At 34.5% G+C, this 266,553-nt stretch overlaps 31 non-coding genes and 322 pseudogenes across 31 annotated transcripts; 319 read left to right on the forward strand and 34 right to left on the reverse strand.

Annotated features, from left to right (window-relative positions):
- Positions 1-44,735: 44,735 nt before the first annotated feature.
- Positions 44,736-44,838, reverse strand: LOC149692880 (5S ribosomal RNA; annotated as a pseudogene).
- Positions 44,839-46,837: 1,999 nt separating this feature from the next.
- On the reverse strand, positions 46,838-46,956 carry LOC149692881 (5S ribosomal RNA; annotated as a pseudogene).
- A 347-nt stretch (positions 46,957-47,303) lies between these two features.
- On the reverse strand, positions 47,304-47,406 carry LOC149692882 (5S ribosomal RNA; annotated as a pseudogene).
- Positions 47,407-47,771: 365 nt separating this feature from the next.
- Positions 47,772-47,890, forward strand: LOC149692883 (5S ribosomal RNA; annotated as a pseudogene).
- A 134-nt stretch (positions 47,891-48,024) lies between these two features.
- LOC149692884 (5S ribosomal RNA) lies at positions 48,025-48,143 on the forward strand (annotated as a pseudogene).
- A 135-nt stretch (positions 48,144-48,278) lies between these two features.
- LOC149692885 (5S ribosomal RNA) lies at positions 48,279-48,381 on the forward strand (annotated as a pseudogene).
- A 121-nt stretch (positions 48,382-48,502) lies between these two features.
- On the forward strand, positions 48,503-48,621 carry LOC149692886 (5S ribosomal RNA; annotated as a pseudogene).
- Positions 48,622-48,755: 134 nt separating this feature from the next.
- On the forward strand, positions 48,756-48,858 carry LOC149692887 (5S ribosomal RNA; annotated as a pseudogene).
- Positions 48,859-48,979: 121 nt separating this feature from the next.
- LOC149692888 (5S ribosomal RNA) lies at positions 48,980-49,098 on the forward strand (annotated as a pseudogene).
- Positions 49,099-49,232: 134 nt separating this feature from the next.
- On the forward strand, positions 49,233-49,335 carry LOC149692889 (5S ribosomal RNA; annotated as a pseudogene).
- Positions 49,336-49,456: 121 nt separating this feature from the next.
- On the forward strand, positions 49,457-49,575 carry LOC149692890 (5S ribosomal RNA; annotated as a pseudogene).
- Positions 49,576-49,709: 134 nt separating this feature from the next.
- On the forward strand, positions 49,710-49,812 carry LOC149692891 (5S ribosomal RNA; annotated as a pseudogene).
- Positions 49,813-49,933: 121 nt separating this feature from the next.
- On the forward strand, positions 49,934-50,052 carry LOC149692892 (5S ribosomal RNA; annotated as a pseudogene).
- Positions 50,053-50,324: 272 nt separating this feature from the next.
- On the reverse strand, positions 50,325-50,443 carry LOC149692893 (5S ribosomal RNA; annotated as a pseudogene).
- Positions 50,444-50,564: 121 nt separating this feature from the next.
- LOC149692894 (5S ribosomal RNA) lies at positions 50,565-50,683 on the reverse strand (annotated as a pseudogene).
- A 136-nt stretch (positions 50,684-50,819) lies between these two features.
- Positions 50,820-50,938, reverse strand: LOC149692895 (5S ribosomal RNA; annotated as a pseudogene).
- A 347-nt stretch (positions 50,939-51,285) lies between these two features.
- Positions 51,286-51,388, reverse strand: LOC149692896 (5S ribosomal RNA; annotated as a pseudogene).
- A 602-nt stretch (positions 51,389-51,990) lies between these two features.
- LOC149692897 (5S ribosomal RNA) lies at positions 51,991-52,109 on the reverse strand (annotated as a pseudogene).
- A 130-nt stretch (positions 52,110-52,239) lies between these two features.
- Positions 52,240-52,359, forward strand: LOC149692898 (5S ribosomal RNA; annotated as a pseudogene).
- A 136-nt stretch (positions 52,360-52,495) lies between these two features.
- On the forward strand, positions 52,496-52,598 carry LOC149692899 (5S ribosomal RNA; annotated as a pseudogene).
- Positions 52,599-52,733: 135 nt separating this feature from the next.
- LOC149692900 (5S ribosomal RNA) lies at positions 52,734-52,852 on the forward strand (annotated as a pseudogene).
- A 134-nt stretch (positions 52,853-52,986) lies between these two features.
- Positions 52,987-53,089, forward strand: LOC149692901 (5S ribosomal RNA; annotated as a pseudogene).
- Positions 53,090-53,225: 136 nt separating this feature from the next.
- LOC149692902 (5S ribosomal RNA) lies at positions 53,226-53,328 on the forward strand (annotated as a pseudogene).
- A 138-nt stretch (positions 53,329-53,466) lies between these two features.
- On the forward strand, positions 53,467-53,569 carry LOC149692903 (5S ribosomal RNA; annotated as a pseudogene).
- A 122-nt stretch (positions 53,570-53,691) lies between these two features.
- Positions 53,692-53,810, forward strand: LOC149692904 (5S ribosomal RNA; annotated as a pseudogene).
- A 137-nt stretch (positions 53,811-53,947) lies between these two features.
- LOC149692905 (5S ribosomal RNA) lies at positions 53,948-54,050 on the forward strand (annotated as a pseudogene).
- A 136-nt stretch (positions 54,051-54,186) lies between these two features.
- Positions 54,187-54,289, forward strand: LOC149692906 (5S ribosomal RNA; annotated as a pseudogene).
- Positions 54,290-54,410: 121 nt separating this feature from the next.
- LOC149692907 (5S ribosomal RNA) lies at positions 54,411-54,529 on the forward strand (annotated as a pseudogene).
- A 137-nt stretch (positions 54,530-54,666) lies between these two features.
- Positions 54,667-54,769, forward strand: LOC149692908 (5S ribosomal RNA; annotated as a pseudogene).
- A 138-nt stretch (positions 54,770-54,907) lies between these two features.
- LOC149692909 (5S ribosomal RNA) lies at positions 54,908-55,026 on the forward strand. The gene has a single exon (XR_016383247.1). It is a non-coding gene; the product is annotated as a 5S ribosomal RNA (ribosomal RNA).
- Positions 55,027-55,161: 135 nt separating this feature from the next.
- Positions 55,162-55,264, forward strand: LOC149692910 (5S ribosomal RNA; annotated as a pseudogene).
- Positions 55,265-55,400: 136 nt separating this feature from the next.
- LOC149692911 (5S ribosomal RNA) lies at positions 55,401-55,503 on the forward strand (annotated as a pseudogene).
- A 121-nt stretch (positions 55,504-55,624) lies between these two features.
- LOC149692912 (5S ribosomal RNA) lies at positions 55,625-55,743 on the forward strand (annotated as a pseudogene).
- A 137-nt stretch (positions 55,744-55,880) lies between these two features.
- LOC149692913 (5S ribosomal RNA) lies at positions 55,881-55,983 on the forward strand (annotated as a pseudogene).
- A 138-nt stretch (positions 55,984-56,121) lies between these two features.
- LOC149692914 (5S ribosomal RNA) lies at positions 56,122-56,240 on the forward strand. The gene has a single exon (XR_016383248.1). It is a non-coding gene; the product is annotated as a 5S ribosomal RNA (ribosomal RNA).
- A 135-nt stretch (positions 56,241-56,375) lies between these two features.
- On the forward strand, positions 56,376-56,478 carry LOC149692915 (5S ribosomal RNA; annotated as a pseudogene).
- Positions 56,479-56,614: 136 nt separating this feature from the next.
- LOC149692916 (5S ribosomal RNA) lies at positions 56,615-56,717 on the forward strand (annotated as a pseudogene).
- Positions 56,718-56,838: 121 nt separating this feature from the next.
- On the forward strand, positions 56,839-56,957 carry LOC149692917 (5S ribosomal RNA; annotated as a pseudogene).
- A 137-nt stretch (positions 56,958-57,094) lies between these two features.
- Positions 57,095-57,197, forward strand: LOC149692918 (5S ribosomal RNA; annotated as a pseudogene).
- Positions 57,198-57,318: 121 nt separating this feature from the next.
- Positions 57,319-57,437, forward strand: LOC149692919 (5S ribosomal RNA; annotated as a pseudogene).
- A 137-nt stretch (positions 57,438-57,574) lies between these two features.
- LOC149692920 (5S ribosomal RNA) lies at positions 57,575-57,677 on the forward strand (annotated as a pseudogene).
- A 138-nt stretch (positions 57,678-57,815) lies between these two features.
- Positions 57,816-57,918, forward strand: LOC149692921 (5S ribosomal RNA; annotated as a pseudogene).
- Positions 57,919-58,040: 122 nt separating this feature from the next.
- On the forward strand, positions 58,041-58,159 carry LOC149692922 (5S ribosomal RNA; annotated as a pseudogene).
- Positions 58,160-58,294: 135 nt separating this feature from the next.
- LOC149692923 (5S ribosomal RNA) lies at positions 58,295-58,397 on the forward strand (annotated as a pseudogene).
- A 122-nt stretch (positions 58,398-58,519) lies between these two features.
- Positions 58,520-58,638, forward strand: LOC149692924 (5S ribosomal RNA; annotated as a pseudogene).
- A 137-nt stretch (positions 58,639-58,775) lies between these two features.
- Positions 58,776-58,878, forward strand: LOC149692925 (5S ribosomal RNA; annotated as a pseudogene).
- A 136-nt stretch (positions 58,879-59,014) lies between these two features.
- On the forward strand, positions 59,015-59,117 carry LOC149692926 (5S ribosomal RNA; annotated as a pseudogene).
- A 121-nt stretch (positions 59,118-59,238) lies between these two features.
- LOC149692927 (5S ribosomal RNA) lies at positions 59,239-59,357 on the forward strand (annotated as a pseudogene).
- A 137-nt stretch (positions 59,358-59,494) lies between these two features.
- LOC149692928 (5S ribosomal RNA) lies at positions 59,495-59,597 on the forward strand (annotated as a pseudogene).
- A 138-nt stretch (positions 59,598-59,735) lies between these two features.
- On the forward strand, positions 59,736-59,854 carry LOC149692929 (5S ribosomal RNA; annotated as a pseudogene).
- Positions 59,855-59,989: 135 nt separating this feature from the next.
- LOC149692930 (5S ribosomal RNA) lies at positions 59,990-60,092 on the forward strand (annotated as a pseudogene).
- A 136-nt stretch (positions 60,093-60,228) lies between these two features.
- LOC149692931 (5S ribosomal RNA) lies at positions 60,229-60,331 on the forward strand (annotated as a pseudogene).
- A 138-nt stretch (positions 60,332-60,469) lies between these two features.
- LOC149692932 (5S ribosomal RNA) lies at positions 60,470-60,588 on the forward strand. The gene has a single exon (XR_016383249.1). It is a non-coding gene; the product is annotated as a 5S ribosomal RNA (ribosomal RNA).
- Positions 60,589-60,723: 135 nt separating this feature from the next.
- On the forward strand, positions 60,724-60,826 carry LOC149692933 (5S ribosomal RNA; annotated as a pseudogene).
- Positions 60,827-60,948: 122 nt separating this feature from the next.
- LOC149692934 (5S ribosomal RNA) lies at positions 60,949-61,067 on the forward strand (annotated as a pseudogene).
- A 134-nt stretch (positions 61,068-61,201) lies between these two features.
- Positions 61,202-61,304, forward strand: LOC149692935 (5S ribosomal RNA; annotated as a pseudogene).
- Positions 61,305-61,441: 137 nt separating this feature from the next.
- Positions 61,442-61,544, forward strand: LOC149692936 (5S ribosomal RNA; annotated as a pseudogene).
- A 138-nt stretch (positions 61,545-61,682) lies between these two features.
- Positions 61,683-61,801, forward strand: LOC149692937 (5S ribosomal RNA). Its single transcript, XR_016383095.1, has one exon. It is a non-coding gene; the product is annotated as a 5S ribosomal RNA (ribosomal RNA).
- Positions 61,802-61,939: 138 nt separating this feature from the next.
- On the forward strand, positions 61,940-62,058 carry LOC149692938 (5S ribosomal RNA). Its single transcript, XR_016383250.1, has one exon. It is a non-coding gene; the product is annotated as a 5S ribosomal RNA (ribosomal RNA).
- A 135-nt stretch (positions 62,059-62,193) lies between these two features.
- Positions 62,194-62,312, forward strand: LOC149692939 (5S ribosomal RNA; annotated as a pseudogene).
- Positions 62,313-62,447: 135 nt separating this feature from the next.
- LOC149692940 (5S ribosomal RNA) lies at positions 62,448-62,550 on the forward strand (annotated as a pseudogene).
- A 138-nt stretch (positions 62,551-62,688) lies between these two features.
- LOC149692941 (5S ribosomal RNA) lies at positions 62,689-62,807 on the forward strand. The gene has a single exon (XR_016383225.1). It is a non-coding gene; the product is annotated as a 5S ribosomal RNA (ribosomal RNA).
- A 138-nt stretch (positions 62,808-62,945) lies between these two features.
- Positions 62,946-63,048, forward strand: LOC149692942 (5S ribosomal RNA; annotated as a pseudogene).
- A 121-nt stretch (positions 63,049-63,169) lies between these two features.
- On the forward strand, positions 63,170-63,288 carry LOC149692943 (5S ribosomal RNA; annotated as a pseudogene).
- A 137-nt stretch (positions 63,289-63,425) lies between these two features.
- LOC149692944 (5S ribosomal RNA) lies at positions 63,426-63,528 on the forward strand (annotated as a pseudogene).
- Positions 63,529-63,666: 138 nt separating this feature from the next.
- On the forward strand, positions 63,667-63,769 carry LOC149692945 (5S ribosomal RNA; annotated as a pseudogene).
- A 122-nt stretch (positions 63,770-63,891) lies between these two features.
- Positions 63,892-64,010, forward strand: LOC149692946 (5S ribosomal RNA; annotated as a pseudogene).
- Positions 64,011-64,145: 135 nt separating this feature from the next.
- On the forward strand, positions 64,146-64,248 carry LOC149692947 (5S ribosomal RNA; annotated as a pseudogene).
- A 137-nt stretch (positions 64,249-64,385) lies between these two features.
- LOC149692948 (5S ribosomal RNA) lies at positions 64,386-64,504 on the forward strand (annotated as a pseudogene).
- A 135-nt stretch (positions 64,505-64,639) lies between these two features.
- Positions 64,640-64,742, forward strand: LOC149692949 (5S ribosomal RNA; annotated as a pseudogene).
- Positions 64,743-64,879: 137 nt separating this feature from the next.
- On the forward strand, positions 64,880-64,982 carry LOC149692950 (5S ribosomal RNA; annotated as a pseudogene).
- Positions 64,983-65,102: 120 nt separating this feature from the next.
- LOC149692951 (5S ribosomal RNA) lies at positions 65,103-65,221 on the forward strand (annotated as a pseudogene).
- Positions 65,222-65,357: 136 nt separating this feature from the next.
- LOC149692952 (5S ribosomal RNA) lies at positions 65,358-65,460 on the forward strand (annotated as a pseudogene).
- A 138-nt stretch (positions 65,461-65,598) lies between these two features.
- On the forward strand, positions 65,599-65,701 carry LOC149692953 (5S ribosomal RNA; annotated as a pseudogene).
- Positions 65,702-65,823: 122 nt separating this feature from the next.
- On the forward strand, positions 65,824-65,926 carry LOC149692954 (5S ribosomal RNA; annotated as a pseudogene).
- Positions 65,927-66,064: 138 nt separating this feature from the next.
- Positions 66,065-66,183, forward strand: LOC149692955 (5S ribosomal RNA; annotated as a pseudogene).
- A 137-nt stretch (positions 66,184-66,320) lies between these two features.
- On the forward strand, positions 66,321-66,423 carry LOC149692956 (5S ribosomal RNA; annotated as a pseudogene).
- Positions 66,424-66,558: 135 nt separating this feature from the next.
- LOC149692957 (5S ribosomal RNA) lies at positions 66,559-66,677 on the forward strand (annotated as a pseudogene).
- A 3,427-nt stretch (positions 66,678-70,104) lies between these two features.
- On the forward strand, positions 70,105-70,207 carry LOC149692958 (5S ribosomal RNA; annotated as a pseudogene).
- A 138-nt stretch (positions 70,208-70,345) lies between these two features.
- Positions 70,346-70,448, forward strand: LOC149692959 (5S ribosomal RNA; annotated as a pseudogene).
- Positions 70,449-70,570: 122 nt separating this feature from the next.
- On the forward strand, positions 70,571-70,688 carry LOC149692960 (5S ribosomal RNA; annotated as a pseudogene).
- A 135-nt stretch (positions 70,689-70,823) lies between these two features.
- Positions 70,824-70,926, forward strand: LOC149692961 (5S ribosomal RNA; annotated as a pseudogene).
- A 138-nt stretch (positions 70,927-71,064) lies between these two features.
- On the forward strand, positions 71,065-71,167 carry LOC149692962 (5S ribosomal RNA; annotated as a pseudogene).
- A 138-nt stretch (positions 71,168-71,305) lies between these two features.
- On the forward strand, positions 71,306-71,424 carry LOC149692963 (5S ribosomal RNA; annotated as a pseudogene).
- Positions 71,425-71,561: 137 nt separating this feature from the next.
- On the forward strand, positions 71,562-71,664 carry LOC149692964 (5S ribosomal RNA; annotated as a pseudogene).
- A 135-nt stretch (positions 71,665-71,799) lies between these two features.
- Positions 71,800-71,918, forward strand: LOC149692965 (5S ribosomal RNA). Its single transcript, XR_016383096.1, has one exon. It is a non-coding gene; the product is annotated as a 5S ribosomal RNA (ribosomal RNA).
- A 134-nt stretch (positions 71,919-72,052) lies between these two features.
- Positions 72,053-72,155, forward strand: LOC149692966 (5S ribosomal RNA; annotated as a pseudogene).
- A 138-nt stretch (positions 72,156-72,293) lies between these two features.
- LOC149692967 (5S ribosomal RNA) lies at positions 72,294-72,396 on the forward strand (annotated as a pseudogene).
- Positions 72,397-72,518: 122 nt separating this feature from the next.
- On the forward strand, positions 72,519-72,637 carry LOC149692968 (5S ribosomal RNA; annotated as a pseudogene).
- A 134-nt stretch (positions 72,638-72,771) lies between these two features.
- Positions 72,772-72,874, forward strand: LOC149692969 (5S ribosomal RNA; annotated as a pseudogene).
- Positions 72,875-73,012: 138 nt separating this feature from the next.
- On the forward strand, positions 73,013-73,115 carry LOC149692970 (5S ribosomal RNA; annotated as a pseudogene).
- A 121-nt stretch (positions 73,116-73,236) lies between these two features.
- On the forward strand, positions 73,237-73,355 carry LOC149692971 (5S ribosomal RNA; annotated as a pseudogene).
- A 134-nt stretch (positions 73,356-73,489) lies between these two features.
- On the forward strand, positions 73,490-73,592 carry LOC149692972 (5S ribosomal RNA; annotated as a pseudogene).
- Positions 73,593-73,730: 138 nt separating this feature from the next.
- Positions 73,731-73,849, forward strand: LOC149692973 (5S ribosomal RNA; annotated as a pseudogene).
- Positions 73,850-73,986: 137 nt separating this feature from the next.
- LOC149692974 (5S ribosomal RNA) lies at positions 73,987-74,105 on the forward strand (annotated as a pseudogene).
- Positions 74,106-74,465: 360 nt separating this feature from the next.
- LOC149692975 (5S ribosomal RNA) lies at positions 74,466-74,583 on the forward strand (annotated as a pseudogene).
- Positions 74,584-74,958: 375 nt separating this feature from the next.
- Positions 74,959-75,077, forward strand: LOC149692976 (5S ribosomal RNA; annotated as a pseudogene).
- Positions 75,078-75,196: 119 nt separating this feature from the next.
- On the forward strand, positions 75,197-75,315 carry LOC149692977 (5S ribosomal RNA). Its single transcript, XR_016383284.1, has one exon. It is a non-coding gene; the product is annotated as a 5S ribosomal RNA (ribosomal RNA).
- Positions 75,316-75,706: 391 nt separating this feature from the next.
- Positions 75,707-75,809, forward strand: LOC149692978 (5S ribosomal RNA; annotated as a pseudogene).
- Positions 75,810-75,947: 138 nt separating this feature from the next.
- LOC149692979 (5S ribosomal RNA) lies at positions 75,948-76,066 on the forward strand. The gene has a single exon (XR_016383159.1). It is a non-coding gene; the product is annotated as a 5S ribosomal RNA (ribosomal RNA).
- A 137-nt stretch (positions 76,067-76,203) lies between these two features.
- LOC149692980 (5S ribosomal RNA) lies at positions 76,204-76,306 on the forward strand (annotated as a pseudogene).
- Positions 76,307-76,669: 363 nt separating this feature from the next.
- On the forward strand, positions 76,670-76,788 carry LOC149692981 (5S ribosomal RNA; annotated as a pseudogene).
- A 136-nt stretch (positions 76,789-76,924) lies between these two features.
- LOC149692982 (5S ribosomal RNA) lies at positions 76,925-77,043 on the forward strand. Its single transcript, XR_016383097.1, has one exon. It is a non-coding gene; the product is annotated as a 5S ribosomal RNA (ribosomal RNA).
- A 137-nt stretch (positions 77,044-77,180) lies between these two features.
- On the forward strand, positions 77,181-77,283 carry LOC149692983 (5S ribosomal RNA; annotated as a pseudogene).
- A 363-nt stretch (positions 77,284-77,646) lies between these two features.
- LOC149692984 (5S ribosomal RNA) lies at positions 77,647-77,765 on the forward strand (annotated as a pseudogene).
- A 360-nt stretch (positions 77,766-78,125) lies between these two features.
- Positions 78,126-78,243, forward strand: LOC149692985 (5S ribosomal RNA; annotated as a pseudogene).
- A 375-nt stretch (positions 78,244-78,618) lies between these two features.
- Positions 78,619-78,737, forward strand: LOC149692986 (5S ribosomal RNA; annotated as a pseudogene).
- Positions 78,738-78,856: 119 nt separating this feature from the next.
- On the forward strand, positions 78,857-78,975 carry LOC149692987 (5S ribosomal RNA). Its single transcript, XR_016383285.1, has one exon. It is a non-coding gene; the product is annotated as a 5S ribosomal RNA (ribosomal RNA).
- A 137-nt stretch (positions 78,976-79,112) lies between these two features.
- Positions 79,113-79,231, forward strand: LOC149692988 (5S ribosomal RNA; annotated as a pseudogene).
- A 121-nt stretch (positions 79,232-79,352) lies between these two features.
- Positions 79,353-79,471, forward strand: LOC149692989 (5S ribosomal RNA; annotated as a pseudogene).
- Positions 79,472-79,590: 119 nt separating this feature from the next.
- On the forward strand, positions 79,591-79,709 carry LOC149692990 (5S ribosomal RNA). The gene has a single exon (XR_016383286.1). It is a non-coding gene; the product is annotated as a 5S ribosomal RNA (ribosomal RNA).
- Positions 79,710-80,101: 392 nt separating this feature from the next.
- On the forward strand, positions 80,102-80,220 carry LOC149692991 (5S ribosomal RNA). The gene has a single exon (XR_016383350.1). It is a non-coding gene; the product is annotated as a 5S ribosomal RNA (ribosomal RNA).
- A 135-nt stretch (positions 80,221-80,355) lies between these two features.
- LOC149692992 (5S ribosomal RNA) lies at positions 80,356-80,474 on the forward strand (annotated as a pseudogene).
- A 121-nt stretch (positions 80,475-80,595) lies between these two features.
- Positions 80,596-80,714, forward strand: LOC149692993 (5S ribosomal RNA; annotated as a pseudogene).
- Positions 80,715-80,850: 136 nt separating this feature from the next.
- Positions 80,851-80,969, forward strand: LOC149692994 (5S ribosomal RNA; annotated as a pseudogene).
- Positions 80,970-81,106: 137 nt separating this feature from the next.
- Positions 81,107-81,226, forward strand: LOC149692995 (5S ribosomal RNA; annotated as a pseudogene).
- A 121-nt stretch (positions 81,227-81,347) lies between these two features.
- On the forward strand, positions 81,348-81,466 carry LOC149692996 (5S ribosomal RNA; annotated as a pseudogene).
- A 136-nt stretch (positions 81,467-81,602) lies between these two features.
- LOC149692997 (5S ribosomal RNA) lies at positions 81,603-81,721 on the forward strand (annotated as a pseudogene).
- Positions 81,722-81,858: 137 nt separating this feature from the next.
- Positions 81,859-81,977, forward strand: LOC149692998 (5S ribosomal RNA; annotated as a pseudogene).
- Positions 81,978-82,114: 137 nt separating this feature from the next.
- On the forward strand, positions 82,115-82,232 carry LOC149692999 (5S ribosomal RNA; annotated as a pseudogene).
- A 135-nt stretch (positions 82,233-82,367) lies between these two features.
- LOC149693000 (5S ribosomal RNA) lies at positions 82,368-82,485 on the forward strand (annotated as a pseudogene).
- A 391-nt stretch (positions 82,486-82,876) lies between these two features.
- Positions 82,877-82,995, forward strand: LOC149693001 (5S ribosomal RNA; annotated as a pseudogene).
- A 122-nt stretch (positions 82,996-83,117) lies between these two features.
- LOC149693002 (5S ribosomal RNA) lies at positions 83,118-83,236 on the forward strand (annotated as a pseudogene).
- Positions 83,237-83,374: 138 nt separating this feature from the next.
- LOC149693003 (5S ribosomal RNA) lies at positions 83,375-83,493 on the forward strand (annotated as a pseudogene).
- A 134-nt stretch (positions 83,494-83,627) lies between these two features.
- Positions 83,628-83,747, forward strand: LOC149693004 (5S ribosomal RNA; annotated as a pseudogene).
- A 122-nt stretch (positions 83,748-83,869) lies between these two features.
- LOC149693005 (5S ribosomal RNA) lies at positions 83,870-83,988 on the forward strand (annotated as a pseudogene).
- Positions 83,989-84,124: 136 nt separating this feature from the next.
- LOC149693006 (5S ribosomal RNA) lies at positions 84,125-84,242 on the forward strand (annotated as a pseudogene).
- Positions 84,243-84,377: 135 nt separating this feature from the next.
- LOC149693007 (5S ribosomal RNA) lies at positions 84,378-84,496 on the forward strand (annotated as a pseudogene).
- Positions 84,497-84,633: 137 nt separating this feature from the next.
- On the forward strand, positions 84,634-84,753 carry LOC149693008 (5S ribosomal RNA; annotated as a pseudogene).
- A 121-nt stretch (positions 84,754-84,874) lies between these two features.
- On the forward strand, positions 84,875-84,993 carry LOC149693009 (5S ribosomal RNA; annotated as a pseudogene).
- Positions 84,994-85,115: 122 nt separating this feature from the next.
- LOC149693010 (5S ribosomal RNA) lies at positions 85,116-85,234 on the forward strand. The gene has a single exon (XR_016383316.1). It is a non-coding gene; the product is annotated as a 5S ribosomal RNA (ribosomal RNA).
- Positions 85,235-85,371: 137 nt separating this feature from the next.
- LOC149693011 (5S ribosomal RNA) lies at positions 85,372-85,490 on the forward strand (annotated as a pseudogene).
- A 134-nt stretch (positions 85,491-85,624) lies between these two features.
- Positions 85,625-85,744, forward strand: LOC149693012 (5S ribosomal RNA; annotated as a pseudogene).
- A 121-nt stretch (positions 85,745-85,865) lies between these two features.
- Positions 85,866-85,984, forward strand: LOC149693013 (5S ribosomal RNA; annotated as a pseudogene).
- A 137-nt stretch (positions 85,985-86,121) lies between these two features.
- On the forward strand, positions 86,122-86,240 carry LOC149693014 (5S ribosomal RNA; annotated as a pseudogene).
- A 137-nt stretch (positions 86,241-86,377) lies between these two features.
- Positions 86,378-86,496, forward strand: LOC149693015 (5S ribosomal RNA; annotated as a pseudogene).
- A 390-nt stretch (positions 86,497-86,886) lies between these two features.
- Positions 86,887-87,005, forward strand: LOC149693016 (5S ribosomal RNA; annotated as a pseudogene).
- A 137-nt stretch (positions 87,006-87,142) lies between these two features.
- On the forward strand, positions 87,143-87,262 carry LOC149693017 (5S ribosomal RNA; annotated as a pseudogene).
- Positions 87,263-87,383: 121 nt separating this feature from the next.
- LOC149693018 (5S ribosomal RNA) lies at positions 87,384-87,502 on the forward strand (annotated as a pseudogene).
- Positions 87,503-87,624: 122 nt separating this feature from the next.
- LOC149693019 (5S ribosomal RNA) lies at positions 87,625-87,743 on the forward strand (annotated as a pseudogene).
- Positions 87,744-87,880: 137 nt separating this feature from the next.
- LOC149693020 (5S ribosomal RNA) lies at positions 87,881-87,999 on the forward strand (annotated as a pseudogene).
- Positions 88,000-88,136: 137 nt separating this feature from the next.
- On the forward strand, positions 88,137-88,255 carry LOC149693021 (5S ribosomal RNA; annotated as a pseudogene).
- A 375-nt stretch (positions 88,256-88,630) lies between these two features.
- LOC149693022 (5S ribosomal RNA) lies at positions 88,631-88,749 on the forward strand (annotated as a pseudogene).
- Positions 88,750-88,886: 137 nt separating this feature from the next.
- Positions 88,887-89,005, forward strand: LOC149693023 (5S ribosomal RNA; annotated as a pseudogene).
- Positions 89,006-89,142: 137 nt separating this feature from the next.
- LOC149693024 (5S ribosomal RNA) lies at positions 89,143-89,261 on the forward strand (annotated as a pseudogene).
- Positions 89,262-89,651: 390 nt separating this feature from the next.
- On the forward strand, positions 89,652-89,770 carry LOC149693025 (5S ribosomal RNA; annotated as a pseudogene).
- A 137-nt stretch (positions 89,771-89,907) lies between these two features.
- On the forward strand, positions 89,908-90,027 carry LOC149693026 (5S ribosomal RNA; annotated as a pseudogene).
- A 121-nt stretch (positions 90,028-90,148) lies between these two features.
- On the forward strand, positions 90,149-90,267 carry LOC149693027 (5S ribosomal RNA; annotated as a pseudogene).
- Positions 90,268-90,388: 121 nt separating this feature from the next.
- Positions 90,389-90,507, forward strand: LOC149693028 (5S ribosomal RNA). The gene has a single exon (XR_016383317.1). It is a non-coding gene; the product is annotated as a 5S ribosomal RNA (ribosomal RNA).
- A 137-nt stretch (positions 90,508-90,644) lies between these two features.
- On the forward strand, positions 90,645-90,763 carry LOC149693029 (5S ribosomal RNA; annotated as a pseudogene).
- A 134-nt stretch (positions 90,764-90,897) lies between these two features.
- Positions 90,898-91,017, forward strand: LOC149693030 (5S ribosomal RNA; annotated as a pseudogene).
- Positions 91,018-91,138: 121 nt separating this feature from the next.
- Positions 91,139-91,257, forward strand: LOC149693031 (5S ribosomal RNA; annotated as a pseudogene).
- Positions 91,258-91,394: 137 nt separating this feature from the next.
- Positions 91,395-91,513, forward strand: LOC149693032 (5S ribosomal RNA; annotated as a pseudogene).
- Positions 91,514-91,650: 137 nt separating this feature from the next.
- Positions 91,651-91,769, forward strand: LOC149693033 (5S ribosomal RNA; annotated as a pseudogene).
- Positions 91,770-92,159: 390 nt separating this feature from the next.
- LOC149693034 (5S ribosomal RNA) lies at positions 92,160-92,279 on the forward strand (annotated as a pseudogene).
- Positions 92,280-92,401: 122 nt separating this feature from the next.
- LOC149693035 (5S ribosomal RNA) lies at positions 92,402-92,520 on the forward strand (annotated as a pseudogene).
- Positions 92,521-92,657: 137 nt separating this feature from the next.
- LOC149693036 (5S ribosomal RNA) lies at positions 92,658-92,776 on the forward strand (annotated as a pseudogene).
- A 137-nt stretch (positions 92,777-92,913) lies between these two features.
- On the forward strand, positions 92,914-93,032 carry LOC149693037 (5S ribosomal RNA; annotated as a pseudogene).
- Positions 93,033-93,422: 390 nt separating this feature from the next.
- On the forward strand, positions 93,423-93,541 carry LOC149693038 (5S ribosomal RNA; annotated as a pseudogene).
- A 137-nt stretch (positions 93,542-93,678) lies between these two features.
- On the forward strand, positions 93,679-93,798 carry LOC149693039 (5S ribosomal RNA; annotated as a pseudogene).
- Positions 93,799-93,920: 122 nt separating this feature from the next.
- LOC149693040 (5S ribosomal RNA) lies at positions 93,921-94,039 on the forward strand (annotated as a pseudogene).
- Positions 94,040-94,176: 137 nt separating this feature from the next.
- On the forward strand, positions 94,177-94,295 carry LOC149693041 (5S ribosomal RNA; annotated as a pseudogene).
- A 134-nt stretch (positions 94,296-94,429) lies between these two features.
- LOC149693042 (5S ribosomal RNA) lies at positions 94,430-94,549 on the forward strand (annotated as a pseudogene).
- Positions 94,550-94,670: 121 nt separating this feature from the next.
- On the forward strand, positions 94,671-94,789 carry LOC149693043 (5S ribosomal RNA; annotated as a pseudogene).
- Positions 94,790-94,926: 137 nt separating this feature from the next.
- Positions 94,927-95,045, forward strand: LOC149693044 (5S ribosomal RNA; annotated as a pseudogene).
- A 137-nt stretch (positions 95,046-95,182) lies between these two features.
- LOC149693045 (5S ribosomal RNA) lies at positions 95,183-95,301 on the forward strand (annotated as a pseudogene).
- Positions 95,302-95,691: 390 nt separating this feature from the next.
- On the forward strand, positions 95,692-95,810 carry LOC149693046 (5S ribosomal RNA; annotated as a pseudogene).
- A 137-nt stretch (positions 95,811-95,947) lies between these two features.
- Positions 95,948-96,067, forward strand: LOC149693047 (5S ribosomal RNA; annotated as a pseudogene).
- A 122-nt stretch (positions 96,068-96,189) lies between these two features.
- On the forward strand, positions 96,190-96,308 carry LOC149693048 (5S ribosomal RNA; annotated as a pseudogene).
- Positions 96,309-96,445: 137 nt separating this feature from the next.
- On the forward strand, positions 96,446-96,564 carry LOC149693049 (5S ribosomal RNA; annotated as a pseudogene).
- Positions 96,565-96,701: 137 nt separating this feature from the next.
- Positions 96,702-96,820, forward strand: LOC149693050 (5S ribosomal RNA; annotated as a pseudogene).
- A 390-nt stretch (positions 96,821-97,210) lies between these two features.
- Positions 97,211-97,329, forward strand: LOC149693051 (5S ribosomal RNA; annotated as a pseudogene).
- A 137-nt stretch (positions 97,330-97,466) lies between these two features.
- On the forward strand, positions 97,467-97,586 carry LOC149693052 (5S ribosomal RNA; annotated as a pseudogene).
- Positions 97,587-97,708: 122 nt separating this feature from the next.
- LOC149693053 (5S ribosomal RNA) lies at positions 97,709-97,827 on the forward strand (annotated as a pseudogene).
- Positions 97,828-97,964: 137 nt separating this feature from the next.
- On the forward strand, positions 97,965-98,083 carry LOC149693054 (5S ribosomal RNA; annotated as a pseudogene).
- A 137-nt stretch (positions 98,084-98,220) lies between these two features.
- Positions 98,221-98,339, forward strand: LOC149693055 (5S ribosomal RNA; annotated as a pseudogene).
- Positions 98,340-98,729: 390 nt separating this feature from the next.
- On the forward strand, positions 98,730-98,848 carry LOC149693056 (5S ribosomal RNA; annotated as a pseudogene).
- Positions 98,849-98,985: 137 nt separating this feature from the next.
- LOC149693057 (5S ribosomal RNA) lies at positions 98,986-99,103 on the forward strand (annotated as a pseudogene).
- A 120-nt stretch (positions 99,104-99,223) lies between these two features.
- LOC149693058 (5S ribosomal RNA) lies at positions 99,224-99,343 on the forward strand (annotated as a pseudogene).
- A 122-nt stretch (positions 99,344-99,465) lies between these two features.
- LOC149693059 (5S ribosomal RNA) lies at positions 99,466-99,584 on the forward strand (annotated as a pseudogene).
- A 137-nt stretch (positions 99,585-99,721) lies between these two features.
- Positions 99,722-99,840, forward strand: LOC149693060 (5S ribosomal RNA; annotated as a pseudogene).
- A 137-nt stretch (positions 99,841-99,977) lies between these two features.
- Positions 99,978-100,096, forward strand: LOC149693061 (5S ribosomal RNA; annotated as a pseudogene).
- Positions 100,097-100,485: 389 nt separating this feature from the next.
- LOC149693062 (5S ribosomal RNA) lies at positions 100,486-100,604 on the forward strand (annotated as a pseudogene).
- Positions 100,605-100,741: 137 nt separating this feature from the next.
- LOC149693063 (5S ribosomal RNA) lies at positions 100,742-100,859 on the forward strand (annotated as a pseudogene).
- Positions 100,860-100,979: 120 nt separating this feature from the next.
- Positions 100,980-101,098, forward strand: LOC149693064 (5S ribosomal RNA; annotated as a pseudogene).
- A 135-nt stretch (positions 101,099-101,233) lies between these two features.
- On the forward strand, positions 101,234-101,352 carry LOC149693065 (5S ribosomal RNA; annotated as a pseudogene).
- A 137-nt stretch (positions 101,353-101,489) lies between these two features.
- Positions 101,490-101,608, forward strand: LOC149693066 (5S ribosomal RNA; annotated as a pseudogene).
- Positions 101,609-101,729: 121 nt separating this feature from the next.
- On the forward strand, positions 101,730-101,848 carry LOC149693067 (5S ribosomal RNA; annotated as a pseudogene).
- A 136-nt stretch (positions 101,849-101,984) lies between these two features.
- On the forward strand, positions 101,985-102,103 carry LOC149693068 (5S ribosomal RNA; annotated as a pseudogene).
- A 123-nt stretch (positions 102,104-102,226) lies between these two features.
- Positions 102,227-102,345, forward strand: LOC149693069 (5S ribosomal RNA; annotated as a pseudogene).
- Positions 102,346-102,482: 137 nt separating this feature from the next.
- Positions 102,483-102,601, forward strand: LOC149693070 (5S ribosomal RNA; annotated as a pseudogene).
- Positions 102,602-102,738: 137 nt separating this feature from the next.
- LOC149693071 (5S ribosomal RNA) lies at positions 102,739-102,857 on the forward strand (annotated as a pseudogene).
- Positions 102,858-102,978: 121 nt separating this feature from the next.
- On the forward strand, positions 102,979-103,097 carry LOC149693072 (5S ribosomal RNA; annotated as a pseudogene).
- Positions 103,098-103,233: 136 nt separating this feature from the next.
- On the forward strand, positions 103,234-103,352 carry LOC149693073 (5S ribosomal RNA; annotated as a pseudogene).
- A 123-nt stretch (positions 103,353-103,475) lies between these two features.
- LOC149693074 (5S ribosomal RNA) lies at positions 103,476-103,594 on the forward strand (annotated as a pseudogene).
- Positions 103,595-103,983: 389 nt separating this feature from the next.
- LOC149693075 (5S ribosomal RNA) lies at positions 103,984-104,102 on the forward strand (annotated as a pseudogene).
- Positions 104,103-104,239: 137 nt separating this feature from the next.
- On the forward strand, positions 104,240-104,358 carry LOC149693076 (5S ribosomal RNA; annotated as a pseudogene).
- A 390-nt stretch (positions 104,359-104,748) lies between these two features.
- LOC149693077 (5S ribosomal RNA) lies at positions 104,749-104,867 on the forward strand (annotated as a pseudogene).
- Positions 104,868-105,004: 137 nt separating this feature from the next.
- Positions 105,005-105,124, forward strand: LOC149693078 (5S ribosomal RNA; annotated as a pseudogene).
- A 122-nt stretch (positions 105,125-105,246) lies between these two features.
- LOC149693079 (5S ribosomal RNA) lies at positions 105,247-105,365 on the forward strand (annotated as a pseudogene).
- A 137-nt stretch (positions 105,366-105,502) lies between these two features.
- LOC149693080 (5S ribosomal RNA) lies at positions 105,503-105,621 on the forward strand (annotated as a pseudogene).
- Positions 105,622-105,758: 137 nt separating this feature from the next.
- On the forward strand, positions 105,759-105,877 carry LOC149693081 (5S ribosomal RNA; annotated as a pseudogene).
- A 390-nt stretch (positions 105,878-106,267) lies between these two features.
- LOC149693082 (5S ribosomal RNA) lies at positions 106,268-106,386 on the forward strand (annotated as a pseudogene).
- Positions 106,387-106,523: 137 nt separating this feature from the next.
- Positions 106,524-106,641, forward strand: LOC149693083 (5S ribosomal RNA; annotated as a pseudogene).
- Positions 106,642-106,761: 120 nt separating this feature from the next.
- On the forward strand, positions 106,762-106,880 carry LOC149693084 (5S ribosomal RNA; annotated as a pseudogene).
- Positions 106,881-107,015: 135 nt separating this feature from the next.
- LOC149693085 (5S ribosomal RNA) lies at positions 107,016-107,134 on the forward strand (annotated as a pseudogene).
- A 137-nt stretch (positions 107,135-107,271) lies between these two features.
- LOC149693086 (5S ribosomal RNA) lies at positions 107,272-107,390 on the forward strand (annotated as a pseudogene).
- A 123-nt stretch (positions 107,391-107,513) lies between these two features.
- LOC149693087 (5S ribosomal RNA) lies at positions 107,514-107,632 on the forward strand (annotated as a pseudogene).
- A 643-nt stretch (positions 107,633-108,275) lies between these two features.
- LOC149693088 (5S ribosomal RNA) lies at positions 108,276-108,394 on the forward strand (annotated as a pseudogene).
- A 137-nt stretch (positions 108,395-108,531) lies between these two features.
- On the forward strand, positions 108,532-108,651 carry LOC149693089 (5S ribosomal RNA; annotated as a pseudogene).
- Positions 108,652-108,773: 122 nt separating this feature from the next.
- LOC149693090 (5S ribosomal RNA) lies at positions 108,774-108,892 on the forward strand (annotated as a pseudogene).
- Positions 108,893-109,029: 137 nt separating this feature from the next.
- Positions 109,030-109,148, forward strand: LOC149693091 (5S ribosomal RNA; annotated as a pseudogene).
- A 137-nt stretch (positions 109,149-109,285) lies between these two features.
- On the forward strand, positions 109,286-109,405 carry LOC149693092 (5S ribosomal RNA; annotated as a pseudogene).
- Positions 109,406-109,526: 121 nt separating this feature from the next.
- On the forward strand, positions 109,527-109,645 carry LOC149693093 (5S ribosomal RNA; annotated as a pseudogene).
- A 137-nt stretch (positions 109,646-109,782) lies between these two features.
- Positions 109,783-109,901, forward strand: LOC149693094 (5S ribosomal RNA; annotated as a pseudogene).
- A 137-nt stretch (positions 109,902-110,038) lies between these two features.
- Positions 110,039-110,157, forward strand: LOC149693095 (5S ribosomal RNA; annotated as a pseudogene).
- A 390-nt stretch (positions 110,158-110,547) lies between these two features.
- LOC149693096 (5S ribosomal RNA) lies at positions 110,548-110,666 on the forward strand (annotated as a pseudogene).
- Positions 110,667-111,055: 389 nt separating this feature from the next.
- On the forward strand, positions 111,056-111,174 carry LOC149693097 (5S ribosomal RNA; annotated as a pseudogene).
- Positions 111,175-111,311: 137 nt separating this feature from the next.
- Positions 111,312-111,431, forward strand: LOC149693098 (5S ribosomal RNA; annotated as a pseudogene).
- Positions 111,432-111,553: 122 nt separating this feature from the next.
- Positions 111,554-111,672, forward strand: LOC149693099 (5S ribosomal RNA; annotated as a pseudogene).
- Positions 111,673-111,809: 137 nt separating this feature from the next.
- On the forward strand, positions 111,810-111,928 carry LOC149693100 (5S ribosomal RNA; annotated as a pseudogene).
- A 137-nt stretch (positions 111,929-112,065) lies between these two features.
- LOC149693101 (5S ribosomal RNA) lies at positions 112,066-112,185 on the forward strand (annotated as a pseudogene).
- A 121-nt stretch (positions 112,186-112,306) lies between these two features.
- On the forward strand, positions 112,307-112,425 carry LOC149693102 (5S ribosomal RNA; annotated as a pseudogene).
- Positions 112,426-112,562: 137 nt separating this feature from the next.
- On the forward strand, positions 112,563-112,681 carry LOC149693103 (5S ribosomal RNA; annotated as a pseudogene).
- Positions 112,682-112,818: 137 nt separating this feature from the next.
- On the forward strand, positions 112,819-112,937 carry LOC149693104 (5S ribosomal RNA; annotated as a pseudogene).
- Positions 112,938-113,327: 390 nt separating this feature from the next.
- On the forward strand, positions 113,328-113,446 carry LOC149693105 (5S ribosomal RNA; annotated as a pseudogene).
- A 389-nt stretch (positions 113,447-113,835) lies between these two features.
- LOC149693106 (5S ribosomal RNA) lies at positions 113,836-113,954 on the forward strand (annotated as a pseudogene).
- Positions 113,955-114,091: 137 nt separating this feature from the next.
- LOC149693107 (5S ribosomal RNA) lies at positions 114,092-114,211 on the forward strand (annotated as a pseudogene).
- A 122-nt stretch (positions 114,212-114,333) lies between these two features.
- On the forward strand, positions 114,334-114,452 carry LOC149693108 (5S ribosomal RNA; annotated as a pseudogene).
- Positions 114,453-114,589: 137 nt separating this feature from the next.
- On the forward strand, positions 114,590-114,708 carry LOC149693109 (5S ribosomal RNA; annotated as a pseudogene).
- A 137-nt stretch (positions 114,709-114,845) lies between these two features.
- LOC149693110 (5S ribosomal RNA) lies at positions 114,846-114,965 on the forward strand (annotated as a pseudogene).
- Positions 114,966-115,086: 121 nt separating this feature from the next.
- Positions 115,087-115,205, forward strand: LOC149693111 (5S ribosomal RNA; annotated as a pseudogene).
- Positions 115,206-115,342: 137 nt separating this feature from the next.
- LOC149693112 (5S ribosomal RNA) lies at positions 115,343-115,461 on the forward strand (annotated as a pseudogene).
- A 137-nt stretch (positions 115,462-115,598) lies between these two features.
- LOC149693113 (5S ribosomal RNA) lies at positions 115,599-115,717 on the forward strand (annotated as a pseudogene).
- A 390-nt stretch (positions 115,718-116,107) lies between these two features.
- LOC149693114 (5S ribosomal RNA) lies at positions 116,108-116,226 on the forward strand (annotated as a pseudogene).
- A 389-nt stretch (positions 116,227-116,615) lies between these two features.
- On the forward strand, positions 116,616-116,733 carry LOC149693115 (5S ribosomal RNA; annotated as a pseudogene).
- Positions 116,734-116,853: 120 nt separating this feature from the next.
- Positions 116,854-116,973, forward strand: LOC149693116 (5S ribosomal RNA; annotated as a pseudogene).
- A 122-nt stretch (positions 116,974-117,095) lies between these two features.
- On the forward strand, positions 117,096-117,214 carry LOC149693117 (5S ribosomal RNA; annotated as a pseudogene).
- A 137-nt stretch (positions 117,215-117,351) lies between these two features.
- On the forward strand, positions 117,352-117,470 carry LOC149693118 (5S ribosomal RNA; annotated as a pseudogene).
- Positions 117,471-117,607: 137 nt separating this feature from the next.
- LOC149693119 (5S ribosomal RNA) lies at positions 117,608-117,727 on the forward strand (annotated as a pseudogene).
- Positions 117,728-117,849: 122 nt separating this feature from the next.
- Positions 117,850-117,968, forward strand: LOC149693120 (5S ribosomal RNA; annotated as a pseudogene).
- A 137-nt stretch (positions 117,969-118,105) lies between these two features.
- LOC149693121 (5S ribosomal RNA) lies at positions 118,106-118,224 on the forward strand (annotated as a pseudogene).
- Positions 118,225-118,361: 137 nt separating this feature from the next.
- On the forward strand, positions 118,362-118,480 carry LOC149693122 (5S ribosomal RNA; annotated as a pseudogene).
- A 390-nt stretch (positions 118,481-118,870) lies between these two features.
- LOC149693123 (5S ribosomal RNA) lies at positions 118,871-118,989 on the forward strand (annotated as a pseudogene).
- A 389-nt stretch (positions 118,990-119,378) lies between these two features.
- Positions 119,379-119,496, forward strand: LOC149693124 (5S ribosomal RNA; annotated as a pseudogene).
- A 120-nt stretch (positions 119,497-119,616) lies between these two features.
- Positions 119,617-119,735, forward strand: LOC149693125 (5S ribosomal RNA; annotated as a pseudogene).
- Positions 119,736-119,872: 137 nt separating this feature from the next.
- On the forward strand, positions 119,873-119,991 carry LOC149693126 (5S ribosomal RNA; annotated as a pseudogene).
- Positions 119,992-120,128: 137 nt separating this feature from the next.
- On the forward strand, positions 120,129-120,247 carry LOC149693127 (5S ribosomal RNA; annotated as a pseudogene).
- A 390-nt stretch (positions 120,248-120,637) lies between these two features.
- Positions 120,638-120,756, forward strand: LOC149693128 (5S ribosomal RNA; annotated as a pseudogene).
- Positions 120,757-121,145: 389 nt separating this feature from the next.
- LOC149693129 (5S ribosomal RNA) lies at positions 121,146-121,263 on the forward strand (annotated as a pseudogene).
- Positions 121,264-121,383: 120 nt separating this feature from the next.
- Positions 121,384-121,502, forward strand: LOC149693130 (5S ribosomal RNA; annotated as a pseudogene).
- A 392-nt stretch (positions 121,503-121,894) lies between these two features.
- LOC149693131 (5S ribosomal RNA) lies at positions 121,895-122,012 on the forward strand (annotated as a pseudogene).
- Positions 122,013-122,400: 388 nt separating this feature from the next.
- LOC149693132 (5S ribosomal RNA) lies at positions 122,401-122,519 on the forward strand (annotated as a pseudogene).
- Positions 122,520-122,656: 137 nt separating this feature from the next.
- On the forward strand, positions 122,657-122,774 carry LOC149693133 (5S ribosomal RNA; annotated as a pseudogene).
- A 120-nt stretch (positions 122,775-122,894) lies between these two features.
- On the forward strand, positions 122,895-123,013 carry LOC149693134 (5S ribosomal RNA; annotated as a pseudogene).
- A 393-nt stretch (positions 123,014-123,406) lies between these two features.
- On the forward strand, positions 123,407-123,524 carry LOC149693135 (5S ribosomal RNA; annotated as a pseudogene).
- Positions 123,525-123,659: 135 nt separating this feature from the next.
- Positions 123,660-123,778, forward strand: LOC149693136 (5S ribosomal RNA; annotated as a pseudogene).
- A 137-nt stretch (positions 123,779-123,915) lies between these two features.
- On the forward strand, positions 123,916-124,033 carry LOC149693137 (5S ribosomal RNA; annotated as a pseudogene).
- Positions 124,034-124,153: 120 nt separating this feature from the next.
- LOC149693138 (5S ribosomal RNA) lies at positions 124,154-124,272 on the forward strand (annotated as a pseudogene).
- Positions 124,273-124,664: 392 nt separating this feature from the next.
- On the forward strand, positions 124,665-124,783 carry LOC149693139 (5S ribosomal RNA; annotated as a pseudogene).
- Positions 124,784-124,904: 121 nt separating this feature from the next.
- Positions 124,905-125,023, forward strand: LOC149693140 (5S ribosomal RNA; annotated as a pseudogene).
- A 132-nt stretch (positions 125,024-125,155) lies between these two features.
- LOC149693141 (5S ribosomal RNA) lies at positions 125,156-125,274 on the forward strand (annotated as a pseudogene).
- Positions 125,275-125,396: 122 nt separating this feature from the next.
- Positions 125,397-125,515, forward strand: LOC149693142 (5S ribosomal RNA; annotated as a pseudogene).
- Positions 125,516-125,652: 137 nt separating this feature from the next.
- LOC149693143 (5S ribosomal RNA) lies at positions 125,653-125,771 on the forward strand (annotated as a pseudogene).
- A 137-nt stretch (positions 125,772-125,908) lies between these two features.
- Positions 125,909-126,027, forward strand: LOC149693144 (5S ribosomal RNA; annotated as a pseudogene).
- Positions 126,028-126,164: 137 nt separating this feature from the next.
- On the forward strand, positions 126,165-126,282 carry LOC149693145 (5S ribosomal RNA; annotated as a pseudogene).
- A 135-nt stretch (positions 126,283-126,417) lies between these two features.
- LOC149693146 (5S ribosomal RNA) lies at positions 126,418-126,536 on the forward strand (annotated as a pseudogene).
- A 137-nt stretch (positions 126,537-126,673) lies between these two features.
- Positions 126,674-126,792, forward strand: LOC149693147 (5S ribosomal RNA). The gene has a single exon (XR_016383180.1). It is a non-coding gene; the product is annotated as a 5S ribosomal RNA (ribosomal RNA).
- A 137-nt stretch (positions 126,793-126,929) lies between these two features.
- LOC149693148 (5S ribosomal RNA) lies at positions 126,930-127,048 on the forward strand. Its single transcript, XR_016383080.1, has one exon. It is a non-coding gene; the product is annotated as a 5S ribosomal RNA (ribosomal RNA).
- A 137-nt stretch (positions 127,049-127,185) lies between these two features.
- On the forward strand, positions 127,186-127,304 carry LOC149693149 (5S ribosomal RNA). The gene has a single exon (XR_016383345.1). It is a non-coding gene; the product is annotated as a 5S ribosomal RNA (ribosomal RNA).
- A 137-nt stretch (positions 127,305-127,441) lies between these two features.
- Positions 127,442-127,560, forward strand: LOC149693150 (5S ribosomal RNA; annotated as a pseudogene).
- Positions 127,561-127,697: 137 nt separating this feature from the next.
- Positions 127,698-127,815, forward strand: LOC149693151 (5S ribosomal RNA; annotated as a pseudogene).
- Positions 127,816-127,950: 135 nt separating this feature from the next.
- Positions 127,951-128,069, forward strand: LOC149693152 (5S ribosomal RNA; annotated as a pseudogene).
- A 137-nt stretch (positions 128,070-128,206) lies between these two features.
- On the forward strand, positions 128,207-128,325 carry LOC149693153 (5S ribosomal RNA). The gene has a single exon (XR_016383181.1). It is a non-coding gene; the product is annotated as a 5S ribosomal RNA (ribosomal RNA).
- A 137-nt stretch (positions 128,326-128,462) lies between these two features.
- On the forward strand, positions 128,463-128,580 carry LOC149693154 (5S ribosomal RNA; annotated as a pseudogene).
- Positions 128,581-128,715: 135 nt separating this feature from the next.
- LOC149693155 (5S ribosomal RNA) lies at positions 128,716-128,833 on the forward strand (annotated as a pseudogene).
- Positions 128,834-128,969: 136 nt separating this feature from the next.
- LOC149693156 (5S ribosomal RNA) lies at positions 128,970-129,088 on the forward strand (annotated as a pseudogene).
- A 137-nt stretch (positions 129,089-129,225) lies between these two features.
- LOC149693157 (5S ribosomal RNA) lies at positions 129,226-129,343 on the forward strand (annotated as a pseudogene).
- Positions 129,344-129,463: 120 nt separating this feature from the next.
- Positions 129,464-129,582, forward strand: LOC149693158 (5S ribosomal RNA; annotated as a pseudogene).
- A 392-nt stretch (positions 129,583-129,974) lies between these two features.
- On the forward strand, positions 129,975-130,092 carry LOC149693159 (5S ribosomal RNA; annotated as a pseudogene).
- Positions 130,093-130,483: 391 nt separating this feature from the next.
- On the forward strand, positions 130,484-130,601 carry LOC149693160 (5S ribosomal RNA; annotated as a pseudogene).
- Positions 130,602-130,721: 120 nt separating this feature from the next.
- Positions 130,722-130,840, forward strand: LOC149693161 (5S ribosomal RNA; annotated as a pseudogene).
- Positions 130,841-131,231: 391 nt separating this feature from the next.
- Positions 131,232-131,350, forward strand: LOC149693162 (5S ribosomal RNA; annotated as a pseudogene).
- A 121-nt stretch (positions 131,351-131,471) lies between these two features.
- On the forward strand, positions 131,472-131,590 carry LOC149693163 (5S ribosomal RNA; annotated as a pseudogene).
- Positions 131,591-131,726: 136 nt separating this feature from the next.
- LOC149693164 (5S ribosomal RNA) lies at positions 131,727-131,845 on the forward strand (annotated as a pseudogene).
- A 137-nt stretch (positions 131,846-131,982) lies between these two features.
- On the forward strand, positions 131,983-132,100 carry LOC149693165 (5S ribosomal RNA; annotated as a pseudogene).
- Positions 132,101-132,220: 120 nt separating this feature from the next.
- LOC149693166 (5S ribosomal RNA) lies at positions 132,221-132,339 on the forward strand (annotated as a pseudogene).
- A 392-nt stretch (positions 132,340-132,731) lies between these two features.
- Positions 132,732-132,849, forward strand: LOC149693167 (5S ribosomal RNA; annotated as a pseudogene).
- Positions 132,850-132,969: 120 nt separating this feature from the next.
- On the forward strand, positions 132,970-133,088 carry LOC149693168 (5S ribosomal RNA; annotated as a pseudogene).
- A 136-nt stretch (positions 133,089-133,224) lies between these two features.
- Positions 133,225-133,343, forward strand: LOC149693169 (5S ribosomal RNA; annotated as a pseudogene).
- A 122-nt stretch (positions 133,344-133,465) lies between these two features.
- LOC149693170 (5S ribosomal RNA) lies at positions 133,466-133,584 on the forward strand (annotated as a pseudogene).
- A 136-nt stretch (positions 133,585-133,720) lies between these two features.
- On the forward strand, positions 133,721-133,839 carry LOC149693171 (5S ribosomal RNA; annotated as a pseudogene).
- Positions 133,840-133,976: 137 nt separating this feature from the next.
- LOC149693172 (5S ribosomal RNA) lies at positions 133,977-134,094 on the forward strand (annotated as a pseudogene).
- Positions 134,095-134,229: 135 nt separating this feature from the next.
- On the forward strand, positions 134,230-134,348 carry LOC149693173 (5S ribosomal RNA; annotated as a pseudogene).
- Positions 134,349-134,470: 122 nt separating this feature from the next.
- Positions 134,471-134,589, forward strand: LOC149693174 (5S ribosomal RNA; annotated as a pseudogene).
- A 137-nt stretch (positions 134,590-134,726) lies between these two features.
- On the forward strand, positions 134,727-134,845 carry LOC149693175 (5S ribosomal RNA; annotated as a pseudogene).
- A 137-nt stretch (positions 134,846-134,982) lies between these two features.
- On the forward strand, positions 134,983-135,100 carry LOC149693176 (5S ribosomal RNA; annotated as a pseudogene).
- Positions 135,101-135,235: 135 nt separating this feature from the next.
- Positions 135,236-135,354, forward strand: LOC149693177 (5S ribosomal RNA; annotated as a pseudogene).
- A 137-nt stretch (positions 135,355-135,491) lies between these two features.
- Positions 135,492-135,610, forward strand: LOC149693178 (5S ribosomal RNA). The gene has a single exon (XR_016383072.1). It is a non-coding gene; the product is annotated as a 5S ribosomal RNA (ribosomal RNA).
- Positions 135,611-135,747: 137 nt separating this feature from the next.
- LOC149693179 (5S ribosomal RNA) lies at positions 135,748-135,865 on the forward strand (annotated as a pseudogene).
- Positions 135,866-136,000: 135 nt separating this feature from the next.
- On the forward strand, positions 136,001-136,118 carry LOC149693180 (5S ribosomal RNA; annotated as a pseudogene).
- Positions 136,119-136,509: 391 nt separating this feature from the next.
- Positions 136,510-136,628, forward strand: LOC149693181 (5S ribosomal RNA; annotated as a pseudogene).
- A 121-nt stretch (positions 136,629-136,749) lies between these two features.
- LOC149693182 (5S ribosomal RNA) lies at positions 136,750-136,868 on the forward strand (annotated as a pseudogene).
- A 137-nt stretch (positions 136,869-137,005) lies between these two features.
- On the forward strand, positions 137,006-137,123 carry LOC149693183 (5S ribosomal RNA; annotated as a pseudogene).
- Positions 137,124-137,260: 137 nt separating this feature from the next.
- Positions 137,261-137,379, forward strand: LOC149693184 (5S ribosomal RNA; annotated as a pseudogene).
- Positions 137,380-137,515: 136 nt separating this feature from the next.
- Positions 137,516-137,634, forward strand: LOC149693185 (5S ribosomal RNA; annotated as a pseudogene).
- A 121-nt stretch (positions 137,635-137,755) lies between these two features.
- On the forward strand, positions 137,756-137,874 carry LOC149693186 (5S ribosomal RNA; annotated as a pseudogene).
- A 137-nt stretch (positions 137,875-138,011) lies between these two features.
- Positions 138,012-138,130, forward strand: LOC149693187 (5S ribosomal RNA). Its single transcript, XR_016383071.1, has one exon. It is a non-coding gene; the product is annotated as a 5S ribosomal RNA (ribosomal RNA).
- A 137-nt stretch (positions 138,131-138,267) lies between these two features.
- On the forward strand, positions 138,268-138,386 carry LOC149693188 (5S ribosomal RNA). The gene has a single exon (XR_016383340.1). It is a non-coding gene; the product is annotated as a 5S ribosomal RNA (ribosomal RNA).
- A 138-nt stretch (positions 138,387-138,524) lies between these two features.
- On the forward strand, positions 138,525-138,643 carry LOC149693189 (5S ribosomal RNA). The gene has a single exon (XR_016383142.1). It is a non-coding gene; the product is annotated as a 5S ribosomal RNA (ribosomal RNA).
- Positions 138,644-138,780: 137 nt separating this feature from the next.
- On the forward strand, positions 138,781-138,899 carry LOC149693190 (5S ribosomal RNA; annotated as a pseudogene).
- A 120-nt stretch (positions 138,900-139,019) lies between these two features.
- On the forward strand, positions 139,020-139,122 carry LOC149693191 (5S ribosomal RNA; annotated as a pseudogene).
- Positions 139,123-139,243: 121 nt separating this feature from the next.
- On the forward strand, positions 139,244-139,361 carry LOC149693192 (5S ribosomal RNA; annotated as a pseudogene).
- Positions 139,362-139,496: 135 nt separating this feature from the next.
- Positions 139,497-139,615, forward strand: LOC149693193 (5S ribosomal RNA; annotated as a pseudogene).
- Positions 139,616-139,960: 345 nt separating this feature from the next.
- LOC149693194 (5S ribosomal RNA) lies at positions 139,961-140,079 on the reverse strand (annotated as a pseudogene).
- Positions 140,080-140,216: 137 nt separating this feature from the next.
- LOC149693195 (5S ribosomal RNA) lies at positions 140,217-140,335 on the reverse strand (annotated as a pseudogene).
- Positions 140,336-140,696: 361 nt separating this feature from the next.
- Positions 140,697-140,815, reverse strand: LOC149693196 (5S ribosomal RNA). The gene has a single exon (XR_016383137.1). It is a non-coding gene; the product is annotated as a 5S ribosomal RNA (ribosomal RNA).
- A 604-nt stretch (positions 140,816-141,419) lies between these two features.
- LOC149693197 (5S ribosomal RNA) lies at positions 141,420-141,538 on the reverse strand (annotated as a pseudogene).
- A 134-nt stretch (positions 141,539-141,672) lies between these two features.
- Positions 141,673-141,775, reverse strand: LOC149693198 (5S ribosomal RNA; annotated as a pseudogene).
- Positions 141,776-141,909: 134 nt separating this feature from the next.
- LOC149693199 (5S ribosomal RNA) lies at positions 141,910-142,028 on the reverse strand. Its single transcript, XR_016383116.1, has one exon. It is a non-coding gene; the product is annotated as a 5S ribosomal RNA (ribosomal RNA).
- Positions 142,029-142,150: 122 nt separating this feature from the next.
- LOC149693200 (5S ribosomal RNA) lies at positions 142,151-142,253 on the reverse strand (annotated as a pseudogene).
- A 137-nt stretch (positions 142,254-142,390) lies between these two features.
- On the reverse strand, positions 142,391-142,509 carry LOC149693201 (5S ribosomal RNA). Its single transcript, XR_016383138.1, has one exon. It is a non-coding gene; the product is annotated as a 5S ribosomal RNA (ribosomal RNA).
- A 122-nt stretch (positions 142,510-142,631) lies between these two features.
- On the reverse strand, positions 142,632-142,734 carry LOC149693202 (5S ribosomal RNA; annotated as a pseudogene).
- Positions 142,735-142,871: 137 nt separating this feature from the next.
- On the reverse strand, positions 142,872-142,990 carry LOC149693203 (5S ribosomal RNA). Its single transcript, XR_016383318.1, has one exon. It is a non-coding gene; the product is annotated as a 5S ribosomal RNA (ribosomal RNA).
- Positions 142,991-143,364: 374 nt separating this feature from the next.
- Positions 143,365-143,483, reverse strand: LOC149693204 (5S ribosomal RNA). The gene has a single exon (XR_016383117.1). It is a non-coding gene; the product is annotated as a 5S ribosomal RNA (ribosomal RNA).
- Positions 143,484-143,605: 122 nt separating this feature from the next.
- On the reverse strand, positions 143,606-143,708 carry LOC149693205 (5S ribosomal RNA; annotated as a pseudogene).
- Positions 143,709-143,845: 137 nt separating this feature from the next.
- On the reverse strand, positions 143,846-143,964 carry LOC149693206 (5S ribosomal RNA). The gene has a single exon (XR_016383169.1). It is a non-coding gene; the product is annotated as a 5S ribosomal RNA (ribosomal RNA).
- A 2,010-nt stretch (positions 143,965-145,974) lies between these two features.
- On the reverse strand, positions 145,975-146,093 carry LOC149693207 (5S ribosomal RNA; annotated as a pseudogene).
- A 137-nt stretch (positions 146,094-146,230) lies between these two features.
- Positions 146,231-146,333, reverse strand: LOC149693208 (5S ribosomal RNA; annotated as a pseudogene).
- Positions 146,334-146,468: 135 nt separating this feature from the next.
- Positions 146,469-146,587, reverse strand: LOC149693209 (5S ribosomal RNA; annotated as a pseudogene).
- Positions 146,588-146,708: 121 nt separating this feature from the next.
- Positions 146,709-146,827, reverse strand: LOC149693210 (5S ribosomal RNA; annotated as a pseudogene).
- A 135-nt stretch (positions 146,828-146,962) lies between these two features.
- On the reverse strand, positions 146,963-147,081 carry LOC149693211 (5S ribosomal RNA; annotated as a pseudogene).
- A 103,107-nt stretch (positions 147,082-250,188) lies between these two features.
- LOC149693212 (5S ribosomal RNA) lies at positions 250,189-250,307 on the reverse strand (annotated as a pseudogene).
- A 1,503-nt stretch (positions 250,308-251,810) lies between these two features.
- Positions 251,811-251,930, reverse strand: LOC149693213 (5S ribosomal RNA; annotated as a pseudogene).
- A 572-nt stretch (positions 251,931-252,502) lies between these two features.
- Positions 252,503-252,622, reverse strand: LOC149693214 (5S ribosomal RNA; annotated as a pseudogene).
- Positions 252,623-252,760: 138 nt separating this feature from the next.
- On the reverse strand, positions 252,761-252,879 carry LOC149693215 (5S ribosomal RNA; annotated as a pseudogene).
- Positions 252,880-253,016: 137 nt separating this feature from the next.
- On the reverse strand, positions 253,017-253,135 carry LOC149693216 (5S ribosomal RNA; annotated as a pseudogene).
- A 133-nt stretch (positions 253,136-253,268) lies between these two features.
- LOC149693217 (5S ribosomal RNA) lies at positions 253,269-253,388 on the forward strand (annotated as a pseudogene).
- Positions 253,389-253,510: 122 nt separating this feature from the next.
- LOC149693218 (5S ribosomal RNA) lies at positions 253,511-253,630 on the forward strand (annotated as a pseudogene).
- A 122-nt stretch (positions 253,631-253,752) lies between these two features.
- LOC149693219 (5S ribosomal RNA) lies at positions 253,753-253,871 on the forward strand. Its single transcript, XR_016383226.1, has one exon. It is a non-coding gene; the product is annotated as a 5S ribosomal RNA (ribosomal RNA).
- A 362-nt stretch (positions 253,872-254,233) lies between these two features.
- LOC149693220 (5S ribosomal RNA) lies at positions 254,234-254,352 on the forward strand (annotated as a pseudogene).
- A 362-nt stretch (positions 254,353-254,714) lies between these two features.
- On the forward strand, positions 254,715-254,833 carry LOC149693221 (5S ribosomal RNA; annotated as a pseudogene).
- A 122-nt stretch (positions 254,834-254,955) lies between these two features.
- LOC149693222 (5S ribosomal RNA) lies at positions 254,956-255,074 on the forward strand. The gene has a single exon (XR_016383035.1). It is a non-coding gene; the product is annotated as a 5S ribosomal RNA (ribosomal RNA).
- Positions 255,075-255,437: 363 nt separating this feature from the next.
- Positions 255,438-255,556, forward strand: LOC149693223 (5S ribosomal RNA; annotated as a pseudogene).
- A 122-nt stretch (positions 255,557-255,678) lies between these two features.
- Positions 255,679-255,781, forward strand: LOC149693224 (5S ribosomal RNA; annotated as a pseudogene).
- Positions 255,782-255,902: 121 nt separating this feature from the next.
- Positions 255,903-256,021, forward strand: LOC149693225 (5S ribosomal RNA; annotated as a pseudogene).
- Positions 256,022-256,158: 137 nt separating this feature from the next.
- On the forward strand, positions 256,159-256,277 carry LOC149693226 (5S ribosomal RNA; annotated as a pseudogene).
- Positions 256,278-256,643: 366 nt separating this feature from the next.
- Positions 256,644-256,762, forward strand: LOC149693227 (5S ribosomal RNA; annotated as a pseudogene).
- A 135-nt stretch (positions 256,763-256,897) lies between these two features.
- LOC149693228 (5S ribosomal RNA) lies at positions 256,898-257,016 on the forward strand (annotated as a pseudogene).
- A 120-nt stretch (positions 257,017-257,136) lies between these two features.
- LOC149693229 (5S ribosomal RNA) lies at positions 257,137-257,255 on the forward strand (annotated as a pseudogene).
- Positions 257,256-257,683: 428 nt separating this feature from the next.
- Positions 257,684-257,802, reverse strand: LOC149693230 (5S ribosomal RNA; annotated as a pseudogene).
- Positions 257,803-257,919: 117 nt separating this feature from the next.
- Positions 257,920-258,038, reverse strand: LOC149693231 (5S ribosomal RNA; annotated as a pseudogene).
- A 136-nt stretch (positions 258,039-258,174) lies between these two features.
- On the reverse strand, positions 258,175-258,293 carry LOC149693232 (5S ribosomal RNA; annotated as a pseudogene).
- Positions 258,294-266,553: the final 8,260 nt, after the last annotated feature.

Below are 266,553 nucleotides of genomic sequence, written 5' to 3' on the forward strand. Positions count from 1 at the left end.
GGGCTTTACTTTCTTCTAGGATGAGGGAAAATGATAGGGGGATTTTGCCTAGAGAATGGGGGTTTACTCTCTTCTAGGATAGGCGAAACGGACCAGAGGATTTTGCCTTGAGAATGGGGGAAAATGACCGGGGATTTTGCCTTGAGAATGGGGGGCTTTACTTTCTTCTAGGATGAGGGAAAATGATCGGGGGATTTTGCCTTGAGAACGGGGGGCTTTACTTTCTTCTAGGATGAGGGAAAATGACCGGGGGATTATGCCTTGAGAATGGGGGGAGTTACTTTATTCTAGGATGAGGGAAAATGACCGGGGGATTTTGCCTTGAGAATGGAGGGGGCTTTACTTTCTTCTAGGAAGAGGGAAAATGACCAGGAGATTTTGCCTCGAGAATGGGGGGGCTTTGCGTTCTTCTAGGATGAGGGAAAATGACTGGGGATTTTGCCTTGAGAATGGGGGCTTTGCGTTCTTCTAGGATGAGGGAAAATGACCGGGGGATTTGGCCTTGAGAATGGGGGGAGGGCTTTACTTTCTTCTAGGATGAGGGAACATGACCGGGGTATTTTGCCTTGAGAATGGGGGAGGGCTTTACTTTCTTCTAGGATGAGGGAACATGACCGGGGGATTTTGCCTTGAGAATGGGGGGAGGGCTTTACTTTCTTCTAGGATGAGGGAACATGACCGGGGAATTTTGCCATGAGAATGGGGGGAGGGCTTTACTTTCTTCTAGGATGAGGGAACATGACAGGGGGATTTTGCCTAGAGAATGGGGGTTTACTCTCTTCTAGGATAGGCGAAACGGACCAGAGGATTTTGCCTTGAGAATGGGGGAAAATGACCGGGGATTTTGCCTTGAGAATGGGGGCTTTACTTTCTTCTAGGATGAGGGAAAATGATCGGGGGATTTTGCCTTGAGAACGGGGGGCTTTACTTTCTTCTAGGATGAGGGAAAATGACCGGGGGATTATGCCTTGAGAATGGGGGGAGTTACTTTATTCTAGGATGAGGGAAAATGACCGGGGGATTTTGCCTTGAGAATGGAGGGGGCTTTACTTTCTTCTAGGAAGAGGGAAAATGACCAGGAGATTTTGCCTCGAGAATGGGGGGGGGGCTTTGCGTTCTTCTAGGATGAGGGAAAATGACTGGGGATTTTGCCTTGAGAATGGGGGCTTTGCGTTCTTCTAGGATGAGGGAAAATGACCGGGGGATTTGGCCTTGAGAATGGGGCGAGGGCTTTACTTTCTTCTAGGATGAGGGAAACTGACCGGGGGATTTTGCCTTGAGAATGGGGGGAGGGCTTTACTTTCTTCTAGGATGAGGGAACATGACCGGGGGATTTTGCCTTGAGAATGGGGGAGGGCTTTACTTTCTTCTAGGATGAGGGAACATGACCGGGGGATTTTGCCTTGAGAATGGGGGAGGGCTTTACTTTCTTCTAGGATGAGGGAACATGACCGGGGAATTTTGCCATGAGAAAGGGGGAAGGGCTTTACTTTCTTCTAGGATGAGGGAAAAGGACAGGGGGATTTGGCCTTGAGAATGGGGAGAGGGCTTTACTTTCTTCTAGGATGAGGGAACATGACCGGGGGATTATGCCTTGAGAATGAGGGCTTTGCGTTTTTCTAGGATGAGGGAAAATGACCGGGGATTTTGCCTTGAGAATGGGGGGGCTTTACTTTCTTCTAGGATGAGGGAAAATGATAGGGGGATTTTGCCTAGAGAATGGGGGTTTACTCTCTTCTAGGATAGGCGAAACGGACCAGAGGATTTTGCCTTGAGAATGGGGGAAAATGACCGGGGATTTTGCCTTGAGAATGGGGAGCTTTAGTTTCTTCTAGGATGAGGGAAAATGATCGGGGGATTTTGCCTTGAGAATGGGGGGCTTTGCTTTCTTCTAGGATGAGGGAAAATGACCGGGGGATTATGCCTTGAGAATGGGGGGAGCTACTTTATTCTAGGATGAGGGAAAATGACCGGGGGATTTTGCCTTGAGAATGGAGGGGGCTTTACTTTTTTCTAGGAAGAGGGAAAATGACCAGGAGATTTTGCCTCGAGAATGGGGGGGCTTTGCGTTCTTCTAGGATGAGGGAAAATGACTGGGGATTTTGCCTTGAGAGTGGGGGCTTTGCGTTCTTCTAGGATGAGGGAAAATGACCGGGGGATTTGGCCTTGAGAATGGGGCGAGGGCTTTACTTTCTTCTAGGATGAGGGAAACTGACCGGGGGATTTTGCCTTGAGAATGGGGGGAGGGCTTTACTTTCTTCTAGGATGAGGGAACATGACCGGGGGATTTTGCCTTGAGAATGGGGGTAGGGCTTTACTTTCTTCTAGGATGAGGGAACATGACCGGGGGATTTTGCCTTGAGAATGGGGGGAGGGCTTTACTTTCTTCTAGGATGAGGGAACATGACCGGGGGATTTTGCCTTGAGAATGGGGGGAGGGCTTTACTTTATTCTAGGATGAGGGAACATGACCGGGGGATTTTGCCTTGAGAATGGGGGGAGGGCTTTACTTTCTTCTAGGATGAGGGAACATGACCGGTTGATTTTGCCTTGAGAATGGGGGGAGGGCTTTACTTTCTTCTAGGATGAGGGAACAAGACCGGGGGATTTTGCCTTGAGAATGGGGGGCTTTGCGTTCTTCTAGGATGAGGGAAAATGACCGGGGATTTGGCCTTGAGAATGGGGGGAAGGCTTTACTTTCTTCTAGGATGAGGGAAAATGACAGGGGGATTTGGCCTTGAGAATGGGGGGAGGGCTTTACTTTCTTCTAGGATGAGGGAACATGACCGGGGGATTTTGCCTTGAGAATGGGGGGCTTTGCGTTCTTCTAGGATGAGGGAAAATGACCGGGGATTTTGCCTTGAGAATGGGGGGCTTTACTTTCTTCTAGGATGAGGGAAAATGATCGGGGGATTTTGCCTTGAGAACGGGGGGCTTTACTTTCTTCTAGGATGAGGGAAAATGACCGGGGGATTATGCCTTGAGAATGGGGGGAGTTACTTTATTCTAGGATGAGGGAAAATGACCGGGGGATTTTGCCTTGAGAATGGAGGGGGCTTTACTTTCTTCTAGGAAGAGGGAAAATGACCAGGAGATTTTGCCTCGAGAATGGGGGGGGGGCTTTGCGTTCTTCAAGGATGAGGGAAAATGACTGGGGATTTTGCCTTGAGAATGGGAGCTTTGCGTTCTTCTAGGATGAGGGAAAATGACCGGGGGATTTGGCCTTGAGAATGGGGGGAGGGCTTTACTTTCTTCTAGGATGAGGGAACATGACCGGGGGATTTTGCCTTGAGAATGGGGGGAGGGCTTTACTTTCTTCTAGGATGAGGGAACATGACCGGGGGATTTTGCCTTGAGAATGGGGGGAGGGCTTTACTTTCTTCTAGGATGAGGGAACATGACCGGGGGATTTTGCCTTGAGAATGGGGGGAGGGCTTTACTTTCTTCTAGGATGAGGGAACATGACCGGTTGATTTTGCCTTGAGAATGGGGGGAGGGCTTTACTTTCTTCTAGGATGAGGGAACATGACCGGGGGATTTTGCCTTGAGAATGGGGGGCTTTGCGTTCTTCTAGGATGAGGGAAAATGACCGGGGATTTGGCCTTGAGAATGGGGGGAGGGCTTTACTTTCTTCTAGGATGAGGGAAAATGACAGGGGGATTTGGCCTTGAGAATGGGGGGAGGGCTTTACTTTCTTCTAGGATGAGGGAACATGACCGGGGGATTTTGCCTTGAGAATGGGGGGCTTTGCGTTCTTCTAGGATGAGGGAAAATGACCGGGGATTTTGCCTTGAGAATGGGGGTCTTTACTTTCTTCTAGGATGAGGGAAAATGATCAGGGGATTTTGCCTTGAGAATGGGGTCTTTACTTTCTTCTAGGATGAGGGAAAATGACCGGGGGATTATGCCTTGAGAATGGGGGGAGTTACTTTATTCTGGGATGAGGGAAAATGACCGGGGGATTTTGCCTTGAGAATGGAGGAGGTTTTACTTTCTTCTAGGAAGAGGGAAAATGACCTGGAGATTTTGCCTCGAGAATGGGGGGGGGGCTTTGCGTCCTTCTAGAATGAGGGAAAATAAATGGCGATTTTGCCTTGAGAATGGGGGCTTTGCGTTCTTCTAGGATGAGGGAAAATGACCGGGGGATTTTGCCTTGAGAATGGGGGCTTTGCGTTCTTCTAGGATGAGGGAAAATGACCGGGGATTTGGCCTTGCGAAAGGGGGGAGGGCTTTACTTTCTTCTAGGATGAGGGAAAAGGACAGGGGGATTTGGCCTTGAGAATGGGGAGAGGGCTTTACTTTCTTCTAGGATGAGGGAACATGACCGGGGGATTTTGCCTTGAGAATGGGGGCTTTGCGTTCTTCTAGGATGAGGGAAAATGACCGGGGATTTTGCCTTGAGAATGGGGGGGCTTTACTTTCTTCTAGGATGAGGGAAAATGATAGGGGGATTTTGAATAGAGAATGGGGGTTTACTCTCTTCTAGGATAGGCGAAACGGACCAGAGGATTTTGCCTTGAGAATGGGGGAAAATGACCGGGGATTTTGCCTTGAGAATGGGGGGCTTTAGTTTCTTCTAGGATGAGGGAAAATGATCGGGGGATTTTGCCTTGAGAATGGGGGGCTTTGCTTTCTTCTAGGATGAGGGAAAATGACCGGGGGATTATGCCTTGAGAATGGGGAGAGTTACTTTATTCTAGGATGAGGGAAAATGACCGGGGGATTTTGCCTTGAGAATGGAGGGGGCTTTACTTTCTTCTAGGAAGAGGGAAAATGACTAGGAGATTTTGCCTCGAGAATGGGGGGGCTTTGCGTTCTTCTAGGATGAGGGAAAATGATAGGGGGATTTTGCCTAGAGAATGGGGGTTTACTCTCTTCTAGGATAGGCGAAACAGACCAGAGGATTTTGCCTTGAGAATGGGGGAAAATGACCGGGGATTTTGCCTTGAGAATGGGGGGGGCTTTACTTTCTTCTAGGATGAGGGAAAATGATCGGGGGATTTTGCCTTGAGAACGGGGGGCTTTACTTTCTTCTAGGATGAGGGAAAATGACCGGGGGATTATGCCTTGAGAATGGGGGGAGTTACTTTATTCTAGGATGAGGGAAAATGACCGGGGGATTTTGCCTTGAGAATGGAGGGGGCTTTACTTTCTTCTAGGAAGAGGGAAAATGACCAGGAGATTTTGCCTCGAGAATGGGGGGGCTTTGCGTTCTTCTAGGATGAGGGAAAATGACTGGGGATTTTGCCTTGAGAATGGGGGCTTTGCGTTCTTCTAGGATGAGGGAAAATGACCGGGGGATTTGGCCTTGAGAATGGGGCGAGGGCTTTACTTTCTTCTAGGATGAGGGAAACTGACCGGGGGATTTTGCCTTGAGAATGGGGGGAGGGCTTTACTTTCTTCTAGGATGAGGGAACATGACCGGGGGATTTTGCCTTGAGAATGGGGAGAGGGCTTTACTTTCTTCTAGGATGAGGGAACATGACCGGGGGATTTTGCCTTGAGAATGGGGGCTTTGCGTTCTTCTAGGATGAGGGAAAATGACCGGGGATTTGGCCTTGAGAATGGGGGGGGGCTTTACTTTCTTCTAGGATGAGGGAAAATGATAGGGGGATTTTGCCTAGAGAATGGGGGTTTACTCTCTTCTAGGATAGGCGAAACGGACCAGAGGATTTTGCCTTGAGAATGGGGGAAAATGACCGGGGGTTTTGCCTTGAGAATGGGGGGCTTTAGTTTCTTCTAGGATGAGGGAAAATGATCGGGGGATTTTGCCTTGAGAATGGGGGGCTTTGCTTTCTTCTAGGATGAGGGAAAATGACCGGGGGATTATGCCTTGAGAATGGGGGGAGTTACTTTATTCTAGGATGAGGGAAAATGACCGGGGGATTTTGCCTTGAGAATGGAGGGGGCTTTACTTTCTTCTAGGAAGAGGGAAAATGACTAGGAGATTTTGCCTCGAGAATGGGGGGGGCTTTGCGTTCTTCTAGGATGAGGGAAAATGATAGGGGGATTTTGCCTTGAGAATGGAGGGGGCTTTACTTTCTTCTAGGATAGGCGAAACGGACCAGAGGATTTTGCCTTGAGAATGGGGGAAAATGACCGGGGATTTTGCCTTGAGAATGGGGGGCTTTACTTTCTTCTAGGATGAGGGAAAATGATCGGGGGATTTTGCCTTGAGAACGGGGGGCTTTACTTTCTTCTAGGATGAGGGAAAATGACCGGGGGATTATGCCTTGAGAATGGGGGAGTTACTTTATTCTAGGATGAGGGAAAATGACCGGGGGATTTTGCCTTGAGAATGGAGGGGGCTTTACTTTCTTCTAGGAAGAGGGAAAATGACCAGGAGATTTTGCCTCGAGAATGGGGGGGGGCTTTGCGTTCTTCTAGGATGAGGGAAAATGACTGGGGATTTTGCCTTGAGAATGGGGGCTTTGCGTTCTTCTAGGATGAGGGAAAATGACCGGGGGATTTGGCCTTGAGAATGGGGCGAGGGCTTTACTTTCTTCTAGGATGAGGGAAACTGACCGGGGGATTTTGCTATAACGATTCCTTCTTACTTTAACTCTTAACTTCGGCTCATGGCTAGTCTAACTATCGTTATAAAGGTCATATACCCGGGTGGCTCACTTAACGTTCACTATTGGGGTTAGTGAGATAAATAATATAATTATGGTCAAAGTTGTCTAGGGGATTGTTTTTAAAATATAGGAGTAATAACTCATGGGAAACGTATTTGGAGTTTGCCAATAAAACATATTTAATAACACTAATCAAAAATATAGCATGCACACTTAATGAGACTGGTAATTGAAAATAATAATAGCATGCACACTTTTAATAAAATACTAATAAGGCCTGTTTTAACTAAATACGATATCGTATTTCAACACGAAAGGTGTTTATAAAAATACTGAACCACATAAGGGTTTTAAGTAATAATTATTGAAATATAGTTCACCACATAAGGGTGTTAACATAATGAAAGCTCTTTAAATAGCTTTTTAACTTTTCAACCACAAAAGGGTTTAGAGTTCTAAACAAAGGTCCATAAGGACTTTTAATAAATGTTTTTGGTACGTTACTCGTTTAGTCGCGGGAACGTCTTCATCTCCACGGTGCGGTGATCCAGAGGTCGGTCGCGGCGCAAGGCCGAACGATTGACGCGTGGCGCGTAGAAATTAGGGCTAGGGCCCAGCCAACGAAATGTTCATGACGATAGTCTTTGTCTCCAGCGAGACCGTACTTAACATTTACCGCGAGCGTTGAAGTTTTAAAGTTTTGCGCGCACTTAAACGGTTTGGCGCGGTTCACCAATAAAGGCGGTCAGGAACAGCAACGGACATTGGTTCGGTCGGCAGGTAGCTTCGTCTACGGCATGAGAGTCGGACTCGTCTCTGGCATAAGCGTCCTCGATGGTGGAGAGTGAAAGAGATAAGAATGTAGTCCATTGTTCACTCTGGGCTTATATAGGTTTTTTGGTGGTCAAGGGTTTCATCCATCGAGCCAATCATTGACGAGCTTTCTGCGGTCAACGTTCGTAGTCGAGTTCCGTTTTTGTTTGATGACGCACTTGTTGCAGGTGTTTGAGAACGCGAACGCGCCCTCTTATTTCGTGACCCAAGAGGTCAGGGTTTTTGTTCGTGGTCCGAGTAGAAAATACTTTTCTCTCGTCCACGTTACAATAATATACTAAGATACTAACAATACACTAAAAATATCTACACAATAATACATTTGAAAAACACGATTGACAAACTCCATTCTTTAGTTAAGGGGTTAAAAATATATGTACAAGTAAAAGGGACTCTCACGAACCCCCAGAGAGAATTGTAAGCCGTTCAGGTGCGCCTAGAGACCATGGCCATTGGCCTTCTATTTGCGAGGTAATTCCCCATTGAACCGAGGTTCGCGACCAGCGCTGACCCCAACTCAAGGAGAATTATAGAATATTTAAAGGGAATATAATAATTTTAAAGGGAAGATTACTTTTTATTAAATTTGGCGTTACAAATTCCCCCGGAACTAACGTCGACGTCCGCGGAGACTATATACAAAAACTAAGGGATAAATATATACAAAAACTAAGGGAGAAATATATACAAAAACTAAGGGATAAAAAAAACACAAAAAAAAATTCGAAAAACTTCTGTAGTTACTTTATGTACATTTTCGCAATTAGGAAACTATTTACAACCATAAGTATGTTAACGTTACTTATGGCGTGATGGGACATTGAAAATAACAAACCATCCCAAAAATAAAATGGTGCACCAAATTTGGAAGAAAAAAATCAGCCAAATACAAAACTAAAGGCACTATCTCTCAAAAGGAGTGAGGCCTATAAAAAATTAACACAATCACACTAGGATTGGTTTGACCCTTCCAGTATTGGGGTCTCGTGGGCGCAAAACGCGTCCGCTGGTATTGGTTACCTCGTCAGGTTCAGTAGTGTCACAAGTGTCTACTGGTGACGGGTTGCTAACATCGCTAGGTTGAAGAATCGCCTCGTCACGCGCAACATATGGTTTAAGCTGGGATATATGGTATTTACCATAGAGGGCCTTTTTGTCCATTGTTTCTAATTTATAGCTAAGTGGGCTTAATTTCTGCGCGATTCGATAGGGTCCATCAAATGAAAGCGAAAGCTTTGAAGCGAATTTATCTGCTGCATTAGACAGAAAATGGGACCGTTTTAAAACCAGGTCTCCTTCTGACAGCTCGAAATCTCGGTGACGTTTATCGTAATAAACTTTTTGTTTAATTTGAGATTTCTTCAAATTATTGTATGCCTTTTCTAAAGAATGGGTAACTTTTGGCATGACCGTAAGACCATAGGCCTTTCCTTTTTCATTAGTCACGTCAACATCTGACGTCTGGGGATCAGTTAGAGAGCACGCTGTGCGTATTTCGCGTCCGAACATAAGTTCAGAAGGACTAAACCCAGTGGAATCATTGACCGCTGTTCTAATGGCCATAGCGTACTGTTGGAGTCCTTGATCCCAGTCCTGGTGGTTGTCATGGATATAGGAAGCTATCATAGTACCGATAATTTGGTTATGTCTCTCAGTGAAGTTTTCCTGAGGATGATATAACGACGTTAGTCGTTGCTTAATACCATATTGCTGGTACACATTTTTAAGTAGCTTAGAAACAAAAGCCTTTCCATTATCGCTAACAACCACCGAGGGAAGACCATAACGTGTAAAAACATCGTCAATTAAATGTCTAATTATGGGTTTTGAAGTACCGTTGCGAAGGGGAAAAATTTCCACCCATTTGGTTAAATAGTCCGATACTACTAGGATAAATTTAAATCCACGTTTACTTCGTGGGTACGGACCTTTTAGGTCCACTGAAATTACATCAAATGGTTCGGTTACGTCGCTGCTTTGCATAAGGCCAGCAGGTAATTGTCTGGGGATTTTATGCTTCTGGCACACCGAACACGTTTTACAGTATTTAATAACATCCATTGTCAGTCCTTGCCAAGTGAATTGACTCTGGACTCGCCTAAGCGTTTTCTTAGTACCGAAATGTCCGGCAGAAGGAATGTCATGGCTAAGAAATAATATTCTAGCTTTCAATGATTGGGGTAAATATATTTTACAAGGGTCCCACCCAAAATGGCAAGCTTTTCCCACGTCCTTATATAGGACGGTATTCCTAATCTCGCAAAGAGGTGCTGTCTTCTCTATCCATACACGCAGCTTAGGGTCCTCTGGTAAACCACCATCATTCAAATAAAGAATGAGAGGGCCTAATTTAGGGTCGGTAGTTTGAGCATTAATTAATTCTTCGCGATCATAGAGAATAGGTTTATTTTCTGGATTGGCGGTAGATATAGCCGAAATCTGACCATCTACTAGGGTGTCGCTTTCTGGGATACGCGATAATGCGTCGGCAACGGAATTATCTTTTCCGGGGACATGATGTATATTAAAGTTAAATGCTTGCAACCGAGAATTCCAACGCGCGAATTTACCGGTTGGGTCAGGAGCTCGGTGCAGCCATCGAAGGGCGCTGTGATCTGTATAAACATCGAACTGGGTCCCTTCAACGTAAGGTCTAAATTTTTCTACGGCCCACACGATTCCCAAACATTCCCTTTCAGTTGTTGAATACTTTTGTTCCGCCGAGCTCAGCGCCCTACTGGCGTACTGAACTACGTATTTCTTACCATCAATATTTTGAGACAGAACGGCACCTAAGCCCACATTAGAGGCGTCGGTGTGAATTATGAATGGGTATGCATAGTCAGGGGATGTTAAAATGGGTGCTGTAGCTAATTTAGTGTTCAAAATGTTAAATGCGGACTCCTGGGCTTCCGTCCATTTCCACGGAGTGTCATTGTGGAGTAGTGAGTTTAGGGGCTGCGCGATCTTAGCAAAATTTTGTACGAAACGCCTATAATACGAGGTCATACCCAAAAACCTGCGGAGTTGTTTAATATTTCGCGGGGTTGGAAAGTTTTCCATGTTACCAGTTTTATCGGGGTCAACCATGACACCATTATGGGACACAATATGACCCAAGATTTTTGCTTCCTTACGACAAAATTGCGTTTTAGTAGCTTTGATAGTTAAGCCCGCGTTTAGTAATCTTCTAAAGACTTCCTCTAGTGTTTGGATATGTTGGTCGAAAGTGGCAGACGCTATTATAAGATCGTCTAAATAGGCACACACCCCTGAGTCATTAAGATCCATAAACAAGTTGTTCACCATCCTTTGGAATGTTGCGGAGGCATTGGTCAAACCGAACATCAGCACCTTTGGTCTAAAAAGACCGCGATGCGTCACAAAAGCGGCCATGTCTCTGTGTGCCTCGTGTAGGGGCACTTGCCAATAGCCACTTCGCATGTCTAACGTGGTGATATAATTTGGCTTGCTAATTGACTCGAGGATGTCATCTATTCTGGGGAGAGGGTATTTATCCTTAACCGTTACGCTATTTAGCTTCCGATAGTCGGCACATAAACGGGAATTAGGCTTTTTCTCTACCTCCCCCTCTAAAACTAACTTTTCACCTATATCGGTTTTCTTTCCCACTAAAACAATAGGGCTTGCCCAAGGACCACACGAAGGTTCTATCAGGTCCTGCTCCAACATCTCGTCAATTATGCCGTCAATAATTTGTCTTTTGGCGGGGGAATAACGATAGGGGGCACTAGCAATTGGGAGCGCCTCTCCTACATTAATATAGTGTTCGATACAAGTAGTTCGACCAGGTAGTTTAGAAAATATGGGTTTGTATTTGTGCACTAAAGATTGTAATAAGGAACGCTGTTGATCATCTAAGGGTGCTTCAATTACTGCTGCATTCAGACCTTCAATATCTATCATTTCATCCTCGAGAGATAAATTAAACAGGGAAAAATTATTCCCACTTTCTAAGGGGAGCTTACAAGAAACATTATCAGGATAACAAAAGTTATTCTGTCCAAAATCTATAACCATGCCAACATGGCCTAAAATATCTCTCCCGAGAATGCATTGATAAGGGATATCTGATACGTAGACAGCTTCAAAAGTGACTTGTTTACGTGGAAAACAAAAAGGAACCGTGACGGTTCCTGTCGTGATCAACGGAGTTTGGTCGGGTTGTTTTAGGGTAATGTTTTCATTACGAGTTACGTAACCCTGCTTTTCTAATATGGGTTTTAAATTACTGTGTAGGACTGTATTACTGGAACCACTGTCCACTAAAGCTACGCACGGGGTCGTTCCTACAGAAATATTGATAAAGTTTTGAGTCCCCGCTGATAAAGTTTTAGGGTTCTCTGAAAAATAATTCCCCGTGCTAACTGTTGTTTCTATTGACGCGAGGGAGTGGGCGGGGCTCCTGGTGGATTGGTGGCGCCCGCTACCCCGTTTCCCGAGTGTCTATTTTTCTTTCTATCTTGACAATAGGGACGTATGTGCCCTACCTTTCCACAACCATCGCACGTTACGTTTGCATTGTAATAGGAACTCGTGCCTCTGCTACCCTGAATATTGGTTCCCACCTGGGGTGTACTTGGCGGGGGGTTTGGAGCTTGAGAATTATTAAATGGTTTCTTGGCTTTAATAAAATTGCCATTTGAAGAACTAGGTACATTCTTTGAACTTGAATTATGGGCGCTATCTTCACGACGCTCCTTTAAAACCATTTGTTCTACTCCAAACGCGTCGTCAAGTAGTTCCCTTACACTAGTGTACTTTTTGGTCATTAGGTACTTCTTAATGTCGCTACGGAGGTTTCGCTTAATTGCGGCAGCTTGTTTTCTATCAGATAATGGGCTATTCAGTTGACTAAAAAGTTTTTGCAAATTATCCGCGTATTCACCAACGGTTTCATGGTAGCGTTGGGTTCTCTCATTTATTTTGTCCTGAATAAACTCATCATTGGATTCTCTCTCAAATCTGTCTCTAAGAGCTACTTCGAAATCATCAAAACTATTAAACGGGTCTTGTTCCGCGAACCAATCAGCTGCGGGGCCATGCAATAAAGAGGGTACCCAATCCCGAATAAAAACATCTTCTTCTAATCCATGCGTAACACGCATCTGTTTAGCCCTTCGTAAAAATTCTTTTGGACCGGAGTCCGTGGGCCTCCCTGTATAGGTGGGCGGGGGAAAAGGATTCGAGTAAACAAATTGCGCTCTAGCTACAGGAGGGTTGTTTACTACGGGTTGAAACTGACCCTGAATACCACCTGCAGTGTTTGAGAGATGGGTTATTGTACTAGAATTGCTACTAGCTGGAATTTGCGGTGCCGTTATAGGCATGGGCTGAGGCAAACCCGAATTTGACCCTACAAGCGAGCTTTGCTGAGAAGCTCCACTAACAATAATTGGATTAACCTGTGAGGGTGTTAAGGGTGCTAACAAAGAAGGCGATTGCAAGGGGGCTGTATTTTGAGCCATAGTAGCCTGTAACTGATTCAAAGAAGCCTGAAAATGTGCTTGTTGGGCGGCCATTTGAGATAATTGTGTCATAAGAGCGGTTAAAACGTCCGCTGGTACCGTGACGGTAGCGCCTGGTGCGTTTGCTGTACCACTATTTTGAGATAAAGCCTGAGCGGCGGCTATACTGCTATTTACATTAGAATTAGCATTAACTTGGCTAGTGGAGGGACCGACATTAGGGCCTACATTAACTAAATTTGGGTTTAATGGGGGTACCTGTTGGTTAGGTTGCCCCGTAGGTGAAGTACTACGCGAAGGGGGATTGCTGTGAACTAAAGGCATGGTTTTAGCGACTTCGCGATTCTTGTAACGCTCAGAGCGGGATTGCTTACAATGAGCTATTGTTAATTCGTCAAATCGACTGTATATATTATTCATAAACAAATATGAATTTAAGGTCAAATAAAGACAAAAAAAATTACGTCCTGGAAAAGTCAAATCCTAAATCCTCAAAAGGGGAAAAACCAAGCACACAAAAGGCGACTAAGGTAATTTAATAATTAGGTGGCAACAAAAGCGCCAAAGACTACCAGGATGTTTTTGAGATGGTTTAGTTTACATTAACTGGATAATTAATTTGGTCATAAAGTAACATTAGAAGATCCCGGACGGACGGACCCCCAATTTATAACGATTCCTTCTTACTTTAACTCTTAACTTCGGCTCATGGCTAGTCTAACTATCGTTATAAAGGTCATATACCCGGGTGGCTCACTTAACGTTCACTATTGGGGTTAGTGAGATAAATAATATAATTATGGTCAAAGTTGTCTAGGGGATTGTTTTTAAAATATAGGAGTAATAACTCATGGGAAACGTATTTGGAGTTTGCCAATAAAACATATTTAATAACACTAATCAAAAATATAGCATGCACACTTAATGAGACTGGTAATTGAAAATAATAATAGCATGCACACTTTTAATAAAATACTAATAAGGCCTGTTTTAACTAAATACGATATCGTATTTCAACACGAAAGGTGTTTATAAAAATACTGAACCACATAAGGGTTTTAAGTAATAATTATTGAAATATAGTTCACCACATAAGGGTGTTAACATAATGAAAGCTCTTTAAATAGCTTTTTAACTTTTCAACCACAAAAGGGTTTAGAGTTCTAAACAAAGGTCCATAAGGACTTTTAATAAATGTTTTTGGTACGTTACTCGTTTAGTCGCGGGAACGTCTTCATCTCCACGGTGCGGTGATCCAGAGGTCGGTCGCGGCGCAAGGCCGAACGATTGACGCGTGGCGCGTAGAAATTAGGGCTAGGGCCCAGCCAACGAAATGTTCATGACGATAGTCTTTGTCTCCAGCGAGACCGTACTTAACATTTACCGCGAGCGTTGAAGTTTTAAAGTTTTGCGCGCACTTAAACGGTTTGGCGCGGTTCACCAATAAAGGCGGTCAGGAACAGCAACGGACATTGGTTCGGTCGGCAGGTAGCTTCGTCTACGGCATGAGAGTCGGACTCGTCTCTGGCATAAGCGTCCTCGATGGTGGAGAGTGAAAGAGATAAGAATGTAGTCCATTGTTCACTCTGGGCTTATATAGGTTTTTTGGTGGTCAAGGGTTTCATCCATCGAGCCAATCATTGACGAGCTTTCTGCGGTCAACGTTCGTAGTCGAGTTCCGTTTTTGTTTGATGACGCACTTGTTGCAGGTGTTTGAGAACGCGAACGCGCCCTCTTATTTCGTGACCCAAGAGGTCAGGGTTTTTGTTCGTGGTCCGAGTAGAAAATACTTTTCTCTCGTCCACGTTACAATAATATACTAAGATACTAACAATACACTAAAAATATCTACACAATAATACATTTGAAAAACACGATTGACAAACTCCATTCTTTAGTTAAGGGGTTAAAAATATATGTACAAGTAAAAGGGACTCTCACGAACCCCCAGAGAGAATTGTAAGCCGTTCAGGTGCGCCTAGAGACCATGGCCATTGGCCTTCTATTTGCGAGGTAATTCCCCATTGAACCGAGGTTCGCGACCAGCGCTGACCCCAACTCAAGGAGAATTATAGAATATTTAAAGGGAATATAATAATTTTAAAGGGAAGATTACTTTTTATTAAATTTGGCGTTACATTGCCTTGAGAATGGGGGGAGGGCTTTACTTTCTTCTAGGATGAGGGAACATGACCGGGGGATTTTGCCTTGAGAATGGGGGGAGGGCTTTACTTTCTTCTAGGATGAGGGAACATGACCGGGGGATTTTGCCTTGAGAATGGGGGGAGGGCTTTACTTTCTTCTAGGATGAGGGAACATGACCGGGGAATTTTGCCTTGAGAATGGGGGGAGGGCTTTACTTTCTTCTAGGATGAGGGAACATGACCGGGGGATTTTGCCTTGAGAATGGGGGGAGGGCTTTACTTTCTTCTAGGATGAGGGAACATGACCGGTTGATTTTGCCTTGAGAATGGGGGGAGCGCTTTACTTTCTTCTAGGATGAGGGAACATGACCGGGGGATTTTGCCTTGAGAATGGGGGGCTTTGCGTTCTTCTAGGATGAGGGAAAATGACCGGGGATTTGGCCTTGAGAATGGGGGGAGGGCTTTACTTTCTTCTAGGATGAGGGAAAATGACAGGGGGATTTGGCCTTGAGAATGGGGGGAGGGCTTTACTTTCTTCTAGGATGAGGGAACATGACCGGGGGATTTTGCCTTGAGAATGGGGGGCTTTGCGTTCTTCTAGGATGAGGGAAAATGACCGGGGATTTTGCCTTGAGAATGGGGGTCTTTACTTTCTTCTAGGATGAGGGAAAATGATCAGGGGATTTTGCCTTGAGAATGGGGTCTTTACTTTCTTCTAGGATGAGGGAAAATGACCGGGGGATTATGCCTTGAGAATGGGGGGAGTTACTTTATTCTGGGATGAGGGAAAATGACCGGGGGATTTTGCCTTGAGAATGGAGGAGGCTTTACTTTCTTCTAGGAAGAGGGAAAATGACCTGGAGATTTTGCCTCGAGAATGGGGGGGGGCTTTGCGTTCTTCTAGAGTGAGGGAAAATGACTGGCGATTTTGCCTTGAGAATGGGGGCTTTGCGTTCTTCTAGGATGAGGGAAAATGACCGGGGGATTTTGCCTTGAGAATGGGGGCTTTGCGTTCTTCTAGGATGAGGGAAAATGACCGGGGATTTGGCCTTGCGAAAGGGGGGAGGGCTTTACTTTCTTCTAGGATGAGGGAAAAGGACAGGGGGATTTGGCCTTGAGAATGGGGAGAGGGCTTTACTTTCTTCTAGGATGAGGGAACATGACCGGGGGATTTTGCCTTGAGAATGGGGGCTTTGCGTTCTTCTAGGATGAGGGAAAATGACCGGGGATTTTGCCTTGAGAATGGGGGGGGCTTTACTTTCTTCTAGGATGAGGGAAAATGATAGGGGGATTTTGCCTAGAGAATGGGGGTTTACTCTCTTCTAGGATAGGCGAAACGGACCAGAGGATTTTGCCTTGAGAATGGGGGAAAATGACCGGGGATTTTGCCTTGAGAATGGGGGGCTTTAGTTTCTTCTAGGATGAGGGAAAATGATCGGGGGATTTTGCCTTGAGAATGGGGGGCTTTGCTTTCTTCTACGATGAGGGAAAATGACCGGGGGATTATGCCTTGAGAATGGGGGGAGTTACTTTATTCTAGGATGAGGGAAAATGACCGGGGGATTTTGCCTTGAGAATGGGGGGAGGGCTTTACTTTCTTCTAGGATGAGGGAACATGACCGGGGGATTTTGCCTTGAGAATGGGGGGAGGGCTTTACTTACTTCTAGGATGAGGGAAAATGACCGGGGGATTATGCCTTGAGAATGGGGGGAGTTACTTTATTCTAGGATGAGAGAAAATGACCGGGGGATTTTGCCTTGAGAATGGAGGGGGCTTTACTTTCTTCTAGGAAGAGGGAAAATGACCAGGAGATTTTGCCTCGAGAATGGGGGGGGGGCTTTGCGTTCTTCTAGGATGAGGGAAAATGACTGGGGATTTTGCCTTGAGAATGGGGGCTTTGCGTTCTTCTAGGATGAGGGAAAATGACCGGGGGATTTGGCCTTGAGAATGGGGCGAGGACTTTACTTTCTTCTAGGATGAGGGAAACTGACCGGGGGATTTTGCCTTGAGAATGGGGGAAGGGCTTTACTTACTTCTAGGATGAGGGAACATGACCGGGGGATTTTGCCTTGAGAATGGGGGGAGGGCTTTACTTTCTTCTAGGATGAGGGAACATGACCGGGGGATTTTGCCTTGAGAATGGGGGGAGGGCTTTACTTTCTTCTAGGATGAGGGAACATGACCGGGGAATTTTGCCTTGAGAATGGGGGGAGGGCTTTACTTTCTTCTAGGATGAGGGAACATGACCGGGGGATTTTGCCTTGAGAATGGGGGGAGGGCTTTACTTTCTTCTAGGATGAGGGAACATGACCGGTTGATTTTGCCTTGAGAATGGGGGGAGGGCTTTACTTTCTTCTAGGATGAGGGAACATGACCGGGGGATTTTGCCTTGAGAATGGGGGGCTTTGCGTTCTTCTAGGATGAGGGAAAATGACCGGGGATTTGGCCTTGAGAATGGGGGGAGGGCTTTACTTTCTTCTAGGATGAGGGAAAATGACAGGGGGATTTGGCCTTGAGAATGGGGGGAGGGCTTTACTTTCTTCTAGGATGAGGGAAACTGACCGGGGGATTTTGCCTTGAGAATGGGGGAGGGCTTTACTTTCTTCTAGGATGAGGGAACATGACCGGGGGATTTTGCCTTGAGAATGGGGGGAGGGCTTTACTTTCTTCTAGGATGAGGGAACATGACCGGGGGATTTTGCCTTGAGAATGGGGGGAGGGCTTTACTTTCTTCTAGGATGAGGGAACATGACCGGGGAATTTTGCCTTGAGAATGGGGGGAGGGCTTTACTTTCTTCTAGGATGAGGGAACATGACCGGGGGATTTTGCCTTGAGAATGGGGGGAGGGCTTTACTTTCTTCTAGGATGACGGAACATGACCGGTTGATTTTGCCTTGAGAATGGGGGGAGGGCTTTACTTTCTTCTAGGATGAGGGAACATGACCGGGGGATTTTGCCTTGAGAATGGGGGGCTTTGCGTTCTTCTAGGATGAGGGAAAATGACCGGGGATTTGGCTTTGAGAATGGGGGGAGGGCTTTACTTTCTTCTAGGATGAGGGAAAATGACAGGGGGATTTGGCCTTGAGAATGGGGGGAGGGCTTTACTTTCTTCTAGGATGAGGGAACATGACCGGGGGATTTTGCCTTGAGAATGGGGGGCTTTGCGTTCTTCTAGGATGAGGGAAAATGACCGGGGATTTTGCCTTGAGAATGGGGGTCTTTACTTTCTTCTAGGATGAGGGAAAATGATCAGGGGATTTTGCCTTGAGAATGGGGTCTTTACTTTCTTCTAGGATGAGGGAAACTGACCGGGGGATTTTGCCTTGAGAATGGGGGGAGGGCTTTACTTTCTTCTAGGATGAGGGAACATGACCGGGGGATTTTGCCTTGAGAATGGGGGGAGGGCTTTACTTTCTTCTAGGATGAGGGAACATGACCGGGGGATTTTGCCTTGAGAATGGGGGGAGGGCTTTACTTTCTTCTAGGATGAGGGAACATGACCGGGGAATTTTGCCTTGAGAATGGGGGGAGGGCTTTACTTTCTTCTAGGATGAGGGAACATGACCGGGGGATTTTGCCTTGAGAATGGAGGGAGGGCTTTACTTTCTTCTAGGATGAGGGAACATGACCGGTTGATTTTGCCTTGAGAATGGGGGGAGGGCTTTACTTTCTTCTAGGATGAGGGAACATGACCGGGGGATTTTGCCTTGAGAATGGGGGGCTTTGCGTTCTTCTAGGATGAGGGAAAATGACCGGGGATTTGGCCTTGAGAATGGGGGGAGGGCTTTACTTTCTTCTAGGATGAGGGAAAATGACAGGGGGATTTGGCCTTGAGAATGGGGGGAGGGCTTTACTTTCTTCTAGGATGAGGGAACATGACCGGGGGATTTTGCCTTGAGAATGGGGGGCTTTGCGTTCTTCTAGGATGAGGGAAAATGACCGGGGATTTTGCCTTGAGAATGGGGGTCTTTACTTTCTTCTAGGATGAGGGAAAATGATCAGGGGATTTTGCCTTGAGAATGGGGTCTTTACTTTCTTCTAGGATGAGGGAAAATGAACGGGGGACTATGCCTTGAGAATGGGGGGAGTTACTTTATTCTGGGATGAGGGAAAATGACCGGGGGATTTTGCCTTGAGAATGGAGGAGGCTTTACTTTCTTCTAGGAAGAGGGAAAATGACCTGGAGATTTTGCCTCGAGAATGGGGGGGGGGGCTTTGCGTTCTTCTAGAATGAGGGAAAATGACTGGCGATTTTGCCTTGAGAATGGGGGCTTTGCGTCCTTCTAGGATGAGGGAAAATGACCAGGGGATTTTGCCTTGAGAATGGGGGCTTTGCGTTCTTCTAGGATGAGGGAAAATGACCGGGAATTTGGCCTTGAGAATGGGGGGAGGGCTTTACTTTCTTCTAGGATGAGGGAAACTGACCGGGGGATTTTGCCTTGAGAATGGGGGGAGGGCTTTACTTTCTTCTAGGATGAGGGAACATGACCGGGGGATTTTGCCTTGAGAATGGGGGGAGGGCTTTACTTTCTTCTAGGATGAGGGAACATGACCGGGGGATTTTGCCTTGAGAATGGGGGGAGGGCTTTACTTTCTTCTAGGATGAGGGAACATGACCGGGGGATTTTGCCTTGAGAATGGGGGGAGGGCTTTACTTTCTTCTAGGATGAGGGAACATGACCGGGGGATTTTGCCTTGAGAATGGGGGGAGGGCTTTACTTTCTTCTAGGATGAGGGAACATGACCGGGGAATTTTGCCTTGAGAATGGGGGGAGGGCTTTACTTTCTTCTAGGATGAGGGAACATGACCGGGGGATTTTGCCTTGAGAATGGGGGGAGGGCTTTACTTTCTTCTAGGATGAGGGAACATGACCGGTTGATTTTGCCTTGAGAATGGGGGGAGGGCTTTACTTTCTTCTAGGATGAGGGAACATGACCGGGGGATTTTGCCTTGAGAATGGGGGGCTTTGCGTTCTTCTAGGATGAGGGAAAATGACCGGGGATTTGGCCTTGAGAATGGGGGGAGGGCTTTACTTTCTTCTAGGATGAGGGAAAATGACAGGGGGATTTGGCCTTGAGAATGGGGGGAGGGCTTTACTTTCTTCTAGGATGAGGGAACATGACCGGGGGATTTTGCCTTGAGAATGGGGGGCTTTGCGTTCTTCTAGGATGAGGGAAAATGACCGGGGATTTTGCCTTGAGAATGGGGGTCTTTACTTTCTTCTAGGATGAGGGAAAATGATCAGGGGATTTTGCCTTGAGAATGGGGTCTTTACTTTCTTCTAGGATGAGGGAAACTGACCGGGGGATTTTGCCTTGAGAATGGGGGGAGGGCTTTACTTTCTTCTAGGATGAGAGAACATGACCGGGGGATTTTGCCTTGAGAATGGGGGGAGGGCTTTACTTTCTTCTAGGATGAGGGAACATGACCGGGGGATTTTGCCTTGAGAATGGGGGGAGGGCTTTACTTTCTTCTAGGATGAGGGAACATGACCGGGGAATTTTGCCTTGAGAATGGGGGGAGGGCTTTACTTTCTTCTAGGATGAGGGAACATGACCGGGGGATTTTGCCTTGAGAATGGGGGGAGGGCTTTACTTTCTTCTAGGATGAGGGAACATGACCGGTTGATTTTGCCTTGAGAATGGGGGGAGGGCTTTACTTTCTTCTAGGATGAGGGAACATGACCGGGGGATTTTGCCTTGAGAATGGGGGGCTTTGCGTTCTTCTAGGATGAGGGAAAATGACCGGGGATTTGGCCTTGAGAATGGGGGGAGGGCTTTACTTTCTTCTAGGATGAGGGAAAATGACAGGGGGATTTGGCCTTGAGAATGGGGGGAGGGCTTTACTTTCTTCTAGGATGAGGGAACATGACCGGGGGATTTTGCCTTGAGAATGGGGGGCTTTGCGTTCTTCTAGGATGAGGGAAAATGACCGGGGATTTTGCCTTGAGAATGGGGTCTTTACTTTCTTCTAGGATGAGGGAAAATGATCAGGGGATTTTGCCTTGAGAATGGGGTCTTTACTTTCTTCTAGGATGAGGGAAACTGACCGGGGGATTTTGCCTTGAGAATGGGGGGAGGGCTTTACTTTCTTCTAGGATGAGGGAACATGACCGGGGGATTTTGCCTTGAGAATGGGGGGAGGGCTTTACTTTCTTCTAGGATGAGGGAACATGACCGGGGGATTTTGCCTTGAGAATGGGGGGAGGGCTTTACTTTCTTCTAGGATGAGGGAACATGACCGGGGAATTTTGCCTTGAGAATGGGGGGAGGGCTTTACTTTCTTCTAGGATGAGGGAACATGACCGGGGATTTTGCCTTGAGAATGGGGGGAGGGCTTTACTTTCTTCTAGGATGAGGGAACATGACCGGTTGATTTTGCCTTGAGAATGGGGGGAGGGCTTTACTTTCTTCTAGGATGAGGGAACATGACCGGGGGATTTTGCCTTGAGAATGGGGGGCTTTGCGTTCTTCTAGGATGAGGGAAAATGACCGGGGATTTGGCCTTGAGAATGGGGGGAGGGCTTTACTTTCTTCTAGGGTGAGGGAAAATGACAGGGGGATTTGGCCTTGAGAATGGGGGGAGGGCTTTACTTTCTTCTAGGATGAGGGAACATGACCGGGGGATTTTGCCTTGAGAATGGGGGGAGGGCTTTACTTTCTTCTAGGATGAGGGAAAATGACCGGGGATTTTGCCTTGAGAATGGGGGTCTTTACTTTCTTCTAGGATGAGGGAAAATGATCAGGGGATTTTGCCTTGAGAATGGGGTCTTTACTTTCTTCTAGGATGAGGGAAAATGAACGGGGGACTATGCCTTGAGAATGGGGGGAGTTACTTTATTCTGGGATGAGGGAAAATGACCGGGGGATTTTGCCTTGAGAATGGAGGAGGCTTTACTTTCTTCTAGGAAGAGGGAAAATGACCTGGAGATTTTGCCTCGAGAATGGGGGGGGGGGCTTTGCGTTCTTCTAGAATGAGGGAAAATGACTGGCGATTTTGCCTTGAGAATGGGGCTTTGCGTCCTTCTAGGATGAGGGAAAATGACCGGGGGATTTTGCCTTGAGAATGGGGGCTTTGCGTTCTTCTAGGATGAGGGAAAATGACCGGGAATTTGGCCTTGAGAAAGGGGGGAGGTCTTTACTTTCTTCTAGGATGAGGGAAAAGGACAGGGGGATTTGGCCTTGAGAATGGGGAGAGGGCTTTACTTTCTTCTAGGATGAGGGAACATGACCGGGGGATTTTGCCTTGAGAATGGGGGCTTTGCGTTCTTCTAGGATGAGGGAAAATGACCGGGGATTTTGCCTTGAGAATGGGGGGGCTTTACTTTCTTCTAGGATGAGGGAAAATGATAGGGGGATTTTGCCTAGAGAATGGGGGTTTACTCTCTTCTAGGATAGGCGAAACGGACCAGAGGATTTTGCCTTGAGAATGGGGGAAAATGACCGGGGATTTTGCCTTGAGAATGGGGGGCTTTAGTTTCTTCTAGGATGAGGGAAAATGATCGGGGGATTTTGCCTTGAGAATGGGGGGCTTTGCTTTCTTCTAGGATGAGGGAAAATGACCGGGGGATTATGCCTTGAGAATGGGGGGAGTTACTTTATTCTAGGATGAGGGAAAATGACCGGGGGATTTTGCCTTGAGAATGGAGGGGGCTTTACTTTCTTCTAGGAAGAGGGAAAATGACCAGGAGATTTTGCCTCGAGAATGGGGGGGGGGCTTTGCGTTCTTCTAGGATGAGGGAAAATGACTGGGGATTTTGCCTTGAGAATGGGGGCTTTGCGTTCTTCTAGGATGAGGGAAAATGACCGGGGGATTTGGCCTTGAGAATGGGGCGAGGGCTTTACTTTCTTCTAGGATGAGGGAAACTGACCGGGGGATTTTGCCTTGAGAATGGGGGGAGGGCTTTACTTTCTTCTAGGATGAGGGAACATGACCGGGGGATTTTGCCTTGAGAATGGGGGGAGGGCTTTACTTTCTTCTAGGATGAGGGAACATGACCGGGGGATTTTGCCTTGAGAATGGGGGGAGGGCTTTACTTTCTTCTAGGATGAGGGAACATGACCGGGGGATTTTGCCTTGAGAATGGGGGGAGGGCTTTACTTTCTTCTAGGATGAGGGAACATGACAGGGGGATTTGGTTTTGAGAATGGGGGGAGGGCTTTACTTTCTTCTAGGATGAGGGAACATGACCGGGGGATTTTGCCTTGAGAATGGGGGGCTTTGCGTTCTTCTAGAATGAGGGAAAATGATCGGGGGATTTTGCCTTGAGAATGGGGGGCTTTACTTTCTTCTAGGATGAGGGAAAATGACCGGGGTATTATGCCTTGAGAATGGGGGGAGTTACTTTATTCAAGGATGAGGGAAAATGACCGGGAGATTTTGCCTTGAGAATGGAGTGGGCTTTACATTCTTCTAGGAAGAAGGAAAATGACCAGGAGATTTTGCCTCGAGAATGGGGGGGGGCTTTGCGTTCTTCTAGGATGAGGGAAAATGACTGGGGATTTTGCCTTGAGAATGGGGGCTTTGCCTTCTTCTAGGATGAGGGAAAATGACCGGGGGATTTGGCCTTGAGAATGGGGCGAGGGCTTTACTTTCTTCTAGGATGAGGGAAACTGACCGGGGGATTTTGCCTTGAGAATGGGGGAGGGCTTTACTTTCTTCTAGGATGAGGGAACATGACCGGGGGATTTTGCCTTGAGAATGGGGGCTTTGCGTTCTTCTAGGATGAGGGAAAATGACCGGGGATTTGGCCTTGAGAAAGGGGGGAGGGCTTTACTTTCTTCTAGGATGAGGGAACATGACCGGGGGATTTTGCCTTGAGAATGGGGGCTTTGCCTTCTTCTAGGATGAGGGAAAATGACCGGGGGATTTGGCCTTGAGAATGGGGCGAGGGCTTTACTTTCTTCTAGGAAGAAGGAAAATGACCAGGAGATTTTGCCTCGAGAATGGGGGGGGGGGCTTTGCGTTCTTCTAGGATGAGGGAAAATGACTGGGGATTTTGCCTTGAGAATGGGGGCTTTGCCTTCTTCTAGGATGAGGGAAAATGACCGGGGGATTTGGCCTTGAGAATGGGGCGAGGGCTTTACTTTCTTCTAGGATGAGGGAAAATGACCGGGGGATTATGCCTTGAGAATGGGGGGAGTTACTTTATTCAAGGATGAGGGAAAATGACCGGGAGATTTTGCCTTGAGAATGGAGTGGGCTTTACTTTCTTCTAGGAAGAAGGAAAATGACCAGGAGATTTTGCCTCGAGAATGGGGGGGGGGCTTTGCGTTCTTCTAGGATGAGGGAAAATGACTGGGGATTTTGCCTTGAGAATGGGGGCTTTGCCTTCTTCTAGGATGAGGGAAAATGACCGGGGGATTTGGCCTTGAGAATGGGGCGAGGGCTTTACTTTCTTCTAGGATGAGGGAAACTGACCGGGGGATTTTGCCTTGAGAATGGGGGAGGGCTTTACTTTCTTCTAGGATGAGGGAACATGACCGGGGGATTTTGCCTTGAGAATGGGGGCTTTGCGTTCTTCTAGGATGAGGGAAAATGACCGGGGATTTGGCCTTGAGAAAGGGGGGAGGGCTTTACTTTCTTCTAGGATGAGGGAAAAGGACAGGGGGATTTGGCCTTGAGAATGGGGAGAGGGCTTTACTTTCTTCTAGGATGAGGGAACATGACCGGGGGATTTTGCCTTGAGAATGGGGGCTTTGCGTTCTTCTAGGATGAGGGAAAATGACCGGGGATTTTGCCTTGAGAATGGGGGGGGGCTTTACTTTCTTCTAGGATGAGGGAAAATGATAGGGGGATTTTGCCTAGAGAATGGGGGTTTACTCTCTTCTAGGATAGGCGAAACGGACCAGAGGATTTTGCCTTGAGAATGGGGGAAAATGACCGGGGATTTTGCCTTGAGAATGGGGGGCTTTAGTTTCTTCTAGGATGAGGGAAAATGATCGGGGGATTTTGCCTTGAGAATGGGGGGCTTTGCTTTCTTCTAGGATGAGGGAAAATGACCGGGGGATTATGCCTTGAGAATGGGGGGAGTTACTTTATTCTAGGATGAGGGAAAATGACCGGGGGATTTTGCCTTGAGAATGGAGGGGGCTTTACTTTCTTCTAGGAAGAGGGAAAATGACCAGGAGATTTTGCCTCGAGAATGGGGGGGCTTTGCGTTCTTCTAGGATGAGGGAAAATGACTGGGGATTTTGCCTTGAGAATGGGGCGAGGGCTTTACTTTCTTCTAGGATGAGGGAAACTGACCGGGGGATTTTGCCTTGAGAATGGGGGGAGGGCTTTACTTTCTTCTAGGATGAGGGAACATGACCGGGGGATTTTGCCTTGAGAATGGGGGGAGGGCTTTACTTTCTTCTAGGATGAGGGAACATGACCGGGGGATTTTGCCTTGAGAATGGGGGGAGGGCTTTACTTTCTTCTAGGATGAGGGAACATGACCGGGGGATTTTGCCTTGAGAATGGGGGGAGGGCTTTACTTTCTTCTAGGATGAGGGAACATGACAGGGGGATTTGGCCTTGAGAATGGGGGGAGGGCTTTGCGTTCTTCTAGGATGAGGGAAAATGATCGGGGGATTTTGCCTTGAGAATGGGGGGCTTTACTTTCTTCTAGGATGAGGGAAAATGACCGGGGGATTATGCCTTGAGAATGGGGGGAGTTACTTTATTCAAGGATGAGGGAAAATGACCGGGAGATTTTGCCTTGAGAATGGAGTGGGCTTTACTTTCTTCTAGGAAGAAGGAAAATGACCAGGAGATTTTGCCTCGAGAATGGGGGGGGCTTTGCGTTCTTCTAGGATGAGGGAAAATGACTGGGGATTTTGCCTTGAGAATGGGGGCTTTGCCTTCTTCTAGGATGAGGGAAAATGACCGGGGGATTTGGCCTTGAGAATGGGGCGAGGGCTTTACTTTCTTCTAGGATGAGGGAAACTGACCGGGGGATTTTGCCTTGAGAATGGGGGAGGGCTTTACTTTCTTCTAGGATGAGGGAACATGACCGGGGGATTTTGCCTTGAGAATGGGGGGAGGGCTTTACTTTCTTCTAGGATGAGGGAACATGACCGGGGGATTTTGCCTTGAGAATGGGGGGAGGGCTTTACTTTCTTCTAGGATGAGGGAACATGACCGGGGGATTTTGCCTTGAGAATGGGGGGAGGGCTTTACTTTCTTCTAGGATGAGGGAACATGACCAGGGGATTTTGCCTTGAGAATGGGGGGAGGGCTTTACTTTCTTCTAGGATGAGGGAACATGACAGGGGGATTTGGCCTTGAGAATGGGGGGAGGGCTTTACTTTCTTCTAGGATGAGGGAACATGACCGGGGGATTTTGCCTTGAGAATGGGGGGAGGGCTTTACTTTCTTCTAGGATGAGGGAAAATGACAGGGGGATTTGGCCTTGAGAATGGGGGGAGGGCTTTACTTTCTTCTAGGATGAGGGAACATGACCGGGGGATTTTGCCTTGAGAATGGGGGGCTTTGCGTTCTTCTAGGATGAGGGAAAATGACCGGGGATTTGGCCTTGAGAATGGGGGGAGGGCTTTACTTTCTTCTAGGATGAGGGAAAATGACAGGGGGATTTGGCCTTGAGAATGGGGGGAGGGCTTTACTTTCTTCTAGGATGAGGGAACATGACCGGGGGATTTTGCCTTGAGAATGGGGGGCTTTGCGTTCTTCTAGGATGAGGGAAAATGACCGGGGATTTTGCCTTGAGAATGGGGGTCTTTACTTTCTTCTAGGATGAGGGAAAATGATCAGGGGATTTTGCCTTGAGAATGGGGTCTTTACTTTCTTCTAGGATGAGGGAAACTGACCGGGGGATTTTGCCTTGAGAATGGGGGGAGGGCTTTACTTTCTTCTAGGATGAGGGAACATGACCGGGGGATTTTGCCTTGAGAATGGGGGGAGGGCTTTACTTTCTTCTAGGATGAGGGAACATGACCGGGGGATTTTGCCTTGAGAATGGGGGGAGGGCTTTACTTTCTTCTAGGATGAGGGAACATGACCGGGGAATTTTGCCTTGAGAATGGGGGGAGGGCTTTACTTTCTTCTAGGATGAGGGAACATGACCGGGGGATTTTGCCTTGAGAATGGGGGGAGGGCTTTACTTTCTTCTAGCATGAGGGAACATGACCGGTTGATTTTGCCTTGAGAATGGGGGGAGGGCTTTACTTTCTTCTAGGATGAGGGAACATGACCGGGGGATTTTGCCTTGAGAATGGGGGGCTTTGCGTTCTTCTAGGATGAGGGAAAATGACCGGGGATTTGGCCTTGAGAATGGGGGGAGGGCTTTACTTTCTTCTAGGATGAGGGAAAATGACAGGGGGATTTGGCCTTGAGAATGGGGGGAGGGCTTTACTTTCTTCTAGGATGAGGGAACATGACCGGGGGATTTTGCCTTGAGAATGGGGGGCTTTGCGTTCTTCTAGGATGAGGGAAAATGACCGGGGATTTTGCCTTGAGAATGGGGGTCTTTACTTTCTTCTAGGATGAGGGAAAATGATCAGGGGATTTTGCCTTGAGAATGGGGTCTTTACTTTCTTCTAGGATGAGGGAAACTGACCGGGGGATTTTGCCTTGAGAATGGGGGGAGGGCTTTACTTTCTTCTAGGATGAGGGAACATGACCGGGGGATTTTGCCTTGAGAATGGGGGGAGGGCTTTACTTTCTTCTAGGATGAGGGAACATGACCGGGCGATTTTGCCTTGAGAATGGGGGGAGGGCTTTACTTTCTTCTAGGATGAGGGAACATGACCGGGGAATTTTGCCTTGAGAATGGGGGGAGGGCTTTACTTTCTTCTAGGATGAGGGAACATGACCGGGGGATTTTGCCTTGAGAATGGGGGGAGGGCTTTACTTTCTTCTAGGATGAGGGAACATGACCGGTTGATTTTGCCTTGAGAATGGGGGGAGGGCTTTACTTTCTTCTAGGATGAGGGAACATGACCGGGGGATTTTGCCTTGAGAATGGGGGGCTTTGCGTTCTTCTAGGATGAGGGAAAATGACCGGGGATTTGGCCTTGAGAATGGGGGGAGGGCTTTACTTTCTTCTAGGATGAGGGAAAATGACAGGGGGATTTGGCCTTGAGAATGGGGGGAGGGCTTTACTTTCTTCTAGGATGAGGGAACATGACCGGGGGATTTTGCCTTGAGAATGGGGGGAGGGCTTTACTTTCTTCTAGGATGAGGGAAAATGACCGGGGATTTTGCCTTGAGAATGGGGGTCTTTACTTTCTTCTAGGATGAGGGAAAATGATCAGGGGATTTTGCCTTGAGAATGGGGTCTTTACTTTCTTCTAGGATGAGGGAAAATGAACGGGGGACTATGCCTTGAGAATGGGGGGAGTTACTTTATTCTGGGATGAGGGAAAATGACCGGGGGATTTTGCCTTGAGAATGGAGGAGGCTTTACTTTCTTCTAGGAAGAGGGAAAATGACCTGGAGATTTTGCCTCGAGAATGGGGGGGGCTTTGCGTTCTTCTAGAATGAGGGAAAATGACTGGCGATTTTGCCTTGAGAATGGGGGCTTTGCGTCCTTCTAGGATGAGGGAAAATGACCGGGGGATTTTGCCTTGAGAATGGGGGCTTTGCGTTCTTCTAGGATGAGGGAAAATGACCGGGAATTTGGCCTTGAGAAAGGGGGGAGGGCTTTACTTTCTTCTAGGATGAGGGAAAAGGACAGGGGGATTTGGCCTTGAGAATGGGGAGAGGGCTTTACTTTCTTCTAGGATGAGGGAACATGACCGGGGGATTTTGCCTTGAGAATGGGGGCTTTGCGTTCTTCTAGGATGAGGGAAAATGACCGGGGATTTTGCCTTGAGAATGGGGGGGCTTTACTTTCTTCTAGGATGAGGGAAAATGATAGGGGGATTTTGCCTAGAGAATGGGGGTTTACTCTCTTCTAGGATAGGCGAAACGGACCAGAGGATTTTGCCTTGAGAATGGGGGAAAATGACCGGGGATTTTGCCTTGAGAATGGGGGGCTTTAGTTTCTTCTAGGATGAGGGAAAATGATCGGGGGATTTTGCCTTGAGAATGGGGGGCTTTGCTTTCTTCTAGGATGAGGGAAAATGACCGGGGGATTATGCCTTGAGAATGGGGGGAGTTACTTTATTCTAGGATGAGGGAAAATAACCGGGGGATTTTGCCTTGAGAATGGAGGGGGTTTTACTTTCTTCTAGGAAGAGGGAAAATGACCAGGAGATTTTGCCTCGAGAATGGGGGGGGGGGCTTTGCGTTCTTCTAGGATGAGGGAAAATGACTGGGGATTTTGCCTTGAGAATGGGGGCTTTGCGTTCTTCTAGGATGAGGGAAAATGACCGGGGGATTTGGCCTTGAGAATGGGGCGAGGGCTTTACTTTCTTCTAGGATGAGGGAAACTGACCGGGGGATTTTGCCTTGAGAATGGGGGGAGGGCTTTACTTTCTTCTAGGATGAGGGAACATGACCGGGGGATTTTGCCTTGAGAATGGGGGGAGGGCTTTACTTTCTTCTAGGATGAGGGAACATGACCGGGGGATTTTGCCTTGAGAATGGGGGGAGGGCTTTACTTTCTTCTAGGATGAGGGAACATGACCGGGGGATTTTGCCTTGAGAATGGGGGGAGGGCTTTACTTTCTTCTAGGATGAGGGAACATGACAGGGGGATTTGGCCTTGAGAATGGGGGGAGGGCTTTACTTTCTTCTAGGATGAGGGAAAATGATCAGGGGATTTTGCCTTGAGAATGGGGGCTTTGCCTTCTTCTAGGATGAGGGAAAATGACCGGGGGATTTGGCCTTGAGAATGGGGCGAGGGCTTTACTTTCTTCTAGGATGAGGGAAACTGACCGGGGGATTTTGCCTTGAGAATGGGGGAGGGCTTTACTTTCTTCTAGGATGAGGGAACATGACCGGGGGATTTTGCCTTGAGAATGGGGGCTTTGCGTTCTTCTAGGATGAGGGAAAATGACCGGGGATTTGGCCTTGAGAAAGGGGGGAGGGCTTTACTTTCTTCTAGGATGAGGGAACATGACCGGGGGATTTTGCCTTGAGAATGGGGGCTTTGCCTTCTTCTAGGATGAGGGAAAATGACCGGGGGATTTGGCCTTGAGAATGGGGCGAGGGCTTTACTTTCTTTTAGGAAGAAGGAAAATGACCAGGAGATTTTGCCTCGAGAATGGGGGGGGGGGGCTTTGCGTTCTTCTAGGATGAGGGAAAATGACTGGGGATTTTGCCTTGAGAATGGGGGCTTTGCGTTCTTCTAGGATGAGGGAAAATGACCGGGGGATTTGGCCTTGAGAATGGGGCGAGGGCTTTACTTTCTTCTAGGATGAGGGAAAATGACCGGGGGATTATGCCTTGAGAATGGGGGGAGTTACTTTATTCAAGGATGAGGGAAAATGACCGGGAGATTTTGCCTTGAGAATGGAGTGGGCTTTACTTTCTTCTAGGAAGAAGGAAAATGACCAGGAGATTTTGCCTCGAGAATGGGGGGGGCTTTGCGTTCTTCTAGGATGAGGGAAAATGACTGGGGATTTTGCCTTGAGAATGGGGGCTTTGCCTTCTTCTAGGATGAGGGAAAATGACCGGGGGATTTGGCCTTGAGAATGGGGCGAGGGCTTTACTTTCTTCTAGGATGAGGGAAACTGACCGGGGGATTTTGCCTTGAGAATGGGGGAGGGCTTTACTTTCTTCTAGGATGAGGGAACATGACCGGGGGATTTTGCCTTGAGAATGGGGGCTTTGCGTTCTTCTAGGATGAGGGAAAATGACCGGGGATTTGGCCTTGAGAAAGGGGGGAGGGCTTTACTTTCTTCTAGGATGAGGGAAAAGGACAGGGGGATTTGGCCTTGAGAATGGGGAGAGGGCTTTACTTTCTTCTAGGATGAGGGAACATGACCGGGGGATTTTGCCTTGAGAATGGGGGCTTTGCGTTCTTCTAGGATGAGGGAAAATGACCGGGGATTTTGCCTTGAGAATGGGGGGGGGCTTTACTTTCTTCTAGGATGAGGGAAAATGATAGGGGGATTTTGCCTAGAGAATGGGGGTTTACTCTCTTCTAGGATAGGCGAAACGGACCAGAGGATTTTGCCTTGAGAATGGGGGAAAATGACCGGGGATTTTGCCTTGAGAATGGGGGGCTTTAGTTTCTTCTAGGATGAGGGAAAATGATCGGGGGATTTTGCCTTGAGAATGGGGGGCTTTGCTTTCTTCTAGGATGAGGGAAAATGACCGGGGGATTATGCCTTGAGAATGGGGGGAGTTACTTTATTCTAGGATGAGGGAAAATGACCGGGGGATTTTGCCTTGAGAATGGAGGGGGCTTTACTTTCTTCTAGGAAGAGGGAAAATGACCAGGAGATTTTGCCTCGAGAATGGGGAGGGGCTTTGCGTTCTTCTAGGATGAGGGAAAATGACTGGGGATTTTGCCTTGAGAATGGGGCGAGGGCTTTACTTTCTTCTAGGATGAGGGAAACTGACCGGGGGATTTTGCCTTGAGAATGGGGGGAGGGCTTTACTTTCTTCTAGGATGAGGGAACATGACCGGGGGATTTTGCCTTGAGAATGGGGGGAGGGCTTTACTTTCTTCTAGGATGAGGGAACATGACCGGGGGATTTTGCCTTGAGAATGGGGGGAGGGCTTTACTTTCTTCTAGGATGAGGGAACATGACCGGGGGATTTTGCCTTGAGAATGGGGGGAGGGCTTTACTTTCTTCTAGGATGAGGGAACATGACAGGGGGATTTGGCCTTGAGAATGGGGGGAGGGCTTTGCGTTCTTCTAGGATGAGGGAAAATGATCGGGGGATTTTGCCTTGAGAATGGGGGGCTTTACTTTCTTCTAGGATGAGGGAAAATGACCGGGGGATTATGCCTTGAGAATGGGGGGAGTTACTTTATTCAAGGATGAGGGAAAATGACCGGGAGATTTTGCCTTGAGAATGGAGTGGGCTTTACTTTCTTCTAGGAAGAAGGAAAATGACCAGGAGATTTTGCCTCGAGAATGGGGGGGGGGGTTTGCGTTCTTCTAGGATGAGGGAAAATGACTGGGGATTTTGCCTTGAGAATGGGGGCTTTGCCTTCTTCTAGGATGAGGGAAAATGACCGGGGGATTTGGCCTTGAGAATGGGGCGAGGGCTTTACTTTCTTCTAGGATGAGGGAAACTGACCGGGGGATTTTGCCTTGAGAATGGGGGAGGGCTTTACTTTCTTCTAGGATGAGGGAACATGACCGGGGGATTTTGCCTTGAGAATGGGGGGAGGGCTTTACTTTCTTCTAGGATGAGGGAACATGACCGGGGGATTTTGCCTTGAGAATGGGGGGAGGGCTTTACTTTCTTCTAGGATGAGGGAACATGACCGGGGGATTTTGCCTTGAGAATGGGGGGAGGGCTTTACTTTCTTCTAGGATGAGGGAACATGACCGGGGGATTTTGCCTTGAGAATGGGGGGAGGGCTTTACTTTCTTCTAGGATGAGGGAAAAGGACAGGGGGATTTGGCCTTGAGAATGGGGAGAGGGCTTTACTTTCTTCTAGGATGAGGGAACATGACCGGGGGATTTTGCCTTGAGAATGGGGGCTTTGCGTTCTTCTAGGATGAGGGAAAATGACCGGGGATTTTGCCTTGAGAATGGGGGGGGCTTTACTTTCTTCTAGGATGAGGGAAAATGATAGGGGGATTTTGCCTAGAGAATGGGGGTTTACTCTCTTCTAGGATAGGCGAAACGGACCAGAGGATTTTGCCTTGAGAATGGGGGAAAATGACCGGGGATTTTGCCTTGAGAATGGGGGGCTTTAGTTTCTTCTAGGATGAGGGAAAATGATCGGGGGATTTTGCCTTGAGAATGGGGGGCTTTGCTTTCTTCTAGGATGAGGGAAAATGACCGGGGGATTATGCCTTGAGAATGGGGGGAGTTACTTTATTCTAGGATGAGGGAAAATGACCGGGGGATTTTGCCTTGAGAATGGAGGGGACTTTACTTTCTTCTAGGAAGAGGGAAAATGACCAGGAGATTTTGCCTCGAGAATGGGGGGGGGGCTTTGCGTTCTTCTAGGATGAGGGAAAATGACTGGGGATTTTGCCTTGAGAATGGGGCGAGGGCTTTACTTTCTTCTAGGATGAGGGAAACTGACCGGGGGATTTTGCCTTGAGAATGGGGGGAGGGCTTTACTTTCTTCTAGGATGAGGGAACATGACCGGGGGATTTTGCCTTGAGAATGGGGGGAGGGCTTTACTTTCTTCTAGGATGAGGGAACATGACCGGGGGATTTTGCCTTGAGAATGGGGGGAGGGCTTTACTTTCTTCTAGGATGAGGGAACATGACCGGGGGATTTTGCCTTGAGAATGGGGGGAGGGCTTTACTTTCTTCTAGGATGAGGGAACATGACAGGGGGATTTGGCCTTGAGAATGGGGGGAGGGCTTTGCGTTCTTCTAGGATGAGGGAAAATGATCGGGGGATTTTGCCTTGAGAATGGGGGGCTTTACTTTCTTCTAGGATGAGGGAAAATGACCGGGGGATTATGCCTTGAGAATGGGGGGAGTTACTTTATTCAAGGATGAGGGAAAATGACCGGGAGATTTTGCCTTGAGAATGGAGTGGGCTTTACTTTCTTCTAGGAAGAAGGAAAATGACCAGGAGATTTTGCCTCGAGAATGGGGGGGGGGCTTTGCGTTCTTCTAGGATGAGGGAAAATGACTGGGGATTTTGCCTTGAGAATGGGGGCTTTGGCTTCTTCTAGGATGAGGGAAAATGACCGGGGGATTTGGCCTTGAGAATGGGGCGAGGGCTTTACTTTCTTCTAGGATGAGGGAAACTGACCGGGGGATTTTGCCTTGAGAATGGGGGAGGGCTTTACTTTCTTCTAGGATGAGGGAACATGACCGGGGGATTTTGCCTTGAGAATGGGGGGAGGGCTTTACTTTCTTCTAGGATGAGGGAACATGACCGGGGGATTTTGCCTTGAGAATGGGGGGCTTTAGTTTCTTCTAGGATGAGGGAAAATGATCGGGGGATTTTGCCTTGAGAATGGGGGGCTTTGCTTTCTTCTAGGATGAGGGAAAATGACCGGGGGATTATGCCTTGAGAATGGGGGGAGTTACTTTATTCTAGGATGAGGGAAAATGACCGGGGGATTTTGCCTTGAGAATGGAGGGGACTTTACTTTCTTCTAGGAAGAGGGAAAATGACCAGGAGATTTTGCCTCGAGAATGGGGGGGGGGCTTTGCGTTCTTCTAGGATGAGGGAAAATGACTGGGGATTTTGCCTTGAGAATGGGGCGAGGGCTTTACTTTCTTCTAGGATGAGGGAAACTGACCGGGGGATTTTGCCTTGAGAATGGGGGGAGGGCTTTACTTTCTTCTAGGATGAGGGAACATGACCGGGGGATTTTGCCTTGAGAATGGGGGGAGGGCTTTACTTTCTTCTAGGATGAGGGAACATGACCGGGGGATTTTGCCTTGAGAATGGGGGGAGGGCTTTACTTTCTTCTAGGATGAGGGAACATGACCGGGGGATTTTGCCTTGAGAATGGGGGGAGGGCTTTACTTTCTTCTAGGATGAGGGAACATGACAGGGGGATTTGGCCTTGAGAATGGGGGGAGGGCTTTGCGTTCTTCTAGGATGAGGGAAAATGATCGGGGGATTTTGCCTTGAGAATGGGGGGCTTTACTTTCTTCTAGGATGAGGGAAAATGACCGGGGGATTATGCCTTGAGAATGGGGGGAGTTACTTTATTCAAGGATGAGGGAAAATGACCGGGAGATTTTGCCTTGAGAATGGAGTGGGCTTTACTTTCTTCTAGGAAGAAGGAAAATGACCAGGAGATTTTGCCTCGAGAATGGGGGGGGGGCTTTGCGTTCTTCTAGGATGAGGGAAAATGACTGGGGATTTTGCCTTGAGAATGGGGGCTTTGGCTTCTTCTAGGATGAGGGAAAATGACCGGGGGATTTGGCCTTGAGAATGGGGCGAGGGCTTTACTTTCTTCTAGGATGAGGGAAACTGACCGGGGGATTTTGCCTTGAGAATGGGGGAGGGCTTTACTTTCTTCTAGGATGAGGGAACATGACCGGGGGATTTTGCCTTGAGAATGGGGGGAGGGCTTTACTTTCTTCTAGGATGAGGGAACATGACCGGGGGATTTTGCCTTGAGAATGGGGGGAGGGCTTTACTTTCTTCTAGGATGAGGGAACATGACCGGGGGATTTTGCCTTGAGAATGGGGGGAGGGCTTTACTTTCTTCTAGGATGAGGGAACATGACCGGGGGATTTTGCCTTGAGAATGGGGGGAGGGCTTTACTTTCTTCTAGGATGAGGGAACATGACAGGGGGATTTGGCCTTGAGAATGGGGGGAGGGCTTTACTTTCTTCTAGGATGAGGGAACATGACCGGGGGATTTTGCCTTGAGAATGGGGGGCTTTGCGTTCTTCTAGAATGAGGGAAAATGATTGGGGGATTTTGCCTTGAGAATGGGGGGCTTTACTTTCTTCTAGGATGAGGGAAAATGACCGGGGGATTATGCCTTGAGAATGGGGGGAGTTACTTTATTCAAGGATGAGGGAAAATGACCGGGAGATTTTGCCTTGAGAATGGAGTGGGCTTTACTTTCTTCTAGGAAGAAGGAAAATGACCAGGAGATTTTGCCTCGAGAATGGGGGGGGGCTTTGCGTTCTTCTAGGATGAGGGAAAATGACTGGGGATTTTGCCTTGAGAATGGGGGCTTTGCCTTCTTCTAGGATGAGGGAAAATGACCGGGGGATTTGGCCTTGAGAATGGGGCGAGGGCTTTACTTTCTTCTAGGATGAGGGTCCATGACCGGGGGATTTTGCCTTGAGAATGGGGGGCTTTGCGTTCTTCTAGGATGAGGGAAAATGACCGATGATTTGGCCTTTAGAATGGGGGGAGGGCTTTACTTTCTTCTAGGATGAGGGAAAATTACAGGGGGATTTGGCCTTGAGAATGGGGGGAGGGCTTTACTTTCTTCTAGGATGAGGGAACATGACCGGGGGATTTTGCCTTGAGAATGGGGGGCTTTGCGTTCTTCTAGGATGAGGGAAAATGACCGGGGATTTTGCCTTGAGAATGGGGGTCTTTACTTTCTTCTAGGATGAGGGAAAATGATCGGGGGATTTTGCCTTGAGAATGGGGGCTTTACTTTCTTCTAGGATGAGGGAAAATGACCGGGGGATTATGCCTTGAGAATGGGGGGAGTTACTTTATTCTAGGATGAGGGAAAATGACCGGGGGATTTTGCCTTGAGAATGGAGGGGGCTTTACTTTCTTCTAGGAAGAGGGAAAATGACCAGGAGATTTTGCCTCGAGAATGGGGGGGGGGCTTTGCGTTCTTCTAGAATGAGGGAAAATGACTGGCGATTTTGCCTTGAGAATGGGGGCTTTGCGTTCTTCTAGGATGAGGGAAAATGACCGGGGGATTTTGCCTTGAGAATGGGGGCTTTGCGTTCTTCTTGGATGAGGGAACATGACCGGGGGATTTTGCCTTGAGAATGGGGGCTTTGCGTTCTTCTAGGATGAGGGAAAATGACCGGGGATTTTGCCTAGAGAATGGGGGTTTACTCTCTTCTAGGATAGGCGAAACGGACCAGAGGATTTTGCCTTGAGAATGCGGGAAAACTACCGTCTAATGAGGGGTGTTTTATTTTTTTTTCAATAGTGAGGATTATGACCTGGGGTTTCGGTCTTAAGGGTGTTTAGTCCGTATACCGTTTCGAGGTAAATTTAAGATTCGCAACTAAAAATCCACTTGTATTTGTGGTAACTACTGTCGGACTAACAATGTTATGATAGGCCTGGCAATAGAAAAGCCCGAAATTTCATACCAATGATCATTTGAAAATACTGTTTTCACTCATGACCCATACAAGACATTCAAAAATTGAACGTCACAGCAATCGTAAATTTAAACATTATTTCTATGAATAAGTTAGTGTGGTGTGTAAGGATTTCAAACTCGTCAGCTACGCGGCGTTGTTAGGGTGTAAAAATTGACTTAAAACAGGTGTTTGACAATTCTCAAATTCAAAATAATAATGCTTAACCAGGGTTTATTCATAAAACTAATATGTTGCGGGTCTATAATACTACGTTCCTGAGGGAGTGAATAACTAGACATTCGTAGACCCAGCCTCAGCTAATCCACATGTGATGTCATCCTCTATTGTTAGTGGTCAAATTGGGTAACTAACCGTGACTGTGCATAAAGACTAAATAAACCAAAATACAAACTAACTTTTCAAATATAAGATCTCAGCTACTTATGAACCTTCACCTTATGGGTTATATTTGGCTTGAGAAGACTGACCGTTCTCATTATTCATGGTGAAGTCAAAATATCGTGAAGCTCGGTCATTAACAGCAGCTTAGATTACGAGATTTCATCCAAACAGGTAAACACTACTAAACAGGGCCGGGAATAAGCACAGGACACAGGACATTGTCCAATTAAATTTGAAAATGCCCCATATTTTTTTTTAAAAAAATTAAGGTCACTTCACATTTTGACCGATAAATATTTCCGAAGTTGAGATAGCTTGACTATTAGGTTTCGACACTATTTTTGGACACTCCGGAGGACAGGGTTCTATATATTTTCCAGTCCAAGGAGGGGTTACTGGACACACGTTATATAATAATTTTACCTTATTTCAGGCCCTGCTACTAAACCAATGGGAAAGTAGTCTTTACATTTAAAAAAATTCCTTGTGACATTTACAACGGCCAGGTAATATTGAAGTGAAAGACTAAATTCTTAAAATTAGAACCTTTATGTATCCCTTTAAACATAATGAAAAGTTAAAGTTAGCTGGAACTTACTAATTCGTCATATCAACAAAAATATAGGTAGAAATACCCTATATGGGATGTTCTAGATATCTGGGTAAACGGTTTTCATTTTCACTTTTTGTGGAACTTAGAGGGTTCTAAATTTTATAAATTTAAACAAATTGAAATATCTTGCGAAATATTAAAGATACAAGGAAATTGAAGACACTTTCTAAATAAAAATTGACCCCCCTGATAACGAAAATCCTATTTATTTTCTCCAAAAACTAATATTTAAAAAGTTGAACATTTTCAGGTTTTCGAAAAATTCGCTTTTTTTAGCACGTGCTTCGACCTACGACTTCAAATTTGGTCTCATTTGATGGAGAACTAAAATATCTATCATATTGTCAAATATCAATTCTCTCTAACAGACTGTACGCTGCTTCTTTAAAGCATCTCTTATACCACCCCACCTCCTGACACAATACCTCTACCGATTCCCAATCTATTTCATGCTTCTTGTTATTTTTTATATGTATTGCTAATCCGTTATTTTCTATTTCATTTTTTACACAATTTTTATGTTATGTTCTGTTCGTCTTTTTCCTAACCGTCTTTTTGTTTGGCCTACATATTTCTCATTACATTTACATTTAATTTCGTAAACTAACCCTGTGGTTTTTAGTTTGTCTATTTTAGGTCTATTTTTTACTAATTCTGTTCTAAGGGTGTTGGTTGTTTTACTTACTAATGTTACATTATATTTTTTTAATTGCCTAATTGTTTTTTCCGTAATACCTTCTAGATAAGGTAGTGATATAACAAATTCCGATTTTTCTTTTGTACTATTATTTTTTACTTCGTGATTATTAAATATGCTATCAACTAATTGTTTGGGATATCCGCTTTTTATGAATTGTCCCTTAAACATAGTCTTGTGCTTTAAAGGTTCATCTGACAAACGTTCAATTCTATCCTTAAAGGATTTAACAATACCAATTTTAATTTTTTTGTTATGTGCCGAATTAAAATTTAAAAATGATTTTCCATGGGTCGGTTTTTGATACATAGAGCATATACATATTTCATTATTATGCTTAATTAAGATATCTAAGAACGGTAAACTTCTATTCTCCTCTCCTTCAAATGTGAATTGTATATTTTCTAACGTTTTATTTACTATATCTCATAATTTACTGGTTTCTAAATTTTTACTTTTGATTAAAAAGATGTCATCCATGTATCTCCTCCATAGTTTTATATAATCCTTAATACTAGTTTTTTGTAAGATACTCCCTTCCACGTGTTCCATAACTAAGTTTTCTATAGGTGCCGATAATGGGTTTCCCATTGCCAGCCCTTTTTGTTGTGAATAATAATTGTCCTCGAACAAAAAATATGTACTTGATAAGCATATTTCTGCTAATTTTATGATCGTTCCTATACTTAATGTGGTTCTTTCTTTTAAAGTTAAATCTGCTTTTAGTTTGATTTTTAATACATTTAAGGCTAACGGGATTGGTACACTACCATATAAATTTACTACATCTAGACTGCATATCTCATCATTCATATCTAATTTTTGTTTTTTTATCTGTGTTACAAATTCATCCGAGTTTTTTATTGAATATTCCGTATTTCCTATTAAGGGTGCAACTATTTTAGTTAGTATTTTTGCGCAGGTGTAAGTGGGGCTATTTATCGACGATACTATAGGCCTAATCGGATTATCCTTCTTGTGGATTTTTATCAAACCATAAATATGGGGAACTTTTAAAATTGGAGGGAAATACCTAAATTTCTTGTCCTTTTCTATTTCGTTATTCCTTATAGCTTCATTTATAATCGCGTGTATTTTTTTATCTATTTTCTCCGGGTGTGACCCAAAATCCCCCCAGCCAAAATCCCCCCGGACAAAATCCCCCCAAATCATAAGTAACGGACAAAATCCCCCCAATGTAGGACAAAATCCCCCCAAATCATTATAACAAGACAAAATCCCCCCAAATCATTATAACAAGACAAAATCCCCCCAAATCATTATAACAAGACAAAATCCCCCCAAATCATTATAACAAGACAAAATCCCCCAAATCATTATAACAAGACAAAATCCCCCCAAATAATTAAAACAAGACAAAATCCCTCCAAATGATATTTAACGGTTAGGTTTGGTTAGGATAGGTTAGGTTTGGTTAGGATAGGTTAGGTTAGGTTAGTAATATTTTATAAATCATTTAACAATGTTTCGCCTTTTCCAAAATTTTGATGTTTAGCTTCATTGACTTCTCAAATAATATGCCTTTTCCAAATCATTACTGTTATGTTAGGTTAGGTTTGGTTAAGTTAGGTTAGTAATATTTTAAAAATCATTTAACAATGTTACGCCTTTTCCAAATCATTACTGTTATGTTAGGTTAGGTTTGGTTAAGTTAGGTTAGTAATATTTTAAAAATCATTTAACAATGTTACGCCTTTTCCAAAACGTTACTGTTATGTTAGGTTAGGTTTGGTGAGGCTAGTAATATTTTATAAATCATTTAACAATGTTACGCCTTTTCTAAAATATTGATGTTTAGCTTCATTGACTTCCCCAATAATATGCCTTTTCCAAAACATTACTGTTATGTTAGGTTAGGTTAGGTTTGGTTAAGTTAGGTTAGTAATATTTTATAAATCATTTAACAACGTTACGCCTTTTCCAAAATATTGATGTTATGCTTCATTGAGTTCTCGGTACAATTTTGGTATGAGTGAATAAGGTCAAAAATCATTTTAGAGCAAAATCAAGCACACCATTCGATAGAGCGTAAAATTTAGATCTAAAATGGCCGCCGCTTTTTTCAAATTTCCAAAAAAAAAGTCTTATCCCCCATAAGAATTGCCACCTTTTCCAAAATATTGATGTTTAACGTTAGGGTTCATTTTCACTTAAGAGGCCGAATAGGTTAGGTTAGGTTAGGTTAGGTTGGGTTAGGTTAGGTTAGGTTTAGTTAGGTTTGGTTAGGTCAGGTTAGGTTAGGTTAGGTTAGGTTGGAAAAGGTGCCAAATTATTGGCCCTCTGATGTTTTCCACACTGTTTTTGACCTTGTTCACCTATACTGCAAAAAATGTTTTTGGTTTTTTTTTTTGGAAATTTGAAAAAAGCGGGGAATATTTTAGATCTAAATTTTACGCTCTATCGAATGGTGTGCTTGATTTTGCTCTAAAATGATTTTTGACCTCATACCGAAATCCTACCGACTTCTCAAATAATATTTTATAAATCATTTAACAATGTTAGGCCTTTTCCAAAATATAAATGTTTAGCATCATTGACTTATCAAATAATATGCCTTTTCCAAAACATTACTGTTAGGTTAGTAGTATTTTACAAATCATTTAACAATGTTACGCCTTTTCCAAAACGTTACTGTTATGTTAGGTTAGGTTTGGTTAGGCTAGTAATATTTTATAAATCATTTAACAATGTTACGTCTTGTTATAATTATTAGGGGGGATTTTGTCTTGTTATAATGATTTGGGGGGATTTTGTCCTGTTATAATGATTTGGGGGGATTTTGTCTTGTTATATTGATTTGGGGGGATTTTGTCTTGTTATAATGATTTGGGGGGATTTTGTCCTACATTGGGGGGATTTTGTCCGTTACTTATGATTTGGGGGGATTTTGGCCGGGGGGATTTTGGCTGGGGGGATTTTGGTATACAATCATTTTCTCCGTGGGATCGCTTTTTAATTTGCAATAATCTGTTGTAAGTATTACTTTCAACATTTTATCTGAATAATCTAGAGCGTTAAGTACTACCACCTTTCCCCCCTTATCTGCTTGTACAATTTTAATCGATTTATCATTTTTTAACATTTTTAAAGCCTGTTTCTCATTTTTACTAAGATTCGTCCCATTTGAAGTTTTTGAAAAATTACTTTTAACTAAATTTCGTATGTCCTGTTTTATATCTTCTCCCAAATCTAATCTTCTTAATTGTTCTTCGGTTTGCGCACATACATCTAATATATCCGTTCTCTGCTGAATTAACCCGAAAGTCAAACCTTTGGACAAGAGGTTTAGTTCTCCCTGGGATAAGTTCCGCGATGATAAATTTACTACATTATTTGTTGGTTTATCGCTATGTTTTACATTCTGATTTAATATGGTTTACGCTGCAAAACGGTGTTGACATCACAACGAATTACGAGGAAGACTACAAGACTAAATAAAGCAATAATAAAAGAAGCCATCAATGACACAAGACACAGAAGACGGGACATCATTAAGGAACTACAATACCAACGACAGAGATTATGGACTAAGGGTATGGACTACCAAACCTATCACTATTTACTAGAACAACTAGAACGATTTGAGAAGATAAAATCTCAAAAATTTAAAAATAATCTGATAGACAAGTTCAATAGATTAGTGCTAGAAAAATTAAATCAGAATGTAAAACATAGCGATAAACCAACAAATAATGTAGTAAATTTATCATCGCGGAACTTATCCCAGGGAGAACTAAACCTCTTGTCCAAAGGTTTGACTTTCGGGTTAATTCAGCAGAGAACGGATATATTAGATGTATGTGCGCAAACCGAAGAACAATTAAGAAGATTAGATTTGGGAGAAGATATAAAACAGGACATACGAAATTTAGTTAAAAGTAATTTTTCAAAAACTTCAAATGGGACGAATCTTAGTAAAAATGAGAAACAGGCTTTAAAAATGTTAAAAAATGATAAATCGATTAAAATTGTACAAGCAGATAAGGGGGGAAAGGTGGTAGTACTTAACGCTCTAGATTATTCAGATAAAATGTTGAAAGTAATACTTACAACAGATTATTGCAAATTAAAAAGCGATCCCACGGAGAAAATAGATAAAAAAATACACGCGATTATAAATGAAGCTATAAGGAATAACGAAATAGAAAAGGACAAGAAATTTAGGTATTTCCCTCCAATTTTAAAAGTTCCCCATATTTATGGTTTGATAAAAATCCACAAGAAGGATAATCCGATTAGGCCTATAGTATCGTCGATAAATAGCCCCACTTACACCTGCGCAAAAATACTAACTAAAATAGTTGCACCCTTAATAGGAAATACGGAATATTCAATAAAAAACTCGGATGAATTTGTAACACAGATAAAAAAACAAAAATTAGATATGAATGATGAGATATGCAGTCTAGATGTAGTAAATTTATATGGTAGTGTACCAATCCCGTTAGCCTTAAATGTATTAAAAATCAAACTAAAAGCAGATTTAACTTTAAAAGAAAGAACCACATTAAGTATAGGAACGATCATAAAATTAGCAGAAATATGCTTATCAAGTACATATTTTTTGTTCGAGGACAATTATTATTCACAACAAAAAGGGCTGGCAATGGGAAACCCATTATCGGCACCTATAGAAAACTTAGTTATGGAACACGTGGAAGGGAGTATCTTACAAAAAACTAGTATTAAGGATTATATAAAACTATGGAGGAGATACATGGATGACATCTTTTTAATCAAAAGTAAAAATTTAGAAACCAGTAAATTATGAGATATAGTAAATAAAACGTTAGAAAATATACAATTCACATTTGAAGGAGAGGAGAATAGAAGTTTACCGTTCTTAGATATCTTAATTAAGCATAATAATGAAATATGTATATGCTCTATGTATCAAAAACCGACCCATGGAAAATCATTTTTAAATTTTAATTCGGCACATAACAAAAAAATTAAAATTGGTATTGTTAAATCCTTTAAGGATAGAATTGAACGTTTGTCAGATGAACCTTTAAAGGACAAGACTATGTTTAAGGGACAATTCATAAAAAGCGGATATCCCAAACAATTAGTTGATAGCATATTTAATAATCACGAAGTGAAAAATAATAGTACAAAAGAAAAACCGGAATTTGTTATATCACTACCTTATCTAGAAGGTATTACGGAAAAAACAATTAGGCAATTAAAAAAATATAATGTAACATTAGTAAGTAAAACAACCAACACCCTTAGAACAGAATTAGTAAAAAATAGACCTAAAATAGACAAACTAAAAACCACAGGGTTAGTTTACGAAATTAAATGTAAATGTAATGAGAAATATGTAGGCCAAACAAAAAGACGGTTAGGAAAAAGACGAACAGAACATAAAAATTGTGTAAAAAATGAAATAGAAAATAACGGATTAGCAATACATATAAAAAATAACAAGAAGCATGAAATAGATTGGGAATCGGTAGAGGTATTGTGTCAGGAGGTGGGGTGGTATAAGAGATGCTTTAAAGAAGCAGCGTACATAAAAGATAGGGGCAGCTTAAATTTAGACGAAGGAACAGTAAAAATAAACGAATGGGGGGCGTTTAAATTTAAAAAAATGGGGTAATATTGTTTTTTGTTTGCTGATAAAGAAATGTAATTAATTCATTTTAAGTTTGTACGGCTGAGGAAGAACCACGGTTCGAAAGCTCCCGAAAATAATTTTTAATTTCTAGTTTTAAATAAACTATTCTCCATGAAGTAGCAGCACTTATTTTAAAATCAATTCTTATAAAGTTTTACCATGGAACGGAATTTTAATATTTATAATGCTATTTAATAATTTGAATTTAATTAACCTTCATCTTTATAAAACAATAACAAAAAGAAGATATGTTTGCTTTTTTCATATCTGAAGGAATTTAAAAGAGGAAACAAAAGTGAAAAAGCCTACGGCACGCAGAGTTTCCAAGTACTGACTGCGCTCGACGCAGCTTAACTTCGGTGATCGGACGATAACCGGTGTTTTCAGCTTGATATGGCCGATGCCGAGAGTGCTATTTAATAATTTGAATTTAATTAACCTTCATCTTTATAAAAAAATAACAAAAAGAAGATATGTTTGCTTTTTTCATATCTGATGGAATTAAAAAGTGGAAACAAAAGTGAAAAAGCCAACGGCACGCAGAGTTTCAAAGTACTGACTGCGCTCGACGCTGCTTAACTGCGGTGATCGGACGAGAACCGGTGTTTTCAGCGTGATATGGCCGTTGCCGAGGGGTCTCGTACATAATCCCCCTGGACATAATCCCCCCGGACAAAATCCCCCTATTTTGGATTTGCCAAGACTTTTTCCCCCCGATTTTAGACGTGTTTGTACAAAATCCCCCCAGAGAAAACGTCCAGGACAAAATCCCCCAAAAGGAAAACTGTTCAACAAAACCCAACCGAAAGGATCATTTTATTGAAAATCCCCTAGATAATAGGCATTTAGAAGTAAAGGTAAACGGAAGCCCAAATCCAAAGATTATCTTTAATAATAATGCAAAAGTATAATTCACAAGAGTGAAAGGTATTGCAAACAATGTTCCTAAACCAAAAGAAGTAAACTACTGATTTTGTTTTAACTTATTTCCAAAATTCCAATATTTTGGAAAAGGCGTCATTTTATGGTTAGTCAGCAATATTTTGGAAAAGGCGGAAATTTATGGTTAGTCAGCAATATTTTGGAAAAGGGAGAAATTTATGGTTAGTCAGCGATATATTGGAAAAGGCGGAAATTTGTGGTTAGTCAAAAATATTTTGGAAAAGGCGGCAATTTATGGTTAGTCAGCGATATTCTGGAAAAGGCGGCAATTTATGGTTAGTCAGCAATACTTTGGAAAAGGGGGAAATTTATGGTTAGTCAGCGATATTTTGGAAAAGGCGGAAATTTGTGGTTACTCAAAAATATTTTTGAAAAGGCGGCAATTTATGGTTAGTCGGCAATATTTTGGAAAAGGCGGAAATTTATGGTTATCAGCAGTAATTTGGAAAAGGCGGAAATTTATGGTTAGTCAGCGATATTTTGGAAAAGGCAGAAATTTATGGTTAGTCAGCAATATTTTGGAAAAGGCGGAAATTTATGGTTATCAGCAGTATTTTGGAAAAGGCGGAAATTTATGGTTAGTCAGCGATATTTTGAAAAAGGAGGAAATTTATGGTTAGTGAGCAATATTTTGGAAAAGGCGAAAATTTATGGTTAGTCGGCAATATTTTGGAAAAGGCGGAAATTTATGGTTATCAACAGTATTTTGGAAAAGGAGGAAATTTATGGTTAGTCAGCGATATTTTGGAAAAGGCTGAAATTTAGGGTTAGTCAGCGATATTTTGGAAAAGGCGGAAATTTATAATTAGTCAGCGATATTTTGGAAAAGACGGAAATTTATGGTTAGTCAGCTATATTTTGGAAAAGGCGGAAATTTATAGTTAGTCAGCGATATTTTGGAATAGGCGGAAATTTATGGTTAGTCAGCGATATTTTGGAAAAGGCGGAAATTTATGGTTAGTCAGCAATATTTTGGAAAAGGCGAAAATTTATGGTTATCAGCAGTATTTTGGAAAAGGCGGAAATTTATGGTTAGTCAGCGATATTTTGGAAAAGGAGGAAATTTATGGTTAGTCAGCGATATTTTGGAAAAGGCGGAAATTTATGGTTAGTCAGCGATATTTTGGAAAAGGCGGAAATTTATGGTTAGTCAGCGATATTTTGGAAAAGGCGGAAATTTATGGTTAGTCAGCGATATTTTGGAAAAGGCGAAAATTTATGGTTAGTCGGCAATTCATACTATTTTCTCCATCATTGGTTCCGCTTTTCCTCGTAGGGGGAATACTACTATTTTTACGACTATCCTACTAAAAAAATTTCCACTGTGGAAAACGACCTCTAAAATAGGAATGACCCCTGAAGGGTTCGTCTCCAAGGTGGGGATTTCGTTCCGTAAGCGGGGGATTTTGTCTCCAATTTGGGAGGGATTTTGTCTCCAGTTTGGGGGGATTTTGTCTGCAAATGGGGGGATTTTGTCTTATGCCCATTTGGACGGGGGGAAATTTTTGGGGGGATTATGTCCAGGGGGATTATGGGAGTCACCCGTTGCCGAGAGTGCTAGATAATAATTCGAATTTAAATTAAGTGAGACAAATTAACCATCATCTTTTTAAAGCAATAACAAAAAGAAAATATGTTTGCTTTTTTCATATCTATTGGAATTTAAAAGAGGAAAAAAAAGTGAAAAAGCCAACGGCACGCAGTGTTCCTAAGTGGTCTCCCTCTCAAGTACTGACTGCGCTCGACGCTTCTTAACTTCGGTGATCGGACGAGAACCGGTGTTTTCAGAGTGATATGGCCGTTGCCGAGAGTCCTCATTAATAATTTGAATTTAATTAACCTTCATCTTTATAAATCAATAACAAAAAGAAGATATGTTTCCTTTTTTCATATCTGATGGAATTTAAAAGAGGAAACATGAGTGAAAAAGCCAACGGCACGCAGAGTTTCCAAGTACTGACTGCGCTCAACGCTGCTTATTTTCGGTGATCGGACGAGAACCGGTGTATTCAGCTTGATATGGCCGTTGCCGAGAGTGCTATTTAATAATTTGAATTTAATTAACCTTCATCTTTATAAAACAATAACAAAAAGAAGATATGTTTGCTTTTTTCATATCTGACGGAATTTAAAAGAGGAAACAAAAGTGAAAAAGCCAACGGCACGCAGAGTTTCCAAGTACTGACTGCGCTCGACGCTGCTTAACTTCGGTGATCGGACGAGAACCTGTGTTTTCAGCGTGATATGGCCGTTGCCGAGAGTGCTAGATAATAATTCGAATTTAAATTAAGTGAGACAAATTAACCTTCATCTTTTTAAAACAATAACAAAAAGAAAATATGTTTGCTTTTTTCATATCTATTGGAATTTAAAAGAGGAAAAAAAGTGAAAAAGCCAACGGCACGCAGTGTTCCTAAGTGTACTCCCTCCCAAGTACTGACTGCGCTCGACGGTGCTTAACTTCGGTGATCGGACGAGAACCAGTGTCAATTTTTTTTTCGTCTTTTAAATTTTAATAGATATGAAAAAAGCAAACATGTTTTCTTTTTGTTATTGTTTTAAAATGATGAAGGTTAAATTGTCTCACTTAATTTAAATTCGAATTATTAACAATCACTCTCGGTAACGGCCATTTCACGCTGAAAACACCGGTTCTTATCCGATCACCGAAGTTAAGTAGCGTCGAGCGCATACAGTACTTGGGAGGGAGGCCACTTAGGAACACTGCGTGCTGTTGGCTTTTTCACTTTTTTTTCCTCTTTTAAATTTTAATAGATATGAAAAAAGCAAACATGTTTTCTTTTTGTTATTGTTTTAAAATGAAGGTTAATTTGTCTCACTTAATTTAAGTTCGAATTATTAAATAGCACTCTCGGCAACGGCCATATCACGCTGAAAACACTGGTTCTCGTCCAATCATTGAAGTTAAGCAGCGTCGAGCGCATACAGTACTTGGGAGAAAGACCACTTAGGAACACTGCGTGCCGTTGGCTTTTTCACTTTTTTTTCCTCTTTTAAATTTTAAAAGATATGAAAAAAGCAATCATGTTTTTTTTGTTATTGTTTTAAAATGATGAAGGTTAATTTGTCTCACTTAATTTAAATTAGAATTATTAACTAGCACTCTCGGCAACGGCCATATCACGCTGAAAACACCGGTTCTCGTCCGATCACCGAAGTTAAGCAGCGTCGAGCGCATACAGTACTTGGGAATACTGCGTGCCGTTTGCTTTTTCACTTTTGTTTCCTCTTTCAAATTCCACAATATATGAAAAAAGCAACATATCTTCTTTTTCTTATTGTTTTATAAAGATGAAGGTTAATTAAATTCAAATTATTAAATAGCACTCTCGGCAACGGCCATATCACGCTGAATACACCGGTTCTCGTCCGATAACCGAAGTTAAGCAGCGTCGAACGCAGTCACTACTTGGGAGGGAGGCCACTTAGGAACACTGCGTGCCGTTGGCTTTTTCACTTTTTTTTCCTCTTTTAAATTTTAAAAGATATGAAAAAAGCAATCATGTTTTTTTGTTATTGTTTTAAAATGATGAAGGTTCATTTGTCTCACTTAATTTAAATTAGAATTATTAACTAGCACTCTCGGCAGCGGCCATATCACGCTGAAAACACCGGTTCTCGTCCGATCACCGAAGTTAAGCAGCGTCGAGCGCATACAGTACTTGGGAATACTGCGTGCCGTTTGCTTTTTCACTTTTGTTTCCTCTTTCAAATTCCACCATATATGAAAAAAGCAACATATCTTCTTTTTCTTATTGTTTTATAAAGATGAAGGTTAATTAAATTCAAATTATTAAATAGCACTCTCGGCAACGGCCATATCACGCTGAATACACCGGTTCTCGTCCGATAACCGAAGTTAAGCAGCGTCGAATTCAGTCACTACTTGGGAGGGAGGCCACTTAGGAACACTGCGTGCCGTTGGCTTTTTCACTTTTTTTCCTCTTTTAAATTTTAAAAGATATGAAAAAAGCAATCATGTTTTTTTTGTTATTGTTTTAAAATGATGACGGTTAATTTGTCTCACTTAATTTAAATTAGAATTATTAACTAGCACTCTCGGCAACGGCCATATCACGCTGAAAACACCGGTTCTCGTCCGATCACCGAAGTAAAGCAGCGTCGAGCGCATACAGTACTTGGGAATACTGCGTGCCGTTTGCTTTTTCACTTTTGTTTCCTCTTTCAAATTCCACCATATATGAAAAAAGCAACATATCTTCTTTTTCTTATTGTTTTATAAAGATGAAGGTTAATTAAATTCAAATTATTAAATAGCACTCTCGGCAACGGCCATATCACGCTGAATACACCGGTTCTCGTCCGATAACCGAAGTTAAGCAGCGTCGAACGCAGTCACTACTTGGGAGGGAGGCCACTTAGGAACACTGCGTGCCGTTGGCTTTTTCACTTTTTTTTCCTCTTTTAAATTTTAAAAGATATGAAAAAAGCAATCATGTTTTTTTGTTATTGTTTTAAAATGATGAAGGTTAATTTGTCTCACTTAATTTAAATTAGAATTATTAACTAGCACTCTCGGCAACGGCCATATCACGCTGAAAACACCGGTTCTCGTCCGATCACCGAAGTAAAGCAGCGTCGAGCGCATACAGTACTTGGGAATACTGCGTGCCGTTTGCTTTTTCACTTTTGTTTCCTCTTTCAAATTCCACCATATATGAAAAAAGCAACATATCTTCTTTTTCTTATTGTTTTATAAAGATGAAGGTTAATTAAATTCAAATTATTAAATAGCACTCTCGGAAACGGCCCTATCACGCTGAATACACCGGTTCTCGTCCGATAACCGAAGTTAAGCAGCGTCGAACGCAGTCACTACTTGGGAGGGAGACCACTTAGGAACACTGCGTGCCGTTGGCTTTTTCAGTTTTTTTTCCTCTTTGAAATTTTAATAGATATGAAAAAAGCAAACATGTTTTCTTTTTGTTATTGTTTTAAAATGATGAAGGTTAATTTGTCTAACTTAATTTAAATTCGAACCGGTGTATTCAGCGTTATATGGCCGTTGCCGAGAGTGCTAGTTAATAATTTGAATTTAATTTACTTTCATCTTTATAAAACAATAACAAAAAGAAGATATGTTTGCTTTTTTCATATCTATTGGAATTTAAAAGAGGAAAAAAAAGTGAAAGAGCCAACCGCACGCAGTGCTCATAAGTGTTCTCCCTCCCAAGTACTGTATGCGCTCGACGATGCTTAACTTCGGTGAACGGACGAGAACCGGTGTTTTCAGCGTGATATGGCCGTTGCCGAGAGTGCTAGTTAATAATTTGAATTTAATTTACTTTCATCTTTATAAAACAATAAAAAAAGAAGATATGTTTGCTTTTTTCATATCTATTGGAATTTAAAAGAGGAAAAAAAAGTGAAAAAGCCAACGGCACGCAGTGTTCCTAAGTGGTCTCCCTCCCAAGTACTGTATGCTCTCGACGTTGCTTAACTTCGGTGATCGGACGAGAACCGGTGTTTTCAGCGTGATATGGCCGTTGCCGAGAGTGCTAGTTAATAATTCGAATTTAAATTAAGTGAGAAAAATTAACCTTCATCATTTTAAAACAATAACAAAAAGAAAACATGTTTGCTTTTTTCATATCTATTAAAAATTAAAAGAGGAAAAAAAGTAAAAAAGCCAACGGCACGCAGTGTTCCTAAGTGGTCTCCCTCCCAAGTACTAACTGCGCTCGACGCTGCTTAACTTCGGGTATCGGACGAGAACCGGTGTATTCAGCGTGATATGGCCGTTGCCGAGAGTGGTAGTTAATAATTTGAATTTAATTAACTTTCATCTTTATAAAACAATATCAAAAAGAAGATATGTTTGCTTTTTTCATATCTGGTGGAATTTGAAAGAGGAAACAAAAGTGAAAAAGCAAACGGCACGCAGTATTCCCAAGTACTGTATGAGCTCGACGCTGCTTAACTTCGGTGATCGGACGAGAACCGGTGTTTTCAGCGTGATATGGCCGTTGCCGAGAGTGCTATTTAATAATTTGAATTTAATTAACCTTCATCTTTATAAAACAATAACAAAAAGAAGATATGTTTGCTTTTTTCATATCTGATGGAATTTTAAAGAGGAAATAAAATAGAAAAAGCCAACGGCACGCAGAGTTTCCAAGTACTGACTGCGCTCGACGCTGCTTAACTTCGGTGATCGGACGAGAACCGGTGTCTTCAGCGTGATATGGCCGTTGCCGAGAGTGCTAGATAATAATTCGAATTTAAATTAAGTGAGACAAATTAACCATCATCTTTTTAAAACAATAACAAAAAGAAAATTATGTTTGGTTTTTTCATATCTGGTGGAATTTAAAAGAGGAAACAAAAAGGAAAAAGCCAACGGCACGCAGTGTTCCCAAGTACTGACTGCGCTCGACGCTGCTTAACTTCGGTGATTGGACGAGAACCGGTTTTTTCAGCGTGATATGGCCGTTTCCCAGAGTGCTATTTAATAATTTGAATTTAATTAACCTTCATCTTTATAAAACAATAACAAAAAGAAGATATTTTTGCTTTTTTCATATCTATTGGAATTTAAAAGTGGAAAAAAAGTGAAAAAGCCAACGGTACGCAGTGTTCCCAAGTGTTCTGCCTCTCAAGTACTGACTGCGCTCGACGGTGCTTAACTTCGCTGATAGGACTAGAACCGGTGTTTTCAGCGTGATATGGCCGTTGCCGAGAGTGCTAGTTAATAATTTGAATTTAATTTACTTTCATCTTTATAAAACAATAAAAAAAGAAGATATGTTTGCTTTTTTCATATCTATTGGAATTTAAAAGAGGAAAAAAAAGTGAAAAAGCCAACGGCACGCAGCGTTCCTTAGTGGTCTCCCTCCCAAGTACTGACTGCGCTCGACGCTGCTTAACTTCTATGATCGGACGAGAACCGGTGTTTTCAGCGTGATAATGCCGTTGCCGAGAGTGCTAGTTAATAATTCGAATTTAAATTAAGTGAGACAAATTAACCTTCATCATTTTAAAACAATAACAAAAAGAAATCATGTTTGTCTCACTTAATTTAAATACGAATTATTATCTAGCACTCTCGGCAAGGGCCATATCACGCTGAATACACCGGTTCTCGTCCGATCACCGAAGTTAAGCAGCGTCGAGCGCAGTCAGTACTTGGGAGGGAGACCACTTAGGAACACTGCGTGGCGTTGGCTTTTTCACTTTTTTTTCCTCTTTTAAATTCCAATAGATATGAAAAAAGCAAACTTATTTTCTTTTTGTTATTGTTTTAAAAAGATGAAGGTCAATTTGTCTCACTTAATTTAAATTCGAATTATTATCTAGCACTCTCAGCAACGGCCATATCACGCTGAAAACACCGGTTCTCGTCCGATCACCGAAGTTAAGCAGCGTCGAGCGCAGTCAGTACTTGGGAACACTGCGTGCCGTTGGCTTTTTCCTTTTTGTTTCCTCTTTTAAATTCCACCAGATATGAAAAAACCAAACATAATTTTCTTTTTGTTATAGTTTTAAAAACATGGTTAATTTGTCTCACTTAATTTAAATTCGAATTATTAACTAGCACTCTCGGAAACGGCCATATCACGCTGAAAACACCGGTTCTCGCCCGATCACCGAAGTTAAGCAGCGTCGAGCGCAGTCAGTACTTGGGAGGGAGACCACTTAGGAAAACTGCGTGCCGTTGGCTTTTTCACTTTTTTTTCCTCTTTAAAATTCCAATAGATATGAAAAAAGCAAACTTATTTTCTTTTTGTTATTGTTTTAAAAAGATGGTCAATTTGTCTCACTTAATTTAAATTCGAATTATTATCTAGCACTCTCAGCAACGGCCATATCACGCTGAAAACACCGGTTCTCGTCCGATCACCGAAGTTAAGCAGCGTCGAGCGCAGTCAGTACTTGGGAACACTGCGTGCCGTTGGCTTTTTCACTTTTTTTTTCACTTTTAAATTCCAATAGATATGAAAAAAGCAAACTTATTTTCTTTTTGTTATTGTTTGAAAAGATGAAGGTTAATTTGTCTCACTTAATTTAAATTCGAATTATTAACTAGCACTCTCGGCAACGGCCATATCACGCTGAAAAAAGCGGTTCTCCTCCGATCACCGAAGTTAAGCAGCGTCGAGCGCAGTCAGTACTTGGGAACACTGCGTGCCGTTGGCTTTTTCCTTTTTGTTTCCTCTTTTAAATTCCACCAGATATGAAAAAACCAAACATAATTTTCTTTTTGTTATTGTTTTAAAAAGATGAAGGTTAATTTGTCTCACTTAATTTAAATTCGAATTATTAACTAGCACTCTCGGCAACGGCCATATCACGCTGAAAACACCGGTTCTCGTCCGATCGCCGAAGTTAAGCAGCGTCGAGCGCAGTCAGTACTTGGGAACACTGCGTGCCGTTGGCTTTTTCCTTTTTGTGTCCTCTTTTAAATTCCAATAGATATGAAAAAAGCAAACATATCTTCTTTTTGTTATTGTTTTATAAAGATGAACGTTAATTAAATTCAAATTATTAACTAGCACTCGCGGCAACGGCCATATCACGCTGAATACACCGGTTCTCGTCCGATCACCGAAGTTAAGCTGCGTCGAGCGCAGTCAGTACTTTGGAGGGAGACCACTTAGGAACACTGCGTGCCGCTGGCTTTTTCACTTTTTTTTCCTCTTTTAAATTCCAATAGATATGAAAAAAGCAAACTTATTTTCATTTAGTTATTGTTTTAAAAAGTCGAAGGTCAATTTGTCTCACTTAATTTAAATTCGAATTATTATCTAGCACTCTCAGCAACGGCCATATCACGCTGAAAACACCGGTTCTCGTCCGATCACCGAAGTTAAGCAGCGTCGAGCGCAGTCAGTACTTGGGAACACTGCGTGCCGTTGGCTTTTTCACTTTTTTTTTCACTTTTAAATTCCAATAGATATGAAAAAAGCAAACTTATTTTCTTTTTGTTATTGTTTGAAAAGATGAAGGTTAATTTGTCTCACTTAATTTAAATTAGAATTATTAACTAGCACTCTCGGCAACGGCCATATCACGCTGAAAAAAGCGGTTCTCCTCCGATCACCGAAGTTAAGCAGCGTCGAGCGCAGTCAGTACTTGGGAACACTGCGTGCCGTTGGCTTTTTCCTTTTTGTTTCCTCTTTTAAATTCCACCAGATATGAAAAAACAAACATATCTTCTTTTTGTTATTGTTTTATAAAGATGAACGTTAATTAAATTCAAATTATTAACTAACACTCTCGGCAACGGCCATATCACGCTGAATACACCGGTTCTCGTCCGATCACCGAAGTTAAGCAGCGTCGAGCGCAGTCAGTACTTGGGAGGGAAACCACTTAAGAACACTGCGTGGAGTTGGCTTTTTCACTTTTTTTTCCTCTTTTAAATTCCAATAGATATGAAAAAAGCAAACTTATTTTCTTTTTGTTATTGTTTTAAAAAGATGAAGGTCAATTTGTCTCACTTAATTTAAATTCGAATTATTATCTAGCACTCTCAGCAACGGCCATATCACGCTGAAAACACCGGTTCTCGTCCGATCACCGAAGTTAAGCAGCGTCGAGCGCAGTCAGTACTTGGGAACACTGCGTGCCGTTGGCTTTTTCCTTTTTGTTTCCTCTTTTAAATTCCACCAGATATGAAAAAACCAAACATAATTTTCTTTTTGATATTGTTTTAAAAAGATGAAGGTTAATTTGTCTCACTTAATTTAAATTCAAATTATTAACTAGCACTCTCGGCAACGGCCATATCACGCTGAAAACACCGGTTCTCGCCCGATCACCGAAGTTAAGCAGCGTCGAGCGCAGTCAGTACTTGGGAGGGAGACCACTTAGGAAAACTGCGTGCCGTTGGCTTTTTCACTTTTTTTTTCCTCTTTAAAATTCCAATAGATATGAAAAAAGCAAACTTATTTTCTTTTTGTTATTGTTTTAAAAAGATGGTCAATTTGTCTCATTTAATTTAAATTCGAATTATTATCTAGCACTCTCAGCAACGGCCATATCACGCTGAAAACACCGGTTCTCGTCCGATCACCGAAGTTAAGCAGCGTCGAGCGCAGTCAGTACTTGGGAACACTGCGTGCCGTTGGCTTTTTCACTTTTTTTTTCACTTTTAAATTCCAATAGATATGAAAAAAGCAAACTTATTTTCTTTTTGTTATTGTTTGAAAAGATGAAGGTTAATTTGTCTCACTTAATTTAAATTAGAATTATTAACTAGCACTCTCGGCAACGGCCATATCACGCTGAAAAAAGCGGTTCTCCTCCGATCACCGAAGTTAAGCAGCGTCGAGCGCAGTCAGTACTTGGGAACACTGCGTGCCGTTGGCTTTTTCCTTTTTGTTTCCTCTTTTAAATTCCACCAGATATGAAAAAACAAACATATCTTCTTTTTGTTATTGTTTTATAAAGATGAACGTTAATTAAATTCAAATTATTAACTAACACTCTCGGCAACGGCCATATCACGCTGAATACACCGGTTCTCGTCCGATCACCGAAGTTAAGCAGCGTCGAGCGCAGTCAGTACTTGGGAGGGAAACCACTTAAGAACACTGCGTGGAGTTGGCTTTTTCACTTTTTTTTCCTCTTTTAAATTCCAATAGATATGAAAAAAGCAAACTTATTTTCTTTTTGTTATTGTTTTAAAAAGATGAAGGTCAATTTGTCTCACTTAATTTAAATTCGAATTATTATCTAGCACTCTCAGCAACGGCCATATCACGCTGAAAACACCGGTTCTCGTCCGATCACCGAAGTTAAGCAGCGTCGAGCGCAGTCAGTACTTGGGAACACTGCGTGCCGTTGGCTTTTTCCTTTTTGTTTCCTCTTTTAAATTCCACCAGATATGAAAAAACCAAACATAATTTTCTTTTTGATATTGTTTTAAAAAGATGAAGGTTAATTTGTCTCACTTAATTTAAATTCAAATTATTAACTAGCACTCTCGGCAACGGCCATATCACGCTGAAAACACCGGTTCTCGCCCGATCACCGAAGTTAAGCAGCGTCGAGCGCAGTCAGTACTTGGGAGGGAGACCACTTAGGAAAACTGCGTGCCGTTGGCTTTTTCACTTTTTTTTTCCTCTTTAAAATTCCAATAGATATGAAAAAAGCAAACTTATTTTCTTTTTGTTATTGTTTTAAAAAGATGGTCAATTTGTCTCATTTAATTTAAATTCGAATTATTATCTAGCACTCTCAGCAACGGCCATATCACGCTGAAAACACCGGTTCTCGTCCGATCACCGAAGTTAAGCAGCGTCGAGCGCAGTCAGTACTTGGGAACACTGCGTGCCGTTGGCTTTTTCACTTTTTTTTTCACTTTTAAATTCCAATAGATATGAAAAAAGCAAACTTATTTTCTTTTTGTTATTGTTTGAAAAGATGAAGGTTAATTTGTCTCACTTAATTTAAATTCGAATTATTAACTAGCACTCTCGGCAACGGCCATATCACGCTGAAAAAAGCGGTTCTCCTCCGATCACCGAAGTTAAGCAGCGTCGAGCGCAGTCAGTACTTGGGAACACTGCGTGCCGTTGGCTTTTTCCTTTTTGTTTCCTCTTTTAAATTCCACCAGATATGAAAAAACAAACATATCTTCTTTTTGTTATTGTTTTATAAAGATGAACGTTAATTAAATTAAAATGATTAACTAATACTCTCGGCAACGGCCATATCACGCTGAATACACCGGTTCTCGTCCGATCACCGAAGTTAAGCAGCGTCGAGCGCAGTCAGTACTTGGGAGGGAGACCACTTAGGAACACTGCGTGGCGTTGGCTTTTTCACTTTTTTTTCCTCTTTTAAATTCCAATAGATATGAAAAAAGCAAACTTATTTTCTTTTTGTTATTGTTTTAAAAAGATGAAGGTCAATTTGTCTCACTTAATTTAAATTCGAATTATTAACTAGCACTCTCGGCAACGGCCATATCACGCTGAAAAAAGCGGTTCTCCTCCGATCACCGAAGTTAAGCAGCGTCGAGCGCAGTCAGTACTTGGGAACACTGCGTGCCGTTGGCTTTTTCCTTTTTGTTTCCTCTTTTAAATTCCACCAGATATGAAAAAACAAACATATCTTCTTTTTGTTATTGTTTTATAAAGATGAACGTTAATTAAATTCAAATTATTAACTAACACTCTCGGCAACGGCCATATCACGCTGAATACACCGGTTCTCGTCCGATCACCGAAGTTAAGCAGCGTCGAGCGCAGTCAGTACTTGGGAGGGAAACCACTTAAGAACACTGCGTGGAGTTGGCTTTTTCACTTTTTTTTCCTCTTTTAAATTCCAATAGATATGAAAAAAGCAAACTTATTTTCTTTTTGTTATTGTTTTAAAAAGATGAAGGTCAATTTGTCTCACTTAATTTAAATTCGAATTATTATCTAGCACTCTCAGCAACGGCCATATCACGCTGAAAACACCGGTTCTCGTCCGATCAACGAAGTTAAGCAGCGTCGAGCGCAGTCAGTACTTGGGAACACTGCGTGCCGTTGGCTTTTTCCTTTTTGTTTCCTCTTTTAAATTCCACCAGATATGAAAAAACCAAACATAATTTTCTTTTTGTTATTGTTTTAAAAAGATGAAGGTTAATTTGTCTCACTTAATTTAAATTCGAATTATTAACTAGCACTCTCGGCAACGGCCATATCACGCTGAAAACACCGGTTCTCGTCCGATCGCCGAAGTTAAGCAGCGTCGAGCGCAGTCAGTACTTGGGAACACTGCGTGCCGTTGGCTTTTTCCTTTTTGTTTCCTCTTTTAAATTCCACCAGATATGAAAAAAGCAAACATATCTTCTTTTTGTTATTGTTTTATAAAGATGAACGTTAATTAAATTCAAATTATTAACTAGCACTCTCGGCAACGACCATATCACGCTGAATACACCGGTTCTCGTCCGATCAACGAAGTTAAGCAGCGTCGAGCGCAGTCAGTAATTGGGAGGGAGACCACTTAGGAACACTGCGTGCCGTTGGGTTTTTCACTTTTTTTTTCCTCTTTTAAATTCCAATAGATATCATAAAAGCAAACTTATTTTCTTTTTGTTATTGTTTTAAAAAGATGGTCAATTTGTCTCACTTAATTTAAATTCGAATTATTATCTAGCACTCTCAGCAACGGCCATATCACGCTGAAAACACCGGTTCTCGTCCGATCGCCGAAGTTAAGCAGCGTCGAGCGCAGTCAGTACTTGGGAACACTGCGTGCCGTTGGCTTTTTCCTTTTTGTTTCCTCTTTTAAATTCCAATAGATATGAAAAAAGCAAACATATCTTCTTTTTGTTATTGTTTTATAAAGACGAACGTTAATTAAATTCAAATTATTAACTAGCACTCGCGGCAACGGCCATATCACGCTGAATACACCGGTTCTCGTCCGATCACCGAAGTTAAGCTGCGTCGAGCGCAGTCAGTACTTTGGAGGGAGACCACTTAGGAACACTGCGTGCCGCTGGCTTTTTCACTTTTTTTTCCTCTTTTAAATTCCAATAGATATGAAAAAAGCAAACTTATTTTCTTTTAGTTATTGTTTTAAAAAGTCGAAGGTCAATTTGTCTCACTTAATTTAAATTCGAATTATTATCTAGCACTCTCAGCAACGGCCATATCACGCTGAAAACACCGGTTCTCGTCCGATCACCGAAGTTAAGCAGCGTCGAGCGCAGTCAGTACTTGGGAACACTGCGTGCCGTTGGCTTTTTCACTTTTTTTTTCACTTTTAAATTCCAATAGATATGAAAAAAGCAAACTTATTTTCTTTTTGTTATTGTTTGAAAAGATGAAGGTTAATTTGTCTCACTTAATTGAAATTCGAATTAATAACTAGCACTCTCGGCAACGGCCATATCACGCTGAAAAAAGCGGTTCTCCTCCGATCACCGAAGTTAAGCAGCGTCGAGCGCAGTCAGTACTTGGGAACACTGCGTGCCGTTGGCTTTTTCCTTTTTGTTTGCTCTTTTAAATTCCACCAGATATGAAAAAACAAACATATCTTCTTTTTGTTATTGTTTTATAAAGATGAACGTTAATTAAATTCAAATTATTAACTAACACTCTCGGCAACGGCCATATCACGCTGAATACACCGGTTCTCGTCCGATCACCGAAGTTAAGCAGCGTCGAGCGCAGTCAGTACTTGGGAGGGAGACCACTTAGGAACACTGCGTGGCGTTGGCTTTTTCACTTTTTTTTCCTCTTTTAAATTCCAATAGATATGAAAAAAGCAAACTTATTTTCTTTTTGTTATTGTTTTAAAAAGATGAAGGTCAATTTGTCTCACTTAATTTAAATTCGAATTATTATCTAGCACTCTCAGCAACGGCCATATCACGCTGAAAACACCGGTTCTCGTCCGATCACCGAAGTTAAGCAGCGTCGAGCGCAGTCAGTACTTGGGAACACTGCGTGCCGTTGGCTTTTTCCTTTTTGTTTCCTCTTTTAAATTCCACCAGATATGAAAAAACCAAACATAATTTTCTTTTTGTTATTGTTTTAAAAAGATGAAGGTTAATTTGTCTCACTTAATTTAAATTCAAATTATTAACTAGCACTCTCGGCAACGGCCATATCACGCTGAAAACACCGGTTCTCGCCCGATCACCGACGTTAAGCAGCGTCGAGCGCAGTCAGTACTTGGGAGGGAGACCACTTAGGAAAACTGCGTGCCGTTGGCTTTTTCACTTTTTTTTTCCTCTTTAAAATTCCAATAGATATGAAAAAAGCAAACTTATTTTCTTTTTGTTATTGTTTTAAAAAGATGGTCAATTTGTCTCACTTAATTTAAATTCGAATTATTATCTAGCACTCTCAGCAACGGCCATATCACGCTGAAAACACCGGTTCTCGTCCGATCACCGAAGTTAAGCAGCGTCGAGCGCAGTCAGTACTTGGGAACACTGCGTGCCGTTGGCTTTTTCACTTTTTTTTTCACTTTTAAATTCCAATAGATATGAAAAAAGCAAACTTATTTTCTTTTTGTTATTGTTTGAAAAGATGAAGGTTAATTTGTCTCACTTAATTTAAATTCGAATTATTAACTAGCACTCTTGGCAACGGCCATATCACGCTGAAAAAAGCGGTTCTCCTCCGATCACCGAAGTTAAGCAGCGTCGAGCGCAGTCAGTACTTGGGAACACTGCGTGCCGTTGGCTTTTTCCTTTTTGTTTCCTCTTTTAAATTCCACCAGATATGAAAAAACCAAACATAATTTTCTTTTTGTTATTGTTTTAAAAAGATGAAGGTTAATTTGTCTCACTTAATTTAAATTCAAATTATTAACTAGCACTCTCGGCAACGGCCATATCACGCTGAAAACACCGGTTCTCGCCCGATCACCGAAGTTAAGCAGCGTCGAGCGCAGTCAGTACTTGGGAGGGAGACCACTTAGGAAAACTGCGTGCCGTTGGCTTTTTCACTTTTTTTTTCCTCTTTAAAATTCCAATAGATATGAAAAAAGCAAACTTATTTTCTTTTTGTTATTGTTTTAAAAAGATGGTCAATTTGTCTCACTTAATTTAAATTCGAATTATTATCTAGCACTCTCAGCAACGGCCATATCACGCTGAAAACACCGGTTCTCGTCCGATCACCGAAGTTAAGCAGCGTCGAGCGCAGTCAGTACTTGGGAACACTGCGTGCCGTTGGCTTTTTCCTTTTTGTTTCCTCTTTTAAATTCCACCAGATATGAAAAAAGCAAACATATCTTCTTTTTGTTATTGTTTTATAAAGATGAACGTTAATTAAATTCAAATTATTAACTAGCACTCTCGGCAACGGCCATATCACGCTGAATACACCGGTTCTCGTCCGATCAACGAAGTTAAGCAGCGTCGAGCGCAGTCAGTAATTGGGAGGGAGACCACTTAGGAACACTGCGTGCCGTTGGCTTTTTCACTTTTTTTTCCTCTTTTAAATTCCAATAGATATCAAAAAAGCAAACTTATTTTCTTTTTGTTATTGTTTTAAAAAGATGGTCAATTTGTCTCACTTAATTTAAATTCGAATTATTATCTAGCACTCTCAGCAACGGCCATATCACGCTGAAAACACCGGTTCTCGTCCGATCACCGAAGTTAAGCAGCGACGAGCGCAGTCAGTATTTGGGAACACTGCGTGCCGTTGGCTTTTTCACTTTTTTTTTCACTTTTAAATTCCAATAGATATGAAAAAAGCAAACTTATTTTCTTTTTGTTATTGTTTTAAAAAGTCGAAGGTCAATTTGTCTCACTTAATTTAAATTCGAATTATTATCTAGCACTCTCAGCAACGGCCATATCACGCCGAAAACACCGGTTCTCGTCCGATCACCGAAGTTAAGCAGCGTCGAGCGCAGTCAGTACTTGGGAACACTGCGTGCCGTTGGCTTTTTCCTTTTTGTTTCCTCTTTTAAATTCCACCAGATATGAAAAAACCAAACATAATTTTCTTTTTGTTATTGTTTGAAAAATATGAAGGTTAATTTGTCTCACTTAATTTAAATTCGAATTATTAACTAGCACTCTCGGCAACGGCCATATCACGCTGAATACACCGGTTCTCGTCCGATCACCGAAGTTAAGCAGCGTCGAGCGCAGTCAGTACTTGGGAGGGAGACCACTTAGGAACACTGCGTGCCGTTGGCTTTTTCGTTTTTGTTTCCTCTTTTAAATTCCACCAGATATGAAAAAACCAAACATAATTTTCTTTTTGTTATTGTTTTAAAAAGATGAAGGTTAATTTGTCTCACTTAATTTAAATTCGAATTATTTACTAGCACTCTCGGCAACGGCCATATCACGCTGAAAACACCGGTTCTCGCCCGATCACCGAAGTTAAGCAGCGTCGAGCGCAGTCAGTACTTGGGAGGGAGACCACTTAGGAAAACTGCGTGCCGTTGGCTTTTTCACTTTTTTTTTCCTCTTTAAAATTCCAATAGATATGAAAAAAGCAAACTTATTTTCTTTTTGTTCTTGTTTTAAAAAGATGGTCAATTTGTCTCACTTAATTTAAATTCGAATTATTATCTAGCACTCTCAGCAACGGCCATATCACGCTGAAAACACCGGTTCTCGTCCGATCACCGAAGTTAAGCAGCGTCGAGCGCAGTCAGTAATTGGGAGGGAGACCACTTAGGAACACTGCGTGCCGTTGGCTTTTTCACTTTTTTTTTCCTCTTTTAAATTCCAATAGATATCAAAAAAGCAAACTTATTTTCTTTTTGTTATTGTTTTAAAAAGATGGTCAATTTGTCTCACTTAATTTAAATTCGAATTATTATCTGGCACTCTCAGCAACGGCCATATCACGCCGAAAACACCGGTTCTCGTCCGATCACCGAAGTTAAGCAGCGTCGAGCGCAGTCAGTACTTGGGAACACTGCGTGCCGTTGGCTTTTTCCTTTTTGTTTCCTCTTTTAAATTCCACCAGATATGAAAAAACCAAACATAATTTTCTTTTTGTTATTGTTTGAAAAAGATGAAGGTTAATTTGTCTCACTTAATTTAAATTCGAATTATTAACTAGCACTCTCGGCAACGGCCATATCACGCTGAATACACCGGTTCTCGTCCGATCACCGACGTTAAGCAGCGTCGAGCGCAGTCAGTACTTGGGAGGGAGACCACTTAGGAACACTGCGTGCCGTTGGCTTTTTCCTTTTTGTTTCCTCTTTTAAATTCCACCAGATATGAAAAAACCAAACATAATTTTCTTTTTGTTATTGTTTTAAAAAGATGAAGGTTAATTTGTCTCACTTAATTTAAATTCGAATTATTAACTAGCACTCTCGGCAACGGCCATATCACGCTGAAAACACCGGTTCTCGCCCGATCACCGAAGTTAAGCAGCGTCGAGCGCAGTCAGTACTTGGGAACACTGCGTGCCGTTGGCTTTTTCCTTTTTGTTTCCTCTTTTAAATTCCACCAGATATGAAAAAACAAACATATCTTCTTTTTGTTATTGTTTTATAAAGATGAACGTTAATTAAATTCAAATTATTAACTAACACTCTCGGCAACGGCCATATCACGCTGAATACACCGGTTCTCGTCCGATCACCGAAGTTAAGCAGCGTCGAGCGCAGTCAGTACTTGGGAGGGAGACCACTTAGGAACACTGCGTGGCGTTGGCTTTTTCACTTTTTTTTCCTCTTTTAAATTCCAATAGATATGAAAAAAGCAAACTTATTTTCTTTTTGTTATTGTTTTAAAAAGATGAAGGTCAATTTGTCTCACTTAGTTTAAATTCGAATTATTATCTAGCACTCTCAGCAACGGCCATATCACGCTGAAAACACCGGTTCTCGTCCGATCACCGAAGTTAAGCAGCGTCGAGCGCAGTCAGTACTTGGGAACACTGCGTGCCGTTGGCTTTTTCCTTTTTGTTTCCTCTTTTAAATTCCACCAGATATGAAAAAACCAAACATAATTTTCTTTTTGTTATTGTTTTAAAAAGATGAAGGTTAATTTGTCTCACTTAATTTAAATTCGAATTATTAACTAGCACTCTCGGCAACGGCCATATCACGCTGAAAACACCGGTTCTCGTCCGATCGCCGAAGTTAAGCAGCGTCGAGCGCAGTCAGTACTTGGGAACACTGCGTGCCGTTGGCTTTTTCCTTTTTGTTTCCTCTTTTAAATTCCACCAGATATGAAAAAAGCAAACATATCTTCATTTTGTTATTGTTTTATAAAGATGAACGTTAATTAAATTCAAATTATTAACTAGCACTCTCGGCAACGGCCATATCACGCTGAATACACCGGTTCTCGTCCGATCAACGAAGTTAAGCAGCGTCGAGCGCAGTCAGTAATTGGGAGGGAGACCACTTAGGAACACTGCGTGCCGTTGGCTTTTTCACTTTTTTTTTCCTCTTTTAAATTCCAATAGATATCAAAAAAGCAAACTTATTTTCTTTTTGTTATTGTTTTAAAAAGATGGTCAATTTGTCTCACTTAATTTAAATTCGAATTATTATCTAGCACTCTCAGCAACGGCCATATCACGCTGAAAACACCGGTTCTCGTCCGATCACCGAAGTTAAGCAGCGTCGAGCGCAGTCAGTACTTGGGAACACTGCGTGCCGTTGGCTTTTTCACTTTTTTTTCACTTTTAAATTCCACCAGATATGAAAAAACCAAACATAATTTTCTTTTTGTTATTGTTTTAAAAAGAGGAAGGTTAATTTGTCTCACTTAATTTAAATTCGAATTATTAACTAGCACTCGCGGCAACGGCCATATCACGCTGAATACACCGGTTCTCGTCCGACCACCGAAGTTAAGCTGCGTCGAGCGCAGTCAGTACTTTGGAGGGAGACCACTTAGGAACACTGCGTGCCGCTGGCTTTTTCACTTTTTTTTTCCTCTTTTAAATTCCAATAGATATCAAAAAAGCAAACTTATTTTCTTTTTGTTATTGTTTTAAAAAGATGGTCAATTTGTCTCACTTAATTTAAATTCGAATTATTATCTAGCACTCTCAGCAACGGCCATATCACGCTGAAAACACCGGTTCTCGTCCGATCACCGAAGTTAAGCAGCGTCGAGCGCAGTCAGTACTTGGGAACACTGCGTGCCGTTGGCTTTTTCACTTTTTTTTCACTTTTAAATTCCACCAGATATGAAAAAACCAAACATAATTTTCTTTTTGTTATTGTTTTAAAAAGAGGAAGGTTAATTTGTCTCACTTAATTTAAATTCGAATTATTAACTAGCACTCGCGGCAACGGCCATATCACGCTGAATACACCGGTTCTCGTCCGATCACCGAAGTTAAGCAGCTTCGAGCGCAGTCAGTACTTGGGAACACTGCGTGCCGTTGGCTTTTTCCTTTTTGTTTCCTCTTTAAATTCCACCAGATATGAAAAAACAAACATATCTTCTTTTTGTTATTGTTTTATAAAGATGAACGTTAATTAAATTCAAATTATTAACTAACACTCTCGGCAACGGCCATATCACGCTGAATACACCGGTTCTCGTCCGATCACCGAAGTTAAGCAGCGTCGAGCGCAGTCAGTACTTGGGAGGGAGACCACTTAGGAACACTGCGTGGCGTTGGCTTTTTCACTTTTTTTCCTCTTTTAAATTCCAATAGATATGAAAAAAGCAAACTTATTTTCTTTTTGTTATTGTTTTAAAAAGATGAAGGTCAATTTGTCTCACTTAATTTAAATTCGAATTATTATCTAGCACTCTCAGCAACGGCCATATCACGCTGAAAACACCGGTTCTCGTCCGATCACCGAAGTTAAGCAGCGTCGAGCGCAGTCAGTACTTGGGAACACTGCGTGCCGTTGGCTTTTTCCTTTTTGTTTCCTCTTTTAAATTCCACCAGATATGAAAAAACCAAACATAATTTTCTTTTTGTTATTGTTTTAAAAAGATGAAGGTTAATTTGTCTCACTTAATTTAAATTCGAATTATTAACTAGCACTCTCGGCAACGGCCATATCACGCTGAAAACACCGGTTCTCGTCCGATCGCCGAAGTTAAGCAGCGTCGAGCGCAGTCAGTACTTGGGAACACTGCGTGCCGTTGGCTTTTTCCTTTTTGTTTCCTCTTTTAAATTCCACCAGATATGAAAAAAGCAAACATATCTTCTTTTTGTTATTGTTTTATAAAGATGAACGTTAATTAAATTCAAATTATTAACTAGCACTCTTGGCAACGGCCATATCACGCTGAATACACCGGTTCTCGTCCGATCAACGAAGTGAAGCAGCGTCGAGCGCAGTCAGTACTTGGGAACACTTTGTGCCGTTGGCTTTTTCACTTTTTTTTTCACTTTTAAATTCCACCAGATATGAAAAAACCAAACATAATTTTCTTTTTGTTATTGTTTTAAAAAGAGGAAGGTTAATTTGTCTCACTTAATTTAAATTCGAATTATTAACTAGCACTCGCGGCAACGGCCATATCACGCTGAATACACCGGTTCTCGTCCGATCACCGAAGTTAAGCTGCGTCGAGCGCAGTCAGTACTTTGGAGGGAGACCACTTAGGAACACTGCGTGCCGCTGGCTTTTTCACTTTTTTTTCCTCTTTTAAATTCCAATAGATATGAAAAAAGCAAACTTATTTTCTTTTAGTTATTGTGTTAAAAAGTCGAAGGTCAATTTGTCTCACTTAATTTAAATTCGAATTATTATCTAGCACTCTCAGCAACGGCCATATCACGCCGAAAACACCGGTTCTCGTCCGATCACCGAAGTTAAGCAGCGTCGAGCGCAGTCAGTACTTGGGAACACTGCGTGCCGTTGGCTTTTTCCTTTTTGTTTCCTCTTTTAAATTCCACCAGATATGAAAAAACCAAACATAATTTTCTTTTTGTTATTGTTTGAAAAAGATGGTTAATTTGTCTCACTTAATTTAAATTCGAATTATTAACTAGCACTCTCGGCAACGGCCATATCACGCCGAAAACACCGGTTCTCGTCCGATCACCGAAGTTAAGCAGCGTCGAGCGCAGTCAGTACTTGGGAGGGAGACCACTTAGGAACACTGCGTGCAGGGGCGTCGGAACGTTTTTGAACCTGGGGGGGCTGAGAATTTTAGCTGGTCTTATGTGTGTTTCAGAAAAATCCTTGAATAATGGGAAAGTTTCAAACAAAGGTGGACATGAAATCAGGGATGTTGTAGCGAAGTTGTGCAACGATAAAATATTTGCTTAGCATATTGCTAAGATCGCGATTAAAAGGGTTAGGGAAAACCTCACTACAAAGAGGAATAAATACAAATACTTGGTCCGGGCTCGTTACCCTTACTTTCTCTAGCGGGGTAGCGTATAAGAATTAAGATACTAATGGTCGGTATGTCTAGGGGATTTTTATAGGGGGAATGATTAAACGACATTGAGAATTACCCAGGTCTTAATGTTTAATTTTAATAACATCACTTACAAACTAATAATCAATAAAATAAAATAATAAACATGCACGCGATAAAGAAACTAATAAAAATAAAAATAAAAATGAAATACTAAATTTATAAAAATAAAATGGTCATGACCCATTCTTCCTCGTTAAGCGAGATATATTAAATATTGTATCTCGTTAATCAAGATACGCTATACGAATTCTTAATAAATAAATAAAAGCATTTGGTAACGTTACGGTTTTGCCATAGTTCGAGGTGGGGTACACCGACGTTGATAAACACGAAGACACAGTTTTCAATTGTCCATAACACGTCCGCAGAAGCGACGGAAGGGGCGACTCGTGACCGCGAGCGTCGAGAATGTCCGACGACAGTTCATTAGAAGTTTTAAAACGTAAATTAGCGCGCCCGAACCTAGTGCTTGATGGCCGGTTAGGGCGTGATGGTTAATCGGAAGCTCCAAGGGCAGAGTCTCCAGCGGCTAGAACTTCAGCTGGCGATTCGGGACGGGCAGCGTTTCCTCGGGAAGGTCAGGATATCGAGTCATCCTTTTCAGAAGCCATGGTCGAGCTTTTATAGCTGGCAGGCAGTAGGCTTTCCTCGTGTTAGGAAGAATGACGTGGCGTGGCGCTCTCGGATAGAGTTCGGGGTTTTCACCCTCGCGCCTGCATGGTAACGTCGTGGCGACGGCTTGGCAGCGTCGGGATGGCGGGGCATCCCCGCTCTCGGTCCGTTCGCGTTTTCGGTAAATTACCGTGGGGTGAACCCCAGTCCGCGCGCATACTCAATCTATTTACACTATTTACACTTAGCTATACTACAACTATACATTATATACAAAACATTTAAAATCATTGAAAAATAAAAATACCTGGCAACTCTCAATAAGCGAGGGGTAAATAACCTAAAAGGGAAGGGATGATGCGAGGGGAACGCTATTTTTCCCAGATAGAGAAGTTCAGAGAACCAGATGGCCGGGGCTTCTTGTGGCCACAAAGAAGCCGGGTTTTTAAGGGTTTAGGGGAAAGCTTCTGAATCGGCAACCAACGCCAGCTTTGGGATTGGCCTTTTCAGATGTTTCCCCGGGAAATTTATTATTTTCGGTTTAAACATACGAAGCGTAGGAAATTTTCTTAAAGGGATAGTGAATAAAATGAAGGGATAGAGGGGAAATATATATTATTCAGATTTTATCGTTACAATGTCCTTATTCACGTACACAATCAAACAAAATGCAATTATGAGTTTTGTTTTAATGTAAGCTGGGTAAATTCTACTGCTTTTAAGTTTCACTTATTGACCCATTAGTCATTTTAAAAAAGAGAAACTTATAAGCATAGTCAAGTATTACGCACGGTAATTATAATCCGTTTCAACGTAAAAAATATTTGCAGTTAATAACGAATAAATGAAAATTCACCTTGAGCAAGCACTATATAAAGCCTTTCTTTCGGGGGGGGGACTGTGAGAATTTACTCTGACAGTCAGGCCGCCTTGAAAGCGCTGAACCAGTGTCAGATAACTTCTCAACTGGTGCGCAGTTGCCTTGATCTGCTTGCGTGACTTTCGTCCCGCAACAGGGTCCAGTTGTACTGGGTGTCGAAGCATAGCGGGCATCATGGCAATGAGCAAGCCGAAAGGTTTGCTAAAAGGGGGCGAAGTCCAAGTTCTTGGGACCGACACCGGTCGTCCCCATACGCTAGACGGAGTCTGCATGACAGGTTGACTGTCGTTCAAAATAAGCTCTGGCATAATATGGAGGGTGAGGGCCAGAGACAGACGAAACAGTTTGTCAATGGCCCCTGCAGGGCTAGGGCTAGGGACCTTATTGCGCTCAGCAGATGGAATATTTGGCTGGCCACCGGTCTTTTGACCGGACACTGTCGGCTAAATAGACACCTCCATCTGATGGGCCTTGCTGACGACCCTCTCTGCCGGTCGTGTCGGGAGAAGTATGAAACTCCTTCACACATACTGTGCGAGTGCGATTACTTCGCCTCACTCAGATTAGAACACTTCGATTCAGATACTGTGGAGACCTCGCGGGTCGCTTCCATAACGGTGGAACGAATTCTACGCTACACCGCGGCCACAGGTCTCTTCAAGGCCTGAATATGAGGGTTCACAATATGCCTCTGGCATCGGTGCAAAGACGTGAGCCCCCCTCTCACCCAATAATAATAATTCAATACATTGGTTGTCTTTATTACTTGAAATATTTGTTAAATCAGTTCGTTTCGTTAACCACTCAAGAACAGATTTTGTTCTTTGACGTTTTGGACAATGTTATTGGTTAAATTATGTCGGCTGCTAATTTTTAATGGTGGCAAAGGGTTGATCTCTGGGTTGACCGTTGACGTACAAATGGTAATTTTTAAGTAGACGACACGGTCAACTGAACAACCGGAACTAGTTTCTCCAAATTCAGAGCCGGTCCCTATTTACAAAGTTTCTGCTCCTCTTGGTATATTCTCTTTGCTCTAATTGAGAGAAGTGTCAAAATTGGACGATTTTTGCCATAGAACATTTGTGAATAGCCCCTAGTGAGATTTTGAGAAAAGCAAGTAAAATCTACTCTATCCGCATTGTGGATCGGGCCTATTTAGGAAAGGGTGGGTTGTTCATTGTCTTGGCAGTGGGGGGGGCTATTATAGGCCTAACTCTCTCAAGAGTGACAAAAATATTTTTCACCCGGGGCCTAGCACTTGTCGAGAGGGGTGGAAACTTATGCCTTTTTTTGTTAATCACAGCTGAATAATATAATATTTTAAAATCTATTTATTTTTACTGGTATTATTAACATTTATATTATCTATACTTATTTTTTTGGCCTAAATTCTGAGGGGGCTCAGCCCCCCAGGTTCAAAAATCGAGGGGCTTGAGCCCACCCTGCCCCCGGCTTCCGACGCCCCTGACTGCGTGGCGTTGGCTTTTTCACTTTTTTTTCCTCTTTTAAATTCCAATAGATATGAAAAAAGCAAACTTATTTTCTTTTTGTTATTGTTTTAAAAAGATGAAGGTCAATTTGTCTCACTTAATTTAAATTCGAATTATTATCTAGCACTCTCAGCAACGGCCATATCACGCTGAAAACACCGGTTCTCGTCCGATCACCGAAGTTAAGCAGCGTCGAGCGCAGTCAGTACTTGGGAACACTGCGTGCCGTTGGCTTTTTACTTTTTGTTTCCTCTTTTAAATTCCACCAGATATGAAAAAACCAAACATAATTTTCTTTTTGTTATTGTTTTAAAAAGATGAAGGTTAATTTGTCTCACTTAATTTAAATTCGAATTATTAACTAGCACTCTCGGCAACGGCCATATCACGCTGAAAACACCGGTTCTCGTCCGATCGCCGAAGTTAAGCAGCGTCGAGCGCAGTCAGTACTTGGGAACACTGCGTGCCGTTGACTTTTTCCTTTTTGTTTCCTCTTTTAAATTCCACCAGATATGAAAAAAGCAAACATATCTTCTTTTTGTTATTGTTTTATAAAGATGAACGTTAATTAAATTCAAATTATTAACTAGCACTCTCGGCAACGGCCATATCACACTGAATACACCGGTTCTCGTCCGATCAACGAAGTTAAGCAGCGTCGAGCGCAGTCAGTAATTGGGAGGGAGACCACTTAGGAACACTGCGGCCGTTGGCTTTTTCACTTTTTTTTTCCTCTTTTAAATTCCAATAGATATCAAAAAAGCAAACTTATTTTCTTTTTGTTATTGTTTTAAAAAGATGGTCAATTTGTCTCACTTAATTTAAATTCGAATTATTATCTAGCACTCTCAGCAACGGCCATATCACGCTGAAAACACCGGTTCTCGTCCGATCACCGAAGTTAAGCAGCGTCGAGCGCAGTCAGTACTTGGGAACACTGCGTGCCGTTGGCTTTTTCACTTTTTTTTTCACTTTTAAATTCCACCAGATATGAAAAAACCAAACATAATTTTCTTTTTGTTATTGTTTTAAAAAGAGGAAGGTTAATTTGTCTCACTTAATTTAAATTCGAATTATTAACTAGCACTCTCGGCAACGGCCATATCACGCTGAATACACCGGTTCTCGTCCGATCACCGAAGTTAAGCAGCGTCGAGCGCAGTCAGTACTTGGGAACACTGCGTGCCGTTGGCTTTTTCACTTTTTTTTTCACTTTTAAATTCCACCAGATATGAAAAAACCAAACATAATTTTCTTTTTGTTATTGTTTTAAAAAGAGGAAGGTTAATTTGTCTCACTTAATTTAAATTCGAATTATTAACTAGCACTCGCGGCAACGGCCATATCACGCTGAATACACCGGTTCTCGTCCGATCACCGAAGTTAAGCTGCGTCGAGCGCAGTCAGTACTTTGGAGGGAGACCACTTAGGAACACTGCGTGCCGCTGGCTTTTTCACATTTTTTTCCTCTTTTAAATTCCAATAGATATGAAAAAAGCAAACTTATTTTCTTTTAGTTATTGTTTTAAAAAGTCGAAGGTCAATTTGTCTCACTTAATTTAAATTCGAATTATTATCTAGCACTCTCAGCAACGGCCATATCACGCCGAAAACACCGGTTCTCGTCCGATCACCGAAGTTAAGCAGCGTCGAGCGCAGTCAGTACTTGGGAACACTGCGTGCCGTTGGCTTTTTCCTTTTTGTTTCCTCTTTTAAATTCCACCAGATATGAAAAAACCAAACATAATTTTCTTTTTGTTATTGTTTGAAAAAGATGGTTAATTTGTCTCACTTAATTTAAATTCGAATTATTAACTAGCACTCTCGGCAACGGCCATATCACGCTGAATACACCGGTTCTCGTCCGATCACCGAAGTTAAGCAGCGTCGAGCGCAGTCAGTACTTGGGAGGGAGACCACTTAGGAACACTGCGTGCCGTTGGCTTTTTCACTTTTTTTTCCTCTTTTAAATTCCAATAGATATGAAAAAAACAAACTTATTTTCTTTTTGTTATTGTTTTAAAAAGATGGTCAATTTGTCTCACTTAATTTAAATTCGAATTATTATCTAGCACTCTCAGCAACGGCCATATCACGCTGAAAACACCGGTTCTCGTCCGATCACCGAAGTTAAGCAGCGTCGAGCGCAGTCAGTACTTGGGAACACTGCGTGCCGTTGGCTTTTTCCTTTTTGTTTCCTCTTTTAAATTCCACCAGATATGAAAAAACCAAACATAATTTTCTTTTTGTTATTGTTTTAAAAAGATGAAGGTTAATTTGTCTCACTTAATTTAAATTCGAATTATTAACTAGCACTCTCGGCAACGGCCATATCACGCTGAAAAAAGCGGTTCTCCTCCGATCACCGAAGTTAAGCAGCGTCGAGCGCAGTCAGTACTTGGGAACACTGCGTGCCGTTGGCTTTTTCCTTTTTGTTTCCTCTTTTAAATTCCACCAGATATGAAAAAAGCAAACATATCTTCTTTTTGTTATTGTTTTATAAAGATGAACGTTAATTAAATTCAAATTATTAACTAGCACTCTCGGCAACGGCCATATCACGCTGAATACACCGGTTCTCGTCCGATCAACTAAGTTAAGCAGCGTCGAGCGCAGTCAGTAATTGGGAGGGAGACCACTTAGGAACATTGCGTGCCGTTGGCTTTTTCACTTTTTTTTCCTCTTTTAAATTCCAATAGATATCAAAAAAGCAAACTTATTTTCTTTTTGTTATTGTTTTAAAAAGATGGTCAATTTGTCTCACTTAATTTAAATTCGAATTATTATCTAGCACTCTCAGCAACGGCCATATCACGCTGAAAACACCGGTTCTCGTCCGATCACCGAAGTTAAGCAGCGTCGAGCGCAGTCAGTACTTGGGAACACTGCGTGCCGTTGGCTTTTTCCTTTTTGTTTCCTCTTTTAAATTCCACCAGATATGAAAAAACCAAACATAATTTTCTTTTTGTTATTGTTTTAAAAAGATGAAGGTTAATTTGTCTCACTTAATTTAAATTCGAATTATTAACTAGCACTCTCGGCAACGGCCATATCACGCTGAAAAAAGCGGTTCTCCTCCGATCACCGAAGTTAAGCAGCGTCGAGCGCAGTCAGTACTTGGGAACACTGCGTGCCGTTGGCTTTTTCCTTTTTGTTTCCTCTTTTAAATTCCACCAGATATGAAAAAACAAACATATCTTCTTTTCGTTATTGTTTTATAAAGATGAACGTTAATTAAATTCAAATTATTAACTAGCACTCTCGGCAACGGCCATATCACGCTGAATACACCGGTTCTCGTCCAATCAACTAAGTTAAGCAGCGTCGAGCGCAGTCAGTAATTGGGAGGGAGACCACTTAGGAACATTGCGTGCCGTTGGCTTTTTCACTTTTTTTTCCTCTTTTAAATTCCAATAGATATCAAAAAAGCAAACTTATTTTCTTTTTGTTATTGTTTTAAAAAGATGGTCAATTTGTCTCACTTAATTTAAATTCGAATTATTATCTAGCACTCTCAGCAACGGCCATATCACGCTGAAAACACCGGTTCTCGTCCGATCACCGAAGTTAAGCAGCGTCGAGCGCAGTCAGTACTTGGGAACACTGCGTGCCGTTGGCTTTTTCCTTTTTGTTTCCTCTTTTAAATTCCACCAGATATGAAAAAACCAAACATAATTTTCTTTTTGTTATTGTTTTAAAAAGATGAAGGTTAATTTGTCTCACTTAATTTAAATTCGAATTATTAACTAGCACTCTCGGCAACGGCCATATCACGCTGAAAACACCGGTTCTCGTCCGATCGCCGAAGTTAAGCAGCGTCAAGCGCAGTCAGTACTTGGGAGGGAGACCACTTAGGAACACAGCGTGCCGTTGGCTTTTTCACTTTTTTTTCCTCTTTTAAATTCCAATAGATATGAAAAAAGCAAACTTGTTTTCTTTTTGTTATCGTTTTAAAAAGTCGAAGGTCAATTTGTCTCACTTAATTTAAATTCGAATTATTATCTAGCACTCTCAGCAACGGCCATATCATGCTGAATACACCGGTTCTCGTCCGATCACCGAAGTTAAGCAGCGTCGAGCGCAGTCAGTACTTGGGTGGGAGACCACTTAGGAACACTACGTAACGTTGGCTTTTTCACTTTTTTTTCACTTTTAAATTCCAATAGATATGAAAAAAGCAAACTTATTTTCTTTTTGTTATTGTTTGAAAAGATGAAGGTTAAATTGTCTCACTTAATTTAATTTCGAATTATTAACTAGCACTCTCGGCAACGGCCATATCACGAAGAAAAAAAGGGTTCTCCTCCGATCGCCGAAGTTAAGCAGCGTCGAGCGCAGTCAGTACTTGGGAACACTGCGTGCCGTTGGCTTTTTCCTTTTTGTTTCCTCTTTTAAATTCCACCAGATATGAAAAAAGAAAACATATCTTCATTTTGTTATTGTTTTATAAAGATGAACGTTAATTAAATTCAAATTATTAACTAGCACTTTCGGCAACGGCCATATCGCGCTGAAAACACCGGTTCTAGTCCTATCACCGAAGTTAAGCAGCGTCGAGCGCAGTCAGTACTTGGGAGGGAGACCTCTTAGGACACTGCGTGCCGTTGGTTTTTCACTTTTTTTCCTCTTTTAAAATCCAATAGATATGAAAAAAGCAAAAATATTTTCTTTTTGTTATTGTTTTAAAAAGATGAAGGTTAATTTGTCTCACTTAATTTAAATTCGAATTATTAACTAGCACTCTCGGCAACGGCCATATCACGCTGAAAACACCGGTTCTAGTCCTATCACCGAAGTTAAGCACCGTCTAGGGCAGTCAGTACTTGGGAGGCAGAACACTTGGGAACACTGCGTGCCGTTGGCTTTTTCACTTTTTTTCCACTTTTAAATTCCAATAGATATGAAAAAAGCAAACATATCTTCTTTTTGTTATTGTTTTATAAAGATGAAGGTTAATTAAATTCAAATTATTAAATAGCACTCTGGGAAACGGCCATATCACGCTGAAAACACCGGTTCTCGTCCGATCACCGAAGTTAAGCAGCGACGAGCGCAGTCAGTACTTGGGAGGGAGACCACTTAGGAACACTGCGTGCCGTTGGTTTTTCACTTTTTTCCACTTTTAAATTCCAATAGATATGAAAAAAGCAAACATATCTTCTTTTTGTTATTGTTTTATAAAGATGAAGGTTAATTAAATTCAAATTATTAAATAGCACTCTGGGCAACGGCCATATCACGCTGAAAGCACCGGTTCTCGTCCGATCACCGAAGTTAAGCAGCGACGAGCGCAGTCAGTACTTGGGAGGGAGACCTATTAGGAACACTGCGTGCCGTTGGCTTTTTCACTTTTTTTTCCACTTTTATATTCCAATAAATTTCAAAAAAGCAAACACATTTTCTTTTTGTTATTGTTTTAAAAAGATGAAGTTTAATTTGTCTCACTTAATTTAAATTCGAATTATTAACTAGCACTCTCGGCAACGACCATATCGCGCTGAAAACACCGGTCCTAGTCCTATCACCAAAATTAAGAAGCGTCGAGCGAAGTCAGTACTTGGGAGGGAGACCACTTAGGAACACTGCGTGCCGTTGGCTTTTTCACTTTCTTCCTCTTTTAAATTCCAATAGATATGAAAAAAGCAAACTCATTTTCTTTTTGTTATTGTTTTAAAAAGATGAAGGTTAATTTGTCTCACTTAATTTAAATTCGAATTATTATCTAGCACTCTCAGCAACGGCCATATCACGCTGAAAACACCGGTTCTCGTCCGATCACCGAAGTTAAGCAGCGTCGAGCGCAGTCAGTACTTGGGAACACTGGGTGCCGTTGGCTTTTTCCTTTTTGTTTCCTCTTTTAAATTCCACCAGATATGAAAAAACCAAACATAATTTTCTTTTTGTTATTGTTTTAAAAAGATGAAGGTTAATTTGTCTCACTTAATTTAAATTCGAATTATTAACTAGCACTCTCGGCAACGGCCATATCACGCTGAAAACACCGGTTCTCGTCCGATCGCCGAAGTTAAGCAGCGTCGAGCGCAGTCAGTACTTGGGAGGGAGACCACTTAGGAACACTGCGTGCCGTTGGCTTTTTCACTTTTTTTTCCTCTTTTAAATTCCAATAGATATGAAAAAAGCAAACTTATTTTCTTTTTGTTATCGTTTTAAAAAGTCGAAGGTCAATTTGTCTCACTTAATTTAAATTCGAATTATTATCTAGCACTCTCAGCAACGGCCATATCACGCCGAAAACACCGGTTCTCGTCCGATCACCGAAGTTAAGCAGCGTCGAGCGCAGTCAGTACTTGGGAACACTGCGTGCCGTTGGCTTTTTCCTTTTTGTTTCCTCTTTTAAATTCCACCAGATATGAAAAAACCAAACATAATTTTCTTTTTGTTATTGTTTTAAAAAGATGAAGGTTAATTTGTCTCACTTAATTTAAATTCGAATTATTAACTAGCACTCTCGGCAACGGCCATATCACGCTGAAAACACCGGTTCTCGTCCGTTCACCGAAGTTAAGCAGCGTCGAGCGCAGTCACTACTTGGGAACACAGCGTGCCGTTGGCTTTTTCCTTTTTGTTTCCTCTTTTAAATTCCACCGGATATGAAAAAAGCAAACATATCTTCTTTTTGTTATTGTTTTATAAAGATGAAGTTTAATTTAATTCAAATTATTAACTAGCACTCTCGGCAACGGCCATATCATGCTGAATACACCGGTTCTCGTCCGATCACCGAAGTTAAGCAGCGTCGAGCGCAGTCAGTACTTGGGTGGGAGACCACTTAGGAACACTACGTAACGTTGGCTTTTTCACTTTTTTTTCACTTTTAAATTCCAATAGATATGAAAAAAGCAAACTTATTTTCTTTTTGTTATTGTTTTAAAAAGTCGAAGGTCAATTTGTCTCACTTAATTTAAATTCGAATTATTAACTAGCACTCGCGGCAACGGCCATATCACGCTGAATACACCGGTTCTCGTCCGATCACCGAAGTTAAGCAGCGTCGAGCGCAGTCAGTACTTGGGAGGGAGACCACTTAGGAACACTGCGTGCCGTTGGCTTTTTCACTTTTTTTTCCTCTTTTAAATTCCAATAGATATGAAAAAAGCAAACTTATTTTCTTTTTGTTATTGTTTTAAAAAGTCGAAGGTCAATTTGTCTCACTTAATTTAAATTCGAATTATTATCTAGCACTCTCAGCAACGGCCATATCACGCCGAAAACACCGGTTCTCGTCCGATCACCGAAGTTAAGCAGCGTCGAGCGCAGTCAGTACTTGGGAACACTGCGTGCCGTTGGCTTTTTCCTTTTTGTTTCCTCTTTTAAATTCCACCAGATATGAAAAAACCAAACATAATTTTCTTTTTGTTATTGTTTTAAAAAGATGAAGGTTAATTTGTCTCACTTAATTTAAATTCGAATTATTAACTAGCACTCTCGGCAACGGCCATATCACGCTGAAAACACCGGTTCTCGTCCGTTCACCGAAGTTAAGCAGCGTCGAGCGCAGTCACTACTTGGGAACACAGCGTGCCGTTGGCTTTTTCCTTTTTGTTTCCTCTTTTAAATTCCACCGGATATGAAAAAAGCAAACATATCTTCTTTTTGTTATTGTTTTATAAAGATGAAGTTTAATTTAATTCAAATTATTAACTAGCACTCTCGGCAACGGCCATATCATGCTGAATACACCGGTTCTCGTCCGATCACCGAAGTTAAGCAGCGTCGAGCGCAGTCAGTACTTGGGTGGGAGACCACTTAGGAACACTACGTAACGTTGGCTTTTTCACTTTTTTTTCACTTTTAAATTCCAATAGATATGAAAAAAGCAAACTTATTTTCTTTTTGTTATTGTTTGAAAAGATGAAGGTTAAATTGTCTCACTTAATTTAATTTCGAATTATTAACTAGCACTCTCGGCAACGGCCATATCACGAAGAAAAAAAGGGTTCTCCTCCGATCGCCGAAGTTAAGCAGCGTCGAGCGCAGTCAGTACTTGGGAACACTGCGTGCCGTTGGCTTTTTCCTTTTTGTTTCCTCTTTTAAATTCCACCAGATATGAAAAAAGAAAACATATCTTCATTTTGTTATTGTTTTATAAAGATGAACGTTAATTAAATTCAAATTATTAACTAGCACTTTCGGCAACGGCCATATCGCGCTGAAAACACCGGTTCTAGTCCTATCACCGAAGTTAAGCAGCGTCGAGCGCAGTCAGTACTTGGGAGGGAGACCACTTAGGACACTGCGTGCCGTTGGTTTTTCACTTTTTTTCCTCTTTTAAAATCCAATAGATATGAAAAAAGCAAAAATATTTTCTTTTTGTTATTGTTTTAAAAAGATGAAGGTTAATTTGTCTCACTTAATTTAAATTCGAATTATTAACTAGCACTCTCGGCAACGGCCATATCACGCTGAAAACACCGGTTCTAGTCCTATCACCGAAGTTAAGCACCGTCTAGCGCAGTCAGTACTTGGGAGGCAGAACACTTGGGAACACTGCGTGCCGTTAGCTTTTTCACTTTTTTTCCACTTTTAAATTCCAATAGATATGAAAAAAGCAAACATATCTTCTTTTTGTTATTGTTTTATAAAGATGAAGGTTAATTAAATTCAAATTATTAAATAGCACTCTGGGAAACGGCCATATCACGCTGAAAACACCGGTTCTCGTCCGATCACCGAAGTTAAGCAGCGACGAGCGCAGTCAGTACTTGGGAGGGAGACCACTTAGGAACACTGCGTGCCGTTGGTTTTTCACTTTTTTCCACTTTTAAATTCCAATAGATATGAAAAAAGCAAACATATCTTCTTTTTGTTATTGTTTTATAAAGATGAAGGTTAATTAAATTCAAATTATTAAATAGCACTCTGGGCAACGGCCATATCACGCTGAAAGCACCGGTTCTCGTCCGATCACCGAAGTTAAGCAGCGACGAGCGCAGTCAGTACTTGGGAGGGAGACCTATTAGGAACACTGCGTGCCGTTGGCTTTTTCACTTTTTTTTCCACTTTTATATTCCAATAAATTTCAAAAAAGCAAACACATTTTCTTTTTGTTATTGTTTTAAAAAGATGAAGTTTAATTTGTCTCACTTAATTTAAATTCGAATTATTAACTAGCACTCTCGGCAACGGCCATATCACGCTGAAAACACCGGTTCTAGTCCTATCACCGAAGTTAAGCACCGTCTAGCGCAGTCAGTACTTGGGAGGCAGAACACTTGGGAACACTGCGTGCCGTTGGCTTTTTCACTTTTTTTCCACTTTTAAATTCCAATAGATATGAAAAAAGCAAACATATCTTCTTTTTGTTATTGTTTTATAAAGATGAAGGTTAATTAAATTCAAATTATTAAATAGCACTCTGGGAAACGGCCATATCACGCTGAAAACACCGGTTCTCGTCCGATCACCGAAGTTAAGCAGCGACGAGCGCAGTCAGTACTTGGGAGGGAGACCACTTAGGAACACTGCGTGCCGTTGGTTTTTCACTTTTTTCCACTTTTAAATTCCAATAGATATGAAAAAAGCAAACATATCTTCTTTTTGTTATTGTTTTATAAAGATGAAGGTTAATTAAATTCAAATTATTAAATAGCACTCTGGGCAACGGCCATATCACGCTGAAAGCACCGGTTCTCGTCCGATCACCGAAGTTAAGCAGCGACGAGCGCAGTCAGTACTTGGGAGGGAGACCTATTAGGAACACTGCGTGCCGTTGGCTTTTTCACTTTTTTTTTCCACTTTTATATTCCAATAAATTTCAAAAAAGCAAACACATTTTCTTTTTGTTATTGTTTTAAAAAGATGAAGTTTAATTTGTCTCACTTAATTTAAATTCGAATTATTAACTAGCACTCTCGGCAACGACCATATCGCGCTGAAAACACCGGTCCTAGTCCTATCACCAAAATTAAGAAGCGTCGAGCGAAGTCAGTACTTGGGAGGGAGACCACTTAGGAACACTGCGTGCCGTTGGCTTTTTCACTTTCTTCCTCTTTTAAATTCCAATAGATATGAAAAAAGCAAACTCATTTTCTTTTTGTTATTGTTTTAAAAAGATGAAGGTTAATTTGTCTCACTTAATTTAAATTCGAATTATTAACTAGCACTCTCGGCAACGGCCATATCACGCTGACAACACCGGTTCTCGTCCGATCACCGAAGTTAAGCAGCGACGAGCGCAGTCAGTACTTGGGAGGGAGACCACTTAGGAACACTGCGTGCCGTTGGTTTTTCACTTTTTTTCCACTTTTAAATTCCAATAGATATGAAAAAAGCAAACTCATTTTCTTTTTGTTATTGTTTTAAAAAGATGAAGGTTAATTTGTCTCACTTAATTTAAATTCGAATTATTAACTAGCACTCTCGGCAACGGCCATATCACGCTGAAAACACCGGTTCTAGTCCTATCACCGAAGTTAAGCACCGTCGAGCGCAGTCAGTACTTGAGAGGCAGAACACTTGGGAACACTGCGTGCCGTTGGCTTTTTCACTTTTTTTCCACTTTTAAATTCCAATAGATATGAAAAAAGCAAAAATATCTTCTTTTTGTTATTGTTTTATAAAGATGAAGGTTAATTAAATTCAAATTATTAAATAGCACTCTGGGAAACGGCCATATCACGCTGAAAACACCGGTTCTCGTCCGATCACCGAAGTAAAGCAGCGACGAGCGCAGTCAGTACTTGGGAGGGAGACCACTTAGGAACACTGCGTGCCGTTGGCTTTTTCACTTTTTTTCCACTTTTAAATTCCAATAGATATGAAAAAAGCAAAAATATTTTCTTTTTGTTATTGTTTTAAAAAGGTGAAGGTTAATTTGTCTCACTTAATTTAAATTCGAATTATTAACTAGCACTCTCGGCAACGGCCATATCACGCTGAAAACACCGGTTCTAGTCCTATCACCGAAGTTAAGCACCGTCGAGCGCAGTCAGTACTTGGGAGGCAGAACACTTGGGAACACTGCGTGCCGTTGGCTTTTTCACTTTTTTTTTCTCTTTTAAATTCCAATAGATATGAAAAAAGCAAAAATATTTTCTTTTTGTTATTGTTTTAAAAAGATGAAGGTTAATTTGTCTCACTTAATTAAAATTCGAATTATTAACTAGCACTCTCGCCAACGGACATATCGCGCTGAAAACACCGGTTCTAGTCCTATCACCGAAGTTAAGCAGCGTCGAGCGCAGTCAGTACTTGGGAGGGAGACCACTTAGGAACACTGCGTGACCGTTGGCTTTTTCCCTTTTTTTCCTCTTTTAAATTCCAATAGATATGAAAAAAGCAAACATATCTTGTTTTTGTTATTGTTTTATAAAGATGAAGGTTAATTAAATTCAAATTATTAAATAGCACTCTGGGAAACGGCCATATCACGCTGAAAACACCGGTTCTCGTTCGATCACCGAAGTTAAGCAGCGACGAGCGCAGTCAGTACTTGGGAGGGAGACCACTTAGGAACACTGCGTGCCGTTGGCTTTTTCACTTTTTTTTCCACTTATATATTCCAATATTTTTAAAAAAGCAAACATATTTTCTTTTTGTTATTGTTTTAAAAAGATGAAGGTTAATTTGTCTCACTTAATTTAAATTCGAATTTATAACTAGCACTCTCAGCAACGGCCATATCACGCTGAAAACACCGGTTCTAGTCCTATCACCGAAGTTAAGCACCGTCGAGCGCAGTCAGTACTTGGGAGGCAGAACACTTGGGAACACTGCGTGCCGTTGGCTTTTTCACTTTTTTTTCCTCTTTTAAATTCCAATAGATATGAAAAAAGCAAACTTCTTTTCTTTTTGTTATTGTTTTAAAAAGATGAAGGTTAATTTGTCTCACTTAATTTAAATTCGAATTATTAACTAGCACTCTCGCCAACGGCCATATCGCGCTGAAAACACCGGTTCTAGTACTATCACCGAAGTTAAGCAGCGTCGATCGCAGTCAGTACTTGGGAGGCAGACCACTTAGGAACACTGCGTGCCGTTGGCTTTTTCACTTTTTTTTCCACTTTTATATTCCAATAAATTTCAAAAAAGCAAACATATTTTCTTTTTGTTATTGTTTTAAAAAGATGAAGGTTAATTTGTCTCACTTAATTTAAATTCGAATTATTAACTAGCACTCTGGGAAACGGCCATATCACGCTGAAAACACCGGTTCTAGTCCTATCACCGAAGTTAAGCACCGTCGAGCGCAGTCAGTACTTGGGAGGGAGACCACTTAGGACACTGCGTGCCGTTGGTTTTTCACTTTTTTTCCTCTTTTAAAGTCCAATAGATATGAAAAAAGCAAAAATATTTTCTTTTTGTTATTGTTTTAAAAAGATGAAGGTTAATTTGTCTCACTTAATTTAAATGCGAATTATTAACTAGCACTCTCGGCAACGGCCATATCACGCTGAAAACACCGGTTCTAGTCCGATCATCGAAGTTAAGCAGCGTCGAGCGCAGTCAGTACTTGGGAGGGAGACCACTTAGGACACTGCGTGCCGTTGGTTTTTCACTTTTTTTCCTCTTTTAAAATCCAATGGATATGAAAAAAGGAAAAATATTATCTTTTTGTTATTGTTTTAAAAAGATGAAGGTTAATTTGTCTCACTTAATTTAAATTCGAATTATTAACTAGCACTCTCGGCAACGGCCATATCACACTGAAAACACCGGTTCTAGTCCTATCACCGAAGTTAAGCACCGTCGAGCGCAGTCAGTACTTGGGAGGCAGAACACTTGGGAACACTGCGTGCCTTTGGCTTTTTCACTTTTTTTTCCTCTTTTAAATTCCAATAGATATGAAAAAAGCAAACTTATTTTCTTTTTGTTATTGTTTTAAAAAGATGAAGGTTAATTTGTCTCACCTAATTAAAATTCGAATTATTAACTAGCACTCTCGCCAACGACCATATCGCGCTGAAAACACCGGTTCTAGTCCTATCACCGAAGTAAAGCAGCGTCGAGCGCAGTCAGTACTTGGGAGGGAGACCACTTAGGAACACTGCGTGACGTTGGCTTTTTCACTTTTATATCCTCTTTTAAGTTCCACCAGATATGAAAAAACCAAACATATCTTCTTTTTAATATTGTTTTATAAAGATGAAAGTTAATTAAATTCAAATTATTAAATAGCACTTTCGGCAACGGCCATATCACGCTGAATACACCGGTTCTAGTCCTATCACCGAAGTTAAGCAGCGTCGAGCGCAGTCAGTACTTGGGAGGGAGACCACTTATAAACACTGCGTGCCGTTGGCTTTTTCACTTTTTTTTCCACTTTTATATTCCAATAAATTTCAAAAAAGCAAACATATTTTCTTTTTGTTATTTTTTTTAAAAAGATGAAGGTTAATTTGTCTCACTTAATTTAAATTCGAATTATTAACTAGCACTCTCGGCAACGGCCATATCACGCTGAAAACACCGGTTCTAGTCCTATCACCGAAGTTAAGCACCGTCGAGCGCAGTCAGTACTTGGGAAGCAGAACACTTGGGAACACTGCGTGCCGTTGGCTTTTTCACTTTTTTTTCCTCTTTTAAATTCCAATAGATATGAAAAAAGCAAACTTATTTTCTTTTTGTTATTGTTTTAAAAAGATGGTTAATTTGTCTCACTTAATTAAAATTCGAATTATTAACTAGCGCTCTCGCCAACGGCCATATCGCGCTGAAAACACCGGTTCTAGTCCTATCACCGAAGTTAAGCAGCGTCGAGCGCAGTCAGTACTTGGGAGGGAGACCACTTAGGAACACTGCGTGACCGTTGGCTTTTTCCCTTTTTTTTCCTCTTTTAAATTCCAATAGATATGAAAAAAGCAAACATATCTTGTTTTTGTTATTGTTTTATAAAGATGAAGGTTAATTAAATTCAAATTATTAAATAGCACTCTGGGAAACGGCCATATCACGCTGAAAACACCGGTTCTCGTTCGATCACTGAAGTTAAGCAGCGACGAGCGCAGTCAGTACTTGGGAGGGAGACCACTTAGGAACACTGCGTGCCGTTGGCTTTTTCACTTTTTTTTCCACTTTTATATTCCAATAAATTTCAAAAAAGCAAACATATTTTCTTTTTGTTATTTTTTAAAAAGATGAAGGTTATTTTGTCTCACTTAATTTAAATTCAAATTATTAACAAGCACTCTCGGCAACGGCCATATCACGCTGAAAACACCGGTTCTAGTCCTATCACCGAAGTTAAGCAGCGTCGATCGCAGTCAGTACTTGGGAGGGAGACCACTTAGGACACTGCGTGCCGTTGGTTTTTCACTTTTTTTCCTCTTTTAAAATCCAATAGATATGAAAAAAGCAAAAATATTTTCTTTTTGTTATTGTTTTAAAAAGATGAAGGTTAATTTGTCTCACTTAATTTAAATTCGAATTATTAACTAGCACTCTCGGCAACGGCCATATCACGCTGAAAACACCGGTTCTAGTCCTATCACCGAAGTTAAGCACCGTCGAGCGCAGTCAGTACTTGGGAGGCAGAACACTTGGGAACACTGCGTGCCGTTGGCTTTTTCACTTTTTTTTCCTCTTTTAAATTCCAATAGATATGAAAAAAGCAAACTTATTTTCTTTTTGTTATTGTTTTAAAAAGATGAAGGTTAATTTGTCTCACTTAATTAAAATTCGAATTATTAACTAGCACTCTCGCCAACGGCCATATCGCGCTGAAAACACCGGTTCTAGTCCTATCACCGAAGTTAAGCAGCGTCGAGCGCAGTCAGTACTTGGGAGGGAGACCACTTAGGAACACTGCGTGACCGTTGGCTTTTTCCCTTTTTTTCCTCTTTTAAATTCCAATAGATATGAAAAAACCAAACATATCTTCTTTTTAATATTGTTTTATAAAGATGAAAGTTAATTAAATTCAAATTATTAAATAGCACTTTCGGCAACGGCCATATCACGCTGAATACACCGGTTCTAGTCCTATCACCGAAGTTAAGTAGCGTCGAGCGCAGTCAGTACTTGGGAGGGAGACCACTTAGGAACACTGCGTGACGTTGGCTTTTCCCCTTTTTTTTCCTCTTTTAAATTCCAATAGATATGAAAAAAGCAAACATATCTTCTTTTTGTTATTGTTTTATAAAGATGAAGGTTAATTAAATTCAAATTATTAAATAGCACTCTGGGAAACGGCCATATCACGCTGAAAACACCGGTTCTCGTTCGATCACCGAAGTTAAGCAGCGTCGAGCGCAGTCAGTACTTGGGAGGGAGACCACTTAGGAACACTGCGTGCCGTTGGCTTTTTCACTTTTTTTTCCACTTTTATATTCCAATAAATTTCAAAAAAGCAAACATATTTTCTTTTTGTTATTTTTTTAAAAAGATGAAGGTTAATTTGTCTCACTTAATTTAAATTCGAATTATTAACTAGCACTCTCGGCAACGGCCATATCACGCTGAAAACACCGGTTCTAGTCCTATCACCGAAGTTAAGCACCGTCGAGCGCAGTCAGTACTTGGGAAGCAGAACACTTGGGAACACTGCGTGCCGTTGGCTTTTTCACTTTTTTTTCCTCTTTTAAATTCCAATAGATATGAAAAAAGCAAACTTATTTTCTTTTTGTTATTGTTTTAAAAAGATGGTTAATTTGTCTCACTTAATTAAAATTCGAATTATTAACTAGCACTCTCGCCAACGGCCATATCGCGCTGAAAACACCGGTTCTTGTCCTATCACCGAAGTTAAGCAGCGTCGAGCGCAGTCAGTACTTGGGAGGGAGACCACTTAGGAACACTGCGCAACCGTTGGCTCTTTCCCTTTTTTTCCTCTTTTAAATTCCAATAGATATGAAAAAAGCAAACATATCTTGTTTTTGTTATTGTTTTATAAAGATGAAGGTTAATTAAATTCAAATTATTAAATAGCACTCTGGGAAACGGCCATATCACGCTGAAAACACCGGTTCTCGTTCGATCACTGAAGTTAAGCAGCGACGAGCGCAGTCAGTACTTGGGAGGGAGACCACTTAGGAACACTGCGTGCCGTTGGCTTTTTCACTTTTTTTTCCACTTTTATATTCCAATAAATTTCAAAAAAGCAAACATATTTTCTTTTTGTTATTGTTTTAAAAAGATGAAGGTTAATTTGTCTCACTTAATTTAAATTCGAATTATTAACTAGCACTCTCGGCAACGGCCATATCACGCTGAAAACACCGGTTCTAGTCCTATCACCGAAGTTAAGCACCGTCGAGCGCAGTCAGTACTTGGGAGGCAGAACACTTGGGAACACTGCGTGCCGTTGGCTTTTTCACTTTTTTTTCCTCTTTTAAATTCCAATAGATATGAAAAAAGCAAACTTATTTTCTTTTTGTTATTGTTTTAAAAAGATGAAGGTTAATTTGTCTCACTTAATTTAAATTCGAATTATTAACTAGCACTCTCGCCAACGGCCATATCGCGCTGAAAACACCGGTTCTAGTCCTATCACCGAAGTTAAGCAGCGTCGATCGCAGTCAGTACTTGGGAGGCAGACCACTTAGGAACACTGCGTGCCGTTGGCTTTTTCACTTTTTTTTCCACTTTTATATTCCAATAAATTTCAAAAAAGCAAACATATTTTCTTTTTGTTATTGTTTTAAAAAGATGAAGATTAATTTGTCTCACTTAATTTAAATTCGAATTATTAACTAGCACTCTCGGCAACGGCCATATCACGCTGAAAACACCGGTTCTAGTCCTATCACCGAAGTTAAGCACCGTCGAGCGCAGTCAGTACTTGGGAGGGAGACAACTTAGGACACTGCGTGCCGTTGGTTTTTCACATTTTTTCCTCTTTTAAAATCCAATAGATATGAAAAAAGCAAAAATATTTTCTTTTTGTTATTGTTTTAAAAAGATGAAGGTTAATTTGTCTCACTTAATTTAAATTCGAATTATTAACTAGCACTCTCGGCAACGGCCATATCACGCTGAAAACACCGGTTCTAGTCCTATCACCGAAGTTAAGCACCGTCGAGCGCAGTCAGTACTTGGGAGGCAGAACACTTGGGAACACTGCGTGCCGTTGGCTTTTTCACTTTTTTTTCCTCTTTTAAATTCCAATAGATATGAAAAAAGCAAACTTATTTTCTTTTTGTTATTGTTTTAAAAAGATGAAGGTTAATTTGTCTCACTTAATTAAAATTTGAATTATTAACTAGCACTCTCGCCAACGGCCATATCGCGCTGAAAACACCGGTTCTAGTCCTATCACCGAAGTTAAGCAGCGTCGAGCGCAGTCAGTACTTGGGAGGGAGACCACTTAGGAACACTGCGTGACCGTTGGCTTTTTCCCTTTTTTTCCTCTTTTAAATTCCAATAGATATGAAAAAACCAAACATATCTTCTTTTTAATATTGTTTTATAAAGATGAAAGTTAATTAAATTCAAATTATTAAATAGCACTTTCGGCAAGGGCCATATCACGCTGAATACACCGGTTCTAGTCCTATCACCGAAGTTAAGTAGCGTCGAGCGCAGTCAGTACTTGGGAGGGAGACCACTTAGGAACACTGCGTGACGTTGGCTTTTCCCCTTTTTTTTCCTCTTTTAAATTCCAATAGATATGAAAAAAGCAAACATATCTTCTTTTTGTTATTGTTTTATAAAGATGAAGGTAAATTAAATTCAAATTATTAAATAGCACTCTGGGAAACGGCCATATCACGCTGAAAACACCGGTTCTCGTTCGATCACTGAAGTTAAGCAGCGACGAGCGCAGTCAGTACTTGGGAGGGAGACCACTTAGGAACACTGCGTGCCGTTGGCTTTTTCACTTTTTTTTCCACTTTTATATTCCAATAAATTTCAAAAAAGCAAACATATTTTCTTTTTGTTATTGTTTTAAAAAGATGAAGGTTAATTTGTCTCACTTAATTTAAATTCGAATTATTAACTAGCACTCTCGGCAACGGCCATATCACGCTGAAAACACCGGTTCTAGTCCTATCACCGAAGTTAAGCACCGTCGAGCGCAGTCAGTACTTGGGAGGCAGAACACTTGGGAACACTGCGTGCCGTTGGCTTTTTCACTTTTTTTTCCTCTTTTAAATTCCAATAGATATGAAAAAAGCAAACTTATTTTCTTTTTGTTATTGTTTTAAAAAGATGAAGGTTAATTTGTCTCACTTAATTTAAATTCGAATTATTAACTAGCACTCTCGCCAACGGCCATATCGCGCTGAAAACACCGGTTCTAGTCCTATCACCGAAGTTAAGCAGCGTCGATCGCAGTCAGTACTTGGGAGGCAGACCACTTAGGAACACTGCGTGCCGTTGGCTTTTTCACTTTTTTTTCCACTTTTATATTCCAATAAATTTCAAAAAAGCAAACATATTTTCTTTTTGTTATTGTTTTAAAAAGATGAAGATTAATTTGTCTCACTTAATTTAAATTCGAATTATTAACTAGCACTCTCGGCAACGGCCATATCACGCTGAAAACACCGGTTCTAGTCCTATCACCGAAGTTAAGCACCGTCGAGCGCAGTCAGTACTTGGGAGGGAGACAACTTAGGACACTGCGTGCCGTTGGTTTTTCACATTTTTTCCTCTTTTAAAATCCAATAGATATGAAAAAAGCAAAAATATTTTCTTTTTGTTATTGTTTTATAAAGATGAAGGTAAATTAAATTCAAATTATTAAATAGCACTCTGGGAAACGGCCATATCACGCTGAAAACACCGGTTCTCGTTCGATCACTGAAGTTAAGCAGCGACGAGCGCAGTCAGTACTTGGGAGGGAGACCACTTAGGAACACTGCGTGCCGTTGGCTTTTTCACTTTTTTTTCCACTTTTATATTCCAATAAATTTCAAAAAAGCAAACATATTTTCTTTTTGTTATTGTTTTAAAAAGATGAAGGTTAATTTGTCTCACTTAATTTAAATTCGAATTATTAACTAGCACTCTCGGCAACGGCCATATCACGCTGAAAACACCGGTTCTAGTCCTATCACCGAAGTTAAGCACCGTCGAGCGCAGTCAGTACTTGGGAGGCAGAACACTTGGGAACACTGCGTGCCGTTGGCTTTTTCACTTTTTTTTCCTCTTTTAAATTCCAATAGATATGAAAAAAGCAAACTTATTTTCTTTTTGTTATTGTTTTAAAAAGATGAAGGTTAATTTGTCTCACTTAATTTAAATTCGAATTATTAACTAGCACTCTCGCCAACGGCCATATCGCGCTGAAAACACCGGTTCTAGTCCTATCACCGAAGTTAAGCAGCGTCGATCGCAGTCAGTACTTGGGAGGCAGACCACTTAGGAACACTGCGTGCCGTTGGCTTTTTCACTTTTTTTTCCACTTTTATATTCCAATAAATTTCAAAAAAGCAAACATATTTTCTTTTTGTTATTGTTTTAAAAAGATGAAGATTAATTTGTCTCACTTAATTTAAATTCGAATTATTAACTAGCACTCTCGGCAACGGCCATATCACGCTGAAAACACCGGTTCTAGTCCTATCACCGAAGTTAAGCACCGTCGAGCGCAGTCAGTACTTGGGAGGGAGACAACTTAGGACACTGCGTGCCGTTGGTTTTTCACATTTTTTCCTCTTTTAAAATCCAATAGATATGAAAAAAGCAAAAATATTTTCTTTTTGTTATTGTTTTAAAAAGATGAAGGTTAATTTGTCTCACTTAATTTAAATTCGAATTATTAACTAGCACTCTCGGCAACGGCCATATCACGCTGAAAACACCGGTTCTAGTCCTATCACCGAAGTTAAGCACCGTCGAGCGCAGTCAGTACTTGGGAGGCAGAACACTTGGGAACACTGCGTGCCGTTGGCTTTTTCACTTTTTTTTCCTCTTTTAAATTCCAATAGATATGAAAAAAGCAAACTTATTTTCTTTTTGTTATTGTTTTAAAAAGATGAAGGTTAATTTGTCTCACTTAATTAAAATTTGAATTATTAACTAGCACTCTCGCCAACGGCCATATCGCGCTGAAAACACCGGTTCTAGTCCTATCACCGAAGTTAAGCAGCGTCGAGCGCAGTCAGTACTTGGGAGGGAGACCACTTAGGAACACTGCGTGACCGTTGGCTTTTTCCCTTTTTTTCCTCTTTTAAATTCCAATAGATATGAAAAAACCAAACATATCTTCTTTTTAATATTGTTTTATAAAGATGAAAGTTAATTAAATTCAAATTATTAAATAGCACTTTCGGCAAGGGCCATATCACGCTGAATACACCGGTTCTAGTCCTATCACCGAAGTTAAGTAGCGTCGAGCGCAGTCAGTACTTGGGAGGGAGACCACTTAGGAACACTGCGTGACGTTGGCTTTTCCCCTTTTTTTCCTCTTTTAAATTCCAATAGATATGAAAAAAGCGAACATATCTTCTTTTTGTTATTGTTTTATAAAGATGAAGGTAAATTAAATTCAAATTATTAAATAGCACTCTGGGAAACGGCCATATCACGCTGAAAACACCGGTTCTCGTTCGATCACCGAAGTTAAGCAGCGTCGAGCGCAGTCAGTACTTGGGAGGGAGACCACTTAGGAACACTGCGTGCCGTTGGCTTTTTCACTTTTTTTTCCACTTTTATATTCCAATAAATTTCAAAAAAGCAAACATATTTTCTTTTTGTTATTTTTTTAAAAAGATGAAGGTTAATTTGTCTCACTTAATTTAAATTCGAATTATTAACTAGCACTCTCGGCAACGGCCATATCACGCTGAAAACACCGGTTCTAGTCCTATCACCGAAGTTAAGCACCGTCGAGCGCAGTCAGTACTTGGGAAGCAGAACACTTGGGAACACTGCGTGCCGTTGGCTTTTTCACTTTTTTTTCCTCTTTTAAATTCCAATAGATATGAAAAAAGCAAACTTATTTTCTTTTTGTTATTGTTTTAAAAAGATGGTTAATTTGTCTCACTTAATTAAAATTCGAATTATTAACTAGCACTCTCGCCAACGGCCATATCGCGCTGAAAACACCGGTTCTTGTCCTATCACCGAAGTTAAGCAGCGTCGAGCGCAGTCAGTACTTGGGAGGGAGACCACTTAGGAACACTGCGCAACCGTTGGCTCTTTCCCTTTTTTTCCTCTTTTAAATTCCAATAGATATGAAAAAAGCAAACATATCTTGTTTTTGTTATTGTTTTATAAAGATGAAGGTTAATTAAATTCAAATTATTAAATAGCACTCTGGGAAACGGCCATATCACGCTGAAAACACCGGTTCTCGTTCGATCACTGAAGTTAAGCAGCGACGAGTGCAGTCAGTACTTGGGAGGGAGACCACTTAGGAACACTGCGTGCCGATGGCTTTTTCACTTTTTTTTCCACTTTTATATTCCAATAAATTTCAAAAAAGCAAACATATTTTCTTTTTGTTATTGTTTTAAAAAGATGAAGGTTAATTTGTCTCACTTAATTTAAATTCGAATTATTAACTAGCACTCTCGGCAACGGCCATATCACGCTGAAAACACCGGTTCTAGTCCTATCACCGAAGTTAAGCACCGTCGAGCGCAGTCAGTACTTGGGAGGCAGAACACTTGGGAACACTGCGTGCCGTTGGCTTTTTCACTTTTTTTTCCTCTTTTAAATTCCAATAGATATGAAAAAAGCAAACTTATTTTCTTTTTGTTATTGTTTTAAAAAGATGAAGGTTAATTTGTCTCACTTAATTTAAATTCGAATTATTAACTAGCACTCTCGCCAACGGCCATATCGCGCTGAAAACACCGGTTCTAGTCCTATCACCGAAGTTAAGCAGCGTCGATCGCAGTCAGTACTTGGGAGGCAGACCACTTAGGAACACTGCGTGCCGTTGGCTTTTTCACTTTTTTTTCCACTTTTATATTCCAATAAATTTCAAAAAAGCAAACATATTTTCTTTTTGTTATTGTTTTAAAAAGATGAAGATTAATTTGTCTCACTTAATTTAAATTCGAATTATTAACTAGCACTCTCGGCAACGGCCATATCACGCTGAAAACACCGGTTCTAGTCCTATCACCGAAGTTAAGCACCGTCGAGCGCAGTCAGTACTTGGGAGGGAGACAACTTAGGACACTGCGTGCCGTTGGTTTTTCACATTTTTTCCTCTTTTAAAATCCAATAGATATGAAAAAAGCAAAAATATTTTCTTTTTGTTATTGTTTTAAAAAGATGAAGGTTAATTTGTCTCACTTAATTTAAATTCGAATTATTAACTAGCACTCTCGGCAACGGCCATATCACGCTGAAAACACCGGTTCTAGTCCTATCACCGAAGTTAAGCACCGTCGAGCGCAGTCAGTACTTGGGAGGCAGAACACTTGGGAACACTGCGTGACCGTTGGCTTTTTCCCTTTTTTTTCCTCTTTTAAATTCCAATAGATATGAAAAAAGCAAACATATCTTGTTTTTGTTATTGTTTTATAAAGATGAAGGTTAATTAAATTCAAATTATTAAATAGCACTCTGGGAAACGGCCATATCACGCTGAAAACACCGGTTCTCGTTCGATCACTGAAGTTAAGCAGCGACGAGCGCAGTCAGTACTTGGGAGGGAGACCACTTAGGAACACTGCGTGCCGTTGGCTTTTTCACTTTTTTTTCCACTTTTATATTCCAATAAATTTTAAAAAAGCAAACATATTTTCTTTTTGTTATTGTTTTAAAAATATGAAGGTTAATTTGTCTCACTTAATTTAAATTCGAATTATTAACTAGCACTCTCGGCAACGGCCATATCACGCTGAAAACACCGGTTCTAGTCCTATCACCGAAGTTAAGCACCGTCGAGCGCAGTCAGTACTTGGGAGGCAGAACACTTGGGAACACTGCGTGCCGTTGGCTTTTTCACTTTTTTTTCCTCTTTTAAATTCCAATAGATATGAAAAAAGCAAACTTATTTTCTTTTTGTTATTGTTTTAAAAAGATGAAGGTTAATTTGTCTCACTTAATTTAAATTCGAATTATTAACTAGCACTCTCGCCAACGGCCATATCGCGCTGAAAACACCGGTTCTAGTCCTATCACCGAAGTTAAGCAGCGTCGATCGCAGTCAGTACTTGGGAGGCAGACCACTTAGGAACACTGCGTGCCGTTGGCTTTTTCACTTTTTTTTCCACTTTTATATTCCAATAAATTTCAAAAAAGCAAACATATTTTCTTTTTGTTATTGTTTTAAAAAGATGAAGGTTAATTTGTCTCACTTAATTTAAATTCGAATTATTAACTAGCACTCTCGGCAACGGCCATATCACGCTGAAAACACCGGTTCTAGTCCTATCACCGAAGTTAAGCACCGTCGAGCGCAGTCAGTACTTGGGAGATAGACAACTTAGGACACTGCGTGCCGTTGGTTTTTCACATTTTTTCCTCTTTTAAAATCCAATAGATATGAAAAAAGCAAAAATATTTTCTTTTTGTTATTGTTTTAAAAAGATGAAGGTTAATTTGTCTCACTTAATTTAAATTCGAATTATTAACTAGCACTCTCGGCAACGGCCATATCACGCTGAAAACACCGGTTCTAGTCCTATCACCGAAGTTAAGCACCGTCGAGCGCAGTCAGTACTTGGGAGGCAGAACACTTGGGAACACTGCGTGCCGTTGGCTTTTTCACTTTTTTTTCCTCTTTTAAATTCCAATAGATATGAAAAAAGCAAACTTATTTTCTTTTTGTTATTGTTTTAAAAAGATGAAGGTTAATTTGTCTCACTTAATTAAAATTCGAATTATTAACTAGCATTCTCGCCAACGGCCATATCGCGCTGAAAACACCGGTTCTATTCCTATCACCGAAGTTAAGCAGCGTCGAGCGCAGTCAGTACTTGGGAGGGAGACCACTTAGGAACACTGCGTGACCGTTGGCTTTTTCCCTTTTTTTTCCTCTTTTAAATTCCAATAGATATGAAAAAAGCAAACATATCTTGTTTTTGTTATTGTTTTATAAAGATGAAGGTTAATTAAATTCAAATTATTAAATAGCACTCTGGGAAACGGCCATATCACGCTGCATACACCGGTTCTCGTCCGATCACCGAAGTTAAGCAGCGTCGAGCGCAGTCAGTACTTGGGAGGGAGACCACTTAGGAACACTGCGTGCCGTTGGCTTTTTCACTTTTTTTTCCACTTTTATATTCCAATAAATTTCAAAAAAGCAAACATATTTTCTTTTTGTTATTTTTTTAAAAAGATGAAGGTTAATTTGTCTCACTTAATTTAAATTCGAATTATTAACTAGCACTCTCGGCAACGGCCATATCACGCTGAAAACACCGGTTCTAGTCCTATCACCGAAGTTAAGCACCGTCGAGCGCAGTCAGTACTTGGGAAGCAGAACACTTGGGAACACTGCGTGCCGTTGGCTTTTTCACTTTTTTTTCCTCTTTTAAATTCCAATAGATATGAAAAAAGCAAACTTATTTTCTTTTTGTTATTGTTTTAAAAAGATGGTTAATTTGTCTCACTTAATTAAAATTCGAATTATTAACTAGCACTCTCGCCAACGGCCATATCGCGCTGAAAACACCGGTTCTTGTCCTATCACCGAAGTTAAGCAGCGTCGAGCGCAGACAGTACTTGGGAGGGAGACCACTTAGGAACACTGCGCAACCGTTGGCTCTTTCCCTTTTTTTCCTCTTTTAAATTCCAATAGATATGAAAAAAGCAAACATATCTTGTTTTTGTTATTGTTTTATAAAGATGAAGGTTAATTAAATTCAAATTATTAAATAGCACTCTGGGAAACGGCCATATCACGCTGAAAACACCGGTTCTCGTTCGATCACTGAAGTTAAGCAGCGACGAGCGCAGTCAGTACTTGGGAGGGAGACCACTTAGGAACACTGCGTGCCGATGGCTTTTTCACTTTTTTTTCCACTTTTATATTCCAATAAATTTCAAAAAAGCAAACATATTTTCTTTTTGTTATTGTTTTAAAAAGATGAAGGTTAATTTGTCTCACTTAATTTAAATTCGAATTATTAACTAGCACTCTCGGCAACGGCCATATCACGCTGAAAACACCGGTTCTAGTCCTATCACCGAAGTTAAGCACCGTCGAGCGCAGTCAGTACTTGGGAGGCAGAACACTTGGGAACACTGCGTGCCGTTGGCTTTTTCACTTTTTTTTCCTCTTTTAAATTCCAATAGATATGAAAAAAGCAAACTTATTTTCTTTTTGTTATTGTTTTAAAAAGATGAAGGTTAATTTGTCTCACTTAATTTAAATTCGAATTATTAACTAGCACTCTCGCCAACGGCCATATCGCGCTGAAAACACCGGTTCTAGTCCTATCACCGAAGTTAAGCAGCGTCGATCGCAGTCAGTACTTGGGAGGCAGACCACTTAGGAACACTGCGTGCCGTTGGCTTTTTCACTTTTTTTTCCACTTTTATATTCCAATAAATTTCAAAAAAGCAAACATATTTTCTTTTTGTTATTGTTTTAAAAAGATGAAGATTAATTTGTCTCACTTAATTTAAATTCGAATTATTAACTAGCACTCTCGGCAACGGCCATATCACGCTGAAAACACCGGTTCTAGTCCTATCACCGAAGTTAAGCACCGTCGAGCGCAGTCAGTACTTGGGAGGGAGACAACTTAGGACACTGCGTGCCGTTGGTTTTTCACATTTTTTCCTCTTTTAAAATCCAATAGATATGAAAAAAGCAAAAATATTTTCTTTTTGTTATTGTTTTAAAAAGATGAAGGTTAATTTGTCTCACTTAATTTAAATTCGAATTATTAACTAGCACTCTCGGCAACGGCCATATCACGCTGAAAACACCGGTTCTAGTCCTATCACCGAAGTTAAGCACCGTCGAGCGCAGTCAGTACTTGGGAGGCAGAACACTTGGGAACACTGCGTGCCGTTGGCTTTTTCACTTTTTTTTCCTCTTTTAAATTCCAATAGATATGAAAAAAGCAAACTTATTTTCTTTTTGTTATTGTTTTAAAAAGATGAAGGTTAATTTGTCTCACTTAATTAAAATTTGAATTATTAACTAGCACTCTCGCCAACGGCCATATCGCGCTGAAAACATCGGTTCTAGTCCTATCACCGAAGTTAAGCAGCGTCGAGCGCAGTCAGTACTTGGGAGGGAGACCACTTAGGAACACTGCGTGACCGTTGGCTTTTTCCCTTTTTTTTCCTCTTTTAAATTCCAATAGATATGAAAAAAGCAAACATATCTTGTTTTTGTTATTGTTTTATAAAGATGAAGGTTAATTAAATTCAAATTATTAAATAGCACTCTGGGAAACGGCCATATCACGCTGAAAACACCGGTTCTCGTTCGATCACTGAAGTTAAGCAGCGACGAGCGCAGTCAGTACTTGGGAGGGAGACCACTTAGGAACACTGCGTGCCGTTGGCTTTTTCACTTTTTTTTCCACTTTTATATTCCAATAAATTTTAAAAAAGCAAACATATTTTCTTTTTGTTATTGTTTTAAAAATATGAAGGTTAATTTGTCTCACTTAATTTAAATTCGAATTATTAACTAGCACTCTCGGCAACGGCCATATCACGCTGAAAACACCGGTTCTAGTCCTATCACCGAAGTTAAGCACCGTCGAGCGCAGTCAGTACTTGGGAGGCAGAACACTTGGGAACACTGCGTGCCGTTGGCTTTTTCACTTTTTTTTCCTCTTTTAAATTCCAATAGATATGAAAAAAGCAAACTTATTTTCTTTTTGTTATTGTTTTAAAAAGATGAAGGTTAATTTGTCTCACTTAATTTAAATTCGAATTATTAACTAGCACTCTCGCCAACGGCCATATCGCGCTGAAAACACCGGTTCTAGTCCTATCACCGAAGTTAAGCAGCGTCGATCGCAGTCAGTACTTGGGAGGCAGACCACTTAGGAACACTGCGTGCCGTTGGCTTTTTCACTTTTTTTTCCACTTTTATATTCCAATAAATTTCAAAAAAGCAAACATATTTTCTTTTTGTTATTGTTTTAAAAAGATGAAGATTAATTTGTCTCACTTAATTTAAATTCGAATTATTAACTAGCACTCTCGGCAACGGCCATATCACGCTGAAAACACCGGTTCTAGTCCTATCACCGAAGTTAAGCACCGTCGAGCGCAGTCAGTACTTGGGAGGGAGACAACTTAGGACACTGCGTGCCGTTGGTTTTTCACATTTTTTCCTCTTTTAAAATCCAATAGATATGAAAAAAGCAAAAATATTTTCTTTTTGTTATTGTTTTAAAAAGATGAAGGTTAATTTGTCTCACTTAATTTAAATTCGAATTATTAACTAGCACTCTCGGCAACGGCCATATCACGCTGAAAACACCGGTTCTAGTCCTATCACCGAAGTTAAGCACCGTCGAGCGCAGTCAGTACTTGGGAGGCAGAACACTTGGGAACACTGCGTGCCGTTGGCTTTTTCACTTTTTTTTCCTCTTTTAAATTCCAATAGATATGAAAAAAGCAAACTTATTTTCTTTTTGTTATTGTTTTAAAAAGATGAAGGTTAATTTGTCTCACTTAATTAAAATTTGAATTATTAACTAGCACTCTCGCCAACGGCCATATCGCGCTGAAAACACCGGTTCTAGTCCTATCACCGAAGTTAAGCAGCGTCGAGCGCAGTCAGTACTTGGGAGGGAGACCACTTAGGAACACTGCGTGACCGTTGGCTTTTTCCCTTTTTTTTCCTCTTTTAAATTCCAATAGATATGAAAAAAGCAAACATATCTTGTTTTTGTTATTGTTTTATAAAGATGAAGGTTAATTAAATTCAAATTATTAAATAGCACTCTGGGAAACGGCCATATCACGCTGAAAACACCGGTTCTCGTTCGATCACTGAAGTTAAGCAGCGACGAGCGCAGTCAGTACTTGGGAGGGAGACCACTTAGGAACACTGCGTGCCGTTGGCTTTTTCACTTTTTTTTCCACTTTTATATTCCAATAAATTTTAAAAAAGCAAACATATTTTCTTTTTGTTATTGTTTTAAAAATATGAAGGTTAATTTGTCTCACTTAATTTAAATTCGAATTATTAACTAGCACTCTCGGCAACGGCCATATCACGCTGAAAACACCGGTTCTAGTCCTATCACCGAAGTTAAGCACCGTCGAGCGCAGTCAGTACTTGGGAGGCAGAACACTTGGGAACACTGCGTGCCGTTGGCTTTTTCACTTTTTTTTCCTCTTTTAAATTCCAATAGATATGAAAAAAGCAAACTTATTTTCTTTTTGTTATTGTTTTAAAAAGATGAAGGTTAATTTGTCTCACTTAATTTAAATTCGAATTATTAACTAGCACTCTCGCCAACGGCCATATCGCGCTGAAAACACCGGTTCTAGTCCTATCACCGAAGTTAAGCAGCGTCGATCGCAGTCAGTAATTGGGAGGCAGACCACTTAGGAACACTGCGTGCCGTTGGCTTTTTCACTTTTTTTTCCACTTTTATATTCCAATAAATTTCAAAAAAGCAAACATATTTTCTTTTTGTTATTGTTTTAAAAAGATGAAGGTTAATTTGTCTCACTTAATTTAGATTCGAATTATTAACTAGCACTCTCGGCAACGGCCATATCACGCTGAAAACACCGGTTCTAGTCCTATCACCGAAGTTAAGCACCGTCGAGCGCAGTCAGTACTTGGGAGGGAGACAACTTAGGACACTGCGTGCCGTTGGTTTTTCACTTTTTTTCCTCTTTTAAAATCCAATAGATATGAAAAAAGCAAAAATATTTTCTTTTTGTTATTGTTTTAAAAAGATGAAGGTTAATTTGTCTCACTTAATTTAAATTCGAATTATTAACTAGCACTCTCGGCAACGGCCATATCACGCTGAAAACACCGGTTCTAGTCCTATCACCGAAGTTAAGCACCGTCGAGCGCAGTCAGTACTTGGGAGGCAGAACACTTGGGAACACTGCGTGCCGTTGGCTTTTTCACTTTTTTTTCCTCTTTTAAATTCCAATAGATATGAAAAAAGCAAACTTATTTTCTTTTTGTTATTGTTTTAAAAAGATGAAGGTTAATTTGTCTCACTTAATTTAAATTCGAATTATTAACTAGCACTCTCGCCAACGGCCATATCGCGCTGAAAACACCGGTTCTAGTCCTATCACCGAAGTTAAGCAGCGTCGAGCGCAGTCAGTACTTGGGAGGGAGACCACTTAGGACACTGCGTGCCGTTGGTTTTTCACTTTTTTTCCTCTTTTAAAATCCAATAGATATGAAAAAAGCAAAAATATTTTCTTTTTGTTATTGTTTTAAAAAGATGAACGTTAATTAAATTCAAATTATTAACTAGCACTCTCGGCAACGGCCATATCACGCTGAATATATCGGTTTTCGTCCGATCACCGAAGTTAAGCAGCGTCGAGCGCAGTCAGTACTTGGGAGGGAGACCACTTAGGAACACTGCGTGACCGTTGGCTTTTTCCCTTTTTTTTCCTCTTTTAAATTCCAATAGATATGAAAAAAGCAAACATATCTTGTTTTTGTTATTGTTTTATAAAGATGAAGGTTAATTAAATTCAAATTATTAAATAGCACTCTGGGAAACGGCCATATCACGCTGAAAACACCGGTTCTCGTTCGATCACTGAAGTTAAGCAGCGACGAGCGCAGTCAGTACTTGGGAGGGAGACCACTTAGGAACACTGCGTGCCGTTGGCTTTTTCACTTTTTTTTCCACTTTTATATTCCAATAAATTTTAAAAAAGCAAACATATTTTCTTTTTGTTATTGTTTTAAAAATATGAAGGTTAATTTGTCTCACTTAATTTAAATTCGAATTATTAACTAGCACTCTCGGCAACGGCCATATCACGCTGAAAACACCGGTTCTAGTCCTATCACCGAAGTTAAGCACCGTCGAGCGCAGTCAGTACTTGGGAGGCAGAACACTTGGGAACACTGCGTGCCGTTGGCTTTTTCACTTTTTTTTCCTCTTTTAAATTCCAATAGATATGAAAAAAGCAAACTTATTTTCTTTTTGTTATTGTTTTAAAAAGATGAAGGTTAATTTGTCTCACTTAATTTAAATTCGAATTATTAACTAGCACTCTCGCCAACGGCCATATCGCGCTGAAAACACCGGTTCTAGTCCTATCACCGAAGTTAAGCAGCGTCGATCGCAGTCAGTAATTGGGAGGCAGACCACTTAGGAACACTGCGTGCCGTTGGCTTTTTCACTTTTTTTCCACTTTTATATTCCAATAAATTTCAAAAAAGCAAACATATTTTCTTTTTGTTATTGTTTTAAAAAGATGAAGGTTAATTTGTCTCACTTAATTTAGATTCGAATTATTAACTAGCACTCTCGGCAACGGCCATATCACGCTGAAAACACCGGTTCTAGTCCTATCACCGAAGTTAAGCACCGTCGAGCGCAGTCAGTACTTGGGAGGGAGACAACTTAGGACACTGCGTGCCGTTGGTTTTTCACTTTTTTTCCTCTTTTAAAATCCAATAGATATGAAAAAAGCAAAAATATTTTCTTTTTGTTATTGTTTTAAAAAGATGAAGGTTAATTTGTCTCACTTAATTTAAATTCGAATTATTAACTAGCACTCTCGGCAACGGCCATATCACGCTGAAAACACCGGTTCTAGTCCTATCACCGAAGTTAAGCACCGTCGAGCGCAGTCAGTACTTGGGAGGCAGAACACTTGGGAACACTGCGTGCCGTTGGCTTTTTCACTTTTTTTTCCTCTTTTAAATTCCAATAGATATGAAAAAAGCAAACTTATTTTCTTTTTGTTATTGTTTTAAAAAGATGAAGGTTAATTTGTCTCACTTAATTTAAATTCGAATTATTAACTAGCACTCTCGCCAACGGCCATATCGCGCTGAAAACACCGGTTCTAGTCCTATCACCGAAGTTAAGCAGCGTCGAGCGCAGTCAGTACTTGGGAGGGAGACCACTTAGGACACTGCGTGCCGTTGGTTTTTCACTTTTTTTCCTCTTTTAAAATCCAATAGATATGAAAAAAGCAAAAATATTTTCTTTTTGTTATTGTTTTAAAAAGATGAAGGTTAATTAAATTCAAATTATTAAATAGCACTCTGGGAAACGGCCATATCACGCTGAAAACACCGGTTCTCGTTCGATCACCGTAGTTAAGCAGCGACGAGCGCAGTCAGTACTTGGGAGGGAGACCACTTAGGAACACTGCGTGCCGTTGGCGTTTTCACTTTTTTTCCACTTTTATATTCCAATAAATTTCAAAAAAGCAAACATATTTTCTTTTTGTTATTGTTTTAAAAGATGAAGGTTAATTTGTCACACTTAATTTAAATTCGAATTATTAACTAGCACTCTCGGCAACGGCCATATCACGCTGAAAACACCGGTTCTAGTCCTATCACCGAAGTTAAGCACCGTCGAGCGCAGTCAGTCCTTGGGAGGCAGAACACTTGGGAACACTGCGTGCCGTTGGCTTTTTCACTTTTTTTTCCTCTTTTAAATTCCAATAGATATGAAAAAAGCAAACTTATTTTCTTTTTGTTATTGTTTTAAAAAGATGAAGGTTAATTTGTCTCACTTAATTAAAATTCGAATTATTAACTAGCACTCTCGCCAACGGCCATATCGCGCTGAAAACACCGGTTCTAGTCCTATCACCGAAGTTAAGCAGCGTCGAGCGCAGTCAGTACTTGGGAGGGAGACCACTTAGGAACACTGCGTGACGTTGGCTTTTTCCCTTTTTTTCCTCTTTTAAATTCCAATAGATATGAAAAAAGCAAACATATCTTCTTTTTGTTATTGTTTTATAAAGATGAAGGTTAATTAAATTCAAATTATTAAATAGCACTCTGGGAAACGGCCATATCACGCTGAAAACACCGGTTCTCGTTCGATCACCGAAGTTAAGCAGCGACGAGCGCAGTCAGTACTTGGGAGGGAGACCACTTAGGAACACTGCGTGCCGTTGGCGTTTTCACTTTTTTTCCACTTTTATATTCCAATAAATTTCAAAAAAGCAAACATATTTTCAATTTGTTATTGTTTTAAAAAGATGAAGGTTAATTTGTCTCACTTAATTAAAATTCGAATTATTAACTAGCACTCTCGCCAACGGCCATATCGCGCTGAAAACACCGGTTCTAGTCCTATCACCGAAGTTAAGCAGCGTCGAGCGCAGTCAGTACTTGGGAGGGAGACCACTTAGGAACACTGCGTGACGTTGGCTTTTTCCCTTTTTTTTTCCTCTTTTAAATTCCAATAGATATGAAAAAAGCAAACATATCTTGTTTTTGTTATTGTTTTATAAAGATGAAGGTTAATTAAATTCAAATTATTAAATAGCACTCTGGGAAACGGCCATATCACGCTGAAAACACCGGTTCTAGTCCTATCACCGAAGTTAAGCAGCGTCGAGCGCAGTCAGTACTTGGGAGGCAGACCACTTAGGAACACTGCGTGCCGTTGGCTTTTTCACTTTTTTTTCCACTTTTATATTTCAATAAATTTCAAAAAAGCAAACATATTTTCTTTTTGTTATTGTTTTAAAAAGATGAAGGTTAATTTGTCTCACTTAATTTAAATTCGAATTATTAACTAGCACTCTCGGCAACGGCCATATCACGCTGAAAACACCGGTTCTAGTCCTATCACCGAAGTTAAGCACCGTCGAGCGCAGTCAGTCCTTGGGAGGCAGAACACTTGGGAACACTGCGTGCCGTTGGCTTTTTCACTTTTTTTTCCTCTTTTAAATTCCAATAGATATGAAAAAAGCAAACTTATTTTCTTTTTGTTATTGTTTTAAAAAGATGAAGGTTAATTTGTCTCACTTAATTAAAATTCGAATTATTAACTAGCACTCTCGCCAACGGCCATATCGCGCTGAAAACACCGGTTCTAGTCCTATCACCGAAGTTAAGCAGCGTCGAGCGCAGTCAGTACTTGGGAGGGAGACCACTTAGGAACACTGCGTGACGTTGGCTTTTTCCCTTTTTTTCCTCTTTTAAATTCCAATAGATATGAAAAAAGCAAACATATCTTCTTTTTGTTATTGTTTTATAAAGATGAAGGTAAATTAAATTCAAATTATTAAATAGCACTCTGGGAAACGGCCATATCACGCTGAAAACACCGGTTCTCGTTCGATCACCGAAGTTAAGCAGCGACGAGCGCAGTCAGTACTTGGGAGGGAGACCACTTAGGAACACTGCGTGCCGTTGGCGTTTTCACTTTTTTTCCACTTTTATATTCCAATAAATTTCAAAAAAGCAAACATATTTTCAATTTGTTATTGTTTTAAAAAGATGAAGGTTAATTTGTCTCACTTAATTAAAATTCGAATTATTAACTAGCACTCTCGCCAACGGCCATATCGCGCTGAAAACACCGGTTCTAGTCCTATCACCGAAGTTAAGCAGCGTCGAGCGCAGTCAGTACTTGGGAGGGAGACCACTTAGGAACACTGCGTGACGTTGGCTTTTTCCCTTTTTTTTTCCTCTTTTAAATTCCAATAGATATGAAAAAAGCAAACATATCTTGTTTTTGTTATTGTTTTATAAAGATGAAGGTTAATTAAATTCAAATTATTAAATAGCACTCTGGGAAACGGCCATATCACGCTGAAAACACCGGTTCTAGTCCTATCACCGAAGTTAAGCAGCGTCGAGCGCAGTCAGTACTTGGGAGGCAGACCACTTAGGAACACTGCGTGCCGTTGGCTTTTTCACTTTTTTTCCACTTTTATATTTCAATAAATTTCAAAAAAGCAAACATATTTTCTTTTTGTTATTGTTTTAAAAAGATGAAGGTTAATTTGTCTCACTTAATTTAAATTCGAATTATTAACTAGCACTCTCGGCAACGGCCATATCACGCTGAAAACACCGGTTCTAGTCCTATCACCGAAGTTAAGCACCGTCGAGCGCAGTCAGTACTTGGGAGGAAGAACACTTAGGACACTGCGTGCCGATGGTTTTTCACTTTTTTTCCTCTTTTAAAGTCCAATAGATATGAAAAAAGCAAAAATATTTTCTTTTTGTTATTGTTTTAAAAAGATGAAGGTTAATTTGTCTCACTTAATTTAAATTCGAATTATTAACTAGCACTCTCGGCAACGGCCATATCACGCTGAAAACACCGGTTCTAGTCCTATCACCGAAGTTAAGCACCGTCGAGCGCAGTCAGTACTTGGGAGGCAGAACACTTGGGAACACTGCGTGCCGTTGGCTTTTTCACTTTTTTTTCCTCTTTTAAATTCCAATAGATATGAAAAAAGCAAACTTATTTTCTTTTTGTTATTGTTTTAAAAAGATGAAGGTTAATTTGTCTCACTTAATTTAAATTCGAATTATTAACTAGCACTCTCGCCAACGGCCATATCGCGCTGAAAACACCGGTTCTAGTCCTATCACCGAAGTTAAGCAGCGTCGATCGCAGTCAGTACTTGGGAGGCAGACCACTTAGGAACACTGCGTGCCGTTGGCTTTTTCACTTTTTTTTCCACTTTTATATTCCAATAAATTTCAAAAAAGCAAACATATTTTCTTTTTGTTATTGTTTTAAAAAGATGAAGATTAATTTGTCTCACTTAATTTAAATTCGAATTATTAACTAGCACTCTAGGCAACGGCCATATCACGCTGAAAACACCGGTTCTAGTCCTATCACCGAAGTTAAGCACCGTCGAGCGCAGTCAGTACTTGGGAGGGAGACAACTTAGGACACTGCGTGCCGTTGGTTTTTCACATTTTTTCCTCTTTTAAAATCCAATAGATATGAAAAAAGCAAAAATATTTTCTTTTTGTTATTGTTTTAAAAAGATGAAGGTTAATTTGTCTCACTTAATTTAAATTCGAATTATTAACTAGCACTCTCGGCAACGGCCATATCACGCTGAAAACACCGGTTCTAGTCCTATCACCGAAGTTAAGCACCGTCGAGCGCAGTCAGTACTTGGGAGGCAGAACACTTGGGAACACTGCGTGCCGTTGGCTTTTTCACTTTTTTTTCCTCTTTTAAATTCCAATAGATATGAAAAAAGCAAACTTATTTTCTTTTTGTTATTGTTTTAAAAAGATGAAGGTTAATTTGTCTCACTTAATTAAAATTTGAATTATTAACTAGCACTCTCGCCAACGGCCATATCGCGCTGAAAACACCGGTTCTAGTCCTATCACCGAAGTTAAGCAGCGTCGAGCGCAGTCAGTACTTGGGAGGGAGACCACTTAGGAACACTGCGTGACCGTTGGCTTTTTCCCTTTTTTTTCCTCTTTTAAATTCCAATAGATATGAAAAAAGCAAACATATCTTGTTTTTGTTATTGTTTTATAAAGATGAAGGTTAATTAAATTCAAATTATTAAATAGCACTCTGGGAAACGGCCATATCACGCTGAAAACACCGGTTCTCGTTCGATCACTGAAGTTAAGCAGCGACGAGCGCAGTCAGTACTTGGGAGGGAGACCACTTAGGAACACTGCGTGCCGTTGGCTTTTTCACTTTTTTTTCCACTTTTATATTCCAATAAATTTTAAAAAAGCAAACATATTTTCTTTTTGTTATTGTTTTAAAAATATGAAGGTTAATTTGTCTCACTTAATTTAAATTCGAATTATTAACTAGCACTCTCGGCAACGGCCATATCACGCTGAAAACACCGGTTCTAGTCCTATCACCGAAGTTAAGCACCGTCGAGCGCAGTCAGTACTTGGGAGGCAGAACACTTGGGAACACTGCGTGCCGTTGGCTTTTTCACTTTTTTTTCCTCTTTTAAATTCCAATAGATATGAAAAAAGCAAACTTATTTTCTTTTTGTTATTGTTTTAAAAAGATGAATGTTAATTTGTCTCACTTAATTTAAATTCGAATTATTAACTAGCACTCTCGCCAACGGCCATATCGCGCTGAAAACACCGGTTCTAGTCCTATCACCGAAGTTAAGCAGCGTCGATCGCAGTCAGTACTTGGGAGGCAGACCACTTAGGAACACTGCGTGCCGTTGGCTTTTTCACTTTTTTTTCCACTTTTATATTCCAATAAATTTCAAAAAAGCAAACATATTTTCTTTTTGTTATTGTTTTTAAAAGATGAAGGTTAATTTGTCTCACTTAATTTAGATTCGAATTATTAACTAGCACTCTCGGCAACGGCCATATCACGCTGAAAACACCGGTTCTAGTCCTATCACCGAAGTTAAGCACCGTCGAGCGCAGTCAGTACTTGGGAGGGAGACAACTTAGGACACTGCGTGCCGTTGGTTTTTCACTTTTTTTCCTCTTTTAAAATCCAATAGATATGAAAAAAGCAAAAATATTTTCTTTTTGTTATTGTTTTAAAAAGATGAAGGTTAATTTGTCTCACTTAATTTAAATTCGAATTATTAACTAGCACTCTCGGCAACGGCCATATCACGCTGAAAACACCGGTTCTAGTCCTATCACCGAAGTTAAGCACCGTCGAGCGCAGTCAGTACTTGGGAGGCAGAACACTTGGGAACACTGCGTGCCGTTGGCTTTTTCACTTTTTTTTCCTCTTTTAAATTCCAATAGATATGAAAAAAGCAAACTTATTTTCTTTTTGTTATTGTTTTAAAAAGATGAAGGTTAATTTGTCTCACTTAATTTAAATTCGAATTATTAACTAGCACTCTCGCCAACGGCCATATCGCGCTGAAAACACCGGTTCTAGTCCTATCACCGAAGTTAAGCAGCGTCGAGCGCAGTCAGTACTTGGGAGGGAGACCACTTAGGACACTGCGTGCCGTTGGTTTTTCACTTTTTTTCCTCTTTTAAAATCCAATAGATATGAAAAAAGCAAAAATATTTTCTTTTTGTTATTGTTTTAAAAAGATGAAGGTTAATTAAATTCAAATTATTAAATAGCACTCTGGGAAACGGCCATATCACGCTGAAAACACCGGTTCTCGTTCGATCACCGTAGTTAAGCAGCGACGAGCGCAGTCAGTACTTGGGAGGGAGACCACTTAGGAACACTGCGTGCCGTTGGCGTTTTCACTTTTTTTCCACTTTTATATTCCAATAAATTTCAAAAAAGCAAACATATTTTCTTTTTGTTATTGTTTTAAAAGATGAAGGTTAATTTGTCACACTTAATTTAAATTCGAATTATTAACTAGCACTCTCGGCAACGGCCATATCACGCTGAAAACACCGGTTCTAGTCCTATCACCGAAGTTAAGCACCGTCGAGCGCAGTCAGTCCTTGGGAGGCAGAACACTTGGGAACACTGCGTGCCGTTGGCTTTTTCACTTTTTTTTCCTCTTTTAAATTCCAATAGATATGAAAAAAGCAAACTTATTTTCTTTTTGTTATTGTTTTAAAAAGATGAAGGTTAATTTGTCTCACTTAATTAAAATTCGAATTATTAACTAGCACTCTCGCCAACGGCCATATCGCGCTGAAAACACCGGTTCTAGTCCCATCACCGAAGTTAAGCAGCGTCGAGCGCAGTCAGTACTTGGGAGGGAGACCACTTAGGAACACTGCGTGACGTTGGCTTTTTCCCTTTTTTTTTCCTCTTTTAAATTCCAATAGATATGAAAAAAGCAAACATATCTTGTTTTTGTTATTGTTTTATAAAGATGAAGGTTAATTAAATTCAAATTATTAAATAGCACTCTGGGAAACGGCCATATCACGCTGAAAACACCGGTTCTAGTCCTATCACCGAAGTTAAGCAGCGTCGAGCGCAGTCAGTACTTGGGAGGCAGACCACTTAGGAACACTGCGTGCCGTTGGCTTTTTCACTTTTTTTTCCACTTTTATATTTCAATAAATTTCAAAAAAGCAAACATATTTTCTTTTTGTTATTGTTTTAAAAAGATGAAGGTTAATTTGTCTCACTTAATTTAAATTCGAATTATTAACTAGCACTCTCGGCAACGGCCATATCACGCTGAAAACACCGGTTCTAGTCCTATCACCGAAGTTAAGCACCGTCGAGCGCAGTCAGTACTTGGGAGGAAGACCACTTAGGACACTGCGTGCCGATGGTTTTTCACTTTTTTTCCTCTTTTAAAGTCCAATAGATATGAAAAAAGCAAAAATATTTTCTTTTTGTTATTGTTTTAAAAAGATGAAGGTTAATTTGTCTCACTTAATTTAAATTCGAATTATTAACTAGCACTCTCGGCAACGGCCATATCACGCTGAAAACACCGGTTCTAGTCCTATCACCGAAGTTAAGCACCGTCGAGCGCAGTCAGTACTTGGGAGGGAGACAACTTAGGACACTGCGTGCCGTTGGTTTTTCACTTTTTTTCCTCTTTTAAAATCCAATAGATATGAAAAAAGCAAAAATATTTTCTTTTTGTTATTGTTTTAAAAAGATGAAGGTTAATTTGTCTCACTTAATTTAAATTCGAATTATTAACTAGCACTCTCGGCAACGGCCATATCACGCTGAAAACACCGGTTCTAGTCCTATCACCGAAGTTAAGCACCGTCGAGCGCAGTCAGTACTTGGGAGGCAGAACACTTGGGAACACTGCGTGCCGTTGGCTTTTTCACTTTTTTTTCCTCTTTTAAATTCCAATAGATATGAAAAAAGCAAACTTATTTTCTTTTTGTTATTGTTTTAAAAAGATGAAGGTTAATTTGTCTCACTTAATTAAAATTCGAATTATTAACTAGCACTCTCGCCAACGGCCATATCGCGCTGAAAACACCGGTTCTAGTCCTATCACCGAAGTTAAGCAGCGTCGAGCGCAGTCAGTACTTGGGAGGGAGACCACTTAGGAACACTGCGTGACCGTTGGCTTTTTCCCTTTTTTTTCCTCTTTTAAATTCCAATAGATATGAAAAAAGCAAACATATCTGGTTTTTGTTATTGTTTTATAAAGATGAAGGTTAATTAAATTCAAATTATTAAATAGCACTCTGGGAAACGGCCATATCACGCTGAAAACACCGGTTCTCGTTCGACCACTGAAGTTAAGCAGCGACGAGCGCAGTCAGTACTTGGGAGGGAGACCACTTAGGAACACTGCGTGCCGTTGGCTTTTTCACCTTTTTTTCCACTTTTATATTCCAATAAATTTCAAAAAAGCAAACATATTTTCTTTTTGTTATTGTTTTAAAAAGATGAAGGTTAATTTGTCTCACTTAATTTAAATTCGAATTATTAACTAGCACTCTCGGCAACGGCCATATCACGCTGAAAACACCGGTTCTAGTCCTATCACCGAAGTTAAGCACCGTCGAGCGCAGTCAGTACTTGGGAGGCAGAACACTTGGGAACACTGCGTGCCGTTGGCTTTTTCACTTTTTTTTCCTCTTTTAAATTCCAATAGATATGAAAAAAGCAAACTTATTTTCTTTTTGTTATTGTTTTAAAAAGATGAAGGTTAATTTGTCTCACTTAATTTAAATTCGAATTATTAACTAGCACTCTCGCCAACGGCCATATCGCGCTGAAAACACCGGTTCTAGTCCTATCACCGAAGTTAAGCAGCGTCGATCGCAGTCAGTACTTGGGAGGGAGACCACTTAGGAACACTGCGTGACCGTTGGCTTTTTCCCTTTTTTTCCTCTTTTAAATTCCAATAGATATGAAAAAAGCAAACATATCTTGTTTTTGTTATTGTTTTATAAAGATGAAGGTTAATTAAATTCAAATTATTAAATAGCACTCTGGGAAACGGCCATATCACGCTGAAAACACCGGTTCTCGTTCGACCACTGAAGTTAAGCAGCGACGAGCGCAGTCAGTACTTGGGAGGGAGACCACTTAGGAACACTGCGTGCCGTTGGCTTTTTCACCTTTTTTTCCACTTTTATATTCCAATAAATTTCAAAAAAGCAAACATATTTTCTTTTTGTTATTGTTTTAAAAAGATGAAGGTTAATTTGTCTCACTTAATTTAAATTCGAATTATTAACTAGCACTCTCGGCAACGGCCATATCACGCTGAAAACACCGGTTCTAGTCCTATCACCGAAGTTAAGCACCGTCGAGCGCAGTCAGTACTTGGGAGGCAGAACACTTGGGAACACTGCGTGCCGTTGGCTTTTTCACTTTTTTTTCCTCTTTTAAATTCCAATAGATATGAAAAAAGCAAACTTATTTTCTTTCTGTTATTGTTTTAAAAAGATGAAGGTTAATTTGTCTCACTTAATTTAAATTCGAATTATTAACTAGCACTCTCGCCAACGGCCATATCGCGCTGAAAACACCGGTTCTAGTCCTATCACCGAAGTTAAGCAGCGTCGATCGCAGTCAGTACTTGGGAGGCAGACCACTTAGGAACACTGCGTGCCGTTGGCTTTTTCACTTTTTTTTCCACTTTTATATTCCAATAAATTTCAAAAAAGCAAACATATTTTCTTTTTGTTATTGTTTTAAAAAGATGAAGGTTAATTTGTCTCACTTAATTTAAATTCGAATTATTAACTAGCACTCTGGGAAACGGCCATATCACGCTGAAAACACCGGTTCTAGTCCTATCACCGAAGTTAAGCACCGTCGAGCGCAGTCAGTACTTGGGAGGGAGACAACTTAGGACACTGCGTGCCGTTGGTTTTTCACTTTTTTTCCTCTTTTAAAATCCAATAGATATGAAAAAAGCAAAAATATTTTCTTTTTGTTATTGTTTTAAAAAGATGAAGGTTAATTTGTCTCACTTAATTTAAATTCGAATTATTAACTAGCACTCTCGGCAACGGCCATATCACGCTGAAAACACCGGTTCTAGTCCTATCACCGAAGTTAAGCACCGTCGAGCGCAGTCAGTACTTGGGAGGCAGAACACTTGGGAACACTGCGTGCCGTTGGCTTTTTCACTTTTTTTCCACTTTTATATTCCAATAAATTTCAAAAAAGCAAACATATTTTCTTTTTGTTATTGTTTTAAAAAGATGAAGGTTAATTTGTCTCACTTAATTTAAATTCGAATTATTAACTAGCACTCTCGGCAACGGCCATATCACGCTGAAAACACCGGTTCTAGTCCTATCACCGAAGTTAAGCACCGTCGAGCGCAGTCAGTACTTGGGAGGGAGACAACTTAGGACACTGCGTGCCGTTGGTTTTTCACTTTTTTTCCTCTTTTAAAATCCAATAGATATGAAAAAAGCAAAAATATTTTCTTTTTGTTATTGTTTTAAAAAGATGAAGGTTAATTTGTCTCACTTAATTTAAATTCGAATTATTAACTAGCACTCTCGGCAACGGCCATATCACGCTGAAAACACCGGTTCTAGTCCTATCACCGAAGTTAAGCACCGTCGAGCGCAGTCAGTACTTGGGAGGCAGAACACTTGGGAACACTGCGTGCCGTTGGCTTTTTCACTTTTTTTTCCTCTTTTAAATTCCAATAGATATGAAAAAAGCAAACTTATTTTCTTTTTGTTATTGTTTTAAAAAGATGAAGGTTAATTTGTCTCACTTAATTAAAATTCGAATTATTAACTAGCACTCTCGCCAACGGCCATATCGCGCTGAAAACACCGGTTCTAGTCCTATCACCGAAGTTAAGCAGCGTCGAGCGCAGTCAGTACTTGGGAGGGAGACCACTTAGGAACACTGCGTGACCGTTGGCTTTTTCCCTTTTTTTTCCTCTTTTAAATTCCAATAGATATGAAAAAAGCAAACATATCTGGTTTTTGTTATTGTTTTATAAAGATGAAGGTTAATTAAATTCAAATTATTAAATAGCACTCTGGGAAACGGCCATATCACGCTGAAAACACCGGTTCTCGTTCGACCACTGAAGTTAAGCAGCGACGAGCGCAGTCAGTACTTGGGAGGGAGACCACTTAGGAACACTGCGTGCCGTTGGCTTTTTCACCTTTTTTTCCACTTTTATATTCCAATAAATTTCAAAAAAGCAAACATATTTTCTTTTTGTTATTGTTTTAAAAAGATGAAGGTTAATTTGTCTCACTTAATTTAAATTCGAATTATTAACTAGCACTCTCGGCAACGGCCATATCACGCTGAAAACACCGGTTCTAGTCCTATCACCGAAGTTAAGCACCGTCGAGCGCAGTCAGTACTTGGGAGGCAGAACACTTGGGAACACTGCGTGCCGTTGGCTTTTTCACTTTTTTTTCCTCTTTTAAATTCCAATAGATATGAAAAAAGCAAACTTATTTTCTTTTTGTTATTGTTTTAAAAAGATGAAGGTTAATTTGTCTCACTTAATTTAAATTCGAATTATTAACTAGCACTCTCGCCAACGGCCATATCGCGCTGAAAACACCGGTTCTAGTCCTATCACCGAAGTTAAGCAGCGTCGATCGCAGTCAGTACTTGGGAGGGAGACCACTTAGGAACACTGCGTGACCGTTGGCTTTTTCCCTTTTTTTCCTCTTTTAAATTCCAATAGATATGAAAAAAGCAAACATATCTTGTTTTTGTTATTGTTTTATAAAGATGAAGGTTAATTAAATTCAAATTATTAAATAGCACTCTGGGAAACGGCCATATCACGCTGAAAACACCGGTTCTCGTTCGACCACTGAAGTTAAGCAGCGACGAGCGCAGTCAGTACTTGGGAGGGAGACCACTTAGGAACACTGCGTGCCGTTGGCTTTTTCACCTTTTTTTCCACTTTTATATTCCAATAAATTTCAAAAAAGCAAACATATTTTCTTTTTGTTATTGTTTTAAAAAGATGAAGGTTAATTTGTCTCACTTAATTTAAATTCGAATTATTAACTAGCACTCTCGGCAACGGCCATATCACGCTGAAAACACCGGTTCTAGTCCTATCACCGAAGTTAAGCACCGTCGAGCGCAGTCAGTACTTGGGAGGCAGAACACTTGGGAACACTGCGTGCCGTTGGCTTTTTCACTTTTTTTTCCTCTTTTAAATTCCAATAGATATGAAAAAAGCAAACTTATTTTCTTTCTGTTATTGTTTTAAAAAGATGAAGGTTAATTTGTCTCACTTAATTTAAATTCGAATTATTAACTAGCACTCTCGCCAACGGCCATATCGCGCTGAAAACACCGGTTCTAGTCCTATCACCGAAGTTAAGCAGCGTCGATCGCAGTCAGTACTTGGGAGGCAGACCACTTAGGAACACTGCGTGCCGTTGGCTTTTTCACTTTTTTTTCCACTTTTATATTCCAATAAATTTCAAAAAAGCAAACATATTTTCTTTTTGTTATTGTTTTAAAAAGATGAAGGTTAATTTGTCTCACTTAATTTAAATTCGAATTATTAACTAGCACTCTGGGAAACGGCCATATCACGCTGAAAACACCGGTTCTAGTCCTATCACCGAAGTTAAGCACCGTCGAGCGCAGTCAGTACTTGGGAGGGAGACAACTTAGGACACTGCGTGCCGTTGGTTTTTCACTTTTTTTCCTCTTTTAAAATCCAATAGATATGAAAAAAGCAAAAATATTTTCTTTTTGTTATTGTTTTAAAAAGATGAAGGTTAATTTGTCTCACTTAATTTAAATTCGAATTATTAACTAGCACTCTCGGCAACGGCCATATCACGCTGAAAACACCGGTTCTAGTCCTATCACCGAAGTTAAGCACCGTCGAGCGCAGTCAGTACTTGGGAGGCAGAACACTTGGGAACACTGCGTGCCGTTGGCTTTTTCACTTTTTTTCCACTTTTATATTCCAATAAATTTCAAAAAAGCAAACATATTTTCTTTTTGTTATTGTTTTAAAAAGATGAAGGTTAATTTGTCTCACTTAATTTAAATTCGAATTATTAACTAGCACTCTCGGCAACGGCCATATCACGCTGAAAACACCGGTTCTAGTCCTATCACCGAAGTTAAGCACCGTCGAGCGCAGTCAGTACTTGGGAGGGAGACAACTTAGGACACTGCGTGCCGTTGGTTTTTCACTTTTTTTCCTCTTTTAAAATCCAATAGATATGAAAAAAGCAAAAATATTTTCTTTTTGTTATTGTTTTAAAAAGATGAAGGTTAATTTGTCTCACTTAATTTAAATTCGAATTATTAACTAGCACTCTCGGCAACGGCCATATCACGCTGAAAACACCGGTTCTAGTCCTATCACCGAAGTTAAGCACCGTCGAGCGCAGTCAGTACTTGGGAGGCAGAACACTTGGGAACACTGCGTGCCGTTGGCTTTTTCACTTTTTTTTCCTCTTTTAAATTCCAATAGATATGAAAAAAGCAAACTTATTTTCTTTTTGTTATTGTTTTAAAAAGATGAAGGTTAATTTGTCTCACTTAATTAAAATTCGAATTATTAACTAGCACTCTCGCCAACGGCCATATCGCGCTGAAAACACCGGTTCTAGTCCTATCACCGAAGTTAAGCAGCGTCGAGCGCAGTCAGTACTTGGGAGGGAGACCACTTAGGAACACTGCGTGACCGTTGGCTTTTTCCCTTTTTTTTCCTCTTTTAAATTCCAATAGATATGAAAAAAGCAAACATATCTGGTTTTTGTTATTGTTTTATAAAGATGAAGGTTAATTAAATTCAAATTATTAAATAGCACTCTGGGAAACGGCCATATCACGCTGAAAACACCGGTTCTCGTTCGACCACTGAAGTTAAGCAGCGACGAGCGCAGTCAGTACTTGGGAGGGAGACCACTTAGGAACACTGCGTGCCGTTGGCTTTTTCACCTTTTTTTCCACTTTTATATTCCAATAAATTTCAAAAAAGCAAACATATTTTCTTTTTGTTATTGTTTTAAAAAGATGAAGGTTAATTTGTCTCACTTAATTTAAATTCGAATTATTAACTAGCACTCTCGGCAACGGCCATATCACGCTGAAAACACCGGTTCTAGTCCTATCACCGAAGTTAAGCACCGTCGAGCGCAGTCAGTACTTGGGAGGCAGAACACTTGGGAACACTGCGTGCCGTTGGCTTTTTCACTTTTTTTTCCTCTTTTAAATTCCAATAGATATGAAAAAAGCAAACTTATTTTCTTTTTGTTATTGTTTTAAAAAGATGAAGGTTAATTTGTCTCACTTAATTTAAATTCGAATTATTAACTAGCACTCTCGCCAACGGCCATATCGCGCTGAAAACACCGGTTCTAGTCCTATCACCGAAGTTAAGCAGCGTCGATCGCAGTCAGTACTTGGGAGGGAGACCACTTAGGAACACTGCGTGACCGTTGGCTTTTTCCCTTTTTTTCCTCTTTTAAATTCCAATAGATATGAAAAAAGCAAACATATCTTGTTTTTGTTATTGTTTTATAAAGATGAAGGTTAATTAAATTCAAATTATTAAATAGCACTCTGGGAAACGGCCATATCACGCTGAAAACACCGGTTCTCGTTCGACCACTGAAGTTAAGCAGCGACGAGCGCAGTCAGTACTTGGGAGGGAGACCACTTAGGAACACTGCGTGCCGTTGGCTTTTTCACCTTTTTTTCCACTTTTATATTCCAATAAATTTCAAAAAAGCAAACATATTTTCTTTTTGTTATTGTTTTAAAAAGATGAAGGTTAATTTGTCTCACTTAATTTAAATTCGAATTATTAACTAGCACTCTCGGCAACGGCCATATCACGCTGAAAACACCGGTTCTAGTCCTATCACCGAAGTTAAGCACCGTCGAGCGCAGTCAGTACTTGGGAGGCAGAACACTTGGGAACACTGCGTGCCGTTGGCTTTTTCACTTTTTTTTCCTCTTTTAAATTCCAATAGATATGAAAAAAGCAAACTTATTTTCTTTCTGTTATTGTTTTAAAAAGATGAAGGTTAATTTGTCTCACTTAATTTAAATTCGAATTATTAACTAGCACTCTCGCCAACGGCCATATCGCGCTGAAAACACCGGTTCTAGTCCTATCACCGAAGTTAAGCAGCGTCGATCGCAGTCAGTACTTGGGAGGCAGACCACTTAGGAACACTGCGTGCCGTTGGCTTTTTCACTTTTTTTTCCACTTTTATATTCCAATAAATTTCAAAAAAGCAAACATATTTTCTTTTTGTTATTGTTTTAAAAAGATGAAGGTTAATTTGTCTCACTTAATTTAAATTCGAATTATTAACTAGCACTCTGGGAAACGGCCATATCACGCTGAAAACACCGGTTCTAGTCCTATCACCGAAGTTAAGCACCGTCGAGCGCAGTCAGTACTTGGGAGGGAGACAACTTAGGACACTGCGTGCCGTTGGTTTTTCACTTTTTTTCCTCTTTTAAAATCCAATAGATATGAAAAAAGCAAAAATATTTTCTTTTTGTTATTGTTTTAAAAAGATGAAGGTTAATTTGTCTCACTTAATTTAAATTCGAATTATTAACTAGCACTCTCGGCAACGGCCATATCACGCTGAAAACACCGGTTCTAGTCCTATCACCGAAGTTAAGCACCGTCGAGCGCAGTCAGTACTTGGGAGGCAGAACACTTGGGAACACTGCGTGCCGTTGGCTTTTTCACTTTTTTTCCACTTTTATATTCCAATAAATTTCAAAAAAGCAAACATATTTTCTTTTTGTTATTGTTTTAAAAAGATGAAGGTTAATTTGTCTCACTTAATTTAAATTCGAATTATTAACTAGCACTCTCGGCAACGGCCATATCACGCTGAAAACACCGGTTCTAGTCCTATCACCGAAGTTAAGCACCGTCGAGCGCAGTCAGTACTTGGGAGGGAGACAACTTAGGACACTGCGTGCCGTTGGTTTTTCACTTTTTTTCCTCTTTTAAAATCCAATAGATATGAAAAAAGCAAAAATATTTTCTTTTTGTTATTGTTTTAAAAAGATGAAGGTTAATTTGTCTCACTTAATTTAAATTCGAATTATTAACTAGCACTCTCGCCAACGGCCATATCGCGCTGAAAACACCGGTTCTAGTCCTATCACCGAAGTTAAGCAGCGTCGAGCGCAGTCAGTACTTGGGAGGGAGACCACTTAGGACACTGCGTGCCGTTGGTTTTTCGCTTTTTTTCCTCTTTTAAAATCCAATAGATATGAAAAAAGCAAAAATATTTTCTTTTTGTTATTGTTTTAAAAAGATGAAGGTTAATTAAATTCAAATTATTAAATAGCACTCTGGGAAACGGCCATATCACGCTGAAAACACCGGTTCTCGTTCGATCACCGAAGTTAAGCAGCGACGAGCGCAGTCAGTACTTGGGAGGGAGACCACTTAGGAACACTGCGTGACCGTTGGCTTTTTCCCTTTTTTTTCCTCTTTTAAATTCCAATAGATATGAAAAAAGCAAACATATCTGGTTTTTGTTATTGTTTTATAAAGATGAAGGTTAATTAAATTCAAATTATTAAATAGCACTCTGGGAAACGGCCATATCACGCTGAAAACACCGGTTCTCGTTCGACCACTGAAGTTAAGCAGCGACGAGCGCAGTCAGTACTTGGGAGGGAGACCACTTAGGAACACTGCGTGCCGTTGGCTTTTTCACCTTTTTTTCCACTTTTATATTCCAATAAATTTCAAAAAAGCAAACATATTTTCTTTTTGTTATTGTTTTAAAAAGATGATGGTTAATTTGTCTCACTTAATTTAAATTCGAATTATTAACTAGCACTCTCGGCAACGGCCATATCACGCTGAAAACACCGGTTCTAGTCCTATCACCGAAGTTAAGCACCGTCGAGCGCAGTCAGTACTTGGGAGGCAGAACACTTGGGAACACTGCGTGCCGTTGGCTTTTTCACTTTTTTTTCCTCTTTTAAATTCCAATAGATATGAAAAAAGCAAACTTATTTTCTTTTTGTTATTGTTTTAAAAAGATGAAGGTTAATTTGTCTCACTTAATTTAAATTCGAATTATTAACTAGCACTCTCGCCAACGGCCATATCGCGCTGAAAACACCGGTTCTAGTCCTATCACCGAAGTTAAGCAGCGTCGATCGCAGTCAGTACTTGGGAGGGAGACCACTTAGGAACACTGCGTGACCGTTGGCTTTTTCCCTTTTTTTTCCTCTTTTAAATTCCAATAGATATGAAAAAAGCAAACATATCTTGTTTTTGTTATTGTTTTATAAAGATGAAGGTTAATTAAATTCAAATTATTAAATAGCACTCTGGGAAACGGCCATATCACGCTGAAAACACCGGTTCTCGTTCGACCACTGAAGTTAAGCAGCGACGAGCGCAGTCAGTACTTGGGAGGGAGACCACTTAGGAACACTGCGTGCCGTTGGCTTTTTCACCTTTTTTTCCACTTTTATATTCCAATAAATTTCAAAAAAGCAAACATATTTTCTTTTTGTTATTGTTTTAAAAAGATGAAGGTTAATTTGTCTCACTTAATTTAAATTCGAATTATTAACTAGCACTCTCGGTAACGGCCATATCACGCTGAAAACACCGGTTCTAGTCCTATCACCGAAGTTAAGCACCGTCGAGCGCAGTCAGTACTTGGGAGGCAGAACACTTGGGAACACTGCGTGCCGTTGGCTTTTTCACTTTTTTTTCCTCTTTTAAATTCCAATAGATATGAAAAAAGCAAACTTATTTTCTTTCTGTTATTGTTTTAAAAAGATGAAGGTTAATTTGTCTCACTTAATTTAAATTCGAATTATTAACTAGCACTCTCGCCAACGGCCATATCGCGCTGAAAACACCGGTTCTAGTCCTATCACCGAAGTTAAGCAGCGTCGATCGCAGTCAGTACTTGGGAGGCAGACCACTTAGGAACACTGCGTGCCGTTGGCTTTTTCACTTTTTTTTCCACTTTTATATTCCAATAAATTTCAAAAAAGCAAACATATTTTCTTTTTGTTATTGTTTTAAAAAGATGAAGGTTAATTTGTCTCACTTAATTTAAATTCGAATTATTAACTAGCACTCTGGGAAACGGCCATATCACGCTGAAAACACCGGTTCTAGTCCTATCACCGAAGTTAAGCACCGTCGAGCGCAGTCAGTACTTGGGAGGGAGACAACTTAGGACACTGCGTGCCGTTGGTTTTTCACTTTTTTTCCTCTTTTAAAATCCAATAGATATGAAAAAAGCAAAAATATTTTCTTTTTGTTATTGTTTTAAAAAGATGAAGGTTAATTTGTCTCACTTAATTTAAATTCGAATTATTAACTAGCACTCTCGGCAACGGCCATATCACGCTGAAAACACCGGTTCTAGTCCTATCACCGAAGTTAAGCACCGTCGAGCGCAGTCAGTACTTGGGAGGCAGAACACTTGGGAACACTGCGTGCCGTTGGCTTTTTCACTTTTTTTCCACTTTTATATTCCAATAAATTTCAAAAAAGCAAACATATTTTCTTTTTGTTATTGTTTTAAAAAGATGAAGGTTAATTTGTCTCACTTAATTTAAATTCGAATTATTAACTAGCACTCTCGGCAACGGCCATATCACGCTGAAAACACCGGTTCTAGTCCTATCACCGAAGTTAAGCACCGTCGAGCGCAGTCAGTACTTGGGAGGGAGACAACTTAGGACACTGCGTGCCGTTGGTTTTTCACTTTTTTTCCTCTTTTAAAATCCAATAGATATGAAAAAAGCAAAAATATTTTCTTTTTGTTATTGTTTTAAAAAGATGAAGGTTAATTTGTCTCACTTAATTTAAATTCGAATTATTAACTAGCACTCTCGCCAACGGCCATATCGCGCTGAAAACACCGGTTCTAGTCCTATCACCGAAGTTAAGCAGCGTCGAGCGCAGTCAGTACTTGGGAGGGAGACCACTTAGGACACTGCGTGCCGTTGGTTTTTCACTTTTTTTCCTCTTTTAAAATCCAATAGATATGAAAAAAGCAAAAATATTTTCTTTTTGTTATTGTTTTAAAAAGATGAAGGTTAATTAAATTCAAATTATTAAATAGCACTCTGGGAAACGGCCATATCACGCTGAAAACACCGGTTCTCGTTCGATCACCGAAGTTAAGCAGCGACGAGCGCAGTCAGTACTTGGGAGGGAGACCACTTAGGAACACTGCGTGCCGTTGGCGTTTTCACTTTTTTTTCCACTTTTATATTCCAATAAATTTCAAAAAAGCAAACATATTTTCTTTTTGTTATTGTTTTAAAAAGATGAAGGTTAATTTGTCTCACTTAATTTAAATTCGAATTATTAACTAGCACTCTCGGCAACGGCCATATCACGCTGAAAACACCGGTTCTAGTCCTATCACCGAAGTTAAGCACCGTCGAGCGCAGTCAGTACTTGGGAGGCAAAACACTTGGGAACACTGCGTGCCGTTGGCTTTTTCACTTTTTTTTCCTCTTTTAAATTCCAATAGATATGAAAAAAGCAAACTTATTTTCTTTCTGTTATTGTTTTAAAAAGATGAAGGTTAATTTGTCTCACTTAATTTAAATTCGAATTATTAACTAGCACTCTCGCCAACGGCCATATCGCGCTGAAAACACCGGTTCTAGTCCTATCACCGAAGTTAAGCAGCGTCGATCGCAGTCAGTACTTGGGAGGCAGACCACTTAGGAACACTGCGTGCCGTTGGCTTTTTCACTTTTTTTTCCACTTTTATATTCCAATAAATTTCAAAAAAGCAAACATATTTTCTTTTTGTTATTGTTTTAAAAAGATGAAGGTTAATTTGTCTCACTTAATTTAAATTCGAATTATTAACTAGCACTCTGGGAAACGGCCATATCACGCTGAAAACACCGGTTCTAGTCCTATCACCGAAGTTAAGCACCGTCGAGCGCAGTCAGTACTTGGGAGGGAGACAACTTAGGACACTGCGTGCCGTTGGTTTTTCACTTTTTTTCCTCTTTTAAAATCCAATAGATATGAAAAAAGCAAAAATATTTTCTTTTTGTTATTGTTTTAAAAAGATGAAGGTTAATTTGTCTCACTTAATTTAAATTCGAATTATTAACTAGCACTCTCGGCAACGGCCATATCACGCTGAAAACACCGGTTCTAGTCCTATCACCGAAGTTAAGCACCGTCGAGCGCAGTCAGTACTTGGGAGGCAGAACACTTGGGAACACTGCGTGCCGTTGGCTTTTTCACTTTTTTTCCACTTTTATATTCCAATAAATTTCAAAAAAGCAAACATATTTTCTTTTTGTTATTGTTTTAAAAAGATGAAGGTTAATTTGTCTCACTTAATTTAAATTCGAATTATTAACTAGCACTCTCGGCAACGGCCATATCACGCTGAAAACACCGGTTCTAGTCCTATCACCGAAGTTAAGCACCGTCGAGCGCAGTCAGTACTTGGGAGGGAGACAACTTAGGACACTGCGTGCCGTTGGTTTTTCACTTTTTTTCCTCTTTTAAAATCCAATAGATATGAAAAAAGCAAAAATATTTTCTTTTTGTTATTGTTTTAAAAAGATGAAGGTTAATTTGTCTCACTTAATTTAAATTCGAATTATTAACTAGCACTCTCGCCAACGGCCATATCGCGCTGAAAACACCGGTTCTAGTCCTATCACCGAAGTTAAGCAGCGTCGAGCGCAGTCAGTACTTGGGAGGGAGACCACTTAGGACACTGCGTGCCGTTGGTTTTTCACTTTTTTTCCTCTTTTAAAATCCAATAGATATGAAAAAAGCAAAAATATTTTCTTTTTGTTATTGTTTTAAAAAGATGAAGGTTAATTAAATTCAAATTATTAAATAGCACTCTGGGAAACGGCCATATCACGCTGAAAACACCGGTTCTCGTTCGATCACCGAAGTTAAGCAGCGACGAGCGCAGTCAGTACTTGGGAGGGAGACCACTTAGGAACACTGCGTGCCGTTGGCGTTTTCACTTTTTTTTCCACTTTTATATTCCAATAAATTTCAAAAAAGCAAACATATTTTCTTTTTGTTATTGTTTTAAAAGATGAAGGTTAATTTGTCACACTTAATTTAAATTCGAATTATTAACTAGCACTCTCGGCAACGGCCATATCACGCTGAAAACACCGGTTCTAGTCCTATCACCGAAGTTAAGCACCGTCGAGCGCAGTCAGTCCTTGGGAGGCAGAACACTTGGGAACACTGCGTACCGTTGGCTTTTTCACTTTTTTTTCCTCTTTTAAATTCCAATAGATATGAAAAAAGCAAACTTATTTTCTTTTTGTTATTGTTTTAAAAAGATGAAGGTTAATTTGTCTCACTTAATTTAAATTCGAATTATTAACTAGCACTCTCGCCAACGGCCATATCGCGCTGAAAACACCGGTTCTAGTCCTATCACCGAAGTTAAGCAGCGTCGAGCGTATTCAGTACTTGGGAGGGAGACCACTTAGGACACTGCGTGCCGTTGGTTTTTCACTTTTTTTCCTCTTTTAAAATCCAATAAATATGAAAAAAGCAAAAATATTTTCTTTTTGTTATTGTTTTAAAAAGATGAAGGTTAATTTGTCTCACTTAATTTAAATTCGAATTATTAACTAGCACTCTCGGCAACGGCCATATCACGCTGAAAACACCGGTTCTAGTCCTATCACCGAAGTTAAGCACCGTCGAGCGCAGTCAGTACTTGGGAGGGAGACAACTTAGGACACTGCGTGCCGTTGGTTTTTCACTTTTTTTCCTCTTTTAAAATCCAATAGATATGAAAAAAGCAAAAATATTTTCTTTTTGTTATTGTTTTAAAAAGATGAAGGTTAATTTGTCTCACTTAATTTAAATTCGAATTATTAACAAGCACTCTCGGCAACGGCCATATCACGCTGAAAACACCGGTTCTAGTCCTATCACCGAAGTTAAGTACCGTCGAGCGCAGTCAGTACTTGGGAGGCAGAACACTTGGGAACACTGCGTGCCGTTGGCTTTTTCACTTTTTTTTCCTCTTTTAAATTCCAATAGATATGAAAAAAGCAAACTTATTTTCTTTTTGTTATTGTTTTAAAAAGATGAAGGTTAATTTGTCTCACTTAATTTAAATTCGAATTATTAACTAGCACTCTCGCCAACGGCCATATCGCGCTGAAAACACCGGTTCTAGTCCTATCACCGAAGTTAAGCAGCGTCGAGCGCAGTCAGTACTTGGGAGGGAGACCACTTAGGACACTGCGTGCCGTTGGTTTTTCACTTTTTTTCCTCTTTTAAAATCCAATAGATATGAAAAAAGCAAAAATATTTTCTTTTTGTTATTGTTTTAAAAAGATGAAGGTTAATTAAATTCAAATTATTAAATAGCACTCTGGGAAACGGCCATATCACGCTGAAAACACCGGTTCTCGTTCGATCACCGAAGTTAAGCAGCGACGAGCGCAGTCAGTACTTGGGAGGGAGACCACTTAGGAACACTGCGTGCCGTTGGCGTTTTCACTTTTTTTTCCACTTTTATATTCCAATAAATTTCAAAAAAGCAAACATATTTTCTTTTTGTTATTGTTTTAAAAGATGAAGGTTAATTTGTCACACTTAATTTAAATTCGAATTATTAACTAGCACTCTCGGCAACGGCAATATCACGCTGAAAACACCGGTTCTAGTCCTATCACCGAAGTTAAGCACCGTCGAGCGCAGTCAGTCCTTGGGAGGCAGAACACTTGGGAACACTGCGTGCCGTTGGCTTTTTCACTTTTTTTTTCCTCTTTTAAATTCCAATAGATATGAAAAAAGCAAACTTATTTTCTTTTTGTTATTGTTTTAAAAAGATGAAGGTTAATTTGTCTCACTTAATTAAAATTCGAATTATTAACTAGCACTCTCGCCAACGGCCATATCGCGCTGAAAACACCGGTTCTAGTCCTATCACCGAAGTTAAGCACCGTCGAGCGCAGTCAGTACTTGGGAGGGAGACAACTTAGGACACTGCGTGCCGTTGGTTTTTCACTTTTTTTCCTCTTTTAAAATCCAATAGATATGAAAAAAGCAAAAATATTTTCTTTTTGTTATTGTTTTAAAAAGATGAAGGTTAATTTGTCTCACTTAATTTAAATTCGAATTATTAACTAGCACTCTCGGCAACGGCCATATCACGCTGAAAACACCGGTTCTAGTCCTATCACCGAAGTTAAGCACCGTCGAGCGCAGTCAGTACTTGGGAGGCAGAACACTTGGGAACACTGCGTGCCGTTGGCTTTTTCACTTTTTTTTCCTCTTTTAAATTCCAATAGATATGAAAAAAGCAAACTTATTTTCTTTTTGTTATTGTTTTAAAAAGATGAAGGTTAATTTGTCTCACTTAATTTAAATTCGAATTATTAACTAGCACTTTCGCCAACGGCCATATCGCGCTGAAAACACCGGTTCTAGTCCTATCACCGAAGTTAAGCAGCGTCGAGCGCAGTCAGTACTTGGGAGGGAGACCACTTAGGACACTGCGTGCCGTTGCTTTTTCACTTTTTTTCCTCTTTTAAAATCCAATAGATATGAAAAAAGCAAAAATATTTTCTTTTTGTTATTGTTTTAAAAAGATGAAGGTTAATTAAATTCAAATTATTAAATAGCACTCTGGGAAACGGCCATATCACGCTGAAAACACCGGTTCTCGTTCGATCACCGAAGTTAGGCAGCGACGAGCGCAGTCAGTACTTGGGAGGGAGACCACTTAGGAACACTGCGTGCCGTTGGCGTTTTCACTTTTTTTTCCACTTTTATATTCCAATAAATTTCAAAAAAGCAAACATATTTTCTTTTTGTTATTGTTTTAAAAGATGAAGGTTAATTTGTCACACTTAATTTAAATTCGAATTATTAACTAGCACTCTCGGCAACGGCAATATCACGCTGAAAACACCGGTTCTAGTCCTATCACCGAAGTTAAGCACCGTCGAGCGCAGTCAGTCCTTGGGAGGCAGAACACTTGGGAACACTGCGTGCCGTTGGCTTTTTCACTTTTTTTTCCTCTTTTAAATTCTAATAGATATGAAAAAAGCAAACTTATTTTCTTTTTGTTATTGTTTTAAAAAGATGAAGGTTAATTTGTCTCACTTAATTAAAATTCGAATTATTAACTAGCACTCTCGCCAACGGCCATATCGCGCTGAAAACACCGGTTCTAGTCCTATCACCGAAGTTAAGCAGCGTCGAGCGCAGTCAGTACTTGGGAGGGAGACCACTTAGGAACACTGCGTGACGTTGGCTTTTTCCTTTTTTTTCCTCTTTTAAATTCCAATAGATATGAAAAAAGCAAACATATCTTCTTTTTGTTATTGTTTTATAAAGATGAAGGTTAATTAAATTCAAATTATTAAATAGCACTCTGGGAAACGGCCATATCACGCTGAAAACACCGGTTCTCGTTCGATCACCGAAGTTAAGCAGCGACGAGCGCAGTCAGTACTTGGGAGGGAGACCACTTAGGAACACTGCGTGCCGTTGGCGTTTTCACTTTTTTTCCTCTTTTAAATTCCAATAGATATGAAAAAGCAAACTTATTTTCTTTTTGTTATTGTTTTAAAAAGATGGTTAATTTGTCTCACTTAATTGAAATTCGAATTATTAACTAGCACTCTCGCCAACGGCCATATCGCGCTGAAAACACCGGTTCTAGTCCTATCACCGAAGTTAAGCAGCGTCGAGCGCAGTCAGTACTTGGGAGGGAGACCACTTAGGAACACTGCGTGACGTTGGCTATTTCCCTTTTTTTTCCTCTTTTAAATTCCAATAGATATGAAAAAAGCAAACATATCTTGTTTTTGTTATTGTTTTATAAAGATGAAGGTTAATTAAATTCAAATTATTAAATAGCACTCCTGGAAACGGCCATATCACGCTGAAAACACCGGTTCTCGTTCGATCACTGAAGTTAAGCAGCGACGAGCGCAGTCAGTACTTGGGAGGGAGACCACTTAGGAAAACTGCGTGCCGTTGGCTTTTTCACTTTTTTTTCCACTTTTATATTCCAATAAATTTCAAAAAAGCAAACATATTTTCTTTTTGTTATTGTTTTAAAAAGATGAAGGTTAATTTGTCTCACTTAATTTAAATTCGAATTATTAACTAGCACTCTCGGCAACGGCCATATCACGCTGAAAACACCGGTTCTCGTTCGATCACTGAAGTTAAGCAGCGACGAGCGCAGTCAGTACTTGGGAGGGAGACCACTTAGGAAAACTGCGTGGCGTTGGCTTTTTCACTTTTTTTTCCACTTTTATATTCCAATAAATTTCAAAAAAGCAAACATATTTTCTTTTTGTTATTGTTTTAAAAAGATGAAGGTTAATTTGTCTCACTTAATTTAAATTCGAATTATTAACTAGCACTCTCGGCAACGGCCATATCACGCTGAAAACACCGGTTCTAGTCCTATCACCGAAGTTAAGCACCGTCGAGAGCAGTCAGTACTTGGGAGGCAGAACACTTGGGAACACTGCGTGCCGTTGGCTTTTTCATTTTTTTTTCCTCTTTTAAATTCCAATAGATATGAAAAAAGCAAACTTATTTTCTTTTTGTTATTGTTTTAAAAAGATGAAGGTTAATTTGTCTCACTTAATTTAAATTCGAATTATTAACTAGCACTCTCGCCAACGGCCATATCGCGCTGAAAACACCGGTTCTAGTCCTATCACCGAAGTTAAGCAGCGTCGAGCGTAGTCAGTACTTGGGAGGGAGACCACTTAGGACACTGCGTGCCGTTGGTTTTTCACTTTTTTTCCTCTTTTAAAATCCAATAGATATGAAAAAAGCAAAAATATTTTCTTTTTGTTATTGTTTTAAAAAGATGAAGGTTAATTTGTCTCACTTAATTTAAATTCGAATTATTAACTAGCACTCTCGGCAACGGCCATATCACGCTGAAAACACCGGTTCTAGTCCTATCACCGAAGTTAAGCACCGTCGAGAGCAGTCAGTACTTGGGAGGCAGAACACTTGGGAACACTGCGTGCCGTTGGCTTTTTCATTTTTTTTTCCTCTTTTAAATTCCAATAGATATGAAAAAAGCAAACTTATTTTCTTTTTGTTATTGTTTTAAAAAGATGAAGGTTAATTTGTCTCACTTAATTTAAATTCGAATTATTAACTAGCACTCTCGCCAACGGCCATATCGCGCTGAAAACACCGGTTCTCGTTCGATCACTGAAGTTAAGCAGCGTCGAGCGCAGTCAGTACTTGGGAGGCAGACCACTTAGGAACACTGCGTGCCGTTGGCTTTTTCACTTTTGTTTCCACTTTTATATTTCAATAAATTTCAAAAAAGCAAACATATTTTCTTTTTGTTATTGTTTTAAAAAGATGAAGGTTAATTTGTCTCACTTAATTTAAATTCGAATTATTAACTAGCACTCTCGCCAACGGCCATATCGCGCTGAAAACACCGGTTCTCGTTCGATCACTGAAGTTAAGCAGCGACGAGCGCAGTCAGTACTTGGGAGGGAGACCACTTAGGAAAACTGCGTGCCGTTGGCTTTTTCACTTTTTTTTCCACTTTTATATTCCAATAAATTTCAAAAAAGCAAACATATTTTCTTTTTGTTATTGTTTTAAAAAGATGAAGGTTAATTTGTCTCACTTAATTTAAATTCGAATTATTAACTAGCACTCTCGGCAACGGCCATATCACGCTGAAAACACCGGTTCTCGTTCGATCACTGAAGTTAAGCAGCGACGAGCGCAGTCAGTACTTGGGAGGGAGACCACTTAGGAAAACTGCGTGCCGTTGGCTTTTTCACTTTTTTTTCCACTTTTATATTCCAATAAATTTCAAAAAAGCAAACATATTTTCTTTTTGTTATTGTTTTAAAAAGATGAAGGTTAATTTGTCTCACTTAATTTAAATTCGAATTATTAACTAGCACTCTCGGCAACGGCCATATCACGCTGAAAACACCGGTTCTAGTCCTATCACCGAAGTTAAGCACCGTCGAGAGCAGTCAGTACTTGGGAGGCAGAACACTTGGGAACACTGCGTGCCGTTGGCTTTTTCATTTTTTTTTCCTCTTTTAAATTCCAATAGATATGAAAAAAGCAAACTTATTTTCTTTTTGTTATTGTTTTAAAAAGATGAAGGTTAATTTGTCTCACTTAATTTAAATTCGAATTATTAACTAGCACTCTCGCCAACGGCCATATCGCGCTGAAAACACCGGTTCTAGTCCTATCACCGAAGTTAAGCAGCGTCGAGCGTAGTCAGTACTTGGGAGGGAGACCACTTAGGACACTGCGTGCCGTTGGTTTTTCACTTTTTTTCCTCTTTTAAAATCCAATAGATATGAAAAAAGCAAAAATATTTTCTTTTTGTTATTGTTTTAAAAAGATGAAGGTTAATTTGTCTCACTTAATTTAAATTCGAATTATTAACTAGCACTCTCGGCAACGGCCATATCACGCTGAAAACACCGGTTCTAGTCCTATCACCGAAGTTAAGCACCGTCGAGAGCAGTCAGTACTTGGGAGGCAGAACACTTGGGAACACTGCGTGCCGTTGGCTTTTTCATTTTTTTTTCCTCTTTTAAATTCCAATAGATATGAAAAAAGCAAACTTATTTTCTTTTTGTTATTGTTTTAAAAAGATGAAGGTTAATTTGTCTCACTTAATTTAAATTCGAATTATTAACTAGCACTCTCGCCAACGGCCATATCGCGCTGAAAACACCGGTTCTCGTTCGATCACTGAAGTTAAGCAGCGTCGAGCGCAGTCAGTACTTGGGAGGCAGACCACTTAGGAACACTGCGTGCCGTTGGCTTTTTCACTTTTGTTTCCACTTTTATATTTCAATAAATTTCAAAAAAGCAAACATATTTTCTTTTTGTTATTGTTTTAAAAAGATGAAGGTTAATTTGTCTCACTTAATTTAAATTCGAATTATTAACTAGCACTCTCGGCAACGGTCATATCACGCTGAAAACACCGGTTCTAGTCCTATCACCGAAGTTAAGCACCGTCGAGCGCAGTCAGTACTTGGGAGGCAGACCACTTAGGACACTGCGTGCCGTTGGTTTTTCACTTTTTTTCCTCTTTTAAAGTCCAATAGATATGAAAAAAGCAAAAATATTTTCTTTTTGTTATTGTTTTAAAAAGATGAAGGTTAATTTGTCTCACTTAATTTAAATTCGAATTATTAACTAGCACTCTCGGCAACGGCCATATCACGCTGAAAACACCGGTTCTAGTCCGATCATCGAAGTTAAGCAGCGTCGAGCGCAGTCAGTACTTGGGAGGGAGACCACTTAGGACACTGCGTGCCGTTGGTTTTACACTTTTTTTTCCTCTTTTAAAATCCAATGGATATGAAAAAAGGAAAAATATTATCTTTTTGTTATTGTTTTAAAAAGATGAAGGTTAATTTGTCTCACTTAATTTTAATTCGAATTATTAACTAGCACTCTCGGCAACGGCCATATCACGCTGAAAACACCGGTTCTAGTCCTATCACCGAAGTTAAGCACCGTCGAGCGCAGTCAGTACTTGGGAGGCAGAACACTTGGGAACACTGCGTGCCGTTGGCTTTTTCACTTTTTTTTCCTCTTTTAAATTCCAATAGATATGAAAAAAGCAAACTTATTTTCTTTTTGTTATTGTTTTAAAAAGATGAAGGTTAATTTGTCTCACTTAATTTAAATTCGAATTATTAACTAGCACTCTCGCCAACGGCCATATCGCGCTGAAAACACCGGTTCTAGTCCTATCACCGAAGTTAAGCAGCGTCGAGCGCAGTCAGTACTTGGGAGGGAGACCACTTAGGACACTGCGTGCCGTTGGTTTTTCACTTTTTTTCCTCTTTTAAAATCCAATAGATATGAAAAAAGCAAAAATATTTTCTTTTTGTTATTGTTTTAAAAAGATGAAGGTTAATTAAATTCAAATTATTAAATAGCACTCTGGGAAACGGCCATATCACGCTGAAAACACCGGTTCTCGTTCGATAACCGAAGTTAAGCAGCGACGAGCGCAGTCAGTACTTGGGAGGGAGACCACTTAGGAACACTGCGTGCCGTTGGCGTTTTCACTTTTTTTTCCACTTTTATATTCCAATAAATTTCAAAAAAGCAAACATATTTTCTTTTTGTTATTGTTTTAAAAGATGAAGGTTAATTTGTCACACTTAATTTAAATTCGAATTATTAACTAGCACTCTCGGCAACGGCAATATCACGCTGAAAACACCGGTTCTAGTCCTATCACCGAAGTTAAGCACCGTCGAGCGCAGTCAGTCCTTGGGAGGCAGAACACTTGGGAACACTGCGTGCCGTTGGCTTTTTCACTTTTTTTTCCTCTTTTAAATTCCAATAGATATGAAAAAAGCAAACTTATTTTCTTTTTGTTATTGTTTTAAAAAGATGAAGGTTAATTTGTCTCACTTAATTAAAATTCGAATTATTAACTAGCACTCTCGCCAACGGCCATATCGCGCTGAAAACACCGGTTCTAGTCCTATCACCGAAGTTAAGCACCGTCGAGCGCAGTCAGTACTTGGGAGGGAGACAACTTAGGACACTGCGTGCCGTTGGTTTTTCACTTTTTTTCCTCTTTTAAAATCCAATAGATATGAAAAAAGCAAAAATATTTTCTTTTTGTTATTGTTTTAAAAAGATGAAGGTTAATTTGTCTCACTTAATTTAAATTCGAATTATTAACTAGCACTCTCGGCAACGGCCATATCACGCTGAAAACACCGGTTCTAGTCCTATCACCGAAGTTAAGCACCGTCGAGCGCAGTCAGTACTTGGGAGGCAGAACACTTGGGAACACTGCAAGCCGTTGGCTTTTTCACTTTTTTTTCCTCTTTTAAATTCCAATAGATATGAAAAAAGCAAACTTATTTTCTTTTTGTTATTGTTTTAAAAAGATGAAGGTTAATTTGTCTCACTTAATTTAAATTCGAATTATTAACTAGCACTCTCGCCAACGGCCATATCGCGCTGAAAACACCGGTTCTAGTCCTATCACCGAAGTTAAGCAGCGTCGAGCGCAGTCAGTACTTGGGAGGGAGACCACTTAGGACACTGCGTGCCGTTGGTTTTTCACTTTTTTTCCTCTTTTAAAATCCAATAGATATGAAAAAAGCAAAATTATTTTCTTTTTGTTATTGTTTTAAAAAGATGAAGGTTAATTAAATTCAAATTATTAAATAGCACTCTGGGAAACGGCCATATCACGCTGAAAACACCGGTTCTCGTTCGATCACCGAAGTTAAGCAGCGACGAGCGCAGTCAGTACTTGGGAGGGAGACCACTTAGGAACACTGCGTGCCGTTGGCGTTTTCACTTTTTTTCCACTTTTATATTCCAATAAATTTCAAAAAAGCAAACATATTTTCTTTTTGTTATTGTTTTAAAAGATGAAGGTTAATTTGTCACACTTAATTTAAATTCGAATTATTAACTAGCACTCTCGGCAACGGCAATATCACGCTGAAAACACCGGTTCTAGTCCTATCACCGAAGTTAAGCACCGTCGAGCGCAGTCAGTCCTTGGGAGGCAGAACACTTGGGAACACTGCGTGCCGTTGGCTTTTTCACTTTTTTTTCCTCTTTTAAATTCCAATAGATATGAAAAAAGCAAACTTATTTTCTTTTTGTTATTGTTTTAAAAAGATGAAGGTTAATTTGTCTCACTTAATTAAAATTCGAATTATTAACTAGCACTCTCGCCAACGGCCATATCGCGCTGAAAACACCGGTTCTAGTCCTATCACCGAAGTTAAGCAGCGTCGAGCGCAGTCAGTACTTGGGAGGGAGACCACTTAGGAACACTGCGTGACGTTGGCTTTTTCCCTTTTTTTCCTCTTTTAAATTCCAATAGATATGAAAAAAGCAAACATATCTTCTTTTTGTTATTGTTTTATAAAGATGAAGGTTAATTAAATTCAAATTATTAAATAGCACTCTGGGAAACGGCCATATCACGCTGAAAACACCGGTTCTCGTTCGATCACCGAAGTTAAGCAGCGACGAGCGCAGTCAGTATTTGGGAGGGAGACCACTTAGGAACACTGCGTGCCGTTGGCGTTTTCACTTTTTTTTCCACTTTTATATTCCAATAAATTTCAAAAAAGCAAACATATTTTCTTTTTGTTATTGTTTTAAAAGATGAAGGTTAATTTGTCACACTTAATTTAAATTCGAATTATTAACTAGCGCTCTCGGCAACGGCCATATCACGCTGAAAACACCGGTTCTAGTCCTATCACCGAAGTTAAGCACCGTCGAGCGCAGTCAGTACTTGGGAGGCAGAACACTTGGGAACACTGCGTGCCGTTGGCTTTTTCACTTTTTTTTCCTCTTTTAAATTCCAATAGATATGAAAAAAGCAAACTTATTTTCTTTTTGTTATTGTTTTAAAAAGATGAAGGTTAATTTGTCTCACTTAATTTAAATTCGAATTATTAACTAGCACTCTCGCCAACGGCCATATCGCGCTGAAAACACCGGTTCTAGTCCTATCACCGAAGTTAAGCAGCGTCGAGCGTAGTCAGTACTTGGAAGGGAGACCACTTAGGACACTGCGTGCCGTTGGTTTTTCACTTTTTTTCCTCTTTTAAAATCCAATTGATATGAAAAAAGCAAAAATATTTTCTTTTTGTTATTGTTTTAAAAAGATGAAGGTTAATTAAATTCAAATTATTAAATAGCACTCTGGGAAACGGCCATATCACGCTGAAAACACCGGTTCTCGTTCGATCACCGAAGTTAAGCAGCGACGAGCGCAGTCAGTACTTGGGAGGGAGACCACTTAGGAACACTGCGTGCCGTTGGCGTTTTCACTTTTTTTTCCACTTTTATATTCCAATAAATTTCAAAAAAGCAAACATATTTTCTTTTTGTTATTGTTTTAAAAGATGAAGGTTAATTTGTCACACTTAATTTAAATTCGAATTATTAACTAGCACTCTCGGCAACGGCAATATCACGCTGAAAACACCGGTTCTAGTCCTATCACCGAAGTTAAGCACCGTCGAGCGCAGTCAGTCCTTGGGAGGCAGAACACTTGGGAACACTGCGTGCCGTTGGCTTTTTCACTTTTTTTTCCTCTTTTAAATTCCAATAGATATGAAAAAAGCAAACTTATTTTCTTTTTGTTATTGTTTTAAAAAGATGAAGGTTAATTTGTCTCACTTAATTAAAATTCGAATTATTAACTAGCACTCTCGCCAACGGCCATATCGCGCTGAAAACACCGGTTCTAGTCCTATCACCGAAGTTAAGCACCGTCGAGCGCAGTCAGTACTTGGGAGGGAGACAACTTAGGACACTGCGTGCCGTTGGTTTTTCACTTTTTTTCCTCTTTTAAAATCCAATAGATATGAAAAAAGCAAAAATATTTTCTTTTTGTTATTGTTTTATAAAGATGAAGGTTAATTAAATTCCAATTATTAAATAGCACTCTGGGAAACGGCCATATCACGCTGAAAACACCGGTTCTCGTTCGATCACCGAAGTTAAGCAGCGACGAGCGCAGTCAGTACTTGGGAGGGAGACCACTTAGGAACACTGCGTGCCGTTGGCGTTTTCACTTTTTTTTCCACTTTTATATTCCAATAAATTTCAAAAAAGCAAACATATTTTCTTTTTGTTATTGTTTTAAAAGATGAAGGTTAATTTGTCACACTTAATTTAAATTCGAATTATTAACTAGCACTCTCGGCAACGGCCATATCACGCTGAAAACACCGGTTCTAGTCCTATCACCGAAGTTAAGCAGCGTCGAGCGCAGTCAGTACTTGGGAGGGAGACCACTTAGGAACACTGCGTGACGTTGGCTTTTTCCCTTTTTTTTCCTCTTTTAAATTCCAATAGATATGAAAAAAGCAAACATATCTTCTTTTTGTTATTGTTTTATAAAGATGAAGGTTAATTAAATTCCAATTATTAAATAGCACTCTGGGAAACGGCCATATCACGCTGAAAACACCGGTTCTCGTTCGATCACCGAAGTTAAGCAGCGACGAGCGCAGTCAGTACTTGGGAGGGAGACCACTTAGGAACACTGCGTGCCGTTGGCGTTTTCACTTTTTTTTCCACTTTTATATTCCAATAAATTTCAAAAAAGCAAACATATTTTCTTTTTGTTATTGTTTTAAAAGATGAAGGTTAATTTGTCACACTTAATTTAAATTCGAATTATTAACTAGCACTCTCGGCAACGGCCATATCACGCTGAAAACACCGGTTCTAGTCCTATCACCGAAGTTAAGCACCGTCGAGCGCAGTCAGTACTTGGGAGGCAGAACACTTGGGAACACTGCGTGCCGTTGGCTTTTTCACTTTTTTTTCCTCTTTTAAATTCCAATAGATATGAAAAAAGCAAACTTATTTTCTTTTTGTTATTGTTTTAAAAAGATGAAGGTTAATTTGTCTCACTTAATTTAAATTTGAATTATTAACTAGCACTCTCGCCAACGGCCATATCGCGCTGAAAACACCGGTTCTAGTCCTATCACCGAAGTTAAGCAGCGTCGAGCGTAGTCAGTACTTGGGAGGGAGACCACTTAGGACACTGCGTGCCGTTGGTTTTTCACTTTTTTTCCTCTTTTAAAATCCAATTGATATGAAAAAAGCAAAAATATTTTCTTTTTGTTATTGTTTTAAAAAGATGAAGGTTAATTTGTCTCACTTAATTTAAATTCGAATTATTAACTAGCACTCTCGGCAACGGCCATATCACGCTGAAAACACCGGTTCTAGTCCTATCACCGAAGTTAAGCACCGTCGAGCGCAGTCAGTACTTGGGAGGCAGAACACTTGGGAACACTGCGTGCCGTTGGCTTTTTCACTTTTTTTTCCTCTTTTAAATTCCAATAGATATGAAAAAAGCAAACATATCATGTTTTTGTTATTGTTTTATAAAGATGAAGGTTAATTAAATTCAAATTATTAAATAGCACTCTGGGAAACGGCCATATCACGCTGAAAACACCGGTTCTCGTTCGATCACTGAAGTTAAGCAGCGACGAGCGCAGTCAGTACTTGGGAGGGAGACCACTTAGGAACACTGCGTGCCGTTGGCTTTTTCACTTTTTTTTCCACTTTTATATTCCAATAAATTTCAAAAAAGCAAACATATTTTCTTTTTGTTATTGTTTTAAAAAGATGAAGGTTAATTTGTCTCACTTAATTTAAATTCGAATTATTAACTAGCACTCTCGGCAACGGCCATATCACGCTGAAAACACCGGTTCTAGTCCTATCACCGAAGTTAAGCACCGTCGAGAGCAGTCAGTACTTGGGAGGCAGAACACTTGGGAACACTGCGTGCCGTTGGCTTTTTCATTTTTTTTTCCTCTTTTAAATTCCAATAGATATGTAAAAAGCAAACTTATTTTCTTTTTGTTATTGTTTTAAAAAGATGAAGGTTAATTTGTCTCAATTAATTTAAATTCGAATTATTAACTAGCACTCTCGCCAACGGCCATATCGCGCTGAAAGCACCGGTTCTAGTCCTATCACCGAAGTTAAGCAGCGTCGAGCGAAGTCAGTACTTGGGAGGGAGACCACTTAGGACACTGCGTGCCGTTGGTTTTTCACTTTTTTTCTTCTTTTAAAATCCAATAGATATGAAAAAAGCAAAAATATTTTCTTTTTGTTATTGTTTTAAAAAGATGAAGGTTAATTTGTCTCACTTAATTTAAATTCGAATTATTAACTAGCACTCTCGGCAACGGCCATATCACGCTGAAAACACCGGTTCTAGTCCTATCACCGAAGTTAAGCACCGTCGAGAGCAGTCAGTACTTGGGAGGCAGAACACTTGGGAACACTGCGTGCCGTTGGCTTTTTCATTTTTTTTTCCTCTTTTAAATTCCAATAGATATGAAAAAAGCAAACTTATTTTCTTTTTGTTATTGTTTTAAAAAGATGAAGGTTAATTTGTCTCACTTAATTTAAATTCGAATTATTAACTAGCACTCTCGCCAACGGCCATATCGCGCTGAAAACACCGGTTCTCGTTCGATCACCGAAGTTAAGCAGCGTCGAGCGCAGTCAGTACTTGGGAGGCAGACCACTTAGGAACACTGCGTGCCGTTGGCTTTTTCACTTTTTTTTCCACTTTTATATTTCAATAAATTTCAAAAAAGCAAACATATTTTCTTTTTGTTATTGTTTTAAAAAGATGAAGGTTAATTTGTCTCACTTAATTTAAATTCGAATTATTAACTAGCACTCTCGGCAACGGTCATATCACGCTGAAAACACCGGTTCTAGTCCTATCACCGAAGTTAAGCACCGTCGAGCGCAGTCAGTACTTGGGAGGCAGACCACTTAGGACACTGCGTGCCGTTGGTTTTTCACTTTTTTTCCTCTTTTAAAGTCCAATAGATATGAAAAAAGCAAAAATATTTTCTTTTTGTTATTGTTTTAAAAAGATGAAGGTTAATTTGTCTCACTTAATTTAAATTCGAATTATTAACTAGCACTCTCGGCAACGGCCATATCACGCTGAAAACACCGGTTCTAGTCCGATCATCGAAGTTAAGCAGCGTCGAGCGCAGTCAGTACTTGGGAGAGAGGCCACTTAGGACACTGCGTGCCGTTGGTTTTACACTTTTTTTCCTCTTTTAAAATCCAATGGATATGAAAAAAGGAAAAATATTATCTTTTTGTTATTGTTTTAAAAAGATGAAGGTTAATTTGTCTCACTTAATTTAAATTCGAATTATTAACTAGCACTCTCGGCAACGGCCATATCACGCTGAAAACACCGGTGCTAGTCCTATCACCGAAGTTAAGCACCGTCGAGCGCAGTCAGTATTTGGGAGGCAGAACACTTGGGAACACTGCGTGCCGTTGGCTTTTTCACTTTTTTTTCCTCTTTTAAATTCCAATAGATATGAAAAAAGCAAACTTATTTTCTTTTTGTTATTGTTTTAAAAAGATGAAGGTTAATTTGTCTCACTTAATTAAAATTTTAATTATTAACTAGCACTCTCGCCAACGGCCATATCGCGCTGAAAACACCGGTTCTAGTCCTATCACCGAAGTTAAGCAGCGTCGAGCGCAGTCAGTACTTGGGAGGGAGACCACTTAGGAACACTGCGTGACGTTGGCTTTTTCCCTTTTTTTCCTCTTTTAAATTCCAATAGATATGAAAAAAGCAAACATATCTTCTTTTTGTTATTGTTTTATAAAGATGAAGGTTAATTAAATTCAAATTATTAAATAGTACTCTGGGAAACGGCCATATCACGCTGAAAACACCGGTTCTCGTTCGATCACCGAAGTTAAGCAGCGACGAGCGCAGTCAGTACTTGGGAGGGAGACCACTTAGGAACACTGCGTGCCGTTGGCTTTTTCACTTTTTTTTCCTCTTTTAAATTCCAATAGATATGAAAAAAGCAAACTCATTTTCTTTTTGTTATTGTTTTAAAAAGATGAAGGTTAATTTGTCTCACTTAATTTAAAGTCGAATTATTAACTAGCACTCTCGCCAACGGCCATATCGCGCTGAAAACACCGGTTCTAGTCCTATCACCGAAGTTAAGCAGCGTCGAGCGCAGTCAGTACTTGGGAGGGAGACCACTTAGGACACTGCGTGCCGTTGGTTTTTCACTTTTTTTCCTCTTTTAAAATCCAATAGATATGAAAAAAAAACAAAAATATTTTCTTTTTGTTATTGTTTTAAAAAGATGAAGGTTAATTTGTCTCACTTAATTTAAATTCGAATTATTAACTAGCACTCTCGGCAACGGCCATATCACGCTGAAAACACCGGTGCTAGTCCTATCACCGAAGTTAAGCACCGTCGAGCGCAGTCAGTACTTGGGAGGCAGAACACTTGGGAACACTGCGTGCCGTTGGCTTTTTCACTTTTTTTCCTCTTTTAAATTCCAATAGATATGAAAAAAGCAAACTTATTTTCTTTTTGTTATTGTTTTAAAAAGATGAAGGTTAATTTGTCTCACTTAATTAAAATTTTAAATATTAACTAGCACTCTCGCCAACGGCCATATCGCGCCGAAAACACCGGTTCTAGTCCTATCACCGAAGTTAAGCAGCGTCGAGCGCAGTAAGTACTTGGGAGGGAGACCACTTAGGAACACTGCGTGACGTTGGCTTTTTCCCTTTTTTTCCTCTTTTAAATTCCAATAGATATGAAAAAAGCAAACATATCTTCTTTTTGTTATTGTTTTATAAAGATGAAGGTTGATTAAATTCAAATTATTAAATAGTACTCTGGGAAACGGCCATATCACGCTGAAAACACCGGTTCTCGTTCGATCACCGAAGTTAAGCAGCGACGAGCGCAGTCAGTACTTGGGAGGGAGACCACTTAGGAACACTGCGTGCCGTTGGCTTTTTCACTTTTTTTTCCACTTTTATATTCCAATAAATTTCAAAAAAGCAAACATATTTTCTTTTTGTTATTGTTTTAAAAAGATGAAGGTTAATTTTTCTCACTTAATTTAAATTCGAATTATTAACTAGCACTCTCGGCAACGGCCATATCACGCTGAAAACACCGGTTCTCGTCCGATCACCGAAGTTAAGCAGCGTCGAGCGCAGTCAGTACTTGGGAGGGAGACCACTTAGGAACACTCCGTGCCGTTGGCTTTTTCACTTTTTTTTCCGCTTTTATATTCCAATAAATTTCAAAAAAGCAAACATATTTTCTTTTTGTTATTGTTTTAAAAAGATGAAGGTTAATTTTTCTCACTTAATTTAAATTGGAATTATTAACTAGCACTCTCGACAACGGCCATATCACGCTGACAACACCGGTTCTCGTCCGATCACCGAAGTTAAGCAGCGTCGATCGCAGTCAGTACTTGGGAGGGAGACCACTTAGGAACACTCCGTGCCGTTGGCTTTTTCACTTTTTTTTTCCACTTTTATATTCCAATAAATTTCAAAAAAGCAAACATATTTTCTTTTTGTTATTGTTTTAAAAAGATGAAGGTTAATTTGTCTCACTTAATTTAAATTCGAATTATTAACTAGCACTCTCGGCAACGGCCATATCACGCTGAAAACACCGGTTCTCGTACGATCACCGAAGTTAAGCAGCGTCGAGCGCAGTCAGTACTTGGGAGGGAGACCACTTAGGAACACTCCGTGCCGTTGGCTTTTTCACTTTTTTTTTCACTTTTATATTCCAATAAATTTCAAAAAAGCAAACATATTTTCTTTTTGTTATTGTTTTAAAAAGATGAAGGTTAATTTGTCTCACTTAATTTAAATTCGAATTATTAACTAGCACTCTCGGCAACGGCCATATCACGCTGAAAACACCGGTTCTAGTCCTATCACCGAAGATAAGAAGCGTCGAGCGCAGTCAGTGCTTGGGAGGGAGACCACTTAGGAACACTGCGTGCCGTTGGTTTTTTACTTTTTTTCCACTTTTAAATTCCAATAGATATGAAAAAAGCAAACATATCTTCTTTTTGTTATTGTTTTATAAAGATGAAGGTTAATTAAATTCAAATTATTAAATAGCACTCTGGGCAACGGCCATATCACGCTGAAAACACCGGTTCTCGTCCGATCACCGAAGTTAAGCAGCGTCGAGCGCAGTCAGTACTTGGAAACTCTGCGTGCCGTTGGCTTTTTCCCTTTTGTCTCCTCTTTTAAATTCCACCAGATATAAAAAAGCAACCATATCTTCTTTTTGTTATTGTTTTATAAAGATTAAGGTTAATTAAATTCAAATTATTAACTAGCACTCTCGCCAACGGCCATATCGCGCTGAAAACACCGGTTCTAGTCCTATCACCGAAGTTAAGCAGCGTCGAGCGCAGTCAGTACTTGGGAGGGAGACCACTTAGGACACTGCGTGCCGTTGGTTTTTCACTTTTTTTCCTCTTTTAAAATCCAATAGATATGAAAAAAACAAAAATATTTTCTTTTTGTTATTGTTTTAAAAAGATGAAGGTTAATTTGTCTCACTAAATTTAAATTCGAATTATTGACTAGCACTCTCGGCAACGGCCATATCACGCTGAAAACACCGGTTCTAATCCTATCACCGAAGTTAAGCAGCGTCGAGCGCAGTCAGTACTTCGGAGGGAGACCACTTAAGAACACTGCGTGCCGTTTGCTTTTTCACTTTTTTTCCACTTTTATATTCCAATAAATTTCAAAAATGCAAACATTATCAAAAAGATGATATGTTTGCTTTTTTCATATCTGGTGGAATTTAAAAGAGGAAACAAAAAGGAAAAAGCCAAAGGCACGCAGTGATCCCAAGTACTGACTGCGCTCGACGCTGCTTAACTTCGGTGATCGTACGAGAACCGTTTTTTTCAGCGCGATATGGCCGTTGCCGAGAGTTCTATTTAATAATTTGAATTTAATTAACCTTCATCTTTATAAGACAATAACAAAAAGAAGATATGTTTGCTTTTTTCATATCTATTGGAATTTAAAAGTGGAAAAAAAGTGAAAAACCAACGGCACGCAGTGTTTTTAAGTGGTCTCCCTCCCAAGTACTGACTGCCCTCGACGCTGCTTAACTTCGGTGATAGGATTAGAACAGGTGTTTTCAGCGCGATATGGCCGTTGCCGAGAGTGCTAGTTAATAATTCGAATTTAAATTAAGTGAGACAAATTAACCTTCATCTTTTTAAAACAATAACAAAAAGAAAAAAAGTTTGGTTTTTTCTTATCTATTGGAATTTAAAAGAGGAAAAAAAAGTGAAAAAGCCAACGGCACGCAGTGTTCCTAAGTGGTCTCCCTCCCAAGTACTGACTGCGATCGACGCTGCTTAACTTCGGTGATCGGACGAGAACCGGTGTTTGCAGCGTGATATGGCCGTTGCCGAGAGTGCTATTTAATAATTTGAATTTAATTAACCTTCATCTTTATAAATCAATAAGAAAAAGAAGATATGTTTGCTTTTTTCATATCTGATGGAATTTAAAAGAGGAAATAAAAGTGAAAAAACCAACGGCACGCAAAGTTTCCAAGTACTGACTGCGCTTGACGCTGCTTAACTTCGGTGATCGGACGAGAACCGGTGTTTTCAGCGTGATATGGCCGTTGCCGAGAGTGCTAGATAATAATTCGAATTTAAATTAAGTAAGACAAATTAACCATCATCTTTTTAAAACAATAACAAAAAGAAAATATGTTTGCTTTTTTCATATCTATTGGAATTTAAAAGAGGAAAAAAAGTGAAAAAGCCAACGGCACGCAGTGTTCCTAAGTGGTCTCCCTCCCAAGTACTGACTGCGCTCGACGCTGCTTAACTTCGGTGATCGGACGAGAACCGGTGTTTGCAGCGTGATATGGCCGTTGCCGAGAGTGCTATTTATTAATTTGAATTTAATTAACCTTCATCTTTATAAATCAATAAGAAAAAGAAGATATGTTTGCTTTTTTCATATCTGATGGAATTTAAAAGAGGAAAAAAAAAGTGAAAAAGCCAACGGCACGAAGTGATCCCAAGTACTGACTGCGCTCGACGCTGCTTAACTTCGGTGATCGGACGAGAACCGTTTTTTTCAGCGCGATTTGGCCGTTGCCGAGAGTGCTATTTAATAATTTGAATTTAAGTAACCTTCATCTTTATAAGACAATAACAAAAAGAAGATATGTTTGCTTTTTTCATATCTATTGGAATTTAAAAGTGGAAAAAAAAGTGAAAAACCAACGGCACGCAGTGTTCTTAAGTGGTCTCCCTCCCAAAAACTGACTGCGCTCGACGCTGCTTAACTTCGGTGATAGGATTAGAACACGTGTTTTCAGCGCGATATGGCCGTTGCCGAGAGTGCTAGATATTAATTCGAATTTAAATTAAGTGAGACAAATTGACCTTCATCTTTTTAAAACAATAACAAAAAGAAAATATGTTTGCTTTTTTTCATATCTATAGGAATTTAAAAGAGGAAAAAAAAGTGAAAAAGCCAACGGCACGCAGTGTTCCTAAGTGGTCTCCCTCCCAAGTACTGACTGCGCTCGACACTGCTTAACTTCGGTGATCGGACGAGAACCGGTGTTTTCAGCGTGATACGGCCGTTGCCGAGAGTGCTAGATAATAATTCGAATTTAAATTAAGTGAGACAAATTGACCATCTTTTTAAAACAATAACAAAAAGAAAATATGTTTGCTTTTTTCGTATCTGATGAAATTTAAAAGAGGAAACAAAAGTTTGAAAGCCAACGGCACGCAGAGTTTCCAAGTACTGACTGCGCTCGACGCTGCTTAACTTCGGTGATCCGACGAGAACCGGTGTTTTCAGCGTGATATGGCCGTTGCCGAGAGTGCTAGATAATAATTCGAATTTAAATTAAGTGAGACAAATTGACCATCTTTTTAAAACAATAACAAAAAGAAAATATGTTTGCTTTTTTCATATCTATAGGAATTTAAAAGAGGAAAAAAACGTGAAAAAGTCAACGGCACGCAGTGTTCCTAAGTGGTCTCCCTCCCAAGTACTGACTGCGCTCGACGCTGCTTAACTTCGGTGATCGGACGAGAACCGGTGTTTGCAGCGTGATATGGCCGTTGCCGAGAGTTTTATTTAATAATTTGAATTTAATTAACCTTCATCTTTATAAATCAATAAGAAAAAGAAGATATGTTTGCTTTTTTCATATCTGATGGAATTTAAAAGAGGAAATAAAAGTGAAAAAACCAACGGCACGCAAAGTTTCCAAGTACTGACTGCGCTCGACGCTGCTTAACTTCGGTGATCGGACGAGAACCGGTGTTTTCAGCGTGATATGGCCGTTGCCGAGAGTGCTAGATAATAATTCGAATTTAAATTAAGTAAGACAAATTAACCATCATCTTTTTAAAACAATAACAAAAAGAAAATATGTTTGCTTTTTTCATATCTATTGGAATTTAAAAGAGGAAAAAAAAGTGAAAAAGCCAACGGCACGCAGTGTTCCTAAGTGGTCTCCCTCCCAAGTACTGACTGCGCTCGACGCTGCTTAACTTCGGTGATCGGACGAGAACCGGTGTTTGCAGCGTGATATGGCCGTTGCCGAGAGTTTTATTTAATAATTTGAATTTAATTAACCTTCATCTTTATAAATCAATAAGAAAAAGAAGATATGTTTGCTTTTTTCATATCTGATGGAATTTAAAAGAGGAAATAAAACTGAAAAAACCAACGGCACGCAAAGTTTCCAAGTACTGACTGCGCTCGACGCTGCTTAACTTCGGTGATCGGGCGAGAACCGGTGTTTTCAGCGTGATATGGCCGTTGCCGAGAGTGCTAGATAATAATTCGAATTTAAATTAAGTAAGACAAATTAACCATCATCTTTTTAAATTAATAACAAAAAGAAAATATGTTTGCTTTTTTCATATCTATTGGAATTTAAAAGAGGAAAAAAAAGTGAAAAAGCCAACGGCACGCAGTGCTCCTAAGTGGTCTCCCTCCCAAGTACTGACTGCGCTCGACGCTGCTTAACTTCGGTGATCGGACGAGAACCGGTGTTTTCAGCGTGATACGGCCGTTGCCGAGAGTGCTAGATAATAATTCGAATTTAAATTAAGTGAGACAAATTGACCATCTTTTTAAAACAATAACAAAATGAAAATATGTTTGCTTTTTTCGTATCTGATGAAATTTAAAAGAGGAAACAAAAGTTTGAAAGCCAACGGCACGCAGAGTTTCCAAGTACTGACTGCGCTCGACGCTGCTTAACTTCGGTTATCCGACGAGAACCGGTGTTTTCAGCGTGATATGGCCGTTGCCGATAGTGCTAGATAATAATTCGAATTTAAATTAAGTGAGACAAATTGACCTTCATCTTTTTAAAACAAAAACAAAAAGAAAATATGTTTGCTTTTTTCATATCTATAGGAATTTAAAAGAGGAAAAAAAGGTGAAAAAGTCAACGGCACGCAGTGTTCCTAAGTGGTCTCCCTCCCAAGTACTGACTGCGCTCGACGCTGCTTAACTTCGGTGATCGGACGAGAACCGGTGTTTGCAGCGTGATATGGCCGTTGCCGAGAGTTTTATTTAATAATTTGAATTTAATTAACCTTCATCTTTATAAATCAATAAGAAAAAGAAGATATGTTTGCTTTTTTCATATCTGATGGAATTTAAAAGAGGAAATAAAAGTGAAAAAACCAACGGCACGCAAAGTTTCCAAGTACTGACTGCGCTCGACGCTGCTTAACTTCGGTGATCGGACGAGAACCGGTGTTTTCAGCGTGATATGGCCGTTGCCGAGGGTGCTAGATAATAATTCGAATTTAAATTAAGTAAGACAAATTAACCATCATCTTTTTAAAACAATAACAAAAAGAAAATATGTTTGCTTTTTTCATATCTATTGGAATTTAAAAGAGGAAAAAAAAGTGAAAAAGCCTACGGCACGCAGTGTTCCTAAGTGGTCTCCCTCCCAAGTACTGACTGCGCTCGACGCTGCTTAACTTCGGTGATCGGACGAGAACCGGTGTTTTCAGCGTGATATGGCCGTTGCCGAGAGTGCTAGATAATAATTCGAATTTAAATTAAGTGAGACAAATTGACCATCTTTTTACCTCTCCGTGTGACGTAGTCCAGGAGAGGTTCTGTAACGGCCGTGTCTGTGTGTGTGTCTGTCTGTGTGTGTGTGTGTGTGTCTGTCTGTGTGTCTGTCTGTCCGTTGTTACACCCACGTGACCGCGTTCGCAGTTTGCGTATCGGAGCAAACGTGTTCGCCATTTCCGAACTGCTTTCACAGTCACGGAAATAGCTCCTCTACTTGAGTTCTCACACCACCATCTTCTGGTCTTTGTCCATCCCACACGAACACCAGTCTGTACTTACTGGCTTCTAATCACCCCACCATCTTCTGGTCTTCGTCCATTCCACTTGGACACCAGTCTGTACATACTGGCTTCTAATCACCACCATCTTCTGCTGGTCTTTGTCCATCCCACTTGGACACCAGTCTGTACATACTGGCTCCTAAACACCACCATCCACTAGTCTTCCGTCTACTCCACATAGACACCAATCTGTATCATTGGCTTCTAACACCACCATCCACTGGTCTTCCGTCTATTCCACATAGACACAAATCTGTATCATTGGCTTCTACTCCATTATCATCGTTTGGTTTTAGGATATACGCGGCGATCAGCTAGGGTTACGAGAAACGTCTAGCCTCCCTAAGGTGGGATCGCCACCAAAGGTTTTCGCAATTGCGCTTTTTCCTTACTATTATAATGGAAACGAATCGTATATATACCCCAAAATCTGAAGAAAGCGGGCAAGAGGGGTACCCTTCACTTTAAACGTCAATATTAGCAACGTTTGAGATGATAATAGGTATAACTTTATTTTAAACGATTTAACTATTATTAATGTTAATTATTGAAGATTAAAATAATTAAAAATAATTATATTTATTTAATTATTAAAGATAAACCTCTCGTGCAAAGAGAGAGATTATCATTGCCTCCTATATCTACCAAGGCCCGTGCATGCGATATATTTCCTTCATTGCCTCCTATATCTTTCAAGGCCCGTGCATTGTGATATATTTCATTCATTGCCTCCTATATCTATCAAGGCGCGTGCATTGTGATATATTTCATTCATTGCCTCCTTTATTTATCAAGGCCCGTGCATTGCGATATATTTTTCAAAACAACAACAAAAATGGGAAGCTCCTCTCAAAAACATAATAATTTCTTTTCTCTGTATATGAAATGAAAATATGGATAATATTGCGCTCCTTCTTTTACGGTATGAATCCTTGCCTGTCTATTAATATTTTACGTAGGAGTAATACGTTTTTAGCGAAGTCTAGAGAGGATAAACGTAAGCGAAATTGTTTCGAAAAAAAATACTGCTTCCACTAATGGGTTTATACTCCTTGTTACTGTTGTATAGAGTAATCATGATAAAAGCTTAAAAAATACGAGAGGACAGACCATTTTTATCCTCTTGTTTTATTCTTAATAAGAATATAAAACATCTATTTTTTTATGCTAAGATTGCTTTAAAAAAATCCAAACGGTTAGGCATTGGTAAAAAAGACAAATGATATTTTTCAAATCTAATGAGATAACGCCCACCTAGTTGAAAATTGGTCTTTTTTATCCGCGGGAGCCATTCTTAATGAGAATTTCGATGCTAGTAGGTTGTCAATTAAACTACCGGTATATTAATGTTGTTGGAAATTGGATATTTAGTCAAATTAAGTGGTTGTAAAGAGCCAGCAGGTTTTTGCCACTTCTTTTTGTGAGTATTTGATTTTTGTTTGTAAGATAATGTAAATTAGATAATGTTGAGAGTAAGGATGAAATGCGGAAGCGCAAAGCGCGGGAAAGGATGAGGGCAAAAAGGTCGACGTTTTCATTGGATACTTAAGTTTATATAATCTTCTCGACACGGAGAGGTAATATTTTGGTTTTCCCAACTTGTTAAAACAATAACAAAAAGAAAATATGTTTGCTTTTTTCATATCTATAGGAATTTAAAAGAGGAAAAAAAAGTGAAAAAGCCAACGGCACGCAGTGTTCCTAAGTGGTCTCCATCCCAAGTACTGACTGCGCTCGACGCTGCTTAACTTCGGTGATCGGACGAGAACCGGTGTTTTCAGCGTGATATGGCCGTTGCCGAGAGTGCTAGATAATAATTCGAATTTAAATTAAGTGAAACAAATTAACCTTCATCTTTTTAAAACAATAACAAAAAGAAAATATGTTTGCTTTTTTCGTATCTGATGAAATTTAAAAGACGAAACAAAAGTTTGAAAGCCAACGGCACGCAGAGTTTCCAAGTACTGATTGCGCTCGACGCTGCTTAACTTCGGTGATCCGACGAGAACCGGTGTTTTCAGCGTGATATGGCCGTTGCCGAGAGTGCTAGATAATAATTCGAATTTAAATTAAGTGAGACAAATTGCCCTTCATCTTTTTAAAACAATAACAAAAAGAAAATGTTTGCTTTTTTCATATCTATAGGAATTTAAATGAGGAAAAAAAGGTGAAAAAGTCAACGGCACGCAGTGTTCCTAAGTGTTCTCCCTCCCAAGTACTGACTGCGCTCGACGCTGCTTAACTTCGGTGATCGGACGAGAACCGGTGTTTGCAGCGTGATATGGCCGTTGCCGAGAGTGCTTTTTAATAATTTGAATTTAATTAACCTTCATCTTTATAAATCAATAAGAAAAAGAAGATATGTTTGCTTTTTTCATATCTGATGGAATTTAAAAGAGGAAAAAAAGTGAAAAAGCCAACGGCACGCAGTGTTCCTAAGTGGTCTCCCTCCCAAGCACTGACTGCGCTCGACGCTTCTTAACTTCGGTGATAGGACTAGAACCGGTGTTTTCAGCGCGATATGGCCGTTGCCGAGAGTGCTAGTTAATAATTCGAATTTAAATTAAGTGAGACAAATTAACCTTCATCTTTATAAAACAATAACAAAAAGAAGATATGTTTGCTTTTTTCATATCTATTGGAATTTAAAAGTGGAAAAAAAAGTAAAAACCAACGGCACGCAGTGTTCCTAAGTGTTCTCCCTCCCAAGTACTGACTGCCCTCGACGCTGCTTAACTTCGGTGATAGGACTAGAACCGGTGTTTTCAGCGTGATATGGCCGTTGCCGAGAGTGCTAGTTAATAATTCGAATTTAAATTAAGTGAGACAAATTAACCTTTATCTTTTTAAAACAATAACAAAAAGAAAATATGTTTGCTTTTTTCATCTCTATTGGCATTTAAAAGACAAAAAAAGTGAAAAAGCTAACGGCAAACAGTGTTCCTAAGTGGTCTCCCTCCCTACCCAGGTAGCAAATTCACGATGACACAACGTTTAAACGTAGCATTGAATAAAAGTGTGTATTAACGTTTTTAAAACGGTGATCATGTCACCTTGAAACACGGTGTTTACAAACGTGTTTATTTTGTCGCAAATACATGAGAAATCTCGTTTATTTCTCGTTTTAAAAACGTGTATTTTAAAGTAGGTTAACGTTCATAAATCGTGTGTTGAACGGTTCCAATTAGGTTTATTTTTAGGGTTATTTGAACGTATGTAATAAGTTTATCCAACGTGTCTCAAAAGTTAATTGAACGAGTGTAACAACTTAATCGAACGTGCACAAAAATAAGTTTAATGTGTTTTTTATGTTAGTTGAATCTGTGTATAACGTTGGTTTAACGTGTTTAATAAGTAAATTACACGTGTTTAATAAGTAAATTACACGTGTTTAATAAGAAAATTACACGTATTTAATAAGTAAATTACACGAGTTTAATAAGTTAATTGAACCTGTGTTTTAAATAAATTGAACGCGTTTAATAAGACATTTCAAGTTTGAAATTCGTTAACTGAGGCGTCTAATAAGATATTTGAGCGTGCGAATTAGTTTAATTTTAAAAATGTTAAAGACAATAATTGAACGTGTGAAATAAGTTAATTGAACGTGTAAATTTGTTTATTTAAACGTTTATAATAAGTTAGTTGAACGTGTGTAATAAGTTAGTTGAATGTGGTTAATTAGTTAATAGCACCTGTGTAATTATTTAACTCGTGTTCTCAAAGTGGAACCGAAACATTGCCAGTATTAGCTTCGGCATTTTCATTTATAAATGCAATCCGAACCAATATCACAGCAATGACTAGTTTTCAGTTGTTATGTATAAATGTAGTATAGCTAAATCAAAAGAAAACAAGGCTTTTGAAATATTAAAATTAAACGATTTTCTTGGAGTTTTGAAACGAAACAAAGCTTTATAGCTATACAACTACTAAAATAATAGTAATGCCGAAACATATTTACCATATTTTCATTTTATATTTAGCAAAAACGAAAAAATTACAGTTTTGTAAGAGTTCTATTCACGCCAATACAAGGGAAAAAAGCAATAAGGGAGTATTAACCGAGGAGTAGAAACTGAAAACTTCTTATAATTATAAAAATTTATAGCTCAGGCCTATGCATTACATGTCAACAGTTTTTTAAATAAGCTCTAATTCCTACTACGGCTTTCGTTGTTGATTGTGAAAAAAACCAACCGTCTCTATCCTAAATCGACTTCTCAACAATGTCATAAGTCCCTTACTAACTTTGAAAAGAGTTCCCATGATTAGTATTTCAATGGGAAAACGTCTTAATTACTCGCTTCATATTAACTATGAAATGCGTTGAGTTCCAACTTCATTACTCGTTCTATATATATATTTGACGGATGTCTTTCCGATGAAAGAGGCTTTTCTTAAATAATTAGGGTTATATGAATGATATAAATTATTTCAATCGTCACTATTTTACCTTAATTATAGTTAAGTCGACTTAAGAAACTTTATTCCTAAAATCATTTTAAACATAGCTATTTTTAATGTTTGACTTCTAGTGAACACCATTTTAAGAATTTTTGTAAATTTAGGGTATATAAGGAGATTGATTCCTAAATAGGCGGATAAGAAAAAATGCAATTGCGTGAACATTTGGCGAAAGCCCTGCCATCGGGGGCTAGACGTTTCTCGTAACCATAGACGCTCGCCTCGTACATTTTAACCCTAACGACAAGCTAATGTTGCAGATTGGTGTCTATGCGGTATAGACGAAAGACCAGCTCAAGACATGTACGAAATATCAACGTTTCCGAAACGTACAGTAATAAGGCAAAATTAAGGGTCATTTAAAACCATTTTCACGCGTGTTGTGAACGAACTTCTTATAAAGACTTGAAAATAAAGCTTTTGTATAAATGTATTTACAACTTTCTCGAAACTTAAATCAAAAACGCAAAACTAACATTCCACTTAACACCATTTCGAAACGTGAATTTAACCTAAAATAAACGTATTAGTTATCACTTTGTATAATCGTTTTAACAACGTTGCCCAAATATACAGTAATAACGCTAAACTAACGGTCAATTGAACACTATTCTCAAACGTGTTACGAACGTAACATATATTTCTGAAATAAACGCTCTTGTATAAACGTTTTAACAACGTTGCCAAAACATACAGTAACAACGCTAAACCAACGGCCAATTGAACACCATTCCAAAACGTGTTGCCAACATAACATGTAGACCTGAAATAAACGCTTTATTTATCAATTTCTATAAACGTGATAACAACGTTGCCGAAACATACAGTAATAACGCTAAACTAACGGCCAATTGAAAACCATTCCCAAACGTGTTGCAAACGTAACATGTAGACCTGAAATAAACGCTTTAATTATCACCTTGTAAATACGTGTTATTGACGTTCAGAAAATCCTAAACATCTTGAGGTAACTTATGTACCAAAAATAAACGTTATTCTTACGTGTGAAGTACACGTGAAACGTTTTCAAAACATTGGCACCAAAAATCTACTTTAAATCAACGTTAATTTGCTATCTGGGTAGTACTGACTGCGCTCGACGCTGCTTAACTTCGGTGATGGGACGAGAACCGGTTTTTTAAGCGTGATATGGCCGTTGCCGAGAGTGCTAGTTAATAATTCGAATTTAAATTAAGTGAGACAAATTAACCTTCATCTTTTTAAAACAATAACAAAAAGAAAACATGTTTGCTTTTTTCATATCCCTCCATAACAATACTCATTAAAAGTGATTTCATCTCGATTGATCAATAAATAAAAATTAACCTCGATTTTTAATAACATTTTCAAAATCGACGTTTTTCGGCCAGAGAAGCACATTTTGAGAATTTTTTCACTATTTTAAAATATAACCACTGAAACCACTATTTTTGTACTTGTTGCTTTAATTCAAGCAAATGTAACGATATTCATTCAAAAAACTGTTCAAATTCAATTTTCAATAAGAAATCGTCACGGATTTTGTATCTTGAAGAAAAAAAACATGCGATTTTTTCGGTACACTTTTTAATGCATTTTTTTCTGGACAAATGTTTGACCGAATTCAAATTAATTACCTATAAAATACTCATTGAAAGTGATTTCATTTCGATTGATCAATAAATAAAAATGAACCTCGATTTTTAATAACATTTTCAAAATCGACGTTTCTCGGCCAGAGAAAAACATTTTGAGAATTTTTTCACTATTTTAAAATATAACCATTGAAACCATTATTTTTGTACTTTTTGCTTTAATTCAAGCAAATATAACGATATATATCCAAAAAACTGTTAAAATTCAATTTCCAATAAGAAATAGTTGTCACGGATTTTGTATCTTGAAGAAAAAAACATGCGATTTTTTCGGTACACTTTTTAAGGCATTTTTTTCTGGACAAATTTTTGACCGAATTCAGCTTAACTACCTATAAAATACTCATTAAAAGTGATTTCATCTCGATTGATCAATAAATAAAAATGAACCTCGATTTTTAATAACATTTTCAAAATCGACGTCTCTCGGCCAGAGAAGCACATTTTGAGAATTTTTTCACTATTTTCAAATATAACCACTGAAACCATTTTTTTTTGTACTTTTTGCTTTAATTCAAGCAAATATAACGATATTCATCCAAAAAACTGTTAAAATTCAATTTCGAATAAGATATCGTTGTCACGGATTTTGAATCTTGAAGAAAAAACAAGCAATTTTTTCGGTACACTTTTGAATGCATTTTTTTCTGGACAAATTTTTGACCGAATTCAGCATCTTTTACCTATAAAATACTCATTAAAAGTGATTTCATCTCGATTGATCAATAAATAAAAATGAACCTCGATTTTTAATAACATTTTCAAAATCGACGTTTCTCGGCCAGAGAAGCACATTTTGAGAATTTTTTCACTATTTTAAAATATAACCACTGAAACCACTATTTTTGTACTTTTTGCTTTAATTCAAGCAAATATAACGATATTCATTCAAAAAACTGTTCAAATTCAATTTTCAATAAGAAATCGTTGTCACGGATTTTGTATCTTGAAGAAAAAAAACATGCGATTTTTTCGGTACACTTTTTAATGAATTTTTTTCTGGACAAATGTTTGACCGAATTCAAATTAATTACCTATAAAATACTCATTGAAAGTGATTTCATTTCGATTGATCAATAAATAAAAATGAACCTCGATTTTTAATAACATTTTCAAAATCGACGTTTCTCGGCCAGAGAAAAACATTTTGAGAATTTTTTCACTATTTTAAAATATAACCATTGAAACCATTATTTTTGTACTTTTTGCTTTAATTCAAGCAAATATAACGATATATATCCAAAAAACTGTTAAAATTCAATTTCCAATAAGAAATAGTTGTCACGGATTTTGTATCTTGAAGAAAAAAAACATGCGATTTTTTCGGTACACTTTTTAAGGCATTTTTTTCTGGACAAATTTTTGACCGAATTCAGCTTAACTACCTATAAAATACTCATTAAAAGTGATTTCATCTCGATTGATCAATAAATAAAAATGAACCTCGATTTTTAATAACATTTTCAAAATCGACGTCTCTCGGCCAGAGAAGCACATTTTGAGAATTTTTTCACTATTTTCAAATATAACCACTGAAACCATTTTTTTTTGTACTTTTTGCTTTAATTCAAGCAAATATAACGATATTCATCCAAAAAACTGTTAAAATTCAATTTCCAATAAGATATCGTTGTCACGGATTTTGAATCTTGAAGAAAAAACAAGCAATTTTTTCGGTACACTTTTGAATGCATTTTTTTCTGGACAAATTTTTGACCGAATTCAGCATCTTTTACCTATAAAATACTCATTAAAAGTGATTTCATCTCGATTGATCAATAAATAAAAATGAACCTCGATTTTTAATAACATTTTCAAAATCGACGTTTCTCGGCCAGAGAAGCACATTTTGAGAGTTTTTTCACTATTTTAAAATATAACCACTGAAACCACTATTTTTGTACTTTTTGCTTTAATTCAAGCAAATGTAACGATATTCATTCAAAAAACTGTTCAAATTCAATTTTCAATAAGAAATCGTTGTCACGGATTTTGTATCTTGAAGAAAAAAAACATGCGATTTTTTCGGTACACTTTTTAATGAATTTTTTTCTGGACAAAATTTTGACCGAATTCAGCTTATTTACCTATAAAATACTCATTAAAAGTGATTTCATATCGATTGATCAATAAATAAAAATGTACCTTTATTCTTAATAACATTTTCAAAATCGACGTTTCTCGGCCAGAGAAGCACATTTTGAGAATTTTTTCACTATTTTAAAATATAACCCCTGAAACCACTATTTTTGTACTTTTTGCTTTAATTCAAGCAAATATAACGATATATATCCAAAAAACTGTTAAAATTCAATTTCCAATAAGAAATAGTTGTCACGGATTTTGTATCTTGAAGAAAAAAAACATGCGATTTTTTCGGTACACTTTTTAAGGCATTTTTTTCTGGACAAATTTTTGACCGAATTCAGCTTAACTACCTATAAAATACTCATTAAAAGTGATTTCATCTCGATTGATCAATAAATAAAAATGAACCTCGATTTTTAATAACATTTTCAAAATCGACGTCTCTCGGCCAGAGAAGCACATTTTGAGAATTTTTTCACTATTTTCAAATATAACCACTGAAACCATTTTTTTTTGTACTTTTTGCTTTAATTCAAGCAAATATAACGATATTCATCCAAAAAACTGTTAAAATTCAATTTCCAATAAGATATCGTTGTCACGGATTTTGAATCTTGAAGAAAAAACAAGCAATTTTTTCGGTACACTTTTGAATGCATTTTTTTCTGGACAAATTTTTGACCGAATTCAGCATCTTTTACCTATAAAATACTCATTAAAAGTGATTTCATCTCGATTGATCAATAAATAAAAATGAACCTCGATTTTTAATAACATTTTCAAAATCGACGTTTCTCGGCCAGAGAAGCACATTTTGAGAATTTTTTCACTATTTTAAAATATAACCACTGAAACCACTATTTTTGTACTTTTTGCTTTAATTCAAGCAAATGTAACGATATTCATTCAAAAAACTGTTCAAATTCAATTTTCAATAAGAAATCGTTGTCACGGATTTTGTATCTTGAAGAAAAAAAACATGCGATTTTTTCGGTACACTTTTTAATGAATTTTTTTCTGGACAAAATTTTGACCGAATTCAGCTTATTTACCTATAAAATACTCATTAAAAGTGATTTCATATCGATTGATCAATAAATAAAAATGTACCTTTATTCTTAATAACATTTTCAAATTCGACGTTTCTCGGCCAGAGAAGCACATTTTGAGAATTTTTTCACTATTTTAAAATATAACCCCTGAAACCACTATTATTGTACTTTTTGCTTTAATTCAAGCAAATATAACGATATTCATTCAAAAAACTGTTCAAATTCAATTTTCAATAAGAAATCGTTGTCACGGATTTTGCATCTTGAAGAAAAAAACATGCGATTTTTCGGTACACTTTTTAATGCATTTTTTTCTGGACAAATGTTTGACAAAATTCAAATAAATTACCTATAAAATACTCATTAAAAGTGATTTCATCTCGATCGATCAATAAATAGAAATGAAAATCGATTTTTAATAACATTTTCAAAATCGACGTTTCTCGGCCAGAGAAGCACATTTTGAGAATTTTTTTCACTATTTTCAAATATAACCACTGAAACGATTTTTTTTGTACTTTTTGCTTTAATTCAAGCAAATATAACGATATTCATCCAAAAAACTGCTAAAATTCAATTTCCAATAAGAAATCGTTGTCACGGATTTTGTATCTTGAAGAAAAAAACAGGCGATTTTTTCGGTACACTGTTTAATGAATTATTTTCTGGACAAATTTTTGACCGAATTCAGCTTTATTACCTATAAAATACTCATTAAAAGTGATTTCATATCGATTGATCAATAAATAAAAATGTACCTCGATTTTTAATAACATTTTCAAAATCGACGTTTCTCGGCCAGAGAAGCACATTTTGAGAATTTTTTCACTATTTTAAAATATAACCACTGAAACCACTATTTTTGTACTTTTTGCTTTAATTCAAGCAAATGTAACGATATTCATTCAAAAAACTGTTCAAATTCAATTTTCAATAAGAAATCGTTGACACGGATTTTGCATCTTGAAGAAAAAAAACATGCGATTTTTTCGGTACACTTTTTAATGAATTTTTTTCTGGACAAATTTTTGACCGAATTCAACTTATTTACCTATAAAATACTCATTAAAAGTGATTTCATATCGACTGATTAATAAATAAAAATGTACCTCGAGTTTTAATAACATTTTCAAAATCGACGTTTCTCGGCCAGAGAAGCACATTTTGAGAATTTTTTCACTATTTTAAAATATAACCACTGAAACCATTATTTTTGTACTTTTTGCTTTAATTCAAGCAAATATAACGATATTCATCCAAAAACTGTTAAAGTTCAATTTCCAATAAGAAATTGTTGTCACGGATTTTGTATCTTGAAGAAAAAAAACATGCGATTTTTTCGGTACACTTTTTAATGAATTTTTTTCTGGACAAATTTTTGACCGAATTCAGCTTATTTACCTATAAAATACTCATTAAAAGTGATTTCATATCGATTGATCAATAAATAAAAATGTACCTTTATTTTTAATAACATTTTCAAAATCGACGTTTCTCGGCCAGAGAAGCACATTTTGAGAATTTTTTCACTATTTTAAAATATAACCACTGAAACCACTATTTTTGTACTTTTTGCTTTAATTCAAGCAAAAATAACGATATTCATTCAAAAAACTGTTCAAATTCAATTTTCAATAAGAAATCTTTGTCACGGATTTTGTATCTTGAAGAAAAAAAACATGCGATTTTTTCGGTACACTTTTTAATGCATTTTTTTCTGGACAAATGTTTGACCGAATTCAAATAAATTACCTATAAAATACTCATTAAAAGTGATTTCATTTCGATTAATCAATAAATAAAAATGAACCTCGATTTTTAATAACATTTTCAAAATCGACGTTTCTCGGCCAGAGAAAAACATTTTGAGAATTTTTTCACTATTTTAAAATATAACCATTGAAACCATTATTTTTGAACTTTTTGCTTTAATTCAAGCAAATATAACGATATTCATCCAAAAAACTGCTAAAATTCAATTTCCAATAAGAAATCGTTGTCACGGATTTTGTATCTTGAAGAAAAAAACAGGCGATTTTTTCGGTACACTGTTTAATGAATTATTTTCTGGACAAATTTTTGACCGAATTCAGCTTTATTACCTATAAAATACTCATTAAAAGTGATTTCATATCGATTGATCAATAAATAAAAATGTACCTCGATTTTTAATAACATTTTCAAAATCGACGTTTCTCGGCCAGAGAAGCACATTTTGAGAATTTTTTCACTATTTTAAAATATAACCACTGAAACCACTATTTTTGTACTTTTTGCTTTAATTCAAGCAAATGTAACGATATTCATTCAAAAAACTGTTCAAATTCAATTTTCAATAAGAAATCGTTGACACGGATTTTGCATCTTGAAGAAAAAAAACATGCGATTTTTTCGGTACACTTTTGAATGCATTTTTTTCTGGACAAATTTTTGACCGAATTCAGCATCTTTTACCTATAAAATACTCATTAAAAGTGATTTCATCTCGATTGATCAATAAATAAAAATGAACCTCGATTTTTAATAACATTTTCAAAATCGACGTTTCTCGGCCAGAGAAGCACATTTTGAGAATTTTTTCACTATTTTAAAATATAACCACTGAAACCACTATTTTTGTACTTTTTGCTTTAATTCAAGCAAATGTAACGATATTCATTCAAAAAACTGTTCAAATTCAATTTTCAATAAGAAATCGTTGTCACGGATTTTGTATCTTGAAGAAAAAAAACATGCGATTTTTTCGGTACACTTTTTAATGAATTTTTTTCTGGACAAAATTTTGACCGAATTCAGCTTATTTACCTATAAAATACTCATTAAAAGTGATTTCATATCGATTGATCAATAAATAAAAATGTACCTTTATTCTTAATAACATTTTCAAAATCGACGTTTCTCGGCCAGAGAAGCACATTTTGAGAATGTTTTCACTATTTTAAAATATAACCACTGAAACCACTATTTTTGTAGTTTTTGCTTTAATTCAAGCAAAAATAACGATATTCATTCAAAAAACTGTTCAAATTCAATTTTCAATAAGAAATCTTTGTCACGAATTTTGTATCTTGAAGAAAAAAAACATGCGATTTTTTCGGTACACTTTTTAAGGCATTTTTTTCTGGACAAATGTTTGACCTAATTCAAATAAATTACCTATAAAATACTCATTAAAAGTGATTTCATTTCGATTGATCAATAAATAAAAATGAACCTCGATTTTTAATAACATTTTCAAAATCGACGTTTCTCGGCCAGAGAAGCACATTTTGAGAATTTTTTTCACTATTTTCAAATATAACCACTGAAACGATTTTTTTTGTACTTTTTGCTTTAATTCAAGCAAATATAACGATATTCATCCAAAAAACTGCTAAAATTCAATTTCCAATAAGAAATCGTTGTCACGGATTTTGTATCTTGAAGAAAAAAACAGGCGATTTTTTCGGTACACTGTTTAATGAATTATTTTCTGGACAAATTTTTGACCGAATTCAGCTTTATTACCTATAAAATACTCATTAAAAGTGATTTCATATCGATTGATCAATAAATAAAAATGTACCTCGATTTTTAATAACATTTTCAAAATCGACGTTTCTCGGCCAGAGAAGCACATTTTGAGAATTTTTTCACTATTTTAAAATATAACCACTGAAACCACTATTTTTGTACTTTTTGCTTTAATTCAAGCAAATGTAACGATATTCATTCAAAAAACTGTTCAAATTCAATTTTCAATAAGAAATCGTTGACACGGATTTTGCATCTTGAAGAAAAAAAACATGCGATTTTTTCGGTACACTTTTTAATGAATTTTTTTCTGGACAAATTTTTGACCGAATTCAACTTATTTACCTATAAAATACTCATTAAAAGTGATTTCATATCGACTGATTAATAAATAAAAATGTACCTCGAGTTTTAATAACATTTTCAAAATCGACGTTTCTCGGCCAGAGAAGCACATTTTGAGAATTTTTTCACTATTTTAAAATATAACCCCTGAAACCACTATTATTGTACTTTTTGCTTTAATTCAAGCAAATATAACGATATTCATTCAAAAAACTGTTCAAATTCAATTTTCAATAAGAAATCGTTGTCACGGATTTTGCATCTTGAAGAAAAAAACATGCGATTTTTCGGTACACTTTTTAATGCATTTTTTTCTGGACAAATGTTTGACAAAATTCAAATAAATTACCTATAAAATACTCATTAAAAGTGATTTCATCTCGATCGATCAATAAATAAAAATGAAAATCGATTTTTAATAACATTTTCAAAATCGACGTTTCTCGGCCAGAGAAGCACATTTTGAGAATTTTTTCACTATTTTAAAATATAACCACTGAAACCACTATTTTTGTACTTTTTGCTTTAATTCAAGCAAAAATAACGATATTCATTCAAAAAACTGTTCAAATTCAATTTTCAATAAGAAATCTTTGTCACGGATTTTGTATCTTGAAGAAAAAAAACATGCGATTTTTTCGGTACACTTTTTAATGCATTTTTTTCTGGACAAATGTTTGACCGAATTCAAATAAATTACCTATAAAATACTCATTAAAAGTGATTTCATTTCGATTAATCAATAAATAAAAATGAACCTCGATTTTTAATAACATTTTCAAAATCGACGTTTCTCGGCCAGAGAAAAACATTTTGAGAATTTTTTCACTATTTTAAAATATAACCATTGAAACCATTATTTTTGAACTTTTTGCTTTAATTCAAGCAAATATAACGATATTCATCCAAAAAACTGCTAAAATTCAATTTCCAATAAGAAATCGTTGTCACGGATTTTGTATCTTGAAGAAAAAAACAGGCGATTTTTTCGGTACACTGTTTAATGAATTATTTTCTGGACAAATTTTTGACCGAATTCAGCTTTATTACCTATAAAATACTCATTAAAAGTGATTTCATATCGATTGATCAATAAATAAAAATGTACCTCGATTTTTAATAACATTTTCAAAATCGACGTTTCTCGGCCAGAGAAGCACATTTTGAGAATTTTTTCACTATTTTAAAATATAACCACTGAAACCACTATTTTTGTACTTTTTGCTTTAATTCAAGCAAATGTAACGATATTCATTCAAAAAACTGTTCAAATTCAATTTTCAATAAGAAATCGTTGACACGGATTTTGCATCTTGAAGAAAAAAAACATGCGATTTTTTCGGTACACTTTTTAATGAATTTTTTTCTGGACAAATTTTTGACCGAATTCAACTTATTTACCTATAAAATACTCATTAAAAGTGATTTCATATCGACTGATTAATAAATAAAAATGTACCTCGAGTTTTAATAACATTTTCAAAATCGACGTTTCTCGGCCAGAGAAGCACATTTTGAGAATTTTTTCACTATTTTAAAATATAACCACTGAAACCATTATTTTTGTACTTTTTGCTTTAATTCAAGCAAATATAACGATATTCATCCAAAAACTGTTAAAGTTCAATTTCCAATAAGAAATTGTTGTCACGGATTTTGTATCTTGAAGAAAAAAAACATGCGATTTTTTCGGTACACTTTTTAATGAATTTTTTTCTGGACAAATTTTTGACCGAATTCAGCTTATTTACCTATAAAATACTCATTAAAAGTGATTTCATATCGATTGATCAATAAATAAAAATGTACCTTTATTTTTAATAACATTTTCAAAATCGACGTTTCTCGGCCAGAGAAGCACATTTTGAGAATTTTTTCACTATTTTAAAATATAACCACTGAAACCACTATTTTTGTAGTTTTTGCTTTAATTCAAGCAAAAATAACGATATTTATTCAAAAAACTGTTCAAATTCAATTTTCAATAAGAAATCTTTGTCACGGATTTTGTATCTTGAAGAAAAAAAACATGCGATTTTTTCGGTACACTTTTTAATGAATTTTTTTCTGGACAAATTTTTGACCGAATTCAGCCTATTTACCTATAAAATACTCATTGAAAGTGATTTCATATCGATTGATCAATAAATAAAAATGTACCTCGAGTTTTAATAACATTTTCAAAATCGTCGTTTCTCGGCCAGAGAAGCACATTTTGAGAATTTTTTTCACTATTTTCAAATATAACCACTGAAACGATTTTTTTTGTACTTTTTGCTTTAATTCAAGCAAATATAACGATATTCATCCAAAAAACTGTAAAAATTCAATTTCCAATAAGAAATCGTTGTCACGGATTTTGTATCTTGAAGAAAAAAAACATGCGATTTTTTCGGTACACTTTTGAATGCATTTTTTTCTGGACAAATTTTTGACCGAATTCAGCTTATTTACCTATAAAATACTCATTAAAAGTGATTTCATATCGATTGATCAATAAATAAAAATGCACCTCGATTTTTAATAACATTTTCAAAATCGACGTTTCTCGGCCAGAGAAAAACATTTTGAGAATTTTATCACTATTTTAAAATATAACCACTGAAACCATTATTTTTGTATTTTTTGCTTTAATTCAAGCAAATATAACGATATTCATCCAAAAAACTGTTAAAATTCAATTTCCAATAAGAAATCGTTGTCACGGATTTTGTATCTTGAAGAAAAAAACATGCGATTTTTTCGGTACACTTTTTAATGAATTTTTTTCTGGACAAATTTTTGACCGAATTCAGCCTATTTACCTATAAAATACTCATTGAAAGTGATTTCATATCGATTGATCAATAAATAAAAATGTACCTCGAGTTTTAATAACATTTTCAAAATCGACGTTTCTCGGCCAGAGAAGCACATTTTGAGAATTTTTTCACTATTTTAAAATATAACCACTGAAACCATTATTTTTGTACTTTTTGCTTTAATTCAAGCAAATATAACGATATTCATCCAAAAACTGTTAAAGTTCAATTTCCAATAAGAAATTGTTGTCACGGATTTTGTATCTTGAAGAAAAAAAACATGCGATTTTTTCGGTACACTTTTTAATGAATTTTTTTCTGGACAAATTTTTGACCGAATTCAGCTTATTTACCTATAAAATACTCATTAAAAGTGATTTCATATCGATTGATCAATAAATAAAAATGTACCTTTATTTTTAATAACATTTTCAAAATCGACGTTTCTCGGCCAGAGAAGCACATTTTGAGAATTTTTTCACTATTTTAAAATATAACCACTGAAACCACTATTTTTGTACTTTTTGCTTTAATTCAAGCAAAAATAACGATATTCATTCAAAAAACTGTTCAAATTCAATTTTCAATAAGAAATCTTTGTCACGGATTTTGTATCTTGAAGAAAAAAAACATGCGATTTTTTCGGTACACTTTTTAATGCATTTTTTTCTGGACAAATGTTTGACCGAATTCAAATAAATTACCTATAAAATACTCATTAAAAGTGATTTCATTTCGATTAATCAATAAATAAAAATGAACCTCGATTTTTAATAACATTTTCAAAATCGACGTTTCTCGGCCAGAGAAAAACATTTTGAGAATTTTTTCACTATTTTAAAATATAACCATTGAAACCATTATTTTTGAACTTTTTGCTTTAATTCAAGCAAATATAACGATATTCATCCAAAAAACTGCTAAAATTCAATTTCCAATAAGAAATCGTTGTCACGGATTTTGTATCTTGAAGAAAAAAACAGGCGATTTTTTCGGTACACTGTTTAATGAATTATTTTCTGGACAAATTTTTGACCGAATTCAGCTTTATTACCTATAAAATACTCATTAAAAGTGATTTCATATCGATTGATCAATAAATAAAAATGTACCTCGATTTTTAATAACATTTTCAAAATCGACGTTTCTCGGCCAGAGAAGCACATTTTGAGAATTTTTTCACTATTTTAAAATATAACCACTGAAACCACTATTTTTGTACTTTTTGCTTTAATTCAAGCAAATGTAACGATATTCATTCAAAAAACTGTTCAAATTCAATTTTCAATAAGAAATCGTTGACACGGATTTTGCATCTTGAAGAAAAAAAACATGCGATTTTTTCGGTACACTTTTGAATGCATTTTTTTCTGGACAAATTTTTGACCGAATTCAGCATCTTTTACCTATAAAATACTCATTAAAAGTGATTTCATCTCGATTGATCAATAAATAAAAATGAACCTCGATTTTTAATAACATTTTCAAAATCGACGTTTCTCGGCCAGAGAAGCACATTTTGAGAATTTTTTCACTATTTTAAAATATAACCACTGAAACCACTATTTTTGTACTTTTTGCTTTAATTCAAGCAAATGTAACGATATTCATTCAAAAAACTGTTCAAATTCAATTTTCAATAAGAAATCGTTGTCACGGATTTTGTATCTTGAAGAAAAAAAACATGCGATTTTTTCGGTACACTTTTTAATGAATTTTTTTCTGGACAAAATTTTGACCGAATTCAGCTTATTTACCTATAAAATACTCATTAAAAGTGATTTCATATCGATTGATCAATAAATAAAAATGTACCTTTATTCTTAATAACATTTTCAAAATCGACGTTTCTCGGCCAGAGAAGCACATTTTGAGAATGTTTTCACTATTTTAAAATATAACCACTGAAACCACTATTTTTGTAGTTTTTGCTTTAATTCAAGCAAAAATAACGATATTCATTCAAAAAACTGTTCAAATTCAATTTTCAATAAGAAATCTTTGTCACGAATTTTGTATCTTGAAGAAAAAAAACATGCGATTTTTTCGGTACACTTTTTAAGGCATTTTTTTCTGGACAAATGTTTGACCTAATTCAAATAAATTACCTATAAAATACTCATTAAAAGTGATTTCATTTCGATTGATCAATAAATAAAAATGAACCTCGATTTTTAATAACATTTTCAAAATCGACGTTTCTCGGCCAGAGAAGCACATTTTGAGAATTTTTTTCACTATTTTCAAATATAACCACTGAAACGATTTTTTTTGTACTTTTTGCTTTAATTCAAGCAAATATAACGATATTCATCCAAAAAACTGCTAAAATTCAATTTCCAATAAGAAATCGTTGTCACGGATTTTGTATCTTGAAGAAAAAAACAGGCGATTTTTTCGGTACACTGTTTAATGAATTATTTTCTGGACAAATTTTTGACCGAATTCAGCTTTATTACCTATAAAATACTCATTAAAAGTGATTTCATATCGATTGATCAATAAATAAAAATGTACCTCGATTTTTAATAACATTTTCAAAATCGACGTTTCTCGGCCAGAGAAGCACATTTTGAGAATTTTTTCACTATTTTAAAATATAACCACTGAAACCACTATTTTTGTACTTTTTGCTTTAATTCAAGCAAATGTAACGATATTCATTCAAAAAACTGTTCAAATTCAATTTTCAATAAGAAATCGTTGACACGGATTTTGCATCTTGAAGAAAAAAAACATGCGATTTTTTCGGTACACTTTTTAATGAATTTTTTTCTGGACAAATTTTTGACCGAATTCAACTTATTTACCTATAAAATACTCATTAAAAGTGATTTCATATCGACTGATTAATAAATAAAAATGTACCTCGAGTTTTAATAACATTTTCAAAATCGACGTTTCTCGGCCAGAGAAGCACATTTTGAGAATTTTTTCACTATTTTAAAATATAACCCCTGAAACCACTATTATTGTACTTTTTGCTTTAATTCAAGCAAATATAACGATATTCATTCAAAAAACTGTTCAAATTCAATTTTCAATAAGAAATCGTTGTCACGGATTTTGCATCTTGAAGAAAAAAACATGCGATTTTTCGGTACACTTTTTAATGCATTTTTTTCTGGACAAATGTTTGACAAAATTCAAATAAATTACCTATAAAATACTCATTAAAAGTGATTTCATCTCGATCGATCAATAAATAAAAATGAAAATCGATTTTTAATAACATTTTCAAAATCGACGTTTCTCGGCCAGAGAAGCACATTTTGAGAATTTTTTCACTATTTTAAAATATAACCACTGAAACCACTATTTTTGTACTTTTTGCTTTAATTCAAGCAAAAATAACGATATTCATTCAAAAAACTGTTCAAATTCAATTTTCAATAAGAAATCTTTGTCACGGATTTTGTATCTTGAAGAAAAAAAACATGCGATTTTTTCGGTACACTTTTTAATGCATTTTTTTCTGGACAAATGTTTGACCGAATTCAAATAAATTACCTATAAAATACTCATTAAAAGTGATTTCATTTCGATTAATCAATAAATAAAAATGAACCTCGATTTTTAATAACATTTTCAAAATCGACGTTTCTCGGCCAGAGAAAAACATTTTGAGAATTTTTTCACTATTTTAAAATATAACCATTGAAACCATTATTTTTGAACTTTTTGCTTTAATTCAAGCAAATATAACGATATTCATCCAAAAAACTGCTAAAATTCAATTTCCAATAAGAAATCGTTGTCACGGATTTTGTATCTTGAAGAAAAAAACAGGCGATTTTTTCGGTACACTGTTTAATGAATTATTTTCTGGACAAATTTTTGACCGAATTCAGCTTTATTACCTATAAAATACTCATTAAAAGTGATTTCATATCGATTGATCAATAAATAAAAATGTACCTCGATTTTTAATAACATTTTCAAAATCGACGTTTCTCGGCCAGAGAAGCACATTTTGAGAATTTTTTCACTATTTTAAAATATAACCACTGAAACCACTATTTTTGTACTTTTTGCTTTAATTCAAGCAAATGTAACGATATTCATTCAAAAAACTGTTCAAATTCAATTTTCAATAAGAAATCGTTGACACGGATTTTGCATCTTGAAGAAAAAAAACATGCGATTTTTTCGGTACACTTTTTAATGAATTTTTTTCTGGACAAATTTTTGACCGAATTCAACTTATTTACCTATAAAATACTCATTAAAAGTGATTTCATATCGACTGATTAATAAATAAAAATGTACCTCGAGTTTTAATAACATTTTCAAAATCGACGTTTCTCGGCCAGAGAAGCACATTTTGAGAATTTTTTCACTATTTTAAAATATAACCACTGAAACCATTATTTTTGTACTTTTTGCTTTAATTCAAGCAAATATAACGATATTCATCCAAAAACTGTTAAAGTTCAATTTCCAATAAGAAATTGTTGTCACGGATTTTGTATCTTGAAGAAAAAAAACATGCGATTTTTTCGGTACACTTTTTAATGAATTTTTTTCTGGACAAATTTTTGACCGAATTCAGCTTATTTACCTATAAAATACTCATTAAAAGTGATTTCATATCGATTGATCAATAAATAAAAATGTACCTTTATTTTTAATAACATTTTCAAAATCGACGTTTCTCGGCCAGAGAAGCACATTTTGAGAATTTTTTCACTATTTTAAAATATAACCACTGAAACCACTATTTTTGTAGTTTTTGCTTTAATTCAAGCAAAAATAACGATATTTATTCAAAAAACTGTTCAAATTCAATTTTCAATAAGAAATCTTTGTCACGGATTTTGTATCTTGAAGAAAAAAAACATGCGATTTTTTCGGTACACTTTTTAATGAATTTTTTTCTGGACAAATTTTTGACCGAATTCAGCCTATTTACCTATAAAATACTCATTGAAAGTGATTTCATATCGATTGATCAATAAATAAAAATGTACCTCGAGTTTTAATAACATTTTCAAAATCGTCGTTTCTCGGCCAGAGAAGCACATTTTGAGAATTTTTTTCACTATTTTCAAATATAACCACTGAAACGATTTTTTTTGTACTTTTTGCTTTAATTCAAGCAAATATAACGATATTCATCCAAAAAACTGTAAAAATTCAATTTCCAATAAGAAATCGTTGTCACGGATTTTGTATCTTGAAGAAAAAAAACATGCGATTTTTTCGGTACACTTTTGAATGCATTTTTTTCTGGACAAATTTTTGACCGAATTCAGCTTATTTACCTATAAAATACTCATTAAAAGTGATTTCATATCGATTGATCAATAAATAAAAATGCACCTCGATTTTTAATAACATTTTCAAAATCGACGTTTCTCGGCCAGAGAAAAACATTTTGAGAATTTTATCACTATTTTAAAATATAACCACTGAAACCATTATTTTTGTATTTTTTGCTTTAATTCAAGCAAATATAACGATATTCATCCAAAAAACTGTTAAAATTCAATTTCCAATAAGAAATCGTTGTCACGGATTTTGTATCTTGAAGAAAAAAACATGCGATTTTTTCGGTACACTTTTTAATGAATTTTTTTCTGGACAAATTTTTGACCGAATTCAGCCTATTTACCTATAAAATACTCATTGAAAGTGATTTCATATCGATTGATCAATAAATAAAAATGTACCTCGAGTTTTAATAACATTTTCAAAATCGACGTTTCTCGGCCAGAGAAGCACATTTTGAGAATTTTTTCACTATTTTAAAATATAACCATTGAAACCATTATTTTTGTATTTTTTGCTTTAATTCAAGCAAATATAACGATATTCATCCAAAAAACTGTTAAAATTCAATTTCCAATAAGAAATCGTTGTCACGGATTTTGTATCTTGAAGAAAAAACATGCGATTTTTTCGGTACACTTTTTAATGAATTTTTTTCTGGACAAATTTTTGACCGAATTCAGCCTATTTACCTATAAAATACTCATTGAAAGTGATTTCATATCGATTGATCAATATATAAAAATGTACCTCGAGTTTTAATAACATTTTCAAAATCGACGTTTCTCGGCCAGAGAAGCACATTTTGAGAATTTTTTTCACTATTTTCAAATATAACCACTGAAACGATTTTTTTTGTACTTTTTGCTTTAATTCAAGCAAATATAACGATATTCATCCAAAAAACTGTTAAAATTCAATTTCCAATAAGAAATCGTTGTCACGGATTTTGTATCTTGAAGAAAAAACATGCGATTTTTTCGGTACACTTTTTAATGAATTTTTTTCTGGACAAATTTTTGACCGAATTCAGCCTATTTACCTATAAAATACTCATTGAAAGTGATTTCATATCGATTGATCAATATATAAAAATGTACCTCGAGTTTTAATAACATTTTCAAAATCGACGTTTCTCGGCCAGAGAAGCACATTTTGAGAATTTTTTTCACTATTTTCAAATATAACCACTGAAACGATTTTTTTTGTACTTTTTGCTTTAATTCAAGCAAATATAACGATATTCATCCAAAAAACTGTAAAAATTCAATTTCCAATAAGAAATCGTTGTCACGGATTTTGTATCTTGAAGAAAAAAACATGCGATTTTTTCGGTACACTTTTTAATGAATTTTTTTCTGGACAAATTTTTGACCGAATTCAGCCTATTTACCTATAAAATACTCATTAAAAGTGATTTCATCTCGATTGATCAATAAATAAAAATGAACCTCGATTTTTAATAACATTTTCAAAATCGACGTCTCTCGGCCAGAGAAGCACATTTTGAGAATTTTTTCACTATTTTAAAATATAACCCCTGAAACCACTATTATTGTACTTTTTGCTTTAATTCAAGCAAATATAACGATATTCATTCAAAAAACTGTTCAAATTCAATTTTCAATAAGAAATCGTTGTCACGGATTTTGCATCTTGAAGAAAAAAAACATGCGATTTTTCGGTACACTTTTTAATGCATTTTTTTCTGGACAAATGTTTGACCGAATTCAAATAAATTACCTATAAAATACTCATTAAAAGTGATTTCATCTCGATCGATCAATAAATAGAAATGAAAATCGATTTTTAATAACATTTTCAAAATCGACGTTTCTCGGCCAGAGAAGCACATTTTGAGAATTTTTTTCACTATTTTCAAATATAACCACTGAAACGATTTTTTTTGTACTTTTTGCTTTAATTCAAGCAAATATAACGATATTCATCCAAAAAACTGTAAAAATTCAATTTCCAATAAGAAATCGTTGTCACGGATTTTGTATCTTGAAGAAAAAAAACATGCGATTTTTTCGGTACACTTTTGAATGCATTTTTTTCTGGACAAATTTTTGACCGAATTCAGCTTATTTACCTATAAAATACTCATTAAAAGTGATTTCATATCGATTGATCAATAAATAAAAATGCACCTCGATTTTTAATAACATTTTCAAAATCGACGTTTCTCGGCCAGAGAAAAACATTTTGAGAATTATTTCACTATTTTAAAATATAACCATTGAAACCCTTATTTTTGTATTTTTTGCTTTAATTCAAGCAAATATAACGATATTCATCCAAAAGACTGTTAAAATTCAATTTCCAATAAGAAATCGTTGTCACGGATTTTGTATCTTGAAGAAAAAAAACATGCGATTTTTTCGGTACACTTTTTAATGAATTTTTTTCTGGACAAATTTTTGACCGAATTCAGCCTATTTACCTATAAAATACTCATTGAAAGTGATTTCATATCGATTGATCAATAAATAAAAATGTACCTCGAGTTTTAATAACATTTTCAAAATCGACGTTTCTCGGCCAGAGAAGCACATTTTGAGAATTTTTTCACTATTTAAAAATATAACCACTGAAACCATTATTTTTGTACTTTTTGCTTTAATTCAAGCAAATATAACGATATTCATCCAAAAAAACTGTTAAAATTCAATTTCCAATAAGAAATCGTTGTCACGGATTTTGTATCTTGAAGAAAAAAAACATGCGATTTTTTCGGTACACTTTTTAATGAATTTTTTTCTGGAAAAATTTTTGACCGAATTCAGCTTATTTACCTTTAAAATACTCATTAAAAGTGATTTCATATCGATTGATCAATAAATAAAAATGCACCTCGATTTTTAATAACATTTTCAAAATCGACGTTTCTCGGCCAGAGAAGCACATTTTGAGAATTTTTTCACTATTTTAAAATATAACCACTGAAACCACTATTTTTGTACTTTTTGCTTTAATTCAAGCAAATATAACGATATTCATTCAAAAAATTGTTCAAATTCAATTTTCAATAAGAAATCGTTGTCACGGATTTTGCATCTTGAAGAAAAAAAACATGCGATTTTTTCGGTACACTTTTTAATGCATTTTTTTCTGGACAAATGTTTGACCGAATTCAAATAAATTACCTATAAAATACTCATTAAAAGTGATTTCATTTCGATTGATCAATAAATAAAAATGAACCTCGATTTTCAATAACATTTTCAAAATCGACGTTTCTCGGCCAGAGAAAAACATTTTGAGAATTTTTTCACTATTTTAAAATATAACCACTGAAACCATTATTTTTGTACTTTTTGCTTTAATTCAAGCAAATATAACGATATTCATCCAAAAAACTGCTAAAATTCAATTTCCAATAAGAAATCGTTGTCACGGATTTTGTATCTTGAAGAAAAAAAACATACGATTTTTTCGGTACACTTTTTAATGAATTTTTTTCTGGACAAATTTTTGACCGAATTCAGCCTATTTACCTATAAAATACTCATTAAAAGTGATTTCATCTCGATTGATCAATAAATAAAAATGAACCTCGATTTTTAATAACATTTTCAAAATCGACGTCTCTCGGCCAGAGAAGCACATTTTGAGAATTTTTTCACTATTTTAAAATATAACCCCTGAAACCACTATTATTGTACTTTTTGCTTTAATTCAAGCAAATATAACGATATTCATTCAAAAAACTGTTCAAATTCAATTTTCAATAAGAAATCGTTGTCACGGATTTTGCATCTTGAAGAAAAAAAACATGCGATTTTTCGGTACACTTTTTAATGCATTTTTTTCTGGACAAATGTTTGACCGAATTCAAATAAATTACCTATAAAATACTCATTAAAAGTGATTTCATCTCGATCGATCAATAAATAGAAATGAAAATCGATTTTTAATAACATTTTCAAAATCGACGTTTCTCGGCCAGAGAAGCACATTTTGAGAATTTTTTTCACTATTTTCAAATATAACCACTGAAACGATTTTTTTTGTACTTTTTGCTTTAATTCAAGCAAATATAACGATATTCATCCAAAAAACTGTAAAAATTCAATTTCCAATAAGAAATCGTTGTCACGGATTTTGTATCTTGAAGAAAAAAAACATGCGATTTTTTCGGTACACTTTTGAATGCATTTTTTTCTGGACAAATTTTTGACCGAATTCAGCTTATTTACCTATAAAATACTCATTAAAAGTGATTTCATATCGATTGATCAATAAATAAAAATGCACCTCGATTTTTAATAACATTTTCAAAATCGACGTTTCTCGGCCAGAGAAAAACATTTTGAGAATTATTTCACTATTTTAAAATATAACCATTGAAACCCTTATTTTTGTATTTTTTGCTTTAATTCAAGCAAATATAACGATATTCATCCAAAAGACTGTTAAAATTCAATTTCCAATAAGAAATCGTTGTCACGGATTTTGTATCTTGAAGAAAAAAAACATGCGATTTTTTCGGTACACTTTTTAATGAATTTTTTTCTGGACAAATTTTTGACCGAATTCAGCCTATTTACCTATAAAATACTCATTGAAAGTGATTTCATATCGATTGATCAATAAATAAAAATGTACCTCGAGTTTTAATAACATTTTCAAAATCGACGTTTCTCGGCCAGAGAAGCACATTTTGAGAATTTTTTCACTATTTAAAAATATAACCACTGAAACCATTATTTTTGTACTTTTTGCTTTAATTCAAGCAAATATAACGATATTCATCCAAAAAAACTGTTAAAATTCAATTTCCAATAAGAAATCGTTGTCACGGATTTTGTATCTTGAAGAAAAAAAACATGCGATTTTTTCGGTACACTTTTTAATGAATTTTTTTCTGGAAAAATTTTTGACCGAATTCAGCTTATTTACCTTTAAAATACTCATTAAAAGTGATTTCATATCGATTGATCAATAAATAAAAATGCACCTCGATTTTTAATAACATTTTCAAAATCGACGTTTCTCGGCCAGAGAAGCACATTTTGAGAATTTTTTCACTATTTTAAAATATAACCACTGAAACCACTATTTTTGTACTTTTTGCTTTAATTCAAGCAAATATAACGATATTCATTCAAAAAATTGTTCAAATTCAATTTTCAATAAGAAATCGTTGTCACGGATTTTGCATCTTGAAGAAAAAAAACATGCGATTTTTTCGGTACACTTTTTAATGCATTTTTTTCTGGACAAATGTTTGACCGAATTCAAATAAATTACCTATAAAATACTCATTAAAAGTGATTTCATTTCGATTGATCAATAAATAAAAATGAAAATCGATTTTTAATAACATTTTCAAAATCGACGTTTCTCGGCCAGAGAAGCACATTTTGAGAATTTTTTCACTATTTTAAAATATAACCACTGAAACCATTATTTTTGTACTTTTTGCTTTAATTCAAGCAAATATAACGATATTCATCCAAAAAACTGTTAAAATTCAATTTCCAATAAGAAATTGTTGTCACGGATTTTGTATCTTGAAGAAAAAAAACATGCGATTTTTTCGGTACACTTTTTAATGAATTTTTTTCTGGACAAATTTTTGACCGAATTCAGCTTATTTACCTATAAAATACTCATTAAAAGTGATTTCATATCGATTGATCAATAAATAAAAATGTACCTTTATTTTTAATAACATTTTCAAAATCGACGTTTCTCGGCCAGAGAAGCACATTTTGAGAATTTTTTCACTATTTTAAAATATAACCACTGAAACCACTATTTTTGTACTTTTTGCTTTAATTCAAGCAAAAATAACGATATTCATTCAAAAAACTGTTCAAATTCAATTTTCAATAAGAAATCTTTGTCACGGATTTTGTATCTTGAAGAAAAAAAACATGCGATTTTTTCGGTACACTTTTTAATGCATTTTTTTCTGGACAAATGTTTGACCGAATTCAAATAAATTACCTATAAAATACTCATTAAAAGTGATTTCATTTCGATTGATCAATAAATAAAAATGAAAATCGATTTTTAATAACATTTTCAAAATCGACGTTTCTCGGCCAGAGAAGCACATTTTGAGAATTTTTTCACTATTTTAAAATATAACCACTGAAACCACTATTTTTGTACTTTTTGCTTTAATTCAAGCAAATGTAACGATATTCATTCAAAAAACTGTTCAAATTCAATTTTCAATAAGAAATCGTTGACACGGATTTTGCATCTTGAAGAAAAAAAACATGCGATTTTTTCGGTACACTTTTTAATGAATTTTTTTCTGGACAAATTTTTGACCGAATTCAACTTATTTACCTATAAAATACTCATTAAAAGTGATTTCATATCGACTGATCAATAAATAAAAATGTACCTCGAGTTTTAATAACATTTTCAAAATCGTCGTTTCTCGGCCAGAGAAGCACATTTTGAGAATTTTTTTCACTATTTTCAAATATAACCACTGAAACGATTTTTTTTGTACTTTTTGCTTTAATTCAAGCAAATATAACGATATTCATCCAAAAAACTGTAAAAATTCAATTTCCAATAAGAAATCGTTGTCACGGATTTTGTATCTTGAAGAAAAAAAAACATGCGATTTTTTCGGTACACTTTTGAATGCATTTTTTTCTGGACAAATTTTTGACCGAATTCAGCTTATTTACCTATAAAATACTCATTAAAAGTGATTTCATATCGATTGATCAATAAATAAAAATGCACCTCGATTTTTAATAACATTTTCAAAATCGACGTTTCTCGGCCAGAGAAAAACATTTTGAGAATTTTATCACTATTTTAAAATATAACCACTGAAACCATTATTTTTGTATTTTTTGCTTTAATTCAAGCAAATATAACGATATTCATCCAAAAAACTGTTAAAATTCAATTTCCAATAAGAAATCGTTGTCACGGATTTTGTATCTTGAAGAAAAAAACATGCGATTTTTTCGGTACACTTTTTAATGAATTTTTTTCTGGACAAATTTTTGACCGAATTCAGCCTATTTACCTATAAAATACTCATTGAAAGTGATTTCATATCGATTGATCAATAAATAAAAATGTACCTCGAGTTTTAATAACATTTTCAAAATCGACGTTTCTCGGCCAGAGAAGCACATTTTGAGAATTTTTTCACTATTTTAAAATATAACCATTGAAACCATTATTTTTGTATTTTTTGCTTTAATTCAAGCAAATATAACGATATTCATCCAAAAAACTGTTAAAATTCAATTTCCAATAAGAAATCGTTGTCACGGATTTTGTATCTTGAAGAAAAAACATGCGATTTTTTCGGTACACTTTTTAATGAATTTTTTTCTGGACAAATTTTTGACCGAATTCAGCCTATTTACCTATAAAATACTCATTGAAAGTGATTTCATATCGATTGATCAATATATAAAAATGTACCTCGAGTTTTAATAACATTTTCAAAATCGACGTTTCTCGGCCAGAGAAGCACATTTTGAGAATTTTTTTCACTATTTTCAAATATAACCACTGAAACGATTTTTTTTGTACTTTTTGCTTTAATTCAAGCAAATATAACGATATTCATCCAAAAAACTGTAAAAATTCAATTTCCAATAAGAAATCGTTGTCACGGATTTTGTATCTTGAAGAAAAAAACATGCGATTTTTTCGGTACACTTTTTAATGAATTTTTTTCTGGACAAATTTTTGACCGAATTCAGCCTATTTACCTATAAAATACTCATTAAAAGTGATTTCATCTCGATTGATCAATAAATAAAAATGAACCTCGATTTTTAATAACATTTTCAAAATCGACGTCTCTCGGCCAGAGAAGCACATTTTGAGAATTTTTTCACTATTTTCAAATATAACCACTGAAACCATTTTTTTTTTGTACTTTTTGCTTTAATTCAAGCAAATATAACGATATTCATTCAAAAAACTGTTCAAATTCAATTTTCAATAAGAAATCGTTGTCTCGGATTTTGCATCTTGAAGAAAAAAAACATGCGATTTTTTCGGTACACTTTTTAATGAATTTTTTTCTGGACAAAATTTTGACCGAATTCAGCTTATTTACCTATAAAATACTCATTAAAAGTGATTTCATATCGATTGATCAATAAATAAAAATGTACCTTTATTCTTAATAACATTTTCAAAATCGACGTTTCTCGGCCAGAGAAGCAGATTTTGAGAATTTTTTCACTATTTTAAAATATAACCCCTGAAACCACTATTATTGTACTTTTTGCTTTAATTCAAGCAAATATAACGATATTCATTCAAAAAACTGTTCAAATTCAATTTTCAATAAGAAATCGTTGTCACGGATTTTGCATCTCGAAGAAAAAAAACATGCGATTTTTCGGTACACTTTTTAATGCATTTTTTTCAGGACAAATGTTTGACCGAATTCAAATAAATTACCTATAAAATACTCATTAAAAGTGATTTCATCTCGATTGATCAATAAATAGAAATGAAAATCGATTTTTAATAACATTTTCAAAATCGACGTTTCTCGGCCAGAGAAGCACATTTTGAGAATTTTTTTCACTATTTTCAAATATAACCACTGAAACGATTTTTTTTGTACTTTTTGCTTTAATTCAAGCAAATATAACGATATTCATCCAAAAAACTGTAAAAATTCAATTTCCAATAAGAAATCGTTGTCACGGATTTTGTATCTTGAAGAAAAAAAACATGCGATTTTTTCGGTACACTTTTGAATGCATTTTTTTCTGGACAAATTTTTGACCGAATTCAGCTTATTTACCTATAAAATACTCATTGAAAGTGATTTCATATCGATTGATCAATAAATAAAAATGTACCTCGAGTTTTAATAACATTTTCAAAATCGACGTTTCTCGGCCAGAGAAGCACATTTAGGTAAATAAGCTGAATTCGGTCAAAAATTTGTCCAGAAAAAAATTCATTAAAAAGTGTACCGAAAAAATCGCATGTTTTTTTTCTTCAAGATACAAAATCCGTGACAACGATTTCTTATTGGAAATTGAATTTTAGCAGTTTTTTGGATGAATATCGTTATATTTGCTTGAATTAAAGCAAAAAGTTCAAAAATAATGGTTTCAATGGTTATATTTTAAAATAGTGAAAAAATTCTCAAAATGTTTTTCTCTGGCCGAGAAACGTCGATTTTGAAAATGTTATTGAAAATCGAGGTTCATTTTTATTTATTGATCAATCGATATGAAATCACTTTCAATGAGTATTTTATAGGTAAATAGGCTGAATTCGGTCAAAAATTTGTCCAGAAAAAAATTCATTAAAGAGTGTACCGAAAAAATCGCATGTTTTTTTTCTTCAAGATACAAAATCCGTGACAACGATTTCTTATTGGAAATTGAATTTTAACAGTTTTTTGGATATATATCGTTATATTTGCATGAATTAAAGCAAAAAGTACAAAAATAATGGTTTCAATGGTTATATTTTAAAATAGTGAAAGAATTCTCAAAATGTTTTTCTCTGGCCGAGAAACGTCGATTTTGAAAATGTTATTAAAAATCGAGGTACATTTTTATTTATTGATCAATCGATATGAAATCACTTTTAATGAGTATTTTATAGGTAATTTATTTGAATTCGGTCAAACATTTGTCCAGAAAAAAATGCATTATAAAGTGTACCGAAAAAATCGCATGTTTTTTTTCTTCAAGATGCAAAATCCGTGACAACGATTTCTTATTGAAAATTGAATTTTAACAGTTTTTTGGATGAATATCGTTATATTTGCTTGAATTAAAGCAAAAAGTACAAAAATAAAGGTTTCAGTGGTAATATTTTAAAATAGTGAAAAAATTCTCAAAATGTGCTTCTCTGGCCGAGAAACGTCGATTTTGAAAATGTTATTAAAAATAAAGGTACATTTTTTTTTATTGATCAATCGATATGAAATCACTTTTAATGAGTATTTTATAGGTAAATAAGCTGAATTCGGTCAAAAATTTGTCCAGAAAAAAATTCATTAAAAAGTGTACCGAAAAAATCGTATGTTTTTTTTCTTCAAGATACAAAATCCGTGACAACGATTTCTTATTGGAAATTGAATTTTAGCAGTTTTTTGGATGAATATCGTTATATTTGCTTGAATTAAAGCAAAAAGTTCAAAAATAATGGTTTCAATGGTTATATTTTAAAATAGTGAAAAAATTCTCAAAATGTTTTTCTCTGGCCGAGAAACGTCGATTTTGAAAATGTTATTGAAAATCGAGGTTCATTTTTATTTATTGATCAATCGATATGAAATCACTTTCAATGAGTATTTTATAGGTAAATAGGCTGAATTCGGTCAAAAATTTGTCCAGAAAAAAATTCATTAAAGAGTGTACCGAAAAAATTTTCAAAATCGACGTTTCTCGGCCAGAGAAAAACATTTTGAGAATTTTTTCACTATTTTAAAATATAACCATTGAAACCATTATTTTTGAACTTTTTGCTTTAATTCAAGCAAACATAACGATATTCATCCAAAAAACTGCTAAAATTCAATTTCCAATAAGAAATCGTTGTCACGGATTTTGTATCTTGAAGAAAAAAAACAGGCGATTTTTTCGGTACACTGTTTAATGAATTATTTTCTGGACAAATGTTTGACCGAATTCAGCTTTATTACCTATAAAATACTCATTAAAAGTGATTTCATATCGATTGATCAATAAATAAAAATGTACCTCGATTTTTAATAACATTTTCAAAATCGACGTTTCTCGGCCAGAGAAGCACATTTTGAGAATTTTTTTCACTATTTTCAAATATAACCACTGAAACGATTTTTTTTGTACTTTTTGCTTTAATTCAAGCACATGTAACGATATTCATTCAAAAAACTGTTCAAATTCAATTTTCAATAAGAAATCGTTGACACGGATTTTGCATCTTGAAGAAAAAAAACATGCGATTTTTTCGGTACACTTTTTAATGAATTTTTTTCTGGACAAATTTTTGACCGAATTCAACTTATTTACCTATAAAATACTCATTAAAAGTGATTTCATATCGACTGATCAATAAATAAAAATGTACCTCGAGTTTTAATAACATTTTCAAAATCGACGTTTCTCGGCCAGAGAAGCACATTTTGAGAATTTTTTCACTATTTTAAAATATAACCACTGAAACCATTATTTTTGTACTTTTTGCTTTAATTCAAGCAAATATAACGATATTCATCCAAAAAACTGTAAAAATTCAATTTCCAATAAGAAATCGTTGTCACGGATTTTGTATCTTGAAGAAAAAAACATGCGATTTTTTCGGTACACTTTTGAATGCATTTTTTTCTGGACAAATTTTTGACCGAATTCAGCTTATTTACCTATAAAATACTCATTAAAAGTGATTTCATATCGATTGATCAATAAATAAAAATGTACCTCGATTTTTAATAACATTTTCAAAATCGACGTTTCTCGGCCAGAGAAAAACATTTTGAGAATTATATCACTATTTTAAAATATAACCATTGAAACCATTATTTTTGTATTTTTTGCTTTAATTCAAGCAAATATAACGATATTCATCCAAAAAACTGTTAAAATTCAATTTCCAATAAGAAATCGTTGTCACGGATTTTGTATCTTGAAGAAAAAACATGCGATTTTTTCGGTACACTTTTTAATGAATTTTTTTCTGGACAAATGTTTGACCGAATTCAGCCTATTTACCTATAAAATACTCATTGAAAGTGATTTCATATCGATTGATCAATAAATAAAAATGTACCTCGAGTTTTAATAACATTTTCAAAATCGACGTTTCTCGGCCAGAGAAGCACATTTTGAGAATTTTTTTCACTATTTTCAAATATAACCACTGAAACGATTTTTTTTGTACTTTTTGTTTTAATTCAAGCAAATATAACGATATTCATCCAAAAAACTGTAAAAATTCAATTTCCAATAAGAAATCGTTGTCACGGATTTTGTATCTTGAAGAAAAAAAACATGCGATTTTTTCGGTACACTTTTTAATGCATTTTTTTCTGGACAAATGTTTGACCGAATTCAAATAAATTACCTATAAAATACTCATTAAAAGTGATTTCATTTCGATTGATCAATAAATAAAAATGAAAATCGATTTTTAATAACATTTTCAAAGTCGACGCTTTCTCGGCCAGAGAAGCACATTTTGAGAATTTTTTCACTATTTTAAAATATAACCACTGAAACCATTATTTTTGTACTTTTTGCTTTAATTCAAGCAAAAATAACGATATTTATTCAAAAAACTGTTCAAATTCAATTTTCAATAAGAAATCTTTGTCACGGATTTTGTATCTTGAAGAAAAAAAACATGCGATTTTTTCGGTACACTTTTTAATGAATTTTTTTCTGGACAAATTTTTGACCGAATTCAGCCTATTTACCTATAAAATACTCATTGAAAGTGATTTCATATCGATTGATCAATAAATAAAAATGTACCTCGAGTTTTAATAACATTTTCAAAATCGACGTTTCTCGGCCAGAGAAGCACATTTTGAGAATTTTTTTCACTATTTTCAAATATAACCACTGAAACGATTTTTTTTGTACTTTTTGTTTTAATTCAAGCAAATATAACGATATTCATCCAAAAAACTGTAAAAATTCAATTTCCAATAAGAAATCGTTGTCACGGATTTTGTATCTTGAAGAAAAAAAACATGCGATTTTTTCGGTACACTTTTTAATGCATTTTTTTCTGGACAAATGTTTGACCGAATTCAAATAAATTACCTATAAAATACTCATTAAAAGTGATTTCATTTCGATTGATCAATAAATAAAAATGAAAATCGATTTTTAATAACATTTTCAAAGTCGACGCTTTCTCGGCCAGAGAAGCACATTTTGAGAATTTTTTCACTATTTTAAAATATAACCACTGAAACCATTATTTTTGTACTTTTTGCTTTAATTCAAGCAAAAATAACGATATTTATTCAAAAAACTGTTCAAATTCAATTTTCAATAAGAAATCTTTGTCACGGATTTTGTATCTTGAAGAAAAAAAACATGCGATTTTTTCGGTACACTTTTTAATGAATTTTTTTCTGGACAAATTTTTGACCGAATTCAGCCTATTTACCTATAAAATACTCATTGAAAGTGATTTCATATCGATTGATCAATAAATAAAAATGTACCTCGAGTTTTAATAACATTTTCAAAATCGTCGTTTCTCGGCCAGAGAAGCACATTTTGAGAATTTTTTTCACTATTTTCAAATATAACCACTGAAACGATTTTTTTTGTACTTTTTGCTTTAATTCAAGCAAATATAACGATATTCATCCAAAAAACTGTAAAAATTCAATTTCCAATAAGAAATCGTTGTCACGGATTTTGTATCTTGAAGAAAAAAAACATGCGATTTTTTCGGTACACTTTTGAATGCATTTTTTTCTGGACAAATTTTTGACCGAATTCAGCTTATTTACCTATAAAATACTCATTAAAAGTGATTTCATATCGATTGATCAATAAATAAAAATGCACCTCGATTTTTAATAACATTTTCAAAATCGACGTTTCTCGGCCAGAGAAAAACATTTTGAGAATTTTATCACTATTTTAAAATATAACCACTGAAACCATTATTTTTGTATTTTTTGCTTTAATTCAAGCAAATATAACGATATTCATCCAAAAAACTGTTAAAATTCAATTTCCAATAAGAAATCGTTGTCACGGATTTTGTATCTTGAAGAAAAAAACATGCGATTTTTTCGGTACACTTTTTAATGAATTTTTTTCTGGACAAATTTTTGACCGAATTCAGCCTATTTACCTATAAAATACTCATTGAAAGTGATTTCATATCGATTGATCAATAAATAAAAATGTACCTCGAGTTTTAATAACATTTTCAAAATCGACGTTTCTCGGCCAGAGAAGCACATTTTGAGAATTTTTTCACTATTTTAAAATATAACCACTGAAACCATTATTTTTGTACTTTTTGCTTTAATTCAAGCAAATATAACGATATTCATCCAAAAAACTGTTAAAATTCAATTTCCAATAAGAAATTGTTGTCACGGATATTGTATCTAGAAGAAAAAACATGCGATTTTTTCGGTACACTTTTTAATGAATTTTTTTCTGGACAAATGTTTGACCGAATTCAGCCTATTTACCTATAAAATACTCATTGAAAGTGATTTCATATCGATTGATCAATAAATAAAAATGTACCTCGAGTTTTAATAACATTTTCAAAATCGACGTTTCTCGGCCAGAGAAGCACATTTTGAGAATTTTTTTCACTATTTTCAAATATAACCACTGAAACGATTTTTTTTGTACTTTTTGTTTTAATTCAAGCAAATATAACGATATTCATCCAAAAAACTGTAAAAATTCAATTTCCAATAAGAAATCGTTGTCACGGATTTTGTATCTTGAAGAAAAAAAACATGCGATTTTTTCGGTACACTTTTTAATGCATTTTTTTCTGGACAAATGTTTGACCGAATTCAAATAAATTACCTATAAAATACTCATTAAAAGTGATTTCATTTCGATTGATCAATAAATAAAAATGAAAATCGATTTTTAATAACATTTTCAAAGTCGACGTTTCTCGGCCAGAGAAGCACATTTTGAGAATTTTTTCACTATTTTAAAATATAACCACTGAAACCATTATTTTTGTACTTTTTGCTTTAATTCAAGCAAATATAACGATATTCATCCAAAAAACTGTTAAAATTCAATTTCCAATAAGAAATTGTTGTCACGGATATTGTATCTAGAAGAAAAAAAACGCGATTTTTTCGGTACACTTTTTAATGAATTTTTTTCTGGACAAATTTTTGACCGAATTCAGCTTATTTACCTATAAAATACTCATTAAAAGTGATTTCATATCGATTGATCAATAAATAAAAATGTACCTTTATTTTTAATAACATTTTCAAAATCGACGTTTCTCGGCCAGAGAAGCACATTTTGAGAATTTTTTCACTATTTTAAAATATAACCACTGAAACCACTATTTTTGTACTTTTTGCTTTAATTCAAGCAAAAATAACGATATTCATTCAAAAAACTGTTCAAATTCAATTTTCAATAAGAAATCTTTGTCACGGATTTTGTATCTTGAAGAAAAAAAAACATGCGATTTTTTCGGTACACTTTTTAATGCATTTTTTTCTGGACAAATGTTTGACCGAATTCAAATAAATTACCTATAAAATACTCATTAAAAGTGATTTCATTTCGATTGATCAATAAATAAAAATGAACCTCGATTTTTAATAACATTTTCAAAATCGACGTTTCTCGGCCAGAGAAAAACATTTTGAGAATTTTTTCACTATTTTAAAATATAACCATTGAAACCATTATTTTTGAACTTTTTGCTTTAATTCAAGCAAATATAACGATATTCATCCAAAAACTGTTAAAATTCAATTTCCAATAAGAAATTGTTGTCACGGATTTTGTATCTTGAAGAAAAAAAACATGCGATTTTTTCGGTACACTTTTTAATGAATTTTTTTCTGGACAAATTTTTGACCGAATTCAGCTTATTTACCTATAAAATACTCATTAAAAGTGATTTCATATCGATTGATCAATAAATAAAAATGTACCTTTATTTTTAATAACATTTTCAAAATCGACGTTTCTCGGCCAGAGAAGCACATTTTGAGAATTTTTTCACTATTTTAAAATATAACCACTGAAACCACTATTTTTGTAGTTTTTGCTTTAATTCAAGCAAAAATAACGATATTTATTCAAAAAACTGTTCAAATTCAATTTTCAATAAGAAATCTTTGTCACGGATTTTGTATCTTGAAGAAAAAAAACATGCGATTTTTTCGGTACACTTTTTAATGAATTTTTTTCTGGACAAATTTTTGACCGAATTCAGCCTATTTACCTATAAAATACTCATTGAAAGTGATTTCATATCGATTGATCAATGTACCTCGAGTTTTAATAACATTTTCAAAATCGACGTTTCTCGGCCAGAGAAGCACATTTTGAGAATTTTTTTCACTATTTTCAAATATAACCACTGAAACGATTTTTTTTGTACTTTTTGCTTTAATTCAAGCAAATATAACGATATTCATCCAAAAAACTGTAAAAATTCAATTTCCAATAAGAAATCGTGGTCACGGATTTTGTATCTTGAAGAAAAAAAACATGCGATTTTTTCGGTACACTTTTGAATGCATTTTTTTCTGGACAAATTTTTGACCGAATTCAGCTTATTTACCTATAAAATACTCATTAAAAGTGATTTCATATCGATTGATCAATAAATAAAAATGCACCTCGATTTTTAATAACATTTTCAAAATCGACGTTTCTCGGCCAGAGAAAAACATTTTGAGAATTATATCACTATTTTAAAATATAACCACTGAAACCACTATTTTTGTACTTTTTGCTTTAATTCAAGCAAATATAACGATATTCATTCAAAAAATTGTTCAAATTCAATTTTCAATAAGAAATCGTTGTCACGGATTTTGCATCTTGAAGAAAAAAAACATGCGATTTTTTCGGTACACTTTTTAATGCATTTTTTTCTGGACAAATGTTTGACCGAATTCAAATAAATTACCTATAAAATACTCATTAAAAGTGATTTCATTTCGATTGATCAATAAATAAAAATGAACCTCGATTTTTAATAACATTTTCAAAATCGACGTTTCTCGGCCAGAGAAAAACATTTTGAGAATTTTTTCACTATTTTAAAATATAACCATTGAAACCATTATTTTTGAGCTTTTTGCTTTAATTCAAGCAAATAGAACGATATTCATCCAAAATATTGCTAAAATTCAATTTCCAATAAGAAATCGTTGTCACGGATTTTGTATCTTGAAGAAAAAAAACATACGATTTTTTCGGTACACTTTTTAATGAATTTTTTTCTGGACAAATTTTTGACCGAATTCAGCTTATTTACCTATAAAATACTCATTAAAAGTGATTTCATATCGATTGATCAATAAAAAAAATGTACCTTTATTTTTAATAACATTTTCAAAATCGACGTTTCTCGGCCAGAGAAGCACATTTTGAGAATTTTTTCACTATTTTAAAATATTACCACTGAAACCTTTATTTTTGTACTTTTTGCTTTAATTCAAGCAAATATAACGATATTCATCCAAAAAACTGTTAAAATTCAATTTTCAATAAGAAATCGTTGTCACGGATTTTGCATCTTGAAGAAAAAAAACATGCGATTTTTTCGGTACACTTTATAATGCATTTTTTTCTGGACAAATGTTTGACCGAATTCAAATAAATTACCTATAAAATACTCATTAAAAGTGATTTCATTTCGATTGATCAATAAATAAAAATGAACCTCGATTTTTAATAACATTTTCAAAATCGACGTTTCTCGGCCAGAGAAAAACATTTTGAGAATTTTTTCACTATTTTAAAATATAACCATTGAAACCATTATTTTTGAACTTTTTGCTTTAATTCAAGCAAATATAACGATATTCATCCAAAAAACTGCTAAAATTCAATTTCCAATAAGAAATCGTTGTCACGGATTTTGTATCTTGAAGAAAAAAAACATGCGATTTTTTCGGTACACTTTTTAATGAATTTTTTTCCGGACAAATTTTTGACGAATTCAGCTTATTTACCTATAAAATACTCATTAAAAGTGATTTCATATCGATTGATCAATAAATAAAAATGAACCTCGATTTTCAATAACATTTTCAAAATCGACGTTTCTCGGCCAGAGAAAAACATTTTGAGAATTTTTTCACTATTTTAAAATATAACCATTGAAACCATTATTTTTGAACTTTTTGCTTTAATTCAAGCAAATATAACGATATTCATCCAAAAAACTGCTAAAATTCAATTTCCAATAAGAAATCGTTGTCACGGATTTTGTATCTTGAAGAAAAAAAACATACGATTTTTTCGGTACACTTTTTAATGAATTTTTTTCTGGACAAATTTTTGACCGAATTCAGCTTATTTACCTATAAAATACTCATTAAAAGTGATTTCATATCGATTGATCAATAAAAAAAAATGTACCTTTATTTTTAATAACATTTTCAAAATCGACGTTTCTCGGCCAGAGAAGCACATTTTGAGAATTTTTTCACTATTTTAAAATATAACCACTGAAACCTTTATTTTTGTACTTTTTGCTTTAATTCAAGCAAATATAACGATATTCATCCAAAAAACTGTTAAAATTCAATTTTCAATAAGAAATCGTTGTCACGGATTTTGCATCTTGAAGAAAAAAAACATGCGATTTTTTCGGTACACTTTATAATGCATTTTTTTCTGGACAAATGTTTGACCGAATTCAAATAAATTACCTATAAAATACTCATTAAAAGTGATTTCATTTCGATTGATCAATAAATAAAAATGAACCTCGATTTTTAATAACATTTTCAAAATCGACGTTTCTCGGCCAGAGAAAAACATTTTGAGAATTTTTTCACTATTTTAAAATATAACCATTGAAACCATTATTTTTGAACTTTTTGCTTTAATTCAAGCAAATATAACGATATTCATCCAAAAAACTGCTAAAATTCAATTTCCAATAAGAAGTCGTTGTCACGGATTTTATATCTTGAAGAAAAAAAACATGCGATTTTTTCGGTACACTTTTTAATGAATTTTTTTCTGGACAAATTTTTGACGAATTCAGCTTATTTACCTATAAAATACTCATTAAAAGTGATTTCATATCGATTGATCAATAAATAAAAATGTACCTCGAGTTTTAATAACATTTTCAAAATCGACGTTTCTCGGCCAGAGAAGCACATTTTGAGAATTTTTTCACTATTTTAAAATATAACCACTGAAAACACTATTTTTTGTAGTTTTTGCTTTAATTCAAGCAAAAATAACGATATTCATTCAAAAAACTGTTCAAATTCAATTTTCAATAAGAAATCTTTGACACGGATTTTGTATCTTGAAGAAAAAAAACATGCGATTTTTTCGGTACACTTTTTAATGCATTTTTTTCTGGACAAATGTTTGACCGAATTCAAATAAATTACCTATAAAATACTCATTAAAAGTGATTTCATTTCGATTGATCAATAAATAAAAATGAACCTCGATTTTTAATAACATTTTCAAAATCGACGTTTCTCGGCCAGAGAAAAACATTTTGAGAATTTTTTCACTATTTTAAAATATAACCATTGAAACCATTATTTTTGAACTTTTTGCTTTAATTCAAGCAAATATAACGATATTCATCCAAAAAACTGCTAAAATTCAATTTCCAATAAGAAGTCGTTGTCACGGATTTTATATCTTGAAGAAAAAAAACATGCGATTTTTTCGGTACACTTTTTAATGAATTCTTTTCTGGACAAATTTTTGACCGAATTCAGCTTATTTACCTATAAAATACTCATTAAAAGTGATTTCATATCGATTGATCAATAAATAAAAATGTACCTTTATTTTTAATAACATTTTCAAAATCGACGTTTCTCGGCCAGAGAAGCACATTTTGAGAATTTTTTCACTATTTTAAAATATAACCACTGAAACCACTATTTTTGTAGTTTTTGCTTTAATTCAAGCAAAAATAACGATATTTATTCAAAAAACTGTTCAAATTCAATTTTCAATAAGAAATCTTTGTCACGGATTTTGTATCTAGAAGAAAAAAAACGCGATTTTTTCGGTACACTTTTTAATGAATTTTTTTCTGGACAAATTTTTGACCGAATTCAGCTTATTTACCTATAAAATACTCATTAAAAGTGATTTCATATCGATTGATCAATAAATAAAAATGTACCTTTATTTTTAATAACATTTTCAAAATCGACGTTTCTCGGCCAGAGAAGCACATTTTGAGAATTTTTTCACTATTTTAAAATATAACCACTGAAACCACTATTTTTGTACTTTTTGCTTTAATTCAAGCAAAAATAACGATATTCATTCAAAAAACTGTTCAAATTCAATTTTCAATAAGAAATCTTTGTCACGGATTTTGTATCTTGAAGAAAAAAAAACATGCGATTTTTTCGGTACACTTTTTAATGCATTTTTTTCTGGACAAATGTTTGACCGAATTCAAATAAATTACCTATAAAATACTCATTAAAAGTGATTTCATTTCGATTGATCAATAAATAAAAATGAACCTCGATTTTTAATAACATTTTCAAAATCGACGTTTCTCGGCCAGAGAAAAACATTTTGAGAATTTTTTCACTATTTTAAAATATAACCATTGAAACCATTATTTTTGAACTTTTTGCTTTAATTCAAGCAAATATAACGATATTCATCCAAAAACTGTTAAAATTCAATTTCCAATAAGAAATTGTTGTCACGGATTTTGTATCTTGAAGAAAAAAAACATGCGATTTTTTCGGTACACTTTTTAATGAATTTTTTTCTGGACAAATTTTTGACCGAATTCAGCTTATTTACCTATAAAATACTCATTAAAAGTGATTTCATATCGATTGATCAATAAATAAAAATGTACCTTTATTTTTAATAACATTTTCAAAATCGACGTTTCTCGGCCAGAGAAGCACATTTTGAGAATTTTTTCACTATTTTAAAATATAACCACTGAAACCACTATTTTTGTAGTTTTTGCTTTAATTCAAGCAAAAATAACGATATTTATTCAAAAAACTGTTCAAATTCAATTTTCAATAAGAAATCTTTGTCACGGATTTTGTATCTTGAAGAAAAAAAACATGCGATTTTTTCGGTACACTTTTTAATGAATTTTTTTCTGGACAAATTTTTGACCGAATTCAGCCTATTTACCTATAAAATACTCATTGAAAGTGATTTCATATCGATTGATCAATGTACCTCGAGTTTTAATAACATTTTCAAAATCGACGTTTCTCGGCCAGAGAAGCACATTTTGAGAATTTTTTTCACTATTTTCAAATATAACCACTGAAACGATTTTTTTTGTACTTTTTGCTTTAATTCAAGCAAATATAACGATATTCATCCAAAAAACTGTAAAAATTCAATTTCCAATAAGAAATCGTGGTCACGGATTTTGTATCTTGAAGAAAAAAAACATGCGATTTTTTCGGTACACTTTTGAATGCATTTTTTTCTGGACAAATTTTTGACCGAATTCAGCTTATTTACCTATAAAATACTCATTAAAAGTGATTTCATATCGATTGATCAATAAATAAAAATGCACCTCGATTTTTAATAACATTTTCAAAATCGACGTTTCTCGGCCAGAGAAAAACATTTTGAGAATTATATCACTATTTTAAAATATAACCACTGAAACCACTATTTTTGTACTTTTTGCTTTAATTCAAGCAAATATAACGATATTCATTCAAAAAATTGTTCAAATTCAATTTTCAATAAGAAATCGTTGTCACGGATTTTGCATCTTGAAGAAAAAAAACATGCGATTTTTTCGGTACACTTTTTAATGCATTTTTTTCTGGACAAATGTTTGACCGAATTCAAATAAATTACCTATAAAATACTCATTAAAAGTGATTTCATTTCGATTGATCAATAAATAAAAATGAACCTCGATTTTTAATAACATTTTCAAAATCGACGTTTCTCGGCCAGAGAAAAACATTTTGAGAATTTTTTCACTATTTTAAAATATAACCATTGAAACCATTATTTTTGAACTTTTTGCTTTAATTCAAGCAAATATAACGATATTCATCCAAAAAACTGCTAAAATTCAATTTCCAATAAGAAATCGTTGTCACGGATTTTGTATCTTGAAGAAAAAAAACATACGATTTTTTCGGTACACTTTTTAATGAATTTTTTTCTGGACAAATTTTTGACCGAATTCAGCTTATTTACCTATAAAATACTCATTAAAAGTGATTTCATATCGATTGATCAATAAAAAAAAATGTACCTTTATTTTTAATAACATTTTCAAAATCGACGTTTCTCGGCCAGAGAAGCACATTTTGAGAATTTTTTCACTATTTTAAAATATTACCACTGAAACCTTTATTTTTGTACTTTTTGCTTTAATTCAAGCAAATATAACGATATTCATCCAAAAAACTGTTAAAATTCAATTTTCAATAAGAAATCGTTGTCACGGATTTTGTATCTTGAAGAAAAAAAACATGCGATTTTTTCGGTACACTTTTTAATGAATTTTTTTCTGGACAAATTTTTGACCGAATTCAGCTTATTTACCTATAAAATACTCATTAAAAGTGATTTCATATCGATTGATCAATAAATAAAAATGTACCTTTATTTTTAATAACATTTTCAAAATCGACGTTTCTCGGCCAGAGAAGCACATTTTGAGAATTTTTTCACTATTTTAAAATATAACCACTGAAACCACTATTTTTGTAGTTTTTGCTTTAATTCAAGCAAAAATAACGATATTTATTCAAAAAACTGTTCAAATTCAATTTTCAATAAGAAATCTTTGTCACGGATTTTGTATCTTGAAGAAAAAAAACATGCGATTTTTTCGGTACACTTTTTAATGAATTTTTTTCTGGACAAATTTTTGACCGAATTCAGCCTATTTACCTATAAAATACTCATTGAAAGTGATTTCATATCGATTGATCAATGTACCTCGAGTTTTAATAACATTTTCAAAATCGACGTTTCTCGGCCAGAGAAGCACATTTTGAGAATTTTTTTCACTATTTTCAAATATAACCACTGAAACGATTTTTTTTGTACTTTTTGCTTTAATTCAAGCAAATATAACGATATTCATCCAAAAAACTGTAAAAATTCAATTTCCAATAAGAAATCGTGGTCACGGATTTTGTATCTTGAAGAAAAAAAACATGCGATTTTTTCGGTACACTTTTGAATGCATTTTTTTCTGGACAAATTTTTGACCGAATTCAGCTTATTTACCTATAAAATACTCATTAAAAGTGATTTCATATCGATTGATCAATAAATAAAAATGCACCTCGATTTTTAATAACATTTTCAAAATCGACGTTTCTCGGCCAGAGAAAAACATTTTGAGAATTATATCACTATTTTAAAATATAACCACTGAAACCACTATTTTTGTACTTTTTGCTTTAATTCAAGCAAATATAACGATATTCATTCAAAAAATTGTTCAAATTCAATTTTCAATAAGAAATCGTTGTCACGGATTTTGCATCTTGAAGAAAAAAAACATGCGATTTTTTCGGTACACTTTTTAATGCATTTTTTTCTGGACAAATGTTTGACCGAATTCAAATAAATTACCTATAAAATACTCATTAAAAGTGATTTCATTTCGATTGATCAATAAATAAAAATGAACCTCGATTTTTAATAACATTTTCAAAATCGACGTTTCTCGGCCAGAGAAAAACATTTTGAGAATTTTTTCACTATTTTAAAATATAACCATTGAAACCATTATTTTTGAGCTTTTTGCTTTAATTCAAGCAAATAGAACGATATTCATCCAAAATATTGCTAAAATTCAATTTCCAATAAGAAATCGTTGTCACGGATTTTGTATCTTGAAGAAAAAAAACATACGATTTTTTCGGTACACTTTTTAATGAATTTTTTTCTGGACAAATTTTTGACCGAATTCAGCTTATTTACCTATAAAATACTCATTAAAAGTGATTTCATATCGATTGATCAATAAAAAAAAATGTACCTTTATTTTTAATAACATTTTCAAAATCGACGTTTCTCGGCCAGAGAAGCACATTTTGAGAATTTTTTCACTATTTTAAAATATTACCACTGAAACCTTTATTTTTGTACTTTTTGCTTTAATTCAAGCAAATATAACGATATTCATCCAAAAAACTGTTAAAATTCAATTTTCAATAAGAAATCGTTGTCACGGATTTTGCATCTTGAAGAAAAAAAACATGCGATTTTTTCGGTACACTTTATAATGCATTTTTTTCTGGACAAATGTTTGACCGAATTCAAATAAATTACCTATAAAATACTCATTAAAAGTGATTTCATTTCGATTGATCAATAAATAAAAATGAACCTCGATTTTTAATAACATTTTCAAAATCGACGTTTCTCGGCCAGAGAAAAACATTTTGAGAATTTTTTCACTATTTTAAAATATAACCATTGAAACCATTATTTTTGAACTTTTTGCTTTAATTCAAGCAAATATAACGATATTCATCCAAAAAACTGCTAAAATTCAATTTCCAATAAGAAATCGTTGTCACGGATTTTGTATCTTGAAGAAAAAAAACATGCGATTTTTTCGGTACACTTTTTAATGAATTTTTTTCCGGACAAATTTTTGACGAATTCAGCTTATTTACCTATAAAATACTCATTAAAAGTGATTTCATATCGATTGATCAATAAATAAAAATGAACCTCGATTTTCAATAACATTTTCAAAATCGACGTTTCTCGGCCAGAGAAAAACATTTTGAGAATTTTTTCACTATTTTAAAATATAACCATTGAAACCATTATTTTTGAACTTTTTGCTTTAATTCAAGCAAATATAACGATATTCATCCAAAAAACTGCTAAAATTCAATTTCCAATAAGAAATCGTTGTCACGGATTTTGTATCTTGAAGAAAAAAAACATACGATTTTTTCGGTACACTTTTTAATGAATTTTTTTCTGGACAAATTTTTGACCGAATTCAGCTTATTTACCTATAAAATACTCATTAAAAGTGATTTCATATCGATTGATCAATAAAAAAAAATGTACCTTTATTTTTAATAACATTTTCAAAATCGACGTTTCTCGGCCAGAGAAGCACATTTTGAGAATTTTTTCACTATTTTAAAATATAACCACTGAAACCTTTATTTTTGTACTTTTTGCTTTAATTCAAGCAAATATAACGATATTCATCCAAAAAACTGTTAAAATTCAATTTTCAATAAGAAATCGTTGTCACGGATTTTGCATCTTGAAGAAAAAAAACATGCGATTTTTTCGGTACACTTTATAATGCATTTTTTTCTGGACAAATGTTTGACCGAATTCAAATAAATTACCTATAAAATACTCATTAAAAGTGATTTCATTTCGATTGATCAATAAATAAAAATGAACCTCGATTTTTAATAACATTTTCAAAATCGACGTTTCTCGGCCAGAGAAAAACATTTTGAGAATTTTTTCACTATTTTAAAATATAACCATTGAAACCATTATTTTTGAACTTTTTGCTTTAATTCAAGCAAATATAACGATATTCATCCAAAAAACTGCTAAAATTCAATTTCCAATAAGAAGTCGTTGTCACGGATTTTATATCTTGAAGAAAAAAAACATGCGATTTTTTCGGTACACTTTTTAATGAATTTTTTTCTGGACAAATTTTTGACGAATTCAGCTTATTTACCTATAAAATACTCATTAAAAGTGATTTCATATCGATTGATCAATAAATAAAAATGTACCTCGAGTTTTAATAACATTTTCAAAATCGACGTTTCTCGGCCAGAGAAGCACATTTTGAGAATTTTTTCACTATTTTAAAATATAACCACTGAAAACACTATTTTTTGTAGTTTTTGCTTTAATTCAAGCAAAAATAACGATATTCATTCAAAAAACTGTTCAAATTCAATTTTCAATAAGAAATCTTTGACACGGATTTTGTATCTTGAAGAAAAAAAACATGCGATTTTTTCGGTACACTTTTTAATGCATTTTTTTCTGGACAAATGTTTGACCGAATTCAAATAAATTACCTATAAAATACTCATTAAAAGTGATTTCATTTCGATTGATCAATAAATAAAAATGAACCTCGATTTTTAATAACATTTTCAAAATCGACGTTTCTCGGCCAGAGAAAAACATTTTGAGAATTTTTTCTTTATTTTAAAATATAACCATTGAAACCATTATTTTTGAACTTTTTGCTTTAATTCAAGCAAATATAACGATATTCATCCAAAAAACTGCTAAAATTCAATTTCCAATAAGAAGTCGTTGTCACGGATTTTATATCTTGAAGAAAAAAAACATGCGATTTTTTCGGTACACTTTTTAATGAATTCTTTTCTGGACAAATTTTTGACCGAATTCAGCTTATTTACCTATAAAATACTCATTAAAAGTGATTTCATATCGATTGATCAATAAATAAAAATGTACCTTTATTTTTAATAACATTTTCAAAATCGACGTTTCTCGGCCAGAGAAGCACATTTTGAGAATTTTTTCACTATTTTAAAATATAACCACTGAAACCACTATTTTTGTAGTTTTTGCTTTAATTCAAGCAAAAATAACGATATTTATTCAAAAAACTGTTCAAATTCAATTTTCAATAAGAAATCTTTGTCACGGATTTTGTATCTTGAAGAAAAAAAACATGCGATTTTTTCGGTACACTTTTTAATGAATTTTTTTCTGGACAAATTTTTGACCGAATTCAGCCTATTTACCTATAAAATACTCATTGAAAGTGATTTCATATCGATTGATCAATGTACCTCGAGTTTTAATAACATTTTCAAAATCGACGTTTCTCGGCCAGAGAAGCACATTTTGAGAATTTTTTTCACTATTTTCAAATATAACCACTGAAACGATTTTTTTTGTACTTTTTGCTTTAATTCAAGCAAATATAACGATATTCATCCAAAAAACTGTAAAAATTCAATTTCCAATAAGAAATCGTGGTCACGGATTTTGTATCTTGAAGAAAAAAAACATGCGATTTTTTCGGTACACTTTTGAATGCATTTTTTTCTGGACAAATTTTTGACCGAATTCAGCTTATTTACCTATAAAATACTCATTAAAAGTGATTTCATATCGATTGATCAATAAATAAAAATGCACCTCGATTTTTAATAACATTTTCAAAATCGACGTTTCTCGGCCAGAGAAAAACATTTTGAGAATTTTTTCACTATTTTAAAATATAACCATTTAAACCATTATTTTTGAACTTTTTGCTTTAATTCAAGCAAATATAACGATATTCATCCAAAAAACTGCTAAAATTCAATTTCCAATAAGAAATCGTTGTCACGGATTTTGTATCTTGAAGAAAAAAAACATGCGATTTTTTCGGTACACTTTTTAATGAATTTTTTTCTGGACAAATTTTTGACGAATTCAGCTTATTTACCTATAAAATACTCATTAAAAGTGATTTCATATCGATTGATCAATAAATAAAAATGTACCTCGAGTTTTAATAACATTTTCAAAATCGACGTTTCTCGGCCAGAGAAGCACATTTTGAGAATTTTTTCACTATTTTAAAATATAACCACTGAAAACACTATTTTTTGTAGTTTTTGCTTTAATTCAAGCAAAAATAACGATATTCATTCAAAAAACTGTTCAAATTCAATTTTCAATAAGAAATCTTTGACACGGATTTTGTATCTTGAAGAAAAAAAACATGCGATTTTTTCGGTACACTTTTTAATGCATTTTTTTCTGGACAAATGTTTGACCGAATTCAAATAAATTACCTATAAAATACTCATTAAAAGTGATTTCATTTCGATTGATCAATAAATAAAAATGAACCTCGATTTTTAATAACATTTTCAAAATCGACGTTTCTCGGCCAGAGAAAAACATTTTGAGAATTTTTTCTTTATTTTAAAATATAACCATTGAAACCATTATTTTTGAACTTTTTGCTTTAATTCAAGCAAATATAACGATATTCATCCAAAAAACTGCTAAAATTCAATTTCCAATAAGAAGTCGTTGTCACGGATTTTATATCTTGAAGAAAAAAAACATGCGATTTTTTCGGTACACTTTTTAATGAATTCTTTTCTGGACAAATTTTTGACCGAATTCAGCTTATTTACCTATAAAATACTCATTAAAAGTGATTTCATATCGATTGATCAATAAATAAAAATGTACCTTTATTTTTAATAACATTTTCAAAATCGACGTTTCTCGGCCAGAGAAGCACATTTTGAGAATTTTTTCACTATTTTAAAATATAACCACTGAAACCACTATTTTTGTAGTTTTTGCTTTAATTCAAGCAAAAATAACGATATTTATTCAAAAAACTGTTCAAATTCAATTTTCAATAAGAAATCTTTGTCACGGATTTTGTATCTTGAAGAAAAAAAACATGCGATTTTTTCGGTACACTTTTTAATGAATTTTTTTCTGGACAAATTTTTGACCGAATTCAGCCTATTTACCTATAAAATACTCATTGAAAGTGATTTCATATCGATTGATCAATGTACCTCGAGTTTTAATAACATTTTCAAAATCGACGTTTCTCGGCCAGAGAAGCACATTTTGAGAATTTTTTTCACTATTTTCAAATATAACCACTGAAACGATTTTTTTTGTACTTTTTGCTTTAATTCAAGCAAATATAACGATATTCATCCAAAAAACTGTAAAAATTCAATTTCCAATAAGAAATCGTGGTCACGGATTTTGTATCTTGAAGAAAAAAAACATGCGATTTTTTCGGTACACTTTTGAATGCATTTTTTTCTGGACAAATTTTTGACCGAATTCAGCTTATTTACCTATAAAATACTCATTAAAAGTGATTTCATATCGATTGATCAATAAATAAAAATGCACCTCGATTTTTAATAACATTTTCAAAATCGACGTTTCTCGGCCAGAGAAAAACATTTTGAGAATTTTTTCACTATTTTAAAATATAACCATTTAAACCATTATTTTTGAACTTTTTGCTTTAATTCAAGCAAATATAACGATATTCATCCAAAAAACTGCTAAAATTCAATTTCCAATAAGAAATCGTTGTCACGGATTTTGTATCTTGAAGAAAAAAAACATGCGATTTTTTCGGTACACTTTTTAATGAATTTTTTTCTGGACAAATTTTTGACGAATTCAGCTTATTTACCTATAAAATACTCATTAAAAGTGATTTCATATCGATTGATCAATAAATAAAAATGAACCTCGATTTTCAATAACATTTTCAAAATCGACGTTTCTCGGCCAGAGAAAAACATTTTGAGAATTTTTTCACTATTTTAAAATATAACCATTGAAACCATTATTTTTGAACTTTTTGCTTTAATTCAAGCAAATATAACGATATTCATCCAAAAAACTGCTAAAATTCAATTTCCAATAAGAAATCGTTGTCACGGATTTTGTATCTTGAAGAAAAAAAACATACGATTTTTTCGGTACGCTTTTTAATGAATTTTTTTCTGGACAAATTTTTGACCGAATTCAGCTTATTTACCTATAAAATACTCATTAAAAGTGATTTCATATCGATTGATCAATAAAAAAAAATGTACCTTTATTTTTAATAACATTTTCAAAATCGACGTTTCTCGGCCAGAGAAGCACATTTTGAGAATTTTTTCACTATTTTAAAATATAACCACTGAAACCTTTATTTTTGTACTTTTTGCTTTAATTCAAGCAAATATAACGATATTCATCCAAAAAACTGTTAAAATTCAATTTTCAATAAGAAATCGTTGTCACGGATTTTGCATCTTGAAGAAAAAAAACATGCGATTTTTTCGGTACACTTTATAATGCATTTTTTTCTGGACAAATGTTTGACCGAATTCAAATAAATTACCTATAAAATACTCATTAAAAGTGATTTCATTTCGATTGATCAATAAATAAAAATGAACCTCGATTTTTAATAACATTTTCAAAATCGACGTTTCTCGGCCAGAGAAAAACATTTTGAGAATTTTTTCACTATTTTAAAATATAACCATTGAAACCATTATTTTTGAACTTTTTGCTTTAATTCAAGCAAATATAACGATATTCATCCAAAAAACTGCTAAAATTCAATTTCCAATAAGAAGTCGTTGTCACGGATTTTATATCTTGAAGAAAAAAAACATGCGATTTTTTCGGTACACTTTTTAATGAATTTTTTTCTGGACAAATTTTTGACGAATTCAGCTTATTTACCTATAAAATACTCATTAAAAGTGATTTCATATCGATTGATCAATAAATAAAAATGTACCTCGAGTTTTAATAACATTTTCAAAATCGACGTTTCTCGGCCAGAGAAGCACATTTTGAGAATTTTTTCACTATTTTAAAATATAACCACTGAAAACACTATTTTTTGTAGTTTTTGCTTTAATTCAAGCAAAAATAACGATATTCATTCAAAAAACTGTTCAAATTCAATTTTCAATAAGAAATCTTTGACACGGATTTTGTATCTTGAAGAAAAAAAACATGCGATTTTTTCGGTACACTTTTTAATGCATTTTTTTCTGGACAAATGTTTGACCGAATTCAAATAAATTACCTATAAAATACTCATTAAAAGTGATTTCATTTCGATTGATCAATAAATAAAAATGAACCTCGATTTTTAATAACATTTTCAAAATCGACGTTTCTCGGCCAGAGAAAAACATTTTGAGAATTTTTTCACTATTTTAAAATATAACCATTGAAACCATTATTTTTGAACTTTTTGCTTTAATTCAAGCAAATATAACGATATTCATCCAAAAAACTGCTAAAATTCAATTTCCAATAAGAAGTCGTTGTCACGGATTTTATATCTTGAAGAAAAAAAACATGCGATTTTTTCGGTACACTTTTTAATGAATTTTTTTCTGGACAAATTTTTGAGGAATTCAGCTTATTTACCTATAAAATACTCATTAAAAGTGATTTCATATCGATTGATCAATAAATAAAAATGTACCTCGAGTTTTAATAACATTTTCAAAATCGACGTTTCTCGGCCAGAGAAGCACATTTTGAGAATTTTTTCACTATTTTAAAATATAACCACTGAAACCATTATTTTTGTACTTTTTGCTTTAATTCAAGCAAATATAACGATATTCATCCAAAAAACTGTTAAAATTCAATATCCAATAAGAAATCGTTGTCACGGATTTTGTATCTTGAAGAAAAAAAACATGCGATTTTTTCGGTACACTTTTTAATGAATTCTTTTCTGGACAAATTTTTGACCGAATTCAGCTTATTTACCTATAAAATACTCATTAAAAGTGATTTCATATCGATTGATCAATAAATAAAAATGTACCTTTATTTTTAATAACATTTTCAAAATCGACGTTTCTCGGCCAGAGAAGCACATTTTGAGAATTTTTTCACTATTTTAAAATATAACCACTGAAACCACTATTTTTGTACTTTTTGCTTTAATTCAAGCAAATATAACGATATTCATTCAAAAAACTGTTCAAATTCAATTTTCAATAAGAAATCGTTGTCACGGATTTTGCATCTTGAAGAAAAAAAACATGCGATTTTTTCGGTACACTTTTTAATGCATTTTTTTCTGGACAAATATTTGACCGAATTCAAATTAATTACCTATAAAATACTCACTAAAAGTGATTTCATTTCGATTGATCAATAAATAAAGATGAACCTCGATTTTTAATAACATTTTCAGAATCGACGTTTTTCGGAGAGAGAAAAACATTTTGAGAATTTTTTCACTATTTTAAAATATAACCATTGAAACCATTATTTTTGTACTTTTTGCTTTAATTCAAGCAAATATAACGATATTCATCCAAAAAACTGTTAAAATTCAATTTCCAATAAGAAATCGTTGTCACGGATTTTGTATCTTGAAGAAAAAAAACATGCGATTTTTTCGGTACACTTTTGAATGAATTTTTTTCTGGACAAATTTTTGACCAAATTCAGCTTATTTACCTATAAAATACTCATTAAAAGTGATTTCATATCGATTGATCAATAAATAAAAATGTACCTTTATTTTAAATAACATTTTCAAAATCGACGTTTCTCGGCCAGAGAAGCACATTTTGAGAATTTTTTCACTATTTTAAAATATAACCACTGAAACCACTATTTTTGTACTTTTTGCTTTAATTCAAGCAAATATAACGATATTCATCCAAAAAACTGTTAAAATTCAATTTCCAATAAGAAATCGTTGTCACAGATTTTGTATCTTGAAGAAAAAAAACATGCGATTTTTTCGGTACACTTTTGAATGCATTTTTTTCTGGACAAATTTTTACCGAATTCAAATTAATTACCTATAAAATACTCATTAAAAGTGATTTCATCTCGATTGATCAATAAATAAAAATGTACCTTTATTTTAAATAACATTTTCAAAATCGACGTTTCTCGGCCAGAGAAGCACATTTTGAGAATTTTTTCACTATTTTAAAATATAACCACTGAAACCACTATTTTTGTACTTTTTGCTTTAATTCAAGCAAATATAACGATATTCATTCAAAAAACTGTTCAAATTCAATTTTCAATAAGAAATCGTTGTCTCGGATTTTGCATCTTGAAGAAAAAAAACATGCGATTTTTTCGGTACACTTTTTAATGAATTTTTTTCTGGACAAATTTTTGACCGAATTCAACTTATTTACCTATAAAATACTCATTAAAAGTGATTTCATATCGACTGATCAATAAATAAAAATGTACCTCGAGTTTTAATAACATTTTCAAAATCGACGTTTCTCGGCCAGAGAAGCACATTTTGAGAATTTTTTCACTATTTTAAAATATAACCACTGAAACCATTATTTTTGTACTTTTTGCTTTAATTCAAGCAAATATAACGATATTCATCCAAAAACTGTTAAAATTCAATTTCCAATAAGAAATTGTTGTCACGGATTTTGTATCTTGAAGAAAAAAAACATGCGATTTTTTCGGTACACTTTTTAATGAATTTTTTTCTGGACAAATTTTTGACCGAATTCAGCTTATTTACCTATAAAATACTCATTAATAGTGATTTCATATCGATTGATCAATAAATAAAAATGCACCTTTATTTTTAATAACATTTTCAAAATCGACGTTTCTCGGCCAGAGAAGCACATTTTGAGAATTTTTTCACTATTTTAAGATATAACCACTGAAACCACTATTTTTGTACTTTTTGCTTTAATTCAAGCAAAAATAACGATATTCATTCAAAAAACTGTTCAAATTCAATTTTCAATAAGAAATCTTTGTCACGGATTTTGTATCTTGAAGAAAAAAAACATGCGATTTTTTCGGTACACTTTTTAATGCATTTTTTTCTGGACAAATGTTTGACCGAATTCAAATAAATTACCTATAAAATACTCATTAAAAGTGATTTCATTTCGATTGATCAATAAATAAAAATGAACCTCGATTTTTAATAACATTTTCAAAATCGACGTTTCTCGGCCAGAGAAAAACATTTTGAGAATTTTTTCACTATTTTAAAATATAAGCATTGAAACCATTATTTTTGTACTTTTTGCTTTAGTTCAAGCAAATATAACGATATTCATCCAAAAAACTGCTAAAATTCAATTTCCAATAAGAAATCGTTGTCACGGATTTTGTATCTTGAAGAAAAAAAACATGCGATTTTTTCGGTACACTTTTTAATGAATTTTTTTCTGGACAAATTTTTGACCGAATTCAAATAAATTACCTATAAAATACTCATTAAAAGTGATTTCATATCGATTGATCAATAAATAAAAATGTACCTCGAGTTTTAATAACATTTTCAAAATCGACGTTTCTCGGCCAGAGAAGCACATTTTGAGAATTTTTTCACTATTTTAAAATATAACCACTGAAACCATTATTTTTGTACTTTTTGCTTTAATTCAAGCAAATATAACGATATTCATCCAAAAAACTGTTAAAATTCAATATCCAATAAGAAATCGTCACGGATTTTGTATCTTGAAGAAAAAAAACATGCGATTTTTTCGGTACACTTTTTAATGAATTCTTTTCTGGACAAATTTTTGACCGAATTCAGCTTATTTACCTATAAAATACTCATTAAAAGTGATTTCATATCGATTGATCAATAAATAAAAATGTACCTTTATTTTTAATAACATTTTCAAAATCGACGTTTCTCGGCCAGAGAAAAACATTTTGAGAATTTTTTCACTATTTTAAAATATAACCACTGAAACCACTATTTTTGTACTTTTTGCTTTAATTCAAGCAAATATAACGATATTCATTCAAAAAACTGTTCAAATTCAATTTTCAATAAGAAATCGTTGTCACGGATTTTGCATCTTGAAGAAAAAAACATGCGATTTTTTCGGTACACTTTTTAATGCATTTTTTTCTGGACAAATATTTGACCGAATTCAAATTAATTACCTATAAAATACTCACTAAAAGTGATTTCATTTCGATTGATCAATAAATAAAGATGAACCTCGATTTTTAATAACATTTTCAGAATCGACGTTTTTCGGAGAGAGAAAAACATTTTGAGAATTTTTTCACTATTTTAAAATATAACCATTGAAACCATTATTTTTGTACTTTTTGCTTTAATTCAAGCAAATATAACGATATTCATCCAAAAAACTGTTAAAATTCAATTTCCAATAAGAAATCGTTGTCACGGATTTTGTATCTTGAAGAAAAAAAACATGCGATTTTTTCGGTACACTTTTGAATGAATTTTTTTCTAGACAAATTTTTGACCAAACTCAGCTTATTTACCTATAAAATACTCATTAAAAGTGATTTCATATCGATTGATCAATAAATAAATATGTACCTCGAGTTTTAATAACATTTTCAAAATCGACGTTTCTCGGCCAGAGAAGCACATTTTCAGAATTTTTTCACCATTTTAAAATATAACCACTGAAACCATTATTTTTGTACTTTTGCTTTAATTCAAGCAAATATAACGATATTCATCCAAAAAACTGTTAAAATTCAATTTCCAATAAGAAATCGTTGTCACAGATTTTGTATCTTGAAGAAAAAAAACATGCGATTTTTTCGGTACACTTTTGAATGCATTTTTTTCTGGACAAATTTTTGACCGAATTCAGCTTATTTACCTATAAAATACTCATTAAAAGTGATTTCATCTCGATTGATCAATAAATAAAAATGAACCTCGATTTTTAATAACATTTTCAAAATCGACGTTTCTCGGCCAGAGAAAAACATTTTGAGAATTTTTTCACTATTTTAAAATATAACCATTGAAACCATTATTTTTGAACTTTTTGCTTTAATTCAAGCAAATATAACGATATTCATCCAAAAAACTGCTAAAATTCAATTTCCAATAAGAAGTCGTTGTCACGGATTTTATATCTTGAAGAAAAAAAACATGCGATTTTTTCGGTACACTTTTTAATGAATTTTTTTCTGGACAAATTTTTGACGAATTCAGCTTATTTACCTATAAAATACTCATTAAAAGTGATTTCATATCGATTGATCAATAAATAAAAATGTACCTCGAGTTTTAATAACATTTTCAAAATCGACGTTTCTCGGCCAGAGAAGCACATTTTGAGAATTTTTTCACTATTTTAAAATATAACCACTGAAACCATTATTTTTGTACTTTTTGCTTTAATTCAAGCAAATATAACGATATTCATCCAAAAAACTGTTAAAATTCAATATCCAATAAGAAATCGTTGTCACGGATTTTGTATCTTGAAGAAAAAAAACATGCGATTTTTTCGGTACACTTTTTAATGAATTCTTTTCTGGACAAATTTTTGACCGAATTCAGCTTATTTACCTATAAAATACTCATTAAAAGTGATTTCATATCGATTGATCAATAAATAAAAATGTACCTTTATTTTTAATAACATTTTCAAAATCGACGTTTCTCGGCCAGAGAAGCACATTTTGAGAATTTTTTCACTATTTTAAAATATAACCATTGAAACCATTATTTTTGTAGTTTTTGCTTTAATTCAAGCAAAAATAACGATATTCATTCAAAAAACTGTTCAAATTCAATTTTCAATAAGAAATCTTTGACACGGATTTTGTATCTTGAAGAAAAAAAACATGCGATTTTTTCGGTACACTTTTTAATGCATTTTTTTCTGGACAAATGTTTGACCGAATTCAAATAAATTACCTATAAAATACTCATTAAAAGTGATTTCATTTCGATTGATCAATAAATAAAAATTAACCTCGATTTTTAATAACATTTTCAAAATCGACGTTTCTCGGCCAGAGAAAAACATTTTGAGAATTTTTTCACTATTTTAAAATATAACCATTGAAACCATTATTTTTGAACTTTTTGCTTTAATTCAAGCAAATATAACGATATTCATCCAAAAAACTGCTAAAATTCAATTTCCAATAAGAAGTCGTTGTCACGGATTTTATATCTTGAAGAAAAAAAACATGCGATTTTTTCGGTACACTTTTTAATGAATTTTTTTCTGGACAAATTTTTGAGGAATTCAGCTTATTTACCTATAAAATACTCATTAAAAGTGATTTCATATCGATTGATCAATAAATAAAAATGTACCTCGAGTTTTAATAACATTTTCAAAATCGACGTTTCTCGGCCAGAGAAGCTCATTTTGAGAATTTTTTCACTATTTTAAAATATAACCACTGAAACCATTATTTTTGTACTTTTTGCTTTAATTCAAGCAAATATAACGATATTCATCCAAAAAACTGTTAAAATTCAATATCCAATAAGAAATCGTTGTCACGGATTTTGTATCTTGAAGAAAAAAAACATGCGATTTTTTCGGTACACTTTTTAATGAATTCTTTTCTGGACAAATTTTTGACCGAATTCAGCTTATTTACCTATAAAATACTCATTAAAAGTGATTTCATATCGATTGATCAATAAATAAAAATGTACCTTTATTTTTAATAACATTTTCAAAATCGACGTTTCTCGGCCAGAGAAGCACATTTTGAGAATTTTTTCACTATTTTAAAATATAACCACTGAAACCACTATTTTTGTACTTTTTGCTTTAATTCAAGCAAATATAACGATATTCATTCAAAAAACTGTTCAAATTCAATTTTCAATAAGAAATCGTTGTCACGGATTTTGCATCTTGAAGAAAAAAAACATGCGATTTTTTCGGTACACTTTTTAATGCATTTTTTTCTGGACAAATATTTGACCGAATTCAAATTAATTACCTATAAAATACTCACTAAAAGTGATTTCATTTCGATTGATCAATAAATAAAGATGAACCTCGATTTTTAATAACATTTTCAGAATCGAGGTTTTTCGGAGAGAGAAAAACATTTTGAGAATTTTTTCACTATTTTAAAATATAACCATTGAAACCATTATTTTTGTACTTTTTGCTTTAATTCAAGCAAATATAACGATATTCATCCAAAAAACTGTTAAAATTCAATTTCCAATAAGAAATCGTTGTCACGGATTTTGTATCTTGAAGAAAAAAAACATGCGATTTTTTCGGTACACTTTTGAATGAATTTTTTTCTGGACAAATTTTTGACCAAATTCAGCTTATTTACCTATAAAATACTCATTAAAAGTGATTTCATATCGATTGATCAATAAATAAAAATGTACCTTTATTTTAAATAACATTTTCAAAATCGACGTTTCTCGGCCAGAGAAGCACATTTTGAGAATTTTTTCACTATTTTAAAATATAACCACTGAAACCACTATTTTTGTACTTTTTGCTTTAATTCAAGCAAATATAACGATATTCATCCAAAAAACTGTTAAAATTCAATTTCCAATAAGAAATCGTTGTCACAGATTTTGTATCTTGAAGAAAAAAAACATGCGATTTTTTCGGTACACTTTTGAATGCATTTTTTTCTGGACAAATTTTTACCGAATTCAAATTAATTACCTATAAAATACTCATTAAAAGTGATTTCATCTCGATTGATCAATAAATAAAAATGTACCTTTATTTTAAATAACATTTTCAAAATCGACGTTTCTCGGCCAGAGAAGCACATTTTGAGAATTTTTTCACTATTTTAAAATATAACCACTGAAACCACTATTTTTGTACTTTTTGCTTTAATTCAAGCAAATATAACGATATTCATTCAAAAAACTGTTCAAATTCAATTTTCAATAAGAAATCGTTGTCTCGGATTTTGCATCTTGAAGAAAAAAAACATGCGATTTTTTCGGTACACTTTTTAATGAATTTTTTTCTGGACAAATTTTTGACCGAATTCAACTTATTTACCTATAAAATACTCATTAAAAGTGATTTCATATCGACTGATCAATAAATAAAAATGTACCTCGAGTTTTAATAACATTTTCAAAATCGACGTTTCTCGGCCAGAGAAACACATTTTGAGAATTTTTTCACTATTTTAAAATATAACCACTGAAACCATTATTTTTGTACTTTTTGCTTTAATTCAAGCAAATATAACGATATTCATCCAAAAACTGTTAAAATTCAATTTCCAATAAGAAATTGTTGTCACGGATTTTGTATCTTGAAGAAAAAAAACATGCGATTTTTTCGGTACACTTTTTAATGAATTTTTTTCTGGACAAATTTTTGACCGAATTCAGCTTATTTACCTATAAAATACTCATTAATAGTGATTTCATATCGATTGATCAATAAATAAAAATGCACCTTTATTTTTAATAACATTTTCAAAATCGACGTTTCTCGGCCAGAGAAGCACATTTTGAGAATTTTTTCACTATTTTAAGATATAACCACTGAAACCACTATTTTTGTACTTTTTGCTTTAATTCAAGCAAAAATAACGATATTCATTCAAAAAACTGTTCAAATTCAATTTTCAATAAGAAATCTTTGTCACGGATTTTGTATCTTGAAGAAAAAAAACATGCGATTTTTTCGGTACACTTTTTAATGCATTTTTTTCTGGACAAATGTTTGACCGAATTCAAATAAATTACCTATAAAATACTCATTAAAAGTGATTTCATTTCGATTGATCAATAAATAAAAATGAACCTCGATTTTTAATAACATTTTCAAAATCGACGTTTCTCGGCCAGAGAAAAACATTTTGAGAATTTTTTCACTATTTTAAAATATAAGCATTGAAACCATTATTTTTGTACTTTTTGCTTTAGTTCAAGCAAATATAACGATATTCATCCAAAAAACTGCTAAAATTCAATTTCCAATAAGAAATCGTTGTCACGGATTTTGTATCTTGAAGAAAAAAAACATGCGATTTTTTCGGTACACTTTTTAATGAATTTTTTTCTGGACAAATTTTTGACCGAATTCAAATAAATTACCTATAAAATACTCATTAAAAGTGATTTCATATCGATTGATCAATAAATAAAAATGTACCTCGAGTTTTAATAACATTTTCAAAATCGACGTTTCTCGGCCAGAGAAGCACATTTTGAGAATTTTTTCACTATTTTAAAATATAACCACTGAAACCATTATTTTTGTACTTTTTGCTTTAATTCAAGCAAATATAACGATATTCATCCAAAAAACTGTTAAAATTCAATATCCAATAAGAAATCGTCACGGATTTTGTATCTTGAAGAAAAAAAACATGCGATATTTTCGGTACACTTTTTAATGAATTCTTTTCTGGACAAATTTTTGACCGAATTCAGCTTATTTACCTATAAAATACTCATTAAAAGTGATTTCATATCGATTGATCAATAAATAAAAATGTACCTTTATTTTTAATAACATTTTCAAAATCGACGTTTCTCGGCCAGAGAAGCACATTTTGAGAATTTTTTCACTATTTTAAAATATAACCACTGAAACCACTATTTTTGTACTTTTTGCTTTAATTCAAGCAAATATAACGATATTCATTCAAAAAACTGTTCAAATTCAATTTTCAATAAGAAATCGTTGTCACGGATTTTGCATCTTGAAGAAAAAAAACATGCGATTTTTTCGGTACACTTTTTAATGCATTTTTTTCTGGACAAATATTTGACCGAATTCAAATTAATTACCTATAAAATACTCACTAAAAGTGATTTCATTTCGATTGATCAATAAATAAAGATGAACCTCGATTTTTAATAACATTTTCAGAATCGACGTTTTTCGGAGAGAGAAAAACATTTTGAGAATTTTTTCACTATTTTAAAATATAACCATTGAAACCATTATTTTTGTACTTTTTGCTTTAATTCAAGCAAATATAACGATATTCATCCAAAAAACTGTTAAAATTCAATTTCCAATAAGAAATCGTTGTCACGGATTTTGTATCTTGAAGAAAAAAAACATGCGATTTTTTCGGTACACTTTTGAATGAATTTTTTTCTGGACAAATTTTTGACCAAATTCAGCTTATTTACCTATAAAATACTCATTAAAAGTGATTTCATATCGATTGATCAATAAATAAAAATGTACCTCGAGTTTTAATAACATTTTCAAAATCGACGTTTCTCGGCCAGAGAAGCACATTTTCAGAATTTTTTCACCATTTTAAAATATAACCACTGAAACCATTATTTTTGTACTTTTGCTTTAATTCAAGCAAATATAACGATATTCATCCAAAAAACTGTTAAAATTCAATTTCCAATAAGAAATCGTTGTCACAGATTTTGTATCTTGAAGAAAAAAAAACATGCGATTTTTTCGGTACACTTTTGAATGCATTTTTTTCTGGACAAATTTTTGACCGAATTCAGCTTATTTACCTATAAAATACTCATTAAAAGTGATTTCATCTCGATTGATCAATAAATAAAAATGTACCTTTATTTTAAATAACATTTTCAAAATCGACGTTTCTCGGCCAGAGAAGCACATTTTGAGAATTTTTTCACTATATTAAAATATAACCACTGAAACCACTATTTTTGTACTTTTTGCTTTAATTCAAGCAAATATAACGATATTCATCCAAAAACTGTTAAAATTCAATTTCCAATAAGAAATTGTTGCCACGGATTTTGTATCTTGAAGAAAAAAAACATGCGATTTTTTCGGTACACTTTTTAATGAATTTTTTTCTGGACAAATTTTTGACCGAATTCAAATAAATTACCTATAAAATCCTCATTAAAAGTGATTTCATTTCGATTGATCAATAAATAAAAATGAACCTCGATTTTTAATAACATTTTCAAAATCGACGTTTCTCGGCCAGAGAAAAACATTTTGAGAATTTTTTCACTATTTTAAAATATAACCATTTAAACCATTATTTTTGAACTTTTTGCTTTAATTCAAGCAAATATAACGATATTCATCCAAAAAACTGCTAAAATTCAATTTCCAATAAGAAATCGTTGTCACGGATTTTGTATCTTGAAGAAAAAAAACATGCGATTTTTTCGGTACACTTTTTAATGAATTTTTTTCTGGACAAATTTTTGACGAATTCAGCTTATTTACCTATAAAATACTCATTAAAACTGATTTCATATCGATTGATCAATAAATAAAAATGTACCTCGAGTTTTAATAACATTTTCAAAATCGACGTTTCTCGGCCAGTGAAGCACATTTTGAGAATTTTTTCACTATTTTAAAATATAACCACTGAAACCATTATTTTTGTACTTTTTGCTTTAATTCAAGCAAATATAACGATATTCATCCAAAAACTGTTAAAATTCAATTTCCAATAAGAAATTGTTGTCACGGATTTTGTATCTTGAAGAAAAAAAACATGCGATTTTTTCGGTACACTTTTTAATGAATTTTTTTCTGGACAAATTTTTGACCAAATTCAGCTTATTTACCTATAAAATACTCATTAAAAGTGATTTCATATCGATTGATCAATAAATAAAAATGTACCTTTATTTTTAATAACATTTTCAAAATCGACGTTTCTCGGCCAGAGAAGCACATTTTGAGAATGTTTTCACTATTTTAAAATATAACCACTGAAACCACTATTTTTGTAGTTTTTGCTTTAATTCAAGCAAAAATAACGATATTCATTCAAAAAACTGTTCAAATTCAATTTTCAATAAGAAATCTTTGTCACGAATTTTGTATCTTGAAGAAAAAAAACATGCGATTTTTTCGGTACACTTTTTATTGCATTTTTTTCTGGACAAATGTTTGACCTAATTCAAATAAATTACCTATAAAATACTCATTAAAAGTGATTTCATTTCGATTGATCAATAAATAAAAATGAACCTCGATTTTTAATAACATTTTCAAAATCGACGTTTCTCGGCCAGAGAAGCACATTTTGAGAATTTTTTCACTATTTTCAAATATAACCACTGAAACCATTTTTTTTTGTACTTTTTGCTTTAATTCAAGCAAATATAACGATATTCATCCAAAAAACTGTTAAAATTCAATTTCCAATAAGATATCGTTGTCACGGATTTTGAATCTTGAAGAAAAAAAACATGCGATTTTTTCGGTACACTTTTTAATGAATTTTTTTCTGGACAAATTTTTGACGAATTCAGCTTATTTACCTATAAAATACTCATTAAAAGTGATTTCATATCGATTGATCAATAAATAAAAATGTACCTCGAGTTTTAATAACATTTTCAAAATCGACGTTTCTCGGCCAGAGAAGCACATTTTGAGAATTTTTTCACTATTTTAAAATATAACCACTGAAACCATTATTTTTGTACTTTTTGCTTTAATTCAAGCAAATATAACGATATTCATCCAAAAACTGTTAAAATTCAATTTCCAATAAGAAATTGTTGTCACGGATTTTGTATCTTGAAGAAAAAAAACATGCGATTTTTTCGGTACACTTTTTAATGAATTTTTTTCTGGACAAATTTTTGACCGAATTCAAATAAATTACCTATAAAATACTCATTAAAAGTGATTTCATTTCGATTGATCAATAAATAAAAATGAACCTCGATTTTTAATAACATTTTCAAAATCGACGTTTCTCGGCCAGAGAAAAACATTTTGAGAATTTTTTCACTATTTTAAAATATAACCATTGAAACCATTATTTTTGAACTTTTTGCTTTAATTCAAGCAAATATAACGATATTCATCCAAAAAACTGCTAAAATTCAATTTCCAATAAGAAATCGTTGTCACGGATTTTGTATCTTGAAGAAAAAAAACATGCGATTTTTTCGGTACACTTTTTAATGAATTTTTTTCTGGACAAATTTTTGACGAATTCAGCTTATTTACCTATAAAATACTCATTAAAAGTGATTTCATATCGATTGATCAATAAATAAAAATGTACCTCGAGTTTTAATAACATTTTCAAAATCGACGTTTCTCGGCCAGAGAAGCACATTTTGAGAATTTTTTCACTATTTTAAAATATAACCACTGAAACCATTATTTTTGTACTTTTTGCTTTAATTCAAGCAAATATAACGATATTCATCCAAAAAAACTGTTAAAATTCAATTTCCAATAAGAAATCGTTGTCACGGATTTTGTATCTTGAAGAAAAAAAACATGCGATTTTTTCGGTACACTTTTTAAAGAATTTTTTTCTGGACAGATTTTTGACCGAATTCAGCTTATTTACCTATAAAATACTCATTAATAGTGATTTCATATCGATTGATCAATAAATAAAAATGCACCTTTATTTTTAATAACATTTTCAAAATCGACGTTTCTCGGCCAGAGAAGCACATTTTGAGAATTTTTTCACTATTTTAAGATATAACCACTGAAACCACAATTTTTGTAGTTTTTGCTTTAATTCAAGCAAAAATAACGATATTCATTCAAAAAACTGTTCAAATTCAATTTTCAATAAGAAATCTTTGTCACGGATTTTGTATCTTGAAGAAAAAAAACATGCGATTTTTTCGGTACACTTTTTAATGCATTTTTTTCTGGACAAATGTTTGACCGAATTCAAATAAATTACCTATAAAATACTCATTAAAAGTGATTTCATTTCGATTGATCAATAAATAAAAATGAACCTCGATTTTTAATTACATTTTCAAAATCGACGTTTCTCGGCCAGCGAAGCACATTTTGAGAATTTTTTCACTATTTTCAAATATAACCACTGAAACCATTTTTTTGTACTTTTCGCTTTAATTCAAGCAAATAAAACGATATTCATCCAAAAAACTGTTAAAATTCAATTTCCAATAAGAAATCGTTGTCACGGATTTTGTATCTTGAAGAAAAAAAACATGCGATTTTTTCGGTACACTTTTTAATGAATTTTTTTCTGGACAAATTTTTGACCAAATTCAGCTTATTTACCTATAAAATACTCATTAAAAGTGATTTCATATCGATTGATCAATAAATAAAAATGTACCTTTATTTTTAATAACATTTTCAAAATCGACGTTTCTCGGCCAGAGAAGCACATTTTGAGAATTTTTTCACTATTTTAAAATATAACCACTGAAACCACTATTTTTGTAGTTTTTGCTTTAATTCAAGCAAAAATAACGATATTCATTCAAAAAACTGTTCAAATTCAATTTTCAATAAGAAATCTTTGTCACGAATTTTGTATCTTGAAGAAAAAAAACATGCGATTTTTTCGGTACACTTTTTATTGCATTTTTTTCTGGACAAATGTTTGACCTAATTCAAATAAATTACCTATAAAATACTCATTAAAAGTGATTTCATTTCGATTGATCAATAAATAAAAATGAACCTCGATTTTTAATAACATTTTCAAAATCGACGTTTCTCGGCCAGAGAAGCACATTTTGAGAATTTTTTCACTATTTTCAAATATAACCACTGAAACCATTTTTTTTTGTACTTTTTGCTTTAATTCAAGCAAATATAACGATATTCATCCAAAAAACTGTTAAAATTCAATTTCCAATAAGATATCGTTGTCACGGATTTTGAATCTTGAAGAAAAAAAACATGCGATTTTTTCGGTACACTTTTTAATGAATTTTTTTCTGGACAAATTTTTGACGAATTCAGCTTATTTACCTATAAAATACTCATTAAAAGTGATTTCATATCGATTGATCAATAAATAAAAATGTACCTCGAGTTTTAATAACATTTTCAAAATCGACGTTTCTCGGCCAGAGAAGCACATTTTGAGAATTTTTTCACTATTTTAAAATATAACCACTGAAACCATTATTTTTGTACTTTTTGCTTTAATTCAAGCAAATATAACGATATTCATCCAAAAACTGTTAAAATTCAATTTCCAATAAGAAATTGTTGTCACGGATTTTGTATCTTGAAGAAAAAAAACATGCGATTTTTTCGGTACACTTTTTAATGAATTTTTTTCTGGACAAATTTTTGACCGAATTCAAATAAATTACCTATAAAATACTCATTAAAAGTGATTTCATTTCGATTGATCAATAAATAAAAATGAACCTCGATTTTTAATAACATTTTCAAAATCGACGTTTCTCGGCCAGAGAAAAACATTTTGAGAATTTTTTCACTATTTTAAAATATAACCATTGAAACCATTATTTTTGAACTTTTTGCTTTAATTCAAGCAAATATAACGATATTCATCCAAAAAACTGCTAAAATTCAATTTCCAATAAGAAATCGTTGTCACGGATTTTGTATCTTGAAGAAAAAAAACATGCGATTTTTTCGGTACACTTTTTAATGAATTTTTTTCTGGACAAATTTTTGACGAATTCAGCTTATTTACCTATAAAATACTCATTAAAAGTGATTTCATATCGATTGATCAATAAATAAAAATGTACCTCGAGTTTTAATAACATTTTCAAAATCGACGTTTCTCGGCCAGAGAAGCACATTTTGAGAATTTTTTCACTATTTTAAAATATAACCACTGAAACCATTATTTTTGTACTTTTTGCTTTAATTCAAGCAAATATAACGATATTCATCCAAAAAAACTGTTAAAATTCAATTTCCAATAAGAAATCGTTGTCACGGATTTTGTATCTTGAAGAAAAAAAACATGCGATTTTTTCGGTACACTTTTTAAAGAATTTTTTTCTGGACAGATTTTTGACCGAATTCAGCTTATTTACCTATAAAATACTCATTAATAGTGATTTCATATCGATTGATCAATAAATAAAAATGCACCTTTATTTTTAATAACATTTTCAAAATCGACGTTTCTCGGCCAGAGAAGCACATTTTGAGAATTTTTTCACTATTTTAAGATATAACCACTGAAACCACAATTTTTGTAGTTTTTGCTTTAATTCAAGCAAAAATAACGATATTCATTCAAAAAACTGTTCAAATTCAATTTTCAATAAGAAATCTTTGTCACGGATTTTGTATCTTGAAGAAAAAAAACATGCGATTTTTTCGGTACACTTTTTAATGCATTTTTTTCTGGACAAATGTTTGACCGAATTCAAATAAATTACCTATAAAATACTCATTAAAAGTGATTTCATTTCGATTGATCAATAAATAAAAATGAACCTCGATTTTTAATTACATTTTCAAAATCGACGTTTCTCGGCCAGCGAAGCACATTTTGAGAATTTTTTCACTATTTTCAAATATAACCACTGAAACCATTTTTTTGTACTTTTCGCTTTAATTCAAGCAAATAAAACGATATTCATCCAAAAAACTGTTAAAATTCAATTTCCAATAAGAAATCGTTGTCACGGATTTTGTATCTTGAAGAAAAAAAACATGCGATTTTTTCGGTACACTTTTTAATGAATTTTTTTCTGGACAAATTTTTGACCAAATTCAGCTTATTTACCTATAAAATACTCATTAAAAGTGATTTCATATCGATTGATCAATAAATAAAAATGTACCTTTATTTTTAATAACATTTTCAAAATCGACGTTTCTCGGCCAGAGAAGCACATTTTGAGAATTTTTTCACTATTTTAAAATATAACCACTGAAACCACTATTTTTGTAGTTTTTTCTTTAATTCAAGCAAAAATAACGATATTCATTCAAAAAACTGTTCAAATTCAATTTTCAATAAGAAATCTTTGTCACGAATTTTGTATCTTGAAGAAAAAAAACATGCGATTTTTTCGGTACACTTTTTATTGCATTTTTTTCTGGACAAATGTTTGACCTAATTCAAATAAATTACCTATAAAATACTCATTAAAAGTGATTTCATTTCGATTGATCAATAAATAAAAATGAACCTCGATTTTTAATAACATTTTCAAAATCGACGTTTCTCGGCCAGAGAAGCACATTTTGAGAATTTTTTCACTATTTTCAAATATAACCACTGAAACCATTTTTTTTGTACTTTTTGCTTTAATTCAAGCAAATATAACGATATTCATCCAAAAAACTGTTAAAATTCAATTTCCAATAAGATATCGTTGTCACGGATTTTGAATCTTGAAGAAAAAAAACATGCGATTTTTTCGGTACACTTTTTAATGAATTTTTTTCTCGACAAATTTTTGACGAATTCAGCTTATTTACCTATAAAATACTCATTAAAAGTGATTTCATATCGATTGATCAATAAATAAAAATGTACCTCGAGTTTTAATAACATTTTCAAAATCGACGTTTCTCGGCCAGAGAAGCACATTTTGAGAATTTTTTCACTATTTTAAAATATAACCACTGAAACCATTATTTTTGTACTTTTTGCTTTAATTCAAGCAAATATAACGATATTCATCCAAAAACTGTTAAAATTCAATTTCCAATAAGAAATTGTTGTCACGGATTTTGCATCTTGAAGAAAAAAAAACATGCGATTTTTTCGGTACACTTTTTAATGAATTTTTTTCTGGACAAATTTTTGACCGAATTCAAATAAATTACCTATAAAATACTCATTAAAAGTGATTTCATTTCGATTGATCAATAAATAAAAATGAACCTCGATTTTTAATAACATTTTCAAAATCGACGTTTCTCGGCCAGAGAAAAACATTTTGAGAATTTTTTCACTATTTTAAAATATAACCATTGAAACCATTATTTTTGAACTTTTTGCTTTAATTCAAGCAAATATAACGATATTCATCCAAAAAACTGCTAAAATTCAATTTCCAATAAGAAATCGTTGTCACGGATTTTGTATCTTGAAGAAAAAAAACATGCGATTTTTTCGGTACACTTTTTAATGAATTTTTTTCTGGACAAATTTTTGACGAATTCAGCTTATTTACCTATAAAATACTCATTAAAAGTGATTTCATATCGATTGATCAATAAATAAAAATGTACCTCGAGTTTTAATAACATTTTCAAAATCGACGTTTCTCGGCCAGAGAAGCACATTTTGAGAATTTTTTCACTATTTTAAAATATAACCACTGAAACCATTATTTTTGTACTTTTTGCTTTAATTCAAGCAAATATAACGATATTCATCCAAAAAAACTGTTAAAATTCAATTTCCAATAAGAAATCGTTGTCACGGATTTTGTATCTTGAAGAAAAAAATCATGCGATTTTTTCGGTACACTTTTGAATGCATTTTTTTCTGGACAAATTTTTGACCGAATTCAGCTTATTTACCTATAAAATACTCATTAAAAGTGATTTCATCTCGATTGATCAATAAATAAAAATGTACCTTTATTTTTAATAACATTTTCAAAATCGACGTTTATCGGCCAGAGAAGCACATTTTGAGAATTTTTTCACTATTTTAAAATATAACCACTGAAACCACTATTTTTGTACTTTTTGCTTTAATTCAAGCAAATATAACGATATTCATTCAAAAAACTGTTCAAATTCAATTTTCAATAAGAAATCGTTGTCACGGATTTTGCATCTTGAAGAAAAAAAACATGCGATTTTTTCGGTACGCTTTTTAATGCATTTTTTTCTGGAAAATATTTGACCGAATTCAAATTAATTACCTATAAAATACTCACTAAAAGTGATTTCATTTCGATTGATCAATAAATAAAAATGAACCTCGATTTTTAATAACATTTTCAAAATCGACGTTTCTCGGCCAGAGAAAAACATTTTGAGAATTTTTTCACTATTTTAAAATATAACCATTGAAACCATTATTTTTGAACTTTTTGCTTTAATTCATTCAAGCAAATATAACGATATTCATCCAAAAAACTGCTAAAATTCAATTTCCAATAAGAAATCGTTGTCACGGATTTTGTATCTTGAAGAAAAAAAAACATGCGATTTTTTCGGTACACTTTTTAATGAATTTTTTTCTGGACAAATTTTTGACGAATTCAGCTTATTTACCTATAAAATACTCATTAAAAGTGATTTCATATCGATTGATCAATAAATAAAGATGTACCTCGAGTTTTAATAACATTTTCAAAATCGACGTTTCTCGGCCAGAGAAGCACATTTTGAGAATTTTTTCACTATTTTAAAATATAACCACTGAAACCATTATTTTTGTACTTTTTGCTTTAATTCAAGCAAATATAACGATATTCATCCAAAAAAACTGTTAAAATTCAATTTCCAATAAGAAATCGTTGTCACGGATTTTGTATCTTGAAGAAAAAAAACATGCGATTTTTTCGGTGCACTTTTTAATGAATTTTTTTCTGGACAGATTTTTGACCGAATTCAGCTTATTTACCTATAAAATACTCATTAATAGTGATTTCATATCGATTGATCAATAAATAAAAATGCACCTTTATTTTTAATAACATTTTCAAAATCGACGTTTCTCGACCAGAGAAGCACATTTTGAGAATTTTTTCACTATTTTAAGATATAACCACTGAAACCACTATTTTTGTAGTTTTTGCTTTAATTCAAGCAAAAATAACGATATTCATTCAAAAAACTGTTCAAATTCAATTTTCAATAAGAAATCTTTGTCACGGATTTTGTATCTTGAAGAAAAAAAACATGCGATTTTTTCGGTACACTTTTTATTGCATTTTTTTCTGGACAAATGTTTGACCTAATTCAAATAAATTACCTATAAAATACTCATTAAAAGTGATTTCATTTCGATTGATCAATAAATAAAAATGAACCTCGATTTTTAATAACATTTTCAAAATCGACGTTTCTCGGCCAGAGAAGCACATTTTGAGAATTTTTTCACTATTTTCAAATATAACCACTGAAACCATTTTTTTTGTACTTTTTGCTTTAATTCAAGCAAATATAACGATATTCATCCAAAAAACTGTTAAAATTCAATTTCCAATAAGATATCGTTGTCACGGATTTTGAATCTTGAAGAAAAAAAACATGCGATTTTTTCGGTACACTTTTTAATGAATTTTTTTCTCGACAAATTTTTGACGAATTCAGCTTATTTACCTATAAAATACTCATTAAAAGTGATTTCATATCGATTGATCAATAAATAAAAATGTACCTCGAGTTTTAATAACATTTTCAAAATCGACGTTTCTCGGCCAGAGAAGCACATTTTGAGAATTTTTTCACTATTTTAAAATATAACCACTGAAACCATTATTTTTGTACTTTTTGCTTTAATTCAAGCAAATATAACGATATTCATCCAAAAACTGTTAAAATTCAATTTCCAATAAGAAATTGTTGTCACGGATTTTGCATCTTGAAGAAAAAAAAACATGCGATTTTTTCGGTACACTTTTTAATGAATTTTTTTCTGGACAAATTTTTGACCGAATTCAAATAAATTACCTATAAAATACTCATTAAAAGTGATTTCATTTCGATTGATCAATAAATAAAAATGAACCTCGATTTTTAATAACATTTTCAAAATCGACGTTTCTCGGCCAGAGAAAAACATTTTGAGAATTTTTTCACTATTTTAAAATATAACCATTGAAACCATTATTTTTGAACTTTTTGCTTTAATTCAAGCAAATATAACGATATTCATCCAAAAAACTGCTAAAATTCAATTTCCAATAAGAAATCGTTGTCACGGATTTTGTATCTTGAAGAAAAAAAACATGCGATTTTTTCGGTACACTTTTTAATGAATTTTTTTCTGGACAAATTTTTGACGAATTCAGCTTATTTACCTATAAAATACTCATTAAAAGTGATTTCATATCGATTGATCAATAAATAAAAATGTACCTCGAGTTTTAATAACATTTTCAAAATCGACGTTTCTCGGCCAGAGAAGCACATTTTGAGAATTTTTTCACTATTTTAAAATATAACCACTGAAACCATTATTTTTGTACTTTTTGCTTTAATTCAAGCAAATATAACGATATTCATCCAAAAAAACTGTTAAAATTCAATTTCCAATAAGAAATCGTTGTCACGGATTTTGTATCTTGAAGAAAAAAATCATGCGATTTTTTCGGTACACTTTTGAATGCATTTTTTTCTGGACAAATTTTTGACCGAATTCAGCTTATTTACCTATAAAATACTCATTAAAAGTGATTTCATCTCGATTGATCAATAAATAAAAATGTACCTTTATTTTTAATAACATTTTCAAAATCGACGTTTATCGGCCAGAGAAGCACATTTTGAGAATTTTTTCACTATTTTAAAATATAACCACTGAAACCACTATTTTTGTACTTTTTGCTTTAATTCAAGCAAATATAACGATATTCATTCAAAAAACTGTTCAAATTCAATTTTCAATAAGAAATCGTTGTCACGGATTTTGCATCTTGAAGAAAAAAAACATGCGATTTTTTCGGTACGCTTTTTAATGCATTTTTTTCTGGAAAATATTTGACCGAATTCAAATTAATTACCTATAAAATACTCACTAAAAGTGATTTCATTTCGATTGATCAATAAATAAAAATGAACCTCGATTTTTAATAACATTTTCAAAATCGACGTTTCTCGGCCAGAGAAAAACATTTTGAGAATTTTTTCACTATTTTAAAATATAACCATTGAAACCATTATTTTTGAACTTTTTGCTTTAATTCATTCAAGCAAATATAACGATATTCATCCAAAAAACTGCTAAAATTCAATTTCCAATAAGAAATCGTTGTCACGGATTTTGTATCTTGAAGAAAAAAAAACATGCGATTTTTTCGGTACACTTTTTAATGAATTTTTTTCTGGACAAATTTTTGACGAATTCAGCTTATTTACCTATAAAATACTCATTAAAAGTGATTTCATATCGATTGATCAATAAATAAAGATGTACCTCGAGTTTTAATAACATTTTCAAAATCGACGTTTCTCGGCCAGAGAAGCACATTTTGAGAATTTTTTCACTATTTTAAAATATAACCACTGAAACCATTATTTTTGTACTTTTTGCTTTAATTCAAGCAAATATAACGATATTCATCCAAAAAAACTGTTAAAATTCAATTTCCAATAAGAAATCGTTGTCACGGATTTTGTATCTTGAAGAAAAAAAACATGCGATTTTTTCGGTGCACTTTTTAATGAATTTTTTTCTGGACAGATTTTTGACCGAATTCAGCTTATTTACCTATAAAATACTCATTAATAGTGATTTCATATCGATTGATCAATAAATAAAAATGCACCTTTATTTTTAATAACATTTTCAAAATCGACGTTTCTCGACCAGAGAAGCACATTTTGAGAATTTTTTCACTATTTTAAGATATAACCACTGAAACCACTATTTTTGTAGTTTTTGCTTTAATTCAAGCAAAAATAACGATATTCATTCAAAAAACTGTTCAAATTCAATTTTCAATAAGAAATCTTTGTCACGGATTTTGTATCTTGAAGAAAAAAAACATGCGATTTTTTCGGTACACTTTTTATTGCATTTTTTTCTGGACAAATGTTTGACCGAATTCAAATAAATTGCCTATAAAATACTCATTAAAAGTGATTTCATTTCGATTGATCAATAAATAAAAATGAACCTCGATTTTTAATAACATTTTCAAAATCGACGTTTCTGGGCCAGAGAAAAACATTTTGAGAATTTTTTCACTATTTTAAAATATAACCATTGAAACCATTATTTTTGAACTTTTTGCTTTAATTCAAGCAAATATAACGATATTCATCCAAAAAACTGCTAAAATTCAATTTCCAATAAGAAATCGTTGTCACGGATTTTGTATCTTGAAGAAAAAAAACATGCGATTTTTTCGGTACACTTTTTAATGAATTTTTTTCTGGACAAATTTTTGACGAATTCAGCTTATTTACCTATAAAATACTCATTAAAAGTGATTTCATATCGATTGATCAATAAATAAAAATGTACCTCGAGTTTTAATAACATTTTCAAAATCGACGTTTCTCGGCCAGAGAAGCACATTTTGAGAATTTTTTCACTATTTTAAAATATAACCACTGAAACTATTATTTTTGTACTTTTTGCTTTAATTCAAGCAAATATAACGATATTCATCCAAAAAAACTGTTAAAATTCAATTTCCAATAAGAAATCGTTGTCACGGATTTTGTATCTTGAAGAAAAAAAACATGCGATTTTTTCGGTACACTTTTTATTGCATTTTTTTCTGGACAAATGTTTGACCGAATTCAAATAAATTGCCTATAAAATACTCATTAAAAGTGATTTCATTTCGATTGATCAATAAATAAAAATGAACCTCGATTTTTAATAACATTTTCAAAATCGACGTTTCTGGGCCAGAGAAAAACATTTTGAGAATTTTTTCACTATTTTAAAATATAACCATTGAAACCATTATTTTTGAACTTTTTGCTTTAATTCAAGCAAATATAACGATATTCATCCAAAAAACTGCTAAAATTCAATTTCCAATAAGAAATCGTTGTCACGGATTTTGTATCTTGAAGAAAAAAAACATGCGATTTTTTCGGTACACTTTTTAATGAATTTTTTTCTGGACAAATTTTTGACGAATTCAGCTTATTTACCTATAAAATACTCATTAAAAGTGATTTCATATCGATTGATCAATAAATAAAAATGTTCCTCGAGTTTTAATAACATTTTCAAAATCGACGTTTCTCGGCCAGAGAAGCACATTTTGAGAATTTTTTCACTATTTTAAAATATAACCACTGAAACCATTATTTTTGTACTTTTTGCTTTAATTCAAGCAAATATAACGATATTCATCCAAAAAACTGCTAAAATTCAATTTCCAATAAGAAATCGTTGTCACGGATTTTGTATCTTGAAGAAAAAAAACATGCGATTTTTTCGGTACACTTTTTAATGAATTTTTTTCTGGACAAATTTTTGACGAATTCAGCTTATTTACCTATAAAATACTCATTAAAAGTGATTTCATATCGATTGATCAATAAATAAAAATGTTCCTCGAGTTTTAATAACATTTTCAAAATCGACGTTTCTCGGCCAGAGAAGCACATTTTGAGAATTTTTTCACTATTTTAAAATATAACCACTGAAACCATTATTTTTGTACTTTTTGCTTTAATTCAAGCAAATATAACGATATTCATCCAAAAAAACTGTTAAAATTCAATTTCCAATAAGAAATCGTTGTCACGGATTTTGTATCTTGAAGAAAAAAAACATGCGATTTTTTCGGTACACTTTTTAATGAATTTTTTTCTGGACAGATTTTTGACCGAATTCAGCTTTATTACCTATAAAATACTCATTAAAAGTGATTTCATCTCGATTGATCAATAAATAAAATTGAACCTCGATTTTTAATTACATTTTCAAAATCGACGTTTCTCGGCCAGAGAAGCACATTTTGAGAATTTTTTCACTATTTTAAAATATAACCACTGAAACCACTATTTTTGTTCTTTTTGCTTTAATTCAAGCAAATATAACGATATTCATTCAAAAAACTGTTCAAATTCAATTTTCAATAAGAAATCGTTGTCACAGATTTTGCATCTTGAAGAAAAAAAACATGCGATTTTTTCGGTACGCTTTTTAATGCATTTTTTTCTGGAAAATATTTGACCGAATTCAAATTAATTACCTATAAAATACTCACTAAAAGTGATTTCATTTCGATTGATCAATAAATAAAAATGTACCTTTATTTTTAATAACATTTTCAAAATCGACGTTTCTCGGCCAGAGAAGCACATTTTCAGAATTTTTTCACTATTTTAAAATATAACCACTGTAACCATTATTTTTGTGTACTTTTTGCTTTAATTCAAGCAAATATAACGATATTCATCCAAAAAACTGTAAAAATTCAATTTCCAATAAGAAATCGTAGTCACGGATTTTGTATCTTGAAGAAAAAAAACATGCGATTTTTTCGGTACCCTTTTGAATGCATTTTTTTCTGGACAAATGTTTGACCGAATTCAAATAAATTGCCTATAAAATACTCATTAAAAGTGATTTCATTTCGATTGATCAATAAATAAAAATGAACCTCGATTTTTAATAACATTTTCAAAATCGACGTTTCTGGGCCAGAGAAAAACATTTTGAGAATTTTTTCACTATTTTAAAATATAACCATTGAAACCATTATTTTTGAACTTTTTGCTTTAATTCAAGCAAATATAACGATATTCATCCAAAAAACTGCTAAAATTCAATTTCCAATAAGAAATCGTTGTCACGGATTTTGTATCTTGAAGAAAAAAAACATGCGATTTTTTCGGTACACTTTTTAATGAATTTTTTTCTGGACAAATTTTTGACGAATTCAGCTTATTTACCTATAAAATACTCATTAAAAGTGATTTCATATCGATTGATCAATAAATAAAAATGTTCCTCGAGTTTTAATAACATTTTCAAAATCGACGTTTCTCGGCCAGAGAAGCACATTTTGAGAATTTTTTCACTATTTTAAAATATAACCACTGAAACCATTATTTTTGTACTTTTTGCTTTAATTCAAGCAAATATAACGATATTCATCCAAAAAACTGCTAAAATTCAATTTCCAATAAGAAATCGTTGTCACGGATTTTGTATCTTGAAGAAAAAAAACATGCGATTTTTTCGGTACACTTTTTAATGAATTTTTTTCTGGACAAATTTTTGACGAATTCAGCTTATTTACCTATAAAATACTCATTAAAAGTGATTTCATATCGATTGATCAATAAATAAAAATGTTCCTCGAGTTTTAATAACATTTTCAAAATCGACGTTTCTCGGCCAGAGAAGCACATTTTGAGAATTTTTTCACTATTTTAAAATATAACCACTGAAACCATTATTTTTGTACTTTTTGCTTTAATTCAAGCAAATATAACGATATTCATCCAAAAAAACTGTTAAAATTCAATTTCCAATAAGAAATCGTTGTCACGGATTTTGTATCTTGAAGAAAAAAAACATGCGATTTTTTCGGTACACTTTTTAATGAATTTTTTTCTGGACAGATTTTTGACCGAATTCAGCTTTATTACCTATAAAATACTCATTAAAAGTGATTTCATCTCGATTGATCAATAAATAAAATTGAACCTCGATTTTTAATTACATTTTCAAAATCGACGTTTCTCGGCCAGAGAAGCACATTTTGAGAATTTTTTCACTATTTTAAAATATAACCACTGAAACCACTATTTTTGTTCTTTTTGCTTTAATTCAAGCAAATATAACGATATTCATTCAAAAAACTGTTCAAATTCAATTTTCAATAAGAAATCGTTGTCACAGATTTTGCATCTTGAAGAAAAAAAACATGCGATTTTTTCGGTACGCTTTTTAATGCATTTTTTTCTGGAAAATATTTGACCGAATTCAAATTAATTACCTATAAAATACTCACTAAAAGTGATTTCATTTCGATTGATCAATAAATAAAAATGTACCTTTATTTTTAATAACATTTTCAAAATCGACGTTTCTCGGCCAGAGAAGCACATTTTCAGAATTTTTTCACTATTTTAAAATATAACCACTGTAACCATTATTTTTGTGTACTTTTTGCTTTAATTCAAGCAAATATAACGATATTCATCCAAAAAACTGTAAAAATTCAATTTCCAATAAGAAATCGTAGTCACGGATTTTGTATCTTGAAGAAAAAAAACATGCGATTTTTTCGGTACCCTTTTGAATGCATTTTTTTCTGGACAAATTTTTGACCGAATTCAGCTTTATTACCTATAAAATACTCATTAAAAGTGATTTCATCTCGATTGATCAATAAATAAAATTGAACCTCGATTTTTAATTACATTTTCAAAATCGACGTTTCTCGGCCAGCGAAGCACATTTTGAGAATTTTTTCACTATTTTCAAATATAACCACTGAAACCATTTTTTTGTACTTTTTGCTTTAATTCAAGCAAATATAACGATATTCATCCAAAAAACTGTAAAAATTCAATTTCCAATAAGAAATCGTTGTCACGGATTTTGTATCTTGAAGAAAAAAAACATGCGATTTTTTCGGTACACTTTTTAATGAATTTTTTTCTGGACAAATTTTTGACGAATTCAGCTTATTTACCTATAAAATACTCATTAAAAGTGATTTCATATCGATTGATCAATAAATAAAAATGTACCTCGAGTTTTAATAACATTTTCAAAATCGACGTTTCTCGGCCAGAGAAGCACATTATGAGAATTTTTTCACTATTTTAAAATATAACCACTGTAACCATTATTTTTGTACTTTTTGCTTTAATTCAAGCAAATATAACGATATTCATCCAAAAAACTGTAAAAATTCAATTTCCAATAAGAAATCGTAGTCACGGATTTTGTATCTTGAAGAAAAAAACATGCGATTTTTTCGGTACACTTTTTAATGAATTTTTTTCAGGACAAATTTTTGACCGAATTCAGCTTATTTACCTATAAAATACTCATTAAAAGTGAATTCATATCGATTGATCAATAAATAAAAATGTACCTCGAGTTTTAATAACATTTTCAAAATCGACGTTTCTCGGCCAGAGAAGCACATTTTCAGAATTTTTTCACTATTTTAAAATATAACCACTGAAACCATTATTTTTGTACTTTTTGCTATAATTCAAGCAAATATAACGATATTCATACAAAAAACTGTTAAAATTCAATTTCCAATAAGAAATCGTTGTCACGGATTTTGTATCTTGAAGAAAAAAAACATGCGATTTTTTCGGTACACTTTTGAATGCATTTTTTTCTGGACAAGTTTTTGACCGAATTCAGCTTTATTACCTATAAAATACTCATTAAAAGTGATTTCATATCGATTGATCAATAAATAAAAATGTACCTCGAGTTTTAATAACATTTTCAAAATCGACGTTTCTCGGCCAGAGAAGCACATTATGAGAATTTTTTCACTATTTTAAAATATAACCACTGTAACCATTATTTTTGTACTTTTTGCTTTAATTCAAGCAAATATAACGATATTCATCCAAAAAACTGTAAAAATTCAATTTCCAATAAGAAATCGTCACGGATTTTGTATCTTGAAGAAAAAAAACATGCGATTTTTTCGGTACACTTTTGAATGCATTTTTTTCTGGCTAAATTTTTGACCGAATTCAGCTTTATTACCTATAAAATACTCATTAAAAGTGATTTCATATCGATTGATCAATAAATAAAAATGTACCTCGAGTTTTAATAACATTTTCAAAATCGACGTTTCTCGGCCAGAGAAGCACATTTTGAGAATTTTTTCACTATTTTAAAATATAACCACTGTAACCATTATTTTTGTACTTTTTGCTTTAATTCAAGCAAATATAACGATATCCATCCAAAAAACTGTAAAAATTCAATTTCCAACAAGAAATCGTAGTCACGGATTTTGTATCTTGAAGAAAAAAAACATGCGATTTTTTCGGTACCCTTTTGAATGCATTTTTTTCTGGACAAATTTTTGACCGAATTCAGCTTTATTACCTATAAAATACTCATTAAAAGTGATTTCATCTCGATTGATCAATAAATAAAATTGAACCTCGATTTTTAATTACATTTTCAAAATCGACGTTTCTCGGCCAGAGAAGCACATTTTGAGAATTTTTTCACTATTTTAAAATATAACCACTGAAACCACTATTTTTGTTCTTTTTGCTTTAATTCAAGCAAATATAACGATATTCATTCAAAAAACTGTTCAAATTCAATTTTCAATAAGAAATCGTTGTCACAGATTTTGCATCTTGAAGAAAAAAAACATGCGATTTTTTCGGTACGCTTTTTAATGCATTTTTTTCTGGAAAATATTTGACCGAATTCAAATTAATTACCTATAAAATACTCACTAAAAGTGATTTCATTTCGATTGATCAATAAATAAAAATGTACCTTTATTTTTAATAACATTTTCAAAATCGACGTTTCTCGGCCAGAGAAGCACATTTTGGGAATTTTTTCACTATTTTAAAATATAACCACTGAAACCACTATTTTTGTACTTTTTGCTTTAATTCAAGCAAATATAACGATATTCATTCAAAAAACTGTTCAAATTCAATTTTCAATAAGAAATCGTTGTCACGGATTTTGCATCTTGAAGAAAAAAAACATGCGATTTTTTCGGTACATTTTTAATGCATTTTTTTCTGGAAAATATTTGACCGAATTCAAATTAATTACCTATAAAATACTCACTAAAAGTGATTTCATTTCGATTGATCAATAAATAAAAATGAACCTCGATTTTTAATAACATTTTCAAAATCGACGTTTCTCGGCCAGAGAAAAACATTTTGAGAATTTTTTCACTATTTTAAAATATAACCATTGAAACCATTATTTTTGTACTTCTTGCTTTAATTCAAGCAAATATAACGATATATATCCAAAAAACTGTTAAAATTCAATTTCCAATAAGAAATAGTTGTCACGGATTTTGTATCTTGAAGAAAAAAAACATGCGATTTTTTCGGTACACTTTTTAAGGCATTTTTTTCTGGACAAATGTTTGACCGAATTCAGCTTATTTACCTATTAAAAGTGATTTCATTTCGATTGATCAATAAATAAAAATGTACCTCGAGTTTTAATAACATTTTCAAAATCGACGTTTCTCGGCCAGAGAAGCACATTTTGAGAATTTTTTCACTATTTTAAAATACAACCACTGAAACCATTATTTTTGTTTTTTTTGCTTTAATTCAAGCAAATATAACGATATTCATCCAAAAAACTGTAAAAATTCAATTTCCATAAGAAATCGTAGTCACGGATTTTGTATCTTGAAGAAAAAGGCATGCGATTTTTTCGGTACACTTTTTAATGAATTTTTTTCTGGACAAATTTTTGACCGAATTCAGCTTATTTACCTATAAAATACTCATTAAAAGTGATTTCATATCGATTGATCAATAAATACAAATGTACCTTTATTTTTAATAACATTTTCAAAATCGACGTTTCTCGGCCAGAGAAGCACATTTTGAGAATTTTTTCACTATTTTAAAATATAACCACTGAAACCACTATTTTTGTACTTTTTGCTTTAATTCAAGCAAATATAACGATATTCATTCAAAAAACTGTTCACATTCAATTTTCAATAAGAAATCGTTGTCACGGATTTTGCATCTTGAAGAAAAAAAACATGCGATTTTTTCAGTACACTTTTTAATGCATTTTTTTCTGGAAAATATTTGACCGAATTCAAATTAATTACCTATAAAATACTAACTAAATGTGATTTCATTTCGATTGATCAATAAATAAAAATGTACCTTTATTTTTAATAACATTTTCAAAATCGACGTTTCTCGGCCAGAGAAGCACATTTTCAGAATTTTTTCACTATTTTAAAATATAACCACTGTAACCATTATTTTTGTGTACTTTTTGCTTTAATTCAAGCAAATATAACGATATTCATCCAAAAAACTGTAAAAATTCAATTTCCAATAAGAAATCGTAGTCACGGATTTTGTATCTTGAAGAAAAAAAACATGCGATTTTTTCGGTACCCTTTTGAATGCATTTTTTTCTGGACAAATTTTTGACCGAATTCAGCTTTATTACCTATAAAATACTCATTAAAAGTGATTTCATCTCGATTGATCAATAAATAAAATTGAACCTCGATTTTTAATTACATTTTCAAAATCGACGTTTCTCGGCCAGCGAAGCACATTTTGAGAATTTTTTCACTATTTTCAAATATAACCACTGAAACCATTTTTTTGTACTTTTTGCTTTAATTCAAGCAAATATAACGATATTCATCCAAAAAACTGTAAAAATTCAATTTCCAATAAGAAATCGTTGTCACGGATTTTGTATCTTGAAGAAAAAAAACATGCGATTTTTTCGGTACACTTTTTAATGAATTTTTTTCTGGACAAATTTTTGACGAATTCAGCTTATTTACCTATAAAATACTCATTAAAAGTGATTTCATATCGATTGATCAATAAATAAAAATGTACCTCGAGTTTTAATAACATTTTCAAAATCGACGTTTCTCGGCCAGAGAAGCACATTATGAGAATTTTTTCACTATTTTAAAATATAACCACTGTAACCATTATTTTTGTACTTTTTGCTTTAATTCAAGCAAATATAACGATATTCATCCAAAAAACTGTAAAAATTCAATTTCCAATAAGAAATCGTAGTCACGGATTTTGTATCTTGAAGAAAAAAACATGCGATTTTTTCGGTACACTTTTTAATGAATTTTTTTCAGGACAAATTTTTGACCGAATTCAGCTTATTTACCTATAAAATACTCATTAAAAGTGAATTCATATCGATTGATCAATAAATAAAAATGTACCTCGAGTTTTAATAACATTTTCAAAATCGACGTTTCTCGGCCAGAGAAGCACATTTTCAGAATTTTTTCACTATTTTAAAATATAACCACTGAAACCATTATTTTTGTACTTTTTGCTATAATTCAAGCAAATATAACGATATTCATACAAAAAACTGTTAAAATTCAATTTCCAATAAGAAATCGTTGTCACGGATTTTGTATCTTGAAGAAAAAAAACATGCGATTTTTTCAGTACACTTTTTAATGCATTTTTTTCTGGAAAATATTTGACCGAATTCAAATTAATTACCTATAAAATACTAACTAAAAGTGATTTCATTTCGATTGATCAATAAATAAAATTGAACCTCGATTTTTAATTACATTTTCAAAATCGACGTTTCTCGGCCAGCGAAGCACATTTTGAGAATTTTTTCACTATTTTCAAATATAACCACTGAAACCATTTTTTTTGTACTTTTTTTTAATTCAAGCAAATAAAACGATATTCATCCAAAAAACTGTTAAAATTCAATTTCCAATAAGAAATCGTTGTCACGAATTTTGTATCTTGAAGAAAAAAAACATGCGATTTTTTCGGTACACTTTTGAATGCATTTTTTTCTGGACAAATTTTTGACCGAATTCAGCTTTATTATCTATAAAATACTCATTAAAAGTGATTTCATCTCGATTGATCAATAAATAAAATTGAACCTCGATTTTTAATAACATTTTCAAAATCGACGTTTCTCGGCCAGCGAAGCACATTTTTAGAATTTTTTCACTATTTTCAAATATAACCACTGAAACCATTTTTTTGTACTTTTTGCTTGAGCAAATATAACGATATTCATCCAAAAAACTGTTAAAATTCAATTTCCAATAAGAAATCGTTGTCACGGATTTTGTATCTTGAAGAAAAAAAACATGCGATTTTTTCGGTACACTTTTGAATGCATTTTTTTCTGGACAAATTTTTGACCGAATTCTGCTTATTTACCTAAAAAATACTCATTAAAAGTGATTTCATCTCGATTGATCAATAAATAAAAATGTACCTTTATTTTTAATAACATTTTCAAAATCGACGTTTCTCGGCCAGAGAAGCACATTTTGAGAATTTTTTCACTATTTTAAAATATAACCACTGAAACCACTATTTTTGTTCTTTTTGCTTTAATTCAAGCAAATATAACGATATTCATTCAAAAAACTGTTCAAATTCAATTTTCAATAAGAAATCGTTGTCACGGATTTTGCATCTTGAAGAAAAAAAACATGCGATTTTTTCGGTACGCTTTTTAATGCATTTTTTTCTGGAAAATATTTGACCGAATTCAAATTAATTACCTATAAAATACTCACTAAAAGTGATTTCATTTCGATTGATCAATAAATAAAAATGAACCTCGATTTTTAATAACATTTTCAAAATCGACGTTTCTCGGCCAGAGAAGCACATTTTGAGAATTTTTTCACTATTTTAAAATACAACCACTGAAACCATTATTTTTGTTTTTTTTGCTTTAATTCAAGCAAATATAACGATATTCATCCAAAAAACTGTAAAAATTCAATTTCCATAAGAAATCGTAGTCACGGATTTTGTATCTTGAAGAAAAAAACATGCGATTTTTTCGGTACACTTTTTAATGAATTTTTTTCTGGACAAATTTTTGACCGAATTCAGCTTATTTACCTATAAAATACTCATTAAAAGTGATTTCATATCGATTGATCAATAAATACAAATGTACCTTTATTTTTAATAACATTTTCAAAATCGACGTTTCTCGGCCAGAGAAGCACATTTTGAGAATTTTTTCACTATTTTAAAATATAACCACTGAAACCACTATTTTTGTACTTTTTGCTTTAATTCAAGCAAATATAACGATATTCATTCAAAAAACTGTTCAAATTCAATTTTCATAAGAAATCGTAGTCACGGATTTTGTATCTTGAAGAAAAAAACATGCGATTTTTTCGGTACACTTTTTAATGAATTTTTTTCTGGACAAATTTTTGACCGAATTCAGCTTATTTACCTATAAAATACTCATTAAAAGTGATTTCATATCGATTGATCAATAAATACAAATGTACCTTTATTTTTAATAACATTTTCAAAATCGACGTTTCTCGGCCAGAGAAGCACATTTTGAGAATTTTTTCACTATTTTAAAATATAACCACTGAAACCACTATTTTTGTACTTTTTGCTTTAATTCAAGCAAATATAACGATATTCATTCAAAAAACTGTTCAAATTCAATTTTCAATAAGAAATCGTTGTCACGGATTTTGCATCTTGAAGAAAAAAAACATGCGATTTTTTCAGTACACTTTTTAATGCATTTTTTTCTGGAAAATATTTGACCGAATTCAAATTAATTACCTATAAAATACTAACTAAAAGTGATTTCATTTCGATTGATCAATAAATAAAATTGAACCTCGATTTTTAATTACATTTTCAAAATCGACGTTTCTCGGCCAGCGAAGCACATTTTGAGAATTTTTTCACTATTTTCAAATATAACCACTGAAACCATTTTTTTTGTACTTTTTTTTAATTCAAGCAAATAAAACGATATTCATCCAAAAAACTGTTAAAATTCAATTTCCAATAAGAAATCGTTGTCACGAATTTTGTATCTTGAAGAAAAAAAACATGCGATTTTTTCGGTACACTTTTGAATGCATTTTTTTCTGGACAAATTTTTGACCGAATTCAGCTTTATTATCTATAAAATACTCATTAAAAGTGATTTCATCTCGATTGATCAATAAATAAAATTGAACCTCGATTTTTAATTACATTTTCAAAATCGACGTTTCTCGGCCAGCGAAGCACATTTTGAGAATTTTTTCACTATTTTCAAATATAACCACTGAAACCATTTTTTTGTACTTTTTGCTTGAGCAAATATAACGATATTCATCCAAAAAACTGTTAAAATTCAATTTCCAATAAGAAATCGTTGTCACGGATTTTGTATCTTGAAGAAAAAAAACATGCGATTTTTTCGGTACACTTTTGAATGCATTTTTTTCTGGACAAATTTTTGACCGAATTCTGCTTATTTACCTAAAAAATACTCATTAAAAGTGATTTCATCTCGATTGATCAATAAATAAAAATGTACCTTTATTTTTAATAACATTTTCAAAATCGACGTTTCTCGGCCAGAGAAGCACATTTTGAGAATTTTTTCACTATTTTAAAATATAACCACTGAAACCACTATTTTTGTTCTTTTTGCTTTAATTCAAGCAAATATAACGATATTCATTCAAAAAACTGTTCAAATTCAATTTTCAATAAGAAATCGTTGTCACGGATTTTGCATCTTGAAGAAAAAAAACATGCGATTTTTTCGGTACGCTTTTTAATGCATTTTTTTCTGGAAAATATTTGACCGAATTCAAATTAATTACCTATAAAATACTCACTAAAAGTGATTTCATTTCGATTGATCAATAAATAAAAATGAACCTCGATTTTTAATAACATTTTCAAAATCGACGTTTCTCGGCCAGAGAAGCACATTTTGAGAATTTTTTCACTATTTTAAAATACAACCACTGAAACCATTATTTTTGTTTTTTTTGCTTTAATTCAAGCAAATATAACGATATTCATCCAAAAAACTGTAAAAATTCAATTTCCATAAGAAATCGTAGTCACGGATTTTGTATCTTGAAGAAAAAAACATGCGATTTTTTCGGTACACTTTTTAATGAATTTTTTTCTGGACAAATTTTTGACCGAATTCAGCTTATTTACCTATAAAATACTCATTAAAAGTGATTTCATATCGATTGATCAATAAATAAAAATGTACCTTTATTTTTAATAACATTTTCAAAATCGACGTTTCTCGGCCAGAGAAGCACATTTTGAGAATTTTTTCACTATTTTAAAATATAACCACTGAAACCACTATTTTTGTTCTTTTTGCTTTAATTCAAGCAAATATAACGATATTCATCCAAAAAACTGTAAAAATTCAATTTCCAATAAGAAATCGTTGTCACGGATTTTGTATCTTGAAGAAAAAAAACATGCGATTTTTTCGGTACACTTTTGAATGCATTTTTTTCTGGACAAATTTTTGACCGAATTCAGCTTTATTACCTATAAAATACTCATTAAAAGTGATTTCATATCGATTGATCAATAAATAAAAATGTACCTCGAGTTTTAATAACATTTTCAAAATCGACGTTTCTCGGCCAGAGAAGCACATTATGAGAATTTTTTCACTATTTTAAAATATAACCACTGTAACCATTATTTTTGTACTTTTTGCTTTAATTCAAGCAAATATAACGATATTCATCCAAAAAACTGTAAAAATTCAATTTCCAATAAGAAATCGTAGTCACGGATTTTGTATTTTGAAGAAAAAAACATGCGATTTTTTCGGTACACTTTTTAATGAATTTTTTCCTGGACAAATTTTTGACCGAATTCAGCTTATTTACCTATAAAATACTCATTAAAAGTGAATTCATATCGATTGATCAATAAATAAAATTGAACCTCGATTTTTAATTACATTTTCAAAATCGACGTTTCTCGGCCAGAGAAGCACATTTTGAGAATTTTTTCACTATTTTAAAATATAACCACTGAAACCACTATTTTTGTTCTTTTTGCTTTAATTCAAGCAAATATAACGATATTCATTCAAAAAACTGTTCAAATTCAATTTTCAATAAGAAATCGTTGTCACAGATTTTGCATCTTGAAGAAAAAAAACATGCGATTTTTTCGGTACGCTTTTTAATGCATTTTTTTCTGGAAAATATTTGACCGAATTCAAATTAATTACCTATAAAATACTCACTAAAAGTGATTTCATTTCGATTGATCAATAAATAAAAATGTACCTTTATTTTTAATAACATTTTCAAAATCGACGTTTCTCGGCCAGAGAAGCACATTTTGAGAATTTTTTCACTATTTTAAAATATAACCACTGAAACCACTATTTTTGTACTTTTTGCTTTAATTCAAGCAAATATAACGATATTCATTCAAAAAACTGTTCAAATTCAATTTTCAATAAGAAATCGTTGTCACGGATTTTGCATCTTGAAGAAAAAAAACATGCGATTTTTTTGGTACATTTTTAATGCATTTTTTTCTGGAAAATATTTGACCGAATTCAAATTAATTACCTATAAAATACTCACTAAAAGTGATTTCATTTCGATTGATCAATAAATAAAAATGAACCTCGATTTTTAATAACATTTTCAAAATCGACGTTTCTCGGCCAGAGAAAAACATTTTGAGAATTTTTTCACTATTTTAAAATATAACCATTGAAACCATTATTTTTGTACTTCTTGCTTTAATTCAAGCAAATATAACGATATTCATCCAAAAAACTGTTAAAATTCAATTTCCAATAAGAAATAGTTGTCACGGATTTTGTATCTTGAAGAAAAAAACATGCGATTTTTTCGGTACACTTTTTAATGAATTTTTTTCTGGACAAATGTTTGACCGAATTCAGCTTATTTACCTATTAAAAGTGATTTCATTTCGATTGATCAATAAATAAAAATGTACCTCGAGTTTTAATAACATTTTCAAAATCGACGTTTCTCGGCCAGAGAAGCACATTTTGAGAATTTTTTCACTATTTTAAAATACAACCACTGAAACCATTATTTTTGTTTTTTTTGCTTTAATTCAAGCAAATATAACGATATTCATCCAAAAAACTGTAAAAATTCAATTTCCATAAGAAATCGTAGTCACGGATTTTGTATCTTGAAGATAAAAACATGCGATTTTTTCGGTACACTTTTTAATGAATTTTTTTCTGGACAAATTTTTGACCGAATTCAGCTTATTTACCTATAAAATACTCATTAAAAGTGATTTCATATCGATTGATCAATAAATAAAAATGTACCTCGAGTTTTAATAACATTTTCAAAATCGACGTTTCTCGGCCAGAGAAGCACATTTTGAGAATTTTTTCACTATTTTAAAATATAACCACTGTAACCATTATTTTTGTACTTTTTGCTTTAATTCAAGCAAATATAACGATATCCATCCAAAAAACTGTAAAAATTCAATTTCCAACAAGAAATCGTAGTCACGGATTTTGTATCTTGAAGAAAAAAAACATGCGATTTTTTCGGTACCCTTTTGAATGCATTTTTTTCTGGACAAATTTTTGACCGAATTCAGCTTTATTACCTATAAAATACTCATTAAAAGTGATTTCATCTCGATTGATCAATAAATAAAATTGAACCTCGATTTTTAATTACATTTTCAAAATCGACGTTTCTCGGCCAGAGAAGCACATTTTGAGAATTTTTTCACTATTTTAAAATATAACCACTGTAACCATTATTTTTGTACTTTTTGCTTTAATTCAAGCAAATATAACGATATTCATTCAAAAAACTGTTCAAATTCAATTTTCAATAAGAAATCGTTGTCACAGATTTTGCATCTTGAAGAAAAAAAACATGCGATTTTTTCGGTACGCTTTTTAATGCATTTTTTTCTGGAAAATATTTGACCGAATTCAAATTAATTACCTATAAAATACTCACTAAAAGTGATTTCATTTCGATTGATCAATAAATAAAAATGTACCTTTATTTTTAATAACATTTTCAAAATCGACGTTTCTCGGCCAGAGAAGCACATTTTGAGAATTTTTTCACTATTTTAAAATATAACCACTGAAACCACTATTTTTGTACTTTTTGCTTTAATTCAAGCAAATATAACGATATTCATTCAAAAAATTGTTCAAATTCAATTTTCAATAAGAAATCGTTGTCACGGATTTTGCATCTTGAAGAAAAAAAACATGCGATTTTTTCGGTACATTTTTAATGCATTTTTTTCTGGAAAATATTTGACCGAATTCAAATTAATTACCTATAAAATACTCACTAAAAGTGATTTCATTTCGATTGATCAATAAATAAAAATGAACCTTTATTTTTAATAACATTTTCAAAATCGACGTTTCTCGGCCAGAGAAGCACATTTTGAGAATTTTTTCACTATTTTAAAATATAACCACTGAAACCACTATTTTTGTACTTTTTGCTTTAATTCAAGCAAATATAACGATATTCATTCAAAAAACTGTTCAAATTCAATTTTCAATAAGAAATCGTTGTCACGGATTTTGCATCTTGAAGAAAAAAAACATGCGATTTTTTCAGTACACTTTTTAATGCATTTTTTTCTGGAAAATGTTTGACCGAATTCAAATTAATTACCTATAAAATACTAACTAAAAGTGATTTCATTTCGATTGATCATTAAATAAAATTGAACCTCGATTTTTAATTACATTTTCAAAATCGACGTTTCTCGGCCAGCGAAGCACATTTTGAGAATTTTTTCACTATTTTCAAATATAACCACTGAAACCATTTTTTTTGTACTTTTTTTTAATTCAAGCAAATAAAACGATATTCATCCAAAAAACTGTTAAAATTCAATTTCCAATAAGAAATCGTTGTCACGAATTTTGTATCTTGAAGAAAAAAAACATGCGATTTTTTCGGTACACTTTTGAATGCATTTTTTTCTGGACAAATTTTTGACCGAATTCAGCTTTATTATCTATAAAATACTCATTAAAAGTGATTTCATCTCGATTGATCAATAAATAAAATTGAACCTCGATTTTTAATTACATTTTCAAAATCGACGTTTCTCGGCCAGCGAAGCACATTTTGAGAATTTTTTCACTATTTTCAAATATAACCACTGAAACCATTTTTTTGTACTTTTTGCTTGAGCAAATATAACGATATTCATCCAAAAAACTGTTAAAATTCAATTTCCAATAAGAAATCGTTGTCACGGATTTTGTATCTTGAAGAAAAAAAACATGCGATTTTTTCGGTACACTTTTGAATGCATTTTTTTCTGGACAAATTTTTGACCGAATTCTGCTTATTTACCTAAAAAATACTCATTAAAAGTGATTTCATCTCGATTGATCAATAAATAAAAATGTACCTTTATTTTTAATAACATTTTCAAAATCGACGTTTCTCGGCCAGAGAAGCACATTTTGAGAATTTTTTCACTATTTTAAAATATAACCACTGAAACCACTATTTTTGTTCTTTTTGCTTTAATTCAAGCAAATATAACGATATTCATTCAAAAAACTGTTCAAATTCAATTTTCAATAAGAAATCGTTGTCACGGATTTTGCATCTTGAAGAAAAAAAACATGCGATTTTTTCGGTACGCTTTTTAATGCATTTTTTTCTGGAAAATATTTGACCGAATTCAAATTAATTACCTATAAAATACTCACTAAAAGTGATTTCATTTCGATTGATCAATAAATAAAAATGAACCTCGATTTTTAATAACATTTTCAAAATCGACGTTTCTCGGCCAGAGAAGCACATTTTGAGAATTTTTTCACTATTTTAAAATACAACCACTGAAACCATTATTTTTGTTTTTTTTGCTTTAATTCAAGCAAATATAACGATATTCATCCAAAAAACTGTAAAAATTCAATTTCCATAAGAAATCGTGGTCACGGATTTTGTATCTTGAAGAAAAAAACATGCGATTTTTTCGGTACACTTTTTAATGAATTTTTTTCTGGACAAATTTTTGACCGAATTCAGCTTATTTACCTATAAAATACTCATTAAAAGTGATTTCATATCGATTGATCAATAAAAAAAAATGTACCTTTATTTTTAATAACATTTTCAAAATCGACGTTTCTCGGCCAGAGAAGCACATTTTGAGAATTTTTTCACTATTTTAAAATATAACCACTGAAACCACTATTTTTGTTCTTTTTGCTTTAATTCAAGCAAATATAACGATATTCATCCAAAAAACTGTAAAAATTCAATTTCCAATAAGAAATCGTTGTCACGGATTTTGTATCTTGAAGAAAAAAAACATGCGATTTTTTCGGTACACTTTTGAATGCATTTTTTTCTGGACAAATTTTTGACCGAATTCAGCTTTATTACCTATAAAATACTCATTAAAAGTGATTTCATATCGATTGATCAATAAATAAAAATGTACCTCGAGTTTTAATAACATTTTCAAAATCGACGTTTCTCGGCCAGAGAAGCACATTATGAGAATTTTTTCACTATTTTAAAATATAACCACTGTAACCATTATTTTTGTACTTTTTGCTTTAATTCAAGCAAATATAACGATATTCATCCAAAAAACTGTAAAAATTCAATTTCCAATAAGAAATCGTAGTCACGGATTTTGTATTTTGAAGAAAAAAACATGCGATTTTTTCGGTACACTTTTTAATGAATTTTTTCCTGGACAAATTTTTGACCGAATTCAGCTTATTTACCTATAAAATACTCATTAAAAGTGAATTCATATCGATTGATCAATAAATAAAAATGTACCTCGAGTTTTAATTACATTTTCAAAATCGACGTTTCTCGGCCAGCGAAGCACATTTTGAGAATTTTTTCACTATTTTCAAATATAACCACTGAAACCATTTTTTTGTACTTTTTGCTTTAATTCAAGCAAATAAAACGATATTCATCCAAAAAACTGTAAAAATTCAATTTCCAATAAGAAATCGTTGTCACGGATTTTGTATCTTGAAGAAAAAAAACATGCGATTTTTTCGGTACACTTTTGAATGCATTTTTTTCTGGCTAAATTTTTGACCGAATTCAGCTTTATTACCTATAAAATACTCATTAAAAGGGATTTCATATCGATTGATCAATAAATAAAAATGTACCTCGAGTTTTAATAACATTTTCAAAATCGACGTTTCTCGGCCAGAAAAGCACATTTTGAGAATTTTTTCACTATTTTAAAATATAACCACTGTAACCATTATTTTTGTACTTTTTGCTTTAATTCAAGCAAATATAACGATATCCATCCAAAAAACTGTAAAAATTCAATTTCCAACAAGAAATCGTAGTCACGGATTTTGTATCTTGAAGAAAAAAAACATGCGATTTTTTCGGTACCCTTTTGAATGCATTTTTTTCTGGACAAATTTTTGACCGAATTCAGCTTTATTACCTATAAAATACTCATTAAAAGTGATTTCATCTCGATTGATCAATAAATAAAATTGAACCTCGATTTTTAATTACATTTTCAAAATCGACGTTTCTCGGCCAGAGAAGCACATTTTGAGAATTTTTTCACTATTTTAAAATATAACCACTGAAACCACTATTTTTGTTCTTTTTGCTTTAATTCAAGCAAATATAACGATATTCATTCAAAAAACTGTTCAAATTCAATTTTCAATAAGAAATCGTTGTCACAGATTTTGCATCTTGAAGAAAAAAAACATGCGATTTTTTCGGTACGCTTTTTAATGCATTTTTTTCTGGAAAATATTTGACCGAATTCAAATTAATTACCTATAAAATACTCACTAAAAGTGATTTCATTTCGATTGATCAATAAATAAAAATGTACCTTTATTTTTAATAACATTTTCAAAATCGACGTTTCTCGGCCAGAGAAGCACATTTTGAGAATTTTTTCACTATTTTAAAATATAACCACTGAAACCACTATTTTTGTACTTTTTGCTTTAATTCAAGCAAATATAACGATATTCATTCAAAAAACTGTTCAAATTCAATTTTCAATAAGAAATCGTTGTCACGGATTTTGCATCTTGAAGAAAAAAAACATGCGATTTTTTCGGTACATTTTTAATGCATTTTTTTCTGGAAAATATTTGACCGAATTCAAATTAATTACCTATAAAATACTCACTAAAAGTGATTTCATTTCGATTGATCAATAAATAAAAATGAACCTCGATTTTTAATAACATTTTCAAAATCGACGTTTCTCGGCCAGAGAAAAACATTTTGAGAATTTTTTCACTATTTTAAAATATAACCATTGAAACCATTATTTTTGTACTTCTTGCTTTAATTCAAGCAAATATAACGATATTCATCCAAAAAACTGTTAAAATTCAATTTCCAATAAGAAATAGTTGTCACGGATTTTGTATCTTGAAGAAAAAAACATGCGATTTTTTCGGTACACTTTTTAATGAATTTTTTTCTGGACAAATGTTTGACCGAATTCAGCTTATTTACCTATTAAAAGTGATTTCATTTCGATTGATCAATAAATAAAAATGTACCTCGAGTTTTAATAACATTTTCAAAATCGACGTTTCTCGGCCAGAGAAGCACATTTTGAGAATTTTTTCACTATTTTAAAATACAACCACTGAAACCATTATTTTTGTTTTTTTTTGCTTTAATTCAAGCAAATATAACGATATTCATCCAAAAAACTGTAAAAATTCAATTTCCATAAGAAATCGTAGTCACGGATTTTGTATCTTGAAGAAAAAAACATGCGATTTTTTCGGTACACTTTTTAATGAATTTTTTTCTGGACAAATTTTTGACCGAATTCAGCTTATTTACCTATAAAATACTCATTAAAAGTGATTTCATATCGATTGATCAATAAATAAAAATGTACCTTTATTTTTAATAACATTTTCAAAATCGACGTTTCTCGGCCAGAGAAGCACATTTTGAGAATTTTTTCACTATTTTAAAATATAACCACTGAAACCACTATTTTTGTACTTTTTGCTTTAATTCAAGCAAATATAACGATATTCATTCAAAAAACTGTTCAAATTCAATTTTCAATAAGAAATCGTTGTCACGGATTTTGCATCTTGAAGAAAAAAAACATGCGATTTTTTCAGTACACTTTTGAATGCATTTTTTTCTGGACAAATTTTTGACCGAATTCAGCTTTATTATCTATAAAATACTCATTAAAAGTGATTTCATCTCGATTGATCAATAAATAAAATTGAACCTCGATTTTTAATTACATTTTCAAAATCGACGTTTCTCGGCCAGCGAAGCACATTTTGAGAATTTTTTCACTATTTTCAAATATAACCACTGAAACCATTTTTTTGTACTTTTTGCTTGAGCAAATATAACGATATTCATCCAAAAAACTGTTAAAATTCAATTTCCAATAAGAAATCGTTGTCACGGATTTTGTATCTTGAAGAAAAAAAACATGCGATTTTTTCGGTACACTTTTGAATGCATTTTTTTCTGGACAAATTTTTGACCGAATTCTGCTTATTTACCTAAAAAATACTCATTAAAAGTGATTTCATCTCGATTGATCAATAAATAAAAATGTACCTTTATTTTTAATAACATTTTCAAAATCGACGTTTCTCGGCCAGAGAAGCACATTTTGAGAATTTTTTCACTATTTTAAAATATAACCACTGAAACCACTATTTTTGTTCTTTTTGCTTTAATTCAAGCAAATATAACGATATTCATTCAAAAAACTGTTCAAATTCAATTTTCAATAAGAAATCGTTGTCACGGATTTTGCATCTTGAAGAAAAAAAACATGCGATTTTTTCGGTACGCTTTTTAATGCATTTTTTTCTGGAAAATATTTGACCGAATTCAAATTAATTACCTATAAAATACTCACTAAAAGTGATTTCATTTCGATTGATCAATAAATAAAAATGAACCTCGATTTTTAATAACATTTTCAAAATCGACGTTTCTCGGCCAGAGAAGCACATTTTGAGAATTTTTTCACTATTTTAAAATACAACCACTGAAACCATTATTTTTGTTTTTTTTGCTTTAATTCAAGCAAATATAACGATATTCATCCAAAAAACTGTAAAAATTCAATTTCCATAAGAAATCGTAGTCACGGATTTTGTATCTTGAAGAAAAAAACATGCGATTTTTTCGGTACACTTTTTAATGAATTTTTTTCTGGACAAATTTTTGACCGAATTCAGCTTATTTACCTATAAAATACTCATTAAAAGTGATTTCATATCGATTGATCAATAAATAAAAATGTACCTTTATTTTTAATAACATTTTCAAAATCGACGTTTCTCGGCCAGAGAAGCACATTTTGAGAATTTTTTCACTATTTTAAAATATAACCACTGAAACCACTATTTTTGTACTTTTTGCTTTAATTCAAGCAAATATAACGATATTCATTCAAAAAACTGTTCAAATTCAATTTTCAATAAGAAATCGTTGTCACGGATTTTGCATCTTGAAGAAAAAAAACATGCGATTTTTTCAGTACACTTTTTAATGCATTTTTTTCTGGAAAATATTTGACCGAATTCAAATTAATTACCTATAAAATACTAACTAAAAGTGATTTCATTTCGATTGATCAATAAATAAAATTGAACCTCGATTTTTAATTACATTTTCAAAATCGACGTTTCTCGGCCAGCGAAGCACATTTTGAGAATTTTTTCACTATTTTCAAATATAACCACTGAAACCATTTTTTTTGTACTTTTTTTTAATTCAAGCAAATAAAACGATATTCATCCAAAAAACTGTTAAAATTCAATTTCCAATAAGAAATCGTTGTCACGAATTTTGTATCTTGAAGAAAGAAAACATGCGATTTTTTCGGTACACTTTTGAATGCATTTTTTTCTGGACAAATTTTTGACCGAATTCAGCTTTATTATCTATAAAATACTCATTAAAAGTGATTTCATCTCGATTGATCAATAAATAAAATTGAACCTCGATTTTTAATTACATTTTCAAAATCGACGTTTCTCGGCCAGCGAAGCACATTTTGAGAATTTTTTCACTATTTTCAAATATAACCACTGAAACCATTTTTTTGTACTTTTTGCTTGAGCAAATATAACGATATTCATCCAAAAAACTGTTAAAATTCAATTTCCAATAAGAAATCGTTGTCACGGATTTTGTATCTTGAAGAAAAAAAACATGCGATTTTTTCGGTACACTTTTGAATGCATTTTTTTCTGGACAAATTTTTGACCGAATTCTGCTTATTTACCTAAAAAATACTCATTAAAAGTGATTTCATCTCGATTGATCAATAAATAAAAATGTACCTTTATTTTTAATAACATTTTCAAAATCGACGTTACTCGGCCAGAGAAGCACATTTTGAGAATTTTTTCACTATTTTAAAATATAACCACTGAAACCACTATTTTTGTTCTTTTTGCTTTAATTCAAGCAAATATAACGATATTCATTCAAAAAACTGTTCAAATTCAATTTTCAATAAGAAATCGTTGTCACGGATTTTGCATCTTGAAGAAAAAAAACATGCGATTTTTTCGGTACGCTTTTTAATGCATTTTTTTCTGGAAAATATTTGACCGAATTCAAATTAATTACCTATAAAATACTCACTAAAAGTGATTTCATTTCGATTGATCAATAAATAAAAATGAACCTCGATTTTTAATAACATTTTCAAAATCGACGTTTCTCGGCCAGAGAAGCACATTTTGAGAATTTTTTCCCTATTTTAAAATACAACCACTGAAACCATTATTTTTGTTTTTTTTGCTTTAATTCAAGCAAATATAACGATATTCATCCAAAAAACTGTAAAAATTCAATTTCCATAAGAAATCGTAGTCACGGATTTTGCATCTTGAAGAAAAAAAACATGCGATTTTTTCAGTACACTTTTTAATGCATTTTTTTCTGGAAAATATTTGACCGAATTCAAATTAATTACCTATAAAATACTCACTAAAAGTGATTTCATTTCGATTGATCAATAAATAAAATTGAACCTCGATTTTTAATTACATTTTCAAAATCGACGTTTCTCGGCCAGCGAAGCACATTTTGAGAATTTTTTCACTATTTTCAAATATAACCACTGAAACCATTTTTTTTGTACTTTTTTTTAATTCAAGCAAATAAAACGATATTCATCCAAAAAACTGTTAAAATTCAATTTCCAATAAGAAATCGTTGTCACGAATTTTGTATCTTGAAGAAAAAAAACATGCGATTTTTTCGGTACACTTTTGAATGCATTTTTTTCTGGACAAATTTTTGACCGAATTCAGCTTTATTATCTATAAAATACTCATTAAAAGTGATTTCATCTCGATTGATCAATAAATAAAATTGAACCTCGATTTTTAATTACATTTTCAAAATCGACGTTTCTCGGCCAGCGAAGCACATTTTGAGAATTTTTTCACTATTTTCAAATATAACCACTGAAACCATTTTTTTGTACTTTTTGCTTGAGCAAATATAACGATATTCATCCAAAAAACTGTTAAAATTCAATTTCCAATAAGAAATCGTTGTCACGGATTTTGTATCTTGAAGAAAAAAAACATGCGATTTTTTCGGTACACTTTTGAATGCATTTTTTTCTGGACAAATTTTTGACCGAATTCTGCTTATTTACCTAAAAAATACTCATTAAAAGTGATTTCATCTCGATTGATCAATAAATAAAAATGTACCTTTATTTTTAATAACATTTTCAAAATCGACGTTTCTCGGCCAGAGAAGCACATTTTGAGAATTTTTTCACTATTTTAAAATATAACCACTGAAACCACTATTTTTGTTCTTTTTGCTTTAATTCAAGCAAATATAACGATATTCATTCAAAAAACTGTTCAAATTCAATTTTCAATAAGAAATCGTTGTCACGGATTTTGCATCTTGAAGAAAAAAAACATGCGATTTTTTCGGTACGCTTTTTAATGCATTTTTTTCTGGAAAATATTTGACCGAATTCAAATTAATTACCTATAAAATACTCACTAAAAGTGATTTCATTTCGATTGATCAATAAATAAAAATGAACCTCGATTTTTGATAACATTTTCAAAATCGACGTTTCTCGGCCAGCGAAGCACATTTTGAGAATTTTTTCACTATCAATTCAATTCAAAATGTTTATTTTATTTGCATTACAGATACAGTATACCACGGGGCTAAGTCACATTGTGACTTGTAAGCCCCGTGCCTATCTGTTTAATTTAATATAACAATTTTAATTTAATCAAATAAAAATAGATTTAACAATGGTGTCTTATAATAAATAATGTTAAAGATTCGTGAAAAAACTTAATGTATATATGTTATATCCACTTGAAATTAAACAATGGCATGGTATAACATAAAAAATTTAACAATGGGTTATGCCAAAGGTGGCTTTATAAAAACAAATTAAATAAAAAAGTAAAGGTTTTGTTATTTTTTTCCAATATTAGTGATTTTATAGTCTTTTTAAATCTAAATAAATTCGGTTTGGCTTGAATTTCTGGTGATATTGTGTTATATAATTTTATTCCCGAATAAAAGATAGACGTGAATTTTTTTGAGGTGTTACATTTAGGTAAATCTAATAGATCTAATGATCTTGTATGCCTATTTTTCTGGTTTATCTTTACTAGGCTATTTTCACGCTTAATGTTTGTGTGTATGAAAGATAAGCTATTATACTGTATACTCTCTTGTATGTTTAGAATTTTTGCCCTAGTAAAGTACTCTTGGGTATGGTCTCTAAATGATAAGTCATATATTGATCTAATTGCCCTTTTTTGTAGGATATGTTTCCTGTTTTGATTAGCTTTTGTTGTGTTGCCCCAGAATTGTATTCCATAAGATAGCACCGAATTAAATAATGCGTGGTATATTTCAATTAGAATATTTCTGGGTACCATTTTACTACAATGGTAAAGTAATCCATTCACTCGGGCTAATTTTGAGCTAATTATATTAACATGGCTGTCCCAGGTCAGGTGTTTATCAAAGTATAGGCCTAGATATTTGTATTTATCTACTATTTTAATTTTTTCCTTATTTAGTTCGATACCATTTAGTACCCTACTGACATCTTTACCTCTATTATGGAATATTATGCATTCCGTTTTTTTTATATTAAGGAGAAGCCCGTTATTTGTGATCCACTTAAATATTTTATCTAGGTAGTAGTTTGTTTGATCTATTGCATTTATTGTGTTTGCGGATTTACATAAAAGGAGCGCGTCATCTGCGTACATGAACATGTTACCAGACGGTGCCTGTTTAATGAGGTCATTTATAAATAGATTAAATAAGAGTGGTGATATTATAGAGCCCTGGGGAACTCCAGATATTAATTGACTTGGCGCCGATAAATCCTTTCCCACTCTAGTGTAGCATTGTCTATTTTCTAGGTAGCTTTTTAGCCACGCACTTGCAGTTCCTCTGATCCCTTGTTTGTATAGTTTGTTTAGTAGATGTTCATGATCTACACTATCGAAAGCTTTTCGGAGATCCAGAAAAACGCCCACACAGATTTCACTTTGATCAAATGCCTCTAGTATATATTTGTATGCTCCCCCTAATGCTTCCATTGTACCATTCCCACTACGGAAACCAAATTGAAATTCCGATAACTATTTTCAAATATAACCACTGAAACCATTTTTTTTGTACTTTTTGCTTTAATTCAAGCAAATAAAACGATATTCATCCAATAAACTGTTAAAATTCAATTTCCAATAAGAAATCGTTGTCACGGATTTTGTATCTTGAAGAAAAAAAACATGCGATTTTTTCGGTACACTTTTGAATGAATTTTTTTCTGGACAAATTTTTGACCGAATTCAGCTTATTTACCTATAAAATACTCATTAAAAGTGATTTCATATCGATTGATCAATAAATAAAAATGTACCTCGAGTTTTAATAACATTTTCAAAATCGACATTTCTCGGCCAGAGAAGCACATGTTGAGAATTTTTTCACTATTTTAAAATATAACCACTGAAACCACTATTTTTGTACTTTTTGATTTAATTCAAGCAAATATAACGATATTCATTCAAAAAACTGTTCAAATTCAATTTTCAATAAGAAATCGTTGTCACGGATTTTGCATCTTGAAGAAAAAAAACATGCGATTTTTTCGGTACACTTTTTAATGCATTTTTTTCTGGAAAATATTTGACCGAATTCAAATTAATTACCTATAAAATACTCACTAAAAGTGATTTCATTTCGATTGATCAATAAATAAAAATGTACCTTTATTTTTAATAACATTTTCAAAATCGACGTTTCTCGGCCAGAGAAGCACATTTTGAGAATTTTTTCACTATTTTCAAATATAACCACTGAAACCTTTTTTTTTGTTCTTTTTGCTTTAATTCAAGCAAATATAACGATATTCATTCAAAAAACTGTTCAAATTCAATTTTCAATAAGAAATCGTTGTCACGGATTTTGTATCTTGAAGAAAAAAAACATGCGATTTTTTCGGTACACTTTTGAATGTATTTTTTTCTGGACAAATTTTTGACCGAATTCAGCTTTATTATCTATAAAATACTCATTAAAAGTGATTTCATCTCGATTGATCAATAAATAAAATTGAACCTCGATTTTTAATTACATTTTCAAAATCGACGTTTCTCGGCCAGCGAATCACATTTTGAGAATTTTTTCACTATTTTCAAATATAACCACTGAAACCATTTTTTTGTACTTTTTGCTTTAATTCAAGCAAATAAAACGATATTCATCCAAAAAACTGTTAAAATTCAATTTCCAATAAGAAATCGTTGTCACGGATTTTGCATCTTGAAGAAAAAAAACATGCGATTTTTTCGGTACGCTTTTTAATGCATTTTTTTCTGGAAAATATTTGACCGAATTCAAATTAATTACCTATAAAATACTCACTAAAAGTGATTTCATTTCGATTGATCAATAAATAAAAATGAACCTCGATTTTTAATAACATTTTCAAAATCGACGTTTCTCGGCCAGAGAAAAACATTTTGAGAATTTTTTCACTATTTTAAAATATAACCATTGAAACCATTATTTTTGTACTTCTTGCTTTAATTCAAGCAAATATAACGATATTCATCCAAAAAACTGTTAAAATTCAATTTCCAATAAGAAATAGTTGTCACGGATTTTGTATCTTGAAGAAAAAAACATGCGATTTTTTCGGTACACTTTTTAATGAATTTTTTTCTGGACAAATGTTTGACCGAATTCAGCTTATTTACCTATAAAATACGCATTAAAAGTGATTTCATATCGATTGATCAATAAATAAAAATGTACCTCGAGTTTTAATAACATTTTCAAAATCGACGTTTCTCGGCCAGAGAAGCACATTTTGAGAAATTTTTCACTATTTTAAAATATAACCACTGAAACCATTATTTTTGTTTTTTTTTGCTTTAATTCAAGCAAATATAACGATATTCATCCAAAAAACTGTTCAAATTCAATTTTCAATAAGAAATCGTTGTCACGGATTTTGCATCTTGAAGAAAAAAAACATGTGATTTTTTCGGTACGCTTTTTAATGCATTTTTTTCTGGAAAATATTTGACCGAATTCAAATTAATTACCTATAAAATAATCACTAAAAGTGATTTCATTTCGATTGATCAATAAATAAAAATGAACCTCGATTTTTAATAACATTTTCAAAATCGACGTTTCTCGGCCAGCGAAGCACATTTTGAGAATTTTTTCACTATTTTCAAATATAACCACTGAAACCGTTTTTTTTTGTACTTTTTGCTTTAATTCAAGCAAATAAAACGATATTCATCCAAAAAACTGTTAAAATTCAATTTCCAATAAGAAATCGTTGTCACGGATTTTGTATCTTGAAGAAAAAAAACATGCGATTTTTTCGGTACACTTTTGAATGAATTTTTTTCTGGACAAATTTTTGACCGAATTCAGCTTATTTACCTATAAAATACTCTTTAAAAGTGATTTCATATCGATTGATCAATAAATAAAAATGTACCTCGAGTTTTAATAACATTTTCAAAATCGACATTTCTCGGCCAGAGAAGCACATTTTGAGAATTTTTTCACTATTTTAAAATATAACCACTGAAACCACTATTTTTGTACTTTTTGATTTAATTCAAGCAAATATAACGATATTCATTCAAAAAACTGTTCAAATTCAATTTTCAATAAGAAATCGTTGTCACGGATTTTGCATCTTGAAGAAAAAAAACATGCGATTTTTTCGGTACACTTTTTAATGCATTTTTTTTCTGGAAAATATTTGACCGAATTCAAATTAATTACCTATAAAATACTCACTAAAAGTGATTTCATTTCGATTGATCAATAAATAAAAATGTACCTTTATTTTTAATAACATTTTCAAAATCGACGTTTCTCGGCCAGAGAAGCACATTTTGAGAATTTTTTCACTATTTTCAAATATAACCACTGAAACCTTTTTTTTTGTTCTTTTTGCTTTAATTCAAGCAAATATAACGATATTCATTCAAAAAACTGTTCAAATTCAATTTTCAATAAGAAATCGTTGTCACGGATTTTGTATCTTGAAGAAAAAAAACATGCGATTTTTCGGTACACTTTTGAATGTATTTTTTTCTGGACAAATTTTTGACCGAATTCAGCTTTATTATCTATAAAATACTCATTAAAAGTGATTTCATCTCGATTGATCAATAAATAAAATTGAACCTCGATTTTTAATTACATTTTCAAAATCGACGTTTCTCGGCCAGCGAATCACATTTTGAGAATTTTTTCACTATTTTCAAATATAACCACTGAAACCATTTTTTTGTACTTTTTGCTTTAATTCAAGCAAATAAAACGATATTCATCCAAAAAACTGTTAAAATTCAATTTCCAATAAGAAATCGTTGTCACGGATTTTGCATCTTGAAGAAAAAAAACATGCGATTTTTTCGGTACGCTTTTTAATGCATTTTTTTCTGGAAAATATTTGACCGAATTCAAATTAATTACCTATAAAATACTCACTAAAAGTGATTTCATTTCGATTGATCAATAAATAAAAATGAACCTCGATTTTTAATAACATTTTCAAAATCGACGTTTCTCGGCCAGAGAAAAACATTTTGAGAATTTTTTCACTATTTTAAAATATAACCATTGAAACCATTATTTTTGTACTTCTTGCTTTAATTCAAGCAAATATAACGATATTCATCCAAAAAACTGTTAAAATTCAATTTCCAATAAGAAATAGTTGTCACGGATTTTGTATCTTGAAGAAAAAAACATGCGATTTTTTCGGTACACTTTTTAATGAATTTTTTTCTGGACAAATGTTTGACCGAATTCAGCTTATTTACCTATAAAATACGCATTAAAAGTGATTTCATATCGATTGATCAATAAATAAAAATGTACCTCGAGTTTTAATAACATTTTCAAAATCGACGTTTCTCGGCCAGAGAAGCACATTTTGAGAAATTTTTCACTATTTTAAAATATAACCACTGAAACCATTATTTTTGTTTTTTTTTGCTTTAATTCAAGCAAATATAACGATATTCATCCAAAAAACTGTTCAAATTCAATTTTCAATAAGAAATCGTTGTCACGGATTTTGCATCTTGAAGAAAAAAAACATGTGATTTTTTCGGTACGCTTTTTAATGCATTTTTTTCTGGAAAATATTTGACCGAATTCAAATTAATTACCTATAAAATACTCACTAAAAGTGATTTCATTTCGATTGATCAATAAATAAAAATGAACCTCGATTTTTAATAACATTTTCAAAATCGACGTTTCTCGGCCAGCGAAGCACATTTTGAGAATTTTTTCACTATTTTCAAATATAACCACTGAAACCATTTTTTTTGTACTTTTTGCTTTAATTCAAGCAAATAAAACGATATTCATCCAAAAAAACTGTTAAAATTCAATTTCCAATAAGAAATCGTTGTCACGGATTTTGTATCTTGAAGAAAAAAAACATGCGATTTTTTCGGTACACTTTTGAATGAATTTTTTTCTGGACAAATTTTTGACCGAATTCAGCTTATTTACCTATAAAATACTCATTAAAAGTGATTTCATATCGATTGATCAATAAATAAAAATGTACCTCGAGTTTTAATAACATTTTCAAAATCGACATTTCTCGGCCAGAGAAGCACATTTTGAGAATTTTTTCACTATTTTAAAATATAACCACTGAAACCACTATTTTTGTACTTTTTGATTTAATTCAAGCAAATATAACGATATTCATTCAAAAAACTGTTCAAATTCAATTTTCAATAAGAAATCGTTGTCACGGATTTTGCATCTTGAAGAAAAAAAACATGCGATTTTTTCGGTACACTTTTTAATGCATTTTTTTTCTGGAGAATATTTGACCGAATTCAAATTAATTACCTATAAAATACTCACTAAAAGTGATTTCATTTCGATTGATCAATAAATAAAAATGTACCTTTATTTTTAATAACATTTTCAAAATCGACGTTTCTCGGCCAGAGAAGCACATTTTGAGAATTTTTTCACTATTTTCAAATATAACCACTGAAACCTTTTTTTTTGTTCTTTTTGCTTTAATTCAAGCAAATATAACGATATTCATTCAAAAAACTGTTCAAATTCAATTTTCAATAAGAAATCGTTGTCACGGATTTTGTATCTTGAAGAAAAAAAACATGCGATTTTTTCGGTACACTTTTTAATGAATTTTTTTCTGGACAAATTTTTGACCGAATTCAGCTTATTTACCTATAAAATACTCATTAAAAGTGATTTCATATCGATTGATCAATAAATAAAAATGTACCTTTATTTTTAATAACATTTTCAAAATCGACGTTTCTCGGCCAGAGAAGCACATTTTGAGAATTTTTTCACTATTTTAAAATATAACCACTGAAACCACTATTTTTGTACTTTTTGCTTTAATTCAAGCAAATATAACGATATTCATTCAAAAAACTGTTCAAATTCAATTTTCAATAAGAAATCGTTGTCACGGATTTTGCATCTTGAAGAAAAAAAACATGCGATTTTTTCGGTACACTTATTAATGCATTTTTTTCTGGACAAATGTTTGACCGAATTCAAATAAATTACCTATAAAATACTCATTAAAAGTGATTTCACTTCGATTGATCAATAAATAAAAATGTACCTCGAGTTTTAATAACATTTTCAAAATCGACGTTTCTCGGCCAGAGAAGCACATTTTGAGAATTTTTTCACTATTTTAAAATATAACCACTGAAACCACTATTTTTGTACTTTTTGCTTTAATTCAAGCAAATATAACGATATTCATTCTAAAAACTGTTCAAATTCAATTTTCAGTAAGAAATCGTTGTCACGGATTTTGTATGTTGAAGAAAAAAAACATGCGATTTTTTCAGTACACTTTTTAAAGAATTTTTTTCTGGACAAATTTTTGACCGAATTCAGCTTATTTACCTATAAAATACTCATTAAAAGTGATTTCATATCGATTGATCAATAGATTAAAATGTACCTTTATTTTTAATAACATTTTTCAAAATCGACGTTTCTCGGCCAGAGAAGCACATTTATATTTTAAAATATAACCATTGAAATTAAAAATTTGAATTTAATTCACTTTCATCTTTATAAAACAATATCAAAAAGAAGATATGTTTGCTTTTTTCATATCTGGTGGAATTTAAAAGAGGAAACATAAAGGAAAAAGCCAAAGGCATGCAGTGTTCCCAAGTACTGACTGCGCTCGACGCTGCTTAACTTCGGTGATCGGACGAGAACCGTTTTTTTCAGCGTGATATGGCCGTTGCCGAGAGTGCTAGTTAATAATTCGAATTTAAATTATGTGAGACAAATTGACCTTCATCTTTTTAAAACAATAACAAAAGAAAATAAGTTTGCTTTTTTCATATCTATTGGAATTTAAAAGAGGAAAAAAAAATTAAAAGCCAACGGCACGCAGTGTTCCTAAGTGTTCTCCCTCCCAAGTACTGACTGCGCTCGACGCTGCTTAACTTCGGTGATCGGACGAGTACCGGTGTATTCAGCATGATATGGCCGTTGCCGCGAGTGCTAGTTAATAATTTGAATTCAATTAAACTTCATCTTTATAAAACAATAACAAAAAGAAGATATGTTTGCTTTTTTCATATCTGGTGGATTTTAAAAGGGGAAACAAAAAGGAAAAAGCCAACGGCACGCTGTGTTCCCAAGTACTGACTGCGCTCGACGCTGCTTAACTTCGGTGATCGGACGAGAACCGTTTTTTCAGCGTGATATGGCCGTTACCGAAAGTGCTATTTAATAATTTGAATTTAATTAACTTTCATCTTTATAAAACAATATCAAAAAGAAGATATGTTTGGTTTTTTCATATCTGGTGGAATTTAAAAAAGGATATAAAAGTGAAAAATCCAACGTCACACAGTGTTTCCAAGTACTGACTGCGCTTGACGCTGCTGAACTTCGGTGATCGGACGAGAACCGTTGTTTTCAACGTGATATGGCCGTTACCTAAAGTGCTATTTAATAATTTAAATTTAATTAACTTTCATCTTTATAAAACAATATCATAAAGAAGATATGTTTGGTTTTTTCATATCTGGTGGAATTTAAAAGAGGATATAAAAGTGAAAAAGCCAACGTCACGCAGTGTTTCCAAGTACTGACTGCGCTCGACGCTGCTTAACTTCGGTGATCGGACGAGAACCGTTGTTTTCAGCGTGATATGGCCGTTACCGAAAGTGCTATTTAATAATTTGAATTTAATTAAATTTCATCTTTATAAAACAATAACAAAAAAAAGATATGTTTGGTTTTTTCATATCTATTGGAATTTAAAAGTGGAAAAAAAAGTGAAAAAGCCAACGGCACGCAGTGTTCCAAAAGTGGTCTCGCTCCCAAGTACAGACTGCGCTTGACGCTGCTGAACTTCGGTGATCGGACGAGAACCGTTGTTTTCAACGTGATATGGCCGTTACCTAAAGTGCTATTTAATAATTTAAATTTAATTAACTTTCATCTTTATAAAACAATATCATAAAGAAGATATGTTTGGTTTTTTCATATCTGGTGGAATTTAAAAGAGGATATAAAAGTGAAAAAGCCAACGTCACGCAGTGTTTCCAAGTACTGACTGCGCTCGACGCTGCTTAACTTCGGTGATCGGACGAGAACCGTTGTTTTCAGCGTGATATGGCCGTTACCGAAAGTGCTATTTAATAATTTGAATTCAATTAAACTTCATCTTTATAAAACAATAACAAAAAGAAGATATGTTTGCTTTTTTCATATCTGGTGGATTTTAAAAGGGGAAACAAAAAGGAAAAAGCCAACGGCACGCTGTGTTCCCAAGTACTGACTGCGCTCGACGCTGCTTAACTTCGGTGATCGGACGAGAACCGTTTTTTTCAGAGTGATATGGCCGTTGCCGAGAGTACTAGATAATAATTCGAATTTAAATTAAGTGAGACAAATTGACCTTCATCTTTTTAAAACAATAACAAAAAGAAAATATTTTTGCTTTTTTCATACCTATTGGAATTTAAAAGAGGAAAAAAAAATTAAAAAGCCAACGGCACGCAGTGTTAAAAAAGTGGTCTCCCTCCCAAGTACTGACTGCGCTCAACGCTGCTTAACTTCGGTGATTGGACGAGAACCGTTGTTTTCAGCGTAATATGGCCGTTACCGAAAGTGCTATTTAATAATTTGAATTTAATTAACTTTCATCTTTATAAAACAATATCAAAAAGAAGATATGTTTGGTTTTTTCATATCTGGTGGAATTTAAAAAAGGATATAAAAGTGAAAAATCCAACGTCACACAGTGTTTCCAAGTACTGACTGCGCTTGACGCTGCTGAACTTCGGTGATCGGACGAGAACCGTTGTTTTCAACGTGATATGGCCGTTACCTAAAGTGCTATTTAATAATTTAAATTTAATTAACTTTCATCTTTATAAAACAATATCATAAAGAAGATATGTTTGGTTTTTTCATATCTGGTGGAATTTAAAAGAGGATATAAAAGTGAAAAAGCCAACGTCACGCAGTGTTTCCAAGTACTGACTGCGCTCGACGCTGCTTAACTTCGGTGATCGGACGAGAACCGTTGTTTTCAGCGTGATATGGCCGTTACCGAAAGTGCTATTTAATAATTTGAATTTAATTAAATTTCATCTTTATAAAACAATAACAAAAAAAAGATATGTTTGGTTTTTTCATATCTATTGGAATTTAAAAGTGGAAAAAAAAGTGAAAAAGCCAACGGCACGCAGTGTTCCAAAAGTGGTCTCGCTCCCAAGTACAGACTGCGCTTGACGCTGCTTAACTTCGGTGATCGGACGAGAACCGGTGTTTTCAGAGTGATATGGCCGTTGCCTAGAGTGCTAGATAATAATTCGAATTTAAATTAAGTGAGACAATTTGACCTTCATCTTTTTAAAACAATAACAAAAAGAAAATATGTTTGCTTTTATCATATCTATTGGAATTTAAAAGAGGAAAATAAAATTAAAAAAGCCAACGGCACGCAGTGTTCTTAAATGGTCTCCCTCCCAAGTACTGACTGCGCTCGACGCTGCTTAACTTCGGTGATCGGACGAGAACCGTTGTTTTCAGCGTGATATGGACGTTGCCGAGAGTGCTAGTTAATAATTCGAATTTAAATTAAGTGAGACAAATTAATCTTCATCTTTTTAAAACTATAACAAAAAGAAAATAAGTTTGCTTTTTTCATATCTATTGGAATTTAAAAAAGGAAAAAAAAGTGAAAAAGCCAACGGCACGCAGTGTTCCTCAGTGGTCTCCCTCCGAAGTACTGACTGCGCTCGACGCTTCTTAACTTCGGTGATCGGACGAGAACCGGTGTATTCAGCATGATATGGCCGTTGCTGAGAGTGCTAGATAATAATTCGAATTTAAATTAAGTGAGACAAATTGACCTTCATCTTTTTGTTATTGTTTTAAAAAGATGAAGGTCAAATTGTCTTACTTAATTTAAATTCGAATTATTATCATTCACTCTAGGCAACGGCCATATCACGCTGAAAACACCGGTTCTCGTCCGATCACCGAAGTGAAGCAACGTCGAGCGCAGTCAGTACTTGGGAGCGAGACCACTTTTGGAACACTGCATGCCGTTGGCTTTTTCACTCTTTTTTCCACTTTTAAATTCCAATAGATATGAAAAAAGCAAACATATCTTCTTTTTGTTATTGTTTTATAAAGATGAAGGTTAAATAAATTCAAATTATTAAATAGCACTCTTGGCAACGGCCATAACACGCTGAAAACACCGGTTCTCGTCCGATCACCAAAGTTAAGAAGCGTCGAGCGCAGTCAGTACTTGGGAGGGAGACCACTTTTGGAACACTGCGTGCCGTTGGCTTTTTCACTTTTTTTTCCACTTTTATATTCCAATAGATATGAAAAAAGCCAACATATTTTCTTTTTGTTATTGTTTTATAAAGATGAAAGTTAATTAAATTCAAATTATTAACTAGCACTCTCGGCAACGGCCATATCACGCTGAATACACCGGTTCTCGTCCGATCACCGAAGATAAGCAGCGTCGAGCGCAGTCAGTACTTGGGAGGGAGACCACTTAGGAACACTGCGTGCCGTTGGCTTTTTCACTTTTTTTTTCCTCTTTTAAATTCCAATAGATATGAAAAAAGCAAACTTATTTTCTTTTTGTTATTGTTTTAAAAAGATGAAGGTTAATTTGTCTCACTTAATTTAAATTCGAATTATTAACTAGCACTCTCGGCAACGGCCATATCACGTTGAAAACACCGGTTCTAGTCCTATCACCGAAGTTAAGCAGCGTCGAGCGCAGCCAGTAATTGGAAACTCTGCGTGCCGTTGGCTTTTTCACTTTTGTTTCCTCTTTTAAATTCCACCAGATATAAAAAAGCAAACATATCTTCTTTTTGTTATTGTTTTATAAAGATGAAGGTTAATTAAATTCAAATTATTAAATAGCACTCTCAGCAACGGCCATATCACGCTGACAACACCGGTTCTCGTCCGATCACCGAAGTTAAGCAGCGTCGATCGCAGTCAGTACTTGGGAGGGAGAATACTTAGGAACACTGCCTGTCGTTGGTTTTTTCACTTTTTTTTTCTCTTTTAAATTCCAATAGATATGAAAAAAGCAAACTTATTTTCTTTTTGTTATTGTTTTAAAAAGATGTAGTTTAATTTGTCTCACTTAATTTAAATTCGAATTATTAACTAGCACTCTCGGCAACGGCCATATCACGCTGGCAAAAACGGTTCTTGTCCGATCACCGAAGTCAAGCAGCGTCGAGCGCAGTCTGTACTTGGGAACACTGCGTGCCTTTGGCTTTTTCCTGTTTGTTTCCTCTTTTAAATTCCACCAGATATGTAAAAAGCAAACATATCTTCTTTTTGATATTGTTTTATAAAGATGAAAGTGAATTAAATTCAAATTATTAACAAGCACTCTCGGCAACGGCCATATCACGCTGAATACACCGGTTCTCGTCCGATCATCGAAGTTAAGCAGCGTCGAGCGCAGTCAGTACTTGGGAGGGAGACCACTTAGGAACACTGCGTGCCTTTGGCTTTTTCCTTTTTGTTTCCTCTTTTAAATTCCTCCAGATATGAAAAAAGCAAACATATCTTCTTTTTGATATTGTTTTATAAAGATGAAAGTTAATTAAATTCAAATTATTAACTAGCACTCTCGGCAACGGCCATATCACGCTGAATACACCGGTTCCCGTCCGATCACCGAAGTTAAGCAGCGTCGAGCGCAGTCAGTACTTGGGAGGGAGACCACTTAGGAACACTGCGTGCCGTTGGCTTTTTCACTTTTTTTTTCCTCTTTTAAATTCCAATAGATATGAAAAAAGCAAACTTATTTTCTTTTTGTTATTGTTTTAAAAAGATGAAGTTTAATTTGTCTCACTTAATTTAAATTCGAATTATTAACTAGCACTCTCGGCAACGGCCATATCACGCTGGAAAAAACGGTTCTTGTCCGATCACCGAAGTCAAGCAGCGTCGAGCGCAGTCTGTACTTGGGAACACTGCGTGCCTTTGGCTTTTTCCTATTTGTTTCCTCTTTTAAATTCCACCAGATATGTAAAAAGCAAACATATCTTCTTTTTGATATTGTTTTATAAAGATGAAAGTGAATTAAATTCAAATTATTAACAAGCACTCTCGGCAACGGCCATATCACGCTGAATACACCGGTTCTCGTCCGATCATCGAAGTTAAGCAGCGTCGAGCAAAGTCAGTACTTGGGAGGGAGACCACTTAGGAACACTGCGTGCCTTTGGCTTTTTCCTTTTTGTTTCCTCTTTTAAATTCCTCCAGATATGAAAAAAGCAAACATATCTTCTTTTTGATATTGTTTTATAAAGATGAAAGTTAATTAAATTCAAATTATTAACTAGCACTCTCGGCAACGGCCATATCACGCTGAATACACCGGTTCCCGTCCGATCACCGAAGTTAAGCAGCGTCGAGCGCGGTCAGTACTTGGGAACACTGCGTGCCGTTGGCTTTTTCACTTTTGTTTCCTCTTTCTAATTCCACCAGATATAAAAAAGCAAACATATCTTCTTTTTGTTATTGTTTTATAAAGATGAAGGTTAATTAAATTCAAATTATTAAATAGCACTCTCGGCAACGGCCATATCACGCTGACAACACCGGTTCTCGTCCGATCACCGAAGTTAAGCAGCGTCGATCGCAGTCAGTACTTGGGAGGGAGACCACTTAGGAACACTGCCTGCCGTTGGTTTTTTCACTTTTTTTTCCTCTTTTAAATTCCAATAGATATGAAAAAAGCAAACTTATTTTCTTTTTGTTACTGTTTTAAAAAGATGAAGGTTAATTTGTCTCACTTAATTTAAATTCGAATTATTAACTAGCACTCTCGGCAACGGCCATATCACGCTGAAAACACCGGTTCTAGTCCTATCACCGAAGTTAAGCAGCGTCGAGGGCAGTCAGTACTTGGGAGGGAGACCACTTAGGAACAATGCGTGCCGTTGGTCTTTCACTTTTTTTTCCACTTTTAAATTCCAATAAATATGAAAAAAGCAAACTTATTTTCTTTTTGTTATTGTTTTAAAAAGATGAAGTTTAATTTGTCTCACTTAATTTAAATTCGAATTATTAACTAGCACTCTCGGCAACGGCCATATCAGTATCACGCTGAAAAAAGCGGTTCTTGTCCGATCACCGAAGTTAAGCAGCGTCGAGCGCAGTCAGTACTTGGAAACTCTGCGTGCCGTTGGCTTTTTCACTTTTGTTTCCTCTTTTAAATTCCACCAGATATAAAAAAGCAACCATATCTTCTTTTTGTTATTGTTTTATAAAGATTAAGGTTAATTAAATTCAAATTATTAAACAGCACTCTCGGCAGCGGCCATATCACGCTGAGTACACCGGTTCTCGTCCGATCATCGAAGTTAAGCAGCGTCGAGCGCAGTCAGTACTTGGGAGGGAGACCACTTAGGAACACTGCGTGCCGTTGGCTTTTAATTTTTTTTCCTCTTTTAAAATCCAATAGATATGAAAAAAGCAAACATATTTTCTTTTTGTTACTGTTTTAAAAAGATGAAGGTTAATTTGTCTCACTTAATTTAAATTCGAATTATTAACTAGCACTCTCGGCAACGGCCATATCACGCTGAAAACACCGGTTCTAGTCCTATCACCGAAGTTTAGCAGCGTCGAGCGCAGTCAGTACTTGGGAGGGAGACCACTTAGGAACACCGCGTGCCGTTGGTTTTTCACTTTTTTTCCACTATTAAATTCCAATAGATATGAAAAAAGCAAACATATCTTCTTTTTGTTATTGTTTTATAAAGATGAAGGTTAATTAAATTCAAATTATTAAATAGCACTCTGGGCAACGGGCATATCACGCTGAAAACACCGGTTCTCGTCCGATCACCGAAGTTAAGCAGCGTCGAGCGCAGTCAGTACTTGGGAGGGAGACCACTTAGGATCACTGCGTGCCGTTGGCTTTTTCACTTTTTTTTCCACTTTTATATTCCAATAAATTTAAAAAAAGCAAACATATTTTCTTTTTGTTATTGTTTTAAAAAAATGAAGGTTAATTTGTCTCACTTAATTTAAATTCGAATTATTAACTAGCACTCTCGGCGACGGCCATATCACGCTGAAAACACCGGTTCTAGTCCTATCACCGAAGTTAAGCAGCGTCGAGCGCAGTCAGTACTTGGAAACTCTGCGTGCCGTTGGCTTTTTCACTTTTGTTTCCTCTTTTAAATTCCACCAGATATAAAAAAGCAAACATATCATCTTTTTGATAATGTTTGCTTAAATTAAGTGAGACAAATTAACCTTCATCTTTTTAAAACAATAACAAAAAGAAAATAAGTTTGCTTTTTTCATATCTATTGGAATATAAAAGTGGAAAAAAAAGTGAAAAAGCCAACGTTACGCAGTGTTCCTAAGTGGTCTCCATCCCAAGTACTGACTGCGCTCGACGCTGCTTAACTTCGGTGATCGGACAAGAACCGGTGTTTTCAGCGCGATATGGCCGTTGCCGAGAGTGCTATTTAATAATTTGAATTTAATTAACCTTCATCTTTATAAAACAATAACAAAAAGATATGTTTGCTTTTTTCATATCTATTGGAATTTAAAAGTGGAAAAAAAGTGAAAAACCAACGGCACGCAGTGTTCCTAAGTGGTCTCCCTCCCAAGTACTGACTGCGCTCGACGCTGCTTAACTTCGGTGATAGGACTAGAACCGGTGTTTCCAGCGTGTTATGGCCGTTGCCGAGAGTGCTAGTTAATAATTCGAATTTAAATTAAGTGAGACAAATTAACCTTCATCTTTTCAAAACAATAACAAAAAGAAAAAAGTTTGGTTTTTTATATCTATTGGAATTTAAAAGAGGAAAAAAAAAGTGAAAAAGCCAACGGCACGCAGTGTTCCTAAGTGGTCTCCCTCCCAAGTACTGACTGCGCTCGACGCTGCTTAACTTCGGTGATCGGACGAAAACCGATATATTCAGCGTGATATGGCCGTTGCCGAGAGTGCTAGTTAATAATTTGAATTTAATTAACGTTCATCTTTAAAAAACAATAACAAAAAGAAGATATGTTTGCTTTTTTCATATCTGGTGGAATTTTAAAGAGGAAACAAGAAGGAAAAAGCCAACGGCACGCAGTGTTCCCAAGTACTGACTGCGCTCGACGCTGCTTAACTTCGGTGATCGGAGGAGAACCGTTTTTTTCAGCGTGATATGGCCGTTTCCGAGAGTGCTAGTTAATAATTCGAATTTAAATTAAGTGAGACAAATTAACCTTCATCTTTTCAAACAATAACAAAAAGAAAATAAGTTTGCTTTTTTCATATCTATTGGAATTTAAAAGTGAAAAAAAAGTGAAAAAGCCAACGGCACGTAGTGTCAATTCAATCAATTCAATTCAATTCAAAAATGTTTATTTTATTTGCATAAAATACTCACTAAAAGTGATTTCATTTCGATTGATCAATAAATAAAAATGTACCTTTATTTTTAATAACATTTTCAAAATCGACGTTTCTCGGCCAGAGAAGCACATTTTGAGAATTTTTTCACTATTTTAAAATATAACCACTGAAACCATTATTTTTGTTTTTTTTGCTTTAATTCAAGCAAATATAACGATATTCATTCAAAAAACTGTTCAAATTCAATTTTCAATAAGAAATCGTTGTCACGGATTTTGTATCTTGAAGAAAAAAAACATGCGATTTTTTCGGTACACTTTTGAATGCATTTTTTTCTGGACAAATTTTTGACCGAATTCAGCTTTATTATCTATAAAATACTCATTAAAAGTGATTTCATCTCGATTGATCAATAAATAAAATTGAACCTCGATTTTTAATTACATTTTCAAAATCGACGTTTCTCGGCCAGCGAAGCAAATTTTGAGAATTTTTTCACTATTTTAAAATATAACCACTGAAACCACTATTTTTGTTCTTTTTGCTTTAATTCAAGCAAATATAACGATATTCATTCAAAAAACTGTTCAAATTCAATTTTCAATAAGAAATCGTTGTCACGGATTTTGCATCTTGAAGAAAAAAAACATGCGATTTTTTCGGTACGCTTTTTAATGCATTTTTTTCTGGAAAATATTTGACCGAATTCAAATTAATTACCTATAAAATACTCACTAAAAGTGATTTCATTTCGATTGATCAATAAATAAAAATGAACCTTTATTTTTAATAACATTTTCAAAATCGACGTTTCTCGGCCAGAGAAGCACATTTTGAGAATTTTTTCACTATTTTCAAATATAACCACTGAAACCATTTTTTTTGTTCTTTTTGCTTTAATTCAAGCAAATATAACGATATTCATTCAAAAAACTGTTCAAATTCAATTTTCAATAAGAAATCGTTGTCACGGATTTTGTATCTTGAAGAAAAAAACATGCGATTTTTTCGGTACACTTTTTAATGAATTTTTTTCTGGACAAATGTTTGACCGAATTCAGCTTATTTACCTATAAAATACGCATTAAAAGTGATTTCATATCGATTGATCAATAAATAAAAATGTACCTCGAGTTTTAATAACATTTTCAAAATCGACGTTTCTCGGCCAGAGAAGCACATTTTGAGAATTTTTTCACTATTTTAAAATATAACCACTGAAACCATTATTTTTGTTTTTTTTTGCTTTAATTCAAGCAAATATAACGATATTCATCCAAAAAACTGTAAAAATTCAATTTCCATAAGAAATCGTAGTCACGGATTTTGTATCTGGAAGAAAAAAACATGCGATTTTTTCGGTACACTTTTTAATGAATTTTTTTCTGGACAAATTTTTGACCGAATTCAGCTTATTTACCTATAAAATACTCATTAAAAGTGATTTCATATCGATTGATCAATAAATAAAAATGTACCTTTATTTTTAATAACATTTTCAAAATCGACGTTTCTCGGCCAGAGAAGCACATTTTGAGAATTTTTTCACTATTTTAAAATATAACCACTGAAACCACTATTTTTGTACTTTTTGCTTTAATTCAAGCAAATATAACGATATTCATTCAAAAAACTGTTCAAATTCAATTTTCAATAAGAAATCGTTGTCACGGATTTTGCATCTTGAAGAAAAAAAACATCCGATTTTTTCGGTACACTTTTTAATGCATTTTTTTCTGGAAAATATTTGACCGAATTCAAATTAATTACCTATAAAATACTCACTAAAAGTGATTTCATTTCGATTGATCAATAAATAAAAATGTACCTTTATTTTTAATAACATTTTCAAAATCGACGTTTCTCGGCCAGAGAAGCACATTTTGAGAATTTTTTCACTATTTTCAAATATAACCACTGAAACCATTTTTTTTTGTACTTTTTGCTTTAATTCAAGCAAATAAAACGATATTCATCCAAAAAACTGTTAAAATTCAATTTCCAATAAGAAATCGTTGTCAAGGATTTTGTATCTTGAAGAAAAAAAACATGCGATTTTTTCGGTACACTTTTGAATGAATTTTTTTCTGGACAAATTTTTGACAGAATTCAGCTTATTTACCTATAAAATACTCATTAAAAGTGATTTCATATCGATTGATCAATAAATAAAAATGTACCTCGAGTTTTAATAACATTTTCAAAATCGACGTTTCTCGGCCAGAGAAGCACATTTTGAGAATTTTTTCACTATTTTAAAATATAACCACTGAAACCACTATTTTTGTAATTTTTGCTTTAATTTAAGCAAATATAACGATATTCATTCAAAAAACTGTTCAAATTCAATTTTCAATAAGAAATCGTTGTCACGGATTTTGCATCTTGAAGAAAAAAAACATGCGATTTTTTCGGTATACTTTTTAATGCATTTTTTTCTGGAAAATATTTGACCGAATTCAAATTAATTACCTATAAAATACTCACTAAAAGTGATTTCATTTCGATTGATCAATAAATAAAAATGAACCTCGATTTTTAATAACATTTTCAAAATCGACGTTTCTCGCCAGAGAAAAACATTTTGAGAATTTTTTCACTATTTTAAAATATAACCACTGAAACCAATTTTTTTGTACTTTTTGCTTTAATTCAAGCAAATATAACGATATTCATCCAAAAAACTGTAAAAATTCAATTGCCAATAAGAAATCGTAGTCACGGATTTTGTATCTTGAAGAAAAAAACATGCGATTTTTTCGGTACACTTTTTAATTAATTTTTTTCTGGACAAATTTTTGACCGAATTCAGCTTATTTACATATAAAATACTCATTAAAAGTGATTTCATATCGATTGATCAATAAATAAAAATGTACCTTTATTTTTAATAACATTTTCAAAATCGACGTTTCTCGGCCAGAGAAGCACATTTTGAGAATTTTTTCACTATTTTAAAATATAACCACTGAAACCACTATTTTTGTACTTTTTGCTTTAATTCAAGCAAATATAACGATATTCATTCAAAAAACTGTTCAAATTCAATTTTCAATAAGAAATCGTTGTCACGGATTTTGCATCTTGAAGAAAAAAAACATGCGATTTTTTCGGTACACTTTTGAATGAATTTTTTTCTGGACAAATTTTTGACAGAATTCAGCTTATTTACCTATAAAATACTCATTAAAAGTGATTTCATATCGATTGATCAATAAATAAAAATGTACCTCGAGTTTTAATAACATTTTCAAAATCGACGTTTCTCGGCCAGAGAAGCACATTTTGAGAATTTTTTCACTATTTTAAAATATAACCACTGAAACCACTATTTTTGTAATTTTTGCTTTAATTCAAGCAAATATAACGATATTCATTCAAAAAACTGTTCAAATTCAATTTTCAATAAGAAATCGTTGTCACGGATTTTGCATCTTGAAGAAAAAAAACATGCGATTTTTTCGGTATACTTTTTAATGCATTTTTTTCTGGAAAATATTTGACCGAATTCAAATTAATTACCTATAAAATACTCACTAAAAGTGATTTCATTTCGATTGATCAATAAATAAAAATGTACCTTTATTTTTAATAACATTTTCAAAATCGACGTTTCTCGGCCAGAGAAGCACATTTTGAGAATTTTTTCACTATTTTCAAATATAACCACTGAAACCATTTTTTTTTGTATTTTTTGCTTTAATTCAAGCAAATAAAACGATATTCATCCAAAAAACTGTTAAAATTCAATTTCCAATAAGAAATCGTTGTCACGGATTTTGTATCTTGAAGAAAAAAAACATGCGATTTTTTCGGTACACTTTTGAATGAATTTTTTTCTGGACAAATTTTTGACAGAATTCAGCTTATTTACCTATAAAATACTCATTAAAAGTGATTTCATATCGATTGATCAATAAATAAAAATGTACCTCGAGTTTTAATAACATTTTCAAAATCGACGTTTCTCGGCCAGAGAAGCACATTTTGAGAATTTTTTCACTATTTTAAAATATAACCACTGAAACCACTATTTTTGTAATTTTTGCTTTAATTCAAGCAAATATAACGATATTCATTCAAAAAACTGTTCAAATTCAATTTTCAATAAGAAATCGTTGTCACGGATTTTGCATCTTGAAGAAAAAAAACATGCGATTTTTTCGGTATACTTTTTAATGCATTTTTTTCTGGAAAATATTTGACCGAATTCAAATTAATTACCTATAAAATACTCACTAAAAGTGATTTCATTTCGATTGATCAATAAATAAAAATGAACCTCGATTTTTAATAACATTTTCAAAATCGACGTTTCTCGCCAGAGAAAAACATTTTGAGAATTTTTTCACTATTTTAAAATATAACCACTGAAACCATTATTTTTGTACTTTTTGCTTTAATTCAAGCAAATATAACGATATTCATCCAAAAAACTGTAAAAATTCAATTGCCAATAAGAAATCGTAGTCACGGATTTTGTATCTTGAAGAAAAAAACATGCGATTTTTTCGGTACACTTTTTAATTAATTTTTTTCTGGACAAATTTTTGACCGAATTCAGCTTATTTACATATAAAATACTCATTAAAAGTGATTTCATATCGATTGATCAATAAATAAAAATGTACCTTTATTTTTAATAACATTTTCAAAATCGACGTTTCTCGGCCAGAGAAGCACATTTTGAGAATTTTTTCACTATTTTAAAATATAACCACTGAAACCACTATTTTTGTACTTTTTGCTTTAATTCAAGCAAATATAACGATATTCATTCAAAAAACTGTTCAAATTCAATTTTCAATAAGAAATCGTTGTCACGGATTTTGCATCTTGAAGAAAAAAAACATGCGATTTTTTCGGTATACTTTTTAATGCATTTTTTTCTGGAAAATATTTGACCGAATTCAAATTAATTACCTATAAAATACTCACTAAAAGTGATTTCATTTCGATTGATCAATAAATAAAAATGAACCTCGATTTTTAATAACATTTTCAAAATCGACGTTTCTCGCCAGAGAAAAACATTTTGAGAATTTTTTCACTATTTTAAAATATAACCACTGAAACCATTATTTTTGTACTTTTTGCTTTAATTCAAGCAAATATAACGATATTCATCCAAAAAACTGTAAAAATTCAATTGCCAATAAGAAATCGTAGTCACGGATTTTGTATCTTGAAGAAAAAAACATGCGATTTTTTCGGTACACTTTTTAATTAATTTTTTTCTGGACAAATTTTTGACCGAATTCAGCTTATTTACATATAAAATACTCATTAAAAGTGATTTCATATCGATTGATCAATAAATAAAAATGTACCTTTATTTTTAATAACATTTTCAAAATCGACGTTTCTCGGCCAGAGAAGCACATTTTGAGAATTTTTTCACTATTTTAAAATATAACCACTGAAACCACTATTTTTGTACTTTTTGCTTTAATTCAAGCAAATATAACGATATTCATTCAAAAAACTGTTCAAATTCAATTTTCAATAAGAAATCGTTGTCACGGATTTTGCATCTTGAAGAAAAAAAACATCCGATTTTTTCGGTACACTTTTTAATGCATTTTTTTCTGGAAAATATTTGACCGAATTCAAATAAATTACCTATAAAATACTCACTAAAAGTGATTTCATTTCGATTGATCAATAAATAAAAATGTACCTTTATTTTTAATAACATTTTCAAAATCGACGTTTCTCGGCCAGAGAAGCACATTTTGAGAATTTTTTCACTATTTTAAAATATAACCACTGAAACCACTATTTTTGTAATTTTTGCTTTAATTCAAGCAAATATAACGATATTCATTCAAAAAACTGTTCAAATTCAATTTTCAATAAGAAATCGTTGTCACGGATTTTGCATCTTGAAGAAAAAAAACATGCGATTTTTTCGGTATACTTTTTAATGCATTTTTTTCTGGAAAATATTTGACCGAATTCAAATTAATTACCTATAAAATACTCACTAAAAGTGATTTCATTTCGATTGATCAATAAATAAAAATGTACCTTTATTTTTAATAACATTTTCAAAATCGACGTTTCTCGGCCAGAGAAGCACATTTTGAGAATTTTTTCACTATTTTCAAATATAACCACTGAAACCATTTTTTTTGTATTTTTTGCTTTAATTCAAGCAAATAAAACGATATTCATCCAAAAAACTGTTAAAATTCAATTTCCAATAAGAAATCGTTGTCACGGATTTTGTATCTTGAAGAAAAAAAACATGCGATTTTTTCGGTACACTTTTGAATGAATTTTTTTCTGGACAAATTTTTGACAGAATTCAGCTTATTTACCTATAAAATACTCATTAAAAGTGATTTCATATCGATTGATCAATAAATAAAAATGTACCTCGAGTTTTAATAACATTTTCAAAATCGACGTTTCTCGGCCAGAGAAGCACATTTTGAGAATTTTTTCACTATTTTAAAATATAACCACTGAAACCACTATTTTTGTAATTTTTGCTTTAATTCAAGCAAATATAACGATATTCATTCAAAAAACTGTTCAAATTCAATTTTCAATAAGAAATCGTTGTCACGGATTTTGCATCTTGAAGAAAAAAAACATGCGATTTTTTCGGTATACTTTTTAATGCATTTTTTTCTGGAAAATATTTGACCGAATTCAAATTAATTACCTATAAAATACTCACTAAAAGTGATTTCATTTCGATTGATCAATAAATAAAAATGAACCTCGATTTTTAATAACATTTTCAAAATCGACGTTTCTCGCCAGAGAAAAACATTTTGAGAATTTTTTCACTATTTTAAAATATAACCACTGAAACCATTATTTTTGTACTTTTTGCTTTAATTCAAGCAAATATAACGATATTCATCCAAAAAACTGTAAAAATTCAATTGCCAATAAGAAATCGTAGTCACGGATTTTGTATCTTGAAGAAAAAAACATGCGATTTTTTCGGTACACTTTTTAATTAATTTTTTTCTGGACAAATTTTTGACCGAATTCAGCTTATTTACATATAAAATACTCATTAAAAGTAATTTCATATCGATTGATCAATAAATAAAAATGTACCTTTATTTTTAATAACATTTTCAAAATCGACGTTTCTCGGCCAGAGAAGCACATTTTGAGAATTTTTTCACTATTTTAAAATATAACCACTGAAACCACTATTTTTGTACTTTTTGCTTTAATTCAAGCAAATATAACGATATTCATTCAAAAAACTGTTCAAATTCAATTTTCAATAAGAAATCGTTGTCACGGATCTTGCATCTTGAAGAAAAAAAACATCCGATTTTTTCGGTACACTTTTTAATGCATTTTTTTCTGGAAAATATTTGACCGAATTCAAATAAATTACCTATAAAATACTCACTAAAAGTGATTTCATTTCGATTGATCAATAAATAAAAATGTACCTTTATTTTTAATAACATTTTCAAAATCGACGTTTCTCGGCCAGAGAAGCACATTTTGAGAATTTTTTCACTATTTTCAAATATAACCACTGAAACCATTTTTTTTGTTCTTTTTGCTTTACTTCAAGCAAATAAAACGATATTCATCCAAAAAACTGTAAAAATTCAATTTCCAATAAGAAATCGTTGTCACGGATTTTGTATCTTGAAGAAAAAAAACATGCGATTTTCTCGGTACACTTTTTAATGAATTTTTTTCTGGACAAATTTTTGACCGAATTCAGCTTATTTACCTATAAAATACTCATTAAAAGTGATTTCATATCGATTGATCAATAAATAAAAATGTACCTTCATTTTTAATAACATTTTCAAAATCGACGTTTCTCGGCCAGAGAAGCACATTTTGAGATTTTTTTCACTATT

This window comes from Phalangium opilio, unplaced genomic scaffold, assembly GCF_054372755.1.
Source record: "Phalangium opilio isolate 3A_F unplaced genomic scaffold, DU_Popi_V2 ptg000024l_1, whole genome shotgun sequence".
Taxonomy (NCBI): domain Eukaryota; kingdom Metazoa; phylum Arthropoda; class Arachnida; order Opiliones; family Phalangiidae; genus Phalangium; species Phalangium opilio.